Source organism: Taudactylus pleione, unplaced genomic scaffold (genome assembly GCF_031769625.1).
Source record: "Taudactylus pleione unplaced genomic scaffold, aTauple2 ptg000201l, whole genome shotgun sequence".
NCBI lineage: Eukaryota > Metazoa > Chordata > Amphibia > Anura > Myobatrachidae > Taudactylus > Taudactylus pleione.
The window spans coordinates 32181277-32469634 of NW_028284603.1; the positions used below are offsets into that span (position 1 = coordinate 32181277).

The 288358-nt window shown below is 43.0% G+C and overlaps 1 protein-coding gene across 3 annotated transcripts; it reads left to right on the forward strand.

Moving 5' to 3' along the window:
- Positions 1 to 4938: 4938 nt before the first annotated feature.
- BCL11A (BCL11 transcription factor A) lies at positions 4939 to 141472 on the forward strand. Of its 3 annotated transcripts, none has more exons than XM_088477320.1 (4): positions 4939 to 5370; positions 10156 to 10485; positions 134082 to 135964; positions 139894 to 141472. In XM_088477320.1, exons 1-4 carry the CDS (start codon positions 5316 to 5318, stop codon positions 140011 to 140013), a joined length of 2388 nt encoding a protein of 795 aa, XP_088333446.1. In that variant the 5' UTR covers positions 4939 to 5315; the 3' UTR covers positions 140014 to 141472. The 3 variants fall into 3 exon arrangements, with proteins under 3 accessions (XP_088333446.1, XP_088333447.1, XP_088333445.1); XM_088477321.1 differs by having other exon boundaries at positions 134082 to 135812; XM_088477319.1 differs by having other exon boundaries at positions 134082 to 136092; positions 139894 to 139978.
- Positions 141473 to 288358: the final 146886 nt, after the last annotated feature.

Here is a 288358-nt window from a genome sequence, read left to right on the forward strand (position 1 = left end):
AAGCATGTATTCGTATTCATTCGCTTTTACCCATTTTCCTGGCATATATGTGTGAACCAGTCCTTAAGTATACCTGTCATCTGAACAGAGTGGCAGCAGCCATTGTGTGGGCTGGATGAATATTCATGATAACGCACCCTATCAAAGCACTAGGAATTAGTGACGTCACCTATGCACAAGTCAAAAATGTCTGCAGCTGACAGGTACGCTTTAACGCTCCCATTGGTAAAATGACAAATAGGAAAACATAGCCCGGGAACATTTGGTCATTTGTATCGGACTGTAACCAATGTGGGCGTAGGGCTATTATTTAGCATTCCATGCAATTCAATTTTTTTCTGCAGAAACTGTCATTTACAGTATTTCAAGATGGATCCTTAACTTAAATAATGAAAGGTGTTGGCCTGCCAGGAGATTTTGTTGTGATCTTGTCATTTCCATTGAGATAAACCATTAAACCCCTTTGCCTCCTGAATAGGTGAGGCTGCTCTCAGGCAGCTGAGTCAAGGAACTGTTTACTGACCACGTTCACGTCCCGAGCCCTGCAGCTAAAAGCACTTTACACCATAAAATAAAAGCACTGTCGTTTTTTTCTAAAAGGTTACGTCTGGAGGCCACGCTGCTCATACTTCATACAGAAAACTACTGAAAGAGCTATGAAATCCTCTATGATTTACACTCTCTCAGTGCATTAGGATATAGATCTAGTAGACTCCAAACTAGAGACTTTCTAACTGCACCAATATATGAGCATTCTCCTAGAGAACTGTGTCAGAAAACTGCCCACTAGATTGTAAAGCCTACATAAATGCCTGCAGTATGAACCTGCAGCCAGTTCTCAATGCAGAAAGAAAAGAGAAGACACCATAGCTTTCAGGCATCCTCTACCTAGATGCCACCCCTGGACCATTGAATAAAGCTTCATCGTCTGTAATTATAAGAACAATATGAAATCACTGCAGGTATCCCACAGCAAACACACAATAAAACGGACTCCGAGAAATTATTTTAATATTCCCTTTATTTATTGCACCCTGAAAAAAAAAATCATGTTTAGTGTAAATATTGCCATTTATATAGACAGGATTCCAATGTTATATATAATACCTGGCATATTCCCTGGCTCTGATTGTGTATAATACTTGGTTGAACAAATTTAGATGGGAATACATTTAAACTCAAGGAACACATAATAATGGCTGATAAATAACTTTTTTTTCCAGCTGTCAAAAACTAACTTATAAGAATGAGTTATAGCACAGGTTGTACACTACTGAAATGAGCACATTAGTTGTGTCAAGCTGACCATACTGTCCCTTTGTGTTAGCACAGGGCAGCTTATGTGCAGGCTAGTGCTATGTGTGTGCACTCAGACTGTGGTTGGGAAGTCACCTCTTTGGTCTAACAGCTGCATAATAATAAATAAATGTACTGTAACTAAGTGCTCTAGAATTTATTGTGAATTTTGTTTAAGGAAATCAATATAACAATGCAATGTATTGATTGAAAATAACCACTGGAGGGTTTTTCCATAACCTTCCTTTGCATTTTTAAACTTATATAATTAATTGTTTTTCATTTTAAAGCAGCTTCATGTGGCCGGAGTACTATAGCAATGCATACATTTCCTTTCTGTGTCATCTATCAATATGTGTGCACGGAACATTACCAGCTTCTGCATGCATATATTACGTTGGCAAATGCTTTTTAATATTCACTTTTCTGCCGATGTGTTCTTGCCAATCTGGAGAGCTGGCTGTGCAATGTTTACAGGATTCTCTATTGCAATCGGGATCTTGTTTTCTTTTTTCTGAAATGTCTCTTTATTTTTCATACATTGAAAATGTCATGACCGATTTTGCTTATGTATGCAAAGCACAGTTATTATAAAATAAATGCAGAGCTCAATTTAATGCTAAGACAAATAAGCAGACTATTACACTGATAGGGTGAAGTTTAATAGGTCTACATATATATTCATTGGAGAAGTAGAAAACTTTTATAAGTTCTAAGAACCTTTTCGCTGACAAAGGCCTTATGAGTGCTGATTGATTGCCAGGCAGAGGAATGGCACTTTGCCTATTGTAGTGCTATGGGGTATTAGAGCAGTTAGGAAACCAGCCACATTATGGAATGTTTGTCACCTGTATAGTTTAAAGTGACATAATTTAAATACCCTGGGGTAAAAGTTTAAGTGACGTCACAGTGATTCCTAAAACCAATAATTTTCCTTCTTGCCTGATGTATTACAAAATATTCAGATAAGTGAGTTTGGGGTCTATTTACTAAGCCTTGAATGAAGAGAAAAAGTGTACGGAGATAAAGTAACAGCCAACCAGCTCCTGTCATTTTTCAAACACAGCCTCTGACATGGCAGTTAGGAGCTGATTGGCTGGTACTTTATCGCCGTTGATTTTATATCCATCCAAGGCTTAGTAAATAAACCCCTTTGCCTACAAAACTATACAGCTGGATTCTAACAGAAGATAAGTGATCTCGCATTTAGATCTCCCTAAAATTTAACTGTATCTCATCCAGCCCTTAATTTAAGGGCTGGACGAGATACAGTTTAATTAACCCATTCACTGCCATGCGTGTACCATAGAGCCAGATACACTTCAAGATGGACCTAGCAAAACACTTGTGTATCAAGGTAAGACATACAGTATGTAGAATCCATGACATGATGCCATACCCCCTTTACACCTCCTCTTCTATGACTGTTAAGACCCGTCTTCCAATGCATGAAGCAATGCAAATGTCAATAAATAATACAGAGTACGGACCAATGCATTTAGTCTTTTCCTGATTTAAAGCACTTCGGATATAGTTTTTTTCTAACCATGTACATTTTGCATTTCGTCTACAATACCTTAGAATAATGACACCCAGCGTTAAGTGGAAGGGAAAAAGCTTCCGTTAATGGCACAGTTACGAAGTATCGATCATTGCAAAGTGTTTTAACTTATCATCTTACTAAAACAAAATACCCTAACACAGGGAAGGAACAGCATCAATGTGAAAATGACATTTTCTGTAGGGAATTTGGACACGACTAATTGGTTTTCTAAGTGTCGTCTCACACTCACCCCCTTGGATCTGATCATTTGGGATTTAAGGATTTTTGTAACATGGCTGAGAAATTTCGGTAGGTTGTGCTGGGAAGTAGTTCATTGTTTGAGAATAAACTTCAGATCCTAGAGGGTGCTACTGCTGAAACTACCACGACTCTAATAGACAGGGATTTCTGCCAGCAGCAACTTGTGTGTAGGATTCAGGCAGTGTCTTATTTCCAACAGCTTTTCTGCACATTCCTTAATAAGCTTCTTCAAAGCTGTCTGTGCCCCCAAGACAAAGTCCTGTCAGCAGAAACAGAACTCCAGTATATTTTACCATATCTCAGTGTACCTATACAATTCAGAAGTGTCACCTGAGTTTCCTATGGAAGAAGCCATCATTGAGACACTTCAGTATTTATTCTTTCTAAGTTAGTTATTTTTATACAATCACAAGTAGATGTATACTGCTTCTCATTTACATTGTTCTTCCTTGTCATATCCATATCCAGCATATGCCATAGCTCTGACAATCATGGTGGTACCTGAATCAAGAACTGCATGTCACTTTTATTTAATAAAACTTGCAAACACTTCTCTATCTGTGACCCGCCTTTTTAATGTTAGTCAGTGGTTAGTATTGCTTATCCTGTGTCTGACAGTGTTATTCTAGACCTCTGAGCTGGACAATGTGTGTTTATTGATATGTCTGCTTGTGCTGGTATTCACTGATAAAGGCAGCCAGGTTTCCGGACCCCAATCATTTCTTTTTAGCACTTTTCTTTGTCAGGCCAATCATTGGTTTTACCAGTTACCTTAAACCAGTTGAACTCTGCCCTCCTTTCTTGTGGCCTTCCAGCTATAGAATCTTATGTCCTCTCTGGTTCATTGTCTACACATACCTATCTCTCCCTCATTGCAACTCCTCCTCCTGTGACTTAACCCATTGTGTTATACAACTCTAGATGACCATACAGTCACTGCACTGATCCCCCCCTTTAAATTACCTGTCTATCTATTTAAGTGTGTGTGTGTGTGTGTATATATATATATATATATATAATAAAAACACATATGCGCACACACACACGTATGTAAACATGTTTATCCAGTACATACACGCATACATATAAATGAATATGCATATCTATCTATCTATCTATCTATCTATCTATCTATCTATCTATCTATCTATCTATCTATCTATCTACTCACATACATTTACTAACCTATTTTTACATTATATGACATTATTGTACCACTTTGTTATGTTGTGGTACATATGTGACCTACGACTAAAACCTGTATAGTACATTCTCATGTCTTACACCACTGCTTTCACAGTTAAGGCTTTTTTCCCCCCTACAACTTCCTAACCCCTCCCTCTTGTTTAACTTATATTTATCTGTCCTTTTCACATCTGCAAAACTTTTGGATTTTGCTCCTTTAGATAACACCTAGTTGCTGTTTCTTTTTTTCCTGCTCATTATTGACCTCGGCAACCTCTTCTAATTCCACATCATCTAGCATGTCACCTTTCCCACTGCAGATTTCCCCTTGCTCCTTCCATGCAGGCTGTGAGCATTTGTTTGGCTCTCCTCGGGCTCTACGTATATAGTGTGTTTATGTGATAGATGCTGTGATCTCTTTTCTCTGTGCTATCTCCACAGCAGGATCAGATTCCAGCCCAACACACTGTGCCTCTTTATTTTTTTTTCTTTCAATAAGCAGCAGCTTGTGTCTAGCCCCTTCTCCTCACCCTCCCCCTTGTACTGTGAGTGCCCTCATTCCCACCCCCTCTCCTTCTGATCACTGTCCATTGGCTTGCCCGGGTCTGGTTTTCCTGTCCAGCCCCTTATGAGTGTCCATTGGTGTTGCCTTTCCCCCCTCCTCTTCGCTCCCCCTGGCCCTGCCCATGTTTTGTATGTCTCTGTCCATCCAGCTCCTGACGTTCAAGTTTGCAGGGACGTCACGTCCGCACTTGAACTTGCAGCTCAGGGGGGCTTTTGCCATTTTTTTCATTTCTCTCCTTCTCTATCTCTCTCTCTTCTTTTTTTTTTCACCCCCCTCCAAAAAGAAAAAAAAAAAAAGCATGACGGCTGTCCCACAATTCATCTTCTCTGCACCATCTTTGTATTATTTCTAATTTATTTTGGATGTCAAAGGCATTTGATGAAGATATTTTCTCTGGAGTCTCCTTCTTTCTAACCCCGCTCTCCCGATGTGAACCAAGCTCTCACAAGCCACCCACCAACCAACATGTCTCGCCGCAAGCAAGGCAAGCCCCAGCACTTAAGCAAACGGGAATACTCACGTAAGTACCTTGCTTAATCCATGCTTTACCTGCACACAGACGTAGCCTCACAGATGTTTAACGTAAAGGTGAGAAGGGGGGTGGAAAAAAAAAAGAGAAAGCGATTTCTGCTGCAGTTAAAACCTTTCACTTTCTTCTAGTTCGTCTTTTCTTTGGTTGTAGAAATCAAATACTTTTTTTACCCCCTCTATAAGAAAAGCTCAGAGATTATGGTAAAAAAGAGGCTGCTAAAGGCTTCAGACTGGACACTTAATAGAGATCATGCACAATTGAACTCCATGAATAGCTCCGTGTGGATATGTAAAATAGAATTAAATGCACCAAATGAGGTCCTTTTGAATAAAACTCCTCTTTTATCAGTGAAGTTTGAAAGCTGCAAGCCCTAAAGGTGCAAGGTATAGCAAGAGATCACTGCTTTGTGGCTTGCCTACAGCAATGCAAGCTGAGGGTCGGTGTGTGCTCCCTTGGCTGCCCCTGTCCTTCTGTAATAGCTTGCTCCATGAAGCCCAGCCGAGAGCGAGCACACTGTGTGAGCTGCACGGGGAGATCTGATGTTTCGATGCCACTGTCCTTTCAAAGAAATCTCTCCCCCAAAAACTCTTCTTTCAAAACTTCTCCTCGATTGCAGCTGGCAGAGGAAATCCCTTCCTTTTCCTCTCTCTCTCCCTCTCTCTCTCTCTTTTACTATTTTTTGGAAGATTTTCAAAAAAGTGGAAGTGGATTTTGATTGGGAAAAATCTCGTGTCTGAATGTTTACAAGCACCGCGTGTGCAGAATCTCCTGCCAACAACTCAGACAGGAAAAGCAAAATAATCTCCCAAAAAAAAAAAAAAAGTCAGCAGGAAAAAAAAAAAAAAAAGATCTGAAGAGGCAGATCTTCCGTCGAAGGAATCGAATTGACTGTTGTGTTGTAACCTATGAAAGATTAAAAATAAATAAAGGTTGGAGGGCATTTTGTATGGAAATAGTCATGTTTTTTATTTTTTTTTTCCTAGGAAGCTGGAGTCGTTTTCACTGATCCCAGAATCAGTGTGTAAATCGTGTACAGCTTGTTATTAACTTGCAATGTAGTATTACCATGCGTCAGTCCTCTGTCAGTCCTGCTTGTCTTGCATAAACCATCTACATGTATGTTTTCTTAATGGCGTCTGTATTTTTGAAACAATCCTGGAATGCCTTGTGGCAGGAAATAAGGATTTTTACTGAAATATATATATATAATATATATTTTCTTATCCAGCGATTTGATACGTTCACCTGACATGTCTCATATATCCCCCCAAGCTTAATCAATCCATTTCCAATTTTCCAGGTATTGATTACAGCAACAGAGAAACTCATTTTTATTGGAATTAAGTTCTAGCACATTACCTCAATACATTTTCCTGGGGTTTATGACATTCTGATTTACAGATGGAATGTGACTGAGAATAGCAAAGTTACAATGTAACAAATAACCACCTATGACCCCCTAGGATTCAGTTCCCCTAGGTTGACTTGCTTGTTGGTTTATGTGCACATCAGATACTATAAGCTTCAATTTCTAACCTAATGTAGACAATCTTTTTCCTGCATTGTCTGTTATATTGACTCATGTTGTCTTCTTTAATGTTTATTTCTGGTATCCCCCCACCCCCATTGCCAAGGGAGCTCTGGGCGACTTGATCGACAACATGAGGTTTTACTTAAGTCTCGTTTTGTGATACCAGACCTGACCACTAGGGAGCAGAGCAAGATCAGGAAACATGTACAAACTTGAACCTGACCAGTTCAACATATATTCCTACATTTTCATAAATTGTTTTTCTTCATGGTGGGGGTGAATGGGAAGCGCATTTTTCCTGCTTTTCATTTCTTTGTCCATATCTACAATTTGTCTCTTTATTTAAATGAGGCAATGCGAATTGCGGATTAAACTACTTTATAAAACTCAGCGCCCTCTTGCTCTCATTGCTATCACTGTTCATGGTGTATGTGTATATATAATTATATATATATATATGCATGTGTGTGTAATATATATATATATATAAAATCTCTCTACCTTCTCTCAACGAGAAACTGTAAGCCTGGACGTAAAATGTTAGTAGTAGTAGAAATTCAATTGAGGATTTTGTGCTAAATTGTAATTTTGTTTTTACACTGTTTACAAGTAAACATACAAGGAGTTTAGTGTAAAGTTTGAATGTCACATGCTGAGTTTGCCCCTATTCCTTCTTTAAAGTTTACATTGTTCTGTTCTTTATTAACTCCGATGAAGGGAAGCAAGAAGTCTTGTGTAAGGGGGGAGGGGAGGGAAACAGGTTTTTCCTAAAACAGAGAGGTTCCTTGTTGACTGTCTGACATGTTTGCCTTTCATCCACGTGTTTGGACAGAGAGAGGAAGAGGGAGGGATAGAGCCCTCTGTTCAAGCTCCCATTGTGTCTTTATTATTTACAAAGTTCACATCAAAAACGCTGGTTGTCCGGCCCAAGATCTTTATTATTTTTAGTAAATCCCAGACCAGACCAGACGCAGGATAGCATTATTATTGTGCTAATCTGCCTGCTGCTTTATGCTCCCAAGTATCAATTAAAGAGTGCAAACATTTCCTTAACAAACTGAAAAGGAAGTGGAACGCTAACATACTAATAAGGAAATAGTCTTAATCACCAGTTTATTTAAATGAATGTTGTTAAATGGCACAAATGTACCTCTTTCTAGACAAGTCCAAGGTAACATTTCATTTCTGCAGACTGTTCACTATCTCTCAGAAGATAGTCGCAAATTATATATGTGGACTTTACTGAGTATGTTTAAAATCCTAGACAATTAACATATACATGCTGTTTACATGTTCAGGTATGTTGTATGCACATTATAGTGTGCGCAGACGCCGCAGAGTGACTGATTTGCTTCCCACAGTTGTATCTGATTTTAGTAATAATGCTAAATAATTATCCTGTGCTATCGCTATACATCAGAAGCCAAATACATGCGTTGAACACCGTATTGAATATATGTGTGTGTGTGTGTATATATATATATATATATATATATATATATATATGACATCTTACAAATGTCCTCCCCTCCTAATTAGAAGTAATTTACTTTAAATGTATCGGAAATGTAAAGGTTATGGATTTTATATCTGTACAACTGATCATCTTGTTATTTTCAAGAACTTTGCCTCCTATAAAATTAATTAGGTGAAATGCGGAGGGGTAATCGTCTACCTCTGAGCAAGCGCTTCATTTCCTGGTTCTGATTGCAAATCAGACTGGTGACTGCACTCTGTAGACTTTCTCTATTTTGTGAACAGATCTTTTAACTGTGCCTGAACCTGGTCCCCATGTCTGCACGAGTTACATGTACAGAACTCCACTGAATGTACACTTCATTTTTGTTTTGGTGGTTGAACTGTTTGTCTCAAGCCTGACGAACGTACTTCGGTGTGCATGATTTACTAACATGTGCGTTCATTTAAAAGAGAACTATATGACTCATTTATTTGCTGTTTGATAATAAGCGAAATACAGCAAAGTGCTAGTCTTAACCCACTGTTCCTTGTTATGTGAAATTGAAAGAGTTACTGTAGAACTGTTCCCACTTTTTGCCCCCATAGTATTAGGGTTGATCCAACTGATATATAGTCCTGGAGACGGCCACTTCTGGAAAGTCAGATACATTTTGTCCTAGTTGATGCTCAGGTGCAGTAAGACATCATTCTTATTTCCTACTGCTCAACTGGGACCTACTCCAGATCTCCCCCTTCAGCAGTCACTCTGTGTGGGGCTGAAATAAATTTAACCTGAGTTCAGGAGATTTTTGCACTTTACCAAGATGTATTCCAATAGTCTGCAGCCAAATTAAAATCTATTTTTTGATTCTCTGTGGCTTTAAGTTCATTAAAATGTGAAATTGACAGTCTGCTTAAAGAAGGTCAGGCTGATTAACTATTTCATAGTTGTATAGGGCACCGTGATATTTTAGAAATATGTTTTTCTTTGTGCTCTAATTGACATGATAGTGCCTCTGCTCATGTGACAAATAGCAGGACACATTTTTATTGTGTTTAGTTCGATAGATCGCACTGCATGTATGTTTCATTACAGGCTTTATTTTAGCCCAAAAACCTCTCAACTCAGCCATGCAGACAATCTGTCAAATTTGACAGCGGTAGAAAAGGTATTTCAAGTTTAAGGAATTAGACTCCTATCAGCTGTTATGAAATGTGGCATTCACTTGACCACACTGACTGCTACATGATGGCGCAACATGAGTGTAAACACATCCGGAATATATTTCAGGAACCTCTATGGATGTGTATGAAAAGAAATGACTAAATTGTTCTTTTTATTGATCATTCAAAAAAAAATACTAAATTTGTGGATTCATCTTCAGGTGGATTTTTACTTAATTAAATATCCCCCCCCCTCGCATCCTGTCATGAGAGTACAGGATGTGTCGGACCCATTGTCCTGACTCTCACGTACTAGAAATGTAAATAGAGCATTTAACAGTATGAGGGTACATCATGTTTCAATGACCCTTTCCATTCAATATTCACTAGAAAACAGTAACAATATTAGCAAGTTCTACTGAAAAAGCTCCCAGTATTTTTCCAGGTAATGGTCAATTCACTGTTTTTTTTTGTTTTGCTGTAAATGACAGTATATAGGGGTGTCAAAATTGTTGCTACTGTATCTGTAGGGTGTAAACGAAGCATAGCTGATGCTCATTTCTCCATTCTCTTCTTAAGAGAGCTGATTTCTTTTCCCCCCTTTGTTTTCTACGATGCAGCCGAACCTGTCGAAGCCATTTTAACAGATGAGGACCCTGACAACAGCACATTGGGGACTGGAGAGGGGGATCATGACCTTCTAACCTGCGGCCAGTGTCAGATGAACTTCCCATTGGGGGACATTCTTATTTTTATTGAGCACAAACGGAAACAATGCAATGGCAGCCTTTGCTTAGAGAAGGCTGTGGATAAGCCGCCCTCACCTACGCCAAGCGAACTGAAGAAAGCGTCCAATCCTGTGGAGGTTGGCATCCAGGTCACGCCGGAGGATGACGACTGTTTGTCAACATCCTCTAGAGGGATTTGTCCAAAACAGGAAAATGCAGCAGGTAAATCTAAGGGGGGGGAAAGTGACTGCAGGCTTTCCTTCACTCCAGCCCCATCACCTTTTCCTACAAGGTGACCTATGACCTCTCTGTACAATATTATTGCCTTAAGAGTTCAAAAAGTCCTCTTTGAAAATGTGTTTATGTATTGGCAATTGTAGCATAACTCTTACAACACAATTCTACCAGTTTAACAGGCAGGACAAAGGTTTTGTTGCTCCTAAGACAGCGCACTAAGATATTTGTCACAATATCATCATTTCTTCGATTTTTTTTTTTAAATATAAATCTACCATAGGTGCCGTAACTAAAAGACTTGCCCCTTTGTGGAGAGTCATGCTTCCTGTCTGACAGCCAATCTAGAGGTGCCTACTATAGTCAAGTATATGTGGTATTCCCACCCCTGTAACGTAAGCATTTAGTATATCATTTATTTAAATCTGATGCTATTTTCTTTATGTTTCTTTTATTAGAAGTTAATGATTGCTTAACCCTAGTAAAAATTATTATTATTTTTTTCTCCAAATGAGTACTTCAAGGGTTAAAGCACGCTGCAGCTAGTCACAGATCCATATTGGCTGTCAGCATGCAGGCTGTAATTAAACACAGCCCCATGGCACAGTGACACCTCTGACCTTGACTTTAAGATGCCATTTTCCACTGGCCAGGCCAGAGTAGAGAGGGCAGTTGCTGAAGCGCACAGACATGCTTATTCCAAAAGTTTAAGGGCATGTTGGAAATTTCAAAAGGTTGGTTTGACAGGAAAGGCCGCTTTCTGCAGTCTGCCTCTTCAGCCAAATGATAAATGCCTCGCTGTGCTGCTCTCCCATACCTCTGATGTGGTTTTGACAGATGTATCTTTATTTTCTTTGTGGTTTATTCAACCACATTTCAGAAAAGCCTAGCACTGATTTTGTGTGTGTGTGTGTATATATATATATATATATATATATATATACACACACATATATACACACATACACATACAGGCACAATTCCTACTCTACTTGTTACAATGAAATGCAGGCGAGCTGTAAATATGCATTAGTGCCCTGCATTTCTGTTTGCTACAATATATGTGATTATAGACTGATGGAATTGTCAGGCTTCTTGTTGTGGAAATTCTGCTATAAAAGTACAGTGTTATAGCTCAGGAATTGCCTTTCCAAGACTAGACAAACCTCATTCCCAAGAATAGGTCACAAGTGTATTAGTCTTTATGAGATCCCCTCTTTTGTATCTGTTGTTTTAACCTTTTAGACACAGGCAATGAATGGGAATTGACTCCCAGCCTAGCAGTGTGTGAAAAAGTACTATGTGGTGTAGTTAGCATCAGGTCACTATGTGCGAAAATCAAAGTTACATCTTAATGCAGCTTTCCACTATAAGGTGGATCTGGAATACAGTGGCATCTGGCACATGCTACCAGGCCCAGTTCTGCTGGGGGTGACCTGCACTCACTTCATACAGTGGCATCTGGCACATGCTACCAGGCCCAGTTCTGCTGGGGGTGACCTGCAATCACTTCATACAGTGGCATCTGGCACATGCTACCAGGCCCAGTTCTGCTGGGGGTGACCTGCACTCACTTCATACAGTGGCATCTGGCACATGCTACCAGGCCCAGTTCTGCTGGGGGGTGACCTGCACTCACTTCACACAGTGGCATCTGGCACATACTACCAGGCCCAGTTCTGCTGGGGGGGTGACCTGCACTAACTTAATACAGTGGCATCTGGCACATACTACCAGTCCCAGTTCTGCTGGGGGGGTGACCTGCACTAACTTAATACAGTGGCATCTGGCACCAACTACCAGTCCCAGTTCTGCTGGGGGTGACCTGCACTCACTTCACACAGTGGCATCTGGCACATATTACCAGGCCCAGTTCTGCTGGGGGGTGACCTGCACTCACTTCATACAATGGCATCTGGCACATACTACCAGACCCAGTTCTGCTGGGGCGTGACCTGCACTCACTTCATACAGTGGCATCTGGCACATACTACCAGACCCAGTTCTGCTGGGGGGTGACCTGCACTCACTTCACACAGTGGCATCTGGCACATGCTACCAGGCCCAGTTCTGCTGGGGGGTGACCTGCACTCACTTCATACAGTGGCATCTGTCACATGCTACCAGGCCCAGTTCTGCTGGGGGGTGACCTGCACTCACTTCATACAGTGGCATCTGTCACATACTACCAGGCCCAGTTCTGCTGGGGGATGACCTGCACTTCATACAGTGGCATCTGGCACATACTACCAGACCCAGTTCTGCTGGGGGGTGACCTGCACTCACTTCATACAGTGGCATCTGGCACATGCTACCAAGCCCAGTTCTGCTGGGGGGTGACCTGCACTCACTTCATACAGTGGAATCTGGCACATACTACCAGGCCCAGTTCTGCTGGGGGTGACCTGCACTCACTTCATACAGTGGAATCTGGCACATACTACCAGGCCCAGTTCTGCTAGGGGTGACCTGCACTCACTTCATACAGTGGCATCTGGCACATACTACCAGGCCCAGTTCTTCTGGGGGGGTGACCTCACTTCCTCGGTGGCAGAGTTTTGGTTAAATTAATTTTTCAAATATATTGTTAAATTGTAATGAAAATAACTATTTAAAAATTGCATTGCAAAACTATACTACCCTAAGCATTGTTTTGCAAGGATAATAACACAATCCGTATGTGCAATCGTAAATTCATATTTGGGGAAATTAATAGTATCCTCCTTTCTATGAATTGTGTGACTGCTCATCTGGTATATAGCAGATGCATATGTAAGATACATGATGCATAGAAGTATGTGTAAAAGGAATGGTGGCATTTTCTATATCCTCTTTGGTATGTGCAGGGTTAATTTCTCTCCACTCCTGAAGGCCCAGTTTCCAGTGACCATTTCCAATTGCTGTCTTTCAAATGAAGGACTAGCAGCTGAAGAGCATTTTGTGATTAATGAAGCCAGAGCTTGGTGGAAGGGATCTGTAGCCTTTAGAGATCCAAAGTCATTCTAAATGGCCAAATATGGAGTAACACTAGAGTGATGTAACATCGTATTTACATATCGGAGAGCTCTGTTTAAAAGACAAAACACAGTATCTGTCACTAAGGAATTAAAAGCAGACTGCTTGCCATTGTCCCATTGTCACTCTGCTGATAAATTCCACATGTTCATTTTAATATTATGGCATAAAAAATACCTTTTCGGTTCTCATTTAAAAAAAAAAGTGTCATTTTGTGTCTTAATAACATCTATGTACATAGCATTTTATACATACAGTTACTTTTATACATTTCTGTTACATGTAACTTCTGTATAGTTTGTGGATCGACAGCCTTTGATCCATTCATAGGTTTAATCCAGAGATTTAGGTTCATTTAAAAGTATTCACAACAAACTTCCTTCAGGGATTAATACATCTTCAAACATCATTTAACAAGCAGTTTTGTAACATATTGTAATTTGGTAAATGATGTTCTGTGTAAGGTGAAATAGACCCCACAATTGTGCTATCAGGTGCAGAATTCAATCTCTACAGAGCACAGATACTAGGAAATGGTACATTTGAGAAGTCTTGTGTAATGTAACAGAGACTATCAATATGATATTCTAATAATAAATCTTTAGATTTTTTTTTTATTTACCTATTACCAGTGAAAAGAAAATTATACTAAAAATCTGCAAATTTCTGTGGGGCAATGTAATTTTTAGGCATCAGAAGTTTTATAGTTGAACAATATTTGGAAGTTGTCATAATAACAATTTTGGATCATAGTTTGTATCTTGTTTTGAGTCGTATGTAAAGTGACGATTAATGGATTAACATGCAATTTAGAATATCTATACTTTAAATAGTTACCAGGACAGGTCTTTCTAAATGAGGAGTTTTGCTTCAATCCTTACTGGCTTTGGGCTTAATTATATTTCCCTACACATGCATGCATTGGAAGAACATTTAAATATTTAGAAATTAGAATGCAAAATGATTTCTTAGACGCTAATAAAAAACTTTCTTGTTTGAGCACCCAGTGTGTTATATAGTTATTAGTTAAACAGAGCAGTATCAGTTGTGTAGTGAGAGAATATATGTGTGCATATTGTTTGCTCCAATAGATTAGTTATATTTTGCAATACTGAAATCGGTGCGCAGCAACTTGCTTTGTTTAAACAGATGAGCATTAGCTGTGTGGTGGCAGGACAGAATTATCTGTCAAGGTACTATAGACACATTCTCATGGTCTTGTTTTCACCAAAACGCAGGCCACGTCAGAGTCATAGTAACAAAAAGGACGCTTTTTACTTGTATTAAAAATCTAGACTTATAAAACTAAAAAAAAAAAATAAAATTCTGCCCTTCATCTCAACTCAGACAGCATCCACTGAGGTATTTGCATTCTGCCCTATATATTCTAAAATTATACAGCACAGCGCTCCCTCGTTTTTGGCGCCCTGCCAAAAATGCTGCATTTATCTCTAAAAAGAAATCCCCACAATCCATGGTTTGAATTGATTAAATTAACATGTGGTCATTATAGAAGCCCAGCTGTATTGTAAACATGACGTAGAATGTGCGCGCTTCCATGTATGATAAATGCAAGGGCAATTCGAATGCGGTAACTGTACCATATGTAACCTGCAGACAGTGTCTTCAGAGCATGTGTGCTGGAAATCTAAAACTCTTCCACTTGTCTGATGGGCCTGGAATACTGTTCAAACCTGCCTGGCAATTCATGTGTTAAACTCATCCATTGATACAGAACCAGAAGATTATCCATTTATCTACATAAACCAATTTGAAAGAATTTTTTTTACACAAATGGCGGTGAAGGTATTATTGACTATCTCATTTTAAAGTTGGCAGAAGTGTATTTTCAGTATATACAGTAAATGTGCATTTCTGACGTTTGATATTGAAATGTTCTTGTTAGTTTGTTCCTGTGATGTTTCTTCGGTGGATGAAAAAGCGAATTCGGAATCTAAGTGTTTGGAAAGTAGCGGACTTGGGTGAAATAACAGGGCTGGGTGACTCGTGAACAATGGGAGGAGTAGCTATAATGTATCAACAAGCACCCACATTGCATTGGTCATATAATATTAGAGCTGCGAGTTTTAGTCTTAAGCCAGGATGTTGTGTGAGGGAGGAGAGACAGTGGTAACACTTGTGAAAGAGGCAACGCTGGTGCTTGAATGAAGGATTCTGATTCACCAACAGTAAACAAAATTGATGTGTGTGTGGTGATCAATAACCTTTGCATGCAATAATCACGGTTGCATCAAAGCCTTTATTATGTAAACGCCATAATAGCTGATTACACGAAAGAAAGAAGCAATGGCTTCTTTCATACTGAATCAGACACCATTTTGCCAGCAATGTAGTTGGCATTTGTATGCCGTGGTACCAGCTTTGTGCAATGAAAGATGCTTAGCATCAAGCTGGACATTGCCTGGCATTTTGCCATCACTTACTATGAGATCTAATCAGTAAGCATCTTTATTTGAGTTCTGCTGGTAGAGGCTCTGTTTGTGCCTAGGGTATGCTGGCAGTTATGTGATTAGATAGAGTGGTCTGTTCTTATTTCATTCACACCCAGATGCACACCTGATACACGCAACACACATCCATACTGGAGATCTTGCTGTGTTTCTTTTCTGACAAGGCCGTTTGTATATACACTAGTTGTTCGATTTCGTCCCTACTTGTAACAGTTTGGTCCAGCTTCAAAAGTTAGATGTTTACAATTTTATCTAAGAGCTGAATTTGCAGGTATTAGCAGGAAGTTGCTATTTGGGTTGGTATAGCTACCTATGGCTATTTAATTTCGGCATCTAGTAGAAATGACTTTGTCCTATCAGAGCAAAAACTGTTGCAGGATAACACAATATCCTTATTAGTAGTTTGTTGCATACTGAGGTCTTGTAGTTTTAATGTAGCATCACATATAGCATGTACTGTATCATTACACGTCTGCTGACGTACAATATAATAACACTGATATGTCCATTATGATACATTATGTTTGTAGTCATAGAATATCTTGTGTATGTTTATGACTTTGCAGTTGATGACTTGAGTCAACTTCTGGTGCCTTGAGACTTATGTGGCTTTTAAGCAACGATCTTGCTTTGTATGTACATGTAGTCCTGTTACATCAAATAAACATTTTGAGTACGATTTGGAAAGATTTTTACTGTTCATCAAGGGACAGGAAATTAATGAATGTTTCCATTAGGCTTACTTGTGGTTTCCCAAGTGGCACTAAGTTGGACTTGTACAGAGAAAGTTGCAGGTGTGTTAAGGTCAAAGCGCCTTCCTGCAGCGTGGAAATGTGGACTCTTGATTTGTGTACGAAATATTAGCAAAGTTACAGCACCTTCGAGAAGTCTTTTAGGTGCGAGTTTAGATCAGTGCATGCAAATTTCTTGGCAGATGCACCACCGGAATCTTAATGTTCCACTCACCTTCGTCTGTAATAGAGCTGTACACAGCTACAAGCTGAAATTATAATGTGCCGTCAGTCCAGGGAATTCTACAATGCCTAACCCAGTGCGAGTGACAGCGTTGTTAAAATGTTCAATATGTCGGTTTCCTCCTTCATCTGTGCCAGCCGGTGAAGTTATCTTTCCCTTTTTTTTCCTGTTAATGGTCTTTTTTATTTTTTTAATTGCCTCCTTTCTGACAACAGCGATTTCAAATTCACTGGATTAGTAGTAGGCAGTTCATATAATTTTATACAGACAACTAACTATCTACTAAGACAAACCCCAGAAAAGTGGAAAAAAAAAACAAAACCAAAAACAAAGAATTAATATATTGTCTTATTAGTACTGGTATTATTATTACAGTGTTAAGCCACTTATTGATTGTTTTGTAAAAAAGGGCACTTTTTACCTCTTCTATATTTTTCACAAGACTCGTCCTCAGCCCCCCTAACACAGAAAGGTTGGTGTTTTCATTAGTGACATTCATTTCCTTTGTTTAATGGTGGGAAGGAGTTTATAACAGTATGCCCATTTTGTAGGCAGAACATCTTCGTTGGCAGATGGACCAAATTAACAGAGTGTAGAAAGAAGAAAGAGACATGCTTATAATAAAACACACTTGAACACATTCACCCCTTCCCAGTTTGCTTAGTTAAAAGAGCGTTGACAGTGTTTTTACAGTGTCTCATGGTCTTGTGAATCCACGTTGGGCCATTATGGAACATGTTTGTGGCTAGGGTGCTCCAGGGTGTTAACTGGACAAATGCTTGTCAATCACAAAGCTGCATATGGTGTGTTTTAAACCAGGCTATGGACAGCATTTTAAACAATGCATTGGAATATTTTAATAAAGACAAAGCCATAGGAGAGTATGACAGTCGGAGTAGCTCAGTCTAGACTAGGAAAGAACATCCACTACAGACATTTGTATAAAATTTGCTTTTATACAGTATTAAAGTCAAGACAAGGTTTTAAAATGTAAAAAAATGCTAAAGGTGCAAGCAAAATGTAATACAGTAATGAATGGTTGATGTAAAGAGTACTGAGTGTGAACTATAAGGCAAAAAAAAGACAACTACCGAAGAGATTCGGCATCTTTACAAAGTTTATATGTTAAAAATTAAGTTTTGCAACCCTGGAGTGCAAAATAGAACAGCATTTTATTGAGCTTCTGTGGTTGTAAAATGTAAAACAGCAGTTCGTGTTATGATCTGACTTTTGGCTCACCCTTAGCAAATTTCAGAATCTAGTTTTAAAATCCCCCCCCCCCCGTCTTTAAAAAAAAAAAAATCCCTTTACACAGATGTGCAGACAAGGAGAGGTGCACTTCCAACAGACATGTCTCATCCTCTAACACAAGTTACCACAACTGCAGGATGCCAGAAATCGTTTCTAATAATAAAAAAAAAAATAACCCAAAGAAATATGCCTGCTTATATCATACAAGTGTTGACAATCTCCGGGTCATTTATGAGTAAGGCGAGATACATGTTGACTTTTCACAGCTTGTCTTACATGCATGCAAAAAGTTTTAATATCGATGTTAAACAGATATTATATGACTATATTAGGATTGGGTAGGCTGTGTTTATTCAATAGTTTATTTAACAGGCTATGGTAGGCCACAAACGGCACTGTCTATGTAATGTGTGTGTATTGCTTTTTTTGACAATTACATTTATTACCTCTAGATAGAAACAACAGACCCCAGGCAGTGCACTTAATAAAACTGACAGAAATAGGGTTATTTACCTACTATGTTTGTTATATGCCGTTGGTAATTTTCAGCTCTAACCTTGTACCTTTCAGCATATATTTTTCAAAAGAAAGTTAATGGCAAGGTTGGGCTAAAAAAGAAACGGTCTTAATCTGTCAGCCATTATAAAACACTGTTGAAATGCCAATGATTTTGCAGCAATAAAATAACTGATTCAAAGCTTGGTTACTTAATTCTTGAAATCTAGTTGAATGAACCAAACTAAATTGAAAAAAAAATAAATAAAAAAAAATCAACAAATAGAAGAAAATTTTTTAATTCTGATTATTAAAAATAAAATTACTCCTCCAAGACTACTGATTTTTTTTTTTTAACAAAACATTTCAGGAGCTTCAAAGAATGTGTTTTCTTCTGATGTTATGGTTGTGTGACGAATAGCAGCAGGGTAAAAAAAAAAAAAAAAGAAGCATTTCTTATTCTACATACAAGTGGATTGCTTAACAAGTCAGCGCAGGCACATACTTGTTTGTACAATAGAGATAAAAAATTCCTGTATAAAAATAATTCACTTGCTGACAGCAGGCATTGTGCAGGGGCTGCCTCCTTTGTGCCGGCCGCGGGTCTGAGATCGAGGATCACGACTCCTGCTTTTTATGCAGAACAGTCTATCACGATCGCTTGCTGAATTCTGCCTAAAAGTTAATTGCTTAATTTTTAGAAATATTTCAATCTCCCTTTGTAAGGTTTCCCTTTCTTCTTCTTCTCCCCTGGTAAGACTGCTTTAGTTTACTGCAGACGCTGCAAAAGGGGAAACGTTTTTTTGGCAGGTTAAGAATGGCGGCTCTTTATTTATATATATATATATATATATATATATATATATATATATATATATTTTTTTTTTTTGTTATGCATTTGCATTGCAAGCTATTGTTTGTTTGTAGTCTTTTGTGTTGGCTCTGATAGAGCCTGTGTAAACTATGGCTTGTCTGTGGTTCCTTGTATTATAACTTTGCCACTGGGAAGGATTGTATGTAATGCAGACCTGTGGCTGACAAAGATGTCTAGAGCAAATCTATGTTTTTGTTTTTATTTTTTTTTAATTTCAAATCAAATCAAACAGATAATTCAAAGCATCTAATGGTGAAACTCCTTTTCCCCATGCTACGGTGCTGAATTGGTTTAATTTACGTGTACATTTCTAGTGGTCGCACAAGGGGAAAGATTATACACTTGATTGTGAAAATCATGAACTGCAGTGATACATAAAACACTGCTACCTGCCTGTACTGGGTTTATTTTATATTCCGAATCTCTTAATTATGTTTTGTTAGATTGCAGCCATAAAGAATCAAATTCCTGCAAAGAACTCCCCATTGGTCTATTCTGATGTTCTTGATAAAATATTGGCACTATATTTGCAGTTATTGACAAACCAATTATAAAAGCAGAGATGGCGAAAGCTTTATATGTTGTAAAAACCCTACTTTCACAGAGGAAATGTAGCATATTGAAAATTAGGCAGTCATATACATTTGTGTGGTTCAATCATGGTTAGTATGGACCAAGAGAGATGTACATACAATACATGGGGGAATTTAGATATCTTGCAAATCATATTTAGTGGAAATATTATGATTTGAAAGTGTAAAATTCCGATGTAACGGGAGTGCCTGCCACTATGTTTGATTATACAATCCCACTGTGGAGCAATGCCTCTGTTCTTCCTCCTCCAATAATGGACTGGTCAGTGTGCAAGAACATATGGAATGTGCTCAGTCCTAGGCCATTTGCACTACAGGCCTCTTGTCTTCAATACAGTATATATGTGTCTGGCAGAGATAGGGTAAAATATGCACAACGTGTAACAAAGACAGCTAGGCAGTGATTCACTGGCACTTTGGGTATAGAGGCTATTAACTCCTTCTATTCTCACAGGCAGCAAGTGTACTCTGTAGACCATATAAACGTAACTAGACAAAAAATATATTAAAGGTTTCTTACTAAATTACAATTAATATATACAGATTCACTTGTGTCATTTTAAAGCGTTTATTTATTAATCATTATTTAGTGTCATATTGCTGCAATAACAATCTGCGAACCAACCAACTTAGAGTATTAATATATGTACTGAAGGGCTGCATTTTAATTAATGCACTTCAGTAGCGGTATAACTCACAAACATGCCCAAGTCACCTAACACAGGAAAATGGTATTGGAATGTTATGAAAGCTTATGTGTAAACATAACATACAATGACATATTACTAAGTCTTATCTCAGGTACAGGTACTGCTGGCTCTCTAGCGAGGCTGCTATCATTCAGCAACTGAGAATTGGAGTTCACCCAGAGCAACAGGTCCTCTTATCCCTGATCTTAAATATTAAGACAGTGTCGCATGGTATATAAAGTGGAAAGAGAGAAAATACCAACCATTCAGCTCCTAACTGTTATTTTTCAAAGAGAGCCTGTAACATTACAGTTAGGAGCTGATTGGTTGGTACTTTATCTCTCCCCAAGGTTTAGTACATCTCCCTTTAAATACTGAAATAAAAAAAAAAATCAGAAGATTCTCATGTGGCCAGTCACAAAATGCGTCTAGAACCAATACAAAAATGTTGCTAAAATCTCTATGTTGAAACTAAGTTAGAGGTGTTTCATCAGTAAAAGGTTTCTCATTGGATTTCGCCCAACAAGAATTCTTGCAACATTAGTAGAATGTCTGCTGCCACAATGGTATCTGGCACTAAATGTATAGCTCAGACATGTACTTAGAAGAATCAGGTAGTAGCGTTGCCCCACTTGTATTGATGGGGTGTATATCTAATGTATTTTCTGATACCGCACTTGGTGCGTGATGTTGAATTTCACTACAGCGGGCAAAGAGGCACATTTGTATTGCCCACATGCTTTCCACGCCTCATTGAAGTGGGCTTCATCTGGGCTCTGTAACTCATATCGGGAAAGTATGGGACTGACATATATATGTCTCTTCGTGCTGCATGAGGACAAACCACCATATAAACAATAACTATAGAGATCAATGATCCTTATTTCTACGTCCATATGCTGCAGAAAAGGCTCAAAACAAGCAATCACTTATTGTCAAAGATCTGTATAAAACTTATAGAATATCCTACAGCCAAAGCAAGAGGTTTGCTATGTGTCTTTTCTTTGCTCTTAGTAGTTTTACAAATCCAATTTTAAAACCACTGCTCTTGTAATAAGAGCTATTTGACACATGAACATATATTTGGTTAAATTCATAAATGTATGAACATGTTTATTTATATAATGCAACATAAAGTCTGCAACACCATGCAATATAGAAATCAGGTCCTGAGCTCTAATTGCCCATGTAATATAATCTTATATGACCCTTAGTGCTATTCAGTCTTTCTCCTTTAAATACATCAATTATTAGTAAAAGTATTTGGTCATGTCTTGATTTTTTAGTATATTGATTTCTGCTTTCTTCCCTTATAAATGACCTGAGGTAAGACTTTAGGTACAATTGAGTGAATGGGTTATTGTCGTACAAATATACATGAAAGCCATAATACACATTTCTATGCTTCCTGTCCCTCTTTACTTGGAAACCCATCCAAAAGATGATCACCCAAATGTTTTCCTGTTATGTAACAAATGGCTCATAATGACACCAGCAGTTGTTTTTTTGACAGCCCAAATCAAGCAACGGTCAGTATTAATATTAGCTGGAACATGCATCCTTTCCAAAGTGTGAAATTGATTGGCAGTGTTACTTCCTCAAAAAAAGTCAAGATGAAGCAGAACTTAACGGCAGTAATAACTGATTTTGTCTCGCATGGCTTGGCTGGTACATGCAAATCTCAGTTCTAAAAGGCAGACATGGGGATCATTGGGCTGTCCAGAGCCACCACAGCTGACATTTAGAGATGCAAGTATAAAATAACTGGGGTTTCACTTCTTCTTTAAATATGCTCTGTTCCTTCACTATAAAAATAAGCTTGTCTGCCTGTATCATGGGCATATATATCACTTATAGAATTGCATGTGTGTAAAATGTATTTGTAAATGTTCTATACAATGGGATTCTGCATTAGACAAACAGTAGGGATTGTCCAAGGTAAACAATTACTGGAGATCTGACTCTTAATCTCAGGACTCAATCCAATTAGCTGGGAAGGGGTGCGAGTTGCCGTTGCCACGGCGTTAAAACGCCGGCAACGGCGCCGCATCTCGCAGCCCGCTCCGAACCTGAATTCGCACAACTTTACTTGGAGTTCTATGGGGCTGCAAACAGTTTTATGCGGTCGGGCAGCCATATAGAGCGACTGTTGCCGCGAAGACTCGCACCCGCAAGATCATCGGGGCTAATTGGATTGACCCCTCAGTCTGTTCCAACAAAACCTACTTTTTTGTTTTGCAATATTCTATATGCATTGAAGAGATACAGTATAAGTAAGTACCACTGAAGTCCATACCAGTTATCCTATCAGTGATACACCATGAACAGCACAAGCAGTAAATATCTGAGTATATATAATATAAATGTATTTGTAAATAAAACTGAGCACGTGCAATTTTAAAGATGCAGGTGTCAATCGATCCATAGGAATCTACATTTGCATCAATGTATAGATGCATCCTAAATTTAAGACACAAAAGTTGAAACAAACTGCCCAATTCATTTATACCCCTTTTACACCTAAATTCCGGGTCTGACCCAGAGTTGGAACAGGGTTCCAATCCAGATCAGACCCGGAATTTAGCCGGCGCCGATCCAGGACATTCCAAAGTCGGCGCCTTTCACACTGGAGTCGGGTCTGCATAAACCCGGCTTTTCCGGCGTTGAAGTGGACGCTTGGAGATGACGTCATCTCCAATTGCCACTGAAGCCGGACCAATCGGCCGGAATGCAGCGCACTCCAGGTCATCGTGACCCTGAGTGCGCCGTTTACACTGCAGGGTTTCACGGGTTACTCCCGTGTTAAACCCTGCAAGTTACCTGGGTTGGATTGCCGGGTCACTCGACCTAGTGATCCAACCCTCTCCACTTTTACACCAAGGAGCTACCTGGGTTAACCCTGCAATAACCCGGGTTTTAGCTCCGGTGTAAAAGGGGTATTATATTGCTGAAACAAATAAGATCAAAACAAACAAAACAAAGAAAAAAAGGGCTTTGTCCTAGGAATAATTACAATATACCATGTGGATGTGAAAAATAAATTATTGTTTTACCCCCTGAAAACCTGACTACATACAAAGTGCTTAAAAAGTTTTAACCATAAGCTTAACTATACAAACAATGAAGGAGTTAATTATGTTTGCACTAAAAATACATGCAAGGCTGTGAGTGAAATGAGGCAACGTAAGGGCCACAGAAAAACACATGAGACCCAGGGCAGTGCTGCCTCCTGCACCCCTAAGCACCTCTCTATAAAGGCAGCCCTGCAGGTTTGCATTAAAAAGAGGAGGGGTGGTGTGGGGTGGAAATCGTGGGACACGCAGCACTGTGCTTTTTGGATGAATTTTACTGATAATTTGCTAAAGCTCATTTGAATTTTAAGCACTGCTTTAATCTTCAAAGGCTAAATTGCTTTATGAATATGCATGGTGTGGGCAGACTTTAGTTCATTACCTAGTTGTAAATTCTAATGACCATTAGGTCCTTGCAGTAATTGCGAATTGTTTTGCATTTTTGATTGGCTTATTAACATGTGCATTCGGCACACATCAGGCCGGCCTGTCAGGCTGCTGAAGGGGAGAAAAAAAAAGGTGAAAATTGTTTATAGCACCAAGATTCTTAAGATTTTTCATCCTCCAGAAATTGATGATGTAAAAAAAAAAAAGATTATTTTTTTTTTCCCCTTCTCAAGAGTGAAAGTTCACCAGGAGATTTGACATATTTAATTTACATGATGACTTTGCACTCCTTCATTAATGCAATTTGCATATGAAGCTGTTGTTAATCACTTTTGATCATGTTTTGTGTATTAGCTGCCTCAGTGGCTTTTCTCCCTCAGATGCTCAGACAGAAAGGAGGAAAATGATGCATCTCCTTGCCAACTTTCCTTTAGTGAATTGAGGAATTAAGATCCTAACCTCCAGTAATTAAATATGTTTTATCAGTTTTTTTGCATTAATGTTAAGTACAGTTTGTGGAATATACAGTGAAATGGCTCCCATTTGAGGGAGACATCCTTAAAAAAAAAAGAGATTTTTTTTTTTCCTTCCCGAGGTTCAGCTGAATTGATCTTTGCAAAAAAAAAAAAAGCAGCAACGAGGTTAAGCTGCAAGCAATTTGACAATAGTGAGACGGAATGCTTTAGTGCTTGTGTGTTCCATCAGGCCGCAGCATTCCAAGATATAAAAATCGGCCTTATAGAAACATCTATCTTCCATTGATGCCAGGCTCCAGTTGTAAAAAATGTGAAAGGTGCGTTCGCTTTTCTGATCGCATTCTGAAAATCATTTTTATGCAACTCCATCCTGTAGCAGCTGCTTCTCCTCACCTTACTGTCAGGATGTCGATGCTTTAATTGTTTCTGAAAACATAAATAACAGACCTGTTCTGTTCTTGTGTTATATGAATGTGGTGGATATATTTAAAAGACATCCATTAACCGAGTCTTATTAGATGTAATACTAATATGGGTCATATTTCTCTTAAAGGGACCTTCCCCCCCTTCTGGTGTTATGTTCCATCCTTGTATTTGACAGTAATTAAACCCATGAGTAATTTGCAAAGGGGGTGTTCCATTTTTGGGCAAAGGCGGCAGCCGGAAATTATCCAATCATGTGCCGCACTCTTGAGTGATCAGGCGTAATGCCAGATGGGTAGAGAAGCCCTTTAAAGTCTTAGGGGTAGATGTACTAAGCCTTGGAGAGAGATTAAGTACCATTCAATCATGTTTCAAACACAGCCTGTAAAATAACAGTTAGGAGCTGATTGACTGGTACTTTATCTCTCTCCACTTAATCTCGCTCCAAGACTTAGTACACTTCCCCCTTAAAGTTGCGCAGGCAACTGTACTGAAAACTGAGCCCTAACATAAATTTCTATTTTGTTATATTTGTTACACAAGGTATTTGCCTTGAAATCAGCCTGCAGTCTTAATCAGTAAGAGAACACTGTACAGGGCCAACATGTCTTGTGTCTTAAATAGAGACTCTCTTTTACCCACATATTTAAATACAGTCACCTAAATCATGAAGCCAATCCCAAATAACCTCCTGGTAAATATAAAACTATTTTCATAAAATAATAATTTATATAGTATATACAGTAACCTCAGAGGGACCTCATACTGCCCTTCCAGTTTGCTCCATAGTATGGTAAAAGCACGCTTCAGTTCAGAGTTGTTAATATTCAGCTGGGAAACAGTATCCAGAGCACAGATAAATTATTAAGTGCATGAACTTTTTAGGCAGTAAGATGAACTGATGGGGTCCATCTGTGAGATCTAGGGGCTTTTTATTTGTGTGTGTCGAACGATTCTGCCCTCTCCGACTCCATAGCCTTTGGTCTCTGGCCAAGTGCATGCATAATTGATTCCACACGCGCTATCATTTTCTTGATGTAATTGCTTCAGTAAGATATGATGGAATCTAATGGATAGTTTACCATTTCAAAATAATAAAGAGGTAAATGTCCTTCTTTGTATTGGTCAGTGCCAGCGGCATGTCATGGTATTACTATTTCCCACTTCTTCTGGTACTGTTTTGTTACCACTTTAGGAAGGTCTTGTACATTACTCATGATCTCTGTGTTCCTCAGATGTTTCTGCTCTGGCTACGGCTCTGCACTTGGAAATATAGTATAATTGACTGAAAATTGTAGCGATTGGAAGAATTCTTTTATTTTGTGTGTGCAGACTAAAGGGTTTTAGACCATCATTGAGAACTATATCAAATATATTCCTGTAACGCAGCATTCCAAAGCACTTCCCCTATTCTAGTTCTATACTGTCGCCACAAAAGGCTTTGCATAAACATTGTGCGCACAGAGGCATCTGTGTATATTATCTCGCTTTGTTCATGTCAGCTTTAGTCAACTGTTTTGTTTACTATGAATAAAGTTCTACTCGGCAAGGAAGGGGTTATGTGTGTTTAGTTACATTACAGCATTCAAATATAAAAAGAAGACCTTTTAGCTTTCTGTAGGACATTTAAAATAACACCCACCCTATTTGCCAGCAGAACACTGTTTATTTTATGCAGAAACTCTGCACTCAATACTTTTATTCAATTTAGTTGCTAGATGGACGCTCCCATATTGGAATCATTATAGAAAAGCAATAGAAATGTTCCAATGATCATTATACAACATTGTTATCATATTAAAAAGCCACAAAAACTCATAGAAATAGAGAATGCCATGTGCTCCGCTCCTCAGAGTGATTCAGTCATGTCAAAGTGCAACCTGAATGCTCCTCAAAATAGGGATTAGTGCAAACTTGCCAACTCTCCTGGCGTGTCCTTAAGAGTCCTGAATTTCCATGGCTCTCCTGGTCTCCGAGAGCGTGGGCCAGCCTACCGTATGCTGCTCACTTCCCAAGTGAAGTTGGCCATCCGAGGTTTTGATGATGAGATTTGCATTGAATCGTTCCGTCATTGTCGCATTATGCCCCGCTGTGCAGAGCTGATAAATATGGTTTTGAACAATGGGGGAGTGGGTCCAAGATGAGTTGGTGCCACAAGCCACAACCCGCTTGCGTACTTCAGATATGGCTGACCCCTATGGGAGTTTAGTCAAAGTTGACAAGCATGGATTAATGTTCCCTATGAAAGTAGGAAGTCAGTTTACACCAGCTGTCAATGCAAACACATATTGGACATAAGCTTCCATTATATGGTTGTATTGAGGCAAGAATTTTGCGCAGAATCTCTTAGCAAGAAATCAACAAAATATTTACTTCAGAAAAAAATCCACAAATGCTTTATCGTCTTACCTGTTACCAAATGTGTGATATTTAAGTAGCTCTTTTAGAAATGAGTATCTGGTGACACTCATAAAAGCACTACTAGTATTATGTATGTACAGTGTGCAAAGTCGGAACAAAACGTGGTATTTTCATATAAATGGCATACAAAATGGTTGCATATTTAATATAATAAAGAAAAAGATGTATAGTAATTCTGCACTGTTACTGCTCAGCCCTCTTAGGATACCATGAATATCAATGAAATGTTCGAGAACTGGCAAAATTAGCATGAAATCAGACAAATAAGCCTGATGTTTCCACAAGAAGCTCACTTGTTCTGCGGAGCCTATGAAATGCGTTTTGAAATATCATGTGAAATGAAGAGAAACTTTAATGGCTGCTAGCACTTCACATGATTCATAAATACATGTGTTTGCTTATCGTACTGTGGTGTTGTCTTTGGCAAAGCTTTGGGACTGAAGCAAGGGTTTTGTAAGTCATAATAAAGGCAAGCACATGATGTGACATTTGATCAACAAACACACACTTATGCCAAAGAATTCTTGCCATTCGCTGAGTGTAAATCTGTAAAACACTCCAGTGGGATTCCCTCTTTCAGTGAACTAGAGGGCTGGGGTAACGCGCGACATACTTCCAGTGTCAGTGTGACTTAGATATTTTGTAATCTGTTGGGTAGTTAGAGCTTCCACATCAGAGCTGGGCTGGGCTATGCATGAGTTGAACGATCCCAATACTCAACTGTTACCTATTTTATGGTTTCTAATTTAAGTCAAACTTATATTCATAAAAATAAACAGAATTCTTGGGAACATATTTACCAATTATCGGGAACTTATTTTTGATCGCAATAAGAAATTAAGGGGGAGATTTATCAAAGCTTGGAGAGAGATAAAGTGGAGAATTCTAAACTACCAACCAATCAGACCCTGGGGCAGATGTACAAAGCTCTGGAAAGTGATAAATTGTAGAGAGATAAACTACCAACAAATCAGCTCCTAACTGTAATTTTTCAAACACTGCCTGTAACATGACAGTTAGTAGCTGAGTGGCTGGTAGTTTATCACTCTCCAATTAATCACTTTCCAGAGCTTAGTACATCTCCCCCCCCCCCCCCCCTAACTGCCATTTTCCAGACACAGCCTCTAAAAACTGAAACTTAAGGCCCCCATACACGGCACAATGTTTTTGCACGATATGGCCATGTTACATGGATATTAACAATCAATCGTATAAAAAGTGGTGTTTTCATACACGATTACGATGCCGTCATCGTCATAGTAGATCAAATGGTTTTGCAGAAAGATTTTGACCGATCGTGTACGATGTGACACACATTGTTCGCACTTTTGCTGATGTATGATGTCCTTGGCCACTAGGGGATTCATCGTGTGGTTATTTGCTGCATACGATATATCTTAAACGATTTGCTATCGATAAGCTACATCTAACATCTAATCGTATGGTCGTTTGTACAATCGTTCCTTTTCTTTACACAAATCGTACAGAATGTCAAGGGAAGAATTTTCAAGGGAAATCCTATGCAAGATCGGATCTTACACAAATCGCACCGTGTATAGGTTGGTATTAAGTATCACCTGTAAGCACCAAAAATCATTTGCAGGGAATGGAACCAGTGTAAAAATCCAGGTTAGGACCCTGGCCATGCAACTGTGCATGCTTGGTCATCAGATCATACGTGTGTTAGCGGATAGTCCCTCTCCTGAAAATGTTAAAGATGACTCTAGCTACAGTATGCTTCAAATTTCATATCTGGGTAAACTTCACATTTTTGTGGCCCCCAAAGACTCCTAGGGGGGATGATTTTTCAATCGAAAAGGGAGGACCACAATATCTGCTGTGGTCCCCTGTACATACTTTCAGGGGAAGATCTATATTTGCTGCAATATGTCTGTTTTCAGAGGGATATCCAGCAAATTATTTTTTTATATAAATATGCCCCTTGGTGTACTAACCTGTCAGTGGTCATGTGATGTGTCATACTGACATCATTCAAGCTGCTTGGCAATGCACATCAAATATGATGGTGATCGGCAAAGGCTTAGACTATCTGCGACATGTTGGCGATGCAGGGCATGCTTTCACATGCTACAGTCATTATAGCTGCTCTTCTAAATAATAGAGGAGACAAAGAAAAACAACATAGTGATTAAGGCATATTGCTTTTAGCACAGCAATACTATTGATAGATACCCTCGGTAATCCTTTCATTGCCAACACAATGCACTGCTTGCCTCTCGAACTGCTGAAAAGCCTGCTCTGTGCCTTGATTCATTTCCCAATCTTTGCTATAGAGATTCATGGCACTGAAAAGCTTGCAGTGATAAATAGTGAGTATTTTGTGGAGGTGAGAGCACAAAAATGAGAGTGACCGCCTTTTGTCTTGTCTAGGTCTTGGCCATGTACTTCTAATTCCCGAGGTTTCTTTCAACAATTCTGTCTGGACTAGGAGGGGCTTAAGCCAAGTGGTCCATCACATCTGCTCTGGAGAAAGTGGCAAAGAATGGGAGTAAGTTGTAATAGGCCGGCAGCACAATGGAAAAATTGTACACCGAGAGCTTCAGCCTCTATAGTCTTAGTGTGGCCAGACTGGTTTAGCAGACAGAATGATAGATTGCTTTGTCAAGGGTCCCAGGGTGTGCCCTGAACTTAAAGCACTTTGTTTATCTTGAATAGCAAGGAGAAAGCACAGACATAATCAGTGTCTAGTTTGCAGGAGCTGGATGGGGGAATGTGGGGGATGGACTAAAAGAACATATTATTTAACCTGTGTATGTTGCAGAAAGCACCATACAATTAAGAGGGGAATGTGGTTGGATATCTTACCAATTGCACAAATGTATTACGGGAGACGTAGAGGCTCTCTTGGTAATTTTTTGTGAATTAAACTACTAACATTAACAATTCTGGAACACAGAACTTCCCCTCGATTTCTGTAACTCCACAGATCACGTCAATCTGTCCAACGGCCTCCAGTTCCTGGCATCTACCTTGTAAATAAAGCCATTTTAAGTCCCTTGATATTTAATATTATACCACATGGCGTATTAATCTAAAGCCCGAATAACAAAAACAAGCTTTTGTAATTTCACATTACGGAATGAAAGTTAGCATTACATAGGAGATGTGAATTTCTTCTACATTACTGTAACCCAAGCAATGGTAATCTTAACCCTTCTGGGTCCGAAAGAAAAAAAAATGCAGTGCATGCCTGTGTGCAGCCGTCAGCAGAGCCCTTTGGCAGAGAATAGGTTAAAAGTGATCCGGCGAGCGCGCAGGGAATGAAGATGGGTGGGGGTGGGATGATGCTGTCCATTAACAGATGAACTTGGATGAAGTCCAGGCTTTTGATGAGAAAGTGTCATAGCCCAGGAGCATTCAATATTTTTTTTTTATACCTGCTGACTGTTCATCATAGTCTCTCAGGTCTTGTGGCTGAAGGCAGAAAGGAAAACAAAATAGCTCCTTTTTTTTTTTTCTCAGGGAACCAGTTGAGACCAGTCATTTGGCCACGCAGGCAGGTGCCATTAGATTCACTGACTCGGGTGCTACATGTATACAGAGATGTAGAGATAACCTGACTACAGATAAACATACACGGAATGATCGACACAATTTCAACCCCCTCAAAAAAAATAGCAAAAATAAAAATGTTTTTCTGTAGAAAGGTAAAATATGCACATCAACTACAGAAGTAGTTAGTCTTTCCCAAAACAGCTGTGACCCGTCGAGGCATGGACTCCACAAGACCTCTGAAGGTGTCCTGTGGTATCTGGCACCAAGGAGTTAGCGGCAGATCCTTTAAGTCCTGTAAGTTGCGAGTTGGGGCCTCCATGGATCGGACTTGTTTTTCCAGGATATCCCACAGATGCTCAATTGGATTGAGATCTGGGAAATCTGGAGACAAAGTGAACACCTTGAACTCTTTGTCATGTTCCTCAAGCGATTCCTGAACAATGTTTGCAGTGTGGCAGGGAGCAGTATCCTACTGAAAGAAGCCACTACCTTCAGAAAATACAGTTTCCATGAAGGGGTGTACTTGGTCTGCAACAATGTTTAGGTAGGTGGTATGTGTCAAAGTAACATTCACATGAATGCCAGGACCCAAGGTTTCCAGCAGAGCATTGCCCAGAGCATCACACTGAACCTACTGGCTTGCCTTCTTCCTATATTGCATCCTGCTGCCATCTCTACCCCAGGTAAATGACACACACACACCCGGCCATCCACATGATGTAAAAGAAAACTAGGTTCATCAGACGAGGCCACTTTCTTCCATTGCTCCATGATTCTGTTCGGACTCTCACAGCATGGACACCCTGACCGTTCTGCGGCTACGCAGCCCCATATTCAGCAAGCTGTGATGCACTTTGTGTTCTGAAATCTTTCCATCATAGCCAGCGTTAACTTGTTCAGCAATTTATGCTACATTAGCTCTCCAGTGGGATAGGACCAGACGGGTTAGCCTTGGCTCCCCACACGCATCAATGAGCCTTTGGCGCCCATGTCCCTGTTGCTCGTTTCATGGTTGTCCTTCCTTGGACCACTGGTAGGTACTAACCACTGCATACCGGGAACTGGGTCAGAGTGTTTTTGGAAATGCTCTGACCCAATCGTCAAAGTCGCTCAGATCCTTACACGCACATTTTTACTGCTTACATTGCATTGACTTCAAGAACTGAGTGTTCACTTGCTGCCTAATTTATCCCACCCCGTGAAAGCTGCCATAGTAATGGGATAATCGGTGTTAAATTTTCTTCCCAGGTGAAGTTAATACTGTATCTAATACAATAAGTTGGTAAATTAGCCATTGTCTTGTGTTAGTTATTATCCTGAGTGCTGCCTGTAAATTAGATATTATTGGCAGGGCTTAGGTGCAGAAGTGGGTGTGGCCAAACCCAGGAGGTGTGGTCATGCCCCATGCGGTACAATACAATGGAAAATACAATGTGTGGTGCCGAGTGCTACAAAGGGGGACATGGGTCTCCCTCAGCAGCTGGCCTCTACTGGCACAGAGGCAAAGAGATAAACAAGGGCTGATGGGGCCTGAACAACTAAGGATAGTGAATGAAATCGGGAGCATAAAGGTTTCCGTGGTCCTTCTGTACTGTAGACATGCCAACTATACCCTTTTCAGCAATGTGAGAGAAGAAATGTCCCCTTCCACAGTCCCCTTTTTCATTGATTTTCTTTTCAGAGAGGGAAAGTGGTAGAAGTAGAATAATGTCTCCATTTTGAAGCTATTGTTCATTTACATTAATATATTTTTAATACCATTGTCTACAAAATGAGTAAAATGGTTAAAACTTACCATGATAAGGAAATTGTGTATATGGGCAAAATAATATTGAAACATGGGTCAACATTAATTTTAATTTGCAAAACACAATAGGTTTGAGTATAAAATATCCTGAGGACAGGTCTGGAAGGCCCAGCCTAGGGCGGAAAGGTTTACAGGTGGCACTCTGCCCACTTTGCAACATTATTGTGTTTATTGCAAAAAATGGACCCAGGAAGAATGAGTACTTTATAGAAATATCTGAGCTTTGCTTCTGCCTCTTGCTGGATGATAATTTCCATCATCCACTAACATCCTCTGATTAGTTATATGGCGTTGTATATAAGGCTACATCACAAGCGCCAACATTTGCTCACACCTTCTTATGCAGTGAAAATTCTGTGGGGTATATTTACTAAAGTGCAGGTTTTTAGAAGTGGAGTGGTTGCCCATAGCAACCAATCAGATTCTACTTAACATATATCTAGCACCTTCTGGAAGATAATAGCTAGAATCTGATTGGTTGCTATGGACAAAAACTCCACTTCTAAAACCCCGCACTTTAGTAATACCTCTTTTCCATTAGATCACCCTGTCACACCCAGGATTATGTTCACGAGCCCATCCCAGGCGTGACCCAGCTGAGACCCCATACAGACTGGCGGCCCGACCTGGCACTAATTCCGGGTCGATGACTCCATTGGCATCACGTGTGGAGCCGATGCTTGGAGATAATCTCACCTCCAAGCACCAGCTCGTCCTATGCAGACAATGGGGCATGGGTCGCATGGACCCGGGTTACCCGTTCACACTGCTTCACAAGCAGGGTTGAACACGCGTTCAACCCTTCTTGTGACCAGGGTTGAATTGCTGGGTCACTCGACCCGGCTTATTTCAATCCAGCCCTTTCACACAGCACAATAACCCAGGTTGCTGCACGCTCACGTGCAATACCCTGGGTTATTGCTAGCAGTGGAAAAGGGGTATGAATATACCACTCTACTTCATATTTGTGACTGGTGCATTTGCTGCGAGTGTCAGTGTTTGCAGCCATTAATCAGCCTTATACTTGTCTTTGCAGTAGGATTACGGCTCAGATGTTTTTGACACTGCTGTACACACTTTCTGTTATTGTTATCAGATGCAATTTTAATGCTCTATTATAATCCTCCCGTAAAAAAGAAAAACACATGACTGCAAATACAGTAAGTGGCAAGTAATAGGTTGCAGGTTCTTCAAATAATCACACTGTGTCATAGCTGAATACTTTCCCACACTCCCAGATGCCGATGGATTAATAATGCATCTTTCATGAACTGCCTTCAGGTCTGATTGATTTAAAACAATTTAAGGTTAACTATTCAATGTGGACAAATCTAATAAAAGAGACAAAATATGTTCCCCAAGTTACTGTTTTGTTAAAATCACCATATCATTCTTCCCTCATTTAGTTATTAGCCCATAACGAGCCCCTAATGTATATACAGTGGTGTACAGTGGATTCCTCCCTACCATATTTACAAGATAATCAGATTTAACCAGGGCTGTAAATGGCCAATTATTGCAGGAAAGGATAGGACTGATGCAAGGGCATTAACGGCCACCTTGAATGGTTCATATTCAACTGCACAAGGCTGTGTCCCAATTATCAAAGTATATTTTCTTGTCACTTTAAAAGGCATATTATTATCATTAGAGGTTCTTCTAAGTTAGGCTGCTGCGTGTACTTTTATGTATCTGCTTGTACATGGTTAGAGATAGAAAGGTCACATCACAAACTGGCATTGAAATGGAGATACTGTACTGAATAGGCACAAATTACTGTAAAATAAGTAAAGGGGGTTGGAGTACATACAGTATATATGATATATGTTAATGCCTGCTATACTATGACCAAGGCTTTTGTCAAATGGGAATTTTAGTATGCCATGCTTTACCAAACCAGAAATCTGTAGCCCCTGTAGGGACTGACAGCGTTATTTCTGCTTTCCTTCCACAGAACAGCGTTTCTCTGTGAGAAGCCATGTATAAAATGCTCACATCTGTTTCACTCTGAGGTTCTCCATCCACCTGGAGCCTTACCTTCTTCATGTTTTCCAGTTCTCCTAGCTGGTGCACAGGTATATTCATTACTAACTGACACATTTGAAAGGATCCACAGGTGGTCTGGAAAACATGAACTGTTAGGGGTCCTTGAGGAACGAGTTTGGCCACCCTTGCAGTAGGGAGACCGAACTTTTTTTTCACCACCCTGAGCAGTGGTGGTGCCTACCATTTTTTATGATGGGGTCTACCCAATGGATACAGCAGGCGTTGGGACCAGTGCATGTGCACCAGCACCCGCTTCAAGGGACTGCATCGGCTGTAGCCCCTAGAAGCCGGGTAGGGCTGACAGAAAGACAGGGGAGTGGCTTCCCATTGAAAATATTATCTCTATTGATCGCAGGCCGGACTGGCAGTCTCAGGTGGAGCAAATCCCTCCCTGGGATCACCTGTCATGTATGTGATTAGCAGATAGTACCTCCCATGAAAAGCCACTGCCAGTGAAGCCAGTACATGGACTCCAACTGGCTCATTGGAGGTGACAGAATTTGCTGGGGTGGCTGCAGCCATGTAGCCCTAGGTAAAATCTGCCACTGGCCGTGAGTAAAAACGGAGCTCCAGATTGCCATCCTGGAACAACACAGTGTTTTTACAGCACGTGTGTGACACCAGCTTACTGGGCACAAATCACAAACGATAAGCAATTTATAGAAGATGGTGTTCTACTCGGAATTCCAATGATGTTTGAAATTATTCACTTTCTGAATTAAATGACAACAAGTTTTCAGCCATTGGTCAATGGTGTTACACAGAGCCATAGTTAGCGCCCTGTGCCAGCCCTGTCCCTTTTTGCGTGTGACATCATGCACAAAGGGACAGGGCCGCCGGTAACTGAAGTTCAAGAAGTGCCCGGAGCGTCTTCAAGACGCGCCGGGCAGCTGTAATTATGGCAGGGTGCCTGCCTGTAGCGTCCGCAGTGATGCTGCAGGCAGGCACCCTGCAGGCACGCTGTTGCAGTGATGCTAGCTGCAGGGTGCCATTACAGGCACCCTGCAGTCAGAAGCAGGGGCTGTGGGATATCGACGGTGCCGCCCACAGAGCCCTGCGCTCTGTGCGGCCGCACACCAATAGCTACGGCCCTGGTGTTACATACTATTTATATACTTTATTCTATAGCATGCACTCTGTAGGCTAATCTGCGACAGAGCATAGCTGCAACGGTTTTCCCAGGACTTGCAAAAACTGTAGTTTCAATGCTGTATTTATAAAAGATTGTTGTGCTTGGAAAGAACTGACAATGGCTTTCTTACTTACCTGTTGCTTAAGGTGCACCTGTTACATAATGTGGAGGATGACTTTGTGTACTGAATATGAGCATCCAGCTTATCCATTCTTTGGGAAGTAGTCACATCATGTCTCAGTGACATTGCTAGTTCACAGTGAACTGATGATTTGTGGACACAGGGACTGATTCACAGGTGAACAGACAACCCAATGTTTTAACTCTGTGCCTGCATCCCGATAGTTACAGCTGAGAGATGCAGATCAGAGATCCACGCAGTTCCGATGGGCATTCCTTGGCGGTGACTGGAGGGGATGGCAATCATTGGCAGACGCGTCAGTGGGCGTTTCATGAACGTTTCAGTGTCGGGGACTGCGTAGAAAGACGCAGTTCCACTGGCACTGGTGGCCATGTACCATTGGACATTCTGAGCAACCGTAGGGTTGCTCTAATGTCCAATGGTGCGGGCGATGTCCAATTGATGTTGCAACTATTTGCGCACATTGATGGATTAGAGCCACAGTTGGCTGAGGCATGAGCATAAATTCACAGTAGAGGCTTTGACAAAAGTCAAAGCTATTACTACAACTCCGTTCACCTCTGAATCAGGACCACGATTACATCCATTGCAGCGAGCAAAGCAGAACACTGACATATTCAAGGGCAATGGAAAAAAAATCTTGGTCTGCAAAAACTTGTCTGAATGCAGAGAATAAAGCAGCATATTTAGTAAAAGTTACAGGGTGACATGCACAAGCCATTATATTACCATCCTCCTGAGGAGGTATAAGATCGGTCAAATGTTTGTAAAAACAACAAAACTAGATGAGCACTGCAACTAACCATTTTAAATTACAATGCGTATAAACATTGGCGTACTAAGGAACAATGTAGACATTTTTGGGAGTTTTTTTTCTATCAATAATAAGCAAAATATTAGGTAAGAATGTGAGGTTTTAATTTAAGTAACTAGAGCATGGAACAAGCAACACTCCAGCTACTGTGGAACTACAGAACCCAGCATGCTCTGCCAAACTTTTGTAATGAGGGCATGCTAAAACCTAGGCAGGGAATGCTGGGCGCTGTAGTTCTACAGTAGGAATGCTGAATACCCCTGAACTAGAGGTTACGATGTAACTAAACTAATTAAGTCTGTAATAAAGTTTTAATTATTTATTTTTTTAAATCTTCAGCAAATCATATTATATATCTCTAATCTTCCAATTACCAATTAGCAACACAATAGAAACATTTTGGATACCACTCTAATAAAAAGTAGTGTTATTATTACACTAAGTTGGCCTCCCAGGCATTCATTCATATTTCCTGGAATCCACTCAGATGTATTTGTGCTTGGCAACAGTTGCAGATAACCGTAAGCAGCACCATTGTGAGATCCGGCTGTGTTTTAGCTAATTGAGTATGCCATATTGCGACTTCTTGTATATTTACCTTGCACAGTGCGACCTGATGATATAAAGTGCAGATTACACAAGTTGTATGTAACTCTTGATAGAGATGTAGCACATCCTTTGGCTGGCGTCCCTTTTATTCCAGGCAGTTTTTCTACATTAGCTAATTGAAAAAGTGGTATGTTCTATTCTTGTTTACAGTTTTCCAGTTTTATATACACAGTTGGTTTAACCAGGAGCATTTATCCATATCTTTATGTATATGTAATATATAGTTATATACGTGATAGTGACTGCATTCCTGCATTGACTATTTCCTTACCTAGGGTGGGACCCTGTCTTTTAGTGTCCTGCTGATTCAACCTTTTATGCAGGGCTATTTTATTGAGCGTTATTCTGATATGTCTAGTCTTATATTGCTGGTAATATTAGAGGTCATTCTGCATGTATTCCATTCTTCTACACGCTGGTTTTGCCATGAATGTGATTGGCCTATAGCAGTCACATGTTCCGTCGCACTCACCTTCTAGATCGACTGATCTGCAGATGATGGTTGTTCATACACATTGAGCAACCGTCATCTGCAGTCTAGCTGGCCAGGGGTCCCGTCGCGATGACCCCTGCAGCAACAACGTTTTTCACAGACATATCGTCTGTACACACTGGCCGACGGGCACACAATATATCGGCCATTCATTTGACGGGCCGATATGTCGGTCAGTGTGTACTCAGCAGTAATGAATAGACCCCATAGACTCTTTAGAACTGCTAGCAAAGTGACCACATGCATTATTAGTAAGGATGTGCAGGCTTGGATAGATTCGAGTTTGCACGCCGAGTTCGGATTTTTCCCTCCAAAAATCAGGTCTCAGAAAGAGGCAAAACATCATCTTTCATGGACAAACATCATCTTCCATGGACTTGTCCATGGAAGATGATGTTTGTCCATGAAAAATTACGTTTTGCCTCTTTCTGAGACCCGATTTTTGGAGGGAAAAATCCGAACTCGGCGTGCAAACTCAACACTATCCGAGCCTGCATATCCCTAATTATTAGTGTTGTATTTTATATTATACAATATCAGCAGTGGCAGATTTTACCTGGGGGCTGCGGGGCTACAACTTCCCCAGTAAAAACAGCCACTTAAGTGAGCCAGTGCAGTTCATGACAGAGGAAGCCGCTCTCTGCCATTCGGGCAGCCCTACACGGCTTCTCAGGGCTGCAGTCAATGCAGCCCCCAGAAGCCAGTGTTAGGCACATGAGCGGTGCCACTGCCGCTCATGCATATGCACCGGTCCCGGAGCCTGCCAGATCTATTGCGCAAACCAGCCAGCAACAGCGGCAGTCCCCCTTAGGTAAGAGGGCAGGAGCCGCTGCTGAATATCAATGTACCGGAAGGTGCTGCAATAAAGATCTACAACTAGATCACTTCATGGAAGCTATTCTCCTACTGGTACTGGAATGTTGCCAGCGCGTAATCCTCCCCATTCATAAATACAAACATACAGAAAGTTTAGAATCATTTATAAGCCATTTGAAATGGAGACATAAAATGTTGTAAGCATGAAAACTTTCAAAAACAAGATATACGCCTGTATATAAAGAAAAATAAATAGATTTCAATGGACTATACCTGACAATAGCAAGACCCAGCAATCTTCATTAAAGGGTTAAATGTGTAATATTACCTTTGGAACACCTGGTGGTCTAAGCTTGGCCCTACATTATTATGTAAATTCAAGTCACATCATCTGTTATTCATGACAGGCAGAAAGTTTATCTGCATTATTTCAGCTTTTTGTAGAGCTGCGGGCTACACAACCTTAGGCCTTTCAGACATGGCAGTTATATACTCGTGTACGTACAAGTGAATTGGAATAAGTGCTGGTGTTTACATGGCCCTCCTTTTTTGCACTACCTCTTTGTAAAACATTTAGGATACAGCTGTAGAAAAATTTATTCGTTTATTTCCGTAAACTAACTTGTACCTAACAGATTGTATTGTGTGTGTGCACTGCTAATATATTGTGGTATTCAGGGGCCATTCAGTTCTTGGAGATGTGCGGTCTCGATGTTTGGCTGCATACATCCCCGAGATTTTTGTTAGGCCAACATTGCACATTGTCCTGCATGGGAAAATGCCTGTTGTTTGTGGCCACAAGGTGCCAGTCTTTCTGACCACTTCTCCAGAAATTCACGGCCATTGCTTTGCACTAAATCTTCCCCATTGTGTGCTATTTTAAAGAATTCCTACAATCACAGACTTATTTTTATCGTGAATTATTTCCAGTTTTGTTTAGCAAATGGTGAGATTTCGATGTCTAGAATACCTGCAGTTCGGGTGAAACCATGGCTGTAGCTAGTGATGTACGAGCGCAGGGCCCTAAGAGTGGCACTGTCACAGCCCCACAGTCCCTGCATCTGGCTAGTAGGGTACCTGGAATGGCACCCTGCAGCTAGAATCACAGAGCAACCTGAGGATGCTATGGACACTGCTGTTCTTCTCCTCGGCATGTCGTTATGTACTAAGGGGGCCGGCACAGGGCACTGCAACACCCAGTTATGGCGCCTGGAGATAAGAACCTGTGTCTGCACAGCCAATATTCCAGTCCCTACTTTTAAATTTTTTTTTTTTTAATTTGGGCCAAGTTCCACATTTCTATTGGCCACAGCCAGCCAATCACCTGCTGACACAACAATACTAAGATTTCAGCTGACCGGAGAGAGTACATCACCTGGAGCCCCGATCACCGGTCCCTGGACTCAGGTAAGTTTGGGTTTTTTTTTTAGTATTTTTTTTTTTTTTTTTTTACAGAAATCAGCGTGTGGTCTGTTTAGACCACACAGCTGATCACTGGAGCGGCTCCGGGCTCTGCCCTGCCCGTTAGAGCGGAACAGGAGTCCGATAACCGGGGGAGACCCTGGATAACGCCACCTCCTTTCACAATTTATTTTTAGTAACTTTGACCAGATCACATTTCCCATTACAATTATGGGAAATGCGATCTGCTTACTAAAAATAAGTGATAATTAGGGCTTGGAGTAGAATTTTACGACTTCTACTCCAATTGCCCTGTAGTAACTTTAGGTGATACTAAAATAATGTGAAAAGGGTGTGAAAACACCCCTTTTCACTTTATTTTAGTAAAAATAATGTTAATAAATAGAGCCCTAAGTCTTAGTGAGAATTTCTTTAACAGTGAGATGTTCTTCATTTTATAATAAAAATATTTAAACTTTTATTCAAGTTCTAGTTCAGTGCTTCCCAACTCCAGTCGTTTAGAACAGCGCCAGAGCAGAGTGCCGGCCCCACCCCTGGACGTGCCCCATGCATCCCACAAGGGCACGTCCGGAAGCATAAGTGTGGAGAGCTGCCTGGATGCTCTGGGCGGTTCCACACACTGCAGGGTGCACTGAAGCTACAGTACCAGCTTCCAGGCACCCTGCTAGCCAGATGCAGGAGCTGTGGGGCCTTGCGCCAAGGGCATCGACACCGCTCGCACTCCCCCCCTTACGCCCCTGCTCAAGAACGACAAACACATTGTCATGTTGTGTGAATTCCTTTAATCATGCAAAGATGAGTTGATCTATTTTGCTGGGTCAGTAATGATCCCACCTGCTTCCACAGACAGAAATCCTCAAGAGATGATGGGCAAAATTTACTAAGCGGTGGGTTCTAAACCCCGGTGGTTTGGTGGCGGTTTGACGGCGGGTTCTATTCTGTTCTAAACCCAGGGGGTTTGGCGGTTTTGCAGCGGTTTCTAAATGACAGTCCTGTTCTATTCTATTCTAAAATGTGTTTTGACTGCTGTTTGGCGGCGGTTTTGCTATCTGCAGATTTACTAAGGCCAAAACCGCTGTAAAACAGCTGCAAAACTGCCGTCAAAACACATTTTAGAATAGAATAGAACAGGACTGTCATTTAGAAACCCCTGCAAAACCGCCACCAAACCACCGGGGTTTAGAACAGAATTTATTAATATTATTATTATCCTTTATTTATATGGTGCCACAAGTGTTCTGCATCGCCTTACATAGTACATAAAACAAATAAGTAAACAAGTAACTTACAATACATTACAGTGCAGGACAAGGACACGATTTACTGTATATCCATTACTGCAATAGCGATTAAAGCACTCACAATAAGCAGCAGGGAGTAGGCAGTCATGTGTTAGGTGCCCTTATGGGGAGTAAGGAGTAGAAGAAAATGTATAGAGAAGCACATGAGGGAACAGGTCCCTGCTCGAGAGAGCTTACATTCTAAAGGGGAATAGAACCCGCCTTCAAACCGCCACCAAACCGCTGGGGTTTAGAACCCGCCGCTTAGTAAATTTTGCCCGACCTGTTGGGGGTTCTTGAGGACTAGGGTTGGGAACCTCTGTTCTAGTTTAAGCAGTATAGTACCCTAAGAATTGCCAGACAGACACCTGCTTCAGTTCAATAATTCAGTACCAGCCTATACTTGCTTCAGGGTGCAAAGTTAACCCTTTCATTACAAACTGCACACATATGACGTACAAATGCTGCATTGAAAATCATTCATATGCCTGGTACCTGCCAGAAAAGGGACGGCAGTCATTCAACATGCAAATTACAATCCACTGAAGAGCTAATGTGCATTAACACATGAAAAACAGAACATGTTACTACATTTGTTACACAGCAATAAGATTTTAAAACACAATTGTCCCAAGTACACCTTTTACACCAAATATTTGGGACTGAGCCTAAAGCTGGGAACACACTTAACAGATATATCTGCAGATCAAGTGATCTACAGATATATCTGCAGATGATGGTTGTTCATATACACACTGAACGACCATCATCTGTCTGCTGGCCGTGGGTCCTGCTGGCCAGGGGGGTGTGTCGCGCCCCCCTCCCAGCGGCCTATGCAGCAAGTGTGCGGGCGGTCTGCAGGTATATTAGGCATCGGTTGTGCAGCAGAGCCGATGCGATATGTCTGTGAACAACGTAATTCGCAGACATATCGCTGGTACACACTGGCCAATGGGCACCCGATATATTGGCCAATCAATCGATGGGCCAATATATCTGCCAGTGTGTACCCAGCTTTAGATTAGTCAGGTCAGCCTATTACAGCTGGGTATGTCTGCAACACAAATGATGCGTGGCTACATTAGAGATTGTTCAGATGCACACTGAATGACTGCAGTCACTATGCAGACAGGCACCATTTACAAAGATATGGTGTATGTACAGTACACTGTAATTACACGAACAGTCCATGAATATTAATTTAAATTAAACAGGTGTATGTGCTTTTCATATATTACATGTGTAACCTCGTCCCACTCTCACAAGAGAGCATTTAAGCTGAAATACCCTTGTGCCAAAATAGTAAAACAAATGTGTATGTCATTTAAAGATACAACATATGGAAACACAGTGAAGACGCATAAAAATAGTAACTAAAGCAAGCATTCGTTTCAATAATAAATCAATGGCACATACAGTATATGAACCTGACCTAACTCCCTCGCTGTGGAACATATTTTTGTTCTACAATGTCAACATTTTTCTAGAATTTTAAATATTCACAATATAGTAAATCCCATCTACTTAGAAACATTTGTCTCACAGTAGAGAAAAATAGATTTCCTGCAAGTGATACAATCAAAAGATGTCAAAACGTGTAATTATTGTGTTTATATGTGCTTGGCTAATCAAGTGTGTGACAGATATCAACCTTTTTGAGTTAAAAGTACCTTTAAAATGCTACAGACCTACGGCTGACTGGTTAATAAGCTGTTGAATGAGTTGTGTATTATTTTTTCTTCAAACTGATTGAAATGTTGACTAGAAATCAATGTTGTTGACTAGCGATAATTTACAGTGCTCTGTGTGCTAAGTAAGTCGTGCTGTGGAGTTTGCCATCCGCAGACCAGCGCAGGAAAACTGTGTGTACCACGATGAATCAAATGTGTTATGGGTCAGGCCTTTTACTTGTTCCATCATGGTTTTTACACAGTAGCCATGTAATTTATAGCGCCTTTCGCATTGTCAAACATTTTCATTGCAGCTTCCACGGCATAGCCCTGACACAAACACGGCAGCTCCGCAGCCACAATTGTTTCATAATCTAAGAGAGGGACTATAAAACATCAAATTACTCTATCTTCAGGCTAATTTAAATGCACTGCAGATTGAAATCAGAGCTCGTTTGTCCCTGATGCAAATTATTAAGTTCTAATTATAAATATCCATTTAATTACTCCATACATTTTTATTTCACAGACCAATTTTGGCAATTCAGCATGAGATACATGAGAGAAAATCTGCAGTAATTAATTGTGCACTTTTCAAAATGTAAATGGTGGAGAAAGGAGCCTTTTTACCAAATGACTGACTGCGTTTTGCACACGGATTAGTTCCCCAGGTGCCATTATTGTCTCTTGTGCTGTAATATTTTCACAATGACAAATATTCGGTCATGGCATTTGGGTATAGCTTGCTAATATTTTTTTTTCGTGGACTACATACACTTTGAGTTAATTAAGGTGACTGTGACCTTGGGATCCATTTTATCAACAATTTACCCTGGTGGTGTTTTTTTTTATGTAACACATGTATGGTTTATATTGTACTGTTGTATGTAGTGCTGTACCCTCTTGGCTTATCACATTAAACAATGAAGTTATTTCTGCACATATGTTTTCATTCACTCATTCTTGGTCCTTGCTTTCCTATGTCAATCAATTGAATAATTAAGGTATAGGTAGGTTTAGCGGATGGAAGGAAGATGTTATGTAGGAAATGTGAGATTTGGATTTAAAGGGACCATATATTATTTTTCTATTTTAAGTATACATAATTTTGTTTTTCACTGCATATTGAAAAATTTTGCTTGCTTTGTCAGTGTTTTGTGAAATATCAATTGTGGGAATAAGCCTGAATATGAAATTGGTGCGCTCGCTTGGTACTATTGTTCTGACGCCTTTTACTCAATTCATACAACAGGTATTATTTAAAAAAAAAAATGCACTTAACTGTTTTTAGAGACTATAAAATTGATTTTGATATAAAGCATTGGTTTTACAACACAAGAAGCAGCTGACACCCAGGATGTATTTAGCTTAGTTAAGGGTTAGTCTAGAGCAGGGGTAGCCAACCTCAGTCCTCGAGAGCTACCAACAGCACGTTTTCCAGATCACCTTGCTGGTGCACAGGTGTATTCATTACTCACTAACACATTTGAAAAGATCCACAGGTGAAGCTAATTATTTCACTTGTGATTCTGTGAGGAGACCTGGAAAGTATGCACTGTTGGTAGCTCATGAGGACCAGGGTTGGCTACCCCTAGTCTACAGCACAGGTTCTCAAACTTGGTCCTAAGGACCCCAAACAGTGCATGTTTTCCAGGTCTCCTCACAGAATCACAAGATAAGTCATTAGCTCCACCTGTGGATCTTTTAAAATGTGTCAGTGAGTAATGAATACACCTGTGCACCTGCTGGGTGACCAGGAAAATATAATCTGTGTGGGGTCTGAGGACTGAGGGCCTGATTCAAACCCGCTCGCAAGCGCATTGAGCTCGCAAGCGGGTCGATGGAGGCCCAGTGGTCACGCGCGAGCCCCAGAGCGAGCGCAAAAAGCGCTCGCTCTGGGACTCACTACAAAAGGGGTGGCTGTCGATGTTGATCGACTGCTCGCCCCATTTTGTAGGCGTGGTGGGAAGGTGGCTTCACAAATGGAGGTGTTCCCATGCCGTCCCCACTGACATCTAATTGAGCCAGAAGCTCTCTGGGGCTTGCGGCCACGAGACCCTACCACAAGGGTCTCGTCGCAAGCCCGATGGTCGCGATGGTCTTGACAATCACGACCGTCATCATGGCCGCTCGCAATAGCTGTGGGTGGTAACTCACAGCTATGCGAGCGGCCAAGAGGCCACAACTAAAAAAACCTGCGCCTACCCTGATTCAGAGCGAGCGCTCGCTTTTTGTGAGCGCCTCTGAATCAGGGCCTGAGTTTGAGAACCACTGGTCTACAGATATTTCTAGATTCTGTTAATTTGGCCACATACTTCCCAGTAACACATATATAGGTGTGATCAGCCCATATGATACCTGCCCTGTTACTTAGCTTGCAAAGTTGCAAGGCATAAGAGCACCAGTTATGGATTTGGTTTGCCAATAAAGTTGCCAACACAAGATTCACAATTGTTAGTAATTGCTACATGCAAGACGTGCTCAGTTTGTCCAAACACACATACAGTATATGGCCTGTTTGTTCAGATCTAGTCTTCGGATCAGAAAGCGCACACTGCCTGCAATCCCTAGGTCATACTTACCTACCTTGTAATTTCTCTTCCCGGGAAAAGCCTGGGTAAGAGAAACAGGAGGGTGGCGATGGGGGCGGGGCCTGATGAGTTGTGTCATTAAGCCCCGTCCCCTGATGGCAAAATTGCAGCGATTGGCTAGAATTTACATAGAGGCGAGGCCAAATGACGTGAATCATGTAGAATCACGCCATTAAGCCCCGCCCCCTACACAGAGACCCACGTGGGTCTCCTCATTCTGCCCACTTCACTAGGAAGTGGGCAGAATGCGGGATAAATGCCTACCCTTCCGGGGGGGCGGGGGGGGGGGTTACCTGAAAAAACGGGAGCTTCCCGCGAAAACCGGGAGGGTAGGCATGTATGCCCTAGGTAGAAGCAATTAATACTGCCTGGTCTCATAAGATTCCTTATGCCTAATGCCCAATTTGGTGCAAAATGACTAAACTGTCCAATACCAAATGCAGCCATCTAGCTGTCCCCTGATACTTTCAGTAGCCTGACAGCTCTTGCTGCAGATGAGATATTTCAGAACTGAACTGTAAAATATTAATGATCCCTCAACTGGAATAAGCAGTGTGATCACTATTCTCATCATAATGAGAGAAAGAAAAACAGATTTCTTTCCTTGTGTTCTAGCTACAAGAAAGCGTCTGCAGGATATACACAGCCAATCATAGACAAGATGTACAGTCACACTGGTCTGGAAATAAAGTGGCATGCAGCCATTTTCAAAATAATGATCTGTGTACAATCGACTGCATATAAATTAATAATAGATTTTACCTTCAAAATAGAATATATGAAAAAATAATAATTTTTTTTTAGCAAAATATATTTTAAGTCTGAACATAAAAATTTCCATCAGAGTTTAGCAGGGAGATTGTTTCTCTCTACTTATTAAAGGCTATTGGCAAGTATCACTAGGGGGGGAATTCAATTCAGTGTGTTGTTGATAGCGTCGGGAGGACGTTTCCGGAGCTATTCCATTCAGTGCGCTGTTAGGGCGGCCAAATGATTTCTTCTCGCAAGGAGAAATCCAACTAAAATGCCGGCCACGAGGCTCTTCCCCGGCTTAGCACGGCGCTAATAGCCAGGGCCGGCCCAAGCCTAATTTTTTTGGTAAGCGGATATAGATTTTGGCGCCCCTTGTTGGAATAAAGCCTCATATTTTGGTGTGTGAAATATTGAGTGTGCATGTAATAATGTAAAAATGACAAAATGGAAGCTATAGGTTAAAATACCAGCTTTATATACACATGGCTATAATTTAATACTATACTCAGTGGCGTCACTAAGATTGGTGTAACCGAGTATAGTAACTAATGGTGTCACCCCACGCCCACAGGTGGAGCTAGACACGCCCTTTTGGCGGAGTTGGTCACGCCCCCTCTGCGGTGCGCCGAACATCACAAATCTCCCTGAATCTAATTTTCAAAAGTAGGCAAGTATGTGTCACCCCACATGGACCTTCTCCTGCATCAGACAATACAGAATCCTTAGTAATAATATACAATGGACCCACAAGAGGGAAAAAAGCACACACATTAACCTCCACTGTGTGGGGCCTCACTTGATAAATAAAAAACACATACATAGGCTTTGCATGAAAAAAACACATACATAGGCCCCCACATGAAAATAATAAAGCACATAGGCTCCACATTAAAAAAAATCAAAACACATTCTGCCCCCACGTAAAAATAAAACAGATATCGCTTTGCAGAAAAAAAACGCACATAGATCCCCATATGGGAAAACACCACACACATTAGCAACCACATAAAAGTAATAAAACCTAGGATTTGCATGAAAAAACCCCCCACACACATAGGCCCCTATATGAAAATAATTAAACACTCACATAGACACACACACAGACCGCCACATAAAAATGTATGAAGTGTTATATGGCACCTATACAGCAGGACCACCCTGGGTCTTAAGCTACAAATACACCCTAAGAAACATATTCAGGGAGACAGCCAGTGGGTGACAGGGAGAGGGTGACAGCACTAGGTGACAGGAGTAGGTGATAGAGAGAGGGTGACAGGAAGAAGGTGACAGGGAGAGGATTATGACAGGGTGAGGGTGACGGAGAGAATGACGACAGGGTGAGGGCGACAGCACTAGGTGACAGATAGAGGGTGACAGGGAAAGAGTGATGACAGGGAGAGGGTGAAAGCACTAGGTGACAGGGAGAGGGTGAAAGCACTAGGTGACAGGTAGAGGGTGACGACAGGGAAAGAGTGACAGCACTGGGTGACAGAGAGAGGGTGGCAAAGGTTGACAGGGAGAGGGTGACAGCAGTGGGTGATGCCAAGAGACAGTGAAAGCAGTGGGTGACAGGAAGAAAATGAACAATGGGTGAAAGGAACAGGGTGACGACAGGCTGTGGGAGACAACCAGTGGATGACAGGGAGAGGGAGACAGCCAGTAGGTGACAGGGAGAGGGTGACGACAGAGTGAGGACAACCGCACTAGGTGACAGGGAGAGAATGACGACAGGGAGAGGGTGACAGCACTAGGTGACAGAGGGTGATGACAGAGTGACCAATGGCTGAAAGGGACAGGGTGACAACAGGCAGAGGGAGACAACCAGTGGGTGGCAGGGAGACGGATACAGCCAGTGGGCGACAGCTAGTGGGTGACAGGGAGAGGGTGATGACAGAGGTGAGGGCAACCGCACTAGGTGACAGGGGGAGGGAGATGACAGGGAGAGGGTGACAGGGAGAGTGAGGGCAACAGCACTAGGTGACAGGGGAGGGTGACAGTACTAGGTGACAGGGGAGGGTGATGACAGGGAGAGGGTGACAGCACTAGGTGACAGGGAGAGGATGACAGCACTAAGTGACAGGGAGAGTGAGGGCAACAGCACTAGGTGACAGGGGAGGGTGATGACAGGGGGAGGGCGACAGTACTAGGTGACAGGGGAGGGTGACGACAGTGAGAGGGTGACGGCCAGTGCATGATAAATACAAAAGAAATAAAATTTTCTTACCTGGGACTGCAGCGCGTGGATGGCTCCTCCTAACCTTGGACTTTACGCTGGGGATGGTCACGAGTTCGTGACGTCAGATTCCCGGCGTCCAAGCAGCAGCACAGCCAGAGGAAGCTGGGGTTGGAGGGGAGGAGCGGGGAGAGCGTGGCCCCTCCTGCTCTTCCAGCCAGGCACAGACTCTTAAACTGTGTCACTCTGAGGGGGAGGAGCTCAGGAGAGGGGAGGAGAAGAGAGCGGCCACTCCTCCCCCTCCAGCCGTGCCCGGCCTGCTGTCAATCAACAAAGTATGGTCCCGAGCCGTTGTTCCGGCAGCGGCTGTGGCTGGCTGCCGCTGCGCAGCGGCATATGAGTCAGTGTGACTCATTGTAACTCCGGCAGCTCTGGGGGATAGCAACACAGCGGCGGGACAGATGACGCCCTTACAACTTCGCTCCGTACGCGGCTGCGTACTGGGCGTAATTGGCAGGCCGGCCCTGCTAATAGCCTCGCCGCCAGCACTTTAGTCTGAGAATGCCGGTTCTCGCGACTAAACACCCAGGTTTAGTCTGAGAACCGAAATTGTCCGTCTTAACTTCTAACTGTCGGACTAAACAGCGCACTGAATTGAACAGCTTTCGGAGCTCTCTCCCGGCGATATCAACAGCGCATTGAATTGAATTACCCCCACTGACTTTAGCCATCTTAGCATTGCATAGGTACAAGGGCCGCCATTTATCCTATCCCAAAATATCTACGGTATCACTTTGTCTTAATAACAAAGCTGAAGGTGCGTAATATAATTCAATAATCCTATATATATCCCCTCGGCAAAGGCTAATGTCAGTCTTCTCTTTTCATCCATATTGTATTTGGAAAAGTTTGTTCAGAGAGGTAACACATTTCTGCTGTTGTGAGATTCTCTCCGTTTGCTATCACGTGAAATGTTTAATGGCCAGTCCCTCGATTGTACGGCAGGAAAACCTTCAGCTTGAGAAAAAGCCTGCAGACATTGCCTCAGGTCAGTCGGCAAAATGCATAATCAATACAGCAGCTTGAAACAGAATGCCTGAATTTTGGACAATTAAATATTTATTAGGGGAGAGGAAGAAAGATGTAACAAAGAATCACCTAGTGAGTAATCATAAAGGAAGAAGAGGTATGGAGCGGTAGGTGCTGCAGTACACATTTTCAAGGAAGCGATTTGTTATTTAGCTGCTCTCTTGCAATATGCACAGATACAAGATAAGGTGAAAAATTCCCCCATGTGATCATGTCACAGTATGTGAGACCATCTGAAAAATACAAACAGTACGGATTCCTCAAGCCTCGGATTATCTCCTAATCTGTTATTTTAGGTGTAACTCACTGATCAGAAGCACAAATGATGCCTACTTTATCTAACTATGAATAATAACCCTGTTCTTAATCAGGATAACTAGCTACACTACAAAAACAGGAAAAAAAAATAGAAAAGAAAAATCGGACTCCTGTTAAGTTAGTGTAAAATATAAAGTTTTTCTTGGTAGAGTCAAGAATTTGGCCACCGTGGGGATGATTCAGCAGCTGCTAAACGCAGTTGGAAATCTGCACGTGCGCATGTCCCGTTCTGCGCATGTGCAAAACAGGTCCTGCTTTATCGGACTCAGGGCAGCAGCAGACTGCAAGTGATTGACAATCTGCTACCATTTGGGGGCGGGGAGGGGGCAGCGACGGCCTCCGTTTTCCAAAACCATTGGGGGAGAGGGAAGAGGCCAGGGTCTTTTGCGATGGCCGGCCTGCGTGGCCCCATGCTAACTCAGCCGGCCACGGATCACGCAGATGATCTGAATCCGCAAGGACGGAATTGCAAAGCTGCTTGTGTGCAGCTTTGCAATTCCGTCCAGTGCTGAATCACCCCCTGTGTGCACTATTCAACTGTTCTAGAGATGCTATCTTGTTATACCTAGACAAGAGCAATCAATCATTTTCACTCATATTAATTGATTCTCTGTACAGAATTACCTATATCCATATGCCTTACTTAGTGTTTATAGGTAAATAAACCCTGCTTGTAAAAAAAAAATCACCAAAAGAAATGTCAGTTGTGAATTTTTTACGTTTTTCTCGATATTTTGGAATGGATTCTATTCATTCAGAGCAGTTTTTTAGTTGTTTTTTTTAAATTACAAAACGTATTTTACAGAATTGACATACATCTATAGAGACAACATGCTTATTACTCTAATGGATATTTCTTTATTGTTGCTCCTTACTTTTTTAATCCAACTCGTGTACGTAGTCACAGTAAACATTCTAGTGCATTACCTTCTTTTCTTGCCACTGAACATTTGATTTGTGACTTATGCACTTGCTATATATTGAAACACAACTTAATACTTGTGTCATTTTTGAGGGATGAGTCCGATCTCAAGTGAATCCAGGAAAGGTAAATTTCCCTCTTTATCCTAAGTGAAATTGGTCCTTTCATTTCAAGTATATCTCAGAGCATCAGTTTTTGCACAGTGAAATACAGAAAACCTTTTCCGATTTTACATTTTGAGACATCTCCCCTCATTTATACATTACAGTAGTTGTCACCTTAGTGCAGCACTTGGGATTCCCTCCCCTTTAACCAACACCATGACCAATGGAGGCTTCTGATCGCTCTATTTCAGAGCAGGGGAAGAGGTCAGCAGAACAGACTGGAATGATTGGCTAATTTACATCTACCATGATGGGAGGTGTGTGGTGAATATGGCATCTGATTGGCCAGGATTACATGTAGATGCAGCGTTCTGTAATTATCTCACGTCCCTGCAGATTGAATCCCCAGGACAGCTCTGCTCCGCTGCTGCTGAAAACTCTATGCTATAACAGCTCTACAACATTGCAAGAATAGTGGAAATCACAGGGGGATACTTATTAAAGAGAAGCAGAGGTTCAGCTTACTGGCTTGTTTAAAGTTAGGATACCCACATGGTTAAAGTAGCATTACACTCATGTCAGGATCCCGGAGTTAGCATTATCATGTTGACATACTGCCGGGATGTAGTCAGGATCCCAACGTCACAATACTGACAGCTGCATCGCAACAGTCACAATCCTGACTGGATGGGGAGGGGAGGGTTAGAGACTAAGGGGTCAATCCTATTAGCTGTGATGACTCGCCGGTGCGAGTCATTGCGGCAATGGCCACACTTTACGCATACCTCCCAACTGTACCGCATTCAGCAGGACAGTCCCATTTTTCTGGGACTGTCCCGCTGTCCCACCCGCGGGGGAAGCATATGCAAAGGGTATGCAAAGCGACAATAGATGCTGTGCGCATGTGCACAGCATATATTCACAGTACGGGGGGAAGCCTGGAGGTAGCCCAGCATCTCAGAGATGCTGGGCACGCCCCATTAGTGATGCAAACGAAGGGCGTCTCATCACACCACGCCCCTTTTACGATCAGACCACACCCCTTTTTGACGCGCGGAGGTCCCGACTCTGGGACTCAGAATGTTGGGAGATATGCTTTACGGCAGCCCCAAAGGGCTCCGAGTAAAATTCAGTGAATTCAGACTCTGAGCGGGCTGGAAGGGTGTGAGGTGCCGGTCCGTTTCTGGCGTTTTAACGCCGTTGCAACGGTAGCTCTCATCCTTTGCACATAATAGGATTGACCTCTAAGGAAGGGATGGTTAGGGTTAGGTTACGGGAAGGGATGGTTAGGGTTAGACTGCGGGTTGGGACAGTTAGGGTTAGGCTGCAGGAGGGGATGGTTAGGGTTAGACTGCAGGAATGGACGATTAGGAAAAGACAGCTGGAGGGGCGGGTTGGGTTTAGGATTGGAATTAGAATACTTATCAAAATCTATTGGGATTTTGACCACCGGCATGCCGCTGTCTGTATTCTGACGGTCGGCATTGTGTCCGTCGAGATCTCGTACCCAACGTGACATCCCGTACCAAACCCCCACTTTGAAATCACATACTGAATATCAGCAAGAATTTATTTACACTATAGTCAGAACCCGCCCATGAAAGTAGACTATGGGAGCGACAACAGGAACATATTTTGTCATGTGATACAGAAATAACAATAACCAAATAATAGACATGAAACACACTTGTGTGGTTTATTTTCCTGTAACAACCTACTTGTTTTGCATGCAATAAAATTACCCACATTAATAGAGAGTACCAACAGATTTCTACTGCTGCTGTTTGAAAATCATAGGAGCTTGGAATATAAAAGAAAGACCTTGAACCCTTTCACTTTACACATATATAGAAAAGTGTTACTTATGTCAGACAGTAGCATATTAATGTTATTTCAAGTTTTGGTTTCTACATATAAAACACATACTCCACATGCAGTTTCCTACCCCAGTTTATTTTAAGGGAAAGCTGTTCCAGGCTATTTTTTTTTATTTATCTCTCCTGTGACCTTCTCCCCTTTTATCTGGTTAAATGAACTTGTCTAATCCCTGCACTGTTACTCCTTACTAATCATTTTATTTCCTAAAAGATCTTTAGACCTTCATGCTTTTAGCTGGTGCGTCTACTGTGGAAACGGCTGGGCAATTTTTGTTTCAATCTAAAAGTCTCTGGAGTACTGGTTCCAGAGACTGATCAATAAGTTTTGCTGTCGACCTCGCTGTCTCCATAGGCCCGATGACCTTATCCTGTCTAAAAATAGTATGTGCTGTTGCCTACAGAACCTTGACCTGCACAAACCCATTTGGAACATAACTGACACATTCAGTCAGCTGTACATCTCAGACGTCCGTGGACGTATTCTCCTTTCATCTCTTCCAGCACTGAACAAGATTTTAGTGGTGACAATCGGTCCCTTTTAATAATTAGCGTGAGAAATGTGGATTGCAAACAAATGGCCGTAAAGAAAGCAGTAGGCTATTGTTATTAAAGGGTTATTACAATTCCCTAGTTATTTTTTCTTTCACACTCACTGTAGTTACCGTAAATTGATGGTAGTTCCTCCTCTAGTACTTAAGCTAGGTACACACTGAAGCGATGTCGTAATGACATATTGTGCATATCATGCAATGTGTATGCACAATATATGAGCTCCCGCGGGCTCTTGCGACGACGTCAGGTTTGATGTGCTGCACATCAAACCTGACTATGTCGCAAGCGGCCCCATTCATGTTAATAAAGGATGGAACAAGTGGTCGGTGGAGTTTAGTTTAGTACAAATATCACCATATTGTCTGGTTGCCACATTACTATCTATCATCATATACAATCTTCATCAACCTTCCCTTGCACCATTTCTAATTAACAAAGATAATTGTCGTAAAGCACTTGATGTCTATCCTAAGACTCTTACCCAAAATTTCTCTGCCCAGCTACTGTATAACCATTCCTACAGAACAAGCATTCCATAAATCAGTTGCTCTCTTTATAATGGTATTCCCTATGCAACCAGTTTTGGCCACTGATTTATGGGATCCATTCAATTAACTTGCCCTCGTGAGTCCGTGCTCGTAAGTGCGGCTAGGTGCCGCACTTATGGTAGCTCCAGAGTTTGGGGTGAGATTGGGCCTTTGCAATGGCAATTTACCTCCCTTGCTGCTAAGTGATTGGCCACGATGGAGATGGAGAATATATCCATCCTTACCATTTTTTTAGCAGATTTTGGGAGCTGAGGTCCAGTTGAGAATTAAGTCATGCGGACCCAGCCCGCAAAAAAATGCTGTGATTTGACTCTATTCACATTGAATTGTGTCATTGTAATGTATATACCTTATTGCACGCTACATGCAATACAAACAGTGCCAACGCGTCCGTGTACCTTATTGGCTACTACAAGCAGTACAACCAGTGCCAACGCATCCGTGTACCTTATTGCATGCTACAAGCAGTACAACCAGTGCCAACGCATCCGTGTACCTTATTGCATGCTACAAGCAGTACAACCAGTGCCAACGCATCCATGTACCTTATTGCATGCTACAAGCAGTACAACCAGTGCCAATGCATCCATGTACCTTTATTGCATGCTACAAGCAGTACAAACAGTGCCAACGCATCCATGTACCTTATTGCCTGCTACAAGCAGTACAACCAGTGCCAATGCATCCATGTACCTTGTTGCATGCTATAAGCAAAACAAGCAGTGCCAACGCATCCATGTACCTTATTGCCAGCTACAAGCAGTACAACCAGTGCCAATGCATCCATGTACCTTATTGCCTGCTACAAGCAGTACAACCAGTGCCAACACATCCGTGTACTTTGTTGCATGCTACAAGCAGAACAACCAGTGCCAATGCATCCGTGTACCTTATTGCCTGCTACAAGCAGTACAAACAGTGCCAACGCATCCATGTACCTTATTGCCTGCTACAAGCAGTACAACCAGTGCCAATGCATCCATGTACCTTGTTGCATGCTATAAGCAAAACAAGCAGTGCCAACGCATCCATGTACCTTATTGCCAGCTACAAGCAGTACAACCAGTGCCAATGCATCCATGTACCTTATTGCCTGCTACAAGCAGTACAACCAGTGCCAACACATCCGTGTACCTTATTGCCTGCTACAAGCAGAACAACCAGTGCCAATGCATCCGTGTACCTTGTTGCATGCTACAAGCAGAACAACCAGTGCCAATGCATCCGTGTACCTTATTGCCTGCTACAAGCAGTACAACCAGTGCCAATGCATCCATGTACCTTATTGCATGCTACAAGCAGTACAACCAGTGCCTATGCATCCGTGTACCTTATTGCCTGCTACAAGCAGTACAACCAGTGCCAATGCATCCGTGTACCTTATTGCCTGCTACAAGCAGTACAACCAGTGCCTATGCATCCGTGTCCCTTATTGCCTGCTACAAGCAGAACAACCAGTGCCAATGCATCCGTGTACCTTATTGCCTGCTACAAGCAGTACAACCAGTGCCTATGCATCCGTGTACCTTATTGCCTGCTGCAAGCAGTACAACCAGTGCCAATGCATCCGTGTACCTTATTGCCTGCTACAAGCAGTACAACCAGTGCCAATGCATCCGTGTACCTTATTGCCTGCTACAAGCAGTACAACCAGTGCCTATGCATCCGTGCACCTTGTTGCACACTACCAAACTCCCCCACATTGTGTACTCAGCTGTACCTTCGGCATTTGCACCTCAGGGCTTTCCATGGCTACCACCTCTTGGAGTATTGCAGCTATACCTCATATGGTATGTTCCCCTGTAGTAGCAAAATCCCAAGGCTTCCCAGGATTCCATCTTACCTAGTTTGACGCCAACTTACCTGAAAGTCTGCACATACAGTAGCTCACATAATTCTCAAGTTAAATCATCCAAAAATGCTGTTTATACTCATTAGTAAAATACTTTGCTGTTCATCTTGAAATAATTCTTGAAATAATTATATATATATATATATATATATATATATAATAAAATGATATGATACACACGCACGGGAAAATATGCAGTGCTTCTTATTTTATACTGCATAATCTTATAGGGAACCAGTTCAGTCAACATTCTCTGTACCACAACTTCTTTTACCTCTGCTATGCATACGCAATGTGGCGTACGTGGTCCCAATACACAGACTAATACGGTAGCTTCTTTGAGACCTCTGAAAATTCAGTCCAGCAGTTTATGGAAAAATGCTAAATTCATCCTGCAACACAACACTCGTGTAATTCGGGCATTTTCCAGTAAATACAGTAAGGGGTTAAATAATGTACATTAAATAGGTTTGACTTCAGAGCATGTGAGAGATGAAAAGCTCTGACTTCAGGGCTGCAGAAAGGTGGCATTTTGTTTTCCAGTTAACAAAAGCCAGGACTTTTGCTGCCTTCTGGCTTGAAAGAGAGGTCACTGGTGGTATTAGTGCAGCTAAAGCTAATCACATAGAAGCCCGGGTGGGCCTGGCTCTTCTGCTGTATTGGCTGCTTAAGGAGCTGAGACTGGCCACACTGAACCGTTCCCATACACAACTTAAGTTGCACAAAATGTCCGCTCCTGCCCTGTTAATGCACAAGCCTATTATTAGCAAGTGTCAGTCATTTATCTAAGAGTAGCGCTTTTAGCTGCCACCTAAGTGCCTGACACTTTGGTTTACACTTTACAGCAGATTAAATTAAATTTTAGGCTGGTTTGGGTTTACTGAAAGCAGACAAAAGAAGCAGCTGTTGTGGAAATGTAATCTGGCACCAACAAGTACAGGGTACCATGGCGGAAGCCTGTTTTTTTCTCTTTCCCTTGTTGGAGGTTAGAAATGCACAGGTGACTATTTTCAGATTAGGTACCTGACAAGCTGTTCTCCGCAGGGACAGAAAATGTCAACCATTGTCCTGCCATCACCGAGGCTTTGTCTCACCTGATGAAAGAAGAGATGTTTGCTCAGACGGACAGGTTATTGCTGTGTTCCTGCTCTGCAAAGATCATTTGACATGATGATGCATGTTATGTGTAAATCACCTCTGAAATATACTAGTACTTTCAAGAATTTTATGGGAAAACATAAACCAATGTATAAACACGTTCTCCTCTCCAACATACACTTTTTGAAAAGTTTATTTTATTTTAAATTACATACAATAATGTATCACAAAAAAAGCTGTTTTAGCGGAAAAGGGGTCTATTTATAAAATGGAGATAAGTCCCATTTCCTTCAAGAAATAGGCTTATTTCAGTTTCTGTATATTTCAATAGCCATGGCATGGAAAACCCCCAAATATCTCCATTGACGCTTCAGTTATCATATAGTTTTTCATCGCTTGTCTGAGAAACATAACATCATTTCAAAATGGTCTTATGCAGTCTTACATGCTGACGCAGAGGTGAATCAGTGGGCTAGAACATCCTGACCCTCCCTCTTAAGATGGCTGCCGGTCACGCTCCTCCCCTCACCCCTCTGCCTTCTGGGTGACCGCATCTGCAATATGGCAGTACAATCACAAGAAAAGGATGCATTAGCGTAAACTAAAGCTGCTGCGGGACAAATAAAAAAACACATCACCAGAGGGGTGATTTAGCACATCTCAGGCAGAAGAAATATTATAAATATCAACAAAATCATGCTACAAAATTCTGCAAATTTATAAGACACGTAGCACCACAAAACAGCGTATTGATAATTAGACCTCAAAGCTAGTTACTAATTTGTGAATACATGACCTGATTCAGACCTGCTCGCAAGCGCTATGCGCTCGCAAGCGGGTCGATGGTGGGGCACTGCGCACGTGCGGAGTGCGCAATGCGCATGCGCGATCCCCGGAGCGAGTGAGAAATTCACTCTATTCCGGGGCTCGCTACAAACGGGGCGGCTGTCGATATTGATCGCCTGCTCGCCCCGTTTTGTAGGCGGGGAGGGGGGGGAGGCTGGTCAAACGGAGGCATTCCTGAAGGAACGCCTGATGTTTGTGGGCGGCCCTACTGACATCACTCGTGATGTCAGTAGTGAGCTTCCTGCTCTATTAGAGCAGGAAGCTCACTGGGGCTTGCGGGAACGAGACCCTACCAGAAGGGTCTTGTCGCAAGCCCGATGGTCGCGACCATCACCTGGCTGCTCGCAAAAGCTGTGGGTGGTCACCCAAAGCTTAGCGAGTGGCCTTCAAGGCCGTCCACAAAAAAAAACAGGCTGCCCAGATTCAGAGCGAGCGCTCACAAAGAGCCAGTTTCTAGGGAGTTTTGTTCTACTCTATAGAAAGATCTTGTTGTATATTACACCTTTACATTTACAATATGACCTGACACCATCATATTTTTTTATTGCATAACCTCCAAATGTCATAATTTAAGTGAGACAGTCCCGATCAGGAAGATTGGGATGTATCTCACTGGTGCTGTCTATTGCTCCAAAAGCCATACTCATCTCCCTGGGATTTGGGCCAGCTCTACTGCAAAGTGGCACCACTCCAGTGGCAACGTGGTTTAAAGTTTCCCAGTTCTAAAAGTTGTTAGGTATTCTTTGTATATTAAATATGCTCTTCAATAAATGTAACCATATGTAAAATAAAAACAGATAATAAAAATTACACAGAGATTATAAAATAAGTGGTCCTGCTTTATGCTGTAAATAAGATGCTTAATTTTCTATGATACATCTTTAATGTCCCTGGGAATTATCGACAATTGTCTTCCTAGAAAACATTTTGAAGATCTGGTTACATATCCCAGGGGGTAAAGGTGCAAACGATTTCATACATATTTTTGTATTCTTTGTCATTTGCTGTTAAACATTCATTATAAATTGCAAATCACTTATCATTCACCAGCAAATTCTGTATTCTTTGTACATCATTGCTAACGTAACCAGGAATGGTAACATCTCTATATAATATTGCTGGATATTATATCGGGACTCAAACTTTCTATGCATATTTCCCCCACAGGGATTTCCATCAAAGGGTGGGACACCACAGTCAGCTGATACACTGAATATCAGCAACCTTCTTTTACAATTTATTTTATTTGTATGTGTATATCACCACTCCCCGTAGAGGAGGATATTAATGTGTCTAATAAATGTTTTATAAACAAGCCATGTGTACCCATATATAGATTTTGATACAGGGTGAATTTCTCAAACCCCACTATATAGACCATATATGTCCTTGATAGCGCTGTCACCTGTTTTTAATTTTTTGTACATCATTGCCTGATGGTTTGTTAAAAGAGGAAGACCAGTCTTGGGGGATGTGATCGTGTTAGATGAGGAGCACTCAACACTGCCTCTGTTAATGACCGAGAGCTGGCAGCTCTTTCCCGGAGGTCTGACCTCCGACATGCACATTCTTTACTGCGCCTCTTTCTCCATTGGCGTACATCTGTGTGGATGCTCCCTGGAGACTCTCCACTCCACAGAACCATAGAAGTCCCTACAGTGTGTCCCAATTCCCTGTGCCACCACCACTAACCACTGGGAGCATACCTACTACTGCAGTGCCTAGTATACCCTATATGCTCTGGGCTGTATTTGGCATCATATCTGCAACCTGTACCTGTGATAAATCATCTGTCGCATGCGCAGACTACACAAAACATTGGCCAGTTGCAACAGAATCTAAACTACCACCTCTAAATCAGGTCCTAGGTTACCTAGGGTATGAAAATATACAGAGGCTTCTAGATGGCATGGTGACAGGAATATCAGTGAACAACCCTCAAAGACCAGAGTGTGAAAGTTGAGTGAAAGGCTAGCAATCACGTTGCACCTTTCCTAAATTAGCATCAGGAGCAAAAGTGCTCTTGGGATTAGTGTATACAGATGTATGTGGACCAATGGAGGTAGAATCCATGAGTGGGAAACGATACTTAATGACACTCATCGATGATGTTATATTTATTTCCTAAAGAACTAACTTGAATTTACAGGCAAAGTTAAAGTATACAAAAATATAAAAACAGGAATCACGGGTGTGTTGGGAGGAGACGGGCTAAAAGTCAGGCCCCATCCCCAAAGTGGACAGGTGTGTCAGAGAGGAGGAACCCGTCCAGTTGTGATGTCTGGCCAGATTGGTGTAGAGCAGGGGTGGGGAACCTTTTTTCTGCCGAGGGCCATTTTGATATATACAGTATAACCTTGTTTGCGGGCCCAATGCAGTTGTCACACGGCGGCAGGGCCACAATCACCGGTGAATACAGAAATCCACGGAGCATCCTGAGGATGCTCTGGGGAGCTGTAAGGGCAGCGGTGTGACTGTCTGAAGCGTCCGAAGGATGCTCTAGACGGCACTGCTGCATAGATTCTGGCTGCAGGGTGCCATTCTAGTGGCTGGCAAAAAAAAGCTCAGAGGGTCAGACCAAATGATTCTGGGGGCCTTAAATGGCCCCTGGGCCTGAGGTTCCCCATCCCTGATGTAGAGCTTACTAAATCATCCGCTGGGTCGGGTAAGTGCGTACCAAGCTTTGCTCCCTTATTTTATCAATGGAAATATAGAGTATACTGTATTATAACTTAATTACATTAGAAAGTACATTGATATAATTCAATGAAAAGAAGGGAAAAACTGAACATATAAGACCCCGGTCATAAAAGACTGTTGGATAAATATGCAAATACCTTTAACCCATAATAAATTCTGTTTTTTATTATATACAGTTAAAGGTATTTGCATATTTATCCATTGGGCTTTTATTACCGGTTACTAAATCAAAAGTTCCAGCCACTTGCTGTACACGGCAAAGCAATCTACTAAAACCTATGACATTATCCCAAATTTAAAATTTGTTTCTAAAAAAATGCATAAACAATTTTTAAGAAAACAATTTTAAGGCTGAGAATACAATAGCTCCTAACTTTTTGTGTTTTAGGATTAATATAATGCTCTGTCAAAACCTTTTTTTTTCCTTTTTTTGGGGAGGGGGGGGGGATAGGAGCGAATCCACACCCATCTTTACCTAAAGGGATTTTGTGGTCACATTGGCAATATCTAATGAAAAGGTCTGAACATGTTTTTAATCGTACCCTCTTGCTTCTCACAAATATAGCTCTCTCGTTAGAAAGTGATATGTATTTTCTGAAAGTTCTTATAGTCACATGTGAAATACAATTACAATGTCTGTTAATATTTAATGTGATTAACTTACACAAGTCTCAATACAAAGGGCCATATAATGGGCTGGCCGTCCATGTTAGTTTGCAGGTTATCATTATCTGAAATATAATGTACTTAGCTTGGAGACGTTTATAAATATGTGGATATGATTTGTCTTGAAATTTGAAATCTCACAAATATGATTTTAAAATGAAAAAAATCAGTATTTACTTGAGCTGGTAGTGCTGAAATCAGTGTTTATACGGGTTGTTGTTACCTTTGCAAAAACTGACAATAATCAAACATTCCCTTAGGTACAGATGTGCTCACATACATCTATCTTCCGTGGGCTACAAGTCGCGCCACACATAACACGGGAGCTCAGTGTGACTCGGTAGCGACGAAAATCTTTTTTTACCTTCAAATGCGTCTTATTTGCACAATGATGAGAATAGATAGCCCAAGCAGCTTCTGCTAATAAAAATGATATGCGGCATGCCTATGTTATGTTGGCGAGTGCGGGTGTATCTGCATGCGAAATGCTACGTTACAGTGTCAGTGGCTGTGACTCTGTAACGTAGCGTTTCACATGTAGATACACCCGCAGACGCTCAGAACATAGGCATGGCGCATATAATTTTAATCAGCAAAAGCTGTTTGTGCTATCTATTCACATCTTTGTGCGATTAAGACGCATTTAAAGGTAAAAAGATGAATGAAAAGATGCTCTGCGCTACTGAGTCACGCCACGGCATGGTCAACTAGAAGGGCTGTATAACGCGCCAGGAGGCTAGATGTATGTGGTCCCATCTGTACTCTACAGGAAGCGCGGGATGAGTGGTGGTGTTGGCCATAATGAGGGGTGTGGGACTGGTGCCACCTACCATACTACCATACTTTTCTGCCTTGCATGGAAAGCCGCAGGAAACGTCCTTAGGTTGTGTCCGACAGCCGTCTACCTGTCACCGGCCTAAGACGTGGAGGCACTTTGCTACCAATTGAGAAATCATGGCACTGTAAGCCACTCTTCCAACTTTCACAGGTTATGCACAGTCAGCCCAAGCCACACCGTGATCCCCACAGACCACTCTTTTTAGAAGTTATACAAAAGAGAATGTGTGAGCCAACAGCAGAAGGACAGTGGAGAACATGTTGTATAGGAACGGTGTCTGCCTGACCCTGTGATTTTGCCTACAAACCCTCAATCTCATTGTCACTTAGCCTTAAGAGTTTTCAGTATAGCAAAGGAATTATAAACTTGCAGTACAGGTTAAATTCACAAAATTGAATATCTATAAACATATTTTATATTTAAAATACCTGTTGACTTAGTACATGATTATCAAATGTTCCTAATTTTTAAAGACTTTTTCCTGGAAAGTGCTGGTGATTACTAACAGATTGCTTTGCTAGTTGGTGTAGTCGGATGTGCATAACTTTGAGGTAGGGTTAATTTGTGATTCTAGAACAGACATGTATACTGTACATGTATACATATGAAATAAACGTGCACCTTAAGTTTCACTGAAAAGTATTTGAGCTCTGAATCTGTCTATTATTAAATAATAATTACCCCCCAACATGAAAAGTCTGCTAGCCAGCACAAAAAGGTTCTTAACCTGAGGTCCAGCGTTCCGACTAGTCTCCTGACATCTTTCGTGTGCCGACTGTTTCTCTGCTTTCTCCGGCATGCTCCTACTAGCAGCCTGACAGTGGACACCATCCTGCCTGTCTCAGCAGGAGTATGGAGGGTGCCGCAGGAATGAGCAAAGTACATGTGGAACAGATTAAGTGCCGGAAACGCCAGACTTCAGGCAGGGCCATCTCTTCCATTGGGCTTGTTGGGCAGTTACCCAAGGGCCCGAAGCTTGTAGGGGCCGCTAACCCACCCCCATGTAGCCGCGGCCAGTGGGTAAATTTGTGATATTTTTATAAGTCGGCCGCCGGTGCACTGTATTCTGATCTAACCTCCCCCACTACGGTGACGAGTACTCACCTCAGTCCCAATTTCACTTCATTCGCCGGCTTCAGACCAGTCAGACAGAATCTCTCTGCATTTGTGGGAGGTCTGATGGGCATGCAGGAGGGTTTAATTTTATTAACCATTTAAATTTTTTTCCTGTGAAAGGGTGGGTAGGGGCCCCAGTGCATTGCTTTGCCCAAGGCCCACACTGCTGTTAAGACAACCCTGACTCCAGGTAAGTAAGTGGGTAGCATGAAGGATATTACAAAATTCAATTATGTGAAGTACATTGGAGTATTTTTGTCAGAATAATTGTACGTATAGCATAAAGTTACTGACATGGAATAGGACATTCTGGGTTTTAATGATAGGCACCTTTATAGGAAATGCTTTATTTTCACCTATAGAAAAGTTTCTGAAGACTCCTAGGCGATTTGGATTATCTGAAGTCAGGATCAGAGTCCAATAGCTGGCAAGGACAGTAAACTAAGAACATTAGAACAAGGACTTGTCAGGGGCAGCAAAAGGAGAGGAGAAGCCATTAAGGGTGCAAACATAGGGCCTGATTCAGAGCCGCTCGTAAGCGGCCGCTCGTTCGTTCCGAGCGATGTTTGCACAACTGCGCATGCGTATGGATCGTAATACGCATGCGCAAACCACTCAGTGTGGCCGAAAATCGTTTGTTCGCTAAATAGCGAATGCCTGCTATTTGAGTAACAGGAGGAGGCGTATATGTGGGTGGTAACAGGGGAAGGTGCTTGAAACGGGGAGTGGAGATCCGAACGCAGACATGCTTAAAGGTCAAAACGGGTGTTTTAAGGGTGTGCATAATTAATACAGCAGCGTCATTGACCACGTCACTGGGTTATTTTATAGTCAGAACTGCTCGCAAGATTGCGGTAGGAAAAACCAACCACAAGAATTCATACGCTGGTCGATGTACTCGATTAATCTAATAAATAGCGGACATGACATAGGATGCGAACTGCCAGGGGGCGTAGTTTTCCAAAAAACAACCGCATGTTTTGTTCGCTCGTTCAGACCTAGAGGCGTGAACAGACCGCAAAGAGCGAACGGTTCATTTGAATAGCCACCCCTTTTTTCTGAACGAGCGAGCGCAAATAGCGTCCGGCTGTGAATGAGGTCCATAGAGAATAACAGAATGCGGCAGGAAACAGCAGCAAATGGATTACTGGATAAGAAAACAACAATCTAGCAAGGAGGAAGTGTCAGAGCCTGACTTATAGAGGAAGTGAAGGGGTGGATGGAACATCAGGATAGCAGTAATACTGATGATAAACAGCCAGCTGTCTACAGTGGCGTAACAGAGCTCTACTATGCCTCCCCCGCCCCCTAAGCGCATGACGTTATGGCTTTGCCCGCATGACATCATTACGTTACACAGGGGGAGGCAAGGCCAGAAGCACCGGTAAGCGCAGCCCTGACTGGAGCGTACTGTGGATGCTCCGATTGGCTGTTCAGACTGCAGGGTGTCTGTCTGAAATATCCAAAGCATGCGCCAGGCAGGGGATGCAGTTGACATCCCAGCGGTCAGGATGCTGGAGGTCAGATCAGTCCTGGCTCCAGAATCCCGACTGCTGACATCCCTATGGTAAATATTAAGATTGGGGTTAGGGTTAGGGGCTACAGTTAGGCACTAGGGGGAGGGTTAGGGTGCAGCACTGAGCACCAGCACTGAGAAAAAAAGCTGTGCAGACTAACTCATAGGGCACCATTGACATGTGGTCTGGGTATAGTCATTTTTCACCATATCTGAGATAATGGCTTTAAACACAGCCTGTCATATGAAACTTAAGACCACCTTTCAAATCATGTTCAGACATGACTGTAACTAGGGCTGTAACAAGTGGTGCCATCTCCCAGGACACTGGTCTCTGGGGGCATCTCCATCACTGCCCGGGGACCCTGCATCTGGATAGAGTGTCCTTTGGACGCTGTGGACACGCATCTTGCAGCCTGTACAGTCACCTGGAGAGTTCTGAGGATGCTCCGGGCAGTGCCTTATTTCCTGGTGCTGACACCCCAGCCCCTTCGGCTTGACATGCCACCCTGTTACAGCACTGTGCTTAGGAGTAGATTTACTACGTCTAAAAAGGAAAAGTGAAGGTGTTGCATATAGCAGCCAATCAGATTTTAGCAATCATTTACCTCCTACATTCTATGATAGCTAGAATCTAATGTTATGTTGGGCACCGTCTCTACATCTTAGAAGCTTTAGTAAACCTTCCCATTCGCCTTTGTCTAACTGGAATAATATTAAGAATATTCAATGCAATCTTTCCTGTTCAATGTATTATTTAGTGGTATAGAAGCCTACATCTATTGGTGTAAAGCCTTTAGTTATACTTGCTAAATTTAATTAGAAAGAAATCAGTCTTGTCATCTTGTAATATAGTCCTCTCCCCCTTCCACCTCCCCCCTTGACCCTATCCCTTCACGTCTCCTCCGCTACCTCTCTCTTTGTGCCTGTTTTCATCTTGCCCACCTTCTCAATCCCTCCCTCACATCTGGCACTGTCCCTTCTGCATTCAAACATGCCCTTGTCTCCCCCATTCTTATAAAACCTACCCTTGATCCTAACACTCTCGCCAACTACCAGCCCATCTCTCTCCTCCCTTTTGCCTCCAAACTCCTTGAGCGTATTGTTTACAACTGCCTTACCACCTTTTTTTCCTCCAACTCCCTCCTTGACCGTTTTCAGTCTGGCTTCTGTTCTCTCCACTCCACTGAAACTGCCCTCACAAAGGACAGCAATTACCCCCTTGCTGCAAAATCCAAAGGGCCACTACTCTCTGCTCATTCTCCTTGACCTTTCTGCTGCTTTTGACACTGTTGACCACCCTCTCCTGCTGCAAATCCTTAATTCCCTTGGTCTACGTGACACTGCCCTCTCCTGACTGTCCTCCTACCTCTCTGACCGATCCTTCTCTGTCTTCTCTCATGACTCCTCTTCCCCCCCTCATCCTCTTACAGTAGGTATCCTTGGACCACTCCTATTCTCCCTCTATATGTCCTCTCTAGGTGAACTCATCAGCTCTTTTGACCTCCATTATCATCTCTATGCTGATGATACTCAGATCTACCTTTCCTCCCCTGACTTCTCCCCCTCTCTCCTCACTCGTATCTCCAACTGTCTCTCTGCTATATCTTCCTGGATGTCCCAGCGATTTCTTAAATTTAATATGTCTAATGTCTAAGACTGAGATGATCATCTTCCCACCCTCTCACATAAGCTCACTTTCCACTATTTCTCAATCAATTGATGGCACAACTATCTCCTCTAGCCTCAAAGTGCGCTGTCGTGGAGTGATTCTGGACTCCTCCCTCTACTTCAAACCCCATATCCAAAACCTCTCACAGTCCTGTCGTTTCTATCTGAAAAATATTTTCAGGATCAGACCCTTTCTCACCCAGGATGCTACTAAAACCCTAATACACTCACTGGTCATCTCCAGATTGGACTACTGTAACCTCCTCCTTTCTGGCCTACCCAACTCTCATCTCTCTCCTCTCCAGTCTGTCCTCAATGCTGCCGCTCGACTCATCTTTCTCTCCAAATGCTCTACATCTGCCTCCCCTCTCCTACAAACCCTTCACTGGTTCCCCTTCAGAACCCAATTCAAGGTTCTTACACTCGCTTACAAAGTCCTCTCCCACTTATATCTCTGATCTCATCTCGCTTCACTCTCCCGCCCGCTCTCTTCGTTCAACAGATGCACGCCACCTCTCATGCCAACTGATTACTTCATCCCACTCCCGCCTCCAAGATTTTGCCCGTGCTGCTCCCTACCTTTGGAACTCTCTCCCCATCAGACTCTCTACCTCTCTACAATCCTTCAAACAGGCATAAGACCCACTACTTCATCAAAGCCTTCCAGCTCTCATCCGTACCCGCTACTCTATGCTCCCACCTCCCTGTCTACCCAATCTGTGTCACGCCTGTTTGTCTGCACCTCCCCTTTAGAATGTAAGCTCTTGCAAGCAGGGCCCTCTACCCTCTTGTGCTTCTCCTTACTTTATTTTCATCTACTTCTTTCTCCCCACTAGGGCACCTAACACTTGGTTGCTTATGCTCTGTTGCTTATTTGGGTGTTATGGTCACCAATGTAACAATGTGTATTATACCTGTCCTTGTCCTCCATTGTATTTGTATTGTACTGTTTAGTCACTATTTGTTTATGTACTTTGTAAGGCGCTGCGGAACACTTGTGGCGCCATATAAATAAACGATAATAATAATAGTCCTTTGAACTAGCATTGTAAGTAAGGGGAAGATGTATCAAACCTTGGAGAGAGATAAAGTGGATAGAGATAAAGTGGATAGAGATAAAGGGGTCTATGTACTAAGGGCCTGATTCAGGTTGGTTCGCACGCACCCAGCACGCTGCAAAAATATGCAACCGAATGCAATTGCACGGCAACCGCAGCTCTATACTAAGACGCCCACCACTGTATAAAGCCGCCCACTTCCCATGACTTGCATCCGCAAGTCAGCGAAAACATCAGTAACATTGAGTAACCATGGAACCATCTGCACAGTTCTGGTTGACCTGACCCTACCGCACAAACTGCTCAACTTCCTGTCGCCATCTAGACTTCTGCCAGCGTATGCTATTGCAGGGGCTTAATTATGCACACCGCTGTAACAGCGTTTAAACGCCCAGGCACGCCTGCGTTTCTCTGACCACCCCCTTCACCATCCCCAAATGGCCACTTCCTGTCAATCACTGTGTGAGGGCTCTGCCTGCTCACTGCGATCGTTTCCTGAGATAAAGTGGATGGAGATAAAGTACCAACCAAGCAGCTCCTAACTGTCATTTTGCAAACACAGCCTGTAACATGTCAGGAGCTGCTTGGCTGGTACTTTATCTCTCTCCAATTTATCACTCTACAAAGGCTTAGTAGGTGTGTTTCAGAAAAGACAAGAAGCCCATCTTTTGCTGTCCTGATGTACTCAATATACTCTAAGCAGAGTTACTTTTTCTAATTTTTGCTCTCCTTTTATACAACACAAAATAAGCTACTCTGTGGATAGTTATGGCCAATTCACGGAACAGAGCTGAGCTGTGTCCTATGCGGGGGCAAAACACAGCTGGAAACCAGAAAGATATACATTTTTTTTCTGTTCTGTATTTTAAAAGTTGCAGGGAGGCATGCACAAACCAATAAACTTGTCTGAAGGTGGAAAAACACTTAAAGGGGTCATTGGCACAACGCCTGTTTCAGCATACACAAAACCTTAAACTTTGTCCTTGCTATTAATAGAGTGCTCTAAGTGTGTTCTCAAAGCCTGCCTGTGGCGTACTGTACTGTGCGCTTCTATAGGACTCCGTTATATTGTACCAAGCGGTGATGGTCACAAATGCATCAGTCAACGTTGAAATGAAATAAAAATAAATATTAATGTCTTTAAAAAAAATGTTTTTCTTAAAAGCTTTAAGATGCGCATTAAGGGGGTGATTCTGAATTGGACAAATCCGTGAAAGCAGGCGCATCACCTGTTTTGGAACCGAATGCGCATACATCTGAATGGTAGAATGTGCTCATGCACCAGACGGCGTGACCGAAGTCACAAGTAGGTGCGTGTGTGCTGCATCTTGGGCAAACAGAGACTAACATGAAGTAGGCGTTTCTTGGTGGCGACTGTGCGTTTAATATCAAGACGCACGTAGATGCTGCTACTGATGGAAGTGTACTGGGCGTATATCTAAAGCTCTGTGTGATTCTGTGTTGTGCGTAGGGTGAACAGACGCCTGTTTCTGATCTCTTGGACCTAGCATGATGCTGGTGCAATTGGATATACTAAGGTTGACGGGTACGTCTGCAGATGCTAGAACAGAGGCTTGTACTTTGAGACACACGGTTTTGCAAATTACATGGAGGAATTGTTGCATTAGCATTTAAAAATTAGTACAGTGCCAAAGCCGCAGAGAAGAGAGGCCGCAGAAGCCACCAAATCAGAGTCGGCTCACAGATACCTGGTTTTAATGCCTGTGTACATGAGGACTAAGAAGTATAATGTCTATAAAACAAATGCACTTAATAAAACCTCTATCACACCGAGCCTCTGTCCCGGGATATTGCCGGGGCAAGACAGAGCGATCCGGGTTCTGTCTCAGTGTGAAAGGCTCAACGAGGGTTGTGTGCTGCGGGTCTGCTACACGGTCGTGACCAGGTTTATTCCCGGGACCGACCCGAGTAGGCTGCAGTGTGAAAGGCGCGACTCAGGTTATTTGCCCGGGGTCACTCTAAAAGGAGCTTGTTGGATGATCAGGGAAGCTCTGTAGTGAGCAGTCACCACCCGCTTTTTATTAACTCAACTTTGTGTGCAAAGAAAAACGTCCACTTCTAATGACTCCCACATTTTGCAGGGCAGACGGGTTCAATGTGAAAGGAGTTGCCCCGGAAATAACCCAGGACCAAGGTGCAGTGTGAAGAGCTGTAACACGAGCTGAGACCGTGTTCGGTATCCTGGGTCACACCTGAGTCGGTGTTGCCAGTGATTTGGTTGCTTCTGTTTAACATTTTTACGGATCTACCTTCGTGTAGTTCCCTGTTATATAAAAAGGTTTGGTGTTTTTCTACAATCTGGAAGCTTAATTACTCGTTACACCACATTGTTAGAGTAAGCAAAATTATATTTAAAAATGCAAATAATGCCTTGTACTGTACACTTAATTTTTTTTAGCAATGCTTCCAGCATGTAGGCTAGGTTTCCTGAATGATGACTGTTTCTATAAAATGATGCAGCAGATGAAAATAGCTGTCATTAATAGTACACTTATGCAGGCTGAAGCTCTTTAAGTCTTCAGGATCAGATTAGTGTTCCACTACCTTTAATATAGCACAAAAAAAAGAACCATCTGAACAAGAGAAAAATATTAGCATTATAAACATGTTAACAAGTACCCATTAGTACTTTATGTCTGCATGAATTGCATCTTTAAGTGTTTTATTGGTAATGGAACAGAGAGCAGCCAGGCAAAATGACATTAATTTTCAAATTGGCAAGTTATTTTAATTCAGCTTTCTCGCAGTTATCACCTATCACACGAGCAATAACAGTAATATTTTCCTGCCCTGTTTTTTTTTCAACCCGGAATGGAACTGATACAGATGGCATGTTCTATTTGGTGTTGCTATCACTAAACTATTAAGTTATACATCTTTTAAACCAGTGATGGGCATCTGACAGCCCTCAGGCCATATATGGCCTTCACCTGTGGCCATCCTCTCTTACTTGGTTTATTGTAGCGATGGCCATCTGCGGGTTAACTATCGATGGTCACCATCAATGGTACCATCAGTGATTAACATCAATGATGTGTAAACATTGTCATGAAACCATTGATGGTTTCGGCCACTGATGGTCAGACCTGCTTCATGGGTTGCACTGGGGGGCACAGCTATACTCCGTATTTTGGCACCAGGGAGGAATTAAAAAAACTTTGTGGGGCTCTGTGCCATCGATGGCGGAGAACCATTGGATCTCCACCATTGATGGCCAAACATTGGCCATCGGTGGTTAACCATTGATTGTTTGGAATCATCGATTGTCGATGGCCATCCCTAGTTTATTGTCAGAATTGTTTGTTAAACAGTAGCTTGTGACACTTGTTTAAAATGTCTTCTGATATGTTCTACAAATAGGCATCTCTTGAGATTGAGGGGAATGTGTAGTGCCTATTGGACCTTACAACCAGAGTGCATCCATTCACAGTTCACCACTCTAGTACCACGGAAGGAATCCCCAGGTATCGCTGCAGAGTTAAGTCACTTCTATTATGTGTATACTTGTGGCTACAAACCATTCAGATATATTATAGTCCCTGATTATCTCAGATTGCAGAAGTATTGTGGTACATAGCAATGGCAGATAATTGAAATATGGATAAAAATTAATTGTCGATTGATTAAAATTTGTTTAAATATTTTGAGTTGGCAAATGTTACATTTTAGAGTTTATCTCAGATACGATACATAAATCTTTTAACAAAAAAATAAGCTTTTATATTATAGTGGACTGGCTTATCTGATAGCACAAAGGAATTTCATTTGAAACACTGTGCAGCATTTCTCACAACATTTTGTATATACTAGAAATGCGGTCTAGGTGTTAGTTTGTTTCGGATGCAAATTTTTCATAATTTACACTATACTTGAGAAAACCATGATGAGGTTCATGAAGGCAGGATGCTTCCAAAAGTCACACACCTGTGATCAAGTAAAGAATAATGTACTTTGGGTGAAATCCAAATAGCACTTACATCTTCTTTGGAGATGTATCCCACCGCAAACACATATAACATGATTCCACACCTTAATCGCTACTACACCCATGCATTAAATGCCCAGTACTTTAGCCCAAGTGTTTGGATAAGGCAGTTACTCACCAGTCTTCAATTGCATATTTGTCTAATTAGGAAATCAATGTAAAATGGAGAAGGTATTGTGAGTTTTAAAGATAATTTTTCGCAAATAAAATCACTCATTACGGAACAATTGTAAAGTCATGTTCCTTCTGAATGGTTATCACATGACAATAATGCTTACATAGGAAAATAAAGAGAACAAGAAAGACTTTGTAGTTGCTTGTAAAGGTTGCAGTATAAATGTAAGTCTTGAAGCCCGGGGCATTTTATGTGGAAAATGATCACTGCCCTGGCAGGTCTATGACCTTGATCTTCACCAGAAACAATATTGAACTAGGGTGTGAACCCAAAACAAGAAACTTTAAAGGGCAGTGAAAAAAAATCCATCTGAACAACCAACTCCCAACCTGAGAGACTGAAGCAGACAATGTTGCATAAAGAAGAAACCAAGTTAAAATATTCAATTACTGACCATCCCTATTCTGCTGTATGAGCAGCAGAGCATGTGTCCTGAGCCTATGCCATTTAAGCTCATGACAGCACCATGACCTTAAAATTCCAGCCTCATAGTTCCATGTACCATAAGAAATGCTGCCGGGGGTTATCTTATGACATCCTAGTAAATGCATGTGACTGATTCTATTTCCACTTCAGTGTAGGATGCTGTTTAAAAAAATGGCTATTTATTTTACACTTAGTTTATGTGAGGTTTCCTGATGAAACCTCACGTAACAGTGCACTGAGTAAGTAGAACCCCTCCCTTTTTCTTTGTTTCCCCTTCAAGTAACATATCTTGGAGTCATCAGTAGCACTCCTACATTCAAGATAGGAACAAAAAATTAATTGCTATATAGAGATCAATTGAAACAAAGGGAGCCCTCATAATAACCGATTAAGAACACAATATAACTCCTTTGGGTGAGATTTGCTGCGGGAGCTACACCTCTCCCTGCTTACATAGTCTACACATTGGGTAGCCTCAGCCACACCATGTCCATTGAGTCCACGTTTCCTGGATCTTAACAAGTCTGTAGTATATAAAAGTCTTGTATTGTTGCATCTGCGAAGATCACCTTGGGAACATTCTACTGGAAATAATGTGCGTGGTGGAGAATAAATAATGTGGATCAATTGATCAGATAATGGAAGGCAGGGCAATAAATGGTTAATAGTTGGTGAACTTCATGAAGGATGTAATTATGATCTGTAAGCCGGCCAGAAGTAATTGTTGTGCCAATCAGATTTTATCCAGGCAGACAAAAATATTTGATTGGCCAATGATTACAATAATGTGTGTTATAATGACTGACCAGAATACATATAGCCTGTTATGATCTGGGGGTATATTTACTAAACGGCAGATTGTCAAAGCTGCTGATCATCAGCGGATAGATTTAATATGGCAATTGAATAAATGGTAATTGCTTAGATTTAAAATGGAAATATAAATAAAAGCTACCTGCTGATTAGTATACAGGTTGTGTCTCCCATATCCAAATATTCCAAAATACGGAATATTCCGAAATACGGAATTATTTTGGAATATTTGGATATGGGAGACACAACCTGTATACTAATCAGCAGGTAGCTTTTATTTATATTTCCATTTTAAATCTGAGATAATGAAACCTTTAAATTTTGATGGTTCAGTGTACACAAACTTTGTCTAAGGCACAAATTATTAAAACTACTGTATAATATTACCTTCAGGCTGTGTGTATAAGGCGTATATGAAACATAAATTAATTTCATTTCTGTACACAAACTTTGCTTGAGCCACAAAATGATTGAAAATATTGTATAAAATGACCTGCAGGCTGTGTGTATAAGGTGTATATAACACATAAATGCATTCTGTGTGTATATTTGGGTCCCATTCCCAAGATATTTAATTATGATATGCAAATATTCTAAAACACGAAATATTCCATTATCCAAAATATCACTGGTCCCAAGCATTTTGGATATGGGAGACTCAACCTGTATCTACCCCATGGTCTTTTGGCTTGCTTGCTCATTGGATAATCAGTGTCATGTAATAAATCTATCCTTTCTGCCCAAATCAACCACAGATCGATTAGTTTGCAGCTTAGGTTAGTATTGGTCTAAAAAGAAACAACCTTTCTCAAATGCATGGAACGAATACTATACTATAACGTTTATTGTTAACAGTGCCGTAGCTAGGGTAGTGCAGCCTGTGCCATGGCACAGGGCACCACAGGTCAGGGGGCGCTGTAGGGCCTGTCAATTTTCTGTTTATTATTATACTTACTTGTAGCTTCCTCTTCTTTCATCCCCAGGATCTCCTGGCCTCTCCTATCTCTTCCCTGGCCTTTCCCCATGAAACCATTCCCCTTTTTTGGGTGTGTTATGTCCCTATTTGAATATGGGGGGGCGCCAAAGCTTTTCTGGTACAGGTCACCAAAAAGTCTACTTACGGCTCTGATTGTTAACATTGGTGAGCATTGGTATTATTAGCAATAATGAGTAAGAAGATTATGACTTCAGTTGTTAATAGTCACAACTCAGGAATGATTGGAGAGGTCATACCCTCTGTAGAGATTAAGGGGAAAATGTAGCAGCCTGCGAATTGCAGGCATCGGTGACTCGCCGGCGGGTCTGGGCCATGTTTTAAAGGGGCAATCATTTAAAAGGCAAAACCAGGTTGCCTTTTAAATGATAGCTACTTTAAAACATTGACCAGACTCCATTGGCAGATGCCTGCAATTCACAGGCTATATTCACCCCTAAGACTATTATATATATTTGCCGTAACCACAATAAAAGAATCTGACCTGTGACCCTATTATATATTCTGTTATTTTGGAATTGAGAATAACAGAAATGACTTTAAAAATTCTAATTTATATTAGAGATGAGCGGTTCACATTGATTAGGATAACACTAGACTTAAACCTTACTTCCGATATAGAGATTTATGTGTTTGTATTTTTTACTTTGTTTTACCTTCTCTCATTGTTGGCCTAACATTAGAGTACATCTTTTCAACTTTACATGTGGCATTGAGAGTGGTGCAGAGAAGACCCTGTTGGAGCTACACAGGTCATGTTGGAAGTGACAATAAGTCAAAAAAAGACCTCACAGACACTCAAAGGATAAAAAGAGCGTCTAAGCTACTTAACGTACAGAAAGGGAAACCTTGTTTTTTTATCCTATTGAACTCAAAGAAAGACATTTAGAACTTTTAATATTGCCTCTAGAATGTTCCATTGTTGTAAAAAAGTTGAGGTCCTGTTCAAAATATAGCCCTTTACTTTGTGTTACATAACCCTACAGATGTATTGCTTGAAAAAAGTATGTTATGGATGTTTGTCTCACAGCAGCCAGCAGTTCTTCTTGTTTGTGTAAATGTCAGATTTTATGTAGCTATTGACTGTACTGCTGGGCCTACGTGTCTCACCACTGTAGAGAAGTTGGCCTGGGGCGTTGAGCTGTGTAATGAAGCCTTTCTTCGAGCCTTTCTTGTCGCTTAGGCTTTTTCTGCATACTGTGACTGTACACAAGCATGACCCAGTATGTATGTATGCATGCATGTATGTGTGTTATATGTATATATAGATATATATGTAAATATCATAAAGTCGACTGCTGATAAAAAATTTCATTGAAATGTAAAGACAGTATGACCTCTGCTCCCTCACACGGTGTCAGAGATGCACAAGACAGGAGAGAGTCAGGGGCAGGGTGATAGAGAGAGAGAGACAGTGGGGAGATGGAGGGGTTAAGAGAAAGTGTTGTGGTGGGGAAGACAGAGAGAACACGAGGCAGAAGGGGAGAGATAGAGAGGTGTGGAAAAAGTGTCAGTAGAAGAGAGAGAGTGCAGGGAGGTAAGAGATGTAGACAAAAAGAGGGGTTGGTGGAGACAGAGAAAAATAAATAAGTAAAACTAAGGCAATGTCGGGCATTACAGCTACAGTATATAATTCATGTAACTTTTTGGAAGATTGTTAATTGGCCCTTCGATTGAACAACTGCTATGATATTTTTGAACAAGCGGTTGGAAGTGAGTATCCGTGAATTCAGGCACTGCTTGATTTGTCTTTGTGCATCATAGACAGTCAGATACTATATAACAACTTACAGTAGGACACTTTATGACCATATGAATCCTGTGATGTGGTACAATTCTGTGTTTTGTGTACTCACTGGAGCCAGGCCATATACTCTTAACAGCGCTTATTGTACTTGATAATTTTGAAAAGCCTGAAATCACATGTTAACCCCACAAGTGTCCTTGAGGACTGCCAGCCATTACCTCGTGTTCACCTTTTTAAAACTGGCCAGCCACTTTATTCGATGCAGAGCCGGCAATTGTATAACTGTACAGCTTTTTTTTCCTCTCTCTTTTGAAGTGTGGTTCTTTTATAAATAACCCACTTATTACACAACTGTCTGTCTGTCCCATGCAGCAAAGAGGCCATTCAGTGAATGTAACCATTTTAATTAGCTGTTTCATAAACAAAAATCATGCTACATTTAGTTTTATCTATAATAAGATAGCAGTTTAGTGAGAGGTGGCATGCTATGCTTAAATGGGGGTAACCAAGTTAAGACATTACTTGCCTTTAAGTACAGCTACCCCCATCTTTAACAATCAGGAGGGGTTCCGCAAACTGCGATACCTGTGCTTACCTTAATTTCATGGCCAGAGGCCCTGATTCAGAACCGGACGCTCTGACAGAGCGCTCGCTCTGAATCAGGGCCGTCCCTGCTCCTTTTTGGAGCGGCCTCCTGGCCGCTCGCATAGCTGTGAGTGACCACCCACAGCTATAGCGAGTGGCCAAAATGATGGTCACGATGGTCAAGACCATCGCGACCATCGGGCTTGCGACAAGACCCTGCGGTAGGGTCTCGTTGCCGCAAGCCCTGAAGTGCTTTTGGCTTTATCAGAACCAAAAGCACTCCCACTGACATCACTAGTGATGTCAGTGGAGCCGGACCCAGACGGTAGGCGTTCCCATGGGAACGCCTCCGTCTGGGCAGCCACACCCCCGGCACGCCCACCAAAGGGGACGTGCTGTCAATCAACATCGACAGCACGCCCCCTTTGGTGCGAGACTCATAACGACGGCTTGGTCGTCGTTATTCGGGTCTCGCGCATGCGCACGACGGAGCCGCCTCCGTCGTGCGCATGCGCACTTGGGCACCATCGAATCAGAATCAGGCCCAGAACCATAATATTATGAGTTTGTTGCACCTCCCAAGGAGGCTGCATGAGGGCAGATATCCAGATTCTGAGGGAAGGTGTAAGACAAAAGTAATAGAAGGTTAAGGCCCCCATACACGATGCAATATAGCAGCCGATCCAACGGATTGGAACAATATCGCTGCTATATCGTTCTGTGTGTGGATATGATATCGGCCAGTGCGCGCTCTAGTGGGATTGTACATCGCTCCTCCAGATCTTTCTGCATGTTCAGTTGATCTGGATGAACAATGTACGATCCCATGCAGCGCAATGCGGGTGGGGGAGGGGGGGTGCCGGCATATCGGGCGGTCGGATACCCGATCGCTCCATGTGTGAGGACTGCCTGATATGTCACCCATCGGATCGGCGGTGCATCTCATGGTGCATATCGCACAGTGGGCCTGATTCAGAGCCGCTCGCTTGATACGATCGCTCGCATGATGTGTATGCAAATTGCGTCGGCAGTGCTACCGCACAGCAATGCATTAGCACGTCCAGTATTTCTTAGAAAGCGATCACATAGTGTATGCAGACACCTACCAGCCTGTTTTAAGACGCCCACTTGTGCACGTCATGTCCAGTGTATGCAACCATCGGTACATCGGATGCTATCGCAGTGCTTGAGGATGACCATACCCTGCCGTTAGCACTGCGAGCACTTCAGTGTAAAAACAAGCCAGGTGACGTGTACTATGATGCTATCTTATAATTATGCACATCTCTAAAACGCCGTTGAGATGCTCAGGCACGCCTGCGTTTGCACCTCCACTCCCCCGTTTTTAATGACCAGCCCCTGTTACCTCCTACAAACGGCTTCCCCTGTCACTCACTCTGCTGGGCTGTCTATGCGCAGCGAGCGAATGCATTGTGAACTTTCGTTAAGGTATGCGCACGCACACTGCGATGCATACACATGCGCACAATGCATACCAGCGACAGCAGCGAGAGTATGCATCTTAGCGAGCGGGTCTGAATCAGGCCCTAACTCTGTATGTCTTATTAGTGCACACTGAATTTACTAACATATGTCAGTATAATATTTGAGGATCCGTAGCGTATTTTCCGTTCCTCTATTCGAACCGACATAGCTCAGAGCAGCTGATGTATAAATCATACATGGCCAACTGCACAGACTTCTTTGTACATATCACCGTGTCCTATTATTTGATTATTTTATACAAGCTAAAGATTAATGTGCTAGAAAGAAAAATGAATCTGATTTCACACAGCGGGCCGAGAATTGGTGGAGGTTCAGGTCAGGTCTCCAGTGATGATTTTGCCATAAAGACATAATGGTAATGGCAAAATGCCCAAACTTTGATCCTTATGTTGGCTTCACAAGCTGGTGGAAGTGACTGTCACTGTTCACAGATGCTCACAAGCACAGCATGCAATGCTTTCCAGATGAACATTAGTTATTCTAGGACACACACATTTATTCCCATTTATCATCTCTACAGGTTCATTTTGTAAAGCAAAACTGGCAAGTTCATGAATAGACATACCTGGTCCAACTTACGCTGTGGCCCTACACGATTACAATTCTCTGCGGCACCAGCAAACTACATCCGATGCTGGTAAGAGAGTGCCAGGACACATGTCAATGACTTGGCAGTCTCTGCAGCTTCATCGAAGCTTATAGTCTAATGTTTTTAACCGCTAGGATTTTAAGCCTAGAGATAAGACATTTAAATTACACTGTATGGTTCAAAATATTATTAATATTTTAAGTGCATTAACTGATCACATGGGAGTAACTACCAGGGTAGCAGCTGCCATGGGGCCCAGCGGCTGTGGGGGCCAATCAGTTTCCAGGCTCACTGTAGCTGCCACCTGTGCTACCCTAAGCCCTGCTCACTTTACCATCTCCTATGAGCGGTGAAGACATTAACATGCAAGACGCTTGTATCCTAAGTCACATGGTCGCCACAATAAGATGAAACACACAATATTATGTAGGTGATGCATATATAATGAGGTGATACGGGTTGGGTATGATATCCCATCACTGGGGATGCCGGCTGTCAATAGACTGACAGCGGCATCCCGATGACTAGAATCCCGACAGGGGAACTGTAAGTACTGTTCCCCTGCCCTATTTACCCCCTAACCCTCCTTTCCAGCACCCTAACTCTCCCTACCCCACACCCTAACCCTTCCGGTAAGTGCCTAAACCTAACCCTCCCCTCTTGTTGCCTAACCCTAACTCTCCCCCCTTAGTGCCTAACCCTAATCTACCCACGGTGGTGCTTGACCCTAACCTCCCCTGTCTGGAGCCTAAACCAAATCCTCCCCCCCTGCGGCTATCACCTACCCGGCCCCACTATGCTTATGGGATGTGGGGTGTCGGGATTCCGGCATCGGCATCTCCACTTACTATTTGGGATTCCAGCGCCGGGCTTCTGTCCAGCAGTCCGGATTCTGGCGCCATGATATCGAGAGCTGGCATCCCGGGTGTAGGCACAGTAACTACATCCTGATGAGACATTTGTGAAGCCAGTGAAGAGAGTACTACCCATAAAGGTCTTTTTATTTGATGGAAAGGATAGGTAAAGATGGTGATTTTATGTACTTTGGCGGTGCAGCTCCTTTAAAGTGATAGCTCATGCCTCTGTATCCCACTTCTCAAACCACAATGATTGAGCACATTGGATTTGCAAATTAACCATGTGCATAGGCAAACGCAGGGGGGGGGTTTCCCCCTCCCCAGCATACACCATGACCACAATGGAAATAGTAATATAATACAATGTTACTAGTGCTGCATGTTCTTCTCAGTTTCACAAATGAAATGATTAGCACCACCTGTGGATCTTTTAAAATGTGTCAGCCAGTAATAAATACACCTGTGCACCAACTAGGAGATGTGGAAAACATGCACTGTTAGGGGTGCACTGCTATAGACCATCAATAGGGTTAAATATTAATACTGTATAATAATACACTATCCAGTACATAAGGAGACCAATATGTACATATATGTCCAGAGCAGTGCTAGGTTCTTCTGCTGCTACCCCAGACCCCTGGACTTGCTCCCATGCCCTGGAATGGTGCCCACATCTGAAAACAAAACATTCTGCTCAGACAGGATGGCCCTACTGCCGTATATAATGGCTTACTGTGATCGCTAGTCCTGTATATGCTGGAATTATGACACACAATATACTTTGTATGATGCATATTAAAGCTGGATAAGTTCTAATTATACCCTCTTCATGGACTGGCCGCACTCGCTCTAAAATCAAGGATTTGGAAACCCCCCTCTAGAAATCCTGCATTTGCCACTGATGTGCAACGTGAGTACGTGTCATGTAAAAATATGCGTATATATGTACTGTAGTTTGCAAGCTTTGCACATTGTAAAAGTCCCCCCTAACTTCATCTATTTGAGGACCGAAAGTAAAGAGACTTGGTGACCTATTTATCAGTGGAAGCAGTGGGGGATCCAAAATGATCTTTCCTTACAATTGTGTATCACGGCAACAAGGAGTTACTATATGGATCAATTCGTGAAAAGCCTCTTGCCTGGGCAGTGACTCTGATAACGGTCTATCCAGGCAAAAATAGATGCATATACTATCCCTTTACAGCAAGGTTCGAACCTAGGTTGCCTAATACACATACGTGGACATTGCCATGTGTGTCTACTGTTCATGTTTTTATTGGAGACCTTTGGGCATATTCAAAATTTCAAATGAGGCCGAGAAAAGCAAAATTCAGCACCTGTGGGATTTTTGCTATTCAGTTAGGAGCGGGGTTTTTAATTTTTTAGCCACTTGAAGTTTTTTTTTGCGCACCTCCAGAGTACGACAAATTTTTGCTAAAATCCACAATTTTTGGAAAAAAGGTCGGGAAAAGCTCTGGGACCCTGGTGGCACCCCTCCTAATGACTAATTAAGCAATTAGAAATTTCCATTTAGTTAAATTAGTCAGTAATACTCACCTACCGAAGAGCCCTCCAGCGTTGGGACCCGGTCTCCTGCAGCAGCGGTGAGTATGTCAGTGTGTGTGAGTGTTTGTAGGTGTGTATGAGTGAGTGTGCCTGTGTGTGTGTGTATGAGTGTGTGTGACCCCCAGTGTGTGTGCCCCCCGCAAGTGTTATTATGCCCCCCGCAACACGGTAATCGGAAGTGCGCATACCCACGGTAATCCAAAATTGGGGGTGACGGGTCGCCAGGGTTTTTTACGTTGCTAAACCTCACACCCAAATGAATATGCCCCTTAGTGCCTGATTCAGATTGATCTCTGTGCACAGGTGTAAATGATGAATTGTTACATACAGCGCAGACATAGATGTGAACATACACATTTTTGCATATGCCCGTCCTATTCTGAGTTGTGCGGAGCTTGGCTAGATCTGTCTTTCTGTGAAATTGGGCACTTTGGGGTGGCGACAATGCGAGCGCACAGAACCGCCCTATCTTGTAGGCATGTATGTAAAGCTCTGTGTTATTCATGCGTACAGCCTATTTTTGACAGATCTCTTGCAAAAAAGGTACAGGGAAGATCTCTTGCCCCTGGCATGGGACTAATGCAAGTGCCAATACTAATGACGCAATTTGCATACACATCGTGCGAGTGATCGCATCTAGCACCGCCGATCCGATGGGCGACATATCGGGCAGTACTCACACATGGAGCGATCGGGTATCCGACCGCCCTATATGCCGGCACCTCCCTCCCCCAAAGTTACGCAAGAGGTATACCTTTTTATTCACACTATTTTTTGTTTCCCGGCCAGGATGAACTGTGACTATTAAGCACACGTCTTATTAGATTGATTACCAATAATCAGATTCATTTATCATTATTATTTACTATAATTCATGCATGTATATTATTCTATCAACTGTTGATTAATTGGTCCATTACCAGTGTCAATGTACTATATTATGTCCATATATTCTTAGATAATTTTTTAATTTATGTGTTTATTTTAATCTATCAAGATATTAAATCATCTAATTTTCAACCTATTCAGGTTCATTATTGCTATACAAAGTAGCGCTTCCTGTTCCTTTGTTTTCGGGACCCTTACAAACCTTTACTATGGGGCCTTCAAATGCATAGTTACGCCCCTGAATTGCAGACCAACTTAATGGCAATTGGAAATCAATTTAGTAGCAGTAAGAGTGAGAGTACTGAAGCATAAGGGAAACAATACTATTCGGGATGCTATGAGCAGTGTGCGATAGGGGCATAAAGGGCCCACCAGGGAAGGCAGTGGTAGCTCCAGGCATGCCGGAAGCCATGCCGGGCCTGGGTGAAGGGGGCATGGCCTAACTGCGAGTAGCGTGCCCACGCCACCTTAGGGATTTTTTTTTTTCTGCAGCACCGCTTCGGAGGAAGCTGTGTGCCCCTTAGCACGGCGCATAGCCAGTGGTGGGCACGATCAGTGTGATCGCTTCCCCCACAGGAATAGGAAACTGCTGCGGCTGCTGCTTAGCAGCCTTGATCAGTCTCCCAGTGCAGCCCAGCACACAGCAGCATGTGCTGGGCTATTGTGATGTAAGGGGGGAGGACGCCGCCGCACCCGGGCCCCCGCCGGGCCTCTCCAGCAAGCCCGGGCCCGGGTATTTAGTACCTGCTCCCCCCCTCTCTGCGCCCCTGGGTAGCTCAAGCTTAAGGAGTATGGCCAACCTCCAGAGGGGGTGTGGCCAGCCACCAGCGGAGGCCAACCATTAGAGACGATATGCAAAGAACAGGGCCTCTTTATATAAGAGGGAGCAGGGGAGTATCAGGACTACCTACATTGATTGGCAGGAGGGATAATCTTGGTATAGTATCCATAGAAACAAACAAAGCACCCAAGTTCATCCATGATCCTGATCCACCAAGTTACTGGCCCCTAGAGGAGGGGGTGGGGCCCTCAAGCAGAGGGGCCCATTGGGACATTCCCCTGTACAGCTGTGGACCAGACCGATCCTGGCTATGAGTCTGACAGAGTATATACTAGAGACTGAAAACCAATGGTATTGGGCAGTGGCTAGTGATATCAGTACAGTACTATAATTATAACCCACACAAACTGATATAGCAATTATAAGCAATACAGTGGTTAAATGCCTTATGAAACAGTGATGTCACTAGTTCCTAGGGAATATGCTGCAGTCTCATGAATATTAGTAGGTGACGGGAACACTTTAATTACTGGGTATCTCGACTATATTTATATATTTACATAATTTGAGGGTATTGAGTTAGCAGAACAATGTTTTTTTTTTTTAACTGAAAAACAATCTTATAAAAATGAATAAGCATCAATGATAATGATAATGATCATTCCAAATAAATAAACTATATTTAATAGCAGAGATGCATATGGATTATGTGGAATTAGTTATATCTGCATCACTTACAGAACATTAATTAATGCTAAAATTAAATAAAATTATACATGGGCCTGAGAATTTTGGTAATTTTTTTTTTTTGCTTTATTTTTAAAATAAAGTACTGTGCATTGTAATTATTTACTGTACTTGTTGAAAGCTAGTTTGTCAAAAGAGTGATTGTTAGTAGGCTATACGAATTTAAATAAACTGAAATGCATCATAAGCAGGTAACGAGCACAGCAGTCTCTCTGCTGCAATCTTCTGTGATAAATTATTCTTGAAGTAGACAAAGTCAGAATTTCTCATCTGTTTTAATATAGTGGTTTAGAAAAAATTAACATCTATAGTAAAACGGTAAAACAGACAATACTCTTATACTTAATCTATTTTATGCTGAATTAATAGCTCATTGATATTTTTTATTATGCAAAATTAACAGCAACTCTGTGTTACTCCCAAACCGACCATATTTCCTTCTCTGTTACAAACATGTATCACATGTATCTCAGAAAAAGCTCAATAAACTTCGATTTTATTTTTTGGAGCTAATGTAGTTATTTGTAGAAAATTTTCCACAGCTCTGACTTTTAAAATATATTTGTTGTCAATGGTCATCTACTAAAATAAACCGGGTATACACTAGATGATATTTCGCCCGATCTAGCGGATCATCCACATCGGCGAGTGTGTACTGGCTATGCCACTGACTATGCGCGTTCCCTTCATGCAGGTCCGATGGGCGATATCGTCAGCAACATGGCCCCCATCATCGTTCCGTCGTTGCCGGCATTGGCAAGTGTGCTGATGCCGGCACCCCCGCCAGGTCCTGTTGCCCCTGATATTGCGCTGGGTACACACCGTTTAATGTGTACCAAGCTTTAGACTGAACAGTGCAGTAACACATAGCAACCTACAGTTTCGGACTGGGGCATGAAGGGGCCCACTGGGGCAATGCAGTGATAGGAGCTCATACTTAGGGGTGTGGCCAGCCTTCAGAGGGAGTGTGGCCAGCCTCCAACAATATATAAAATATTGCTAGTGCATGCATGATAATGTACCAGGTTAATAACAGCAATGCATTGTACAAAATACACCATAGTCCTGTGCAGTATAATGTAACATATGTATAATGTATAATTCAAGTGCACAGTCTGGAACCTAAACCCTAGAGGAGGAAGTGGACCCTCAGGCAACCTATCAGACACTTGCTATCATTAGGCTTGCCGTATCATTCCTTTAATTGGGGACACATGTAAATTACACAGGTTCTGTGGCTGATTAAAACCAGGTGAAATGGAGACTTGAAGTCAGCCAGCCACAGAATCTGTGTAATTCATGTGTGCCGATTTAAAGGGATGAATTGGCGAATGGACATACAGTATTCTTTCATGGGCATACGTGTCTTTATGGGCATGGGGCAGTAGTCTTTGGAATAGCTGAATGTCCTGATGCACTCTGGCCACAATGGGGCTGGCTCACACTTGCTGACTTTGTTCTGAGACTGTTTGCTTAGTCTGGGTGCAGCAATAAAAAAAACAGCCACCTGTATGGCGTGTTGATAGAAAGATAAGAAGAGGTGGGGAGTGTGTGATCTGACTGCTCGGGAGGACAGAAAGTTGCACATCAGTTGATGAAGATAAAATGTTTGTCCAGCTGAAACCAATCCCACCCAGCTATAGGCATGATGAGTGATTCCCAGAGGTGACAGCTGCTCTCCTGCATTTCACCTGCATGTTCCAACAGGGCCCTGTGCTCCTAGAGGTTATTATCACTGCTGGATAATCCACAAGAGCTGAAAAGGAGGACTTTGAACAGAGACCTTCTTCTTTCTTTTCTTTGCCTCAGTTGTTTCGTAAGTCTTGTAAAGTCTACATACGGTCTGAAACACCACATTACCCTGCACAGAGAAAATTCTTTATTCATTAGGAAAAAAACACGTGGTAGCCTGCAGCGGTCTGTGTGTATATATATATATATATATATATATAATATAAAATGCACTCTAGAGAACATGAAACCATAAATCCACCACGCTGCTCGCTACATACAACACTCTGTCATTTCAGGGCTATAGAGGAGCCCGTTCTGCAGGATGTCACTATAAAAAATAAATACGTGATCACATCGTCATAAGCGCATAGCACAGGGGTTTACACAATTTACTGTGAATTGCGACATTGTGGATTCGTCGCATGATGCAGTATATCGCGGTGGGGGACAGGGTCACGATGACACAATTCACCATCCCCTCGCACTTCCCATCTGCGCCTAACCTAAATGTGTGCAGTACACTGTAGTGTAACGCTGTAACTGTGACATAAAATGCTTTTGCGATTTCATTGCTCTGTAATCAGTACAGTGTGAGCAGAGGCTCTTATGCTGCAGGTTGATACTGTACATTGTGGTTGGGTTTTAAATGTCAATGAAATCAATAAGATTCATCAATCAGTTGCACAAGTTTAAGAATAGCCTATACAAAATAAACTTGGACAAGGGCTTATCCATAAAGATCAGATGGCATCATTGCATTAAGGTGGCAATCAGAAGCAAAGTACAACAAAAGATACATGTGCAGTGATTAGTGCTCAACACCTTTAAAAATAATCTTCAAAATAATGTCACAATTCTAACACTACACTCGCACATCCATCACCTTATAACAAGTAGTAAAGCAATTAACAGTGACATATTGCACAGCATTCTTTATATCAGTCCTTTGTAACAATATCCTTAGTAAAAGCTTACATTGACTTACAGGGACTGGTGTTACATTCTTAAGAACCTCTACTGATGGTAGCTATAAATTAAAGCCGCTTTAGGCAGCCTGTTGTCCTCTAGCTGTTGTGGGGACTACAAACTCTAGCCTTTGGCCGGGAGGATATGCTAAAGCTGGCCACACACTAGACCAACTTACAAAAAACCAGCCAACTAGTTGATTGGTTGGAATGAAAATCTAGTAACGTATGGGAGTAAATGATGATCAGCAATTTGCTCCTAAATGCCAGAAAACAGATGAAAATGGTCGTCCGACAAGTTTGTTAAATGTTTGAACTAAACAATTTGTTCAAACAACAGTTTTTGTCCATTTTCCGGCGTTTGGGAGCAAATTGCTGATTGTCATTTGCTTTCATACCTTACCAGATTTTCATTCCAACCAATCAACTAGTTGGATGGTTGTACAGAAAATCTTTACGTGTGTATGCAGCTTTAAAGTCCTAGGATAGCTGAATATCCACAGACCACTGAACTAGAGGCAGATATTTAACTGTATTATGTGTACAGCTTATACGCTCGGGATTTGTCTGTTTTATAGTAGCATATAATTACATATAATTATGTTATAATAAGACTGTGAGCAGGGTTCTCTTACCTCTTTGCCCAATGTTAAAACCCAGTGGTCGACTTACTATGAACGGCGATAATCATAATTGCAATGATAAATAATCAGTTATCACTACAGTTCATCCTGCAAGGAAGAATTCACTTTGTAGCCTTTACATGGCTTACAGGGTGCCTGGAGCGCTCCTTAGGATGATCCGGGCACTCACCCTGCAGTATACTGTGTATATGTGTGTGTGTGTGTGTGTATATATATATATATATATATATATATGTATGTGTGTGTATATGTGTGTGTGTGTATATATATATATATATATATATATATATATAGATACATATATAGATACATATCTATAACAGGCTTAATCCACGGCACTCAACCATCTGGGGTGCGAAGGGAATATTAGTTCCAAAATATTGCAATTATTTGTCCAGCTGGCCAACCACATCAAGGTCTTCCCAGAGATATATCATATAGGTACTCACTGGCATCACAAGGGGGGTGCGGGCCACACTGGGTGACACCATACGAAGGGGGCTATCTATTTTGGTGTCATCCCCTCAGATGGTGTTATTGAGCAGCCATACTGCATGGAGAGGCTGGGGGCTACTAAGCCGGGTTTACTCAGTGGAGCAGCACAGCAGCTACTAGCAGTCTCCAGCCTCTACCCTGCCTCTAAGCCCATTGAGTGCCGAGAACAGGGGGGCGTGACATGCGGTCATGCCCCCAAGAGTGGGCATGACTTTGCGGCAAGAGGCCATGCCCCCCTCCGCCCGTGCACGAGCCTGGATCCCGGACCGATCACCGCACCGGGTGTCACTAAGGTAAGTGACGCCGCTGTAGGTACTGCAGCTGAAATAACAGTGTCCGGGTACAGATCGGAGCCTGATACTGACCACTTTGACCAGAGTGCATTACAGCCACGCCCCCCCCCCCCCCCCAAAGTTTTATTCAAGACACACATCTAAACTCTGAAAGCTTTTAGTTACTTCTTTTTAGGTTAGAGACTTTTCCTAAATAACCTCCAGTGTCTTTAGAAGACATGTCATAACAGGAAACGTACTTTATTATGAGCAGGTCAGTGAAACATTGTTGAGTTGTAATATAAAAATATTTTTCTATGTTTAAATGATCACATTTGTGAATAATATCTGTAATAATCTGAATATTCTTTTATTCTTTGGGCTCATACAGGTTTTAAAATTTGTTAGCAGCTGACTAGCAGTAGGAAACCACACAAGTCATTTTATCTAGAGCAAAAGATGGGGACTATTTTTAGGGGTTAAAGCATACTAGCCAACCTTTGGGCTGCCCCCTCTGGGAGGAGGCAGCCAAATCAGCATTGCGGGCGGCGTGGAACAGCTGAAGTGGGTGATTTCCAGGGTCGTGGTGACACAATCATCTGGGCCCTTTCCCCGCTAGACAATGCAGAGATTACCGGCATAGTAAAGTGGGGGGCGGGGCCAAGATGATGCGATTCATCGCAGATTGTTTCATCGGCCAACTGTACCGCCCACTTCACTCAGGAAGTGGGCGGGCGTGGCTGGAGCAGCAATCGGCACCAGGAGACTTGGCTTCTTTTCCAGGCGGCCAGGAGCACCACGCTATTTTTGGGAGCCTCCAGGCTGTTTCGGGAGAGTAGGCAAGCATGGGTCAAAGCAAGGCATCCTTTTACAAACAAAATACACAAACATTTTTTTTACCCTATATCACGTCATTTTATTTGTTCTTATCTGTAAGACAGTGTCCATTTTAAGACAGCTCAAGCTAAAAATGAGCGACGTTGCGGTGAGATTTTAAAAATCAAGTTTTGCTGTTAAAACGGGCCATTTCCTGTGACACAATCTTTTTTTGCATTGCTAAATCCATTGGAGCATATCGACCTCACGGTGGAGAGTTCCAATGGTGAAGTGCAGGATTGTGGGGACATTAATTTTTTCCCCTTGCTTCACAATGATGCGAATCATCACACAGCTGAGAGGCAAGGCTTTGGTGACGCATCATCGCATGGCGGATTGGGATTTGATATTTGCCGCAAATTGCGTCACCAAAGCTGTGACAGCTCCTCAAGAAAGAGAAGCAGGAGGGTGGGCTACCGTCCTGGGAATATGGGCAAACTCCTTTACATTCAGGAGTCTCCAGCGCATTCAGGAAAAATAAGCAACATTTATGCCCTTTGCTGCTGGAGCATAGCCGTGCCCCTGTGTACAAAGTGAGGTCCATCTAATAATCTCTCAAGTTTGGAAAAACTTGACTTGCCTGCACAGAGGGCCTGATACAGACCCGCTCGCAAGCACATTGTGCTCGCAAGCGGGTCGATGGTGGCCCAGTGCGCACGCGCGAGCTCCGTAGCAGGAAAAAAAAAATAAGAATACTCCCTGCCCTGATTCAGAGCGTGCACTCGCAAATAGCGAGCGGCTCTGAATCAGGCCCAGAGTCCTGAACTCAACCCATCGAACATCTTTGGGATGAATTAGAAGGCCAACCGTGATCCAGGCCTTCTTGCCCAACAGTGGTGTTCCTCCTCACTAATGCTCTTGTGGCGGAATGGATACGAAACCCTGCAGCCATGTTCCTAAATCTAGTGGAAAGCCTTTTCAGAAGAGTGGAAGCTGTTTTAGCAGCAAATAGGGACCAACTGCATAGCAATGCCTATGTTTACGAAATGAGATTTTCAGCAAGCACGTATAAATGTGATGTTCAGGTGTACATACATATACTTTTGGCCATGTAGTGTATCTTAATTACTTTTCTGTTTATAAGTACTGTATTAATAGATTTATTTATTACCAGTTATTTATATAGCGCACACATATTCCGCAGCGCTTTCCCTGCCCCAGTGGAGCTTACAATCTATGTTCCCTATCACATGCTCACACACACACACACACACACACACACTAGGGTTAATTTTATGTTTTTTTGGAGCCAATTAACCTACCAATATTTTTGGAGTGTGGGAGGAAACCGGAGGAAACCCACGCAAGCACAGGGAGAATGTACAAACTCCTCACGGTTAGGGGCGTGGTGGGAATCGAACCCACAACCTCAGTGCTGTGAGGCAGTAACGCTAACCATTACACCGTCTGTGCTGCCCTAGTTTTATGGCATTTATTTATATGCTGTATATGTGAATGTTACAATATTGTTAGAATAGCTGTAACCAACAGTAAAGCAGATCAAAAAGATCAAAACTATACTAATGCATTGCAGATTAGACATTGAGGGGAAGCCTCTGGTTCCTGTGGGTTTCACTGCTATTCTCCACTGTTACTTGTTCTCCATATTTTATTAGGGTTGTATTTTTACTGTTGTTGTCCATGAATAATGAAAACCATTGTCACCCCAGATGTATCACGCAGCACAAATTTGCTGCTTAAGTTTTTGATCACCCATTTTGTGAGAATGGCTGTTCAGTGCTTGACAGGAAAAGCACAGCTTATTGAATGTTTACAGGTCACTGAAGTAAGCTCTTGGGTGTTGACTGTTTTTGTTAGAAACTGGGAGTCTGTCACCCGTTTCATAATTGAATTTTAGCATCTTAAGCAAGGAAGCGACTTTAAACATCTTTCACAATTACAGTCATACAGTTTGTGTCTGTGGATCTTTTTTTTCCCCCCTGTTATGAATAAGATAAGTCACTTTGAAAGCTGAGCTCCTAAAATAAAAGTACACTGCATGGGATTTCACAATAGACATGCTACTGCCATGTTCATAATGAATAGCTGCTGAATTTCTGGCTGCCCCCTTCTTGGTAGGGTGTACAAGAATTAAGTGGCAATTGCTGGCTGCTTTCATATATGACACCCAAATATTTATCAGCTTCTTTATTGTACTGCAGTATAGCGTTGAGTGAGGACACTTAACATTTAACGAGCACCTTCTAGAAGATAATAGCTAGAATCAAATTGGTTGCTATGGGCAACATCTCTTCTAAAACTCACTTCTAAAAACTCTCACTTTAGTAAATTTACCCCCTACTCTTTTTTTGGTGAGAGAGAGAGGAGAGAGATTGATTTATGGAATATTATTATGTGCTACTGTTGTATTGTGACCACATATATTTAAATGTTGCCAGTGAATAATTTGTAACTGCATTTATAGACATATTGGCTTGTAGCCACCCTATAGGGATAATAATAAGCCTATTGCTGCAGTTTACAATCATTTGGGGGGACACCTCTGTAAAATAGTGAAGGTTCTGAGGTTAGGAATTGATGATTGTATGTCAACCAAAAAGTGAGTGTAGACAATATCCAGTGGGATGTAGTCGGCACCCCGGCGCACACAATGCCAGTGGTCAGCATCCTTTTGCTGGAATCCCGACAGCAGTTATGCTGGGTACACACTGGCTGATATGTTGGCCGATCAATTGATCGGCCAATATATTGTGCCCCTGTCGGCCAGTATGTACAGACGATATGTCTGTGAACAACGTCGTTCACAGACATATCGCATTGGCTGTGCTACACAGCCCATGGACAGATATGTCTGCAGACATATCTATCCATCGGCAAGTGTGTACGGGTGATCAGCTGATCGCCCGTACACAGGGGTGCAGAGAGAGGGGGGGTGGGGGAGCTGCGAGCGGGTACCACTCCCCATTCCTCTTAGGTCACAGCAGCCCAGCACACAGCTGCACTGGGAGACTGTCCGAGGCTGCTAAAGCAGCAGCCCGAGCAGTCTCCTATGCCAAAGGGGGGAGCGAGCACGCTGATCGCGCCCCCCATTGGCTGTGCACCAGGCTGAGGGGCACACAGCGCCCCCTTCCCCAGCGTCGCAAATGTTTTTTTTTTTCTTTGAAGGGGGCGTGGCCACGCCTTCCATGATTAGGCCACACCCCCTACCCGCCGGGACTTGCTGCAGCATGCAGATGATGGTTGTTCAGTGTGTATGAATGACCATCATCTGCAGCTATATCTGTCAGGTATATACCCACCTTTAGAATCCCGGCTCTAGAATCCAGACAGCTGCTCTCCCGACTATGAGTATTAGGGTTAGGTTTAGGGTTAGGCACTAGAGGGAGGGTTAGGCTGTGGGAGGAGAGGGTTATCGTCAGTAAGCGGAGGAGGGCGGTTAGGGTTGGGCTGCAGGAGGTGAGGGTTAGACTGCGATAAAGGTGGGTTAGGGGTAGGGTTTGGGAAGGGTTAAAATACCTGCATGCATTGGGATTTCCACCGTCGTGAAGGATTATGCTGCCGGGATTCTGACCGCCGGTATTATCAACGCCGGGGTCGCGTACCCAACCCTATCCAGTTGTGATTGCAATTAATTATTGAAGATGCTGCATATAACGTTTTCTTACTGTAATTGTAACCAAGTGAAAGGTGATGAGCGGTCAGCATAGCTGCTATGAACACTAGCACTATACCAGGTGATAAAATGCCAATGGTTAAAGTGCACAGTGTCTACTAATAACATACAGTTCTGATACCTAAACTATTTTTGACTAGTTTGTGCAGTTATATGCATAAGTCTGGTCACACTTGGTCAGATTGCAATGAATGTCAAAATGAAAAGTTCATGCAACCTCTGCAAGGTATACACCACAAGCATTATTAATTCATTGAATGTAACAGATTAAAAAAAAAACGTGGCATGTAGAAAAGTTTGGGCTCCCCTTATGGTTGATTCATTAATTCTTTTCTTTTCTTTCTTTTTTTGAAGGCCTCAAAACTTGATTGACCCGTTAGGCCATACATTAAGCAGGTGAAGACAATTGTAGAGTTGAGTAAATACTCTGACCCTTCTAAACTCTCATGATGTTGTGCCTACTCTCAACAACCATGGGTTCCTCTAAGCAACTGACTGAGGACAAGAAAATAAAGATAATGCAGATATATGACTGGTACAAAGCAGGGTAAGGCTATAGAAAGATATTTGAATGCTTCTAGCCTGCAGTTTCTACTGTTAGAAACATCATTTAGAATGGCAGTTATGGGGAACTGTTGAAGGCAGCAATATAAACTGGTCATCTAGGCAAAGCATAACCCACATATCATGGCCAAGGACTACTGAAAGATTTGGCGGATGCTAGAATAATATCCTTATGATGTTGAGTGTGTATAGATATAGTAGAAAAACATGGTCCAATGGTGATATTTGTCTCACTGTGGGGCTGATTCAGAATTACAAGCAGCTCCATTTTGCAGACGGACCTTGGGATTTTTAGCGCTGTGCTTGCTCTGTGGCCGCTTGTAATCAAAAATGAGCAACTACAAATGATTGAGATGTATACACTCAACGGCATCTCCACTTAAATCAGTGTAACTGGGTAGCAACAGGGCGTTCACACGTAGGCTTTGCTGAAGAGGTGTTATTGACATGTTACATGGAATTGCGCTTTGCTGAATTGAGCTGACGCAGGTATCCATTTGTTTTTGGACAGATCTATTGCATTAGGTATGGGACTGGTACAATGCACACTGATTTTGATTATGTTGTCGGCTACTTCCACAAGCACAAAGATGGGGGAGGTGTAGGCGCATAAGTGCATGCAATTCTGCATACGGACCAGTATCCACAGTTCTTTCCAAGCACGCAATGTAGCTGCAATTTTTGCTGACAGTGGTGTACAATTCTGAATCAGCCCACTGTGTATGGGGTCAATATTCCACCACTAAGAGGCAAGCACAGTGACCCAGTTGTTTGATGTGGTAAAGTACCAAACAATCTGATCTGTACAATCTGGTCATCCATTTGGGTGGCCTGTTGTGTCAATTGTACAATCATATTCATTGTAACTTCATAAAGAACGTTAAAAACCTGCAAAAGTTAGAAAGATAGAATAAGACCTTTAGGGGTATATTTAGTGCGGGTTTTTAGAAGTGGAGTTGTTGCCCCTAGCAACCAATCAGATTCTAGCTATTATATTCTAGAAGGTGCTAGAATAATAAGTGGAATCTAATTGGTTGCTATGGGCAACAGCACTACACTTTAGTAAATATACCCCTTAGTCGGAACAAGTCCGTATGCACAATCTCATATACAGTAGATGACAACATAACTCTTTAAAAATCCACCTGCATTATTTTTCATTTTCTGCTTGTCAAGTTGTGGATGGCTTTTACTCCAGCTAAGTGCACAGGCATATTTAATATTTAACAATCAGTTTTCTCATTACCCTTGTTATTCAAGTGCAATAAAAAGTATGTGGCCGTCATAAAAGCACAGGTAATAATCCAAACTTTCTTCTATCTGTGTTAATAACTGACTCTTCAATAACAACACAAAAGAACATTTCAAATCTAATAACCTTATAGCAGTAAAACCATTCGTTAACAGTCTGCTGCAGAGAAAGCTACAGAACATATACAGTACTAGGGGCAAGACAAGGATTTCCATTGGTGGTAGCATTGGGACCATCTTTCCCTTGGAACATTCTCTGCATGCCATAGATGAGCGTTCCTAGTCCTCAAAAGTTAAAAACCATATTAAATGTACATTAACAAAGTGAATACAAGCCGCCTATTGGCCCATGCTGTCTATTCTGTAGGGGGATGGGTAATCTTTAAAGACCTAATATAGGGCCTGATTCTGATTCGGACGCAGCTGCATCAGTGTCTGCATATATTGGCGGTCACTTGTCTGCGACTTTATGCAAATGCCGATATAAAGCCTTTCCCTGGTGTACTTACGTGCGTTCAAATGTGCGAGGACTGAGGGATGTGCGATGACTGAGGGATGTGCGTCCGAATGTGCGAGGACTGAGAAGCCCACTGTCAGGGTTCATAGGTGCTGAAATACTGATGGGGCGCACCTTTAGACACAGCATTGAATCTTGCATCAGCCCTATAGTAGGCTTAGTTTTTCTGTCCAACTACGGCCCCCTATGTGAGTGGTTGAGCGTCTGTGTACGCGATCACTTTCACCAAGACGCCGGTGACACTCCCATAAGACGGGCCATCTCTGTGCCTGTGCTCAGCCACTTAAATCATCATGTACAGTGGTTTTAAACTACATGCGTTTATTTGTGTTTTAATCTGTAGTTCAGCAAATGTTTCCAATGTCAGGATACCCACTGACGTTTGTCCTGTATTTACAGTGGGGTAGCATTGCACTGGGAAAGCATTGATGCCAGTAGTTACTTCCTGAACGAAAGCAAAAATGCTACTTAACAAGCACGTCAGAGCCTTTACATACGGTTCCACTGATGTTTAACTTGTGAAAATGTAAGTGCGTGTTTGAACTCCAGGTGCATGGAATCTTCCTACTTTGGGGAACAGCAGACAAATCAATCTATTTGGGTATCTTTGTATTCAGTTTGACTATGACATTGGTCTATTAAAGTAATTTATGTGTTTTCATCAGCATATAGTGGAAGGGGTTAAACATTCAGTTCATCTTAATGCTGCATTGGAATATCAGGTCAGTCGTGAGTCATGTAAACTATATACATCAACAAATATATGTATTTTGAAAGTCGTCTTTACGAGAGAGTTGTATTACTTACACAAGCCACATCTGTTTGTTTTTGTCACATAGTAATATCATTATCCTTTCCATTCATCTAATAGGGGCCTGATACACAATAGCTGCTTTTTGATAAGTGTCTATACAAATATTTATACAGCACAGATAACTGTATCAGTCACAGTATTACAACATGAACTGCTGTCAACTTTCCAAGATTTTTTTTTATTTTTTAAATCACCTAATTTCTCTCAGTACCAACGGTGATAACACTCACTGATCAAACATAGCAAGGATAGATGTCGACTGAGGTCCAGTCATGTATAGGAGGAAACCTGTTTTCTGTTGAAAAATACTGTTCAGAAATTGTTGTTCAAGCATTGACAACCTAAAAGGCTCTACGGCACCACCTTCAGTCAGTTTAGATTCTTACAGCCTTTCTGATGCAAAATCGCATTATAATAGTGGGTTCTCACAGCAGACAGTGCATTTGCATTAGGCCTACAGATTCGGAGAGACGCACTCTAGACAAGGGGTTCCTAAAACGTGCTATTGTTGTTGTGACTATAAATGAGATTTTATTGCGAATGTTCTTTTATTCATATATTAGTCACAGTTGCCAACATTTGAATATTCTTTACAGAAACACTCTCCTATTGGTCAGTACATCTTTCTATATCCTGTGCCGTGAACTTTAAACAGCACCAGCAGGAAAGGCCTCAAGGAATTATAATATTTTAAAATATTTACCTGACCTTTTTAAGTATTTTTTTTTTTAAATATCTACCTTTAAGTTTATATGCAGAAATACATATCATGGTTGTGGCAATTGTCCATTTTTGGGGTTTTTATTGCATTGTGAAGAAATGATAGATCTGTTATTTCTCTGAAAAGGGATTTTACATGTGATCAAGATGAAAATGTGTGGGAAAGGCAATTTGCACAAAGGCAGTTTTGGTAGCTCAGAGTAGAACCATGCCTTGAAGTGAATGAGACCATTGAAGTAGAAAATGAGTGCGCGTACTCTCCAGTGGATGCAACTCATTTGAAATGAGTGAGACATGACGAGCTTGCTAACGTCTGATATAACCTTGAATTATGTGAGTGTTTTATGTGCACTGTTTGGCACCTTACATATTCAGTGAGAAGCTGTAGGAATAGGAATCTGCATCACTGTTAGCTAAGTAGGGCAGCATAGTCCAAAATATCACATCTTGGTCATTGGTCACATTTTACAGGCTTAAGTCATTCTATGTGTTTGTCACTTGCAAAGACTTAAACATATCATATCATTTTCAGTAATGACGAGACTGTACGGAAATAATAATAGTAATAATAGTAATAACAACACATGGTTATATACAGTATATACCACTTGCAAATTTCAATTTATACAGTATGTCGTTTCAACATTGTCATATTTTTTCTGATAAGCATCTGCTGGTGTATTAGACCTCTGGGAATCAAATTGGGTGCAAACAAGGTTGACAGTTCCAAGACCCTTCTCCCTCATATTTACCTGTGAACAAGTTTTTTTTACAACATAAATTCTCAAAGGATGGTGTATAGCATGGACAGGACAAACAAAGAAAGCAAACCACAAAGAGCAGAAAGATGGTCCTCCATGTTAATATAAAGGATGGAATGGAGCAGAAGGAGGAGGGCATGTAATGGAGCGGGGAAGGGGTAGGAAGCAAGCTAGGATAAAGTGGGGTGGGGGGAGGGGGGATGGACTAAAGTGACCTGGGTCCCTTTACTAGTGTGTATATAAAAAAAGAAGAATATATATATATATATATATATATATATATACAGCATGTGTGTATGCATATATAATATATATCCTATAGATTGTAAGCTTACGAGCAGGGCCTTCCTACCTATATATCGGTGTGTTATTACCCAGTTTTGTTCTATTTATATTTCCAATTGTAAAGCGCAACGGAATATGCTGCGCTATATAAGAAACTGTTAATAACTAATATATATATATATATGTATGAGTGTGTATAAAAGCACTGTTTTTTCTCTGAGTATATGAACTGGGAGTGCCACTTATTCCTTATGTGTGTGTGTATATATATATATATATATATATATATATATATATATATAAAACCTCATCGGCGACTGGATAAATGGTACAAAACTCTGTTTGAATTATCAACATTTCAGGACTTTAATACATGTACTTTCCTCAGGATACTCAGGTAAAGTCCTGAAACATTGATAATTAAGACAGAGTTTTGTATCATTTATCCAGTTGCTGACGAGTGCCGACCCTACATGTATAGTTGATATTCCTCTTCAAGCACGGGCAGGCAGGTAATTGGGGAAGGCATCAGGTGCAAATACTTATTTTTAAGCATTGGAGTTCCGGCATCCCACAAATGATGTGTATATATATATATATATATATATATATATATATACAGTGTGTATAATATAGCAGTAGTCTAATTAAAGTCATAACTTGGTTCCACCAAATACATTGAAGAAACTGGAATAGTGTTTTATGTATGTATGTATGTATGTATTATGCTCTTAAGCACTTATTACTACAGTATGCAAAGATTATGTGGTATATTTATCAAATGGGGAAAAGTCCTCTATCCAGTGAAAACAGGTGCTGCTTTTGCAGAGATAGAGCTTCTCCCTATTTGTCACAGTCTACTGCCGAGCTGTCTCTTCCCCAATTAACTAGGATCACTGTGGTACATTTGCAATGGCGATACCAGGAAATAGTGAATGAAAAAAAGAGCTTTAGTTAAATAAAGATTTTTTTTTATCCAAAACGAATACTATTACAATTTTTATTATATTATATATTTATATTATATGTTGAAGTCCGTGTTGCTTGCACCGCTACCAGTCAGGTTTTATTGATACTTTAAGGTGATACAAGGTTTTCTATTTCTGCAATAATCAGTGATAGAAAACCAATCCTAGGGGTATATTTACAAAAGTGCGGGTTTTTAGACGTGGAGATGTTGCCCATAGCAACCAATCATATTCTACTTAACAGTCATTTAACACATTCTAGAAGATATAAGCTAGAATTTGATTGGTTGCTATGGGAAACATCTCCACTTCTAAAAACCCGCACTTTAGTAAATATACCCCCTATTGTCAATTATTAATAAATAGGCCCCAAATGTCTGAACAACCAGAACAGTTATGCAACAAGGAATAGAAACCTGCTTGTACACTCATATGTGCTTTATCTCTTTTTGGTACTACATTCTGCATATCAGGAGCCTGGTCTGTTAGCAGGGATATCTGCAGTAAAACCTGTCAAAATTGTTATCACTATGCACCATGCTAGAGGTTGGCGTATAAACTGCTCATGCAAACTATCACTAGCAGTTGTCTGTCTTGGCTTCCCTGAATAAAAAGCGCCTCCTGTGCAACTGCTCGTTAAGTATTTCTTTTTTTTATGGTTAGTTTTAGCAGTGCCTAAACCTACAAATAAAGTGTCTAATTTCAACAGCTTCAACTAATGTTTAGATTCTGCTCTTTTTGTTTCAGTGTGCACTAAAGCAAAACTAGTAAGATAGCTTTCTTCCTGAATGTAGACCTCAGGTGGCCTTTCAGTACAGTATTTACTGTAGATTTTAAGTAGAGAAGTTGTTTATATAACTTATGTTCCTATATAGAAATGTGTGTATATATACATACGGGAATATATGTGTGTGTATCTGTAATACAGTAGTACGGTGGTAAGCATTGCAGTCTTACTGTGCTGAGGCCATGGTCAGAGCTGGATTCTTTCCAGCACACTATCCGTGTTGAGTTTGTATGTTCTTCCTGTGTTTGCTTTTCTTTCCTATGGGCTTTCTGTTCCCCCCCCAAAAAAAACAAACAAACCCATACTGTTAGGTTACTTGGCTGCGGGGCAGAAATGTAGCCTTTTGTGTACGCGGTATGAAATTTAGATTGTAAGCTCCAGTGGGGCAGGGTATTCTCTGTACAGCAATCTACTATATAAAAGCAAAAATTTGTCCTTCTGTCTTTCTATACAAATCCAAAGTTTACAAGCCAAGATCGTGAAATTTGACATACGTGCGTATTAAAACATGGCCGAGGCAACTAAAATTTTTTTAAATTGAAATGAATTACTGTTAATTTTTAATGAATTAAAAACCACAATTTTTGCTGTACGCTCATTGTGGGGCCTCACGGCATATGGGTAGGGTCTCGGAGCGAGCGTTTTGCGCTGTCATGTTTCTTTTGTCATGATCTTAATGTTTATTATCGAAGAGAGCTTTAGCAGGCTTTCCCAGCATTCTCAGCTCTCTGAGTATACCAAATTACGTAACAACATTGACTTCTTTCTTCAAACTGTGTCAAAATGATAACTTTACAAGGACCCTGCTGTACTGTGAGCTGCCAAAATATTACACATGGAATGCTTCTCGAAAAGTTTTTATGCGCAGAAAAGTGATAAAACAGGGAATCGCTGTAGATGCTCATCCAAGGATTTGGCCGGGTTTACACAGTACATCCGACAAATTTTGAATGCTTCTATCTCCGAAGTTTGCTTTACACCGTTACAGGTCCTACTTCCTTCGAAGACCTTAGGACTGTTGATGGGGAAGTTTGTCACACTTTTCATGAGGCCTGCCTAAGGAGGGGTTTGTTGGAGGATGATGGTTAAACAAACATTCTTAAAATCCCAGGCAACACCGGGTACTCCAGCTAGTATGTAATAAAATGGAAAAAATGGTTAGTAAATGTGCATATGCATGATCCAGCACGTGTAGTCGATGATTGGTGGTTTCAATGACGCATGCACAGTTTGCTGAAATCAGAGAAACCCGCCTGCATTTCCACTTCCGATTCAGAATCAGGCCCACAGTATTTATCCCATACCAAACCTCTTACCAAACCACTTATTGTACTACACAATATAGGGCAGCTGAGAGCAGCCATAGACCTGACTGTGGCTGATTCCCGTCTCATGTTGAGTGCGCAGCCTTGGCAAAACCCGATGCTACGCGTGAATACTAGAAAGGTGTCATAGGCTGCACTCTCTACTTGAAAGAAAATCCATGCAGTTACTTTTCCCTGCACAATCTGCAAATCTCTGTACCCCGCATGTGTTTTTGTGTAGTTGTTTCATACTTGCCTACTCTCTCGGGAACATCGGGACAGGGGGCTTCCAAACCTTGGGTATTGCTCCCGGACGCCTGGAAGAGTGGGTAAGTCACCCGGAGCAAGCCTCCACGGGAAGTGGGGGGAGGAGTCACTTTGATGCAATTGCATTGCCGTGCCCCCACATCGCCCACTTTGCCGCTCCACTCCCCCCTCACAGAACCGACCTGGCTTCCCCCTTTCGGTGGGGTCAACCAGTAGATTGATAGGTATGAATTGTTTGTGCGGACATGTGTGTATGTATTATATATAATCAACTATTTATATGTTTAATTTTTAAATAATTAGTTTCAAAATAATTAGATGTATTAGTGACTGCATACAATAGATGCAGCCCAGGATGTGGGACTGACTAACCCAATATTTTTCAGTGATGTGATATAATGAATTTCTAGGCTGCTTTTATAATTATTACGCTGGTTAAAAGGGAATTCATAGGCTACTTTCTCATGAATATTGGTTTTCTGCCCCTACTGTGGTTTGCCATGAAAAGCAATGGCCCTTTCCTGTACGAAGCTCATATTGGCTCAAATTTCTGAAAGTATCAAAATAGATCGGTGCTGGTTTTCTTTTGTTTAGGCTTCTAAACTCAGCTCATAAATTAGGTTGTCCATTATTCAGGTGTAATTATTGAACTCACTTTGCTGTTTTTAGTTCCCTTTTTAATACTAAGAGCACGAGTCTGCTAATTCTTGAATCATCTAACCCACAAAGGATTTTGCAATGCATTGCTGACCACTGTGACAGCGCTGGCATTTATATAGAAAATAGTTGGTATTACAGACAGCAGGGCATTTATCTTCTGATTTGCAAGCCAAAATAAATGCCCCCCTTGTTTTTCAATTAAGTTAGCAATATCGCCCTACAGCTGTGTATTTAGTTAAGACCTCTACTGCTTTCTCTCCCACCGGGCTTGATTAGTGTGTGATACAGAACAAGAACAATGCTTGAGAGGTGGCCACACACCGGCACTGGGGGTTATAAATGCATGGGTTAACTGTGGGTTGCATGAACACTTAGTATTCCTGAGGGTGGCAGAACAATGGGTACAACAGCTCCAGAGCTCAAGTAACATCAGTCAAGTTACTGACTCAGTAACTCCGCAGTAAAATAGCAATATATCATGAGAATTATACACTGCAACAGTCCTGTGTTCAGAACTAGCCAGTCATTTCTGAGTCTAGAGGTCTCTTCAACAGCAAACACAGAATAATACACAGCAAGATCTGACATGACATATTGTCACTGTGCTCTGACACACATAGGCAAAGGTAATAGACACCTGCAAACTTTTATTTTTATTTATTTCAGTGGCCACAGTGTCCTATTTAACTCCTTCACAGTCCATAGTGATTTGCTTTAATGCAGTGTCAATGGCCGCTTAGGCACTTTTTATAATCGTGGCCATACCATGGAGATGTAAAAACGTGTGTGTTCCCATCTTGTGGTTAACTATATGTGGGAGAACATATTGGGAGCATCTGGTCAAACACATTAGATGTTCAGCTTTTGTGTTTTTTTTGTTTCTGTTTTATATGAGCCTACCCTCCCCCTTATTAGAAGAACAATGAGAATTCTCCTTCTTGAGAAGTGAATGGGCATATAATGATGTAACACATAGCAAACCTTAGCCCTGGTGTGCTATAGCCCTTTCCCTCTCTGCACTATGAATAGAGATCATGGGTATAACTGCCATAGGTCATACTGGCCTAAATGTTTTGTCCTTCCCGAGAGTAGCCCGGGGAGGAGAAGCAGGTGGGCGCAGATGGGGGCGGGGCCTGTCATGTAGCATCATTAAGCCCCACACCGCAAGTAAATTGCAACAATTAGCCCACATTTCAATCGGAGGCGGGGCTAAATTATGCGATTCTTGTAGAGAAGCGAAATTAAGCCCCACCCCCTACTCGAAGACCCCGTGATCACCGTGTGCCATTCTAGGCACCCTGCTAGCTAAATGAGGCTAGCAGAAAATAGCTCTGAGGGCCAGACCAAATGATACCGAGGGCCTTATAAGGCCCCCGGACAGGAGGTTCCCCATCCCTGCTCTAGACAACCGAACCTGTGTCAGGATGACAGAAGCATCTGACACGATACCTGTGGCAGTTATCTAGTCAGGTGGCTTCGGCTAGGAGTGCTAGTACAGACATATATATTTATAAACTGGTTTGAAAAAAAAAAAAATACAAGCACTCTTTATACAATTCATTCTGGAATAGGAATACTGAGGGCTGTGCAGGCCTGGCTGTGTCATAGCAGCTGTTCAAGAGCGTAGATTAACCACCTGCAAAGTCTGGAGCCACTGTGCTGTATCCCTGAGTTTCCTGACCCGCCAGTCGGTGCCACGTGTGGACAACATACTGATGTATTTACGTTGCCATGCTTTATGTTACTTTGTCTTGGTGAAATAGGCCTAACAGAATGTCAATGTCCAATTAAAATGGACATTCCAGTCTTATAAATAGTCTTTATTACTGTATGTACTGAGCGTCTGATTGTTGTGTAAAGCTGAAATAAAAATGACCATCGTATTTGTGCAAGAAATTTGCTATTTTTTTTAATCATTAGATGGCAGTAAAAGCTCAACTTAATCAGATAATTTCAAGATAATAAATTAAAATTAAAACTATCACCACAGCGTAGACAGTATAATGTTGCTTGCTCTCATTTCCCAGCATGTAGTTACATTATGTTTTTTTAAGAATATAATCTAATTGTTAAGGCACTATTATATACATATACTTGTTTACACGCCAGCCATTGATATTTGTCCATGTTTTATTATCACTGTCACTGTTTCACACCCTTAAAAAAAAAAAGATATATAGTCCAGACACCATTGTTTAGCAAGAGTTCTGCGTGAGGGGATAAAGCTTCCCTGTCTGTCTTTGAAATGATTGGAACATCAATGTGGTTCTCTATTCTCTACTTCCTCCTTTAGCCAGTGTTTTGTTAGGGAACAAGTGTTGGTCAAACAAGCTTTTGTTTGTGGTCAATCACTTGGCACACAAGAAAACGTCTGGCCTGTGACAATGAGGAAGCTGTTTTCGTGACTACAAGGGGGCAGCTGCAATATTATATAAAAAAAAAAAATATATATATATATATATATATATATATATATATATATATAATATATAGAGTTTGCAAGGTGTTGGAGTCATTGTTAACCTCCAGGGTGCTTAAGTAGCCACTGAATCATCTGAGACTAGATAGTAACAAAAAATCGGGTTACTATTTCACTATTCATTCCTCACATGTCCGTGCACTACTGACCCTGTGTATGGGTGTATAAGCTTTCACCTCTCCTATCAGTTTAGCATATGTCAGCATCCTATGTGTATTTGTTGTTTTCTCTTGTGGGAGCTAAGTGCTGGAAACTAGATCCAGCTGCCTAGGTAATGAGGACACTAGACTACACCCAAAGGAACCTTCTATCCGTAGATCTGCTCCAGTGTGTATTTTTTTTCCCTGCTTCTCTATTCAAACCCCACCCTGTCTCTGATTTTACAAGTGCTATGGTGACCTTGGTCCTTGAAGCTAGTTTTGATTACCCTGTGGGACTCTGCAGGTGTGCAGTTGTTTGGTGAGTGATATCTAAAGAATCTGCAGAGATGTTATTTAAGGAAGCAGCTATGACAATCTACTGACTGCTGCTCAATTTATTTTGCCACCTTAAAAGCAGTAACAGTGTCAGCTCTAGTTTGGAGCCACAATGTGTTTGTCGGAGACCTGTATTTTAGTGTATTTTTAAACAAATATTTATGGACACCGTTTCACGGGAAGAGGGGGAAGAAAACCATAGAAATCAATAAGATTAGAACTGTGATTTTCCTAGTAGTGTTTGGAAAAATGAAAACAAATGTCTGACTGGTAGCTATTGGCTTTTGTGTGACGCTACTGTGTAAAACTTGAGTTGTTCTTTGACCGTACTTGCCTGATCTCCCAGAAAGTAGAGATATTCGGGTTTTATTCGGTTCTTATCGCCAAATTAGCGCAAGTTCAGATTAGTTCGGATTTATATTATTGGCTATCCAAAACACGTGACAGCCGGATAGCCAATATGATGCCGTTTATGAGAACCGAACATATCCAAGTATGACCGAACCGCACATCTCTATCAGAAAGTCCGTAAGGCTTTAGAATTTTGAGGTGGGAGTAGGCCACCCTCCCGGATCCCTCCCATTTGCCCAGTAAAGTGGTTGGGACATTGATGATGTGATCATGGCCACAACCCATCTGCACGATGCCATGAATCACTGCATTGCCCCCCGCACTTGCCCTGTGGACCTTATATTTGGGATCTCTCGGAGTGGAGCTTCCATTCAGGATAGGAGTCACAGGGCTCTGCAGGCATTTTCCCAGAGCTCCTTATCTCCTCTTACAGCCATAGCCGTAAACTAATGGAGGGGTGTGTGTGTGAGCAGGAGGACAGACCTAAACCTTGTGATTGGTATTCCTGCTCACTCCCCCCCTTTCCTCCCATTACCATTTTAAGTTCCCTGAATAAAAATTATTTGCTGGTTCCATATTAAAGAGCCCCCAGAAACAGTTGTATTTATCTGACCCAGGGACACCAGCTAGAGGATGAGAAGGGTCTGCACTACCACCTTTACCTAATTGCTCCACAAAAAAGTGTTTGAATCCTAAATCCAATGAATGTCACCACATGAAATATTATTGGCAAATGCAATCGGAATATGACTGTATTGGCCCATTGAATATGCTCCACACTAACAGGCCCTAGTGATCATTTGGATGCCATCTACGGTAATTTGACCATGAGTCTTTTTCAGAGAAGATTGATATTGCTGCATCGCTCGAGGCCGCTCTCCCAATAGCGGTAGTGGGAATATGCAAATAGTATCAGTCTTGTGCACCACTTTGAGATGGAGTGTACGAGCGGTGAGATGGATACTTTCAGGTTGCATTTGGTCTGTGCATTTGCAATGGAGATGGTAAACACTCCAACATCGACACAACATCGGTCGCACCATCGACATTTGCAGTGGCCTAGGGTCTACTCCTAGCTCGTGGCCGCAAGCCCTAGAGTGCTTTCGGCTCTAACAGAGCCAAAAAACTTGTGATGTCAGTGGGGCTGGCCCCAGACGGTAGACGTTACTATGGGAACGCCTCCGTCTGGGCAGCAACGCCCCCAGCCCACCCACCAAAAGGGGCGTGCTGTCACTCAACATCGACAGCATGCCCCCTTTGGTACGAGACCCGGAGCGACGGATTGCCTGTTGCTATCCGGGTCTCGCGCATGCGCACGACGGAGCTGGCTCCGTCATGCGCATGCGCACTGGGCCACCATCATCCCGCTTGCGAGCGCATAGCGCTTCCGAGTGGGTCTGAATCAGACCCTGTGTGTGATCAATTTAATGATAGTGCAGGTATCAGATACAATTATGTTTGTGTGTGGCACACAAACAATCTTCAATGATGCAGTAAAACTAAAGAAGAAATGAATCTTACATTGCATATCTGAGGCACAGCAGTAGTCCAACCCTTGCTGCCCTCACCTGCAGTGACCGCCATTATTTTCTGGAAAAGCTTCATAATCTATGGACCAATCACTGGTCATGCTACGGCAGCTCAAACCATGTGGAAATATAGTGCGTTTTATGTAATTGTGGGTAATCTTAAAGACACTAAGCTTTCACTTTCCTCTTACCTAAAGCTGGATGCACATTAGGTCGACGGCCGCCGACCTATCTGACGATCGTAAGTGCCTGATGTGTCGGGCCTGGCGTCACAATTGGGTGGACATTTAAATTTGTCTGCCCAGCTGAGCTCTCTCTCACCCCTGGGCGACTGCCAGGTCTTCCGTACACACTGGCAGGTGTACCGATATATAGTATCTGCAGATATATCGGCCATCTGCTGTGCTGCACAGCCGATGCGATATGTCTGTGTGAACAACATCGTTCACAGACATATTGGGGGTACAGACCCCCCACCCCACTCGCGATACATCACCTGTTCTATTGCGTTTGCTATTATCCTATACTGGCATGTAATAAGATCTAAATTTCTGTACTTAAGTTAAATACTGTATATAGTTCTTTTTATAATTCTGTATCTTGTCTATTAAATCAGGAGTACTGAATGCATAGTTACAGCTTTGTAAAATAAAATACTATTTGTATAATTGGAAGTATATGAGTACTCTGTTTAATAAAGGTTTTGAGCATGGACAGATCAGTGTATAACTAAAAATGTAGCATGCAGCCTCCTCGGCCTCCTACTCTCCTCTGAGATAGCATAGCAAAGGGCCTCTTTTTTGGTATGGGACTGAATATATGCTGTCCAGTGTGTGCAAGAGTCAAGGAGCACTGCGTGTGTCGGGGAAGAGGTAAAAAGACTAAGGAAAGGGGAGGGACTCGGCATTACTTTGTCTCCCCACCTCCGAGGCCTTTGGTGGTTGCTTCTCTGTCCTCATACACACGGACGGTACATATACACTACTGGTTTTTGAGTATACGTTTCTTATGCAAGGAAAAATATTCTTGTTAAATCACTTCAACAATTGAAAAATAAAGTTGACACAAAATATTAACAAAAATATTTGACTAAAACGGCACTCTCATTTTGTTTTAACATTTGTATGAATATTTTCACACTTACCAGCTGAAAATTATTAACATTTTTATGTTTAAAATTCATCAGTTTAAAAGGACCTTTCCGTGAGCTTGATCATATGTGGACGGTCGGTAGTCTATTTGTAGTAATATTCATAATGATTGTAATGATAGTCTCAATGGACATCTGAATGATAACCAATAGTTTGGTGCAAGAGATAACAAGTCATTAGTCTGTGACAAGGACACTTTTTTAGTGGCCTGTTAATATTCAACTAACTGTAAAGAATTTATGACTTTCAGAAAGCTGGTAATGTATCAGCTTACGTGTATGCTTTTGGTCTTCCAATATACTCATCAACTGTTCCGTGATGGGTTTATCTAAATGACATTTCATACCTGTGTCCTTTCTTTCACATTTCCTGTAATCCTGTTATAGCACTGTCCCATTATCTTAAATAGCGTGATCTTTAAGTGCAGTCGACTCTTAACTGGATTGCCACAGACACTGAGAAGAATCTAAGTGAACCTGATGCAATTTTTAGAACACCCTGTGTACCCTTGTCTTTTGTTTTATTTGCCACATTAAAGAATAATTCATAAAAGTAATTTAGCAAACAGGGAGGAATTGTTCCATTTTCAGTGACAGATGACACAAAAAAGAGGTTTGTTAGACCAGATAAGCAAATTATTACATAAAATTTAACCCAATAACTAAAATACCACCTATGGTATAATAAGTTATGGCAGATTATACTGTTTTATATAGTTATGGCAGGGATGGGGAACCTCAGGCCTGGGGGTCTTATAAGGCCCCCAAAATCATTTTGTCTGGCCCTCAGAGCTTTTTTCTGCTAACCTCATCTGGCTAGCAGTGTGCCAAGAATGGCACCTTGCAGCCAGAATCTATGCTGCAGTGTCGCCTGGAGTGTCCTTAGGACGCTTTAGATGGTCACACCGCTGCCCTTACAGCTCCCCGGAGCATCCTCAGGATGCTCCGGGGCAATGCTGTAATCACCAGCGATTGAGGCCCTGCCTCATGTGGTGTCACATGGAGGGGGCATGGCCCTCATGAGCCCACGAATAATGTTATATATACCAAAATGGCCCCCTGCAGAAAAAAGGTTCCCCACCCCTGTTCTATGCAGACTTATTTTCACTGTGAAAGTCTTTTTTTTACATTTCTTTTCTAGTTCTGTCCAAATGACAACCAAGACTGAGAGCCTGATTCATAGATGAACGGTATGGCACAGCCACGGCATCCTTTTATGCAGCGGCTGTGCCGTAATATGCAAAAGCCGTAGAAGGTGTCTTAAGTAAAAAGATGTCCACTGCTGGCTTCTCTGATCCGATGCTGCTTCCAAAGATGCTGCCATCGGATCAAACGCATGGCAAAATCATACTGCCAGGGCCAGTGAAACTTGCGTTCAAGGACACAGACACTGCCTTCGGCATGTCCAGACAACGGAGCCAACACCTCTTCATTTTCTGGAATGTTCCCTGTCCCGGCCCCAAACGCCAGCAGCATGTCAATCACACTCCAGCTTTGTGGCACTGCGACCAACTGTGCAGAAACAGCACATATGCAGATCTGCAAACATCGGAGATGTATGTAAATATTGAATTTACTGTACTTACATATCTGAGATAGGCCCTGTGTTGTATAACAGCATCCTCAGGGGTGTAGATATATAATTTGCAGGCCCCACAGCTAATATTTTTAGAAGTCTCGATGAACAGGGATAGATATATCAAAACTTCTAAGGTGGACAAATGGAGACGTTGCCCATAGCAACCAATCAGATTTAATTATCATTTTATAGAATGTACTAAATAAATAATAGGTAGAAGCTGGTGGGTTGATATGGGTGATTTCTACACTTGTCCTCTTTAGTTGTTTTGATAAATCTCCCCATAAATTCCACACCTCACTCTGCTGAACATTTATTGACTATAGTAACCAATGAGAAAAATCCTGCGCTGGTGGCAGCCAATCGCAGACTTCATTTGGTTATTTTAACAGCAGCCACTATCTGATCATCAGGGAGCTTCAGTAAGCCAGACAAGGGGCAGGATGTATTAACACTGAAATGTGGTCAAACCTCTGAAAACTGCAGTTTCTGATGTTTAACTGCATTTGCCATATGTATCAAGCTCTGGAAAGCAACACTTTCCAGAGGATTGTACCCGATAGGCAATGCCATCTATATATGCAATGCTTGATATATCCAGCCCAAGGTGAGAAATTGTCTGCACCTCCACTGATGCTACATGAGGCTTTGTCAGCTGGAGACCCCCCAGTGGCCCAGTTAAAGCTACATTGCCTGCTTGTATAGTAGTTCCGCAGTCGCTCGGGAGCATATAGTTTTAACATAAATGTGACCTTATTCTGAATTTCTGATACATATCTGATCATGCTGGGCAGCACAGCTGTAATGCATAAGACCAGGAAAACATTAGTTCTGCAAAGACCATTCTTTCTGGAGAGAAATAAATTATTTTAACTGTCTCTATGCCACTGTTACCTACTCAGCTATACAGTATGAAAATGATTGTGTTAAAATCAGAAATAAGATGCCTACTAATTTTTTATTAATTCATAGCAGCAAATTGATAATACAATGAATTGCTGATATTATTCATGTTGTGTTCCCTTTAGACTTTATGCATGGGTACTCAGACACAAGCCTGTCCTCACTTTTAAAGCACGTTCTCACCTCTTGCTGATGCACAGTGTAGAGTATACCAATAAAACTCATGAACGCTGCAGGGAGCATTGAAATTGAAATAAAGTGAAGAAAATTCTGACAATAAGCTGGGTGCATACAATCCATTTGCTGATGATATTTTGTGTACTGTCTACTAAAGTGTGTGTACTAGGCTTTAAGAACAAACACACAATGCCCGATATTAGCACCTGTGTGCACAAGGCCTTATGATTGAAAAAAAGTAATTAAAAAGTGACAGCTCTGCAGTACTACAGTATCTGCAAAGCAACAAAATAGCAAAACATACAATAGTCCTGACTGCCTGCCAAGTTTTCTTGTAGGGAATATCGAAGACTGAGATATGTGAACTCAGACAGCTCACTACCTTTTCGCATTCACTTGATACATACCACTGCTCTCCTTTTGCTCCTTGACAATTGCAATATATACACAAAATGTTTTTTTGAGCTGGATAGCACCGAGCAGCAGATTGTTAATGTAACAATTCAAGAGGTTCTTTAATGTAACCAGGACTGTATCTTTTCAAACCACATATTGCAAACTGGCTGCATGGTAGCAATCTGAAACCGTATGAAGGAGAATGCCAAGATATGACTACTGTACATGGATGGCACTTTTCAGGGGGAATAACTGGGTTGAGGGTGGCCTATCATATCAGAGATGCTAGGTAGGCCCACAAAGTGCAGAGCTGCAGTGGATGGACATACCTCCCCATTTCCCCGGTAATTGAGGCAATGCAGTCCAGATTGTGCCTGCGAGACAGAGCTCTCAAATTGGGACTGTTTTTAGTTACTGTACGACAATCACATTGGAAGCCGCAAGATCTTCGGAATATTAAAATAGACAATGAAGAAATAGGGGTCTGTATGGAAAAGTTAGAGGAGGTTAGAAAAAACCTTTCACCTTTTAGTTTATGTAATAGTGTATTGGAGCATTATTATGCTGGCCATACACCTACACGACCAGCATAACATCAGATTCCCCGGAGCTCCCTGGCAGTCCCGGCAGCATGTTTGTTGTTTTTCTTAGCACACGATCTGTCGTAAGATCGATCCTGTGTCTCACAGGCTCATAAGGGAAACAGTCATTGAAATGACTTGAATTGCTGCACGATGGATTGCATGAACAAAATAAATGGCATGATCTGCACACGATACGATGGACAAGATGTGCTGCACATCTGATCATAAGATCCGATTTATAGGAGCTCCGGGAGCGCATCGGATCGCATCTTACTAAAATAATACACGATTTTCACAAGATCCATCTTATGACTCATCGAAAATCGTTTATCATTTTATTTCGCTGATTTTATATTATCTGTGTGTTTAATTTAAAATTAATAAAAGTTATGTTTTAATATTACAGTATCCAGTGACACATTAGTGCATTCTGTTAAATGGACTACTTTCTCTTTTTGTTGTTCATCGAAAATCGGGCAATCGGCCTGAAATCGTGCAGGTGTATGGCTAGTTGTACATTACTGTTTGCTTGTCTTTTTTTCCTGTAATCCCTACAGTATAATCAGAATGAGACACATACTTGCTTACTGTTACAGGTACCATCACTGGTTGCATAATATATCTATATAATAAGCGAGAAAGTTTGTGTGTGTGTCTCTCTGTTTGTCCTGTATGCACTGCCAGAGATTTGTACCTAGCTCCGCTAAATATGGCATGGTGGTGTAGTTTGACCAGGATTAGGGGTTTGGCTATGTTTGAAGTTAGTCAGGGCCATGGAGGTTTATATGGTGCCCACCAAGTAACCTGTGGAGTCTCTGATTTGAAATTTTGGTTTACGCAAGTTCACTCAGGATGTCTTCCAGTGGCTAAAACTGCACTGATCTGAAAGCACAGGCAGGCAGAGCTCCAACAGAAGAGCAGTGAGTCAGAGGATCAACTGTCACACTGCACTTGCACTGACAGTTACTAATTTCCACCAAGCACACTTTCATATGTCATGGTCTCCAGTGTTGGTCTGCAATGTAAAATATTAAGGCTGCAGATGTACTTCAAGGTACATTCTTCAGCCCGGGCAACACCGGGTATCCCAGTTAGTGTATTAATAAATACAGCTGGGGGCTGAAGAAATTGCTGTGATGTCTTCTACAAATCATTTCAAATGACAAATATATTCATGACAAATATATTGTTCCTGAAAAAAGTATGTTGGGCAAAACAGTTATAAACTTGCTTTAAGGGTCATTTTATTATATGGGGGCGATTCAAATGTTGTGTGGGTGACGATATGTAATGGGTGCCCATTGTTGCAATTCAATTGTTCTGATGCCCATTAATTATTGCCATCTTCACGCACTATTAGACCGGGTTTAGCCGTGTAAAATGGCTAACCCATCTAAAGTTCTGCTTAGGACACCTCAACCACAGGTATTTTGCATATTTTTGCTCACACCCTCCTGGGGCTATCGTGCTCAGATGGAGCAACAATTGAATTGCTCCGTTGGGCGTCTTAAAAAAAATAGCCGCCGCCTAAACAATTGAATCGCCCCCTGTGTGTCAATTCTGAAGTTAGATGATGTCTAAAATGATGTCTCACAAATGCAGACTACTTAGGTGATCCTAGAAAATGCATTAGAGTATGTCTTCGGTGATTTGGACATTTGAAATGAAATGTTATACTGTACAATCAAAGCTGTTGGAATATGTAGCGCAACTCACATAAGTTGTTAGAGGGATCCTTTGTGATCAGTAGTTTATCATCGTAGCACATCCTCTAAATGTATACTACACAGATGTGGAAAATGTGTGTATGGTATTGGGATTCTCAGGCATTTAAAGCATTCACTTCACTTGAAGAGGCACTGTGGAGACACATTCATAATTTAAACAAGCTGCTGTCACAATGTGTTACCGGCGAACATTTAACTCGGCCCAGTTATCTAAAACGGTGGAATTAAAAGTGTTGCTTGTTCTATCATTAATTAAGATAAATGATATAGTGAGATTTAGAAGCTAATTTATAGAGCAAATTCTCACAAAACAGAGCACATTGATACTGCATAAGAAATATAATAATAAATGGAAGGCATATAACAAGCGGCGCATTGCTTTTTGGTGCAGATTGGTTCCATTTTGAATATCTGGTTATTACATACAGCGCAGTTCTTCTTACAAAAGCAAGAGCAGACTTGACAAGGATTTAGGTACACAGAGGTGGTAAGGAATAATGCATGCACCCCATGGTTATGACTAATCTCATTACCATGCATGTGTGCTTGCCCTAGCTCCACCCTAAATCCTCCTCCAGTTATTCCCCCATTGGATAACCTCCATATTTTCCTTAGTACAAATACCTTGATATCGTCATGTGATTTTCAGGCTCATCGTGTACTGTGATTTAGTAGTGCCACAGGCCAATTACAGGGATGGGCATATAATATGGCGGGAATTATTTAACCCCATATTGTACCTCATAACTGTCCTGACTTAGAAGAGGCAGTACTGATTTAATGGGACTGTCCCACGAGTCAGCAGATGGGAAGTGTGTCCCGCTCGCCATGAGTGCCGTTAGCACTGTAAGCCTGTATTTGTCATTCAGAGCTGGGTACCATGTCAGCAGTCTCAGACAACAGAATAGTTAGATCAACCCAAGGCCAAGGAGTGTTCAAAAAATTGCTTATGTACTTAGATTTGGTCATTTATATTTGGTAATTCCACAAATAGAAATGTTATAATCAAGAATGATTTGTACTGGAAATACGATGGAAAAAGTAAATCAATGTATATTTTAAGTCTGTTTTTTTTGGCTTCACTTTTATTGTTTATAATAAAAAAAACAATCACTATAACAAAAACCTGAATAAAACAACACTACAAACGATTATTACTAATCAGAACCTTCAACTGCTGTAAGACCTAAGGCCTCCTAGGATTATCGTACTCAACCTTTGTACCAGAAAACTTCTCTTCCTGCTACACTATATTTTCCCAACAATCCTGAGACATGATAGCCTCATTGCATGTGATCTTTAACATAAAGCTCTAACATGCAGATGCCAGTCCAATAATAACCTGGAAACTCTGGACACATTGTGACATCAGTTGACCTCCCTCCCTGTTTGACCCTCCCGCAAAAAAAAAAAGGAAAGCTCTGGCTATTTATAGGAAGTTTTGTCAGCGTTTGTTTAATGTGAGGAAACCGGGTATATGAGAGCTGTATCCTTACTGGTAAGCTCTCGAGGACTAAATCTGGCAGGCCAGTCTGATTTCCCTGACATAGTAAAAGTCTAGATGACCCTGGCAATACAGGGAAGGTCAGTCCTCCAACTGTCACAGGGACAGCATTAAAAGCCAGAACTGTCGATAGTGACCTGTATTTGCAGACAAAAAAAAAAATCAGAGGGCTTTCTAATTAACTGCAGATCTCTAAATTAGAGTAAATCTGCTCGACAAGCCCCCTCATATGCCATAAGTGTCAAGGCGCAGATAATCATTACATCTAACAAGCCTCTGATTTTTAACAGTAGCTATGAGACTCAATCAGCTCATAATGACTTTATTTCAGAATGTTATAGAAGATTTGCAGATCCTCCCCTCAATGAAATTAGATTTCTTGCTTTCTCACTAAAATATTCAGCTGAGATATCTAATTTTAGTCCACACCGACATTAGCTATACCACCTCCGTCGGACCACCCACTGAATTAATTTTCAGTTTTTTTTTTTTTTTATTGCCCAAGGTAAATGATCCACTAAACAGAGCAAAAATGTACAAGATGATCAGTTTTCGCATTAAGAAGCATGTTTGAGAAAGCAGGTGCATAATACTGTACTGCAGATTACTTGCAGTGCTGCAAATTGGGCAGTTTTAGTTTTTACATAGATCTGTACAACAATCTATGAAACAAGTATTAGGTCATTATTAAGCACCCAGCAAACGTCAGCACCATATAGCAGGATGCTGGTATGAGGTGATCGTCACTAGAGTCTCTAGAACATAGTTCTATTATAGCGCACTTTCAAAGTGAGTCATGTGACATGAGCATAGTGTAGTGGACTCCAATTGGAAATACAAAAACTAACATTTTAAATAAACATAACAAAACAACATTTTTGTTTTTGTATAAGCTGCTTTTTTTATTGAGAAAATATAATACATAGATACAATGTATGCACATAATTGCCAGTTCCGTAACCATATTCAAGTTCCCTTAATATTTTAGAAGTGGGAGATGGGGAAGTGGGGAGGGGTGCATAGAAGGAAGGAAAATCTAAGGGTGGGAGTTTCGTATATATCCGAGCCAGGGCATTCAATTTAAATGTTTAATTTACTGTCTCCACAACAGTCTTTCCTTTGGGGATGGGTACAGGATGCTGGAGCTCGGGAATTTTGGGGGTCAGAATCCAGATGCTGGCAACCCGACAGGGTTAGGATACTGACATCTATTGGTCGGTATCCTAACCCTCCCCCTTCCCTACCACTAAAGCTAACCCTCCCTACTCGGTGCCTGAACTTAACCTCCTCCTCCCCACACTCTAAACCTAACCCTCCCCCCTTAGTGGCTAAACCTAACCTCCCCCCTAGTGCCTAAACCTAACCTCCCCCTCCCTGCACTCTAAACCTAACCCTCCCTCCTTAGTGGCTAAACCTAACCCTCCCCATAGTGCCTAACCCTAACCCCACCACCTAACCCCACAACTTACCTTCGGGAATCCGGCGGTCGGGATTCTGGCGCCGGGATTCTGACAGGTGTCGGGATTCCGGCACTGGCATTCTGACCGCCGGAATCCCTGTGGTCAGGATATTGACCGCATCCCCTCCTTTGTACCCAGTCATTTGTGCCTCCTTTGTTTGCTTCCAAAACCCTCAGTTTTTGTTTTACGTTTTATGCACATATGAAATCTAAATGAAGATTTTTGGTAAAATGACCATGTTGGGAGAATTTTTCCCCAAATAGCTCTTTCCTATAAGCGTTATCTGTCAAACCTGAGCAATGTGAAACATACAGTATAGGAGCAAAGTCAGACACAAGTTGGCTGTAAATGCTCCATCATTGCATGTAAAGAACTGCATGTTGGTATTGGCTTTATGCATCTCTGTGGCTGTACCCAGGCGTGTAACTACCATGCACGGGGTGTGGTTGCTATGGGCCCCGCAGCACCTCCATGGCCCGCCTCCCCCTGTACCCAGCTCGCTTCAGCAGCATTACAAGAAGAGAAGCCACTGATGAGCCGTGCAGCAAACTACTTTTTAGTCACAGGCACACTGCAGCCTGTGATGCCCGGATCATCAGCGCCGCGGGCTCCCCTCCTCTAATACATCTCTCACTCACAGATGCTGGGAGGAGGAGTGGATCCCCGGACTGCTGACACGCCTCCTCCCAGCTTCAGTAAGGAGAGATGGAGCGGCAGCCCTCTGAACTTTGTCCACGTGTTAACGGCCCATTACACTCAGTTACACCCCTTTAGCTCCAAGTGCAAATGCCACTGAATTGTGTTTGGTACAGCATTTCCTGTACTTGCTTACACTTGGCTCCAAGGAATGCAGGCAGGGGCGCCGAGACGGTGGAGGGCGGGTTCTAATTTTCCAGGTTTGTTAAAGGGGCCCAGCGTGGGTTCAGATCCGATGCCACCCCCTCCCTCTTATCTATCAGCAGCCCAGTACACACTGCGGTCTCCTCTACCTGTGGAGGGGAGTGATCACACTGATCGCACCCCCCGGATTTGCATCGGGCTGTAGGTCTCACAGCGCCTCCCTCCACAGCCTGCTGCAAATAATCATTTTTTTCTAATGGGGCGTGGCCACACCACCCGCTATTAGGCCATGTCCCATCAGTACCCGGGCCCGTGGCGGGCATGTGCACAGCACAAAAATATCCAAGACATCCGCTGAAAATTAACCTGCATTGAATTCTCCATCTGCCTCATAATGTATAACATGTTCTATCAGGGTTTTAAATGAGATATTGTGATATTGTTTATGATTGTATGACTATTTTTAGCAGCAGTCAAGATTGTGAAAATTACAGTGAAGGCATTTGATAACACAGTAGCTAAAGTAGGTGCTCTAAGTTTCATTACATAACATAATGCCACAAGCTAGATTCTGCCAACAAACTTATATGCTATAGTAAAGCCAGGTTTAAGGACAAATTGTACAGTGAACCTATTGCTGGTGAAAATGGGACTAATAGGGATGTTAGAGATCATATCAAACTCATTAGACCTATGTAAAAGCACTTGGCGTTCATCACCTTTCTGACATTGGCAAGTCCTTTCCAGGAGAGGTAGGTAAAGATGGGCGTGTTGGGAACGTGATGCGGCAATTTGAAGCATTGTGGCCCCACCCCTTTGATATTTTGCCGCAATCTTAGAAAATACATTACTTTGCGTGTGACCTCACGTGATGATGTGACTCGCCTACTTGAGCCAGAAAGCATTGGGATGTGGGAGACTTGTCCACTTTTCCAGGAGTCCGGGAAACTGTTCCAAAAATTCGGGAGTCTCCCAGAAATTCCGAAGAGAGTGGGCAAGTATGACCTTTTATATGCTCATGAAATATATAGATGATCATAAGACTCTTTGGTGACTTCTAATATCCATATATTAAAAAGTATGGGCTGCATTATTGCCTCTATTACTAGAAACCTCTATTAATCAGATTCCAATGGAGCAGATCATTGTAATTAAAAATAAACGGAGAGACGTATACATGCAAGCTGTAATGTATGAACACTAAGCATTTTTTCCAGTGGATACTCTGCCAATCAATAATCTCTCGTCCCGACTGGGCTATCAATTATTGCTGCAATTATTTGTCTAGCTGGATGTTTAAAATGTCATCAGAAAGACATGATTACATATTCTAGAAAGCAAGACACTGTATAATCAGATGAACTGAATCCAGTTAAACATGGCTAAGTCAGAATTCTGTAGCGTTGTTTGCATCGAATACCCCTACTTTTGTTTTTAGAGAAAACTATTTAACCTTGAAACCTATTTTATCCTTTGGGGTTACAAGTGGCATTGTCAAGTCTATCTGATATAGCGGCAATGTGGTTTTTTTAAAGGAAGACAGGTTTTTTTTTAATGATTAAAATTAAATCTGGAATTTGTCCTTAGAAAATCTGATCTAATTTTGAAGTATTTATTAAAATATTAGGTATATTTAATGTTCCTGTTCAGCATTTAGGACCTCATTCAGAGTCGGTCGAAGCGGCCGCACGGTCGTACGGGAAAAGGGGCCGGATATGCAAATGATTCCCTTGCAAGTTGCGTCCCTAAGTTCGGATCGGTAGCTGGCCGACCAATGGGATGAAGCGGCCGGAATTCAAAAAAATACGCCCCCTTCTCGTACGCATTGCACGTCATCTCCGGGCATATAAGGATTAATCGAGACCATCGGGAACCATCGGAACTGGTCGTAGAGCTTAAGGTTGACCATACCCTCTTAAGCTCTACTATAATGTCAGTGTAAAAACCTCCCATGTCACATGTGCCATGATGCTACTTTGTTAATTATGCACTCCCATAAACTGTATGCACTCCCATAAAGCGCCGTTCGCATAATTAGGCACGCCTGCGTTCGGATCTCCACTCCCCCGTTTTCAAGCACCTTCCCCTGTTACCACCCACAAACGCCTCAATCTGTCACTCAAACTACTGACCTGGCTGTGTTCAAGGAGAGAGAAATTTCTGATCGTAGCGGCTAGTTTGCGCACGCGCATTGCGAACTTTACGCATGCGCAGTATAGCGAACATCGGTGGCGTACGACCGTGCGGCCGCTTCGACCGACTCTGAATGAGGTCCTTAGTCACGGACCCAGCCTTTTCATGGACATCAATGAACACAGACATTGTCAGTTTGTTAAAAAAAATATGTATTTTAGTTGTACATGATGTTAAAAATTATATATTAGTCAGTTTTACATCAATATGGTAATTATTGTAATTTGTATATTTTTATGGTAAATTATCAAAGGGAAAGTATGTTTATGAAGTGTGCTGTTTTGTTGGTCTTTTTTGTTTTATAATATAATTAAATATTATATATATATTTTTTTCCCCACCACACAAGAAATTTAGTAAAAATCTATAGCATCAACTGAGCTAAGGGCCTGATTCAGAGCCGGACGCTATTTGCGCTCGCTCGTTCAGAAAAAGGGGCCGGCTATTTAAATTGAGCGCTCGCTCTTTGCGGTCTGTTGACGCCTCTATGTCTGAGCGAGCGAACGAAACATGCGCTCGCTATTTTGTAAAGACGCCCCCTGGCCGCTCACATCCTACGTCATCTCCGCTATTTATTTGATTAATTGAGTACATCGAAAGGCGTCTGAACTGCTCGCAGTGCTTGTGGTAGGATTTTCCTACCGCAATCATGCGAACAGTTCAGGCTAAGAAACAACCAAGTGACGTGGTCGATGACGCTGCTTTGTTAATTATGCACACCCTTAAAACGCCCGTTTTGACCGCTTGGCACGCCTGCATTCGGATCACCACTCCCCGTTTTCAAGCACCTTCCCCTGTTACCACCCACAAACGCCTCATCCTGTCACTCAAATTAGCAGGCCCTCGCTATTTTGCGAGCGCTCGATTTCCGACCGCAATGACTGGTTGGCGCATGCACATTATGACCTATACGCATGCGCAGATGTGCGAACATCGCTCGGAGCGAACGAGCGGCCGCTTACGAGCGACTCTGAAATTGAATCAGGCCCTGAGTGTAATAGGTCAGTCTGCATATGCACTACTCAGAATCGGGTGTAATTCTGGCTGCGCGCCCATGACACTCCCGTGACATCCCACAAAAGGTCTCTCTTCTGTTTGCCCGACTAGTTGCCTCCCACTTGACACCCACAAATGTCCATTTCGTGTATGGAAGGAAACGGCTTGCTATGCCGCATGCGAGCTGCTACAATTCAGAGCTGTGTGCAAATCAGGCCCTAAGCGGGAGATTTATCAAACCTTCTGAAAAGGAAAAGAGAAGGTATTGGGCCTGATTCAGACCCACTCACAAGCGGCTGTCCGCTCGCAAGTGGGTCGATGGTGTGCACTGCGCATGCGCCAGACGTGACGAGCGAAGGACTTTCCTTCGCTCGTTGTGTCTGATCAAAGGGGGCGTGCTGTCGATGTTGATTGACAGCACGCCCCCTTTGGTGGGCGTGCTGGGGGCGTGCCTCACAGATAAGGGCGTTCCGAAAGGAACGCCTACCGTCAGAAGCCGGCCCACTGACATCACTAGTGATGTCAGTGGGAGTGATTTTGGCTCTGATAGAGCCAAAATCAGTCCGGGCCTTGCGGTTGAGAAACTCAACCGCAGGCTCCGGCTCGCAGTGGCGATGGTCGCGATGGTCAAGACCATCGCGGCCATCAACCTGCACGCTCGTATAGGCTGTGGGTGGTGACCCACAGCTATACGAGCGTCCAGGAGGACGGCCCTCATTCAGAGCGTGCGCTCTGCTCAGAGCGTCCGGCTCTGAATGAGGGCCTTTGTCCATAGCAACCAATCAGATTGTAGCCATCATTTTCTAGACTATAAATGAGAGTAGAATCTCATTGGTTGCTAGGGGCAACACATTTTCTTTGCAGAAAATGTGATAAATTTCCCCTAAGTGACCATTACATCACTCATTTTAATAGGTGGAAATGTGTTTTCTGTATAGGGTGGCTGTATATGTTATAACTTATAACACAGTTAAAAAACAAAACAATGTAGAGTTCTGTTCTAGGTCAAATATTTAAAGCACTTATGTGTCAAGGCAATGGGAATATATTGTACACCAACACACCAAGGAGTTGCCTTTACCATTATACTCAAATATATACCAAAGGTTTACTTAAATGTCACAGAAGATTAATGTAGTTCTGCAACTGGCAGCGTGCTTTGAGTAAGGCTTCTTTTTCTTATATATATCAAGAATGGGAATTACTGAGCTAAATGTAAAGAAATAATTATTGTGTTTATTCTTTATACATTGTCTATACTATGCTTTATACTAAATCTGTCTAGCATGTTGTTTCCTATTCTTCCCTAAAGGATAGAGCCAATTCACAGGTCAATATTCATGTGATTGGTTTATTTATCTCAGAGGTGACAGGATCAAAACTATTGTTATCGTAAGAGTAATAGATACACAGTGTTTTATCATTTGAACTTTTGTCCTATAGTAGTGATTAAAATATGCAATCTTAAAATGCCCATACATCTGCGACAGATTGGGGCAATCCCTCGTTCTGCCGACAGCGGGGTTGGGGATACAGTAATATTCAATAGGCTGAAAGATCTCAATCTCCCGATCCCGTCCGAAAATGGTTGAAATTGGAAAATAAGGGGTTTTTAACATGCAGAATTTCCCCGATTTCCCAACGCAAATCATAGATGCCGCCATCAGGCGTTTCCAATTGGCATAAGGGATCGGATTGGGGATTCGGGGAAATACTCCTCAGATATATGGGCCCTTGTACAACTATTTTGACATAATTTTTCACTATATGCTCATTGATATGGACTCTTAAACAGTTGCTACTACTATTACCTATACAGAATTTTCCTAGCCAATATAGCAACTCTCTATAGCAGATATGCAAGATTGCATCATACTACGTTAATTTTCCAATTTTGTACTTATCACAGTGTAAAATAAAGCACAAATGAAATAATAAGCTATATTTATTCTAAATATCATGAACTATTGTTCCTCAAAACCTTACGCATCAGAGTATATGGTAGATGTAACATCGTTGTCGGCTGAGATCATTCTGCTAATAGATATAAGACTGATCATAGTCCAAAGCTGCCTTACACTTAACAACAATCGTTCATATCAGCTGATGAAAAGGCTGTTCTTAACGATTATCGTTCAGCGTATGGTCATGAACAGTACCTGTTCACAGCCTAAAAAACTGACTGGATCATTTACTTTGATAACTATCAAACCTGTCCGATCCTCCTGACTGGCCTGATTTCATGCTGACCACCGTCCTGTTGGTCCTCCTGGTCCTCTGCTCTAACTGTGCTGCTTGTGGCCAGCTTGGAGTGTGTGTGTCTCATAACTTGTGGTGTAGTTGGACCTCGATGTTTCTGCTAGCTGTTGATGTCTAAGTGTAATTTTGATTCTGCACGGTGTTCTTCTTTAACAGCAAAAGTATACAATATATTTTTTTTAACCCACATTATCCAGCATATTTACGATTCATACAGTACTATTTAATGACAATAACAAACATGCAATTAATTATTTGCTCATCAGACGCAGCTAATAGTGCTAGAAAGAAAATGTTTTGATGTTGGCCCCAAAAGAAAGGTTTATAATCCAGCACACCAAAAAAAAATCCCATTTTTAACTGAAATGTATCCTGTGTTAATATCCAGCAGAGCAGGCATGATTACTATGAGTGTAGAATGCAATTTCTATTCCTGGGAGCAGAGATGAAAGTGGCCTTAAACATCACATTACATCAGACTTCTCGGGGGAGTTCTTTTGTATTGCATTAGTAACTGAAAAGCCTAATTGGGTGATTTTGTATTAGTATTTGTGCTTTTACTTCAAAACCATATGGCTCTATATTAATATGTTTATTTTGAACATGTAAGAAATAATATGTTCTATTATAGGAAATGATAGAACAAACAGCAAGAGTGGCACAATGAAATCTCTCTGCACCTGCTGCATTATGCTCATTCGCTATGTGCCTCTAATGTTAATTGTTACACTGTGCAAGGTTACACATATTGGCCTCACTAACTTCTTGTTACCACATTGTCCTTTTGCCATGAAATCATATTCAAGAAGAAATCAAATAATATTCACAGTCTGGTTAATTTTGTCTGTCTCTGTCTGTCTGACCTTCAATCTGTCTAAATCTCTCTATTGTTTTCCCTCACTTATCTCTCTCCTCTTCCTCTCCTACTGTATATCTCCCTGAGGTATATTTACTAAGACATGGCAATTTCAGAAATAAAAAAAATATAAAAACATGATTTATCAATAAAATTTGGTCAAGGCAGATTAGCCTTATAGATCGGGGCAGTGCTTAAAGTGGTCCTCTGTGCTTGTTCAATAAAGGGACTGCGTATGCTGCAAAAAGGGGCGTGGTCTCAAAAGAAAGGGGCGAGGTCACACATTAGTATCCCCAATTCAAATTCCGCCACACAGTAGCACAATCTTATTCACATTACACCTCACATTGTGCCCCTGATCCACATTACAGCACATAGTAGTGTTCCTTATTCATGTTATGACACACATTAGTGCCCCATTTCACAATGCCCACATTAGTGCCCCTTATACACAATTCCCACAGTAGTAGTGCCCCTAATACGCATAATGCCCACAGTAGTAGTGCCCCTTATGCAGTGCCCCCAGTAGTGGTGCCCCTTATGCAGTGCCCCCAGTAGTAGTGGCCCTGTTAGTAGTGCCCCCATTATTAGATCCCCCATTAGTAGTGCCCCCCAGTGGTAATGTCCCCATTAGTAGTGCCCCCAGTGGTAGTGCCCACAAAAAAACCCCACACAATACTTATCTTAAGCCCCGCTCCTGTGTTTGCTGCCATCTGGTCTGACTGCTCCTCGGAACTATGGGAGACGTCTTGTGACATCCTTTATTTATATGGCACCACAAGGGTTCCGCAGCACCTACAAAGTACATATACAAATGAGCAAACAACAAGACAGTTACTTACACTATGAAACAATGCAGGACGCAGACATTGTTTATATACATTTCTGCTTAAGCAATCATAACACAACAAGCAGCAGGGCATAAGCAGCCAAGTTAGGTGCCCTTGTGGAGAGTTAGGAGTAGATGACAGCATGAGTAATGAAAAAGAGAAGCACATGAGGGAAGAAGGCCCTGCTCGTGAGAGCTTACATTCTAAAAGGGAGAGGCTGACAGACAGGGGTGACACAGATGGGGTAGGCAGTGCAGAAGGATCAAGGAGCAGTGGATTAGGATGGGTCTTGAGAGCCTGTTTTAAGATCTGTTGGGAGGTGGAGAGTCTGATAGGGAGATGGAGAGAGTTCCAGAGGTATGGAGCAACACGGGCAAAATCTTGGAGGCGGGAGTGGGGGGGGAAGTAATCAAATTGCAAGAAAGGCGGCATGCATTTGTTGAGCCAAGTGGGTGGGCAGGAGTGTGAAGGGAGATGAGGTCTGAGATGTAAATGGGAGAAGATTGGGTGAGGGCTTGTGAGTGTAATAACATTGAATTTAGTTCTGAAGGGAAAGGAGAGCACTTGTGATATTTTCTTATTTTAACTATGCACACTTTCAGGTGGATGTGAAATCTTGCAAAACAAGACATACTCGTAATTGATTGTTCTGGGGGTAGGTGCAAGGATCAGGAAGTTGGCGTGGACCTTGAAATGTCATTTTGAAAAAAAGTAACCTCACATGCGCAAATAAGTTTAGAAGGTGTATGTACATTATTTTCAGAAATACTCTTAAGCGACAGCAGTGTTTTAGTATTGAAATGTCTGACTTATTGAATGTTTAATTGTTTCTAATTACAAATCAGGTGGTTTCTCTAAATATTGATTCAGCACAAAATGGCTGCTTCAATACTTGCATGTGACAGGGGTGCTTCAAATAATGATGTAAAAAATGGCTGAAATATGTTGTACAGTGTACCTCTAAGCTCAAATCAGTGTTGTTTAATTTTTAGCAGCTGTGTTTAATTAATTAAAATCCATTGTTTAAAGTGTCAATAATGTTCTATTAATTTCTTATTTATGTTACCTTCAAGAAGAAATGTAAATTTACAAGCTTAAAAAAATAAAAATATTTCTGCAGAAAGTTTGGATTTTTTTTAAATGAAAAAGAAAAATGCAAATTATTACACGGCACAGTGGTTATTGTTGTTGTGGTGTCACAGCACTGAGACCATGGATTACATTTCAACCAGTTCCCTATCTGTGTGGAGTTTGTATGTTCTGGTAGGTTAATTGGCTTCTGATAAAATGTAACCCTAGTGTTAATATAGATTGTAAGCTCCACCATGGAAGCAACTGATGTGAATGAATGAAGTACGCTCTGTAAATCACAACGTAATGTGTAAGCGCTATATAAAATAAAAAACCCTGTTAATAATTAAATGACGCCATGAATGTGTAGCCGTAAATGTTTCAGTTATTAGATCATGACACTTTCTGAATAAAAATAATTTCTAGTCAAATGACAGCTGATAAATACAAAGACAGACAAGGGGTTAGTCTGCTGGCTTCACTTTTGAATACATTAGTGGCCATGGAAGAGATTTATCAAAGCTTGGAAAGAGATAAACTGAAGAGAGATAAAATACCAACCAATCAGCTACTAACTGTCATTTTTCAAACACAGCCTGTAAAATGACTGCTAGAAGCTGATTGGTTAGTACTTTATGGGGCCTATTCATCATACCTAAAAATTCGATGGAGGTAATTAGGTCTAGAACTTGCATAGAGTTCTACCTAATTACCGGAAGAATTCATCATTCCTCCTCTCCATAACTATCTATTCCGAAAAGCTGTCATTTTTGCGATGACAGCTTTTCGGGAAATAGATAGTTTTCCCTCTCTACGCTAACTTACCACAGCTGTAATCCGTGCTGCACATGAGCTGTTACATCTGTAAAACCAGCAAATGCGCAGCACTACCTACAGCTGCAGTAATTTTGTGTCCCCCTCACTCCACCCGCTCACCTCCCCCCGTCCCCGAACTTACCTGCACGCTGCAGCACCTCCAGTGGCTGTGCTGACACATGGTCTCCCAGCAGCACACTGTACGGTTTAGAAAAAAAAACAAAACGATTTTTTTTGTTTCTAAACTTTATTGTGTTCTGCTGGGAGAACACGTCTCAGAATAGCCACCGGAGCCAGAGGAGGGACCAGAGCAACGGAGGAAGACGCCGGGGGACCTGCACATGCTGACACAGGTAAGTCTCACCTGCTATTCGCCACCTCACAGTGGCGAATAGTAACACCATCAAATTCTGAAAATACATAATTTTCAGAATTTGATGAATACCATCATTTCCACATCCCCATACTAATGTACTAATGTATGGGGAGTGTGGAAATGAACGCAGGGGGACTTAACCAGGAGATATCAGTGATATGTCCTGTGTTACGTCTCTTCATGAATACTAAAATAACGTTAATTAAGGAAAATGTCCTTAAAAATTTTATTTTTGTGTTGATGACTAGGCCCTTATATCTCTCCACTATATCTCTCTCCAAGTTTTGATAAATCTCTCCCTATGTTCCTTTGAAATAACAAAGCCTTTATTTTGTTCTCTTGAGATGATCCCCATTGATAATTTAGCTATTGTTATGTGTTACTTACGCAATATTTGGCACAATTACCTACCCTGTCTGGATAACTTACTCATACAATTGCGATGTGCTAAAATATCTCTTGCGTTTCAGAAATGGGAAACATTTTTTTCTCCTTCTGAGAAGCTAGTTGGTTCGTGAGAAATTTACTTTTGATTCTAAACTCTCTGGGCAAAGAAACATTCTTGTTATAGTTCAGCAGTTGCATGCTGCTTCTCTCCTGTTTTGGCTCACACCCCAGCTTCTTAGTCGATTCCACTGCTGGTGGCTGAGGACATGCCAGAGGCTGACATCGAGTCAGTTACATTTTGTGCTTCCCCTTGTATAAATTCAGAGGCTTTTTTATTGTATGTGTTTATATTTAATTATCCTGGTTTCCCTTTGTTATAAATATTCCATTTAGCCGTTGCTAGTTTAGTTTGACCTTTTTTTTTTTCCTTTAAAAACTAGTGATTAAACTGTACTGTGATTTTCTATCCTAATGTTCTACGGAATTTATTTAAAGACAAACTTATGTCTGTGGTTAAAGGGCTAATTGTCAGTGTCAAAAGCACTGCCAATTCATATTTTTTATAATTATTTCCCTTTATAAAAACTGCCAGAATGGGTTCAGCAGCTGCTGGCTGGACAGGTGACAGCACTTTTCCAATTGTACGATTCAAGATACTTTGAGATTGTCCAGACACTACGAGAAAGTAAACTGTGGGGGCTGTTTATATCTTGAAATAATGGCTGATACACTGGGACAAAGGTTCCCAAACACGGTCCTCAAGGCTCCCCAACAGTTCAGGTTTTAGAAATATCCATGGATGAGCACAGGTGGTTAAATCAAATTGGCCAAGGTACTAATTAAGTCACCTGTGCTCAATCATGGACATCTCCAAAACCTGGACTGTTGGGGAGCCTTGAGGACCATATTTCGGAACCTCTGCACTGGGATGAGTCATGATGTATCAAGCATTGCATTTTGGATGCGATACCTCCTGACACCGCATGTATGCCATCATTATTAATGCTCTCCAAAATGAGCTGTCCATGTGCGATGAGAGAGCTTACGAGGTTTATGACCTGGGAGTCCTTCTGCATATGTGTGAGCCGCAGGGGACACTGGGAGGAATCCTATTAGATCAGGGGTGTTTTAAGAGTGCAGGGGGCCTGTGTGCAGCCTCCGGTTGGACCCCCTCCTCTCTGTCAGCGCAGTAGATTCTGGCTTCATGCCAGAATCTACTGCGCATGTGCGGGTCTCTGGGAAAATGGCGCCTGCACCTTTTTTCCCGGGACATCTCTTCTGCGCATGCCCGAGTCACAGGGAAAATGGCCGGCGCAATTTTCCCTGTGAGTTTTTGCTGCTATGCAGTGCCAGTCCAGCGCTGCTGAGCAGGACACCGGAATCGCCAGAAAGGTGAGTATAATTAACTATGGGTGCAGTGTGGGCACCCCTGGACCCACTGCACAGCTTGTACCCATTATAAAGATGACCCTGTATTGGATCCGGGATGCAGTCGGGATGCCAACGGTCTAAATGCTGTCTGTCGGCAAGTGTCTAATGGCCGTCGACAAAATCTTGGGGGGGGGGAGGGTTAAGTTAGGGGCTCCTGGAGGGGGACTTAGGGTTAGGAACCTCCCCGGGAGGTTAGGGTTAGGCTAGGGGAATGGGGGGTTAGGGTTAGGCACCCCCAGGGGGAGGTTAGGGTTAGACACCCCCCTGGGAGATTTAGGGTTAGGCTGTGGGGAAGGGGGGTTAGGGTTGGGCACTTAGGGGGAGGTTAGGATTAGGTACCCCTAAGGGAGGGTTATGGGGGGGAGGTTAGGTTAGTAAATAGAAAAAATACTTACCTGTTGGGATCTTCACTGCTGGTCCTCCGCATTCGGGATTTGAACCGCCGGCCCTAAATAATACTGATTCCATTGGATCCCTCTTGGGGAATGCTCAGAAAAGAAGGTTTCCTGAGCTTTGTACAGTAAATATGGGAAATGTGGTCAAACCTCTGAAACAGCAGTTTTTGTACTTTTGACCGTATTTTAGCGGTTGTACATCCCGCCCTTAGTGAGTTTTAGAGGGAGGATTCAAATCTAAAGTGAAAATAATAAGTAATAGTTTAGCATAGACGACACTGATTTACGCGTTCAAAGTCATAAATATTATTTAGCATGTGACCTGGAGGACTCAAATTAGCAACTTATCTGGGATGCAATGATTACTGTGTTGCTTTCCTATCACTATGAGACTGATGAGGAGATGTATCATTAGCCTTGTATCTTTTGTTTTTGTTGGCAGGACCTGCTTTTGCCCATTTAGTACAATGAAGCTGGTCCCTGCAATGGCAGAATGCATTAATGTCTAGTTTGCCGAAGAGTGAGTATTAAATTACCTGTTTGCCAAAGTGTACTCTCCCCCTTTCAGTTTCTGACCGCCGCTTGTAGTGAATATGCGCATGTGCCGATCAGAAATCCCCAGTGGCACCAGCGCCATTATTGAAAAAAAAAAAACTTTATTGATTTTTTTTTTTTTAAATCAATAGCTGCAGCTGCCACTGACCATTCATACATTTGCCAGCACGGCCACTATCTCTAAGATAGGAGCACCGATAATGACAGGCATAGCGCCCCGGTCATTTCAAACCTATCTCCACGTTAGTATATGGGGGAGAAATGGTATCCCATAACGCTGTTTAATACATCTACTCCTGAATACCACAGAATACCCAATCACAATAGCCAGGGCTTGCTACAGGGTTCGGAGCATGACCAAATTTGGGGGCGTGGCCTAATTACCATAGGCCACGCCCCCGTGTGATGTTATTTTGAGGCGTGCCCATGTGGCCCGCCTCCAAATAACGTCAGGCTGGGGAAAAAGCCCAGCACTCCATCATTGGCTGGGCTTCCCCCAGCCCTCTCCCGTCAGTGAATGGTTACCAGGCGATCCATTCACACTCCAGTAGCCCGGCACCACTGCACAGCTGCAGTGGTGGGGGTCCCCAACCTCCCGATTTGACCACACGCGGGCCACTTCGGCACCGCAGGTGGAACAGCGAGGCAGTACTGTCCCGCTGAAATCGGGATGCTGGGGAGGGGTGCCGCCCCTCTATGGGTGGCGCCCCTGTGCGACCGCACTGGTCAAACACCCCTAGAGCCGGCCCTGACAATAGCTACTATTGCTCCTTCCCTAAACACATTCCAGTTTGGAGGTATATTGTGGAGTCATGTGCATTAGACATATTGCCAAAAGTGCTTGTAGCAGAGGCTTATAAATGCATGGGGGGGCATGTTGGCATCCGTGAAGCCCCCACATAACAACTGGATAGTAGGAATCATATCTTAAAGGCAAATGAAACTAAAATTAAGACAGAATAAAAAATATATTTAGAAGTTGTTCTATGTGACCTTCTATGCCAGACTTCAAACGGATATAATTTATACCTGTGTGTGTTTGCTGATGTGATTCCTCCAATCTGTTATATTATACTCTTACAAAAAGGCTGGCTGTTCTTGCTATTGCTGCCATGTCAGTATTACTGCTGCTATACATACTAGTTTTTTTTCAGAGGACGTCTGTCTGGCCAGCATGAAAAGTTCAGGAACTACTTGTATTGATCATCCTGAACTTTTCATTTAAACCAGACATCCTCTAAATAGCATGTATGCCAGCAATAATAAAATTATATGCTTGCTTGGCATATCATTAAAACATGCTTGAATGAACAAGTCACATTATTTACTAACTCCCACTTTAATGCGTGCATTGACCTGCTTTTGCCAGACAGCTGCTCATAAGAACTCTTCAATATAACAAATACAGATGTGCCCGCCAAGGTACGCAAGGCTGCAGCAGAGTTCACACCATGCAATCCTATGGATCATGGGTGCGAACGCAACGTGTGTACCCGGTCGCGGACGCGCAACTCGCGCTATATGTGGCGGGGCAAAGATACCAGAGTACACATCTGTACAACTTTGAAACAAGGGTAAATTGGAATAAACCATTAGGTGAACCTAGGTAGTTGCCTAGGGTACCTATAGTTAGAGAAGAGACTAAAATAATGATTGAGTGACTATCACTCATCCTGTGTATTTAATGCCCCACCGGTACACCCACTTCAGTTCTGACTGATAACATGGAGCCGACATGGAGACAAAAGAAAAGCTGGCAGCTTCTTAGCTGTGACACTCTCAGCTATTGCACCACAATGTGCAACCAGTTGGAGATGAAAGGCGTTGTGTGTGTGTGTGTGTGTGTGTGGTAGGGGGGGGGGGGGGCAGGTGCGCTTCTGAGGGAGGAGTGCCACCTATGGTATCAGTGCTGTAACCGGGCTCAAATGCACCCTGTATCAGCCTTGCCCCCAGTTTGTATGACGTCATGAAGTCACACACATTACATCATTATGTTGCTCAGAGGGGGCAGGGCCACCAGCACTGGTAAGTTCAGCGCTGCCCAGAGCTTCTTGAGGGCGCTCCATTCAGCTTTTCAGACTGCAGGCTGTCTGTCCAAGTGGCACTGCATCAGCGATGCTGGCTACAGGCTGCCATTCAGGGGCGTTTCTATAATGGGTGCAGGGTGTGCGGGGACTACACCGCACACCCTGCACCCATATTTTTAATACTTACCACTCCGCTACCGGAGTCCCATGTTGGCGCCGGTATCAGAGCTGTCAAAATCGCCTGAAAAATCCCCACCGCTGCCATTTTCCCAGTGTTGTGCGCCTGGGCAGTAGGGAAAACACTGGGAAAATGGCACCGCGGCCTGCGCATGTGCTTTAGATTCTGGACACACTCTAGTGCCCAGAGTCTACCGGTGTAGCGCTGCACTCAGTGCACAGCCGGGGGCCCCGGACAGAGACTGCACATGGGCCCCCTCCTCTCTTGATACACCCCTGGAGCCATTCAAAGCAGCTTACTAGCCAGAGGCAAGGACCATGAGGCAGTGAAGTTACCGACCTCAGAGCCCTGCGCTCTGTGTGGTGGCTTCGCTAGCACACCCCTAGTTACAGCCATGTATGGTATCACATGAGCTTCCACCAGCCCTGTGTACATGTAAAATATAGAAACAGTACTATGTGATAATGTACTGTACTGGTATTTTTGTTACCCTATTATCTTTACAATAAGTTTAGGATGTTACCTTGGAATTTAGCTAGTGTCATTTTGTGCTTTTGAATTAAAATGACTTCAGATGGCTAACAGAGCTATTATGATCATTAGTTAAATCTATGCCAGTAAAATGCATTTAACTGTTCAAACCTTTATATCTAAAAATGTTATTTTTCAGTTTTAAAAGCTGCTAGAGATATACGTGGGGCTGCGTATACCTCTGTAGCATTTTTTTTCATACGCATTTCGGGACGGTATCCAATTAGCCGTGATAAATTACAGCGGCTAATTACCTCACCCAAGGCTATCCAATTAGCCTCGATGCTGGCACTTATCGGGGATTTTGTCTGCCTGCCTCAGGCAGGTGAAACGAGCACCGCAATAAGAAGCCCTTTTTCCCACGAACAAGGCAGTGAAAATACATAGGTATGCAACCTTTTGCGGATCCTATGTGTTTTCGTGAGAAAACCGGATATTTTTCGGATGTAAAAAAACGGGGTTTAATTGGATACTGCAAAAAAAAAAGTCAAACCCCCCCCCCCCACCTTTTTTTGGCTTCCACATTTTTTTGCTGCTAATAGGATACCGGCCTTCATCTCAATGGACCCTCTATATTTGCAGTTTCGTGTTAGTAAGAAAATAAAGAGCCTTTACTGCAAATGGCAAAATGAAAAAAATTATTTCTGTTTCTTTAAAACAAATGAACATTTTACACTCAAGCAAATCAATGAAAACATCATTTTGCCACGTAGATCAATCCCGATCTTTAGGCGGCTGAAGACAGCCTGAACAAAGTAATTTAGTTGATTATGGCAAGTAGCACACTTATTGATGGTGTGAAGTTGAGGAATGCAGAGTTGCCGCTTGCTATAATAGAATCTAAGCTGCGGCTGAGAAAAATACAGAGGACGCTGTGTAACAGAAGTGCATTATTTGCTCTTGGCTACTGATAATTACCATTTTCAAAGCAGCGATTTTACTGTTTTATGGAAGTTCAAGTTTACAAAACTCCTCTCATTGACATGGTTATTAATAGATTACTGCTCTTTTCTGATATACCTATCAGAAGAAATTAAACTGTACTATTAGGAACTGAGAGGTGAATGTTCATTATATAATAAATGGCCTCTTTCTTCTAGTTTTGTTTTTTAAAGGTGAGCTCCAGTGAACAATAATAGTTCCATAGTTATCATGATTGCTGATATTTTATTGGCAGATACCAAGGGAGTGGTTCTGGTGATAGGTGCTGGTACCGTGAGGTCACAAAATGCGTTATTTGAACTCCATGCCTAGGACCTGTATGATGCAGGAGGTACCAACAACACTGTAATGAAGCATGATAAAATGTGGGGTCACAAAACGCGGCATTGGAACCTCTCTCCTTGCTGTACAATTCTGTGTTTCCTGGCAGTGTGTTGTGTGGCCACTGTGATGCCATCCACTGCAAATCACATCATAAAGCCTCGGATATCCACTTCACTGCAGAAATGGGTAGGATCAGGGAAGCTGAATGCAAAAGTCAGGAATAGGCAAGTATTATAGTAATTCCTGTCAATCGGATAGAAATAAGGGAATCCATGCCTAGGACCTGTATGATGGAGGAGGTACCAATGACACTGTAATGATGCATAATAAAATGTAATTAAAAAATAAATAATGGTTATCTGTTATTCATACTGTACATAATTAATTCACTAATGTTTTAGATAACATTTTACAGTGAATATAGGACCAAGTTAAAATTGTAATTTATGGTGTCAATTCTTATGGCAGTCATGAAGATAGTCCTTAGCTTCTGCATGAAAAACAAATAAATACATGGATAATGCAAATGTCAATTATATCTTTTTAGAAAATCTAGCTACTTTTTACATTTCACAACAGGCAAATGTTTCAAAACATAAGTTATCTCTGTATGATATAATCTTCCAAAGAGATTTATTCAGGAGCAGGGTCCATTTAATAAGATTAAAATGCATTACAAAGTAAATTATAGGTCAGGGCCAGAGTACAATATAGACATAGGCTCATTCTAATGGATGCATACTTTATTTTGTATTACTATTTGTTTATTTCTTTCTCTTTATCATTATCTTTTCATTTTGTAGTATACTAGTATACATTCTTAGCTCCAGTATTTACACTGTACTGTAGATTTTTTCTAACATACTGTACTGCATTTTTTATTTTTGCTAACACCCGTATATTTGGTGTCTACAAACGTTTGACCTTCTATTAGTGATTTTTTCATTTATATTGTTTTTTACGCATACATTTTGTATCAAAACATAGACTGATACTGATATCTATTTTTGACCACCATTTTTTTTTTGGTGGGGGTGGGGGTAAATTGCTACGGTATTTTTGCAGGGACCATTTGTTTTTGTTTTTTGAATTGAAATGATCTTTCCTTAGACATGCCATCATTTTTTACCAGTTGTCTACCTGATAGGTAACCTGCTTCTATCATTTGTGCTACTTCCTAATGTTATATTTTGAAAATGAATGCAAAAATATTACTTTAATGAAGCTCACAACAACAGTACTGGGCTAGTGGCCAGTAATGTGAGTCGCTGTACCATATCGTTCTGTTTATGTCTTCAGTTGAGCTAAAGTGCGGTAATTGTTATGTAAGCTGGCCTTCTTATTATAGAGTGGGTCATTATAAAAAACTGCTGACACATCAAACTATTGTAAATGGTCACCAACATGCGTAGCTTCCCTGCTGAGATAGCTTTATCGTCTCAAAACACAAGATGATTGTCTGTGTGCAATTGCAAGATTTTGGTATAATCAATGATGAAAATGTTACTTTCTTATCTTTTAAGGAGTTTGGAAGTCTAGGTACTAAGCCTCAGAGAGAAATTAAGTGAAAAGAGATAAAGTACCAACCAATCAGCTCCTGTCACTTTACAGGATGTGTTTGAAAAATGCCAGTTAGGAGCTGATTGGTTGGTACTTTATCTACATCCACTTTATCTCTCTCCAAGACTTAGTACATAGACCCCTTGGTTTCAAATGTAGACTATTTTCTCAGATTGGATAGAAGCATACAATGATTGCGAACCTAATATGTTACTTAAAATAAGGGTGTTTTGTTTTCTTTTTTTCGAATGTAAACTAAAATGCATGGATAAATATGGCACTCTGCTTAGTAATTAATAATTTATGTTACTATTGTGCTGTTTTTCAGGTAAAGATGAGCCCAGCAGCTATACATGTACAACATGTAAACAGTCATTCTCCAGCGCATGGTTTCTCTTACAACATGCACAGAACACTCATGGCTTCAGAATCTACCTGGAGAGTGAACATGGCAGTCCTCTTACACCCCGGGTAGGCATTCCATCAGGACTGGGTGCAGAATGTCCCTCACAGCCAACACTCCATGGAATTCATATTGCTGACAATAATCCCTTTAACCTATTGCGAATCCCTGGATCAGTATCAAGAGAGGCTTCTGGTCTTACTGAGGGTCGATTCCCACCAACTCCCCCATTATTTAGCCCCCCACCAAGACATCATTTGGATCCACATCGCATTGAACGTCTTGGTGCAGAAGAACTGGCTCTCGCAACACATCACCCGAGTGCCTTTGATAGGGTGCTGCGACTTAACCCCTTGGCTATGGAGCCACCAGCTATGGATTTTTCAAGGAGACTTAGAGAGTTAGCTGGAAACACTACTGGTTCCAGTCCCCCTTTGTCTCCCAACCGGCCCAGTCCTATGCAAAGGTTACTGCAACCATTCCAGTCAAGCAGCAAACCACCATTTTTGGCAACTCCACCCCTCCCTCCTCTTCAGTCTATACCTCCTCCTTCTCAACCTCCTATTAAATCAAAGTCCTGTGAGTTTTGTGGGAAGACTTTTAAATTTCAAAGCAATTTAGTAGTACACCGTAGAAGCCACACTGGAGAAAAACCTTATAAGTGCAACCTTTGTGACCATGCATGCACGCAGGCCAGCAAGCTAAAGCGCCACATGAAAACACACATGCATAAATCGTCCCCAATGACAGTTAAATCAGATGATGGTCTTTCCACAGCCAGTTCTCCAGAACCAGGAACCAGTGATTTAGTTGGCAGTGCAAGCAATGCCCTCAAGTCTGTAGTAGCCAAGTTTAAAAGTGAAAATGATCCAAATCCAGAGAATGGCGATGAGGAAGAGGAGGAAGAAGAAGAAGAGGAAGAGGAGGAAGAAGAGGAGGAGGAGGAGGATTTGACAGAAACAGACAGTAGGCTGGATTATAGTTTTAGCCTAAACCTTGAGGCTGCTCGTCACCATGAAAACAACTCCAGATCTGGTGAGGAGAGCCGGTCTATGCCTGATATGATGCAAGGTGTGGGTCTTGGTGCAATGCATCACTTTAGTGATGCTTTCCATCAGGCATTGGTTGAAAAACATAAAAGAGGCCATTTATCTGAACCTGAAGCGCAAAGAGACACTTGTGATGAAGACTCAGTGGCGGGAGAATCAGATCGTATAGACGGTGGTACTGTTAATGGGAGGGGGTGTTCACCTGGTGAATCTGCATCAGGAAGCTTGTCAAAGAAATTGCTTCTTGGCAGTCCAAGTTCCTTGAGTCCTTTTTCTAAACGCATCAAACTTGAGAAGGAATTTGATCTCCCAGCTGCAGCTATGCCTAACACAGAAAATGTTTACTCCCAGTGGCTTGCTGGCTATGCCGCATCCAGGCAGCTAAAAGATCCATTCCTCAGTTTTGGAGACTCTAGACAATCGCCTTTTGCCTCCTCTTCAGAACACTCATCTGAAAATGGTAGTTTACGTTTCTCCACACCTCCAGGAGAGATGGATGGAGGGATATCAGGCCGTAGTGGCACAGGAAGTGGAGGAAGCACTCCCCATATTAGTGGCCCCGGGCCTGGGAGGCCCAGTTCAAAAGAGGGCAAGCGCAGCGACACTTGTGAGTACTGTGGAAAAATCTTCAAGAACTGTAGTAACCTCACTGTTCACAGGAGGAGCCACACTGGTGAAAGGCCATATAAGTGTGAGCTTTGCAACTACGCCTGCGCGCAGAGTAGCAAACTTACCCGGCACATGAAAACACATGGTCAGGTGGGAAAGGACGTTTACAAATGTGAAATTTGTCAGATGCCTTTTAGCGTGTACAGTACCCTGGAGAAACACATGAAAAAATGGCACAGTGATCGAGTCTTGAATAATGATATAAAAACTGAATAGAGGTATATCGATAAACCCCATGTAGATTTTTTTTTTCTAGTCCCTTGTGATAATAAAAAACAATTATGAAAGCTAAGGATACAAGAGTGTGCTTATCACTAGCGCACCTGATTTTTTTATAATTTCCTTTATTTTTTGTTCTCACAGTTTGAATGCATGTTCTTTATTGGGGCAATACTATTGCATTTTACGCAAACTTTGAGCCTTTCTCTTGTGCAATAATTTACATGTTGTGTATGTTTTTTATTTTTTACATTTTTTTAAATTTTATTTTTTTTATAACAGACCGCATGTATGGTATGTTATAGCTATTTTCAATTGTCCCTGAATTAGTTGCAAAGCAAACATTGCTGTTTCCAGTTCTGTGCTGACAAATGACCATGCTGCATACATTCTGCAATACATATCATGTACAGCTTTGTTTTCTGATGGCAGAGGGAACAATTCTTCACCAATCCGCCAGGGACAGGAATTATAGTACTGCAAATGCTAGCGGAACCTCATCTCCTCACGCCAGGGGTTACCTTTAGTGTTTAGAGAAAAAAAGGATAAATAGAAAAGGCCTTGAGAATATTAATTTGTTCTGTCATTTGGTTAAAATATAAAATATGAGTGCCTTCAGTCTATTTGAAACCATATAAATGGTTCTTCATATGTTGAAATGAACATGTAGCTTAATTCAACATGGATAAATGTAGGTCTCCATTGATCTAGTGTATAATAATAATGTATTGTATTTCTTATAACTGAGGCTACCTAAAATATGACCCAGTATGTCCTAGTTAATCATCATTCTTCAATAATATTTATTTAATGATATGTAAGCTAGTTGCTCATGCTGTCAGCTTTGAATGAATTTGATTCTCTTTTTCCATTCTAACTAAGGTTTCTGTGATTAAACCTTTAAATTAAAGCTGAACTAGAATATAATGATGATGAATTTAATTTTATTGCAATATAGTGACTTTTTATGTTGCAAAAAGAAAAAAAAGGAGGAAAAAAAGTAAATTATTATTAATATATGTGGTTGTCTGACTGACAATCGTTAATAATGTTTTCAAATTCTGCACTGTATGGAAAGTTAGGTAATAATTATATGCTATCAAGTGGCACAATAGAGACACGTACAGAAAATGGTACCCTTATTTTATTTGAAAAGAAACAGCCATATAAGCTAGATATAATGATGATTAACTATGAACTGTTGAGGCTTACCTCAAAAAATACCCCTTTCAATTAAAAGGAAAAGAAAGTGAAAAGTCATGCAGTAAAGAAAATTTTTACCTTCTCTTATCTATATCTGTATTCCTCAAAACATTTCTTGCTTTGCACTGTCCATTGCTAACATGAATATATAGATTGTTTCAATATTAATCTTCTGTCGACCCCAATTGGAATTCAAAAAGCACTTGACTCTTCCAGAAAGTGTGTACCTTTCTCCTTAATCAGAGGTACTGTGGTTGAGTATAAAGAATGCTCACATACATTTGAATGCACTGTACGATTTTCCCTGTTTACAGACTTACACATAAGGGAAATGTTGCAAATTATATATATATATATATATATATAAATATATATATATATACACACATACATGTATGCATGTATACATAAACTCTGCCAGTTATTTACTTGACTTACAAATGTACTTAAAATCATGTAGACAATGCTGTGAATGGAAACAGACCACATGTACTCTACAAAATCTTTGGCCTTTACAGTACAGGGGTATTTTGGTGTACAAAAGCAATTTTCATTATAAATGTGGATGGTTTTTTTTTATTTTTTTTTAAAGAAAGCATCACTTTTGTTTAGGGAAATTGTATTTTAGGGCTTCATTGTCTTGTACAAGACTTATTATTCATTGCAAATAAAATGGTAGAGGAATTTATATGCCTTGGATATATCCCAATTCTTTCAGGATGTATAAAAAAATGTGCATTGGGGAAAGGTTCCATATTATATAGTACTTAAATATAGGGAAATGCACATATTGATTCCTATGCTATAACATATCTATTGTCTTTTTTTTCCTGTACTTTTAGAATGGTATTGAATTTAAATGTTCATCTAGTGTAGGAATTATAGTATTTATATTGAAACTTGTATTTTTAACAGTTGCTTGTTCTTTTGGGAAGGTATCAACGTACCTTTTATATGGTAGTGGAATAAAAACACAGGCTGCCACAGTATATATATATTTTTTTTTATTTCGGCAGGATAATATAGTGCAAATTATTTGTATGTTTTAAACAAGAAAATAAAAAACATGAGTGTGACATTGTACAGTACAGAAGCCATATGATGGCTACTTGGGAATACCGATTCGAATGTCATGCAGAGAAGCCTTCTTACAATGGGCTGTACATATCTTTTATTTTGTTCCTCTCTTTTGCTGCCATACTGTATACAGTACCACAAGCTGATGGCATTGGTTTGTTCTGTAGTGTGCTTTTCTGTCCCTTTTTTCTTCACCCTACATTCCAGCATCAAACTTCATATACAATAAAAGAAACACACATTTTAAATTTATTTTCATTGCCAAAAAAAAACTAAAAACTAAATGGTGCTTTATATTTGGATTGGAAAAATAATCATATGCAAAGCATATTAAGGTGGAAGATCGCTCAAGTCAATACTTTTTTTTGTAAATGGCAATGTAGAATATTTTGTTATTGGCCTTTTCTATTCCTGTAATGAAAGCTGTTTGTCGTAACTTGAAATTTTATCTTTTACTATGGGAGTCACTATTTATTATTGATTATGTGCTTTTGTTTAAAACTAAGGCACATATTTTGGTATTTTATTTTTTTAACTTTATTCTTTCTTTTTTTTAATTTTATTTTGATGACCAAAGGTCATGCAAACCTGGCTTTTATTGTATTTGTTTCTGGTCTGTTAATTTCTATTGGATAAACCACTGTCTGTGTTTTTTTGGTAGTTGTCTGCATTATCCTGTTCATATACCCATTTTGTCCCTTTTATTGAAAAATAAAAAAGTAATAAAGTACACAGCATAAGCCTCTTGTGACCTTATTTGACACATTATGAAATTTATATTGTTAATAAAAAACAAAAACCCTAAATTTAAGAATCTTTTATTTTAAATAATATTTTATAATATTTTTTTCATAATCGTCTTTGTTAGACATAAATGGAAACTAATCATAGTCTACTTTTAAAATCATGATGCTAGACTTGTATCATTTTTTAGAATGGTTCTTAGAATGAATCCTTTGTAAGTTAACATGCATGTATAAAGAACACAGATCATATGATTTAATCAGGAACAGAAATCTGTCAAGGTCTACAAAGATTTATTAAGGCAATAAAATAAACCTAAGATGATCAGAAGTGGGGCTAAAACAAATAAGCAACAACACCACAACATCAACCCACATTTCACCAATATCACTCCTTTTTTGTTCATTTTGTACAAACTATTAATTAGAATTGTATGTACACATTGCCTTCAAGATACAATTCAAGTCAGTTTTTGTTTTTCTTCCAAGCCCCATCTTTGTTCTCCATTTTATAAACCATGCATGCATTACCATCCATATGGCTTCTAGTTGTACACTGTATGTACTGTGTTTTTTTTGACACTTTGCTATGTAATATCGGCAAATAATTAATGATTCATTTGCCATGTATTTAAAAATCAGACAAAAAAAACAACAACAATAACACACTATATTGTTTTCTATGCATAATATCTTGTAAACTGCTTATTCCCCATGTCTTTATGGCAGTACATTTTTTTATTTACTAAGAGTGTGATTTGTATCCCTTTTTTCCAGGGGGAAAATACAGCAACTTTAAATCTAAGGACAGAACAATCAAATTTATATGGCAAGAAGTCTGAAAAGATATGCAAAAGTGTTAACAAATATGCATACCAATTTGGGCAAAATAAATAACACCTAGATTTGGAGGAAAAGAAGACAAAGGAGAAGATGAACGTGTTGATATGACAAGGCCAACCTATTGTAAATGAAACAAAAACAAAATACTTCAACTTGACCATTATGTATTAAAGTTGTAGTTGGGTTATTGGTCATTGCACCTGGCAGGAATGTTCGCAGAGTACATTACTTTCCTGTAGCAATGTGACTTTGACTCTATGGCTATATAAATACCCACAAAACATGGTTCTGGGAATTGTATTTTATTGTTGACTTTAATGAAAGAGGCCAGTTTTGTAGCACCTGATTTCAAGATGTAATCAAAGTCTTCAAAAGACATAACATTTTAAAGTGAGCCACATGACAGCTTAATACTGGTTTTGCACATTGAGGGTTTGGAAGTCAGATGGCCATTTTGCAGAAAAAAATGTGACCACAATTTTTTTTTTTAAATCACTATTTAAATTTACTGTGTGCTGGACTGATATTACAAAAACCCTCTGAAACTCACTGGGCTATGTAGTATTTTTACAGCATCTTTGTCTATTTAGGACTTCATGATACCCTTATTTAAGAGATAATATACAGTGCAGCCTCAATAACTGGGGCTTTAAAAAAATAGTCAACAAGAACATAACTTACAAATGACATGTTGTACTCTGAGATCTAAAGGAAAAAAATAGTAATACAAAGTGTGACATTTTCTAACTGTGTGATAAATTAATGGTGTTATAAAAACCATGAACCATTGAGGCCTTTTCAAGTTTGTTAGAATTCTGCACCAGATTTATATGGCATCCATAATGTGTTCTTAAGCTGCTGTAAAATTCCATGCAAGCATGACCTAGTGTCCAGAGAAACTTTTATAAATATATTTCTATGTTGAAAAATGTTAAACTGAAAAAAAAAATGATGTGGTTATCATTAACTGTTTGCTGTTAGATTTTCAAGGCCTACTTGTAAAAACAAAAAGGAAAATATTTTAGAAGAAAAACTGTGTCACAATAGAATATTGTTAAAGTTGTTGACAAATTAATTTCACACTCACAAAATATTTTGTGCAAAATTAATGGAGATCATTGGTAAAACTAGGATTTTAAATTTTTTGTTTGACTCCATACAATTTCCATATATATGTTCCTCTGAGTCGCAATAAATCCAGAATAAAAAGGAGATCTAGTTTCAGTGCCTGAAATTCTAAAATATATTGGTTCCATTATGGGATAAACCGGAGGGGGGTTCATTTTAATGCAGTTTGTACAGAATAAGATATTGTAAGTTAAAAAAAATATCTGCCAGTTCTTATGTTATTTGTTACCCACTTTGGGTGAATTTAATGTGATGTAAACCGTTGTTATATACTAAAAGTATATTCCAAGAATCATTGTTAATAGACGTTATACATTTGCCTTTAAAAAGGCTGAAACACTCAAAAAAAAAAAATGAAATTGACACAATAAACTGTAAAGATTTAGGTCTGTTTTTTCTCCTTATTGATTGTATATTTTCTATTTTAAAAGAAAAGAAAAAGAATCAATGATTGTTAACTTAAAAGCAAACTTTCTTGAATGAAACACATTGCATGTGATGAATTCTAAAGGTGGAAATTGTTACCTTAAATTGAAAGCTATATTTAACAGAACATAGCATACAAGATGAATACAGGAGATGATCTGCAAGACCACAACAAGAATAACGGCACCTCCAAGTTCAAGGGAACATTGCCACTTTGGGAATTGAGTATAATCAATACACTAATGTAAGCAGCCACATAACATATCTTTCTGCCCTTGCATATGTTTAGCATTCTAATAGCATCAATGGATTTGTGTCTGGTAAAATGCCTCTGGATGTTGAGTGGGTTAATAACCTAGTAGGCAATATTTCTTATAAAAAAAATCTTGGAGAGGGTCCTGTTTCAAATACAGATGTCTGCTGAACCTCAAAGCGTAACCTGTGACCCCATCTTTCACTCTTCTGTGTGTATGACAGAGCCAATTTAAACATATGTTGGGTTAACCCTGAAGATGCTGTGGCTGTCCTTTTGTGAAAAAAAGGCATGAAGAATCTACCAACAACCATTTATACAGTAAATATAAAGTATTTAAACCGATTCAACCCAACACAATTTGTTTGCAAATCAGTTTGTTAAGTAAGTGAACTCTTACAGAAAGTCCCTACTACAAAAACAAAGAGGCTGTAATGAATCACCATTCAGTTACAGTAAATGAATTGCTTTGCAGATGGTGGCCTGTGACTTAGACAGAAGTGCTGCATACATCCCATGTTACATGCATGCAACCTTAGAACATCTGGAGTCATAGCCTGTGCCTACATTTTCTTTGAACTCATCCACAGGAATTTCATAATTTACCTGTGTTTGAAAGCTCAAGGGGACTTCTTGAAAATTCCCAGCATATTTGTAAAAAGGGAGAATCAATTACAAAAGTCTCATTTCAAAATCTCATAACTTACATAGCACATCAGCTCGCCACACCTGGCAGCCCTGTGTAATGCTCTCTTTATGTACGACTTGGCATACAAGTAATCTATTCTAATGATAAGCAAGTATAGTGGAATTCACATAATCATTTTGGATTCTAAATAACATTGCAATTATATACAGTAATTATTTTGGAACAGGCTGGTAAACTTACAATGCAAAGTGATATATTTAAAAAAAGAAAAACTTCTAGTAACCTCCGCAAACATACAGGTAATTCTTGCAAGAGATTGTAAAAAGTTAAAATTTTTGGAATTAAAGCAATGAGCATGAGGACGTTATGTATTTCTTTATGCACACCAGGTAGCCTGTTTTAAAACCATCAAAAGAGGCAGCAAATAATGTTAAGGTGGGTACATGCCTGACAGATATATCTGCAGATGATGGTCGTTCATACACACTGAACGGTCATCATCTGTGTCTTGCTGCGGGTCCCGGCGACCAGGGGGCATGTCAGGGGCATGTCCTGGTGGGCAGGGGCATGTCCCTCCCCCATAGGCAAACGCAAGGGGGGTTTCCGTCTGCCTGGAAACCCCCCTCCCCAGCCCATACCATGACCACAATAGAAATAGTAATATAATAGAATTTTACTAATGCTGCATGTTCTTCTCAGTATCACAAATGTAATAATTAGCTCCAACTGTGGATCTTTTAATATGTATCAGAGAGTAAAAAATAACCTGTGCATCAACTAGGAGATCTGGAAAACATTCACTGTTAGGGATGTGCTGCTATAGAGCCCAATATGTACATATATGTCCAGGGCAGTGCTAGGTTATTCTGCTACTCCCAGACTCCCGGACTTGCTCCCATGCTCTGGAATGGTGCCCACATCTAAAATAAAAACATTCAGCTCAGGCAGGATAGCCATACTGCCACATCTAATGGGTTACTGTGATTGCTGGTCCTTTATATGCTGGAATTATGACACACAATACACTTGTATGACGCATATTAAAACTGGTAAGTGCTAATTCTACTCTCTTCATGGACTGGCCACACTCACTCTAAAATCAAGCATTTGGAAACCGCCCTCTAGAAATCCTGCGTTTGCCACTGTCCCCCCTCTTCGCGGCTGCCGCTGTGTGTGTGCGGTCGGTCTGCAGACCGCCTGTACACACCTGCCGATGGACAGACATGTCTGCAGACATATCTGTCCATCGGCTGGGTAGCACAGCCAATGCGATATGTCGGTTCACCGACGTTCACTGACATATCGCCGGTACACACTGACCGACAGGCAGCAGATACATTGGCCGATCAATTGATCGGCCAATGTATCTGTCAGTGTGTACCCAGCTTTAGAGTGAAAAGTGATAAGAAAGTGATAAGGTGCCAACCAATCAGCTCCCAACTGTAATTTTTCAAACACAGCCTGTGATATGACAGTTGGGAGCTGATTGGCTGGCACCTTATCACTTTCTTATCACTTTTCACTCTGTCTCCTAACATTGCTTAGTAAATAGACCCCTTAGTCTGAAATATCTGATAACAGAGAGCATTAGATTGCACTGAACTGTACCATACAAGTAAAAACATCCACATTTGTTAATGCTATTAGTAGCTGCAACTTTATTTTATCATCCAGAGGCCAAACAAAGAAAAAGAACTCAGCTCAAAATCTAATTTTGGGTGAAATTCACTTCATTAAAATGAAATCCTGTTTCTCACTCAATTCTGGTGTTATACTATGCTAACGTTCTAGACTTGCTTGCCTGATTCAAATAAGCAATGATGGTGTCTATGTCTCTCCTCTGGCACCTCCCAATCTATGCTGATGTCAGCAACTGCTGCCTTTTTCAGGCTCTCAGGCTCTCCCCATGTTTGAGTAAACCCACTCAAACATGGGGAGAGCTCATGACCTCAGTGCAGTGAGACAGTAATGCTAACCACTATACCACCTTGCTGCCACAATCTGTGCCCAAACTGCTCTGCCAAAAACTTGAGATGAGCCTCTTCTGAGCATGAATTTATGGCATGTGTGTCCACCCAGTGTGTATGTGCTGCTCAGTATAGGTACAAATCCCTGAGGGCCCTCTGGGAATGGGTTGAGGGGGGGGGATTGGAAGGGAGTTATTTTTTTAAATGACTGACAATAATAGAATTTAAAAGAAGTGCAGTGTCCCATATTAACAAGATATTCCTGCACAAGTGCACACACAGTTCAATGCTCACCTAAATTCCCACTATGGTTTTGTTAAAAAAAAAAAATTCTGATGGTTTCTGGCCTCTCATTTGAATGTCACAAAAGCCCTTCTAAAATTATGAAGCTGTGACTACACCACAATTAGGATAGGCAATAAACACCCCTCGAATACCATAAAATGGTACAGCTAGGCACATTAAACTGGTTTTGAATCTATGTTAGAAATCACCAGTCGTTCAGGTTTATAAAGGTTTACAAGTCTGGCATTTCCTTCCATCTCCACGCCATACCTATCGTGCTGATCACACTCAGTAGTGAGACGTTCCACTCCAAAAAACAGGCCTGATAACTCTCCCCTTCAAAGTCAACTGAATAGTTGCTGTAGCATGGCAGTGTTGCCTAGGTTGGCTAAATAATACATTTTGAAGGTACAGTATTAGATAGCTCAATGATGCACATATTCTTGTATAGTTGTGGTTCAGACAGGGACATAACAATTAATCGCCAGACTCCTTTGCAAAATTTAGTGAGAGCCCAAACACAGCTTCACTGCACATGTGTAAACCCTGTATCTGCTGAGAAGAGCGAGAGAGAGAGAGCTCCGCCACGCACACCTTACCACACAGACTCTTAAGAGCCACATGTGCTGTTTAGGCTGTAGTTCCATCACATGATCCTACAGAAGTGGGTTTGGATACTTTTTAATCTTAAAATGATTAAAATGGTAAAATAAGTAATCCTTTGGTTGTCTTTAGAAATAAAAGTCTCTGCACCGCAGATATATTGTAATTTCTCAACATATGAATGAAATGATAGTAAACAAATCTGGCAGACAATGGTATTCCTGTGACATATACAGATGGGAGGTATTCGAAATGCCGGCTGTTGGGATACGAGTGCTCAGAATGCCGGCGATGAAATCCCGACACCTGTCAGAATTACGGTGCCGGCATCTTGACTGCCGGTATCCCGCCGGCAAGTAGTGGGGCTAGGGGCAGGGTTCAGGTTAGGCACTGGGGAGGAGGGTTAGGGTTAGGCACTAGGGTGGAGGGTTAGGCTTTTACGCACTAGGGGTGCAGGTTAGGTTTAGGGTGCAGGAAGGGAGAGTTAGGTTTAGGGGTAGGGTACTTACTGGCTGTTGTTGGTATTTCAACCCTGTAGGGATGCCAGCATTGGGATTTTGAATGCCCAGTTCCCGAGCACCGGCATCCTGTACCCAACTCATACAGAGACTAGTGGGTCCCAGTGCAGGAATAGCATTATGGTCCCTTTGCTGGCCACCACTGATGCATGGAGCCAGCTCATATATAGGAGGCATGTATATTTCTTAACTCAGGTGCACATCTTTCATACATTTCATTTATTATAAAAGACATAAAGTCCTAAACAATTTACGAGAAAAACTAAATTGCAAATCTGTGTATAGTATATATACGGCCCGATTCAGACCGTTCGCTAGGCTGCGATCTCTGGCAGCCGGACGATTGTTGCAATCTGCGCATGCGTATAAGTCGCAGTGCACGTGCGCAAACCACTCACTACGATCGGGAGACGATTGCTCTCTGCATATTGCTAGAACGCTACTTTGAGTGACAGAACGGGGCATCTGTGGGTGGTGACTGGGGCAGATCTGTGTAAACGGGGTGTGCTTGCACTAGCACAGGCGTGGCTGGGCATTTTTACACCAACTTAAGGGTGTGAATAATTAACAGGTAGCATTAGCATACGCGTCATACTACAGAAATACATGCAGCGGTGATCGCAGTGCTTGCGGTAGCCTAGAGTCTACCTTAAGCACTGCGTGGTGGTTCGATGTCGCCCGATGGTACCAATGCTTTCATACACTTCCTGAAGATGACGTCTGAAAGTGGGCGTCTTTACTCCTGGCTAGTGGGCGTTTAACTTCACCCGGCGATCGCACGTTCAGACATTGGAGGCGTCCTCATACCTTAGTGTGCGATCGCATCATTTGTATATTTTCGTTCCTTATGGCAGCGAGCGAGCGCACCCTAGCGAACGGGTCTGAATGAGCTCCATAGTTCACAATCAATGCCAGACATAGAATTGCTGTCTGTGTGGGCAGATTGAATGATGACAATTAGGCAATACTGTTTCTGCACATGCTCAATATATCAAGTTATTTTCTACTCAAAGATCATAAATCAATTAACCTGCAGTCCCCATTTTTATGTAAGGGTAGTTGACAAAATTGCTGTATTATTTAAAGTCTTTGCTAATCCTAGGAGGAGCTTTTAGGGGGAAGTAGAGATGGTAGAGCATCTAGCAATCTAGTAATGGGGGCCCAAGGACTGATTAGTAAGGAGAGGCGCTTCCAAAATGGTCCTGCGTATAAATCATAGTGAATTCTAGACAACCTGCTAGGTGCAATTTCTTATGCCTCACTCACAGCCATACGTATCAGCCACATTGCCAGCTACTTATAACCAGACCCAAATGCTTAACTACCAATTGCATAGACCGCAATATCTTTTACTTGACTTTTTATTAACTACGCTGCCTTGCCAATGCACAAGTCACCAATTATATAAAGCCCAATTTATTTTGCTATGCTGTTTATACCCATTCTCTTCTCGGCTGATGTTGGGGAAGTGGCACATTGGTGTATGCTGGTGAACCATATTGCAGAATACAATGCAGCTTCCAAGTTCTATATCAGTTCAGTAAAACATCAGTAGGGCAGGCTCCAGAGGCACTTTATAGCCTAACTATGTGTCAAAAAATATGTCTGACATATAGGAGACAGTGCCAGAAACAATGATAAGCCAAATCTGGAGCCAGATACTGTATAATAGGCTAAAATGTATCTGGTGCCAAGCATCAAAGATAAAACATAATTATTGTGCATAGCTAAGCTACAAACACAAACTCATTGAGCCATATCTTGTACAAATCTAATATCTACTGCCATTTATTAATATACTGGGCCATATCTGGCTCCAATGCTTACAATCAGGGACATGTTTGGTGTTAAGTCTAATATAGAGGGTAATATCTAGTTCCAAGTCTTTTATACACAGCAATACATGGTGCTGTGTAAAACACAGATCCATATATTTTGTCAATTTAATAAACCATATCTGGTGTGATGGCTAAGATTCACACCCATATGGTACCTTGTCTAAGGGCCTGATTCAGACCCGCTCACAAGCGCTTGAGCGCTCGCGAGCAGGTCAATGGTGTGCTCTGCGCACACGCAGTGGCCGCACTGCGCGTGCGCAAGCCCTGGAGTGAGAGAGAATTTTTTTCCATGGCTCACTACAAAAGGGGCGGCTGTTCGATGGTGATCGACAGCTCACCCCGATTTGTAGGCGTGGCGGGGGGGTGGCTTCACAAATGGAGGCGTTCCCATGCGAACGCCTGCCATTTGTGGGCGGCCCCACTGACATCACCAGTGATGTCAGTGGGAGAGCTTTCCGGCTCTATTAGAGACAGAAGCTCTCTGGGGCGCTTGCGGCCACAAGACCCTACCACAAGGGACTCGTCGCAAGCCCCGATGGTCGCGATGGTCTTGACCATCGCGACCATCATCCTGGCTGCTCGCAATATCTGTGGGTGGTCACCCACAGCTATGCAAGCGGCCAGGAGGCAGCACACAAAAAAAAAACCGCCCTGATTCAGAGCGAGCGCTCGTTCAGAGTGTCCGTCTCTGAATCAGGCCCTAAGACCCATGTCAGGTGCCAAGTCTAAGATGCAAAATGCAAACACTACCCAGGCCCTGTTTATGTCAAAAACAGCTATCAGCCATTGACATAACATGCTGATAGCTGTTTGGGATGGAATGGGGGGCCAGCATGCTTGCATGTGTGTGTGGGGGGAGAAGTATGAGACCTCTGTTCCTCTGGTCCAGTGTGTAGCTATATACAAGTTATCGCAGGTTGCAATGAAATGTTATTCTGCTTTCCATCCTCCTTCTGCTTTATGTACAGGACCATGTTCATTTTTTCCTCCATAGCGTGGTTACTGCTTTTTTCCAATGGTCCTCATATATCACCATTACTTTTGCCATCTGTTCAGCCTTTACTTCCATCTCTCACCTCATCATTTTACCTTAATCTTTCCTCCATTTGACTTAGCTTTTCTCCTGCTTCCTCTTTCTGCAAAATACTTAATCCAATAGGAAGAGGCATTTTGTAATACTCACAAATGCACATACTGTATAACATGGGAGAATGATAATGTTTGATACTGTTTGTAACCCATTATCTTATTAAGTCTTTGTTATCAGACTTTATGAAGGATTCACTGCAATGCCCTTCAGCAGACACTGTGAAAGGAACTCTTATGGAAAATCCTTATTATTTATCATCAAAGACTTTACACAAATATCTATTTAGTTTGCCGCTAGATTTTTTGCCTACATGTTTTGTGACTGCTGTTGGGAGCTATTCTTTATAATGATCATTTTATATGCACTTAAGTTTTCCTTTGAGTTATTTTATGTCATTGGCATTAAAGTTTTTAGGAAAGACATACAAAACTATACAGCTGTGCCATCCACTCCCTTGGTGATATGACTGATGTTGGGGCAAACGGTATGGAGGAGCCACACAGAGGAGTGGAAGTGACTTTAGCAATATACTCTGTATCTATGCTGCTTTTCCTCTAGTTCTAACAAATATTTCCTGTTGTTTTATTAATATTCCCTGCTTTTATTATACTTCCAGAATTCATTCACATTGTTCCCATTGTCCTGTAAACTATTCCCTACTTTCCTATCTGCATTTGGGCAGGCGATGTGAATAATTATTGTTATAATGCGGTGTGTCCTGTATGGCAAAGCATGTTGGTCATGCTCTAGCATTCACTCTTCACTTTGATTAATCCACAGCAGAAGTAGGAGTAGTCTGTTTGCCCCCTATTCTTTGTGGTAACTTGAAGTGATTTTATACTGTATCATCTCTTTATGCTCTTATTGATTTCAATCTGGTACAAACGCTTTCACTCAATTATTGATTTTGGAATAAAAATGTCTGATTGCACTATGGAGCGCCCTCTTGCTTTCATTTCCATATACCCTGTATGTATTATCCAATTTATCCCTTAATACTAAAGACAAACCAACAAAGTCCCCAAAATTTTAACGGATTTGATGCCTAAGGTTGTTAGGATAATTAATGAAGCCCCACCGTGCCGTAACTGAGCTCTATGCCACCCTGTGCAGGCTCCACCCCTTAACCCATAATGTCAAGACATGACTCCTAGGGGGCGGGGGCGCCAGCTCCGGTATGTAGAGTGCTGCCCGGAGCATCCTAAGGACAGACTGCAGTAGCGCTAGTGACTGAAGGGTGCTGCCCACAGGGCCATGCACTCTGTGCAGCGGCACCACTAGTAACGGCCCTGAAGCCCTAAATGATGCATCACATAGGTCTGAGAATGGGTCCTTGAAAATGTTGCTAACAATTTTCTATTTATACCCATGCAAATCGCATATAAATATAATATACGAAAAGTAACCAATTTCTTAAAGTATGTAGTTGCCGATGTACAGTATAACCGAAGGCTCTGTTAAATCAGTAGTCCCAAGCATTTATGGGCCTATATATTAATAATTGCAGCACTACCATTATTATTAATCTGGCACCTGACTTTTTCTTTATTTTTTTTGCAAAAATGCCCCAGCTATGTACTAACTCTAACACGAATGGACAGATGTAGCGCTAATCGCAGTCCGTGCAAGTTACATTCTCGACGTATTGGAGGAGTCTCCCACATTTGTAAAAGACTCCACTGGGGAATCTGACATTGAGCATGTGCATAGTGCCAGTGTCTGTGGGATCCAATATGTTTCCATAGGTATAAAGTGGTTTACGCCATCTGATGGTGGCGTAAACCAACAGGGGTCATTTGAGGATGGTATAAAACAACATAGGGGTCAGACCGTAGTCCCCTATAATAATAATGGGATCTGCGATCTGCAGCGTTAATGAGCTTTTTGCAGAGTTCTGTGAAATCTCCTGCAATAGGCTGTTAGTACATTACAGTTTCTGCATCATTTTATGATAAATGGGCATGATAAATAGGCCCCTTAGAAATGAATGGAGCCATTGTAGCATGCAAGGGCTCCCTGGCCGGCACCAATCCCCCTGCCTTCGGGGGATACATCGTCATGTTGTCACAGAACAGCTTCGGGGAGCAGGAAAATTGATTCCAGGCGCGTTTTATGGATGTGCCGTCCACCTTTCTAAATACTGGGGTGCCTCTCCAAACACCCAGAATGGTAAAAAGGTGTAGCGACCACGTGGTCCCCATGGCTTTGCGCACCATTTGCACACCCCCTACAGCCGTGATTGCCATCTCCACTTCAAGCTGCAGTTTCAGAAATATGCTATATTGCTGTAAGTATCATTCAGTGTTTGCTGTAGTACTGAAGACAGTCAGTTATCATTTATAAGGTATTCACATCTCAGATGACACAACAGGATCTCACATCCTGTTGGAATCTCTTGGAAAAGTTTAGATAAATAAAACAGAACATACTTCAACAGCACAGTGCTAAATCAAATAGCTGGTGGCACAACTGTTCTCCTTCAGCATAGCAGGCTTTTCTCTATTATTATATTTTTATCTATATATATATATATTTGGAAATGTGGCAGTTTATATTTTCTTTTTGCTGCATTGTTTTATAATATTGTTGTCTATAGATTTATAAATTTATAGAGGAATAAAAAAATAGTACAGTGTTAAATAAATAAAAATAAATGACGGGATGGTGTAAAATATAGTGAAACATTTATTATTTGCTGCAGCTGTAAGCCCTCAAATTTTAAATCTCATTTCTAAATAGCATCTTTTATTCTAAAGCAAAAAAGTTCAGTATGCCATAAAAACACATAGATTTTGTTTCTGATGAAAGTAACAATGTAAATAAATATAGATACAAATAAGAGAGATGCTGTGGGGAGTTTACTACAGAAGAAGGGGAGATGTATCAAACCTTGGAGAAAGATAAAGTGGAAAGAGATAAAGTACCAACCAATCAGCTTTTAACTGTCACTTTACAGGCTGTGGTTGAGAAATGACAGTTAGGAGCTGATTTGGTTTGTACTTTATCTCTCTCCAATTTATCTATGTCCAAGGTTTGATACATCTCTCCCCAATTATCATAAATAGTGATGTTAATTGCATGTTGCATGTTCATTTTTAAATTGCTAAAACCTAAATCAACAAAGAGGACCTCATTTAAAAAAGATATTTGTCCGCCAAATTGGTGTAGGATCCTAATCCACAGCAGAAAATGATGATTTTCTGACAGCAGCTGATTGTACACAGCTGCTGTCTGGAACAGGAAAGAGCAAAGAAACCAGTCTCCATTCTAGGGATTACTCTTATGGGGTGTGATGCCCATATACTTTGTTTTTATGTCAGTCAATATATAAAGTTAACGGGAAGAATCAGGTGCAGTAGACGTTTCCTCCTCTTGTGAGAGCACTGATCCATTCCTTACAGAGAAAATATGAATAGATTTGTACATCAATATGACAGTAATGAAAAGTAGCATGGAGTGTTTAGAGTGTTGTTTAAACTTTGTTTAATATAGTTTACATTAGTGTTCAAGCAAACATGTAGATGAAACGCGTAGAACAAATAGCTCCAGTTACGAAAACACAATCTGGTTTTTGAATACTTCTGTAAATGCTCCAAGTATCAAGGGCAATGTACCTAGATGGTAACACAGTCCGGCAGCAATGGGAAATGAAGGAGATGAACTCTTAAAGCGCCATATCACACATTGACAGCCAGTGCACATTATAAAATGGACCCTAAGGGGCATATCTAATTAGCCGCGGGGTTTCACCCGCAGCTAATTGTCAGGCGTCTCCTGCGTGAGAACACAATGATTCCGTGAGAACTGTGAAATCAGTGTGTTTTACCCGCTCGCGCGATGCTGAATAGGGCGGCCTCACGCAGATTTTACCTACATGAGGTGCGAGGTAAAGTCCGTCAGAGTGGATCCACACAAAACCAGAATCCACTATTTCTCTGTAAGATAAAACATCTTGAATACAGTTTCATTAGCTAAAACTCTATTTTCTATTGCTCACTATAAACCACTGGATCTTACACAGATTAAAACGAGCCACCCGGCTTTCTTTTTTCCTAGGAGTGTACACAACAGATTGTGCATTTTGGTTTTGGTTTTGGATCTGTATCTCCTTCAAGGTTTTGGATCTGGATTTGGTTTTGCAAACCACCCTCAAGTGTTTTGGTTTTGGATCTGGATTTTTTAAATAAAAAATAGATAAAAAGTTTTAAAAACAGCTAAAATCATGTAATTTATGCAATCCAAAAACCAAAATTCGGATTTAAAAAATGAATTCTGAACCTCAAAAAGATCAGAACCGCGACCCGGATTTACCCGGATTCACGAAATTTGGGTGGATTCGGATTTCTGGAGAACCGAACCGCACATTTCTAATACTTAACTATCCTCCTTTTGCAGGACACTAGTAACTTTAACTACAAATTTACCTACAGCTCTAGGCAATTAACATTGTGCCTGATTCAGAGCCGGGCGCTATTTGCGCTCGCTCGTTCAGAAAAAGGGGCTGGCTATTTAAATGAACCGTTCGCTCTTTGCGGTCTGTTCACGCCTCTATGTCTGAACGAGCGAACAAAACATGCGAACGTAATTTTGAAAAAAAGCCCCCTGGCCGCTCGCATCATACGTCATGTCCGCTATTTATTAGATTAATCGAGTACATCGAAAGGCGTCTGAAAACTGCTCGCTATTCTTGTGGTTGGTTTTTCCTACCACAATCATGCGAGCAGTTCTGACTATAAAACAACCAAGTGACGTGGTCAATGACGCTGCTTTGTTAATTATGCACACCCTTAAAACACCCGTTTTGACCTTTAAGCACGCCTGCGTTCGGATCTCCACTCCCCGTTTTCAAGCACCTTCCCCTGTTACCACCCACAAACGCCTCATTCTGTCACTCAAAATAGCAGGCATTCACTATTTAGCAAGCACACGATTTTCAGCCGCACTGACTGGTTCACGCATGCGTATTAAAATCCGTACGCATGTGCAGTTGTGCGAACATCGGTAGGAACGAACGAGCGGCCGCTTACGAGCGGCTCTGCATCAGGCCCTTTGTACAGACTTGTCATTCACATTTACAACCTGTGACTCTGAGCTATCTTTTACATTGTTGAACTGTGCATATGATCATGAATACCTGTATAAAATTATCCTGTTTGAATGCATATGCCAATTTTTACCTGAAATCAAAGACATACTCATATTTTATTTTGAAAATGTAGCCCTGTACACTTATCATTCCAAATTACCTCTCACACACTGCTGCACTGAATTTAAACCACATTATTTTATTTGAAAAATCCCAAAAGCTTAAGATAGCCTAACACAGAGTCTCCCAAAGGCGGTCCTCAAGGCTCCCCAACAGTTCAGGTTTTAGCTATATCCATGGTTGAGTACAGGTGTTTAAATCAAATTGACTGAGGTACTGTACTAATTACATCACCTGTGGTCAAGCCTAAATATCCTTAAAACCTGGACTGTTAGAGTGCCTTGAGGGCCAAGTTTTGGAACCTCTAGCCTAAGAAAATGGTTTGGAGTTCACCTCCTACTGATGAAGTGGAGTCCATGTAGTGCATCAATAAATATCGGGTGCCGACACGCGTACAACGCTGTGAGGGATGGCACCTGGAGGGAGGCGGGTCTGGGAAAAGCAGCATAGGTCAGGAGGAAGAGGCAAGCCGCGGGCATGAGGAGCCAAGCAAGAGAAGCCATCTGCAGTATACTGACCGTGGGATGGAGTGAGACTCGATGGTAAGTTAAACTCTGTAGAATTCCAAGAGAACAGGGGGCCTGATTCAGAGCCGGACGATATTTGCAAACAGTCGTTCAGAAAAAGGGGCCGGCTATTTAAATTGTGCGCTCGCTCATTGCGGTCTGTTGACGCCTCTATGTCTGAGCGAGCGAACGAAACATGCTCTCGCTATTTTGTAAAGACGCCCCCTGGCCGTTCGCATCATACGTCATCCCCGCTATTTATTAGATTAATCGAGTACATCGAAAGGCGTCTGAACTGCTCGCAGTGCTTGTGGTAGGTTTTACTTCCCGCAATCACTGCGAGCAGTTCAGGCTAAAAGACAACCAAGTGACATGGTCGATGATGATGCTTTGTTAATTATGCACTCCCATTAAACGCCCGTTTTGACCGTTTGGCACGCCTGCGTTCGGATCTCCACTCCCCGTTTTCAAGCACCTTCCCCTGTTACCACCCACAAATGCCTCATTCTGTCACTCAAATTAGCAGGCCCTCGCTGTTTTGCGATCGCATGATTTCCGACCGCAATGACTGGTTGGCGCATGCGCATTACGACCCATACGCATGCGCAGATGTGCGAACATCGCTCGGAGCTTACGAGCGGCTCTGAATCAGGCCCAGGGTTCGGGGGAGGAGTGAAGGAGTGAGGGGGGTTGGGATCACTACAGAAAATATGGGGTACAATAATTATTATAATAATGGTGGTAATATTAAAATAAATAAATAAAAGTGTCACAGATTATGGGTCTGATTCTGAGTGGGACGCAATCCGCACGTAATGTCAGCATTCACCTAGTTGAGTGATTAATTGAAACTCCACATGCGCGAAAGTTCTGTAAACCCCTATGACGCATGGGTTACAGAGAATGTACACATTAACATGCTGACGGTATCAGAAATGGGTAGACAAAGTAATGGCTGTTACGGCGCGGTGTTTGGGAGGTAGCCTGAAGTAAACACAATAAAAGTCAGTCTCATGGGCATGTTATGGGAGTGTCTCAGGTGTGTCAGTGACACACAGCCAAAGAAGCCGTGTTCAGAGGAAAAAACTGTACTTGCATTAGGTCTGGTGCAAGTGTCAGTGATGTGCCGATGGTGTGCCGATGGTGGCGTGTCAAGAAACTTACCGCATCTGTAGGCAGTGCTGCGCATGCGCTGGTTTTACAGATGTAACAGCGCATGCGCAGCACTGTTTCCAGACGCGATAAGGTAGTGTAGAGAGGGGAAAGTATCTATTTCCCGAAAAGCTGTCATCGCAAAAATGACAGCTTTTCGAAATAGATACTTATGGAGAGGTGGAATGATGAATTCCATCTATAATTAGCTAGAACTCCATGAGAGTTCTAAAGCTAATTATCTCCATTGAATTTTTACGTTTAATGAATAGGCCCCTATGTCATTTATAAGGCCTGAACATTTCTATATACTTTTTTCTTTCTAACTCAGGGCCTGATTCAGACCCGGTTGCAAGCGCTGAGCGCTCGCAACTGGGTCAATGTTTGCCCACTGCATGCGCGAGACCCGGCTAGCGACGGGTGCTCCGTCACTCCGGGTCTCGCACCAAAGGGGGCGAGCTGTCGATGGTGAGTGACAGCTTGCCCCGTTTGGGGGGCGGGCCGGGGGGTGGCTGGCCAAACAGAGGCGTTCCCAACGGAGCGCTTGCCCTTTGGGGGCGGCCCCACTGACATCACCAGTGATGTCAGTGGGAGAGCTTCCGGCTCTTTTAGAGCCAGAAGCTCTCTGGGGCTTGCGGCCAGGAGACCCTACCACAAGGGTCTCGTCACAAGCCCGATGGTCGCGATGGTCAAGACAAGTCAACATCAACCTGGCCGCTCGCCATAGCTGTGGGTGGTTACCCACAGCTATTCCAGCGGCCAGGAGGCCGCTCCAAAAAAATAAAACGCCTTGATTCAGAGCGAGCGCTCTTTCAGAGCGTCCGTCTCTGAATCAGGCCCTCTGTCCCTAACCTCCCTATTTCTCCTTTCTGTATTCTGGCTTCACTTCTTTCTCTCTGTGTGATCTTTAGGATGAATGGTCACAGGTTGAAGAGCTAATTATGTCATTTATAAGGCCTAATATTTCTGTATACTCTTTTCTTTCTAATTCTGGGCCTGATTCAGACATGCTCGCAAGCAGGTCGATTGTTAGGCAGTATGCACTCGCGGCGTACGCACTGCGCGTGCGCAAGCCCCGGAGCGAGAGAGAAATCACTCGCTCCGGCGCTCGCATCCAAAAGGGGTGGCTGTCGATGTTGATCGACAGCTCGCCCCATTTTGGAGGCGGGCAGGGGGGGTGGCTGGCCAAACAGAGGCGTTCCCGAAGGAACGCCTATCGTTTGGGGGCGGCCCCACTGACATCACGAAAGCTCACTGGGGCTTGTGGGAACGCAAGCCCGATGGTCACCCACAGCTATGCGAGCGGTCAGCCACCCCCCCTCCAAAATGCCACCCCCCCTCCAAAATGGGGCGAGCTGTCGATCAACATCGACAGCTGCCCCTTTTGGATGCGAGCGCCGGAGCGAGTGATTTCTCTCTCACTCCGGGGCTTGCGCACGCGCAGTGCGAGCAGCCGGGAGGCCGGATTTAAAAAAAAAAGCGGCTGCCCTGATTCAGAGCGAGCGCACGCTTTTTGCATGCGGCTCTGAATCAGGCCCTCTGTCCCTAACCTCTTTCTTCCTTCTGTATTCTAGCTTCACTTCTTTCTCTCTATGGGGTCTATGTACTAAGCAGTGATAAGAGACAGAGTGAAAAGTGATAAGTCTGTGATAAATGGCAGCCAATCAGCTCCCAACTGCCATCTCACAGGCTGTGTTTGAAAAATGACAGATGGGAGCTGAATGGCTGGCACCTTATCACAGACTTATCACTTTTCACTCTGTCTCCTAACGCTGCTTAGTACATAGACCCCTATGTGTTTCCTTCCTCCCTCACCACTTTCTCCTGTCTCTCATCTTCCTCTCTTCATATATCTCACTGCAATACCCTGGTGGTACAGAAGACATTACGCTGCATTATTATATGGTGTGACTGGGGTTCGGATCCCAGTATGGGATTCTGAGAATATTTCCCAGAGCCAATACTGCCTGTCTGTCTAAATGCAGCCAGATTTGGGGTGGTGCCTGCCCAGGCACCCCTCCTGCCCCCCCTCCTCCCCCCCTTTCTGTCCCTTAGGGGCAGCCGCATCTGTCCTCCCAGCGATCCCGAGAGGCGTAGTTGGCTTCTCCTATGCCCCTTGGTAGTTCGCTGGGCGTGTGCCGCTGCTACCGGCACAGGTTCCAGCCACAAGTTCCATCGGTGCCTTCTCCCTTTCCCCCGCCTGTGTCCTGCTCTGGGACTGTAAACAGCGAGGCTTCAAGGGGCAGGTGGGGGCCGCATGTGCATGTGGGCTGGGTGCCTGTCATGGCACTGGTTTGCGCTGCTGTGGCGACCATCTTCTGCGACAGGTATCAGAGCCAGGCTACTGGTCAGAGCCAGCAATTTTATATACAGGAATTTTTAAATTTGGCAAAGGGGAGCGCTGTCTATACGCCTAGTGGCAATTCATAATTCATTCATAAATGGTGTAATTAGTAGTATGTGCACGTTCAATAATAAAAGGCTGAGAATGATACACGTAGTGGTAAAGGCGCTAATTAATGTGGTCCTTTCTGGTATTATTTAGGTGTATAATGTCTGTTGTAAGTTATGTATCGGTAAGCCAGCAGTATAATATATTATAATAACTGTAGGGAGTCAGTTGTATCAAATCAGGTTGCAGTCTAAAACTACTGTAGTTATCCCGAGGTGGGATGTGGGGAAATGTACTGTGCAGCGCTGAGAGGCTTCCTCGCTGCTCTGTGACGGGAGACGGCGGCCTTATGCTCTCTTGTTGTTTTGCTATTATGCGGGCTCACTTCGTGCGTCATCCAACACAAAGGGGCGTAGCGTAACTGTTTCTCGGTTATGTGCCGTTTCCTCAGAAGCGAACAATCCCGCCTATCGCACATACTTTATTGGACTATTCACAGTCGGCTAGTCATTGTCCACAAACCAGTTTTATTAATAAAACAATACTATTAGTATAGAGCACTTATTTCATAAATAAAGGCATAGACTATGTCTGCGCGTTAAATGCATTTTAGCACACGTTATCATACACCAGCATGTCGAACCACTGTGCCTTTGTGCCTTTGTTCTTCGGTTTTTCTGGCACATTCTCTTATTAGATTATTGCGTATAAAATGTTGGCATATACATTTGTAAATCATAAGCGGTACAATAAAGTTATATTGATTCTAATATTGAAACAATCAATTAATTATTTCAATCTGAATAAAGACCGTATCGTCCATAAAACGCATTTATTACAGCGATACATTCATGTTTATAGTCATGCACATAGATCAAAAAATAAATACGTATAGGGGACTGTGGATAGGGAAATTATGTATCATGGAGTTTTCAGCAGATAGTATGTCACAAATGACACTTTCACTAAAAGTTGTGAAATATGACTAATATCACGCTTCAAAATATAGGGACTTAAAGCGAGTAGAGCTCCCCCTCCCCCCATCCGCTCAAGCTGGTGTAATCTTATGAATGGTTACACGGGCTCATAGTCTAAAATTTCCAATATACCATACCTGAATTTATTTTCAACGTTGTTTAGCTGTATTATCATTGAGTCCATTTGGAGCCGGGGAATTTAATCTAAATATCCAAAATGCTTCTAAGTTTTGGGGACCTATCACCTCCTCTTCTATTAACCTTTTTGTATACTCGTTTCACAGTTCAAATTTGTAGACCACCTTTTGGTCATAAACGTACATGCATAGGAACACTATGTGAATGTGGGTCCATCTTTAACGGTGCAACATTTTCTTTTGTCAGTATGATTTTCCTGATACTTTCTGTAGCTGAATGGTATTGATTCACATAAGTTAAGCTCTTGTTCCCTGTAGCTTGTGCTCGTGGATTGGTTTTCTTACTCATGAGATGGCGTTTTTCTATACCACTGTCTAATTTGAGATCTGTGTCTGAAACAGTATGGGGATAGTAATGTTTGCATAAGGTATGATGCAATTGCGGGGATGATTTCAAATATTTCTTAACTGGACCAGTGCCTCCTTAGATGCAGGAACTGGCCTTTGGGAATATTGGGCCTGATTCAGAGCCAGACGCAATTAGCGCTCGCTCGTCCTGAAAATAGGGGTGGCTATTCAAATGAACCGTTCGCTGTTTGCGGTCTGTTCACGCCTCTAGGTCTGAACGAGCGTACAAAACTTGTGGTTGTTTTTTGGGAAACTACGCCCCCTGGCCGCTCGCATCCTACGTCATGTCCGCTATTTATTAGATTAATCGAGTACATCGAACAGGGTATGAACTGCTCGCTATTCTTGTGGTTGGTTTTTGCTACCACAATTTTGCGAGCAGTTCTGGCTTTAAAAAAACCCAGTGACGTGGTCAATGACGCTGCTGTTTTAAATATGCACACCCATAAAACGTTTTGACCTTTAAGCACGCCTGCGATCGGATCTCCACTCCCCGTTTTCAAGCACTGTCCCCTGTTACCACCCACATACGCCTCATTCTGTCACTCAAATTAGCAGGCATTCGCTATTTTGCGAGCACATGAATTTCGGCCGCACTGACTGGTTCGCGCATGCGTATAACGATCCGTACGCATGCGCAGTTGGGCAAACATCGCTCGGAGCGAACGAGCTGCCGCTTACGAGTGGCTCTGAATCAGGCCCATTGTTTTTCATTTTGACATTTTTGTGTTGACAGTTTTTATATTCCAAATAGGTGCTCATAGAATTTAGATGAGCTACACAATTTACATTGCAGTCTCATCCCCATTCCAAATAAGACATAATCATATATATATATATATATATATATATATATATATATATATATATATTGTGACACAGTCAGATTAGGGGTCCCTCTCCGGGTAGAGGTCTCCTTCCTTACACACACACACACAGCAGCAGGGAAGCAGCACACCAGTCTGGATGCGAGTACAAGCTGGTCGGCGCCAGTCTTTATTGTACAGTGTCAGAAATAACATAAAGAAAACATAAACATAAATCCTAGCCCTGTCGGGGCACTAACTTCACAGGTGGTTCCCTCACTACCAGAACCTGGCAGGGCCTAATGCCCTCACCAGCAACAAAGGCACAGCACAACACTCACAGATAGCTTTTCCAAGTGTCTCTGAGCAAACTCCCTGTCTGCTCTCCTAGGTGAGACAATCAGCCCTCAACACACTAGGCTTATATTGGCCACTCTCAGGTGGAAACCCTAACAAGCCTGTTACCAGGCTGCGAGAACCAAAACCTGGAGTGGCCGTGGGTGGAGCCCTCCCTCTCCTCTCACCCACAACCCCCAGGTCCCAAACCGGCTTTTCAAAAAACCGAGACTCAAGCCTGCTACACTGCAGACTTTCTCCTGGGGATTTAAAACACATAAGACAGGAATCTGGGACAAATGTACCTGCCACAGACCACTTTACCAGTGATCCTATCACATATCCCCCCCTTTGTTTCGACCTGTGGGGCGGAACAACTGAAGCCCCCAAACAATGAACGCGTGACAACGCATCTGCATTGGCCAGCTGGCTTCCTGGCCTGTGTTCCACTGAAAATTTAAAAGTTTGTAACGCCAAGAACTATCTCGTAATTCTCACATTACTATCCTTATTTTCAGACATCCACTTCAGAGGGGCATGGTCAGTGATCAATTTGAACTTTCTTCCGACCAAGTGGTACCTGAAAGCCTCTAACGCCCACTTTATGGCCAACGCCTCCTTCTCCACTGTGGCATAGTTTCTCTCATGTACATTCAACTTTCTGCTAAGATAGAAAATAGGGTGTTCCTCACCCTCCTTGTTCTGGGACAGGACCGCTCCTATACCTACTTCTGATGCATCGGTTTGTACTATGATTTCCCTTTCAAAATTAGGAGTCATCAGGACTGGTTGGGAACACAACGCTACTTTCAACTCCTGAAAAGCTTTCTCTGCCTCAGGACTCCATTCTACCATGACTTTTTGTTTGCCTTTGGTCAGGTCAGTCAGTGGGACTGCCATGGTGGCAAAGTTGGGTATAAACCTCCTGTAGTACCCCGTAATTCCCAAGAAGGCTCTCACCTGCTTCTTATTCAGAGGCCGTGGCCAGTTTTGTATGGCATCAACTTTATTGAGCTGAGGCTTTATCAGGCCTCTGCCAATGGTGTATCCCAGATATTTTACTTCCTCCATGCCTAGACAACACTTTTTTGGGTTGGCTGTCAAACCTGCCTTATAGATGGAGTCCAACACTGCTTGTACCCTGGGTAAGTGAGACTGCCAATCAGGACTATGAATGACCACGTCATCCAGATAAGCAGCCGCATACCTGTCCATCATTCTTTGGAAGGTAGCAGGTGCCCCATGTAGCCCGAAGGGCAAAATCTTGTACTGAAACAAGCCCTCTGGCGCTGAAAAAGCTGTCTTTTGTTTGGCGCTCTCGGTTAACGGTACTTGCCAATACCCTTTGGTTAGGTCAAGAGTGGTTAAATACCTTGCCGTCCCTAGTCTCTCAATCAGTTCATCCACTCTTGGCATCGGGTAGGCATCGAATTTTGAAACACTGTTCAACTTTTGGAAGTCATTGCAGAAACGCACACTCCCGTCGGGCTTTGGAATCAACACAATGGGACTTGACCATTCACTATATGATACTTCAATAACCCCTAACTCTAGCATATTTTTAATTTCTTTCGACACCGATTCTCTTGGTGCTTCTGGTAACCTATAGGGCTTTAGATTAACTTTAACCCCTGGGTCAGTGATGATGTCATGTTTAACGACCGAGGTTTTCCCAGGTACGTCAGAGAACAGCACCCTATTTCTGACCAGAAACTCCTTGACCTCTCGTTGTTGAATTGCCGACAGGGTTTTTGCCACTGTCACTTCAGGAACTAAGGGCCCTGGTTTTACTGGAGGGGCTCGGATGGCCGCGGTATCGTTCTCTTTCCAGGGCTTTAACAGATTTATATGGTATATCTGTTCCGGCTTTCTTTTCCCCGGCTGGTAAACTTTGTAATTGACCTGTCCCACTCTTTCTAAGATTTCAAAGGGCCCTTGCCATTTAGCCAAAAGTTTATTTTCCACAGTGGGAACCAACACTAACACTCTGTCCCCAGGAGCAAAGCTGCGTAACCGAGCATTGCGGTTGTATACCCTCTGCTGTGCCTGTTCCAGGTGCTCTCTCACTATCGGCACCTCTATAATAGGCAATGGAACTAGTGGACCCTTAAAATGTGGTCTGGGAGCATGATACTGACACTCAGGGCAGGATGCGCAAAAGTCAGATACCTCTTTATGAAGCCCGGGCCAGAAAAACCTCTGCATTATTCGCTCAGTGGTTTTCTCTACCCCTAGATGGCCTGCCATTATATGACCATGGGCCAGATCCAACACTGTTCTTCTGTAGGCTTTGGGAAGTATTAGTTGTTCCACAACATCTTCCCCCTTCTTAGTCACCTGATATAACATTTCCTGACACATTGCCATGTGGGGATAGGACAAAGGACTATTAGGGTCTATGGGTTTACCATCAACTACTTTTACATTCTCCCTGGCTTTTACCAAAGTAGGGTCATTCAACTGCTCCACGGCAAAGACCTCTCTTCTGACCTCTAAATCACGCAGACGATCACCTGGCCCAACAACACTTCCCACCTCAATGGGAGGCACATCAGTTGGCGGGCCACCATCACGCTCCGCATACTCTAGTTCGCCAACCATAGTAGAAAAAGGGAATGACTCTGACTCTGAAACTCCCTCCTCCACTACATCGACAACCTTCTCAAATGGATCGGGGTTGTTCACCTCTGGAACAAAACGGCTTTCCCACAACTTCCAGAAGTGAGCAAAGTCTCTCCCCAATATTGCATCGTACACCAGACCATGCACCAAACCCACAGAAACTATAGCAGAGCCACATGGTGTCTCGATGCTCACCTCTGCCGTAACATAATATCGAGTATCCCCATGTATGCAGGTCACACCAACAGGGTTCACCAGCTCAGCTTTTATAAGTGTCACCAAGCTACCAGAGTCTAACAGTGCCTCTACTCGGTTGCCATCTACAGTGAGTACACACATATGCTTATCAGTCTCAGCCTGCCGGTCAGCCGTACAGGCTGTCTGTGCAAAGAAAGACCCCCTGCGGTAGACATGAGCAGTATCACATTGCATAGGTTCAGTTGTAAGTGAACAATTAGTGGCAATATGGCCGAAGCCACCACATCAGAAACACTGAGTCATATTAATGTCTAGTCGTTTATGGGGCAAGAACCTTCCTGGCATGGCAGGCCTGTCTCCAGGTTCTACACCCTCAGTCTTAGGTACATTCCACTGCCCAGCACCCTTCTCCCCTGGAACAGTCTTACCAGTGTCTGTAGGAGTTCGCCGGTGCGCCATCGGGGCTCGGTGGGGCATACTCATCAGCTCCTCAGCCGCCACGTACCTCTCCACCAGCTCGACCAACTGGTCTGTGGACTTAGGGTCTGCATGGCTCACCCACTTGCGCAGAGTCACAGGTAATGATCGCAGGTACCGGTCCATCACGACCCTTTCCACGATCTGTGGTCCCGTCAGCGTCTCGGGCTGTAGCCATTTTGAGGACAGATGGACAAGGTCATGCATCTGTGAACATGGAGGCTTGTCCCTATGGAACTCCCAGCGGTAGACCCGTTGGGCACGAACAAAGGTGGTGACTCCCAAGCGAGTTAGGATCTCCTGTTTTAGTTTTTTATAGTCCTTGGCATCAGCCAGGCATAAGTTGAAATAGGCCTTTTGTGGCTCCCCAGACAAAAAAGGTGCCACCAGACTTGCCCACTGCTCCTTGGGCCAACTCTCCCTTTCGGCCGTTCTTTCAAACGCGGTGAGATAGGCCTCCACATCATCGCCCGAAGTCATCTTTTGGAGGAAGTGACTGGCTCGTACGGAGTGAGTGGGGGGTGGGAGAACCAGTAGTAACCTCTCTGGGCCGGGCGACCAGGTGCTGTACCACCTCTCTTATGGCCTGGCTGTTTTCCGCTAAGGCCTGGCGGGTTTCCTCAATGGCGACCTGTTGAAGTCTGTTAGTCTCCTGCTGAGCTGCTGTAGCTTGGAGCAAGGCCTTAATAATGTCCTCCATTTTGTCCTGGGGTGTAGGTTGGAAGCTGAACCTTGCCTCTTTGAGCATTTTCTGACGCCTCCTCTATGGGACTCCAAGGACACAGCGTTATTTCCACACTCACAAATTGGGTGTCTGTCCCTTTAATTTTTAAATGGAAAGTTTTCCTCTTGCTGCAACTTCAGTGTGTGTGGTTGCCCGCATTCTCCACCATATTGTGACACAGTCAGATTAGGGGTCCCTCTCCGGGGTAGAGGTCTCCTTCCTTACACACACACACAGCAGCAGGGAAGCAGCACACCAGTCTGGATGCGAGTACAAGCTGGTCGGCGCCAGTCTTTATTGTACAGTGTCAGAAATAACATAAAGAAAACATAAACATAAATCCTAGCCCTGTCCGGGCACTAACTTCACAGGTGGTTCCCTCACTACCAGAACCTGGCAGGGCCTAATGCCCTCACCAGCAACAAAGGCACAGCACAACACTCACAGAGAGCTTTTCCAAGTGTCTCTGAGCAAACTCCCTGTCTGCTCTCCCAGGTGAGACAATCAGCCCTCAACACACTAGGCTTATATTGGCCACTCTCAGGTGGAAACCCTAACAAGCCTGTTACCAGGCTGCGAGAACCAAAACCTGGAGTGGCCGTGGGTGGAGCCCTCCCTCTCCTCTCACCCACAACCCCCAGGTCCCAAACCGGCTTTTCAAAAAACCGAGACTCAAGCCTGCTACACTGCAGACTTTCTCCTGGGGATTTAAAACACATAAGACAGGAATTGGGACAAATGTACCTGCCACAGACCACTTTACCAGTGATCCTATCACAATATATATATATATATATATCTTACATAGGGTAACAAGTTGACCCGAGTCCACCACCCCCACATGCAACACTCTTCAAAACACACCATATCTTAGGAGTTAGGTAGGATTTATGGGCTGTCTCTGTCTGCATGGCCTGTTGCTCCCTGTGTCTCTTTTGATCCTTCCACTGCTGCGCCTGCGCATATGGTTCATTGCCTGCTGCAGGGGACCCTGGAGTTTGCAAGATACTGCTACTGCCCGTTTACTTTTTGTTTCAGAAATCGATGTGGTTGGACACCCCACGGTCACTCCTACCACCACCCCAGGGATCTATCGTGACGCTTCTGTTGCCAGGCCTGGAATCGTCAGCACAGACGGTTCCCTTTCCAATTCTCGAGCCGGCATGGAGAGTCTCGCATGTCGGTCCTTGGCCCCTCAAACCATGATCAGGCTTTGGGGCAGCAGTGAGAGACTTTCTTGCAGAGTCACTGCTCAGCAGGAGATACAGGCTCTGTAAAGATGGAAGTCCAACGCCTATTTGAAGATATATTCATGTGGAATCATGATTTGCAATGTTGTTTATGGACTTGAGTGCTTGCCACCTTTCCGGTGGGGGTCTTGAGGGATGTTGCCCTATTTTTTGCCCTGCTTAGGACAACGATTGGCTAACACAAATAGTATAACTGAATGGAGACAAATAAACAGCAAAGAATAAGAGAATGGCATTACTAACAAAATAAACAGATCCAGCAGGTATTTTTGTAGGTTTTTACCTCGGGTCAAGTCCTCCTCCTCCCCCCTTTCCCTCCTCCCGTCCCTCCTTCGATGATGGTTTTCCATAGTTACATGTTCCTCATATATTTATTTGTGTGTACTGCAGGTAATTTCCTGGATTCTAGGCCCATCTGATGGATTGGTCACTCTATTATATTGTGGACTGAACAGTCTCGCTTTTCATCCATTTTACTCTATTTTTCCCATGGTGGGATATGAAAGCTTTGTTGCCCGGTCTACAGACAGCAGCAGATTGCTTTGGACTTCAGAGTCCAGGATGCTTATATTTTTGCAGGGTTGGGGTTCGACTCACGGAGGAGGGGAATTGTTTGTTCCTTGAGGAGCATTTTCAGTGTTGGGGGGGTTAGTGAGCTAGGTAGTATGGTGGCGGGCCTGGTTCCTTACTGGGAACCATGTGTGGTGGGAAAGACTGGCAGTATGTAAAGCATCCATATTGCTGCAGTAGGAGCAATGCACACCCCTTCAATGCACGGGTTAGGCTGATTTCACTCTACTGTGGTCAGAGGCGCCACTCATCCGGGTGGGGCCAAAATGGTGCATCCGTATGGGTGTTGGATACCATCTCACTTGCTGCAGTAGGAGTAGTGCACACCCCTTCAATGCACGGGTTTTGCTGATTTCACCCTACTGGGGTCAGCGGTGCCACTCATCCGGGTGGGGCCAATATGCTGCATTGGTATGGGTGTTGGATACCGTCTCACTTGCTATAGAGGGAGAGTGGCCCTTGCAAGTATTTTATATCTCACTTACCATTAATTGGGGTATCGGCCCTGGTAAGTGGGGGACATCTTTTGCCTAAGTCAAGTCAAGTGGGCACCAGTGATAGGCAGTTCCTCTGCCACCATACTCAGTATTGTAAATAAATAAAGCTGACCTATTATTTTTGAACCGCATTAACTTGGTCTGTGTCTTTATTTTGAGAAATATGGTTTTAAAGAACTTATGGTTACAGCCATCATCTGTCAATAGAGAGTTTATTACTTTTCTAATAAAAGGGGCACATGTGATAGCTATTCTAATATAGGGGGTACATATGATTACTATTGTAATAAAGAGGGCACATTGGGGCTGATTTTGAAAAGCATGTAAAGTGGTAGTTGGAAGCATTAGCCTCCGGGCACAAGCTGTCAGGTGGGTGCCTAGGAGGGAGGAAGGAGGGACAGCTGTATCTTTAAACGGTGCAGACTATTGGAGGCATGCTATGCGCTGACTCTGTTACTTTCTATAGCTGGCAGGCACTAGGACCTGCTGTAGATGTGACCTCCGACCTGTGCATTCCCCGCATGCTCTCCTCTGTCCATCCATATTAACAGACGTGCCTCTGAGTACTTCCCGCAGTGGGAGAGTGTATAAACCCCATTAATACACTGTATCACCAGTGCTTTGTGTAGTAACTATTCCATTCTCTGCCACCTCTACATAAACCCTCACAGTAAGTGTGCAACCTGGTGCACCACAATGCCCAGCATAACCCAAAACCTCCTGGCTGCACCTGCACAATCCTGTCATCCTGTACCTGTTATTAATTCTTTGTTTACCTTGAATGTCACTGCTCTCTCCTGGACTTCCCCTCTAAGCTCCAGGTAGGGGTGACAGGGGGTTACTTTGGAGCATCACAGAGTTGCCAGGGGGTGGCCCTGGAGACCATGCTTCCAGGCATACTGTCGGAAGTTCCGCCAGTGTGCTAATGCGAGTATCCATTCAACTAATGCGGGGAATTGTGCATGTGCAAATGGAAACCCGTGCCACCCATTTTTTTGTTTTCATTGTTTTGTTTTTACGCCGTCCATTGCAACTGTCACCACGAGCTCGAGAGGAGACGGAGGACAACAGGAAGACAAGGAGAAAGAGAATTCTCAGAATGGAACAAGACAGACTAAAGGAAAACAAAGGAACCCACTGCAGGGAACACATGCAATCACACAACCATATAACGAACCAAACCAAACGGCAGCTATGCAGTGCTCGGCGGGCGTCCAATGTCCCCTGTGGAATTGGAGAAATGGATTTACCAGTAAGTACCAAAATCACGTTTTCTCCTTCATCCACTAGGGGACACTGGAGCTGAAGACAGTGGGAACATCCCAAAGCTACCCCCCCCCCCCCCGGGTGGGAAGCAATGAAAACCTGATGACTCCTGAAGCCCAACCTAAACAGGGACCGTCAAGAACTGTAGGACAAATTGAAAAGCAAGAGCTGAGGATCAAGCATAGAAGAACACAGGAGACAATCAGAACTCCTCGCTGAACAGCCACAGAAAAAAATCCACAACATACAGTGTTATTCGAATGGAACAGGACAACGGCTATCTAGTGAACAACATCAGACGAGAGTCATCAGAAAACCGTATTTCAGCTGAAAATAGACCAACCCTGACCATTGGGAGCAGAGAGCCCCAACGAGAATCTATAGGAGAAGGGCAGCAACACGAGAACACAGGTCGAGAAAACCGTAGTTGAGTTTAGCACAGAGGGATGCAACAGTCGCAGACAGTAGAATTCCATCACTGCCGGCATAACAAGATATATGTATAATTATACAGATTCAGAGCTGATCCTGTCCACAGACCTCTGTAACAAAGAGTATACATGAAGGCCAAAGCTAAGTACCGAACAAGCGACCAGGACCATTCTTGATGTCCAACTAATAAGGGGGGTTTTCAAACAGTGGCAGCATCCACTGCGCCTGGAAAAAACACCTACCTCTGACAACAGCGGAAAAGAAAAAAGCACAGCAAAAAACACCTAAATAACGGATTACTTCCAAGTGATGAAAGTGTATAGTCAGTACCAGCTTCTGGCCTGAACATAGTATGAACACAACCGGGATACCCTAGCAGTTAATAATCCCGGATGCAACAACCACTCCGAAAGCAAGCTACCAATATAGAGAATCCTCCTATACAGCGAGACTAGAGCACTGGGACAACCATGAAGGTACCTGTCAGTGTAATGAAAGTATCAACAGAACCGAACAGTAATACCAAACAAGGCCTCCTACGTGGAACATTGCTGTAATAGGAACCGAGCCTGTGACAGTCACTCATGTGCACTAGCCTATAGATCAGGGGTGAGGAGCCTTTTTTGTGCCGAGGGCCATTTTGATATTTATAACATTATTCGCGGGCCCGGTACAGGCCACTCCACCTCCGTGTGATGTCACACAGTGTCGGGGCCACAATTGCCAGTGATTACATCAATGCCTGGAGTATCCTGAGGATGCTCCGGGGAGCTGTAAGGGCAGCGGTGTGGGGAAGTCAGGTTGGCTCTGCGGGGGGCGTGGTGGTGGTAATGGTGAGTGGTGCGGGGGCGTGGTGGTGTCAATGACATGAGGTGCGGGGACATGGCAGATTACCGGTATTGTAAAGCTAGGAGTGGGGCTATGATGATGTGATTCAGCACAAATTACATCACCCCCCCCCCATCCCCCGGATTACCCACTTTCACTGGTGAAGTGGACGGCTGCAGGGACGGTGAGCAATTATGGGAAGAGGTTACCATCAGATCCTATTCAGAATGTTTTGAGTGGCAAGCAACACAGTCCAGACACACATGGCTGATCACAGAAGCCTGCATTGGGCTATGCTTTCCCTTCATTTAGGGAAATGCAATCTGCTTACTAAAACAATGCACATTTAAGGGCTTGGTGGAGTTTTTTTTTTTACAAAAACTGCTGAAAAAAAATCTATTTGATACATTTAACTGATACTAAAATAATGTGAAAACACTAATTTTCACATTATTTTAGAAATAAAAAAAGATATAGCGGTGACCTATATGTGGTGACCAGTTGAGAAGTTTCCTAAAGCACTATCAGCACCCTCTTGGTCAATGTTTGAGATATACAGTATATTTGTGTATATATATATATATATATATATATACATATAATATGGGCATCTGTGATATACTGATATACAGCATGTCTGCGTATCTGCGTATCTGTATCTCCAACATATATCTGTTTTCTAAATGAATTTATTTTTATTTACAGTCTGCAAACCACAATTGCATAGGCACAGTTGCAGCGGTTGCATGATAAATGAGATAGCCTCCTCTTACCCAAATAGAAGCAGCACTCAGCTTTATAATGTAAAGGGCCGTAAATCATTGATAAACGGGCACCTTGGTGTTCTGTCATATTTTATTTACCTGCAATCACAAAGCTTGAAGTAACATCTCACTTTCTCTGGCCGTAAGAGTCTGATATGTGACACTATTTGAACATCGCCTAATATAAAATGCAAAACGAGCTATTGAATGTGACAGGTTAACGCAGCTGCAATAATTCTCTTCTGCGATTGAGTTATCATCAGAGCAATTTCACCTTTCATGTTCCAGGAGACACCCAAAATATTGGTATGTTGTATGTAGAAATGTTTCAGGCGTTCTTACTGGTAATAAGTGGCAAAACCTATACATTGTTCAAAAGAAAATTGCACACACAATACACACATGTGAGATATATTTTTAACAAAGCAATCGTCAGATTATGTTTCCTTTTTTTAAAACATTATATAGTACATTGGCATCAACAGTATGTCAATAAATATCCCATGGCCTGTTTTTATTACTTAAAAGGCAGCAGCTTATGAAAAAAAAATCCCATCTATAGGGCCTGATTTAGAAATGGATGCTGTTGCGGTTGTTGACGGAATTGCTATAGCGATGATATTCAAATGCTAGTATCAGCCCTTCCTCTGGTGCACTAGCCATTGTCTAAATAATCAAACCCTGAAACGCCCACTTTCAGCGTCTCTGCATGCTGTAACACCACCGGTGATTCTTGATACGCCACCATCGGTGCACCATGAACATTTGCACCAGCCATATAGCTGGTGCCAGGGCCTGACTGAAGGGCCAGAAGGGCCGATGGCCGGCTTGAGGAGGGCGGAAGTGTCCCCGCCCTGCACCCCACACCACCGGATACAGGTTATGCGCTCAGGTGGAGGGCTGCCACAGCAGTGATGCGCCAGGCAGAGATGGGAGCGTGCCGCAAGGCCAGGCCCCAGTGACTCGCGGCACGCCGCCTTCGCGTGCGCCTACACCTAAGGCGCACGCACAGGGTGCACAGCCAGGGCTGAAGTACAGCCCCAGTCCGTTCCTGGCCGGTGCAGTTTCTCTGTCTGGCTCTGGCCTTTGTGGCTATGGCTCTGCGTCTGATAAAGCAGCCATTTTCAGTGACGCCCTCCACACTCCCATAATATGCCCATGATATGGAACTTCAGGGCACCTCCTAGGCACCACCCAGGAACGCCCATCATTTTGCGGCCCTATATCTGAGACCGTCTGTCCCGATCGCAACAGCTTGTTCGTGCGTACACTCTAGGTGACGCATGCGTCCTAGGGATCTCAAGACATTTTGCGCGTACACAGTTTCAAATAATCGCTAAGCTACATGAACATCAGTATTGCGTTGCAATTTACGTGCACCTATGCATAAGGCCCATAGTGTTCGCCTGCACTCAATATAGAAAGGTCAACGTAGCAGTTCCCTGTGTAGTGCGCTCACACTTAATAATTTATACATATATACAGTATATTATATGGGCATATATGGGCCCTTATATTAAGGCTGAATCTAAAAAAACGCAATTCTCCCATAGAGAACTCCCGAGGGCGGGACATGGTGTTTAAGGGGCTATACCTCAAAAGCTATTTCAAGTACTGAGCTGAAATTTGGCACGGGTGGGTAGAACTGTTGCTCGGTGCTGCATGCCAAATTTCAGGTCAAAAACTTAAAAAAATTAGGATTTGGGAGTAATCTAAAGTTCCAACTGTCAGTTTTTTCTGACACTCTCAATTAGGACCACTTTTCTTATGATATATAATTGGCCAGGTAAGCGCTCTAAGCACTGTATATGCAAGTGAATAATAGGAGGATTGGTGCAGCCTGATGGTGTGAGTGGTCCAAATCTCACATGTAGATAATATGATAAGGGTATGTGCACACATGTATATATATATATATTAGGGGTGAGCGGATTCGGATTTCTGAAATCCGAACCCCCCCGAGCCCCCCAGATCCGAGGCCGATCCGAGTCAGGCTCGACTTTTCCCGCCTGACTCGGATCTGAAATCGAGGCAAAACGTCATTATCCCGCCTTCCGGGTCTCGCGGGTTTTGGATCCTATATAAGGTACCCGCGTCGGCGCCATTTTCTCACTCGACTGTGGACAGTGAAGAGGGAGGGTGGGAGTTAGGGCTGGCTGGGCTGTGTAGTGTATTGTAGTGTAGTGCAGAGTAGTGTTGTGCTGTGCTGTGCTGCGCTGTGCTGTGCTGCTGTTGTCCATAGGGGCTGTGTCCACTACTTCAAAGTCCAGAGGGGCTGGCTGTGTTGTGCTGTGCTGCTGTTGTCCATAGGGGCTGTGTCCAGTACTTCAAAGTCCATAGGGGCTGGCTGGACTGTGTTGTGCAGTCAGTTGTCCATAGGGGCTGTGTCCACTCCAAAGTCCTGTGCAGTGTCCCAGTCCTAAAGTGGTCCTGTAGTGTTGTCCAGGGGGTGTTCTATCCGTCACGGGTGCTCCCCCCAAGTGCTAAAAAAAAATATATTTTTTCTGTGTTTGTGAATTGTGTGCGCAGTAGCCGCACGTGCATCAACAAAGTAGTGCCAAGCGTGCGCCTGTGTCATAAGTAAAGGGCCGGTTGGCTTGACCGTTAAAGGGTGCTGTAACCCCCAAAGTACACTCCAAACAAAATAAAAAAATATTTTCTGTGTTTGTGAATTGTGTGCGCAGTAGCCGCACGTGCATCAACAAAGTAGTGCCAAGCGTGCGCCTGTGTCCCATAAATAAAGGGCCGGCTGGATTGACCGCTAAAGGGTTCTGTAACCCCCAAAGGGCACTCCAAACAAAATAAAAAAATATATTTTTTTGTGTTTGTGAATTGTGTGCGCAGTAGCCGCACGTGCATCAACAAAGTAGTGCCGCACGTGCGCCTGTGTCCCATAAATAAAGGGCCGGCAGGATTGACCGCTAAAGGGTGCTGTAACCCCCAAAGGGCACTCCAAACAAAATAAAAATATATATTTTTTTGTGTTTGTGAATTGTGTGCGCAGTAGCCGCACGTGCATCAACAAAGTAGTGCCAAGCGTGTGCCTGTGTCCCATACATAAAGGGCCGGCTGGATTGACCGCTAAAGGGTGCTGTAACCCCCAAAGGGCACTCCAAACAAAATAAAAAAATATATTTTTTTGTGTTTGTGAATTGTGTGCGCAGTAGACGCACGTGCATCAACAAAGTAGTGCCAAGCGTGCACCTGTGTCCCATAAATAAAGGGCCAGCTGGAATGACCGCTAAAGGGTGCTGTAACCCCCTAAGGGCACTCCAAACAAAATAAAAAAATATATTTTTTTGTGTTTGTGAATTGTGTGCGCAGTAGCCGCACATGCATCAACAAAGTAGTGCCAAGCGTGTGCCTGTGTCCCATAAGTAAAAGGCCGGATGGCTAGTCCATTGAAGGGTGCTGTAACCCCCAAAGGGCACTCCAAACAAAATAAAAAAATATATTTTTTTGTGTTTGTAAATTGTGTGCACAGTAGCTGCACGTGCATCAACAAAGTAGTGCCAAGCGTGCGCCTGTGTCCCATAAATAAAGGGCCAGCTGGATTGACCACTAAAGGGTGCTGTAACCCCCAAAGGGCACTCCAAACAAAATAAAAAAATATATTTTTTTGTGTTTGTGAATTGTGTGCGCAGTAGCCGCACGTGCATCAACAAAGTAGTGCCAAGCGTGTGCCTGTGTCCCATAAATAAAGGGCCGGCTGGATTGACCGCTAAAGGGTGCTGTAACCCCCAAAGGGCACTCCAAACAAAATAAAAAAATATATTTTTTTGTGTTTGTGAATTGTGTGCGCAGTAGACGCACGTGCATCAACAAAGTAGTGCCAAGCGTGCACCTGTGTCCCATAAATAAAGGGCCAGCTGGAATGACCGCTAAAGGGTGCTGTAACCCCCTAAGGGACTCCAAACAAAATAAAAAAATATATTTATTTGTGTTTGTGATTTGTGTGCGCAGTAGCCGCACATGCATCAACAAAGTAGTGCCAAGCGTGTGCCTGTGTCCCATAAGTAAAAGGCCAGCTGGCTAGTCCGTTAAAGGGTGCTGTAACCCCCAAAGGGCACTCCAAGCAAAAAAAATATGTATATTTTTTTGTGTTTGTGAATTGTGTGCGCAGTAGCCGCACGTGCATCAACAAAGTAGTGCCAAGTGTGCGCCTGTGTCCCATAAATAAAGGGCCGGCTGTATTGACCGCTAAAGGGTGCTGTAACCCCCAAAGGGCACTCCAAACAAAATAAAAAAATATTTTTTTTTGTGAATTGTGTGCGCAGTAGCCGCACATGCATCAACAAAGTAGTGCCGCACGTGCGCCTGTGTCCCATAAATAAAGGGCCGGCTGGATTGACCGCTAAAGGGTGCTGTAACCCCCAAAAGGCACTCCAAACAAAATAAAAAAAAATATTTTTTTGTGTTTGTGAATTGTGTGCGCAGTAGCCGCACGTGCATCATCAAAGTAGTGCCAAGCGTGCGCCTGTGTCCCATAAATAAAGGGCCGGCTGTATTGACCGCTAAAGGGTGCTGTAACCCCCAAAGGGCACTCCAAACAAAATAAAAAAAAATATTTTTTTGTGAATTGTGTGCGCAGTAGCCGCACGTGCATCAACAAAGTAGTGCCAAGTGTGCGACTGTGTCCCATAAATAAAGGGCCGGCTGGATTGACCACTAAAGGGTGCTGTAACCCCCAAAGGGCACTCCAAACAAAATAAAAACATTTTTTTTTTGTGTTTGTGAATTGTGTGCGCAGTAGCCGCACATGCATCAACAAAGTAGTGCCAAGCGTGTGCCTGTGTCCCATAAGTAAAAGTCTGGCTGGCTAGTCCGTTAAAGGGTGCTGTAACCCCCAAAGGGCACTCCAAACAAAATAAAAAAATATATTTTTTTGTGTTTGTGAATTGTGTGCGCAGTAGCCGCACATGCATCAACAAAGTAGTGCCAAGCGTGCCCCTGTGTCCCATAGGTAAAAGGCCAGCTGGCTAGTCCGTTAAAGGGTGCTGTAACCCCCAAAGGGCACTCCAAGCAATAAAAATATATGTATTTTTTTGTGTTTGTGAATTGTGTGCGCAGTAGCCGCACGTGCATCAACAAAGTAGTGCCAAGCGTGCGCCTGTGTCCCATAAATAAAGGGCCGGCTGTATTGACCGCTAAAGGGTGCTGTAACCCCCAAAGGGCACTCCAAACAAAATAAAAAAATATTTTTTTTGTGAATTGTGTGCGCAGTAGCCGCACATGCATCAACAAAGTAGTGCCGCACGTGCGCCTGTGTTCCATAAATAAAGGGCCAGCTGGATTGACCGCTAAAGGGTGCTGTAACCCCCAAAGGGCACTCCAAACAAAATAAAAAAATATATTTTTTTGTGTTTGTGAATTGTGTGCGCAGTAGCCGCACGTGCATCATCAAAGTAGTGCCAAGCGTGCGCCTGTGTCCCATAAATAAAGGGCCGGCTGTATTGACCGCTAAAGGGTGCTGTAACCCCCAAAGGGCACTCCAAACAAAATAAAAAAATATATTTTTTTGTGAATTGTGTGCGCAGTAGCCGCACGTGCATCAACAAAGTAGTGCCAAGTGTGCGACTGTGTCCCAAAAATAAAGGGTCGGCTGGATTGACCGCTAAAGGGTGCTGTAACCCCCAAAGGGCACTCCAAACAAAATAAAAACATTTTTTTTTGTGTTTGTGAATTGTGTGCGCAGTAGCCGCACATGCATCAACAAAGTAGTGCCAAGCGTGCGCCTGTGTCCCATAAGTTAAAGGCCGGCTGGCTAGTCCGTTATAGGGTGCTGTAACCCCCAAAGGGCACTCCAGACAAAATAAAAAAATATTTTTTTTTGTGTTTGTGAATTGTGTGCGCAGTAGCCGCACGTGCATCAACAAAGTAGAGCCAAGCATGCGCCTGTGTCCCATAAATAAAGGTCCAGCTGTATTGACCGCTAAAGGGTGCTGTAACCCCCAAAGGGCACTCCAAACAAAATAAAAAAAAATATTTTTTTGTGAATTGTGTGCGCAGTAGCCGCACATGCATCAACAAAGTAGTGCCGCACGTGCGCCTGTGTCCCATAAATAAAGGGCCGGCTGGATTGACCGCTAAAGGGTGCTGTAACCCCCAAAGGGCACTCCAAACAAAATAAAAATATGTATTTTTTTGTGTTTGTGAATTGTGAGCGCAGTAGCCGCACGTGCATCAACAAAGTAGTGCCAAGCGTGCGCTTGTGTCCCATAAATAAAGGACCGGCTGGATTGACCGCTAAAAGGTGCTGTAACCCCCAAAGGGCACTCCAAACAAAATAATTTTTTTTTTCTGTGTTTGTGAATTGTGTGCACTGTGGCTGCACGTGCATCAACAAAGGAGCAGCGCCAAGCGTGCGCCTGTGTCCCATAAGTAAAGGGCTGGCTGGCTCATTTCTTAAAGGGTGGTGTAACCCACAATGTGCACTAGTCTCCAACAAAAATAAAAAATTATTTTCTGTGTTTGTGTGCGCCTTAGCCGCACGTATATATCAATATAACATAAATGGAGGACCAAACTTTCTCCGATAAAAATAAAATAGGGAAAGATCAAGAACCACTTCCTCCTAGTGCTGAAGCTGCTGCCACTAGTCATGACATAGACGATAACATCCCATCAACGTCGTCTGCCAAGTCCGATGCCCAATGTCATAGTAGAGGCCACATACAATCCCAAATGACAAAGTTCAGGAAAATGACCTTGAAAAAAACATTTAAATCATCTGAAGAGAAACGTAAACTTGCCAATATGCCATTTACGACACGGAGTGGCAAGGAATGGCTAAGGTCTTTCCCTATGTTCATGACTAGTGGTTCAGCTTCACATGACGATGGAAGCCCTCCTCCCACAAAAAAAATCAAACAAGTTAAGATGGCAAAAGCACAGCGAAGAACTGTGTGTTCTAAGAAGATATCACAAATCCCCAAGGAGAGTCCAAGTGTGGTGGTGGTTGCGATGCCTGACCTTCCCAGCACTGGATGGGAAGAGGTGGCTCTTTCCACCATTTGCACGCCCCCTGCAAGTGCTGAAAGGAGCACCCACAGTCCACTTGCTGATATGCAAATTGAAGATGTCACTGTTGAAGTACAACAGGATGAGGATACTGGTGTAGCTGGCACTGAGGAGGAAGTTGGCGAGGAGGATTCTGATGGTGATGTGGTTTGTTTAAATCAGGCTCCGGGGGAGACAGTTGTTGTCTGTGGGATGAAAAAGCCCATCATGGTCATGCCTGGGCAGAAGACCAAACATTCCACCTCTTTGGTCTGGCAATATTTCTATCCAAATCCGGACAACAACTGTCTTGCCATATGTACCATATGTAAAGATGAAATAAGTAGGGGTAGGGACATTAACCACCTAGGAACATCCTCCCTTATACGGCACCTGCAGCGCGTTCATAAAAAGTTACTGTCAAGTTCAGAAACTTTGGTTAAAACTGTAAGCAGTCCAGGGACACCTAAATCCCATTGTCCTGTTGTATCCAAGCGCCTGCAAACCACACCGTCAACTCCCTCCTCGTCAATTTCCTCCTTAGTCAGAATAGGAAGTAGTCCTGCAGGCCATGTCACTGGCATGACTGACTCTCCTATCCGGGATTCCTCCGGAGGATCCTGCATTGCTACGCCTCCTGCTGCTGCTGCTGCTGTTGCTGCTGCTGGGAGTCATTCATCATCCCAGAGAGGAAGTAGGAACACCACTACTTTTACTAAACAATTGACCCTCCAACAGTCCTTTAAGTACGACAGCAGTCATCCTGAAGCAAAACGTATAACTGAGGCCTTGACTGCTATGTTGGTGTTAGACGTGCGTCCGGTATCCGCCATTAGTGCAGTGGGATTTAGACAATTGATGGAGGTATTGTGTCCCCGGTTCCAAGTCCCGTCTAGATTCCACTTTACTAGGCAGGTGATACCGAGACTGTACAGAAACGTCAGAAAAAGTGTCCTCAGTGTTCTGAAAAATGCCGTTGTACCCAATGTCCACTTAACCACGGACATGTGGACAAGTGGAACAGGGCAGACTAAGGACTATATGACTGTGACAGCCTACTGGGTAGATGTATCACCTTACGCAGCAACAGCAGCAGCGTCACCAGTAGCAGCATCTCAGAAACGCCAGCTCGTTCCAAGGCAGGCTACGCTGTGTATCACCGGTTTCAGTAAGAGGCACACCGCCGACAACCTCTTAGAGAAACTGAGGGAAATCATCGCTCAGTGGCTTACCCCACTTAGACTCTCCTGGGGATTTGTGATATCTGACAACGCCACCAATATTGTGCGGGCATTACATCTGGGCAAATTCCAGCATGTCCCATGTTTTGTTCACACAATAAACTTGGTGGTGCAGAATTTTCTGAAAAGCAACAGGGACATGCAGGAGACGCTTTGGGTGGGCCGAAATATTTCTGGCCACTTTCGCCATTCAGCGACTGCGTGCCAAAGACTGGAGCACCAGCAAACACTCTTGAACCTGCCCCACCATCACCTGAAGCAAGAGGTTGTGACGCTGTGGAACTCAACCCTCTATATGCTTCAGAGGATGGAGGAGCAGCAAAAGGTCATTCAAGCCTATACATCCACCTATGACATAGGCAAAGGAGGGGGTATGCACCTGACTCAAGCACAGTGGAGAATGATTTCCGTATTGTGCAAGGTTCTCCAGCCCTTCGAACTTGCCACACGTGAAGTCAGTTCAGACACTGCCAGCTTGAGTCAGGTCATTCCCCTCATCAGGCTTTTGCAGAAGCAGCTGGAGAGAGTGAAGGAGGAGCTAAGACAGAGCGATTCCGCTCGGCATGTGGGACTTGTGGATGAAGCCCTTCTTTCGCTTTGCCAGGATTCCAGGGTGGTCAATCTGTTGAAATCAGACCACTACATTTTGGCCACCATGCTCGATCCTAGGTTTAAAGCCTATGTGGTGTCTCTCTTTCCGGCCGACACAAGCCTGCAGAGGTGCAAAGACCTACTGGTGAAAACACTGCCAGCTGAAGCGGAACGTGACACGTCAACAGCTCCTTCTTAATTTTCTCCCGCAACTGGGGCTGCCAGGAAAAAACTTAGGTATCCTAAGCAAACCACTGGTGGTGATGCAGGCAGGCAGGACCAAGTTTGGACATCTGGTCCGGACTGAAGGACCTGGCAACAATTTCTGACATGTCTACTGTCACTGCATATGATACTGTCACCATTGACAGAATGGTGGGGATTACATCGGTGACAGCATCCAAGTAGGCATGTCAGACAGTCCATACCTGTACTGGCAGGAAAAAGAGGCTATTTGGAGGCCCCTGTACAAACTGGCTCTATTTTACCTGAGTTGCCCCCCCTCCAGTGTGTACTCCGAAAGAGTGTTTAATGCAGCCGGGAACCTTGTCAGCGAAAGGCGTAGGAGGTTGCTTCCACAAAATGTGGAGAAGATGATGTTCATAAAAATGAATTATCAACTCTTCCAGGGAGTCCAGCCTCCAGAACGTACAGAGGGACCTGTGGTGGTGGATTCCAGCGGGGACAAGTTAATACTCTGTGAGGATGAGGATGTACACAACACTGAAGAGGGTGAGGAATCGGTGGATGAGGATGAGGACGACATCTTGCCTCCGTAGAACCAGTTTGTGCAGGGACAGATTAATTGCAAGCTTGTTTTGTGGGGGCCCAAACGAACCAATCATTTCAGCCACAGTCGTGTGGCAGACCCTGGCGCTGAAATGATTGGTTTGTTAAAGTGTGCATGTCCTGTTTATACAACATAAGGGTGGGTGGGAGGGCCCAAGGACAATTCCATCTTGCACCTGTTTTTTTTCTTTGAATTATGTACTGTTTGGGGCCTAGTTTTTCAAACTGCCATCCTGTCTGCCACTGCAGTGTCACTCCTAGATGGGCCACCTGTTTGTGCCGACCACTCGTGTCGCTTAGCATAGTCATCCATCTACCTCGGTGCAACCTTTTGGACATAAAAACACTATTGTGAGGTGTTCAGTGTTCAGAATAGACTGGAAATGAGTGTAAATTAAGGTTTTTTGAGGTTAATAATAGCATAGGAGCAGAAAAATCAACACATTCTGTGATTTTAGCTGTTTTTATGTTTTTTAAAAAAAAAATGCAGATCCAAAACACAAAACCCAGAACCCAAAACACCGAAGGGTGGTTTTGGCAAAACCAATCCAGATCCAAAACACGAAGAAAGATCCAGATCCAAAACCAAAACACAAAACACGAAAAGTGGCCGGTGCACACCCCTAATATATATATATATATATATATATATATATATATATATATATATATAATATATATATATATATATATATATTGTGACACAGTCAGATTAGGAGGTCCCTCTCCTGGGTAGGGTACTCCTTCCTTACACACACAGCTGCCGGGAAACAGTACGCCAAACTGGATTCGAGTACAAGCTGGTCGGCGCCAGTCTTTATTGTGCAAAACAGAAACAACAAAAGAAACCATAAACATAAATCCTAGCCCTGGCCGGGCTCTAACTTTACAGGTGGTTCCCTCACTACCAGAACCTGGCAGGGCCTAATGCCCTCACCAGCAACAAAGGCACAGCACAACACTCACAGATAGGTTTTTCCAGTGTCTCTGAGCAAACTCCCTGTCTGCTCTCCCAGGTGAGACACTCAGCCCTAAACACACTAGGCTTATATTGGCCACTCTCAGGTGGAAACCCTAACAAGCCTGTTACCAGGCTGCGAGAACCAAAACCTGGAGTGGCCATGGGTGGAGCCCTCCCTCTCCTCTCACCCACAACCTCCAGGTCTCAAACCGGCTTTTCAAAAAGCCGAGACTCAAGCGTGCTACACTGCAGACTTTCTCCTGGGGGTTTAAAACACATAAGACAGGAATCTGGGACAAATGTACCTGCCACAGACCACTTTACCAGTGATCCTATCACATATCCCCCCCCTTTGTTTCGATCTGTGGGGCGGAACAACTGAAGCCCCCAAACAATGAACGTGTGACAACGCGCCTGCACTGGCCAGCTGGCTTCCTGGCCTGTGTTCCACTGAAATTTTATAAGTTTGTAACGCCAAGAACCATCTCGTAATTCTCGCATTACTGTCCTTATTTTCGGACATCCATTTCAAAGGGGCATGGTCAGTGATCAATTTGAACTTTCTTCCAACCAAGTAGTACCTGAGAGCCTCTAACACCCACTTTATGGGCAACGCCTCCTTCTCCACTGTGGCATCAGGTAGGCGTTGAATTTTGAAACACTGTTCAACTTTCGGAAGTCATTGCAGAAACGCACACTCCCGTCGGGCTTTGGAATCAACACAATGGGACTTGACCATTCACTATGTGATTCTTCAATAACCCCTGGGTCAGTGATTATGTTATGTTTAATGACCGAGGTTTTCCCAGGTACGTCAGAGAACAGCACCCTATTTCTGATCAGAAACTCCTTGACCTCTTGTTGTTGAATTGCCAACAGGGTTTTTGCCACTGTCACTTTGGGAACTAAGGGCCCTGGATTTACTGGAGGGGCTCGGACGGCCGACAGTACCGTTCTATCTTTCCAGGGCTTTAACAGATTTATATGGTATATCTGTTCCGGCTTTCTTTTCCCCGGCTGGTAAACTTTGTAATTGACCTGTCCCACTCTTTCTAAGATTTCAAAGGGCCCTTGCCATTTAGCCAAAAATGTATTTTCCACAGTGGGAACCAACACTAACACTCTGTCCCCAGGAGCAAAGCTGCGTAATCGAGCATTGCGGTTGTATACCCTCTGCTGTGCCTGTTGAGCCTGTTCCAGGTGCTCTCTCGCTATCGGCACCTCTATAATAGGCAATGGAACTAGTGGACCCTTAAAATGTGGTCTGGGAGCATGATACTGACACTCAGGGCAGGATGTGAAAAAGTCAGATACCTCTTTATGAAGCCCGGGCCAGAAAAACCTCTGCATTATTCGCTCAGTGGTTTTCTCTACCCCTAGATGGCCTGCCGTTATATGACCATGGGCCAGATCCAACACTGTTCTTCTGTAGGCTTTGGGAACTATTAGTTGTTCCACAACATCTTCCCCCTTCTTAGTCACCTGATATAACAAATCCTGACACATTACCATGTGGGGATAGGACAAAGGACTATCAGGGTCTACGGGTTTACCATCAACTACTTTTACATTCTCCCTGGCTTTTACCAAAGTAGGGTCATTCAACTGCTCCACGGCAAAGACCTCTCTTCTGACCTCTAAATCAGACAGATGATCAATTGGCCCAACAACACTTCCCACCTCAATGGGAGGCACATCAGTTGGCGGGCCACCGTCACGCTCCGCATTCTCTAGGTCGCCAATCATAGTAGAAAAAGGGAATAACTCTGACTCAGAAGAAACTCCCTCCTCCACTACATCGACAACCTTCTAAAATGGATCGGGGTTGTTCACTTCTGGAACAAAACGGCTTTCCCACAACTTCCAGAAGTGAGCAAAGTCTCTCCCCAATATTGCATCATACATCAGACCATGCACCAAACCCACAGAAACTATAGCAGAGCCACATGGTGTCTCGGTGTTCACCTCGGCAGTAACATAATACCGAGTATCCCCATGTATGCAGGTCACACCAACAGTTTTCCCCTTATGCCTCAAGGGGTTCACCAGCTCAGCTTTCATAAGTGTCACCAAGCTACCAGAGTCTAACAGTGCCTCTACTCGGTTGCCAGCTACAGTGAGTACACACATGTGATTATCAGTCTCAGCCTGCCGGTCAGCCGTACAGGCTGTCTACACCTGCGGTAGACATGAGCAGTATCACATTGCATAGGTTCAGTTGTAAGTGAACAATTAGCGGAAATATGGCCGAAATCACCACACTGGAAACACTGAATCATATTAATGTCTAGTCGTTTACGGGGCAAGAACCTTCCTGGCCTGGCAGGCCTGTCTCCAGGTTCTACACCCTCAGTCTTAGGTACATTCCACCGCCCAGCACCCTTCTCCCCTGGAACAGTCTTACCAGTGTCTGTAGGAGTTCGCCGGCGCGCCATCGGGGCTCGGTGGGGCATACTCATCAGCTCCTCAGCCGCCACGTACCTCTCCACCAGCTCGACCAACTGGTCCGCGGACTTAGGGTCTGCATGGCTCACCCACTTGCGCAGAGTCACAGGTAATGATCGCAGGTACCGGTCCATCACGACCCTTTCCACGATCTGTGGTCCCATCAGCGTCTCGGGCTGTAGCCATTTTGAGGACAGATGGACGAGGTCATGCATCTGTGAACGTGGAGGCTTGTCCATATGGAACTCCCAGCGGTGGACCCGTTGGGCACGAACAAAGGTGGTGACTCCCAAGCGAGTTAGGATCTCCTGTTTTAGTTTTTTATAGTCCTTGGCATCAGCCAGGCATAAGTCGAAATAGGCCTTTTGTGGCTCCCCAGACAGAAAAGGTGCCACCAGACTTGCCCACTGCTCCTTGGGCCAACTCTCCCTTTCGGCCGTTCTTTCAAATGCGGTGAGGTAGGCCTCCACATCATCGCCCGAAGTCATCTTTTGGAGGAAGTGACTTGCTCGTATGGAGTGAGTGGTGGTGGGAGGACCAGTAGTAACATCTCTGGGCCGGGCGACCAGGTGCTGTACCACCTCTTTTATGGCCTGGCTGTTTTCCGCTAAGGCCTGGCTGTTTTCCGCTAAGGCCTGGCGGGTTTCCCCGATGGTGACCTGTTGTTGCCTCTGGGCTGTCTCCAAGGCCAACAGTTGCACCCTGGTGGATTCCTGCTGAGCCCAGGTAGATTCCTGCTGAAGTTTGTTCGTCTCCTGCTGAGCTCTGGTAAATTCCTGCTGAAGTTTATTTGTCTCCTGCTGAGCTGCTGTAGCTTGGAGCAAGGCCTTAATAATGTCCTCCACTTTGTCCTGGGGTGTAGGTTGGAAGCTGAACCTTGCCTCTCTGAGCATTGGCTGACGCCTCCTCTATGGGACTCCAAGGACACAGTGTTATTTCCACACTCACAAATTGGGTGTCTGTCCCTTTAATTTTTAAACGGAAAGTTTTCCTCTTGCTGCAACTTCAGTGTGTGTGGTTGCCCGCATTCTCCACCATATTGTGACACAGTCAGATTAGGAGGACCCTCTCCTGGGTAGGGGACTCCTTCCTTACACACACAGCTGCCGGGAAACAGTACGCCAGACTGGATTCGAGTACAAGCTGGTCGGCGCCAGTCTTTATTGTGCAAAACAGAAACAACAAAAGAAACCATAAACATAAATCCTAGCCCTGGCCGGGCTCTAACTTTACAGGTGGTTCCCTCACTACCAGAACTTGGCAGGGCCTAATGCCCTCACCAGCAACAAAGGCACAGCACAACACTCACAGATAGGTTTTTCCAGTGTCTCTGAGCAAACTCCCTGTCTGCTCTCCCAGGTGAGACACTCAGCCCTAAACACACTAGGCTTATATTGGCCACTCTCAGGTGGAAACCCTAACAAGCCTGTTACCAGGCTGCTAGAACCAAAACCTGGAGTGGCCGTGGGTGGAGCCCTCCCTCTCCTCTCACCCACAACCCCAAGGTCCCAAACCGGCTTTTCAAAAAGCCGAGACTCAAGCCTGCTACACTGCAGACTTTCTCCTTGGGGTTTAAAACATATAAGACAGGAATCTGGAACAAATGTACCTGCCACAGACCACTTTACCAGTGATCCTATCACAATATATATATATATATATATATATCAATAAATATATATGTATGGGAGACCATGGGTGCACCCACCCTCCTGTGGCTGATGTGCTTTGTCCTGTTTGTGAAATAAGTAGGTGATCTCGCATGATCCCACGGTCCCCAGGCTCAGCGGCATGTGCAGCGGCTCCACTCGGTTACTATGCCGAGGAGGCTATGGAGGTTGCTATGGGAGTGTAGAGAAAATTGATAAGTGGATGTGTCAAGTCTTTCCAACGCGTTTAAGCCTGCTGGGAGACCTTTTTCAAGGATGTGTGAATACCAGAGGGTCAGGTATTTTATGTGACAATAGACCAATCAGTCAGGGGTGGGTGTGTCAAATAGTAGGTACCCTGATTGGATATGGCAAGAATATGCAAAATCAGGTCCACCCATGTGGGTCTTAATCCACTAAGCAGTTTTTTTTTAAATGGATGTGTGCATAAGGAGGTAAAATACCTACCATATTATTACATGGAGTAGTAATGGGCATGCAGAAGTGGGTACTTGATTCACAAGTAGGACCACTTTTCTGCTGTTCTCTATGGGGGATTTTTGGAAAGGCATAACTCAGGATAGGGGGCAAATTTAGACTTGGGGTTTGTTTTATTAGGTAGCTATTGTTCAAGGGTAGGTGCTTTGCTTTTGTGGTTTAGGTAATTGAGAAAGTTACAGTTTTTAAACTATGACCTCACAAATCTGCCATTGTAGAGATAGGAAGTTACAACTTGTTGCGCAGCCTCAGTAGGAGACTCCAGCAGGTGTACTCACTGTGGCTTCACTTGGGTGCACCAAGATGACTGGCCAGTGCGGGCGGTACTGGCGGTGGGCTAGGGGGAAGGTTAGCGGGTGTTAGCTGTGGGCGGGCCCCGAGGACGGTATCGGGCTTAGCGGCGGCGGTGTGGGTGGCAGTGGCAGTGCGGGCGGTGGTAGTGCAGGCATCAAGACCCGGGGGAGGTATCAGCACACAGATGAAGGCTCGGATCTGAAAGATCTGTGATACCTGCATCTGTGTATAAATAAACAAACACAGAAGCAGGGACGGGATCTGTGTTTAAAAAAGAAAGAGAACTTGTGTAAAAAAAAAAATGACATGCCCCCCCCCCCCAAAAAAAAACAACAACAGCCAGCATTGGGCTTTGGAAATCCAGTACTAGTTGTGCTAAAAACAGGGGACAAATTACGTAGGGGGGTCCCCCATATGAAGCACAACCAGCACCAGGGTTTTCAGAACTAGTCCTGGTTGCCAAAATATGGGGGGACAAATGATCTAGGGGTCCCCCGTATTCAGTGCAACCAGCACCAGGCTCTGATCTGGTACTGGTTCTGGAAATACAGAACCAGCATCTCATTTGCATATACTGCATGTGTGTATTCCAATGAGCACACAATTCTGTGAATTAGCAGCTCCACCATTTTGTGAGTGACAGCAATCTCACTCTGTGAGAGTGCTGAATCTGCAGTTAACCACATGGTGTCATGGCAAACCATATCTATATTACGCAAGGAACATGTCCATTAAGGCGTCAGCCTTAATGATCGTAATTTCATTGCTTTTTGAAGTTTGAGTGTGAGAAATTCAAGAGGTTTTGTGAAATTTCAGATAATTTCTAAGAAGCCTTAATGGAACATGTGAAACCGTAAGGTTTTTTGTCTATGGAATATATGTATATATATGATTAAGTAAGAATAGAGTAATAGAGCAACCATAGATGTCCAAACCAAATTAAAATATGATTGAGAATTGTGTTTAAAAAATATATGACATCCAATTTATTAAAAACAATTTGCATATAGTAACAGTTCAAAAAAAATATATAGCACAGGAAAAGATTGAATAAGAAGGTATTACAGCGTGATAACACTGCAATAGCAAGCAGTAGAAATAAAAAATCACACAAAATAATGAATTGCATGAAGGTGAAAAAATTAGCAATTTAGATTCTGATCTATTAGGAGAGGTGCAGTCTGGAAAATTTCCAATGCGTTTCGTCCAATGGACTTCATCAAGAGGGTGTTATTACATGTGGGACAGCGCTCATATTTATATCCAGATCAATTAGTTTGGTGGTGGTGACATAACTTCCTGTTTGAGATCATGTATACTCTATAGTGTTTAAAAACCTTGATATGAGCTAGACATAATTCATAAACATGAAATGTTTCATTAATTGAGTCTAGCTCACATCAAAATATGTCAATAACACAAAGATTGCACGACTATACATTGTCAAAACTGCTCTGCTGTCGTGACAACCTGTGTCCTCTTGAAAGGTTACGTCTCACTCAGCTAATGCCACCTTGGCAACATAACCGCATGTGTTCCAACATGCGCTCCAAATGGCTACAGATGTCACCTCTGGATTTGGTCCATCACATGCCCCACCGGGTGCTGTGTTACTTCCGGCAAACACGTCTTCCAGGAGATAGAACAGGGTCCTTCCAGCATATGTTCCGGTATGCAATCCATTGAATGGCGCACAAATTCCGGAGAATACTGCTTCTGGTTGGGATGGACGTGCTTCGCAATATTTACAAACTTTTACACGATTGTTTAAGGTTGAGTTTGGGGGCATAAAGATTGACCTATTATAGCTCAAATAAAATACTGTGATGATCTCTATATGCTACATTGGTGTTTAGAGTGGATGGGTTGCAATGGCAATGGAAAAGTCTTTTTAATCATTTATACATTTAATCTCCTTGGTTGAGTGCATGACTATGTTATTATCACTCTTGGAGAGTGGATATTTTAAACAAATGCATATCTTGTACATGCTATTTTATTGTATAGTAGCTGGAGAATATTTGTTTACACATTATCCTCCAACAAACCTCTCCTTAGGCAGGCCTCACGAAAAGTGTGACAAACTTCCCCATTAACAGTCCTAAGGTCTTCAAAGGAAGTAGGACCTGTAACGGTGTAAAACAAACTTCGGAGATAGAAGCATTCAAAATTTCTCGGATGTACAGTGTAAACAAAGCCAAGAGCTTCTGTTGCTCTGATACCAGGATGACCATCTACAGTGGTTCCCTGTTTTCTGCGCATAAAAACTTTTTGAGAAGCATTCCATGTGTAATATTTTGGCAGCTCACAGTACAGCAGGGTCCTTGCAGTCATCATTTTGACACAGTTCGAAGAAAGAAGTAAATGTTGTTGCGTAATTTGGTATAGTCAGAGAGCTGAGAATGCTGGGAAAGCCTGCTAAAGCTCTCTTCAATAATAAACATTAAGATCATGACAAAACACGACAACACAAAACGCTCGCTCCAAAGCCCTACCCATATGCCGTGAGGCACCACAATGAGCGTACAGCAAAAATTGTGTTTTTTAATTAATTAAAAATGAACAGTAATTAATTTCAATATCACATTTTTTTTAGTTGCCTTGGCCGTGTTTTAATACACTTGTATGTAAAATTTCACGATCTTGGCTTGTAAACTGTGGATTTGTATAGAAAGACAGAAGGACAAATTTTCGCTTTTATATAGTAGATTTGCTGCCTAATTGATGATGTCACCATGGAAGGTCTTTGACTGTTCAGGCTTTTAAATATCAGGCTTTTCACACTCACATTATGTCTTGATAAAGGTCAGTTGGTGACCGAAATGCGTCGACTAAAGGAGTGTGAACGGCCTTTTACTAAAGAGGTATGCTTTGAGTGAAACTCTTGTTGGATGAACTGTATTATATTTTGTCTGGTTATTTAACATCTTGTCCCAAATATTTTGGAATCATTTTTTTAAAATAAATTTTTGCTATTATATACATGACCATTATACATTATACATGATCAGTATTATATACTGATGACCATTGGATGATATATTCTGGATATAAGAAAGTCTCGTGTGTAGTTACAGACCAAAGATACCTTTATGGAAATCAAACCACATATAATACAATGAGTGGGGTATGCTGATCTATCCTGATGTTGGTCCTTGTCTGCACTTAGGGGTTTATTTACTAGAGTGCAGGTTTTAGAATTGGAGTTGTTGCCCATTAAAACATAATGACATCACTGAAAGTGGCAGCACAGTGTGTTGTTCTTTTCTTATTCATAAAAAATCTTGTGACACTGTAAGTGGTAGAGCAGTGTGTTATTCTTTTCTTATTCATAAAAAGTCTTGTGACACTGTAAGTGGTAGTGCAGTGTGTTATTCTTTTCTTATTAAAAAAAAATCTTGTGACACTGTAAGTGGTAGTGCAGTGTGTTATTCTTTTCTTAGTTATAAAAAATCTTGTGACACTAAGTGGTAGCGCAGTGTGTTATTCTTTTCTTATTCATAAAAAATCTTGTGACTATAAGTGGTAGTGCAGTGTGTGATTCTTTTCTTAGTTATAAAATATCTTGTGACACTGTAGGTTATTGATACCGCAGTGTAATATTTAAATTTGGTAAGAATTAACATGTGTGCTGTACCCCACTTCATTAGTATTTGTTGATATAGAGAATGATCAGTTGAGAGGAGAGCAAGAATCACATACTAGTGCTGGAGCTGCTGCCAGTGACACCAGTCATGACGATACTAGTCCATCTACATTATCTACTAAAGCCGACATACAGGGCTTAAGTCAGGGCATCTAAAATCAAGAACCGATCTTTTACAGTGGTAAAGAAAAAACATCAAAGGGAAAGTTAGCTGCAGAAATACATAAAATTGGCAATATGGCTTTCACCACACGAAGTGGCAAGGAAAGGCTAAGGCCTTGGCCTCTATTTATGACTGGTGGTTCTGCCTCTTATGATGATGTAAGCACAAGTTAACATGCTGATATAGAAATCAAGGATGCTTCTGTAGAAGTGCACCAGGATCAGCAGGATATTTGTGTAGCTGACACTAATAAGGATGTTGTTGATGTGGATGTTGTTTGTGTAAATCAGGCACCAGTGGAAGAAACAGTTGTTGACCATGATAAGGAAAAGCCCATTGTCATGCCTGGGGACAAGTAAAAAAAATTCACTTCTTATGTGTGGAATTATTTCTTCCCAAATCTGGACAACAATTGGCATGCCATCTGTACCCTTTGTAAAGCCAGAGTAAGTATAGGTAGGAACCTTAACCATTTAGGAATCTCCTCCCTGTTACGTCATCTGCAGCGCATCCATCCAAAAAGTTTTTTCAGAAACTTTGGCTAAAAATGTACCAACAAGCAGTCCAGCGTCAGCTAGCTCCCTTCTCTCTGCTAGATCCAAGCCCCTGCCATCTTCACCACCAACACCTTCATCAACTTTATCAATCATGAAGCAATTGGTTTGTTTGGGCCCCCACAAAACAAGCTACCAACTGGCAACTGACATTGCTGGCAATGATTTCTACGTGCACAGAGGCAAGATGTTGTCGCCATCATCATTCAATTCCTTACCCTCATCAGTGTGTACATCATCTTAACAGAATATTAATTCATCCCCACTGGAATCCACCACTACAGGTGCCTCTGTCATATTTGGATGTAATTGGCATAGAATTTGCAGATCATTTGATGGGCATAATCTTTTCCACACTTTCAGGAAGTAGCCTCCTACACCGATCGCTGACAAGGTTCCTGGTTGTGCTGAAAACTCATTCTGAGTACACACTGGAGGGTGGGAAGCTAAAGTAAGACAAAGTCAGTTTGTGCAAGGGCCTCCAAATTGCCTTTCTTTTCCTCCTAGTAGTCAAACGGACTGTCTGACATGCCTATTTGCTATTGGAAGCTATTATTACAATTTTTTAAATAGTCCTCAACCATTCTTTGAATGGTGGCCATATCAGATGGAGTCATGGTAGAGGTCTCATTAATTGTAGGCAATTCCTTTAGACCCGACCAGATGTCAAAACTTGGTTGTGTTGACTTATCTGCATCGCCAGTGGGTATTTTGGGAAAGTTTAGATTTTTCTCGGCAGATGCACTTGCTGGAGAAACTGAAGGAGAAGCCATCGCTGCATCATGTGCCACTTGAGCTGACAATTTGCTTACCAACAGGTCCTTGCATCTCTTCAGATCTGTGTCCATTGGGAAGAGAGACACAATGTATGATTTAAACCTTACATCTTAAATCTTGCGTTTGCTCTGTTTAGCTTGTCCACATATCTGTGGTTAAGTGGACAGTGGGTACAACAGCATTTTGGAGGCCACTAATTACATTTTTTTTAATGTCCCTGTACAGGTTGGGAATTGCTTTTCTAGTGAAGTGGAATCTTGATGGGATTTGGTAGCGGTGACACAGGACCTCAGTTACTGTCTAAAACCCACTGCATTATTGGCAGATATTGGACGCACATCTAATACCAGCAAAAATTTTATGGCGTCAGTAATACGCTGTGCAACTGGATGACTACTGTCATATTTGCTCACTCTTGCAAAGTATTGTTTAACAGTCAATTGTTTTTTCAAGTATAGCAGGATCAGGAAGACTACAGTAGTGGTCTTCCTAGTTCCCTTCTGGGATGAAAATCCACTCCTGGCAGCAGACATAGCGCTCAAGGATTCTTCTGGGACAAGGACTGATGTGAATGATTTAAATAATTTTTGTAAATGCTTCCCCTCCTTCCTCATAAATTTGCTTCGGAATAAAAACATTCAATAAAATTTACTACTGATCAAATCTTAATTTCCCTGCCTTCAATTACATACATACTCCAACTCCCTCAGGCCTCTTGAATAATAAAAACATTTGTTTCCTGATGTGCCATGTTGTAAGTTGAACTGCCACAGCAGCTGCAATCTTTGACATGCGGTTGCTGAATGCCAAAATGTCCAGAAATGTTTATGGCAACAGACAGCATCTTCTGCATGCCCCTTTGATTTTAAAATATATTCTGAACCACCAAGCTGATTTTGTGGGCAAAACATGGGACATATTGTTCACCCATGCTCTCCCCTCCTCCCTCATAAATTTGCTTCAGAATCAAAAAATATAATTACATTTATTACCAATCAACCCTTCCTGTACCTGCCATCAACATACTCCATCTTCTTCAGGCCTCTTGATTAATGAAAACATATGCTTCCTTATGTGCCATGTTGAAAGTTAAACTGCCACATGTATAATATTGTGAGCTGTGAGGTGGTCAAAATTGACTGGAAATGCCCAAATGATGTGATTTTAGCTGTTTTTATGATTTTTATTTAGAAAAAATCCAGATCCAAAACCAAAATACGCAGGGGGCGGTTTTGGCAAAACCAAATCCAGATCGAAAACTCAAGGAGATACAGATCCAAAACCAAAACACGGGGGTCGGCGCACATCCCTAGTCAGTACTCCATTCGGTTGACAGTTCTGTGTATTACGCTGTGTGGTGACTGGCTCTTTGTTTGGAGTCAAATGTAAACACTGCTCTGTACTAAACCTAGCCAGAATCTTTCTGAAACATGTCCACACATGTAGATTTCCAAACAGGACAGATCTGGGTGCTCAAGGCTCTGCTGTCCAACTCAAGGCACTATACAAAGTGTATTTTAAGCCATAGGTGGTTCATTTGATCAGACCCAGTCATGACCCATTTGGTCACTATACTTTACTTGTTTTTATTTTCTATTTATTGGGGCCGATTCAGAGATGAGAACAAAGCAAAAAAAAAAAAAAGAGCAACTTTGCACATGGACAAACTGTGTTGCAATGCATAAATAAATATTAATATAATTGTTTCCATGCAGGGTAAATACTGGCAGCTTTTGCATGTAATACTGGAGAGATTTGACATATTCCTACCAACTCTAATATCTCACTGCGCAGTTTACATCTGCCACACCAATCATTGACGTGGTTTTGCCAAAGTGCAAATCTGCTGCTTTTCTTTGCTCTTTGCTTTTAACCGGCGGCCTGTTACCATGGTAGCGACCGCTGATTGGATCTGGCAGACAGAAGCTGAGTGATGTCATTGACCCCCACCCGCTGGCTTCAATGTCCATGCCGGGCTGCACCTCGGGGGGGTGGGGGGGGAGCAAGCATTGGCCAGGATGTGCATTCGCCTGAGAAAAGCCTGCCAGTGCCTGAGGTGAGAGAGCAGGGGCCGGGCTGATGAGAGATTCTGGTGATCCTGGCATTAGGGAGGGTATGTCTCCCCCATCCTGAGCTCCCCGCCCCCATCCTGTGCGCCCTGTGTATTCCTCCCTTATTCTGTGCCCCCTTGAGTGTCCGGCAAAACTCTGTGCACCCTTGAGCATCCCCCCAACCCAGTGCCCCCTTGAACATCCCCACAACCCTGTGCCCCCTGACTTTCCTCCTCCACCCTGAGCCCCTACAACCATCCCCCCAACCTTGAACCCCCCTGAGCAGCCTCCCCCCCCTATCAGAGCCTCTGATGTCAGAGATATCCTGCTGTGGCCATCTGATTGCTATGTGCTTTGATGACTACTATATAACCCTGTGTGTGTGCTGGTGCAGTGCGGGGAATGGAAGGAGGAATGATGATGATGAGGAAGAGGGGATCTACAATGATATAATGTGTGTAAGGGGCTCATGCGTATAAGGAGCTCTTCTATGGCGTAATGTGTATAAGCAGTTCTACTATAGTGTAACATGTACAGTATAAGGGGTACTGCTGTGTGGCATAATGTGTATAAGCGACTCTACTGCAGGGTTATGTGTATAAGGGGTACTCAGTGGAGGCTCCAGAGGTGGGGCTGCAGCACAGCCCAAGATTCAAAAAGTGGAGCTACACCAACTGCCAGTGAGTCCCGGCCGGTGATGTTTGGCAGCGTTTGAAAAGGCAGTTGGTATGGATCCCCCATTTGAATTTTGGATTGTGCCGGCAATGGGTACTACTGTGTGGCATAATGTGTATAAGCGGCTCTACTGTGGTGTAACATGTATAAGGGGTCCTACTACTATGTGGTGTAATGTGACTAACGGACACTATTGTGCAGTGTAACATGTAATGTGCCATGTATTTGTGCCGCTGCTCTGTCACTTAGTTTAACCAGCCAGCTTGCTCCAGCCTTTGGCCAATATTGGTGAAAAGTTGAAAACAATATTGTGAGTTGTGAGGTGGTCAAAATTGACTGGAAATGACTGGAAATTTATATTATTGAGGTTAATAATACTCTAGGAACAAAAAAGGCCCAAACTATGTGATTTTAGTTTTTTTTGTAAAATTTGGAAAAAAATACAAAACCAAAACCAGTCATGGCATTTTGGCAAACTAAAACCAAAACCAAACAACAAATTAGAACCAAAATCAAAACCAGCAAAAAATGGTCCAGCGCACAGCTCTAATTAGATTGAAGTCACAGACGCAACAACGGCAAAATACATCAAAGCGGTCACAGCAGCGTGCGACTCAGAATCCCAGCCCCGGAGCATTTTATCACCCTGACATTCTTTCTCTGACAGGACAAATAGCGCAGAGTGGTATCACTCCACCCACTGTAACAAGGAGCTTCTACATTTATATTTGTATTTTTTACCATGCCATTAGCATTATTTGTGTTGGTTTGCTTTGATACATACCTGTAGGGGTTTTATAAATCCTGAATAAAAAAAATGAATGACAATTTTATATATGTATTACAATACTGTAAATGAAACAATAACTTGGTATGTTAGCAATTTTCTTTTCCAACCTCTTATTTCTGCTCTTCCTGCTTCAGTTCTGGCATATTCAGCAGGACTGGACCTATGAACTTGGACCTCAGTGGATTGCCTTTATTGCACCCACTCCCCACATAATTATGTGTATATGTTGTCCGGGTCAGGTTTTAAATTAGCATTTTACAACACGTGGACTTCAGTGCTTTACTCCTTCATCTCCCCCGCATCTTATCCCTCTTATTGGAGCTGCAGGACTTTGTACTGTTTGTTACTATTTACATTTGCTCTTTGGTTATTTTCTTTTAACTTGTATTATTTAATTACAAAATTTTAAAAAATATAGATGTAAAAAATAGTTGTAATAAGCAGAGCTAAATTACTATGCATGTCATTTTATCCCTAGCTATTACATGTATTTTATATTCTCATCAAATCTATTGCTGTTATACCTGATTTGGTGCAATCAATGTTTTTACATATACCTGATGCTGCTAAATTAGGTAATGACTCAGGCTTTATATGCATTTATATTTAAAGCACTTTATATAAATTAACATTAGTAAGTATTAGGTTGGAGAGCATATGTTGCATAAAATCACAAAGTGCATACCCAAACAAGAAAAGGCACCTCTGCCCTGCAATAGAATAAGGCACAGTCACAACTATATATATATTTTAAAAACTATTGAAAGATCACTCTGAAAAACAGTAGGGGCGCCTTAACTTACTGAGTCAGGGACAAATCCAGCTAAAGGATGCAAATTTGAACTTTTAACTCTGGAGGACTGGTCCAAAACCATTGTTTCCCCACCTCAAAGCACTAGGTCCCATTCATATAGGTAAATCTCCAATTTATTATCTTTTGACATATGATCCTTTTGAATTTTAGTTTGCCAAAATATTTGGCCTACCAATTACAATTTTCATCTTTTTCATGCAAATTCTAGGTATTTGGATTAATATAAAATCAGACATTCAAATATGTTCTCATTAACTATTCTTTTGACTCATAACTTTGATAGAGTTGCATGGAGTTAAAAAAAATATTGCATTGTTTCAAAAACAAGTATTATATTTCAGATATGCAATACTGATTTCAAACAGTAGGTGGTGCTTGTGGTTTCCCTGTTATAGTGGAAACCAGCTCAGGCTGACTATGTCTGTTTGACAATTTGGGGAGGTGGCAAGTTGCTCTTATAGGGGTATATTAATCATGTTAATTATAGGGCGCCGTGAGTGGTCCCCGATAATTAAGTCTCTAAGTTTCTGCGAGTAGCAGTGGTGGATATAAATTCACCTGAGCAATTTGGTGCGGAGACAGCCTATCTGAAGATCATCTGTCTCTGCGATTCTTATCACCACTACTTTGTGAACCTCAACACTGCTGAGCAGTGGCGTAACCAGGGCGGGTTGGCCGGGGCTCGTGACCTGGGCGCCGCCGCACCGGCGGAGCGAGGAGCTCCGCCAGTCGCGGTCCAGGTCTGGTGAAGTCAGTTTAGAGTGGACTGTAGTTTAGAGTGGCCTGATTCAGACCTGCTCTCTAGCAAGCTGGCGCTCGTTGCAGACGATGTTTGCTAATGTGCACATGTGTGTAGTTTGCAGTGCGCATGCGCAAACTAGTATGATCGATCGGAATGTGCTCGCTCGCCCTGCCATGACAACCCAGTGGAATGAGTGACTGGAGAGGCCATTGTGGGTGGTAACAGGGGCGTGCCAGAGTGTTTCAATACCGTTTCAGAGGCGTTCATAATTAACAGGCAGCGTTATATAGTACACATCACCTGGCTGGTTTTTACACTGAAGTGCTCGCAGTGCTTGCGGTAGGGTACAGTCAACTGCAAGTGCTGCAGTCAGATCCGATGGTTCCCGATGTTCTGATGGTTATATATACTTCCTGGAGATGACGTGCGCTAGTGGGCGGCTAAAGACAGGCTGGTGGGCGTCTATAAACACAAAGTGATCGCTCGCCAAGACATAGTGGGCGTGCTTATGCCTTGCCATGCGAGCGGCTGCCTTGATGTCACTTAGCTGAATTTCCATACGCTGGGAACGAGCGGCCGCATCTAGCGAGCGGGTCTGAATCAGGCCCTGAGTATGGTCCGCATTACACAGTAACACACACACTGCCGCCGGCGCTGGGTAGTACACTCATACTACCTGGCAGCAATGTGTGTGTTTCAGCAGCCAATGAGTCAGACAGACTCTCATTGCCTGCTGCGCCCACTGTCGGAGCCGGACTGGAGCTCACTCATGAGCTCCGCCTTCCGGCTCCTGCAGTCATGACATCTCTCCCATAGTACCGAGCCAGAGGACAGAGGAGCAGACAGCAGCAGGCGTGGCAGGAGCGGGGAATTAGGTAAGTGTTTTGTGTATGTATGTCTGTGTGTGTGTGTTATATATATAAGGGACACTGTATAAGGGGCACTACTGGGGGCACTGCATACTGGGGGTACTGGATAAGGGGCACTGCATAAGGGGGACCACTGCTGGGGGGCACTATATAAGGGGCACTACTAGGTGCCTGCATAAGAGGGACCACTACTGGGGGCACTGCATACTGGGGGTACTTTATAAGGGGCACTACTGGGGGCCTGCATAAGGGGAACCACTACTGGGGGCACTGTATAAGGGGGACCACTACTGGGGCACTGTATAAGGGGCACTACTGGGGGCCTGCATAAGAGTGACCACTACTGGGGGCGCTGCATAGGGGGACTGTATAAGGGGCACCACTGGGCCACTGCATAAGGGGACCACTACTGGTGGCACTGTATAAGGGGCACTTCTGGAGGCACTGTATAAAATGCACTGTATAAGGGTGCACTACTGGGGCACTGTATAGGGGTGCACTACTGGAGGCACTGTATAAAGGGCACTACTGGGGACACTGTATAAGGGGCACTACTTGGGCCACTGTATAAGGGTGCACTACTGGGGGAACTGTATAAATGGCACTACTGGGGCACTACTACATGGGGCACTGCTACTGGCGACACTGCAAAGGGGCACTACTATAGTGGGCATTGCAAGAGGGGCACTACTACTGGGGGCATTAAGGTGCATATGGAATGGAAAGGAATATTCCCAGAGTGACGAGAAACGGGGGGGGGGGGGTGTCATGTTGAGCGGGAGGACGGAGGAGCAGACAACAGCGGGCGTGGCAGGAGCAGGAATTTAGGGAAATGTTTTGTGTATGTATGTCTTTGTGTGTTATATATATATATAAGGGGCACTACTGGCCAGGGGCACTGTATAGGGGGAACTGTATCACTACTGGGGCGCACTGAAGAGGGTGGGACCACTATTGGAGGCACTGCATAGGGGGGTCACTACTGGGGGAACTGTGTAAGCGGCACTACTGGGGGCACTGAATACTGGGGGTACTGTATTAGGGGCACTACTGGGGGCCTGCATAAGGGGACCACTACTGGGGGCACTGCCTACTGGGGGTACTGTATAAGGGGCACTACTGGGGGCCTGCATAATGGGAACCAGTACTGGGGGCCCTGTATAAGGGGGACCACTACTGGGGGCACTGTATAAGGGGCACTACTGGGGGCCTGCATAAGAGTGACCACTACTGGGGGCACTGCATACAGGGGGTACTGTATAAGGGGCACTACTGGAGGCACTGTATAAAATGCACTGTATAAAGGTGCACTACTGGGGGCACTGTCTAAGGGTGCACTACTGAAGGCACTGTATAATGGGCACTACTGGGGTACTGTATAAGGGGCACTACTCGGGCCACTGTATAGGGGTGCAGTACTGTGGCACTAATACATGGGTGTTAGTGTATTAGTGACACTACTGGGGCACTACTACATGGGGCACTGCTACTGGGGACACTGCATAAGGGGAACTACTACAGTGGGCATTGCAAGAGGCACTACTACTGGGGGCATTAAGGTGCATATGGAATGGAAAGGAATGTTCCCAGAGTGACGAGAAACGGGGGTGTGTCATGTTGATATGCCCCCATTTTCAAGTAACCATGCCCCTTTGGCATGTGACTATGGCCCTGATTCAGAGCCGGACGCTCTGACCAGAGCGCTCGCTGTGAATCAGGGCCCACCTCCATTAATATGGAGCATCCTCCTGGACGCTCGTATAGCTGTGGGTCACCACCCACAGCATATACCAGCGTGCAAAATGATGGTCGCGATGATCTTGACCATCGCGACCATTGGAACTGCGAGTAAAAGCCTGCGGTTGGGTTTCTCAACCGCAAGGCCAGGAGTGATTTTGGCTCTATCAGAGCCAAAATCACTCCCACTGACATCACTAGTGATGTCAGTGGGGCCAGCTTCAGACGGTAGGCGTTCCCTTGGGAACGCCTCCGTCTGGCAGGCACGCCCCCAGCACGCCCACCAAAGGGGGCGTGCTGTTAGTCACCATCGACAGCACGCCCCCTTTGATGAGACACTCCGAGCGAAGGAAAGTCCTTCGCTCGTTGGGTCTCACGCATGCGCACGACGGAGCTCCCTCCGTCGTGCGCATGCGCAGTGGGGAACATCGACCCACTTGCGAGCGTACTGCCACTCGCGAGTGGGTCTGAATGACCCCCTATGCCCACTTTTCGATGTGTGCCCACACGCGGCGGTGCGCTCCGTTTTTCATCTTGCCCCGGGCTCCAAATACCCTAGTTATGCCACTGCTGCTGAGTCACGCTCAGCAGTGCTAGTGTGCATGCGGAAACTGGGTTTCATACATGTGCACAATAACCCTGTGTCTGGCAGAAGGAGCCAAACAGGGACAGTAGGGGTACAGGAACAAATACCCAGTGTCGGACTGGGGCATAAACGACCCACCAAGTGACTGCAATGGCAGGGGCCCACACAGGCAAGACCAGCCATTGGCAGTGGTGTCACAAGGAGGGTGCGGGTCGCACCCGGGTTTTACCCGCCAAAGGGCGACACCAAGGTGCAGAGTCCCCCTCTGTGACAGGAGCCGGGTGCTGCACTGTATAATAACACTCGGCTCCTGACAACTGTGAGGGAGCCGACCGGCACTGTGTACACAACATTGGACCCACTTGGGATACTTCTACACCTTCCTGCAGTGTTTGGAAGACTTGAGAGACATGAGAAGGACATTATCTGAACATTTGTGGCGCAGGAATTGAGACTGGGATTGAGATATGGCTGGAAGGAATTATACTCATGCAAGGTTAGCCGCCATACACTATGGGCGTCATTAAGACCCGCTCGCGAGCGCAGGACACTCGCAAGTGGGTCGATGTTCCCCCACTGCACATGCGCACGACGGAGGGAGCTCCGTCGTGCGCATGCGCGAGACCCGGCGAGCGACGGGCTCTCCATCGCTCCGGGTCTCGCACCAAAGGGGCGTGCTGTCGATATTGATTGACAGCACGCCCCCTTTGGTGGGCGTGCCTGCCAGACGGAGGCGTTCCCATGGGAACGCCTACCGTCTGAAGCCGGCCCCACTGACATCACTAGTGATGTCAGTGGGAGTGATTTTGGCTCTGATAGAGCCAAAACCACTCCTGGGCTTGCGGCAGCGAGTCCCTACCGCAGGGTCTCCGTCGCAAGCCCGATGGTCGCGATGGTCAAGACCATCGCGACCATCATCATGGACGCTCGCATATGCTGTGGGTGGTCACCCACAGCTATGCGAGTGGCCAGGAGGCCGCTCCATTTTCATGGAGGAGGGCCCTGATTCAGAGCGAGCGCTCTGGTCAGAGTGTTCGGCTCCGAATCAGGCCCTATATCTCTCCTAAGGAGGTTGTGTCTCTTCCACCCTCCCCCACTCCGTCTCAGCTACATAGCCCCATGGAATCCTTGCGGGGTACTCTGCAAGGAATCGGTAACATTCAAGTGCTGGTATGGAGTTCTATGGAGTTTGTTACAATCTTTATTAAGTAAAAGTGTGACTGTGAGCTGTAACTTGGATACACTTGGATATTGCTTATTATCACAACTACTGCAGATGTGGATGATTTCAAACTATCCCCCTTTTTTTGATTCTTACATATTTTGGACTTTGAAAAATCTTTTTAGATGGTTTATGATCCACCTCCTTGAACCAATCCTATTTAATCATAGTGCTGCTATTTAAGCTATAATGTTTTTATTAATTAATATAAAATTTGCAAAGTTGCTTTCTCTCTATATATTTGTGAATGTATTATAGGTTGTTATTGTGATTTTATTTGACTGGTCAATGAATTATTATTTATTTTATTAGATATTAAAACTGTTTATAGCGAATTTGTGAAGTGTATGCATCATTTCATGCCGCACCTCTCTCTCTATATATTATCAAGCACAGAGGTCTATTTCTAAACTGCATAATAAGTGCAGCACTCGGCTCCTGACAACTGTGAGGGAGCTGGCTGGCACTGTGTACACAGGGCAGTCGGCACCTCCGGCACCCCCTCTTGCTCCCTAGTAATAACAGGACCATGGGGATTCGGCCGCAAGGCCACGCCCCCTTCCTGCATGACCACGTCCCTGTCCACAATGCCACGACCCCTTTTCGGCAGCGCCCGGCCTCGCAGCGCACACAGAAATCCTCTCCAAAGCGGGAGAAACCGCTAGGAGAGACGCCACTGGCTATTGGGTAGATGTAGTAAACAACAAGAGGAACGTGGCCATCCCACAAAGAAAGGACACAGCATAATTGTATAATAATACTAATCTGTGCCCCTATTAGTCTATTAATATTTGCCCCCATTTTAGAATAGCAATCATATGTGCCCCCTTTATTAGAATAATAATCATATGTGCCCCCTTTATCAGTTTAGTAATCATATGTGCTCCCTTTATTAGCATAGTAATCATATGTGCCCCCTTTATTAGCATAGTAATCATATGTGCTCCATTTACCCTTTATTAGCATAGTAATCATATGTGCCCCCTTTATTAGCATAGTAATCATATGTGCCCCTTTATTAGCATAGTAATCATATGTGCCCCCTTTATTAGCATAGTAATCATATGCGCTCCCTTTACCCTTTATTAGCATAGTAATCATATGTGCCCCTTTATTAGCATAGTAATCATATGTGCCCCTTTATTAGCTCCCTTTATTAGAATAGTAATCATATGTGCCCCCTTTATTAGCATAGTAATCATATGTGCTTCATTTATTAGAATAGTAATCATATGTGCCCTCTTTATTAGCCTAGTAATCATATGTGCCCCCTTTATTAGCATAGTAATGATATGTGCCCCTTTATTAACATAGTAATCATATGTGCCCCCTTTATTAGCATAGTAATCATATGTGCTTCATTTATTAGAATAGTATATGTGCCCCCTTTATTAACATAGTAATCATATGTGCCCCTTTTACCCTTTATCAGCATAGTAATCATATGTGCCCCCTTTATTAGCATAGTAATCATATGTGCCCCATATACTAGCATAATAATCATATGTGCCCCCTTTACCCTTTATTAGCATAGTAATCATATGTGCCCTCTTTATTAGCATAGTAATCATATGTGCCCCCTTTATTAGAATAGTAATCATATGTGCCCCCTTTATTAGAAAAGTAATCATATGTGCCCCCTTTATTAGAATAGTAATCATATGTGCTCCCTTTATTAGCATAGTAATCATATGTGCCCCCTTTATTAGCATAGTAATCATATGTGCCCCCTTTATTAGAAAAGTAATCATATGTGCCCCCTTTATTAGAAAAGTAATCATATGTGCCCCGTTTATTAGCATAGTAATCATATGTGCCCCCTTTATTAGCATAGTAATCATATCTGTCCCCTTTATTAGCATAATAATCACATGTGCCCCCTTTATTAGAATAGTAATCATATGTGCCCCCTTTATTAGAATAGTAATCATATGTGCCCCCTTTATTAGAATAGTAATCATATGTGCTCCCTTTATTAGCATAGTAATCATATGTGTCCCCTTTATTAGCATAATAATCACATGTGCCCCCTTTATTAGAATAGTAATCATATGTGCCCCCTTTATTAGAATAGTAATCATATGTGCTCCCTTTATTAGAATAGTAATCATATGTGCTCCCTTTATTAGAATAGTAATCATATGTGCCCCCTTTTAGTTACATACTGCACATGCACAAAATATTCTGAAAACTCATATGGCACATGCGGTACCCTAAGTATACGTGTAAATGCGCTGGGCATATGGAACCGATGGTATCAGAAATAGAGCGGCAAAACCATGGGCATTCCTGGGCCTGAAGTTAACGCAAAAAACAAAACAAAATTGTCTTGTGGGCGTGTTATGGGAGTGTTGCAGACATATCCGTGACAGCGGCTGCATTCTCAGATGCAATGCCACTTCCAGAGATGCCATGTTCAGACAGAGAAACTGCACCTGCTATAGGGATGGTGCAAGTGTTGATAGTGTATGCGATGATGCGCCAGTGATGATGACCACCACAAGTGTTGCAGCGTGTACAGGCAAAACGCAGAGCTGCAGCAACAAAGCCCACTTTTAGCTGAAGTTCAGATTATTCTGGTGCGTGTTGATGATGGATGCGATGGTCTGCCAATCACTAAATATATATAATTAGTGTAAGCCCTTCCCTGGTGTACATCCTTGTGTCTGAATGTGCAAAGACTGAGATGCCCACTTTGTGTGTTTTTAGATGTTACAATCCCACTTGGTGCTTCTTTAGACATGATCATTGGACGCACCATTGAAACTTGCATGCATCGGATTGCTAGATGTTCAGGTAAATGAGGAGGCAGCAGGTCTTCTAGAAGGAAATCCCCTTCCTTCTAAGATATATATGGGTACGGGTGAGATGAGCCTAGACTTAAATCAACAAATGAAGATTGCGCCTGTGTGTAAATGTGTAACTAAGCTTCTATATATAGTTATACATATGTAAATATCAAGCTGAAACAAAAGAGATGTATTTAACTCCTTTAATAGGTCACAGTGCTCTTAGGAGTAAAGTGGTGAGTAATGTTGCAGTACAAATGGTTCTGAATAGGTAAAAACAAATAATGTTGAAACGTAAAAAAGGAATGGGTGGGAGAGGGGGGAACAACCAGGTATGGAGGTGGGTATGGAGAGGATGATGAAGGGGGATTGAGAGTAATAGCCTGGGGGGTAGGCGTCCCTTGACCCCCCAAATGTGGCAGTGTATAGAAAGTCTTTAGTTATAAGTCCCAGTGAGGCCTCACTTACTTTGCTTTTCTTTCTTCTGTCTTCTTGTCGTGAGTTGATCTGGACCCTATTCAGATGAACACCGTCCGTGTGTTCACCAGCTTGGTCCCCGCAGTCACGCTGGGACACGTGTCACTTCTGGCGCCAGGGTATCGCGAGATACCGTGGGCCATCGTGGCGGGAGTCCCGGTCATTATCTGCCCACGCTAACTCACCCGATAGTGAGGAGACTTCGAGGTGGATGGATTAGCGGTGTGGGGAGAATTGAGGGTTCTCCCAGGATGGATGAACGGAAGTCTGAGAGGTGTACTCCGAACGCATCGTGGCTGATAGGCCTTCTTAGGGGAGTGATGCAGACATTACCCACTTGCTGGCTGCGCAGAGGTATAAAGCAGTGTTACATGGTGAGGCACAGTGCACACCTGCACCCTTTGGCTACCCTCTCTGTAGTGTTTCCACCACCCAAACTGCACCCTACCTCTTAAAAGCGGGGACAGATTTCCGTCAATATGCCTATCACAGTTTCGTTATCGCAGCACGACTCAGACTTTGGCTGTCAGACCCCTGGAGCAGTATAGTGCCGGGTGGCATGTAAAAAGAACCCCGTGGTGCATCTGTGAAATTGATCCTAGATAGAACACTGATCGGCTGCATGTAACTCTCAATCAGCCCTCAATTGCTGTATTTATTGATTTTGGTTAAAGTTTATTATATATCTATTTAAATCTGTTGTCCGTTTGTCAGGTCAGCACTATTTCTTATGCCTGCACATTGGAGGGGAAGGGAGGAGAAAAGACATCTGGATGCAACATGAATGCACAGAAAGGTCGCATTTGTGACATTGGAGGGGCCAAAAGGATGCAACACGGACGGACAGGAGGAGTGTGTGACACATTACTTTTTTTGTGTGTGACTGGTGGTTACCGTGGGAATATGTTGCAGTGAGGGGTGAGTGTGAATGTGTTACAGTGAGTGTGAATGTGTTGCAGTAAGTGGGAATGTGTTGCAGTGAGGGGTGAGTGTGAATGTGTTGCAGTAAGTGGGAATGTGTTGCAGTGAGGGGTGAGTGTGAATGTGTTGCAGTAAGTGGGTATGTGTTGCAGTGAGGGGTGAGTGTGAATGTGTTGCAGTAAGTGGGTATGTGTTGCAGTGAGGGGTGAGTGTGAATGTGTTGTAGTAAGTGGGAATGTGTTGCAGTGAGGGGTGAGTGTGAATGTGTTGTAGTAAGTGGGAAGGTGTTGCAGTGAGGGGTGAGTGTGAATGTGTTGTAGTAAGTGGGTATATGTTGCAGTGAGGGGTGTGAATGTGTTGCAATAAGTGGGAATATGTTGCAGTGAGGGGTGAGTGTGAATGTGTTACAGGGAGTGGGAATGTGTTGTAGTGAGGGGTGAGTGTGAATGTGTTACAGGGAGTGGGAATGTGTTGCAGTGAGGGGTGAGTGTGAATGTGTTACAGTGAGTGTGAATGTATTACAGGGAAGGGTGAGTGTGAATGTGTTACAGTGAGTGGGAATGTGTTACCGTGAGGGGTGACTGTGAATGTTTTACAGTGAGTGGGAAAGTGTTTTTTTTTCCTGTGGGATCCAATGTGTGTTTTTTGTTGCTGTGCGGTGTGTAGTTGGATTGGGGGGCATCTTCAAAAATGTCAGCACAGAATGCAAGGAGTCCTGGCACCGGCCCTGGAAGGTATACATTCATAACCTATTTTGATAGTGGTTCCAGATTGTTGGTATACATTTCATACCATTACCATTCCTCATGTCATGAAATATTTGTTTGAGAGGAATTTAATACATTTGGCCTTACAATTATATGAAACCTCTTTTCGAACCAGAGATGTCCTTTACTAAAGCACCAAGAGTGTGTATTCCTTCATGGAAATGTGGAAATCCTTATCTGGTATTGTTCACGTGCTTGAAAATTATTTTTGCATTTTTAAATGGCACATGTTTATGGGGTAGATTTACTAAATATCAAAGCCGCCGATAATTGGTGGCATTGCCGAGTTTTAAAACAACAACAGAAATCAATGCTAAACCAGCCTGGATTATCATTGATTCCTGATGCCATTTTAAAACTATTGGTCAAAAATGCCAATAATCACCACCTGGCATGATGTATTCTGGGGGGCATTACTGCATTGCTTGATGTCTTCTGGAGGTCAATACTGCATTGTGTAATGTGAATAAGGGGCATTACTACTGTGTGGCATAATTTGCATTCGGGGTACTATTGTGTGGTCACACCCTTCCCAGCGAGACCACACTTGTTTTTTTTTGGCGCGCGTTCTCCTTCGGTTATGGATGGGGGCATCAATGCTCTTAATGTACACAGGACACCAAAATGTGTAGTAACGGCTTTGTTTTGTGTAGTCCTCTGCGTTCAGCACCCCTGCAGTGAACATTATCTAATCCTTTACAACTGCTAAGGTAGGACTTAGTCAATTGGGAAAATGCCTTCCCTTTTCTTTGTGTGTGACCTTGACTAATGAATTGCCAGCTTTACCTAGCAGAACCTACCAAATGTCTGACTATGGCACATGTTTGAATCCCCTGCAGGATGAGCTCTGTAGTGTATTTTAATACAGAGAATGATGTACACTTGTATGTTGCTCTAATATTATATTTGTATAGACCGAGAAGTGGGAGGAGTCAGGAATAGTAAGGGGAGGAGTCTGTGCCAGGAGCCAGGTATTGATCCAAGGTGGATATGTGTGCTGTAAATGCCAGGGCCTATTTTTAGTCCCAGTCTGACCCTGCAGATAACTATCTACCTAATGATTGGCAGCACTATCATGGCTCATTTTAAGGAAAAAAAATAAGGGTAAGGTTATTAGAAGGTGTGTACATTTATATTATTTTTTTACCACTGTAAGGTCATTTTCATGAGTACCAGTTACAGTAGCTAGTAGCAGCAGCCACACAGAGTAAGTGTAACAGCAGGGGTGGAGATAGACCTGGTGGGACTTGGTGTAAGATGGGTCCAAATTACCAGTTATAAATAATGTTAATTCACATTAATATAGTATTTACATTTTTTTATTGGAACTAATTGGACAAGAGTCCAGGTATCATATTGGAAATTTTATAGGAATCCTATTTTGAGATGAAACAGAGAAAACAGTAAAAAACAGCGCTAATAAGAATACATTTAAAAATATGCTCTATGCACAAATTAATGAATAAAAATGAATTACATTTAATAGATTATACATCCCTCAAACATATATATTAAAAGACATCCCCTGAATGGCAATCATAAATAAAATAAAAAGTCTCTTTGTGTAATGATGAGGTAGAGGTTATTTCGGGGTGATGGCATTCCTTCCACCAATCTTTGTTGTATTTTGGAGTACCTAATGTTATAAAAAGAATAAAAGTACTGTCCAGAATTGTGCAATATTTACCAGACCGTGTAAGGAATATTCCGGGGTAGACGTTGCAGTGGCGCACCACAGATGAAGCAGTCCCATTCATTTCACGGATAGATGCATTATTCCCAACCTTGCAAGGTCAATCCAGGGGTACAAGAAGCAGTGGTGCACTGTATGTGATATAGTCCCCTTCGTTGCACAGATTAATGCTGGTTTTTAAAAAACTGGAGACTCGCTGATGTTGGTGCTGTAACGGTGCTCCAATGATATCTACAAACCTCTCACAGGGGTTAACTGGTCAGCAGATAGTCCACATAATCTTATATTTTTGTTATAGACAAGGTTATAGACAAGGTTCTTTATAGCCCACTAACGCATTTCGCTGTATATCTTCATCAAAGGTGGGTTAGTGCTTTACAGAGGCATCCTTTATATACCCCTGTTAATATGGCTGCTAATTAGTTGCTAATTTCAATTAACAAAATCCATTTCAATCACCGCATATAAAATATACAGTAATCATATACATTCAGAACATCTATAGTACAACAATATCTTGGAGGCAAACCTATTTTGATATTCATTCATCAATCTATATCATTTACTTGCACACACTGTCAGAGTAACACTATCACTGTCAGAGTAACACTATCACTAACCATTCCTGAGATCGGCTTGTGATCAACATACATTTATTCACAGATATACTGCATCGTCACTTCCCTGACCATTACAGGGGGACAGTGAAAATAATCTACTTACAGAAGTTATCCTTATGGAGTTGCCCTTCTAATACCTATTCCTCTGGTAATGTGATATAAATAAAGTCACGTGTCTCGATTATCCAGAGGCGTTACAGGCTTGAAACATTGTAATCAATGTCTATTACCCTTCTGAAGAGCTGCACTTTTGTTGCCATTTTTACTGGTCACATAATGTAAACAAAGTCACACTCACCAAAGATGAGGCAGTGTAGACTGAATGAAAAGTGACTCATTCCTGTTGATCGTAAATGCGAGATGCCCCAATACACCCGATCGGGACACTTGCAGGGTGCCTAAGGTTAGTGGAACAGCACTAAATCAAATTCTTTATGTTCAATGTAATGTAAATATGTAGTCAAAGAGAAGTGCAAATCTGTCCACCACCACATAACTGAACCTAAGGATGACAGGTAAGCACAATTTACTTCATTTTAGCACTTTAGTAAATTTTTTCTGAATTTCTGAATAACAAACTTTTGGCTTAGGGGTGCCGTGAAAACAATGCTGATACTCTAGGGTGCCGTGATTCAAAAAAGTTTGGGAACCACTGCACTAGAGTAAACTGATTGGTAATTAATAGTTCGCTGACTCATTCCATTATTATCAACCCTAAAATGATAATATATGACATAGTAACAAATCCATGAACAATAAAAAATAAATAAATAAAAAAATAGAAAATATTAAATAAATAATAAATCAGGTACTATTCAGTAATATATAAAACATAATATTACTTCAACATTCAGATTAATAATAATAATAATAATAATAATAATAAATCCCTTACAGATCTTTTTGTATATGCTGGTCTATAATATAAATATAGACAAAACAGGACATTGATAAGACATATTTCTAGAAAAGAAATAAAAAAACAATTTAAAAAAAAGGTCACATGGAGTGGACACTACAGGACCATATTTAACTCTGATACCTCATTCAAACCATGTGGGTGCAACAATTAATTCTAAAAATCCAAATACCAGAAATTATGGGATGCCCAGGTGGTGAAGCAAAGGATTTGTGTACTTTGGGGATGTGATAATAAATAGGAACAGTGGGAAAAGGGGACTACAAGAATCAGAGGCCCTGATTCAGAGCCGGCCGCTCTGACAGAGCGCTCGCTCTGAATCAGGACCCGGCTATTTTTTTTAGAACGGCCTCCTGGCCACTCACATAGCTGTGGGTGACCACCCCCAGCTATAGTGAGCGGGCAGGAAGATGGTCACGATGGTCAAGACCATCGTGACCATTGGGCTTGCGATGAGACCCTTGTGGTAGGGTCTCGTTGCCGCAAGCCCCAGAGAGATTTCGGCTCTAACAGAGCCGAAATCTCTCCCACTAGTAGGGCCACCCCCAAATGGAGGCGTTCTCATGGGAATGCCTCCGTTTGGGCAGCCACTCCCCCGGCCCACCCACCAAAGGGGACGTGCTGTCACTCAACATTGACAGCACGCCCCCTTTGGTACGAGACTCAGAGCGACGGATTGCCCGTCACTATCCGGGTCTCGCGCATGCGCACAACGGAGCCGGCTCCATCGCGCGCATGCGCTCTGGGCCACCATCGACCCGGTTGCGAGCGCTCAGCGCTTGCGACCGGGTCTGAATCAGGCCCAGAATTCCTCCCTGGAGATGACCCCCTCTGCTAGTGCATTATTTAATAAAGATTTTAACTCTAAAAAGAAGTCAGTGTTGGGGTCATGTAGTAATTTTATGTCAAATTTCTTAACCTCTAATTGTCTAAAGGCTTCTGTACTACAATTCTCCTGCCCTTATCTGCTCCTTTTATTACAATTGAGGAGACTTTCATCAATCTATTAAGGGCTTTTCTCTCCTATTTATTGAGATTATTTGAACAGATCTTTTGGAAATCAGTGAGGGTAGTTTTATAGAAGCTTTCAATACTTGGGCTTTTAAACTTAGTTGGGAATCTGATTTTAACTTGAACCTATCCTCCCTTGTTTTTATATCAAATAATTTAACCATTTGGGAAAAGGACTGATCTTTCTGTCCCTCATTACACAATTCAGCAAGTATTTCTAAACCCACTGCATTCTGTGTATCTAGGGAAATTTGGCTAGCTTATTCCTTGTTTCTTTTAAGGTCTTATCTGCAAAGAACTTTTTTCTACACGGAGTTCTGACAAATCTTTTAAGATCAACAAACAATTCAAATATATTTGGTTCTCTAGATGGATCGAACTTAAGACTAGGGATGTGCGACGAACCATTTTTGCCGGATTTGAATTTGGTTCTAATTCGTCTGGCTTTGGATTTGGATTTGCCAAACTGCGGTGACTGACTTTGGATTTGGATTTAGATTTTTTACAAAAATGTAGAAAAAAAGCTAAAATCACATAAATTGGGCTTTTTTTCTTCCTTGAGTATTATTAACCTCAATAACCTTAATTTCCTGTCATTTACAGTCAATTTAGACCACCTCACAGCTTATAATATTGTTTTCACCATTATTGGCCAAAGGTTGCAGTGAGCTGACTGGTTACTAAGCGACAGAGCAGCGGCACAGACACCACAGTCACGGTGCTTGTATACACAGAGGGCTAAGGACCACGGATTCACGGTGCTTGTATTTTATTTATACACAGAGGGCTAAGGCCCACAAAGTCACAGTGCTTGTATTTTTTATACACAGATGGCTATGGCCCATAAAGTCACAGTGCTTGTATTTTTTATACACAGATGGCTATGGCCCATAAAGTCACAGTGCTTGTATACACACTTACACAGTGGGGTACAGCACCAAAAAAATAAGTTTTATTTTTGTTCTATTTTTTTACTTTTTTTTTTTTTACACAAAGCCACTTCTTGCAGTCAGTGTGCCCCCTTTCACAGTCACAGCCACTTGTGAGTCTCTGGACACAGCACTTAATCAGCAGAGTACTGTATAGTGCAGCATACATCATCGTGCAGTGTGCCCCCTTACACTGTCACTTTTGCCAGCACAGCCACTTAGCAGACTATAGCGCAGCATCAGCGTGCAGTGTGTCCCTCTATACAGCCACTCAGCCAGTGATCAGCGCGCCCCCTCTCAGCCAGCCCGCCCAGTTGCAGAGTAGCGCACAGTCCGGAGCGTGCAGGACAAATGGCGCTGAGTAGAAGGACTCGGCACCTTATGTAGAGGCAAACTCTCGCCTCTCGAGAGAGTTTGGCACTCTCGCGAGATCCAACGTCAGGACGCTGATGTCGTGCTCTCAGTGGGGATCCGAGTCGGCCGGAACACCAGAGCCTCAGCTCGGGTTGGACTCTGATCCCCATGTTTGGAGCAGTTCGGATTCCACAGAATCCGAACCGCTCATCTCTACTTAAGACCCTTCCTTAAATAGGGCTAGTTTGCTCTCATTGCGCTTTCTAGATGATAAATTACTATAACTAGGAGAGTGACTTTCTCCATTAACAGCTGCTTGTAGTAAAAACCTCAAATAAGTAGCACCGGGTTAGATATCAAATATACCTTCTTATTGAGGTGAAACAGACTGTTTTTACAGAGGTGCAAAATTCCGCCAATACAGTTGACAAGTTTTGTTAGTGCATCACAGTTTCAGCTATGCAGTGTGTTGTATTTATACTAGGGTGGAATTTATAGTCTATGAATAAAGCTGAGATATCAATGGCCAATTCTTTGTGCTGTTGCGTGTAGCTGTTGTAGACTTAAGGCCAACTTGTGACAGTGAAAAATTCAAAATTTTGTGAAAAAAAAATGCATAGTGAAACAAATATTTTGAAAACCTCTAGTACTCGTTAATTGGGCTTCAATAATACTGCATATCCTCAACTTTAATGTAACATTTAATACAATTAGTAAACAGTGTGCAATATAATTTCTGAAAACGTCCTGCTTAGCGTCTAAAAAAACAAAAACAAAATAATAATAAATTCCTTTAGAATCCCAAGTAAGGTCACAAGAGAAGCACATGGTATACACAATTAATGGGTGTGAAGATTTAGCTATCCACTGTTGTTTTCCATGAGAACAGGATGGTTATCTACTATTTAAGCATAGCAATTACAGGATAAAACATTTGGTAGGCGTAACTTAATTCATTCAAGAAATTCAATGAATCGGTCAGGGTCAGTCAGAATATTTTAGATCTTTTTTTTTGTTGCGGATGGCATCAAGCTTCTTTGACACACACGCTATGTATTGTTGTGCAGGGATAAAGTGCCTTTAGTTTCAGCCTAATTGCAGCATGTTACGTTACACAAGCTAAGACTTTTTCAGCCACACCTAGGAGGCGAAACAGTTTTTAAAATTATTCTTGGAATGTTCTAGCTTCAACGGCCTCTTTGTTATTTGTTTCTGTGTGAATTATGTTGGCCTGTTACGTAAACACTGTTTAACTCAAGGAACAGAAAGGTCAGACTAATATCTGTAAAATGAACAGAAGTTCAATTTTCTAAAACAGAATTTTTTTTTTGAACTGTAGCATGCTCTGTTTTACCTCAGAAAGGGCCTTCTCCAAATATTTTATTAGTTCTAAAAAGGGCTGTTGCGATGTGTTTTGCTTCTCGCTCTGAAACCAGATTATACACTAGAAAGAGTGTGGCTGATAGTTGATGAGAAGCCTGAGCTGTGTAACTGTGACATTAGAAGAGATTGATAAAGCTTTGATTGCATCTTACTGGTATGTCTAAGCAAGGTCAGGGTCCAGTATGAGGTAAAGGAAATCAGTACAAGTGGGGACATCTATGATAAGCTAACATTTCCCTTTTTAGAATGCATATGCATTACAGTTCAAGTCTATTTGCACAAAAAGTCACATTTAAATTTTTGTCTTTTATCTAATTCCACTCAAAATTAAAAATGCCCTTACAAGTTTTTAGTGCATTTGGCAATGTGGTGGGCACTGTGTATCTAAGGGTGGGCACACACTTGCACAATATCGGTCCAGTTTGCCTGATTTTGGCAAATCGGAATGACAGATTGGGCATGTCGTACAATGTGTATGCCCGATTGCGCACTTCCACGGGTTGCATGTGATATCGTGTGATTGGCTGTGCTGCATGGCCAATCACACAATATGGTATGCGGCGCTGTGCAGTGTAATGAAGGATGGAATGAGGTATCGTTCGGTCGTTCATTACATCGGGTAATGTGTATGGTCCAGGGTGAAGGTAAATCGCCTTGACCATTGGCAAGGTCGTACAAGGGTGTACCCAGCCTAACTCTTTTGTTCCAGCAGGCCTTAGATATAATTGTCAATGCTAATAATCCAAAATTGTAATACACTTACATAAGAAGTACATTGAGAGAGGGGTCGGGGTGGGTTTGCGAGTTTCAGGGAATGAATGAGGATGATCAATTTCTTTTGAGGTAAATGGTGGCACAGCAGATAACCAGTAACAGTCCCAAATAGAAATGCTCGAACTGGCCCTCAACTGATGTTTAACTGGTTTGAAAATTCAATGCAAAAATGAAGGTTAAACATGTTTGTGCCAAGACGGTTCACACGTAATGCAGCTGATGTTAGAACGTGCAATGTATTTGATCTTAAATTGTCACATTTTTTTTTATATTTTTGGGATGAATGGCAAACCTTGATCTGTTAAAATACATTTTTATTATTTATATCTCTTTTTTAAAAGATTGTTTTAAAATAATATTTAAAAACACTAATTTCAAACAAAACACAATTCTTGAACAGTAAACGTTGATCATGAACTGCAAACATTGAAGCTGAACAGCAACATTCAATATGAGCATTAACCGCAAACGTCAGATGAAAATTGCAAATTTTAAACTTTGAATGAGATTCAATAGGTGATTACGCCATGAACATTTTCAGGGCCTTCAAACTGGTAACAGTCAATTAAAATTCGAACAAGTCCACTAAATAAAATAACCTAAATACTAAAGCAAATATGGGTAAAAAATGGCACATTTACACTATTTCATCCATATATGCCACCTCTTGGTCGCTTTATGCTACCATCTGTCAGGGTTATGTGTCTGGAGCAGGAATCAATGAGGTGCTATACCATCAATGCATGGTAATGAGATTAGATATTATTATAATACAGTGTGTGCACTACTTCCTTGACTCCCCTGTGCTCCATATTAAGAGTTGGAGGTCAATCCTGTTTAATTTTTCCAACAGAGCAATGTTGTACAGTACGTAGTTACCAAACATGGTGATTGCCACAAAAACCAAGCACTAAAGTATATAAGTATTTTCATACTAAGGATCTAAAGGCCCCCACACACGGGGCGATTTGTAACCGATCTCGCATACGATTCCCTTGAAAATTCTTCCCTTGAGATTCTGTACATTCTGTACGATTTGTATTTAGAAATGGTGCGATTCTACAAACGACCATACGATCCGTTGTTTCTTAAACGATTGTAAATCGTTTACGATCAATCGTATGCAGCAAATACACACACGATGCATCTGTTGGAATGTCAAATGGGGAGGGCTTATCTAAGGGATATAAAAGGCAAAATCCATTTTAGAACTGTGCACACTCAGCTCAGTGACTAGTGAGGCTTGGTTTTATACCCTGCTGAATGCTGTACTTTGCTAGTGTGTTTTGCTTTGTTTTAAGACTTGCCTTTTACAAAGTGTGTTTTTGCTCTACTTTCTGATGGATTCCTATTGACATAAGCTTCTGCTAGCCTATGGCTATCTGAGGCTGAAAGGTGTAGTGCCCCAGGAGAGGAGGAGGATGCGGTCTTGCTGGCCCAAGGAGTGGCTCACGAGGAGGAAGAGCAGCTCCCATATGCCCCTGGAGATTAGGGAGAAAAACCCAGATGATTATCGCAACTACCTGCGGATGGATGACGCCACATTCCAGGAGTTGCTGCATCTGGTGGCCCCCTATATCCAGAGGCATGACACCAACATGAGGATGGTCATTCCGGCTCAGGAGAGGCTGATTGTGACGCTGAGGTACCTGGCTACTGGGAGGTCGTTTGAAGAACTGAAGTTTGGTACCCTCATTTCCCTCCCAGGCGTTGGTGCGCATCATACCGGAGACCTGTGATGCCATTGTCAATGTCCTGAAGTTCCACTACTTTAAAGCAAGTAAATCATTACACATTTGTTTCTTATGAAATACATTTTTTTTTTATTTTTTAAAACACAATGGGCTTTAGTAAAACAACCAACATGGCTGTATATATATTTATAATGTTTGTGGGTACATACATTCCAAACCAACATGGCTGATTTATTTTGTGTACCAAACCAACAAGGTATATTTACCATATAAAAAGTTGTATGTCCACAAGTAAAAAACTGGCTGATAGTTAAAATGGTAAAACCCTCAGCAACATTATGCATCAAAGTGCACTGAAAACAAACTGCTATCTCCTCCAGTTTTATGTCTCCCCAGAAGTTAATCAGTTGCATAGTATACGGCGTATCAGATGCTGGATTGAACAGGTGACAAGGCACATGGCACAAGTCCAGATTGAGGCCCCGGCATGCAACAATCTGGCCTTGTGCCATGCGCTTCGGGACCCTGTCCAACCCACATTGTCAACGCCGTATACCATGCAGCACCGATTGGGAAACATAAATCTGGCTGATAGTTGAACATAATGTGAAATAAAAAATTAGAAAATGGAGGTGGGTCCTCATCTTCTGCCAACATGGCACTATACACCACTTCAGAGGATGTGGAGGGATTGGTTAATTGTGGAGTAGGATAACTGGGATAGGGCTGTGTGACCTGGTAGAATGTGGATGGGCCATAGTTAAATGGCTGTAGCATTGTCTGGAGGACAGGGTCATCCGTGAGCCTAGTACTGGTTGCCAGCTTTTTCATTCGGCCCAGATAACAGTATCATACATCAGGTGTTGGGCATGTATCTGCTGGCTTATCTCCATTTCCCGGAGCGTGCTGGCTATGTGCACGCCCAAGTGGTCAAACATGTCGGGTGGTTTGTTCAAAGCCTGCCTGACCTCATTCAAAAGTTCATTCGGTTGTTCCTGTGTTCGGTATGCGAAACCGTAACGCAGGTGTCCTAAGGCAAGCTCAGGGAGGACAGAAACCTCCCGTGGAGCAGAAGGGCAAAATCCCAGTGTTTAGGTGGAGGTTGTGGTGTTTCAGGCAGGCTTTGTGAGGCAATTTGTGGGCTGACCGCTAAATCCAGGTTTGGTGTTGAAGGCTGTTGGAGGAGAGAGATAATTATATATAATGTTTTTCAAAGGTTTGATTTCCAATTTTTTTAATTCTAGTTCCCAACAACGGTGGAAGAGTGGCAGACCATTGCTGAGGAGTTTGAACGGAGATGGAACTTCCCAAACTGCGGTGGAGCAATAGACGACAAACATGTCCAGATTACCCCACCTGCCCACAGCGGGTCCTTTTATTATAATTATATAGGATTTAACAGCGTAGTGCTCATGGCGGTGGTTAATTTATTTTTGTGGATGTGGGCAAAAATGGCTGTGCTTTGGATGGGGGTTCTTTTAAGCAATCACTCTTCTATGAGAGACTTAGCTGCAACCACCTGAATTTGCCATCTGTAACGGAAATGAAGCACGGCTTGAACTGTTTTTTTGTGGCTGGTGAGGCGTTTGCTCTAGATGAGCATTTGCTGAAGCCGTATGCGCAACGAGGCCTTACAAAAGAGAAGCGCATTTTTAATTACAGACAATCCAGGGCTTGCCGAATAGTGGAGAACACATCGGCATTCTATGTAACCAGTTCTGGGTTTTCCATACCGCTATTAATTTGCGTATGGACAAAATAGATTCAGTTGTTTTGGCCTGCTGTGTCCTCCACAATTTCCTAAGTAAAAGAGTTCTACTCATAGGACATCAGACACAGCAGTGCTGGACGACCCGGACCAACCGGAGGAAACACTCCCAATGCTCTCTGTGGCCCCACCTTCACTCACTTCAACAACAGGAACTGTGAGGGCTAAAGAGGTGAGGGAACAATATCTGGCCTACTTCAACGGAGTGGGGGCAGTACCGTGACAGTATCCGCTAATGGACTACAGAGGACATGTGAAAGATGTAATTATACTTACAACTTCAAATGAGGACTCTTGTTTCGCGTCTGGGTTCTCCACTCCAGAATCCTCTGTAGTCACCACCATTAGGGCCTGTGAAGGTTGCTGCAGCTCTTGCTCATACAGGAATTTCAGCAGGTCAAAGTACCACAACATACTAGAATAGGTGTCAGCTGCCCCTGCTCCGGATGCCCGCGACTCTTCCTGCTTCCTTTTCTCCTTCACGTATATATCACGAGATTTTGTATTTTGTTTTTGACCCACACCACTGTGACATCATCATCAGGATGAAAGGACTTGCTAAATGCAATTAGCTCTTGGATTGCTTGATTTTGTTGCGGTAGTGTTGACTTTTGACTAGCCACAAACACTCGTGGCCATGGAACATTTCGATGAACCCTGTCACAAACAGTCTCTCTCTTGCACTTGTCATTCCTGTTGGGGAAAAATATTGGAAAAGTTAAATTGTTGTAAGTTTTACAGTTGAACATTTGTAAATAATTAATTTTTTACAGTTATTACTGTTTGACACAATAAATGTTGTTTGCTTATTTGGTGTTTAATGCATTGGTTATGCATTGGTGGGTCAGAGGTTAATGCACTTTGGGGGGCCAGGGGTATGCATTGGTGGGGCAGAGTTTAATACACTTTGGGAGGCCAGGGGTATGTATTGGTGGGTCAGGGGTTAATACACTTTGGGGGGTCAGGGGTATGCATTGGTGGGGCAGGGTTTAATACACTTTGGGAGGCCAGGGGTATGCATTGGTGGGTCGGGGGTTAATATACTTTGGGTTCCTGGGGTATGCATAGGTGGCGCAGGGGTTAATACACTTTGGGGGGTCAGGGGTATGCATTGGTGGGGCAGGGTTTAATACACTTTGGGAGGCCAGGAGTATGCATTGGTGGGTCAGGGGTTAATATACTTTGGGTTCCAGGGGTATGCATAGGTGGCGCAGGGGTTAGTACAATGTTGGGGGCCAAGGGTATGCATTGGTGGGTCAGGGGTTTAATACACATTGGGGGGGCCAGGGGTATGCATTGGTGGGTCAGGGGTTAATACACTTTGGGGGGGTCAGGGGTATGCATTGGTGGGTCAGGGGTTAATACACTTTGGGGGTCAGGGGTATGCATTGGTGATGCAGGGGTTAATACACTTTGGGAGGGCCAGGGGTATACATTGGTGGCGCAGGGGTTAATACACTTTGGTGGGGCCAGGGGTATACATTGGTGGCGCAGGGGTTAATACACTTTGGGGGCCAGGGGTATGCATTGGTGATGCAGGGGTTAATATACTTTGGTGGGCCAGGGGTATGCATTGGTGGCGCAGGGGTTAAAACTCATTGGTGGGCCAGGGGTAGGCATTGGTGGCGCAGGGGTTAAATACATATTGGTGAGGCAGGGCTATGCATTGGTGGTTCAGGGTGTTCAGGCGATACTCACTCCGCTATAGACGATGCTGCTGCTTTTCTCTTCTCCCGTCGTCTGCCACAAAATGGAGGAAGGGAGTGTCAAGGGACATCGTACATCATAGATCACATTATACTGCAGCAAATGTGCGTACGATGTATGTCAAATAAAACACGATGGGTCGCAATCTTTCTGCAAAACCATCTGATCTACGATGCTGATCCACAACACTGGGGAAGTGCATCGCATCGTAATCGTGTATGAAAACACTAATTTCCACTTGATTGGTCGTTACGATCAGTCGAAAATGGCAAAATCGTGTCAAAAATCGCCCCGTGTATGGGGGCCTTAACTATATACAGTAGGAGACTTTAACTATTAGACAGCCTCATTCTATAACCAGGTCCCCTCCAAACTACTCATACAAGCGCACATTTACTAGGTTTTGTATTAATACTTCCAACATAAAGCCATATATATATATATCTAAACAGCTTACACATTGTAGGTAAAATAAATTAATAGACTAATTTGGAAGTAATACATCTATACACATATACATCTGTACATTGTGTCTCTTTCACAGTAATATAGATCGATAATATAGATAGATTCAGGCTTGCGGTGAAATTGCTTTGATATTATGTGCTGTATAATTAAATTTCTTACAGTATACTATCCAAAGGGAATGGGATCGAAATACCGGCGGCTGTTCAAATGCCAACTGCAGTAGCCCGACAGGAGGAGATCTTGACTTGGGCTGGTAAGTATCCTAACCCTCCCCTCTCCCCCCTCAAACCCCAACCTTCCATTGGTGGTACCTAACCCTAAAAGTCCCGGGGTGGTGTCTAACCCTAAGTCCCCCTGGGGATGCCTAAACCTAACCCCCCCTAATGGCACCTAACCCTAACCCCCCCTTCCCCTAGCCTAACCCTAACCCTCCCTGGGGGGTGCCTAACCCTGCACCCCCAGGGATGCCTAAATTTGACCCCCCCCATGGCTAACTGCTAAGACGCCCCATACTTACCTCATTCGGGGCAGCGTCATTCTGCATTCCGGCATCAGGATTAAGGGCCTGATTCAGACCCGGTCGCTAGCAAGCGTCCACTCGCTGCTGCCGATGGTCGCTAATCTGCGCATGCATATGCATCGCAGTGCGCGTGCGCGAACTACTCATAGCAATCGGGACCCGCTCACTCGCCCTGCAAAGACAGCCCAGTGTAATGAGTGACAGGAGAGGCCATTTGTAGGTGGTAACAGGGGCAGTCCAGTGAAAACGGGGGAGTTAAGGTGTGAACACAGGCGTGCCTGAGTGTCTCAATGCTGTTTCAGAGGCGTGCATAATTAACAGGCAGCGTCATAGTACACGTCACCAGCCTTTTTTTTACACTGAAATCCTTGCAGTGCTTGCGGTAGGGTAGAGGCAACCACAAGCGCTACTATCGCTTCCGATGGTCCTCGATGTACCAATGTTTTAATACACTTCCTAGAGATGACGTGCGCTAGTGGGCGTCTCACCATACACTAATGGGCGTCTGCATACACAAAGTGATCGCTCGCCAAGACATAGTGGGTGTGCTTATGCCTTGCCGTGCTATCGCCTGTCTTGACGTCACTTAGCTGAATGTGCATACACAGGGAGTGAGCGGCCGCATCTAGCGAATGGGTCTGAATCAGGCCCCAAGTCCCATGTCGGGCTTTAGCCATTGGGATGTTTGGATACATCCCTCTCCAATGCTAGTCATTTGAAGAGGTTTGCTTCATTTAAGCACATTTACTGTAGAAATTATGGGCTGTTTAGTCTGCAAATCTCTGTCCCCCACTCCCCACACAAAAGAAAGTACATGGATTTCGTAAAAGGGGCAGATTCAAATACCACTGTGTGCCCAGAGTCTATAACTCCGGCGCTGGCCACGCACAGCTCAGTGCACTGCCGGCCGCCAGGTGGAGAGGAGGGGGCCCATGTCGGAGACTGCACACGGGTCCCCTCCTCTCTAGAAACGCCCCTGAATACATGTCCAAATGACTTGGGTTGCAGAAACAAGCAGCAATGTACAGCTACGTTTTCTTCCAAACTATCTTGACAGGTGGACACGAAGTGTAATAATGTTAGATGCAATCAGAAAATCTATTCATGAAAAAATAAAATAATAAGGAAAATTAGCCAGCTATACATATTATAGCATGTATATAGAAATGCAGAACAAAAAATATAGGAGCTATGTCAAAGGTCAGACTGGACGCAGCACAAGTCACAAGTCTTATAAAAGAAAACAGAGGGTCTCTGTTAGACTGGGCATTAATCACATTGTAACAAATGTAAGTAGCAAGTCACAAGTCTTATCACAAGTGTGCTGTCAGAAGTCAGACTGGACGTTGGTTTTAATTATGTATTACAATGTACAGTGGATTGCAAAATTATTCAACCTCCTACAAAGTCACCAGATTTTTATGTGTTACACTTGTACAGATTGTAACACATAAACAGTATTTTTGTGAGCCAGTAGGCTCTACAAGATCATAATTTGGTTTTATTTCTTGTTTTATTTTTAAAACAAGAAATAAAAACTGAAAAATGCTTTATCTCGTCAATACTGCTGTAATCTCAATGAGAATCCATACTTTAAAATACAATTCACTATTGAAACACCATCAATGTTTTTTTGCAGTATAAATACCCCAGATTTACTAAGCAATGGGTTATAGATACGCAGCAACCTGCTGCCAAAACTGGCCAAATAAATGACCTGCGTCTGGCAGGTGTGTTTGCAGAAAGGAAATCTATAAAGTAATAACTCCCGTATGTTTTTTTAAATGCTCTAAAGGTACACACTAGACAACTCGCAAATTATGCTATGTTTGAACTCCCTGGCACTCCAGGACATACGATATCGTGCATAAAACTGTAAAATCTGACCAACGATCTAATGATATATCGTGCATCGTTAATGATTTGCAAATCGTTAGATCATGCACGATATATCATTTGTTTACCAAACACCTGATGATTATCTTAAAGATTTCAGCAAAATTTAAATAATGGGCTTGCCTAACTTGAGGGTATAGAAAGCAGGCGCCACTTTAGGTCTGTGCACTTCAGCTCTGTGACTAGTGAGGCTTGGTGTATACCTGCTGAACGCTGTACATTGCTATTGTGCTCTGCTTTGTTTTGCCTGGCTCAACAAAGTGCTTCTACCCTGCATTATATCCTGCATTCTATGGTGATGGATCCTTATCGGTATAGAGTTCTGCTGGCCTATGCTGGGGCTAAGGTAAAGAGGGCCCAGCAAAGGAGGAGAGCATGCTGGACGAAGGAGTGGCTGTTGCAGAGGGATACTCGCTCTCACATGTCCCTGCTGATGGAGATTCAGGAGAACAATCCAGATGACTACCACAACTTTCTGCGCATGGATGACAGCACCTTCCAGGAGTTGCTGCATCTGGTGACTCCCTACATCCAGAGGCAGAATACCAAGATGCGGAGGGCCATCTCTGCTGAGGAGAGGCTGGTGTCTACCCTGAGGTTCCTGGCTACAGGAAGATCCCTGGCTGACCTGAAGTTTGGTTCCCTCAACTCCCCTCAAGCATTTGGCTACATCATCCCTGAGACCTGGAAATCTATTGTGAAAGTGCTGCAGAGTTTTAATTCTTGAGAAATACATGTTTTCTATTATTAAACTTTTTTTTTTAAATGTATAAAACATTTTTAACTGTAAAAACACTGTAAACTGTAGAAAATGTGCTGCCAATATGGCTGCATTGTAAAAAAATGTCTTTATGACAATAAATAGTTGAAAATGTTCTGCTAACATGGCTGCATGTAAAACAACAATAAATATAAAAAGGCAAAATCTTTTCAATTTAAATGTGTATATAATGGTAAAAGTCAATTTTCAACAAGTTTTATCAGTCCCAGTAGCTATGGTGCTCTATGATATATTGCGGCTGGGTCCTTCCCTGGTGATGCCTTCTTTTGGGTTGTGGTGGTGGTGGTGGTAGACAAGGTGGCAGTGAGGCTTCCCCCTCACTTTTACCTATGAGGCTGAGGTCCAGAGTCTCCACCAAGTCAAGTTCTGGGGTTGGAGTCTATTGATAAAAAATTAAACAAAAAATTAAAGAAAATGCTTCAACCAATATTTACATTTTTTCTAGTTCCCTAAACCGTGGAGGAGTGGACAAGTATAGCTTAGGAATTTGAACGGAGTTGAAATTACCATAACTGCGGGGGAGCCATCGATGGGAAACATATCCGCATAACCCCGCCTGCCAACACTGGATCTTGCTATTATAATTATAAGGGGTACTTCAGTATTGTTCTCATGACGGTGGTGAATGCCAATTATGAATTCATCTTTGTTGATGTGGGCAAGAATGGTCGTGCTTCAGATAGTGTGTACTTCAAACAGATGGCATTCTACGAGAGGCTCACCTCCAAGACCCTTAACTTGCCGACTGTGGAGGAAACCAAGCTTGGCCTAAATTTTGTCTTTGTGGCTGACGAGGCTTTAGCACTACAAGAGAATATCATGAAGCCATACGCGCAAAGGGGCCTGACCAAGGAAAAGTGGATCTACAACTACAGACTGTCACGTGCATGTCGTATTGTAGAGAACGGCTTTGGAATCCTCAACAACTGCTTCCGCATCTTCCACACAGCCATAAATCTCCGTGATAGATTGGGTCGTCTTGGCGTGCTGTGTCCTGCACAACTTTCTGAGGTGCAAAACCACCCAAGCACAATTATGCCAGAAGACCCAGACCAGTCAGAGGAGATAGTTCAATTGTCATATGTGGCAGCACCTGGACTTCGAAGCACGAGGACTGCATTGGTAAAACAGGTCAGGGAAGAATACCTGGCCTATTTTAATGGCGCAGGGGCAGTGCCATGGCAGGAGGACTGTCTCAGATAAAGTGGAGTGGACAGTTGGGGACTTTAAAGCATTCCTAAAAGTGATTCCTAAAAAAAACCCATTTAGCATGGTGTGTATGCACTGTGTGTCTACATACCAAACCTGATTCAGACATCTCACCGACATCTTCGGCAACCTTCTCCTCTCCCTCTCTCTTGGCCATAAGGACGATTGAGCCTTGTGTTTCTTGCTCCTGAATGAAGGCGATAAGGTTGTAGAACCACAACGTGGGCAGGTATACACCCTCGGCCCCCACTCCAGACCTCTTGGAGGCTTCACATTTTTTGTGCTCCTTCACAAAGACAGTGCACAGGTTATGCATCTTCTTCCTCACCCAATTAACAGAAGTCGCATTGTGGTACTGGCTGCTGAACTGGGCCAACTCCTCCAGCACCAGCAGATTCTTTGTTTTATTGGAGTAGTCCCAACTATGAACTCTCCAAAGACATTCTTTGGAGCAATACAACTCCAGGAACCCAGTTATGAAGTTGCGCTCCTTAACCAAAGACATTGCTATGAGAAACAAAAAAATACCTCAGTAATTAAAAGCACAATTTAAAAAAATATTCACAGCAATTTAATTAAGAGTTATTATTTATAGTGTTTTTAATGTTGAGTTAAGTTATGTTGTTTTTAATGTTGACTTAATTGTAAAGTTTTTAATGTTGAGTTAAGTTATGGTGTTTTTTTTAATGTTGACTTTATTTTTTTTTAATGTTTTCAATAAAGTATAAATTGGTTTACTTCTGTCTTTTTAATATGTATTCAATTGCATTGTAATATTTACTTAAGATAAAATATTAAAGAGTGGCAAAACAAGATTCATCCACACAAAGTTCATTGTTTTTAAAAAAGAGATCACAGCAGTGACCTATGTGTGAATGAAATACACATTTGGGGGTCAGTAGTCTACAATACGCTTTCCGTTGTCAGGGGTACTGTACAATACATTATATACATATGGGTATGCACACAATGGTGGTCAGGGGTATATATATATATATATATATATATATAAAATGTAGAATAGTCCGGCACTAGATCCGTCAATAAAAATAAATGGCTCCGGTGCCTTTCCAAAACAGCACTAAATATGGAAAGAAACGGACGGCACTTGGAGACTAAATAACAAAAAACACAACTACAATCCTGTAGTCAACGTTTCGAAGGGTAAACCTTCTTTATCAAGACTGGAACACGAGTCTTGATAACGAAGGTTTACCCTTCGAAACGTTGACTACAGGATTGTAGTTGTGTTTTTTGTTATTTAGTCTCCAAGTGCCGTCCGTTTCTTTCCATATATATATATGGGCACACATTGGTGGTCAGGGGTTTATATTATACATATGGGTGGACACACATTGCTGGTCAGGGGTTTATACATATGGGTATGCACACATTGCTGGTCATGGGTTTCTACATATGGGTGGGTACACAGTGGTGGTCAGTGGATCATACACATATTTTGGTACACAGTGGTGGTCAGGAGTATATACATAGGAGTGGCACACATTGGAGGGCAGGGGTTTATACATATGGGTGGGTACACAGTGGTGATCAGTGGATCATACACGTTTTGGTACATAGTGGTGGTCAGGGGTATATAGATAGGGGTGGTCACGCACAGGTGGGCAGTGGATACAAACGTTGGTGGCCAGATGGGTGTCAGCAGCACTTTTGCATATACTTACCAACTTCACTGAAGAGGCGATCGGGTGTGTCAGCTGCTCTGGGTCCTGCTCCTTCACTCGCACAATGCTGCACAAAATGGATATGGGGCAGTCCAGTGATATGTTAGTCAAGTGATGCCAATCGGACGATGTATTGTTCGATAGATCATTAATGCCAAAACACGAACGATCTGCTCAAAATCGCTAATGAGATTGCCAGATCTGACTGCATGTAGGAAAGATATGACGACACGATAAACAACTCGCGGGGCCGCGAATCGGCATCGTTCCAGGACCCTACACGATTTGTAATTCCGATGCATCGGAATCAGCAAGGAATGCAGTTGCTAACACTTACGCGATCGGCCAATTATTGCATACTGGGCATGCGTATGCATTGCAGTGTGCAAACTGGCCACTATGATTGGGACTGCGATCGCGGCAGCTACGCAGACCCATTGCAGAGTGATTGACAGTAAGTGCTGTTTGGGGGTGGTGACGAGGGGGTGGTTGGGCAAACACAGGCGTGCCAGTGTGTTTCAACACCGTTGCATGGGTGTGCATATATTATCCACTGCGATGCCCCATGCAGCCTGAGGCCTGATAGCGTATGTGGAAGTTAGCAATTTCTGAACAAGGTCAGAGCTTGTGCAAGTGTGCGTGAGGCTGTGATGGTACTCGATTGTACCAGGGGCGTATCTATAATGGGTGTGCGGGGAACATGGGCCCCTGGGTCCAGGGGGGCCCCACACCGCACTCCCTGTACCCATAGTATTACTTACTTCTCCAGAGTCCCACGTTGGCGCAGGCATCTGGCACTGTAAAACGACTGGAAAATGGCCACGGCGGCCATTTTCCCGGTGACCTGTGCAAACACTATAGACTATAACTCTATAACTCCAGCGCTGGCCGTGCACAGCTCAGTGCGCTGCCGGCCGCCGGGCGGAGAGGAGGGGGCCCGTGTTGGAGACTGCACACGGGCCCCCTCCTCTCTAGAAACGCCCCTGGATTGTACCGATGGTATAGTAGTCCTGCTAAACATTACGGAGGTGTGTAAGGTAAAGTGGGTGTCCTTATGTTGTGCTCCAACGGCATTGCGATTACAATGGATTAGCATACTATCTTAGGCCCTCATTCAGAGCCGTACGCTCTGAGCAGAGCGCACGCTCTGAATGAGGGCCGCCCTCCATAAAAATGGAGCGTCCTCCTGGACGCTCGTATAGCTGTGGGTCACCACCCACAGCCTATACGAGCGTGCAGTTTGATGGCCGCGATGGTCGTGACCATCGCGACCATCGAAACTGCGAGCCGGAGCCTGCGGTTGAGGTTTTCAACCGCAAGCCCCGGAGTGATTTTGGCTCTATCAGAGCCAAAATCACTCCCACTGACATCACTAGTGATGTCAGTGGGCCGGCTTCTGACGGGAGGCGTTCCCGTGGGAACGCCCCCGTCAGGGAGGCACGCCCCCGGCACGCCCACCAAAGGGGGCGTGCTGTCAATCAACATCGACAGCACGCCCCCTTTGATCAGACACAACGAGCGAAGGACTTTCCTTCGCTCGTCGCGTCTGGCGCATGCGCACGACGGAGCTCCCTCCGTCGTGCGCATGCTCAGTGCAGACCATCGACCCACTTGCGAGCGGACAGCCGCTTGCGAGTGGGTCTGAATCAGGGCCTTAGTGCAACTGCGTGCATAATCGCTATTGCTTTCGCAATTGCGTTCCTTGCTGAATCAGGCCCATAGTTATTGCATGTCCTTTTTCTACTTAGTCCTATCAAACAGTATTCATGGGAGAATGCAGGTATAATGCCATGTAAAGTTTGCATTGTGTTTTCGGCTAGCTTTGGCCAAATGTGCATTTAAGACATTTAAGATCGTAGGTCTGCAATAGCACGCACCCACTCGTTGCAAAAATATGCAAATGAATGCGATCGCACCACAACCGCAGCTCTATACCAAAATGCCCCCAGCATATAAAGCCGCCCACTTCCCACTACATACATCTGCAAGTCAGCGAAACATAGGTAACATCGAGTAACATCGGACCCATACGTATAGTTGTGGTTGAGCTCGATATGCCGTTCAATCTGCAAAGCTTCCTGTCACCATGTAGAGCTCTGGTTACGAAATGCCGTCGCTTGGGCTTAATTATGAACGCTCTTGTAATGGCGTTCAAATGCACAGGCACGCCTGCGTTCCTTTGACCATGCCTCCTCTCCACCAGCAAACTGCACTTGTTGTCAGTCATTTCCTTGTATCTCTGCGTTTCCGCTGCATTCTTGATCGCAGCGGCTAGTTCGCGTATGCGCACTGTAGTGCATATGTATGTGCAGAACACAAACATCGACCGGGTGCATGCGAACCAAGCTGAATCAGGCCCAAAGGCTGCATATACAGGTATCTGCGTTATGGAACGTATTTTATGTGTTGTATAGTTTATTAATCCGAGGCTCCCTTGAAACCGAAGTAAAAACTCTGGGCTTGATTCAGAGATATACTGATATTTACGGAGATTGAGCGATTTTTAACCATTGAAAATGCCTGAAACCCATACTGCACACGCGCAGTGACTGGTCTGTGATTACGCACACACAGAAAATTCACTTGCAAAGTGAGTGACAGGGAGACAGCTTTTGGGGGAGCTAACGGGGGGTGGCTAAGCAAATGCAGATGCGTTTAACTGTAGAGTGGCCGCTGATTGGCAGCCGGCTTCGGCTCCTGACAGTTTCCACGTGGGATGTGCAGTCACTAGCTGTGTAGCAATGTACTGTATGTGGTCAGACATACATCACTACAGTCCGTTCTGGTCCAGGTGTCAGTTTGTTATGTTGCCAAGACCCTGGATGCTACGAGATCAGCGCAAGGACTTAGGTGAGTATAAGATTTTTTTTTTTTAAATGCACACCCATGGATTTCTACTGGTCAAGGGGACAGAACAGCTGGCAGCAGGTAAGTATGTGTGAGTGTGGTAGGTATGTAATAAAATTTTACTTACTACGGTGTGTGTGTCTTGTGGTTTTTTGACAATTTCTTTTTCAGCAGCGGTACGTGTGCCGACTGCCTGCTGGCACTTGTAGTTCCACAAGTGCCAAAGAACAGGCACGCTGGCACCTGTAGTTCCACTGTAAAAAACAATAGTTTAATGATATTTTCAACACTATTACCCTGGGTCCAGGGGGGCCCCACACCGCAGGGGTGCGGGAAAGATCCCAGGGCTTCAGCTTAAGGGGTGCTCGGAAGATGGGGGACCCCTTTATTGGGGGGCCTCTCCCCCCTCTCCACTGAGATCCCCGGCTTGGGATGACTGGCTTGGTGGCTTGCTTAAAAGGGTCCCCTGGCTGTGGCAAAACACCTTGGCCGGATTCGAGCCCAGTGTTGGTTTTAAAAAATAATGAGGGACCCCTATGCAATTTTCCCCTATTTTTAAAACCAGGACAGGCTCAGCAGCCCAAGGCTGGTTCCTAAAATATGGGGGAACCCTACACGTTTTCTTCCCCTTATTTTTAGGAATTAGGGCTGGCTGAGGCAACCGGGGCTGGTTATACTTTTTTGGGGGGATCTGTCATTATTTTTTAGTATTAACCCTTTAGGTAGTGTTTGAGGCAGAAACATACACAAATCACACTAATCTTTGTATGTTTCTGCCAAACTCGCAGCCCAGGAGGTGGTCTATTTGAAACTTCTATTTAGCTCTGAGTTTTTTACAATTACACCCGTGATTGTAATCACGATGCTTAGTAACTTCCCGAGTTGTATCTTTTTCTTTGAAAGTACTTTCGAGTTTGGCCAATGGTGAGTTTAATCGTGTTTGCAACCTCACCCGAGTTTTTCAGTGGAAATAGAGAAATCTCTCCCAAACTCACATGAGTTTGTCTTTAGTAAATTTGTGAGTTGAAGAAAAATGCCTAAACTCACCCGAGATTGCAATCTCGCCCAAACACGATTCTTAGTAAATTTGTCCCTTCGTGTCCCTTAATGTTCAGAAATCACATTCCTTACTGCTCCGCCTTCACCCAGCATCCTCCCTGCTGCCGTATGACTGCTATGATGATCACTCCTCAGTACACCTTTTCCTTCAGAGCCACATTGCATCACTAACTGGTAAACAAGGCGGAACCCCGATACGAGTACTGACTGCTTACCTGTCAGTGAGGCAGCACCCTTCCTATTACGTTATCTATGGGAAATTCTGGTTAAAAGAGTAAAGGAAGTTAGAAAAGGACTGTACTGATTTATGGCCTGATTCAGCAAGGAACGCAGTTGCTTATATGGACGCAATCGGTCGATTAATTTGCACCGTGCATGCGTATGCATCATAGTGCGTGTGCTAGACGCTGCGTTAGGAATTGAGAACGCAGTGACTACGCAGACATATCGCAGAGTGATTGATCGGACGTGCCGTTTGGGGGTGGTGATGGGGGGTGGTCGTGCGAATGCAGGCGTGTCAGTGCGTTTCAACGCCATTGCAGGGGCGTGCATAAATTATCCACTGCGATACCAGATGCAGCCTTAGGCATCATAACGTGCGCATAAGTAAGGACTGGGCTTCTCTAACTGTCCAATGTTACTCGATGTTGCCAATTGTTTCACTATGTTGACCAGGTATACGGATGTAAGTAAGCGGAAGTGGGCGTCCTTATATAAGGCTGTGATCTCAATGTGAATGCAAACATTAAAATATCACCGCTGATTTTAGCAATGCAGTTGCGTGCATATAAGCAGAATACAGAACCGTAGTGAATCAGGCCCTTAATTATCAAGAACCTTCTCTCTATATCAGGGCCACCATCAGGGGGGACCACCGGGACTCCAGTCCCGGGCCCGGACACTGTCAGAACGGGGGGGCCTGCCTGCTCCTACCGCTGCTGCACAGCCTGCAGCCCCACACTACCCCTTAAGCAAAAGAGGAAGGCCTGCTGGCTGCTACTACCTGCCGCCGACCTGTCCCCATTAGGTAAAAGGATCGGAGGAACCGCTCCACCAACCTACAGCAAGACGCACTGACGCTGAGGCCCGCTGGTCCCTGTGTTCAATAAAGTTTATTTTGGATTCGGCGTGCGTTATGTCATGACGATGGAGCCGCGGCACTGTGAGTATTAGCGTCTGCCAGGGGAGAAGAAGAGGAGAAGTGAAGAAGCCAGAACTCAGTCAAGGAGATAAGGTAAACAAGTGCTATTAGGTGTGTAACTGTGTATGGGGCCCAGGATTAGCAAAGGGACCCTACATCCAATGATCCTAGTACCAGACCTCCCTGATGGACACAGGGCCTGATTCAGAGCCGCTCGCAAGCGCTATTCGCTCGCAAGCGGGTTGATGGTGGCCCTGTGCGCATGTGCGAGACCTGGATGCGCACGACGGAGCCGGCTCCGTCGTGCGCATGCGCGAGACCTGGATAGCGACGGGCAAACCGTCGCTCCGGGTCTCGTACCAAAGGGGGCCTGCTGTCGATGTTGGGTGACAGCATGCCCCCTTTGGTAGGCGGGCCGGGGGAGTGGCTGCCCAAACAGAGGCGTTCCCATGGGAACGCCTACCGTCTGAGGCCGGCCCCACTGACATCACAAGTGATGTCAGTGGGAGTGCTTTCGGCTCTGTTTGAGCCGAAAGCACTCTAGGGCTTGCGGCAACGAGACCCTACCACAAGGGTCTCGTTGCAAGCCCGATGGTCGCAATGGTCTTGACCATCGTGACCATCTTCCTGGCCACTCGCTATAGCTGTGGGTGGTCACCCACAGCTATGCGAGCAGCCAGGAGGCCGCTCTAAAAAAACAGAAGGCCGGCCCTGATTCAGAGCGAGCGCTCTGTCAGAGCGTCCGGCTCTGAATCAGGCCCACAGTTACATGCACATCCTAAACATGGCATGGCCACACCCCCAGCTGCATTTAAAGGCAACAATCGGATGCAACCATGCCCCCCAATATTGGAAGCCAGATCTCCCAGCAGCACTGGAAGTACTGATTGAGGGGCATGCAAAAAATAAACAAGTTATAGCTTCTACTTTGTTTTCCATCTGTATAATCTATAGCAGCAATTGAATACAGTATGTTGAGCATTAGATTCTCTCTGTGGGCTGGATGCTAATGGAAACAACAGGAAATCATTGGTTCTCTACAGGGCATATGTAATAATTTTTTGGCCAAAATATTTGCCATTTTTTTTTAGTATGTATGAACAAGGTGCTGTAGCATGGGAAGGAGGGTATGTATTAGGGAAAGTGGGGTTGAGGGGGGGGGGGGACAAGCCTATTTTGTCAGTCCCGGGCCCCACAATTTCTGATGGCAACCCTGCTCTATATATATATATACTGAAACCTGACAGTCTGTGAAGGACATTTTATTTTAGTCTACTGTCTGCATATTTAATCCACACACTCAGAGTCTATTTCATACTAGGATGGGCTCTGACATTAGAGGCATATATAGGGCATGAGGGGTCTCTGGCATTAGTGGCATATATATGGCATGAGGGCGCTCTGGCATTAGAGGCATATATAGGGCATGAGGGGGCTCTGGCATTAGAGGCATATATAGGGCATGAGGGGGCTCTGGCATTAGTGGTATATATAGGGCATGATGGGCTCTGGCATTAGTGGCATATATAGGGCATGAGGGCGCTCTGGCATTAGAGGCATATATAGGGCATGAGGGGGCTATGGCATTAGAGGCATATATAGGGCATGAGGGGGCTCTGGCATTAGTGGTATATATAGGGCATGATGGGCTCTGGCATTAGTAGCATATATAGGGCTTGAGGGGGCTCTGGCATTAGAGGCATATATAGGGCATGAGGGGGCTCTGGCATTAGTGGTAAGTATAGGGCATGATGGGGCTCTGGCATTAGTGGCATATATAGGGCATGAGGGGACTCTGGCATTAGTGGCATATATAGGGCATGAGGGGGCTCTGGCATTAGTGGCATATATGGGGCATGAGTGAGCTCTAATGTTATAAAAAGAGGCATGAGGGACTCTGTCATACCTTTAGGCATGTAGTGGCATATAAGCAGTGGCAGAACTCCCAGAGACAATGGAGTCAGTTGCCGCCGGGCGCAAGCCCTGAAGGGGGCACCTGGCTCCATTGTCACCCGAGTCACGGCCGTTCCACCTACCAGCTTCAGTGAGTTAGTTCAGTTAAATAGTAGTAGAGGAGCGGAGCCGCTGAGCGCCGATCAGCATAAGCGGCACCCCTCCTCCGGCTCCACCACGTCTAAACTCTCTGTGGTCTCTCTGGTCGTGCCGTCACGGACGTCATGTATCATGTGACCGCCCACGACCTTGTACCTGCCCCTTCTCAGGAGCCAAGAATCCGTCTCTGACACACTGCTGCTGCACTGCAACTTACTTGGCACCGTGACCGACGGGTGGCTGCGGGGAGAGAGTGGCCGGGACCCAGGAGAGAGGCTCTTTGAGCTGGCTGTGGCACTGGTGCCCGCAGCAGCGGGGTCAGACTGGCCTGCCGGGCACAGTGCATCTGTTTGCTGGCAGTGGGTCTTCATCTGTGTGTGTGGCTGTGTAAATTGTGCAGCAGCGCAGCCAACATTGATTCACGGGGAGGCTAGAAGCAGGCGCAGGGCACTCAGTGCTCCTTGCAGCCACAGGCACTGGCAGGCTCCATGACAAACGTTCCCCCCCCAGATCGTATGCGGGGGCGGAGTCAATATGGCTAGCTCCGCCCCTTTTCCATTTCCAACACGTGAATCGCAAGATAATTTCCACCCCGGATAGCAACTACATTGTGGTATGTAATATATATCTAAATGTGTGTGTTTGGTATATAAAATGTGTATGTTACAGTATGTAAAGTGTGTGTATGATATATAAAATATGTGTGTGTGTGTAATATAAAAGGTAAACAAAAAGTATGGTGGTCGCTCATATCAGCTTAATGACATAGCACAGGTGCTTGTAAAGGGCGGGGTTTACACTGAACCACAGAAAAAAAAAGATTCCCTCCAGCTCACTGCAGCAATATCAACAAAAATACTTATATCCTACATGATACTAGAGATTCAGATGTATTAGTTACATACATTTGCAAATATATGAATAAGCGCCAGGTCATCGTCAAGGCTCCTCTATACGAGCGTCCCTAACATTAAGGGGTTCATGTCCGAGAAGCAAGGTACCCCAGAAAATTCCAGCCAAGGACCATTCCCAGGGCATCACACGAAAAGGGGAAAAAGGTTTTAGTGCAGTGTAATACCTTGAAAAAGTACCTCCAAGTTGAGTCAGCTCTCAGCTTATACATGTGCTGTTATTATGCAGTACACTAATTTGTAATTATATGACCCAGAGTGGGTGCTACTATTATGTAGCAATAATTACTTTGGGGTGAGCGTTTGGGAGTGGGGCCCCCGGAGTTGTTCTGGGTGGACCTTTTTCAGGGCATCACCACTTAATTCACATAGATATTTTGTGATAGTTAAATGTGGATCACGGCTGATGATCTCTGTGTTATATGGCTGTCACTGCAATGCTGTCTACATTACATAATGGGCACTGCGACACTGTGCATTATATGGGGGGCACTGAGACACTCTGCATTACATGGCGGGCACTGCAACACTCTGCATTACATGGTGGACAGTACAACACTGCAATATATGGTAGGCACTGTGACACTGCATTATGTGGCAGGAACTGTAACGCTCTCTACGTTATATGGCGGACACTGCATTATATGGGGTCACTGTGACAGTCTCTGAATTACATGGAGGGCACTGCAGCACTGCATTATATAGGGGTCACTGCGACATACTCTGCATTATCTGGCGGACACTGCGACACTGTATTATATGGTGGGCACTACAATTCTTTCTAAAATATATGGTGGGCACTGCAATGCTCTCTGCATATGGTGAGCACGGACGCTCTCTGCATTATATGGCGGTCACTGATGCTCTCTTCATTATATGGCAGTCACTGCTACAGTACGTCCTCTGAATTGTATGGTGGTTGCTATGATGTTCTCTGCATTATATAGGGTCACTGTGATACTCTCTGCATTACATGCCGGGCACTGCTAAACTCCCTGCAATATATGGGGGCACTGCAACAGACTGCATTATATGGGGATTGTTGTGACAATCCCTTTATTACATGGAAGGCCCTGCAGCACACTGCATTATCCGGCGGGCACTGCAACACTCTGCATTATATGGTGGGCACTGCAACACTTTCTAAATTATATGGTGGGCACTGCAACGCTCTCTGCATATGGTGGGCAATGATGTTATCTAGATTATATTGTAGGAACTGCAATGTTCACTGCATTATATGGTGGTCACTGATGCTCTGCATGATATGGCAGTCACTGCGACGTCCTTTGCATTATATGGTGGTTGCTGTGATATTCTCTGCATTTCTGATGGTCAGTAAAATGCTCTCCATATTGTCTAGCGGTCACAAAAATGCATTCAGTGGCAGCCACTAAATTGCTATCAGTATTGATAGTATTGTCTGGCGGTCACTAAAATGCTCTCCGTATTGTCTGGCAGTCACAAAGATTGCAGAAGGAATGAGCGATTTTTACTCTACTGCACATGCATCATTTTCTGAGATATCGCTCTGTGCATGTGTCAGATTAGCAGTCCAAATTCACATGGATCTGCATCAATGGGTGAAAGCGAGCAGTAACAGTTTAGCGGGAAATGGGCTTTAACTGGATGGGAAGTACTGAGTCACATAATGCATAATTATAGGGGTGTCAAGGGCAATTGATTTATTTTATGACGTTGAAAAGTCATCATGGGGGGCGCCAACATCTATCTTGCCTCTGGGTGACTGGGATGAAGTTACACCACTGTATATAAGGTTCATGAGATGGTACTGACAAATAAAATATTTGTAACCCTACTGCGGTTTTGGTCATACCACCACACCTGTCTGGGAATCTATGATTAGAAAGGTGGTAACCCTATATGCAGGGTACTTGCTTCCAGGGACTCCGCTTCTGCTGCACTGACCCTGGGCTGTAAGAGTCCTTCATTTAGACTGAGAGTCAGCAGGACAAGGCTACATCAGCAGGAGATTCCTCTACAATAGAAATGATCTTTGCGTACACGCAACTGAGCATAGGGCCTGTTCTAGCAAGGAACGTAGTTGCTTAGACACACGCAATCTGCTGATTATTTTGCACTGCGCAGGTGTACGCATCGCACTGCGTGAAGCAGTGGCTGCATTCGTGACTGAGATCACAGAGGCTACGCAGACCCATGGCAGAGTGATTGACAGGAAATGCCGTTTGTGGGTGGTGACGGGTGGGGGATGGTCGGTGAACATAGGCATGACACTGCAAAACCATGCGCAGGTCTCATAGATTGTGCTGAAGTTAGCAATTCCTGAGTGAAGTCTATCCTGCCTTAACTGTGCGTATGGGTCTAATGTTACTGATTGTTTCACTATGTTGCCAAAGTATGCGGATGTGAGTAAAGGGAAGTGGGCATCTTCATGTTAGGCTGAGATTGCAATGAGAATGCAAACATTTATATTAGGGGTGTGCACCGGCCACTTTTCGTGTTTTGGTTTTGGATCTGGATCTTTCTTCGTGTTTTGGATCTGGATTGGTTTTGCCAAAACCACCCTTCCATGTTTTGGGTTCTGGGTTTTGTGTTTTGGATCTGTATTTTTTTTTAAAAAAGCATAAAAACAGCTAAAATCACAGAATGTGTTGGTCTTTCTGCTCCTATGCTATTATTAACCTCAATAACCTTAATTTCCACTCATTTCCAGTCTATTCTGAACACCTCACACCTCACAATAGTGTTTTTATGTCCAAAAGGTTGCACCGAGATAGCTGGATGACTATGCTAAGCGACACGAGTGGGCGGCACAAATATGTGGCCCATCTAGGAGTGACACTGCAGTGGCAGACAGGATGGCAGTTTGAAAAACTAGGCCCCAAACAGTACATAATGCAAAGAAAATAAAGAGATGCAAGATGGAATTGTCCTTGGGCCCTCCCACCCATCCTTATGTTGTATAAACAGGACATGCACACTTTAACAAACCAATCATTTCAGCGCCAGGGTCTGCCACACGACTATGGCTGAAATGATTGGTTCGTTTGGGCCCCCACAAAACAAGCTGGCAATTAATCTGTCCCTGCACAAACTGGCACTACGGAGGCAAGATGTCGTCCTCATCCTCCTCATTCACCGATTACTCACCCTCTTCAGTGTTGTGTACATCCTCATCCTCACAGAGTATCAATTCGTCCCCGCTGGAATCCACCACCACAGGTCCCTCTGTACGTTCTGGAGGCTGGTCTCCCTGGAAGAGTTGATAAATCATTTTTATGAACATCATCTTCTCCACATTTTGTGGAAGCAACCTCCTACGCTTTTCGCTGACAAGGTTCCCGGCTGCACTAAACACTCTATCGGAGTACACATTGGAGGGGGGGCAACTCAGGTAAAATAGAGCCAGTTTGTACAGGGGCCTCCAAATTGCCTCTTTTTCCTGCCAGTACAGGTACGGACTGTCTGACATGCCTACTTGGATACTGTCACCGATGTAATCCTTTAACAGACAGATGCACGCTTGTCGCTGCTGCTTTGAGGATGCAGGTGCGGCTACAGTCCACACAATTCACAAAGACAGAAAAAAAAAGAATTTTTTATTTTTTGTGGAGCGCACTTTGAGGGTTACACCACCCTTTAAAAGACAGATGCACGCTTGGTGCTGCTGCTTTGAGGATGCAGGTGCGGCTACAGCTCACACAATTCACAAAGACAGAAAAAAAAGAATTTTTTATTTTTTGTGGAGCGCACTTTGGGGGTTACACCACCCTTTAACAGACAGATGCACGCTTGTCGCTGCTGCTTTGAGGATGCAGGTGCGGCTACAGCCCACACAATTCACAAAAACAGAAAAAAAAATATTTTTTTCTTTTTTGTGGAGCGCACTTAGGGGGTTACACCACCCTTTAACAGACAGATGCACGCTTGTCGTTGCTGCTTTGGGGATGCAGGTGCGGCTACTGCGTATACATTTCACACACAAACACAGAAAAAAAGAAGATTATTTTATTTTGGTTGGAGCGCACTTTGGGGGTTACACCACCCTTTAACAGACAGACACACGCTTGTTGCTGCTGCTTTGAGGATGCAGGTGCGGCTACTGCACATACATTTCACACACAAACACAGAAAAAAAGATTATTTTATTTTGGTTGGAGCGCACTTTGGGGGTTACATCACCCTTTAACAGACAGACGCATGCTTGTCGCTGCTGCTTTGAGGATGCAGGTGCGGCTACTGCATTTACATTTCACACACAAACACAGAAAAAAAGAAGAATATTTTATTTTTTGTGGAGCGCACTTTGGGGGTTACACCACCCTTTAACAGACAGACACACGCTTGTCGCTGCTGCTTTGAGGATGCAGGTGCGGCTACAGCTCACGCAATTCACAAAGACAGAAAAAAAATAATTTAAAATTTTTTTGGAGTGCACTTTGGGGGTTACAGCACCCTTTAACGGACAAGCCAGCTGGCCCTTTACTTATGACACAGGCGCACGCTTGGCGCTGCTCCTTTGTTGATGCACGTGCAGCCACAGTGCACCCAATTCACAAACACAGAAAATCATTTTTTATTTTGTTTGGAGTGCACTTTGGGGTTACACCACCCTTTAACAGATGAGCCAGCTGGCCCTTTACTTATGACACAAGCGCATGCTTGGCGCTACTTTGTTGATGCACGTGCGGCCACAGTGCACACAATTCACAAACACAGAAAATATTTTTTTATTTTGTTTGGAGTGCACTTTGGGGGTTACAGCACCTTTTAATGGTCAAGCCAGCCGGCCCTTTACTTATGACACAGGCACACGCTTGGCGCTACTTTGTTGATGCACGTGCGGCTACTGCGCACACAATTCACAAACACAGAAAAAAAAAATATTTTTTTGCACTTGGGGGGAGCACCCCTGATGGACAGAGCACACCCTGGACAACACTACAGCACCCCTTTAGGACTGGGACACTGCACAGGACTTTGGAGTGGACACAGCTCCTATGGACAACTGACTGCACAACACAGTCCAGCCAGCCCCTATGGACTTTGGAAGAGTGGACACAGCCCCTATGGACAACAGCAGCACAGCACAACACAGCCAGCCCCTATGGACTTTGGAGGAGTGGACACAGCCCCTTGGCGCTACTTTGTTGATGCACGTGCGGCTACTGCACACACAATTCACAAACACAGAAAATCATTTTTTATTTTGTTTGGAGTGCACTTTGGGGGTTACAGCACCTTTTAGCGGTCAATCCAGCCGGCCCTTTATTTATGGGACACAGGCGCACGCTTGGCACTACTTTGTTGATGCACGTGTGGCTACTGCGCACACAATTCACAAACACAGCCAGCCCCTATGGACTTTGGAGGAGTGGACACAGCCCCTATGGACAACAGCAGCACAGCGCAGCACCGCACAGCACAACACTACACTACACTACACAGCCCAGCCTGCCCTAACTCCCACCCTCCCTCTTCACTCTCCACAGCCGAGTGAGAAAATGGCGCCGACGTGGGTACCTTATATAGAATCCAAAACCTGCGAGACCCGGAAGGAGGGATGATGACTTTTTGCCTCGATTTCAGATCCGAGTCAGGCGGGAAAAGTCGAGCCTGACTCGGATCGGCCTCGGATCGGGGGGGCTTGGGGAGATTCGGATTTCAGAAATCCGAACCTGCTCACCCCTAATTTATATATCACCGCTGATATTAGCAACTGCATTGCGTGCGTATAAGCAGAATAGCGATCCATGCTGAATCAGGCCCATAGTCCACAATTGTGCCTACATGCCAACAGCACACCCTCAGAACACTTATTACACCTGTGAATGTACCATTATCACCCACATATGCCCATTCAGAAGAAATGTAACTGAGATGGATGAATTTGATTTGAGCATTGTTGCTCATAGTTGTGTATTCTTGGCTACAGAGCATGCACAGTGCTAAAAATCAGAAATCCATCCTCAAAATGGACTTGCATTCAACCCTGAATCAGTCCCTGTAGGTCTTACTCCTTACTACCACAGAGTAGACACTGTGCCAAACCAAGTACAATTATCAAATAATGTAAGTTTTTGCTGCAGTATTATTTTAGTGGGTTAGGTTCAGGTCACCAGTCAGAAGTCTGAATTCAAGTTCAAAAGGAATTTTATTGTGGAAAAACACACCATTCATAGCATAACAGCCAACACAGGAACAGGACTGACAGACGTAGGGATGTACATTAATCTGATGATACATCTCCAATGTTGAGGGGTCTGCAGTGTTTGGCGGAGTGGGGGGGTGTGCCTGGTCACCATTCCCGGAAATAGGGGCATGTTGTCCCCGTTTTCTAGGAGGGATGAGCCTAGGGTCTGCATCATTGGATGCAGATTCCTGGCCTCTTAAGTGACCAGACCTGGTGAGGCTCCGGGAAGCCTGACCAAAGGAGCAATGGTTGTGATGGAGATCCCAGCCTGCTATGTCGGTCGCAGTGCTGGGATGGGAAATGCAGCAAGGAGATGTCTGACACCTCCTTCTGCATTTGCTTCTGAGGTGGACGGATTTGCATAGCCGCTTGTGTGCGGCATCTCCACACCCTAAGACTGTGGGAGGAGACCACATGGCACTGGGTCAGGAGGCAGGGTGAGTGACTGACATAATACAGGGGCCGCTGCTGCTTTCGGTGGATGATCCGGGAGTACACGTTATTAATATATATATATAGTAGAGGGCGCCGAGCAGGTAACGATTGCGGTGTGTGGGTGGCCGGTTCCACCTTCAGTGCTATGGTGCTCTATGCGGCGGCACTGCCCGCACCACCCTAGTTGCGGCCCTGTCTATTAGGGCCATGGACTTTTATTTAATTGTTTTTCACATTCACTGGTACGGTGGTGATACCGCTGGAAAAGTAAAGAACGAGTGGCACAGGCAATTTGTCTAACATTGTTTGTAAGCCTGAAGGCTGACAATTTAGCATGAGGGACATTAAACCACAAGTGTTTTGAGTGTTTGCTAGCTTACATGCAAAAACCTTCTTGAAGGGCAACAAAAGACAAAAACTATCTTTTTGGGGCACTCTTGAAAAAATTATTGAAAAATGAATTATAGATAATAGATTATGGATGAATAAAATTTAACCTTTATTAAATTCCCTCTAAAAAGAGTGATAATTAATACACTCAAATAATTAACAAATATCACTAAACATTTATAATATCACACAGATCATGCTGAAATAACATACTATTGAATGTTATTTATGATCTGATCTCAGTTTAAATAGAAGAGATGTGCCACTTGCATCATGGCTCCGTAAGAAGCTAATCATCTTCTGTTTTTTAGTTGCGGATAACTACATGGACCAAAGAGAACCCCGTCTGACCGGTTTGGGTACGGGATCCTGATGATCAGAATGCCAGCAGTCGGATGCAGAAGGATTTTGATATTTTTACCCAAATCTTAACCCTTATCCTAACCCACCCCTCCCGCAGTCTAACTATAACCCACCCCTCCCGCAGCTTAACCCTATTACTACTGTCTCGTACCCTAACCCTCCCACAGCCTAACCCTAAACCCTCCCCTCCCACAGCCTAACCCTAACCCTCCCCTCCCAGTGCCTAACCCTGGCCCCAACCCTAAACCTAACCTAATACTTATTGTCGGAATTTGTCAGAATTGTGACCGCCGCAATGCCGCTGTCGGTATTGTGACCGTCGACATTCTGATGGCCGGGATCCTGACTATATCCCAGCTGACCCCAGGGCTAAGGGTTTGTGTGGATTGGTTTTATTTACGGTAAAAAATAATAATAATTATCAATTAATTTTTTTTACACATTAATTAATCCACATTCACCTCTCAGTGGTGTGGGAGACACTATCAGCAAGAGGCTGGCTTTCCTGCAAGGGGGAAACACATGCTGTGATAGTTCCACTAGCAATAGAGCCACTAACCCTGGCTGGTATTGGCATGTTGATTTTTACAATAGCATCCTAGGCTGGCAGCAATAGTTGGAGGGAATGCTAATTTTTTCCCCAAGGTATGTAAACATTCCTTTATAGGCAATGCAAGATCTGTGCTGTTGATCATCATAATCATCATCATCAACATGGAACTTGCGCAGCATTGTCACGTTTGCCTCATAATCAGCGTATATGCTGCTGCCTCATCCATACATACCACATTAGGTGCATTGACATTCCCTTTCTATAGTCAGGCTGGGCCAGCTGACCCCTTTCCTCTACTACCTATCCAAGTGTAGAGAGGAGCAACAGGGATATATGGCTCATTCTACATACAGACTGAGGTGCTACATGCACACCAGGAAAAAGTACATTTTGCACTTCCCTGTCCTAAACTATATGAGCCCCATTCACTCTGTACTTTAGTTCTCATGTACCGCTCAGCCAAATGTACTAGTAAAATGCAGACCTCAAAACTGGCGTATGGTGATTTTGATCTACACATATTTAAGATGTCCATGGACCGTTTTTTTGTTATACTTCACCTCTCCGGCTTGGCAAAAACTGAAAAAGCAAATTCAAAGTCAGACTGTTACAAATACCATCACATTGAATGTATAGTATTATTCAGGGGAGTAACTAGGCATTTGAAGGCCCATAGCAAATGTGTGTAAGGCCACCCAATGGTGAAAAATTTATATTACTCATGTAAGTTTGACAAGGAAGATGGGCCTCCCTCAGCTCTGGGCCCCTTGCACATGTGGTAGTTGCGTCCATGGTATTATTCCTGTCCCTGGACTTACCTGGGCACCCATAAATAGTTACCAGGGAGTGCACTCCTCATCCTTGTCAAAAGGGGTCTGCTCCTATCTTGAGTCTCATTTAAATAAGTCATCTCAAGAAAAGAAAACTCATATTTGCATGTGATTTTAATACAAGGTACAAATGCATTTGTGCATGTCTGCAAATTATTTTTATTTTCCTTCCCTTATACTAGTCTAATTCACTATTTCATGTAGCACTACCACTGTAAACAAACTGATTCCCAGGACCACTGTCTACAAATCCATACTAGCCATTCATCAACTTGTCCTTAATTCCTGTCAAAATTGTATTTATTTTACAGTGCTGGATAAAAAACAGGATTATGCTTACAGGCAAAAAAAGTAATTTACTGGAAAATATGTGTTTGCAGCTGAAATGTTATTTTAAATATGATTTAAGCTGTGACAATTGAAGAATATGAAAAGGTAACCTTAAATAAAAGTGCACACTGATTCGGGGATAAGGCAGTTTAACAATTCATCCAAATTTCTATTTTATCTGACATTTGCAATAGCTTTATTTTGCTTGAACAGTGGGTGAATGTTATCTGCTTTAATTTAAATTAAAATAAATTAAATTAATGGACATAAAAGTGAAAATGTGCAGTGATTATTTTCGTATTTACCAAGAACAATCATCAAAATTTCTCAATCATGAAATTCCAAACTTAAAATAGTCTCAATCTTACATATGGCAAAACGTTGCTTCGCATTGATTCATATATTATTACTGGAAACAGATGTTCCTGAAACTATCTAACCTCCACGAAACTAACATGGCATTCTGTGACTTATAGTTTCATAGCTGGAGATTGCCTAAACTTGTTCTAAATTCATAAAGCAACTAGATTAAAGATAAAGATTAACAAGCCCACCCAAATTTTCTTTTATTGGCCTAGTGCAGTGGTGGTGAACCTATGGAATGCATGCCAGAGGGGGCACTCAGAGCCCTCTCTGTGGGCACGCGCCATCGCCCCAGCACAGCACAGCATGGGGCCAGGCTGCTCCCCTCCGCGCACCTAAAGACATCCAGCCAGCATCTACACAGCACAGGCTGAGGGAAGCAGCACAGGAGGTGGCATCTGTCTCCAGATCAGGTTGCTGGTCTCGTCTTATGGGTGCCGCGGGGCCGGAGGCTTGAGGCCACGCGATTTTTTTTTTCTTCAATTCAATTTGGTGAGCGCAAGGCGGAGGGACGGTGCGGGGGCTCTGGCACAATGAGCTGGTGTGTGTGTGTTAACTAGGGATGGGGCTGTATAGATGTCTATGGGGCATAATATATTATAACTATATTGCAGAACATGAACTGGGGGCATAATATGATTTGAGGCATAACTATATTGTAGAACATGAACTGGGGGCATAACTATGGGGAAAACCTCAGTATTCAGGTTAAATTGCCGTGTTGGCACTTTGCAATAAATAAGTGGGTTTTGGATTGCAGTTTGGGAACTCGGTCTCAAAAAGGTTCGCCATCGCTGGCCTAGTGTCTATTGCAAGGTAATGTATAGACTAAGGAGGCTTCAAAATTCATAATTGGGTAGGGCTGGTGATCGAAACTATAAATCATGACTAGAAACTCTGGGGGAGATGTATCAAATCTTCTAAAGAGAACAAATGAGAAATTGCCCAAAGCGTGCAATCAACTTCTATCTATCATTTTATAGTATGTACTAATAAATGATAAAAAAGAAGCTGATTGGTTGTCTGTGGGCAACATCTCCATTTTTCCTCTTTATAAGGTTTGGTTATTCTCCTCCCGATTTTTAAAATATTTACAGATACGCGGTGTAGGTGGTTAAACTCTAATTATGCTGTTGTTGATGGTGATGACAAATGGTGAAAAACTGGGCACCCAGACCTCGAAATATTTGTTGCATTTCCATGAACTGTAAATTAATATAAGCATCTGTTACAATTTAATGTCTTTTTTTTTAATACTTTTATCATATTTATTGCTTGCATAATCTTATGGTATCCATAGCTAAATATCCTATATCTGTATATTCTTGATATTTTGTGAAGTTTTACAATGTTACTGTTATCTAGATGTTGTGAGATGTTTTTGCTTTTATTTGGATGCCTTCGAAAACCATGACAACCTCAATGGACTGTTATTTAACAGTACTTGACACGCCAAACACATATTTGTAATCATTACAGTATATTGTATGTGTACCTCATCATATATATTTTTGTTGCTAACTGGCAGTGCTGCTCTTTGATGTACCAGCAGTTACCAATGATATGATAAAGGTATAAGCAAATATTCACTAAAGTTATATATAATTACAAATAGCTGCTTAAACAAATCGTGAAATTGGAGTCTGAAAGTCACTTAATTTGCAAAGGGTTATTTATTCTGCCCAAGTTCCTGATGAAATTGCTAATTTACATGCAAAAATCATGTAAGGAAATGAGTCATGTTTGAAATTTGAATGTAATGTATTGTCTCAGAAATGATTGTAATATTAATTATGTTCATTGAAAGCTCTCACAGCCCTCTGAGTTTTATTATGTCAGTCACAATATTAAAGAGAGTTGCTCTTTTAGTGCTGTGTCTAGTAGTGTCAGAGGGACAAAATGTCAGCTTTATAAGCTGGAATTACATTATTCATTGACATTTCTGTAAATAAAGTTTGTACAAATAATGATTTCAGAACTTAATTATTATTTCTTAAAGAGATTTTCTTCACGACAAGTCTCAGCCACTTATAAATTATAGGGGTCTATGTACAAAGCTGTGGAGAGAAATAAAGTGGATAGAGATAAAGTACCAACCAATCAGCAACTAACTGTCACTTTATAATCTGTATTTGAAAAATTAAAGTTAGGAGCTGATTGGTTGGTATTTTGGGGTCTATGTACTAAGCCTTGGAGAGTGATAAAGTGGATGGAGATAAGGTACCAACCAATCAGCTCCCAACTGTAATTTTTTTAAACATAGGGGTCTATTTACTAAGCCTTGGATGGAGATAAAGTGTCATGTCACAGGCTGTGTTTGAAAAATGACAGGAGCTGGTTGGTTAGTACTTAATCTCTGTCCACTTTATCTCTCTCAAAGGCTTAGTATGTATATCCCTTTATCTCTACAAGGCTTAGTACATAGACCTCTTAGCCCTTAAACCGTGAGATATTAAATTGGCTTGGCTCTGCCTATTCTGTTTTAAGTTATAAAAGATCACATTATTGGTCTCTTTGTAAAGCACGAGGGACAACTTTACTCCAAAAAGAAAGTCTATTTAGTATTCATCAATATCAAACAGATGAAGCACCTTTGTTCCATTAGTAAAACCTATGCTGTGTAAGAGCTTCTTACAAGTTTAGAATTTGGAGGGAAAAATCATAGCTCATAAATTTGAGCAGTGATATTTTAGGATGATCTAGACCAGTGTTTTTCAAACTCAGTCCTCAGAACCTCACACAGTTCACGTTTTCCAGGTCACCCAGCAGGTGCAAAGCAGGAGGAGGTGATCCAACCCCCCTCCTCCCCTCATCTCCTCTTACCTTCTTCTCCTCTCTGACACTGACTGCAGTTGCCAGGGGCCTGACGTCACACTCTAGTGACTGGCTCTGGTGCAAAAACTCTTGGGTTCTGGCTTTGCTCTGCTGTGGCCAGGGGAAGTTACCCGATGAAGAAAGCGTCTCCTGCACAAGGACTGGGTAAAGGTGAGTTCCTTACTAACAGTATTTTAGTTTTCTCTCTCTCTCTCTTCCTCCCCTCCTTCATGTCCCAGTAAGCCCTTCCAACCCAAATAATGATCTTTACATCCTCCATCAGAGGCCTTGGGGGGGGGGGAGGGGGGGGGCTAAAAAAGTATGCGTACCGTGCCCCGTGATTTCTGTTGCCAGCCCTGGTCACATGTCATCAAAGGATTCACTTGTCATTCTAATGGTTAAGATACAAAAACTCTAGCAAAGCCTCATCTATTTAGGATTGTAATTGTAAGACCAGGTCCTCTGCTCTTTTTTTGTTTCTTTATAAAATGTCCTGGGTTCTTGAAATTGACCCTCCCCTTATGTGTACCAAATGCAATTAAATAGTTTGGGTAGAGATGTGTGGTTCAGTCCTCCTGAAATCCACCCAAATTTTGTGAATCGTGATAGATCTGAGTCGAGGTTCTGAGCTCCTGAAAAGATCCGGACAGATCCAAGTCACGTTTCTGATCATCCTGCAATTCGGAATTGAGATTTTAAATACGAATTGTGGGTTTTGTATTGCAAAAATTACATGTTTTTAAAAAATTTTTATCATTAAAAAATAAAAAACCCAGATCGTAAACTAAAAACAAAACCAAAAGCAAAACCAAAACACTTGAGGGTGGTTTTGCAAAACCAGAACCAAAACACGAAGATGAATCCAGATTCAAGACCAAAACACGGGGGGTCAGCACACATCTCTAGTTAGGAGTATCTGCTCCAAGTAATCAAGAAGACTACTTTTTTTCTAAAAAGCATTTCAGGGAGATTCAGAAAGCAAAACCTATGCGCACACTGCTGCAGATGACGTCTACTTCTCCGTTTGAAAGGCGTGTTATTATATACAGCAGAAAGTAGAGACAACTCATGTATTGAACCCTAAGTAGTACCTAAATAATATACATTAAATGCATCGTTTGATCATCATGTAAGTATTTCACAGCTATTTAATATATCTCAAGCAATTAAAATAAAAATAAATGAGCATATAAAAATTATATAGATTAATAAAATCGTGAGAGCATAGATCACAATGCAATTAGTCATGAGTCGCGTACCTGCAAGTTCACAAATATCTAAAAAATAAAGAACGAATGATTATTCAATAAAAAGAATAGGTAAAAACTCTTATGGACACGTGAGCAGGGTTGGACTGGCCCACAGGTGTACAGGGGAAATCCCCAGTGGGCCCCACTGCCTAAGGGCCCCACCACTTGATTTAATGTCAGGTGCCAGACTGTGCACTGGATTTATACATTGCTACTCTATTAGACGGTCAGTTACATGGTCGCTTACGTCTGTCCAAGTCTCTTTGGGTCTGGCTTCATCCCCTGTGGTAACTGACCACACCCCAAAGCATGGGGCCCTTCCACTGCATTCCACTGATGGGCCCTTCATGCACCAGTCTGACACTGCATGTGAGGATGTAGAAACTTCAAATATAAGTGAGTCTCTCCAAATCTGATGTGAGGTATGGGATCCTTCCTGGACAACCATTTAAACATACATGAGACAATATATATTACTGTATGCTTTTTATTTGCTCTTGTATGTTTTTTCATCATAAGCCAAATGCATTCTTTTATGGTTATCACTCAGAATCTGACTGGACCCTGTTCAGACCTACAGTGTATGTTTCATATGCAGGTCTATAAAAGTCACATGTTTCAGCGACTTAATTGAGAAGCAATGCTTATTTTTTTTGACTATTGAAACTTTGTATTCCTTTTTGTATACTTTATATGTGCATTGGATTCAATAAAAAAGATTTAGTAAAAATGCATGGAGCCAAATATATGGCTCTTATAAGAATAAAATCCAGTGGTGCAAGTAACGTGGTGTGGGCTGTACCCACTACCACCTTACTGCCAGCACCATTAGCTGCACCTATGAGCGAGTCACTCGCTGGTAAGATGGACTTTGGTCCGTGAGCGACCAGAGACAACCCAGCAGATCTCGGTGTGCCTGGCATGCCCCCAGAGTGGTGAAAAATGGAGGGGGGTGTCATGTGGACATGCCCCAGTGATGTGTGGTTACTCCCCCATGACACAAGGTCACACCCATTTTTGTGAGCAACAACGGCACGTGACACAGCGTACCACAAAGAAATGTCATCTATTTGGAGAGACTCACTCATATTTGGAGTTTCTATATCCTAACATGTCCTGAAGAGTTTCTACCTATTGTTTTTTATTGAACTATTTTTTTCAACCATTTCATTATCTGAAATAGTTAACAAAATGCCAAAAAAAAAACCACACAAAAAGACAATCTAGATCACAGGTTTTCAAACTCGGTCCTCAGGACCCCAAACAGTGCATGTTTTCCAGGTCTCCTCACAGGATCGCAAGTGAAATAATTAGCTCCACCTGTGGATCTTTTAAAATGTGTCAGTGAGTAATGAATACACCTGTGCAGCTGATAAGTGACCTGGAAAAGTCTGGAGTCCTGCAGACCATGTTTGAGAACCACTGATCTAGATGGACCTGTACATTCTTTACACCTGTCAAAGTTTTTGGGGTATATATACAATGGAAAATGTGGTGGAAAGAGATCAGTATTTTCCATATACTGGTCACTTTCTGTGGCCTTTCACTCAGAGAGTGCCCCGAGGAGGAGTTAGGATGGCGCTTTGGTGGATACAGAGGGTAAGAAGAGTAATCATTATCATCTGAGTTGTCTCTTAATGTGCTAAAATCTTCCTAAAATATTTCACTCACCTCTTTACAAAGCACATGGTATAATGTATAAAATACATTATATTTGATGTGATAATGCTTTAGCGTCTTAGAAATTGGTTTAAAAAATGGTGCAACTTGTTTTTGCAAGCAAAAGTCTACTTCATCCTTATTGTTTATGCAGACCTTCTGATTCTGACAATAGTTCCCATGTTTACAATTAACATTTTTCTATTTTACAAGCACTCTATCGCTCAATGGTCCCTTAACAGCACATTGCTGCTGTCACTTACATTGAATATCACACATATTCCCGTGGATATAAAAAAGTTGATGGTGGCATTCAACACAAACTATGCAAAGCAAGGCCTTGATCTATAAACACTATTACTTCAACAAACCCCCCCTCAAAAAAAATAACTAACAAATACAATTAAATAGCCTGTAGAAAATTATCAATACATTTTATGATAAAAACATGGTATGCGCTCATTTATCCACATTAAAATATAAGATTATTTCTGTAGATTTATGCTAAAACCATGGCTCTGATTCAGTGTCATAGTATGCCAGATTGTGTGGAGTATCTTACGTGTTTTCATGTTGCGCATACCCGGAATGCAGACACATGCAAATGCAGAGTTGAATGCAATCTGCACATATTGGGCTTCATTCAGAGGTGGCCGTACGGTCTACGACCACATGGCCGCCTCGATGTTTGTCCAGTGCACACGCGCACGAGGGAGCCAGCTCCTTCGTGCGCATGCGTGAGACCCGCTGCGACCGACAGCGCCGGTCGTAGTGGGTCTCTTTCCAAAGGGGGCAAGCTGTCAATGTTGATTGACAGCTCGCCCCGTTTGGAAGGTGGGCCGGGGGTGTGGCAGCCCAAATGGAGGCATTCCCATGGGAACGCCTGCCATTTGGGGGAGGCCCCACTGACATCACTAGTGATATCAGTGGAGAGCTTCCGGCTCTGACAAGCCAGAAGCTCTCCGGGGCTTACGATAAGTGAGACCCTACCCTAGGGTCTCGTCATAAGCCCCGATGGTCACGATGGTCTATGACCATCGCGACCATCACCCTAGCGGTCGTTAGAGCTGTGGGTGTAAACCCACAGCCTAATGACCGAAACAGAGGCGGCCGGTCAGGATGCAAGCGGCCGCCCAGTTTCTGAGAGACCGCTTGCATCCTCCGACAGCCTCTGAATGAGGGCCATTGATCTTATGACCAGGAATGTGAAACGAGGGATCCACATCCCTGGATGTGGAACCATCATGTAGGCAAAGGTCAGAAAGGACTCATGCAGTCTAGCAATTGTACGCATATATGCCAGTCAGGTGGTGTACCATTCCACCTGCTACAGGGCAGATGCCAGTACACATTGTAGATGATAATGGACAAGATATTTGTACTCTGACCACAGGCGTATTAAGAGAGGAGGGGGCCCATGTGCATTCCCCATCCGGGGCCCCCTCCTTTCTCTCTGGTGGCCTCCAGTGAACAGACAGAACCAGTAGACTCCGGGCACTATTCTGCGTTTTAGCCATTTTCCCAGCCATTTCCCTACTGCACATGTGCAAATCACTGGGAAAATGGCTGCAGTGGCCATTTTCCAGGTGTTTTGTGTAGCGCTGCTCTGACTGACGTGGGACTTCAGAGAGGTAAATATGTAAAAAGTGCATGGTGTGCGGTGGGGGCTCCCCCTGGACCCAGGGGCCTGTGTGCACAGCACACCCTGCATGCATTATAGATACACCCTTGACTCCGATGATGGAAAAATACCCTTGTCCTAAGTGATCATTAAGTTATACCCCTAGTTTGCAACCCGTAGTTCATTGAGGGCTCTAATTAGGGGTTATGAATGATATTATGCTCTGTTTTGCAAAGATGTGTAAGTACATTGAGATTAATCAAGATAATAGATAAATAACATATCAAAGTTTATTCGAATTGTATAGCAATATCTGATTGTTCGATCATTCACTTCAGAACAATTGTTAAATGCTTTGTCTGCTAATTGTTTACATCATCAGTCAAAGAGCAGGCACATATTTATAGAATTGGTGCACATAATGAAGTATATAGTTATAGAGGTTTAACAAAGGATACATATATAAATTTTAAAAAATAAACGCTTCTGGACCAATAAAATATCTAACAGCACCTAGAAAATACAAATATAAAACAGTATACACAATAGAAAAACAATATACATTTTTTTTAAAAAGATTATCAAAATAAAAAATAAATGATGAAATTAAAATAAAGTAGAAAAGGGTAGTTTTCACTCAGGTACTTGCAACACGTTTCTCAGTGCTCAGACTACTTCCTCAGGCACTTATATACTGAATGAGGGCTAGGTACATAGCCTTGATAGAAATTATAATAAACAGACCCAACTCGTGAGTTAGGGAAAATGGATGTAGACCAAAATGGTGATGTAAGATAACTTTTACAATCACAATTTTTTTGCAAAACCTGAATTAAGTATATTCAAGTAGGGGGTGGAAAGACTGAAGTTGTGAGGATGAATGTTATGTAACAGTGTAAATAGTAGGAATGTGGAGTGAAGGACATCCAAAGACTTCACAAAACATCTCTCCTCTGGACCAAAACCCTTCCAATCCACCAAATACTGAATGGATCCTAGAATCCTGGATTTGTTCTACCTCATATTCCTCTTGGTTGTTGACTGAGATGGCAGAATGGGAGCACTTAGAAGTCGAAAAATGATTTAGAATTTCAGGATTCAGAAGAGAGACGTGAAAGACACTAAGGATTCTGAGAGTAACCTGAAGATTCAATCTGAATGCCACTGGATTGATAACTTGTAGAATTTGGAATAGTTTCATAGTAGGCACCTTCAAATGTAGATTTTTGGTTGAAAGCCAAACCCTGTCTCCTGGCTTTAGCCAAGGAACATTGCTTCTTTTAACATTGTAGAACGTATGATGAGTAGAAGCTTTTTGTAAATTCTGCTTAACTTTACTCTGGACTTCAACAAAGTGTCTAACTATGTCATATATCGGTGGAAGAGGAACTGACTGACTGACAGGAGGGTAGAAGGGAGAAAAGCCTAATGCCACATGGAAGAGATTATTATGGGCAAATACAGCCCACGGCAGCAAAGAAACCCAATCATCCTGATGGCTGAGACATATATTCTAATAAATTTATCTAGATCTTGATTCACTTTTTCCATTTTACCATTACTCTGAGGATAGTAGGTTGATGAGAAGTTTTATTTAATGTTGAAACATTTGCAAAGAGCCCTCCAAAATTTGGAAGTGAACTGCACTCCCCGATCTGAAAGATTTGTTGGCTACTTTTGCAGCTGAAGGGTACAAAATGGACGGCCTTAGAAAACCTATACACCACTTAAATGGTATTGAACCCTTGCCAGGAGAGTAGTTCTGAAATAAATTCCACGGAAATATGAGTCCATGAATGATGCATTTTTCCAAATTGCAATATAGCTGGTTTGCCCAAAGATGGGTCAAAACTTCACTCACATGTTTGCGGTGGTATGTCAAATCTTTAGAGAAAATCAAAATGTCATCTAGGTAGACCACAATGTTTTATACAGGATATCCCAGAATATAGTGCATTTCCCAAGTAATAAATCAATGGAACAATCCCATTCTTTGTGGGCAGCTTTCTTGCTGAACACATTGCTAAAGTATTGGTAAAGAAGAGGCAAAGAGTCGACTTGACTGATGGTGGCACTTTAAATAATCAGTTGTGGAAGAATTATTGATTGCAATCACTTCTGCTGGCAGTAAGGTCCCCAAGATAGGACTTGGGGTTTACTTCAGTCAAGGGTTAAAGTGTGTAAGCATAGCCAGGGAAGGCCCAAAATTATTTGGTTTACTAAAAGTGCAGTTCCTCATCAGGTTCTATCGGGGCCAAAACACCCAGTAAAAGTAGAGTAATATATATGCTACCTCACAAACACACACAATCTTTGCAAAGGCCATAATAAAAAGTTGTGCATAATGGAATTGTTCTTGGGCCGTCACTTATGTTGTATATTAAAAAGGACATGCACAGTTTAACAAACCAAGACTGACACCTTTGTGAGTGAAGTGATTGGTTTGTTTGGGCACCCACAAAAGAAAACATTTTAGTTGTTTGGTTTAAACCAAGCTACCAATGAGCTTAAGGCTAACAGTCTTAATCATCCTCAGTTCAAATTCAAGAGGTCATCATTCTCATCATTGCTCTCTTCTCTGTTATAAATATCATCACACAATATTAGCTCATCCTCATTGGAATCCACTGTTACAGTATCTGTAATTGGTGGTAAAGCTATTCCTCATGGAATTTGTAGTTCATTTTGGTGAACCTAAGTTTTTCCACATTTTGAAAATAGTTTCCTACACCGATCGCTCATAGGTTCCAGGGTGTGCTAAACACTCTTTATGAGGGTGAGGGTGGGAAGCTCAAATACACCATAGCTAGTTTGTAGGTTGCCAAATTGTCTTTTATTTCTTCCCAGTATTCAAAGAGACTGTGTGTGTGAATTGAGTCATGGTAGAGGTGTCAATATATGTGGGCAATGCTTTTAATCCTGACCAGATGTCATAATATGTATCTCTGGGTGCACTGAGTTGACTAATTATTATTCGTGGGTCTCTTGGAAAAGGTCAGTTTTTTCCTGGCACTAGAAACTGCAGCAAGTGACATCATGTCATGTGTTACTTGAGGTGACAACTTACTCACAAGGAGTTTTTTGCATTACATAGGATCTAAACCTAGTATCAAGTACATTTGCAAAAATGTTGTGATCCAACTGCAAGATGTAGCAAACTTTTTGGTCCTAGCGAAGTGAATAATAATGAACTTGATCTACAAGTCCAATATACGTAGCAGAATTGCTTAGTTTAATCTCTTTCAGATTCTATAGCTGCTTTTTCAGTAGTTTATTTAAGGGTATTACCTTACTCTGGCTGGCAGTGTCTGAACTTACTTCACAGATCACAAATTTCAAATGGTTTTAGTAGCTTGCATAAACTGAGAGTATTCTCCAGTGTCCTGCAGTAAGGTGTTAACATGTTCCCCCTTCTCGCTATCTCATATCTTAATGTGTACATCATGATGGCTTCTTGCTGTTCCTCCAGTTGCTGCAGCATATAAGGAGTGAAATTTCACCTGGTTACTACCTGTAGCTTCAGATGGTGGCATGGCAAATGTGACTGTTCTTGCAGCTACTTTTATGTTCTACATGCAGCTGTTGAATGCTGAAAATGGCCAGAACTTTTACAGGCCTCAGCCAGTATCTACTGGACGCACCTGTAATTTTTTAAGAAATTCTGAAACACCAAGTTTGTGTGCACAAAGCATGGTACATGGTGAAAATCACCCAGTTGTAATGCTTGTACAATGTGCCTTATGTTATTATAAATGACAAATCCTGAGGAGAGTCATAAGGGGCCTATCCATTAGCAGATAAATTGAATGATAGAACGATATATCATTGAATAGTACAATTTATCTGCTATGTATAGGCCCTGAACGATGACATGTGCACACTCCCGCGGCCGATAAACTGAATCTTTCATCTCTCCAACATGTTGGTCAATTATCGCATATCACTGCCAAATATTAGAAATATCTGGCAGTTTATATGCGGTGAACGACGAACAATATTAACAGCAGCTACAAAGCACTGGAGAGAAAAAAATCCACTCCTTGAATGATGTCATGCGATATCGTTCATGGTTCGTCTTTTGCCAAAATCTGTCATGTACATGACAGATATCGTTCAGCACAGCCATCTTTTGTCTTTCATCTCTCAGAAATACATCTGCTAATGGATAGGCCCCTTTAGCAGGATAATGCTCATACACACGGAATGACTTGAACAACCATAGATATTGTGGATAGATTTCCCTTAAACTTTCTGTAGTGCAGGTCAAACAATTTTGGTTGTACAGATGATTTTGTAATCTTTACAATATCATCCAAGTTGGCCTGCATGCATGAAAGACCATAGATATCGTTATCGTTCATACGGGAATGCTCATCGTTGGTCGTTGTCAGGTTGGTGACTGCAAAAAAGTGAATGATATGAACGATAACGATATAAACGAAATTGATGAAATCGCTCATAAAAATCGTACCATGTGTATGCAGCATTAGTCATTTTGTTATCACATCACCAGTATGCTTCTTATGCCTCTTAGTAAAGACAGTGATACAGAGAGTAGTCTGCCTATAAATGAGCTGCTGTTGTGTGTTAAACACTGCTGCTGAAGTCGATAGACTCACCCAGTGGGCTGTCACAGTTATGTAATCTTTAGTTTGACCAGTACTGTATGTCCACATATCTGTAGTTTAGTGAATTGTTGGTACAATGGCATTTTCTAGGCAAAGCATACATTTTTGTTTAATGTCCTAATACAGGTGAGGAATTGCTGTTCTGGCAAAATAGAATGCATTGTTGATGGTTATTGTATGCAGATCTAATGCTAACATAGCCATCATGTCTTCAGTGATTCACTATGCAACAGGATGTCTGCTGTCATACTCAGTTCCTCTTGTATATAATTGTTTCACAGTCAATTGTTATTTGAAATTACTAGTCTTCTTGGTCCCCTTCTGTGATGTAGATTCACCCCCAGCAGCAATAGACCTAGCACGCAAGCATTCTTCTTACAAATCCTGAGTTGCATGAGGGAGGTCAGTTTGCCTTTGCAAATTAGATGCAGGACAACCTCCGTTAATGAGGAGGTTGATGATGAAGGTGTTGGCAGTGAAGATTGCATGTGCTTATTGATGCTGGACTGCTTGTTATTATATATCATTTTCAGATTTGGATGAACTAGAATGAACTCGCTGCAAATTACGTAACATGGAGGAGATGCCTAGATGGTTAATGTCCCAACCTCTACTTACTTTGGCACTACAAATAGTACAGATGCCTTGACAAATGTTGTCAGGATTTGGGTACAAATGTTTCCTCACAGAAGAGGTGGCTATTTTATGGTCTTTTGACAAGGAATGACAATGCACTTCTTTATCACTGGTATGAAGTGTTGCCACTGGTGGTTAACTTACTTTGACACCAACAACATCATCCTCTTGAATTGTATCAACTTGTTTTGTCCAACACATTTATCATCATCCTCATTAGTGTCAGATACACAATTATTCCTCTCATCCTGTTTGTCACACGCCGGCCTGGAGAGCCCAGAATCAGACCCAGTCGCTTACCTGTGCGGGCGCTGACCCGCGCTTTCTTCCGGCTCCCGCGCTGTTCGCTCCTTCCTCTTCTCCCAAGGCAGTCTCCGCTGTTGTCCTCTGGAGGGTCCCGCTGCTGTGCTGCTCCCACGCCGGCTCCTGCTGACCGCTGGTCCCCGCTGACTACCTCCAGGAAGCGCTGTCCTCCGGTCCATGGGCGCGGCCATCTTGGATTGCCCATGTGACCCCACTACCACCAATGAGGAGCCTTCTCCTTCTCTCCCTGCTGTGTCAGCTCCCAGTGTCCACTATAAAAGGATCCCCAATGCTCACACAAGTTGCCAGTGCAACTAGTTTCTTAGTTTAGCTAAGCAAGCCTTCCCACTGCGCTCCAGCCGCTCCACGTAGCCACTCAGCTACCAACGTCTACCCACGGCTATCCAGCCGCTCCACGTAGCCACTCAGCTACCAACGTCTACCCACGGCTAACCAGCCACTCCACATAGCCACTCAGCTACCAACGTCTACCCATGGCTATCCAGCTGCTCCACGTAGCCACTCAGCTACCAACGTCTACCCACGGCTAACCAGCCGCTCCACGTAGCCACTCAGCTACCAACGTCTACCCACGGCTATCCAGCCGCTCCACGTAGCCACTCAGCTACCAACGTCTACCCACGGCTATCCAGCCGCTCCACATAGCCACTCAGCTACCAACGTCTACCCACGGCTATCCAGCCGCTTCACGTAGCCACTCAGCTACCAACGTCTACCCTCGGCTATCCAGCCGCTCCACGTAGCTTCCTAGCTACCTCGTTACTGCCGCATTCCTCAAACTCTTGTCAGTTCGCTGCACCCTCTCATGCGGAGAAACTTCATTAAGCCAAGTCTCCTCCAGCGAGCGTCTGCGCCAAGTAATACAGATCCAAGGCCCAGTCCGGGAACACAGCTCCTAAATTCCACGCTTGTGACACTGTTGCACTTACAAAGTAGCATCCACAATTTCTATGTATAAACCATGATCATCATCATCTTCATCTTCATTATCATCATCATCACTTTTAGTACTACAAATCCTCGCATTTACAGGGGGTTCAGAAATGTTGGAAGGTGGCTTCTCTGGGATTACAGTGTCAGAATCAGAAATATCAGACTCACACATAGCACTCAGCAGTAAATTTCCCTTCATAGTTAGAGATTTTTTTTCTTAAAGATTGTCAATTGTTTAGATTTAGAGTGCCCTTTTTTACACATTCTTAGCCCTTGAACTTCTATAAAAGTAAATGTTGAAGAAGTACTAAGACTGCCAGAACTAGTACTGGGTTACTCCTGTCCTTCTATAGACTGATTCATGATTGATTTACACCAGGAAACAATTTCTTTTTTCAGCTTCTATTAATTTAGGGTGCAATTGAAGAGGACACCACACCCAGTAAGTACAGTAATATATGCTGCATCTCAAAAACACACAATGTTCCCTTGAAATATTTATATTGAATTGAAACACTTGATAATTATTTTGAAAATAGAATTAGGGGAACAATTCTGTGAATTTGAAACTAGTTTGAGAACTTTTAGCTTTCTTTTTTTCACTAATAGCCTTTTAACTTTAAAACAGTTATTTTACAGAGCATCAAAGTTAAACTGATTCTTAGGTGGAAAATCTCAAGGTAATGTGTGCTTGCGTGATGCCCATTTTGTTCTGTGACTTAGCGTATATCAATTTTAAATCTGCAAAACCTAAACTTGGAATGCAAAAGATGGACCATTACAAAAGGAAGATTTGGAAAGTTATCTCATGGGGCTATAATAAAGAACAATATTTTCAACAGATTTTTGCCCCAGGCAAAGAATGACAGGGACCTTTTGAATAATTCCAACAACAGAGCCTATTGTGATTAAAAAGAGGAAGAATTTAATTGAAAGCAAGGTTAACTCTCACTAAGAATCTTAATAATACATGTCTTTGTATCATACAAATACATATATATTTTGCAAAGATATCTGACCTTATCCAAGTCAGAAATCTAGGCAAACCTGAGATATAGAAGGTAATTTACTTAAAGTTAGTTAAAGTTCTTTAGCTTTCAAGCTTTCATGTCTATAACACTATACACATGTCAGCTTCTGCAATGCCCACAATGTATATACATTTCAATGCAGTTTGGAGTCCATTATGGGGCTAATGCAGAGTTTGTACAGTGTCTATACAGTGTGAACACATATAGACACATACCTGGAGACAGGGGCGTGGAATGGGAGAGAAGGGAAGAGGAGTGACTTGTTTTGTATGACTGAATTTGCCTTACATAAAAAAATAATAATAAAAAAATATTTTATAAATATATATATATATATATATATATATATATATATATATTGTAAGAGTCTTCTTACAAAATCACACTTTACAACAGTTGTCCTTGTCAGGTGCTTTTTATTGATGCAAAATGTTATGTCAGAACAATTACATCCAGCATGTGGCCCCCGACCCTAAGCTAAACATTAGGAGCTCACAATCACCTGGCCTACTAGTTCAGCATCAGGAGCGTCTTCCTCTTGAATCCCAGAATGCTTTATGCTTCACACAGACGCACACCAATCAGACCCATGTGGAGCAGCTGTTTCAAAGCTATCCAGCAGGGAACAACATTTTTACCCAGGTAATGAGTCATGTTCTTTATAGCAGAACAGGGCAAAGAACCCTCTTTGCCACATTATCTATCTATCTATCTATCTATCTATCTATCTATCTATCTATCTATCTATCCATCTTATACCAGAATGTAATCAATCTTATTGAAAAAGTGTCCCAAACAGTGCTATGCAAGGCAATGTAAATAAATAAAACTATAATTTAGTGAGTTTATTTTTTTTTAGTTTGTTGAAATATTGTGGCTAGAGCAGATCCACTATACAGTATGTGTTTATTAACACATGTAACTCTTTACACATACTGTATGCACCGTTGCAGTTTATAGTCACAGGTTTACACAAGGCTGCATTTTATACACTTTTATATTTACTTGTTTATTCACCAAATTATACTTTTATTCATTTATTTACATTGCCTCTCATAGCACTTTTTGGTGCTCTTTTTCAATTTCATTGATTACATTTATTACACACAGCAGGTCACCACTGCTTAAGCACTATTGATTGAGCTGACACCCTTAACAATTGGGGAGTGTAGCTGAAGGTTTTTTACTATACACCCTGAAGTGCCAAAAGTCATGGGATAGATGCCTAGTATCGCGTAGGACTCTCTCTTGAGCTGTGCGAAGTGCAGCAACTTGATGTGGCATAGATTCCACAAGTCCAGGAAGACCTCTGGAGAGATGTTGACCCATGTTGTCTGGATAGCTTCCAACAGTTCTCTGATATTATTAGGTGCAGAACCTCTCCACCACATCCCATAAATGCTGGATTGGGTTCATTTCAGGCAAATGTGGTGGCCACACCATTCGTTGGAACACTCCGGAATGCTCCTTGAACCAATTCTAGACAACTTAGGACTGATGACACGGTGCATTATGCTGCTGGAATATTCCATTGTTGTGGGGGTACATGAAGTCCATGATGGGCTGCAAATGGTCATCAAGCAATGCAACGTAGCAGTTACTGGTCAATGACGTGTTCAAAAGGACCAGCAGACCCAACCCATGCTACATGAACACAACCCACACCATTATGGAACCACCAGCAGCATGAACTGCCTTGTTGACAACTGGGGTCCATGTTATCATGGAGTCTGCACCACACCCGAACCCTGCCATCAGCCCGAGACAACTGGAACCATGACTCATCGGACCTCTCCATATGTTGCCAGTCCTCCAGGGTCCAATTAGCAATGTCATGATCCCAGGTGAGGTGCTATGTCCGGTGTTGTAGTGTCCACAGGGGCATTCTGGGGTGGAACTTCTGCTCCCATATCCCATGGAAGCTAAAGAATTCTGCACTGACCTGCTGGATATGCATCTGGTACTTCCAGCATTGAATGTTGATGTGATTTACATCAGTGTCGATTGTCTACTACCACAGACATTCTGGACAGACGCCACTGATCACGATCATTAAGCATTCGTGGTCAGCCACCGTCGGTGGTAATGCCTTCAAAGAGGTATTACAGGTAGACACGTGACACTGTATATCAAGGAATGTTGAATGTCTGCACAACTTCAGAAATAAAATGTACCATCCATCGGGACACCTACTATCATGCCCCATTCATACTCCAATAATTCACGTCGCCTTGCCATGAGCAGCCTAGCCAGTGTCCAAATTGACTCACGAGATATCAGCTTACAACTGATGCAGGTCTGGGCAATTTCAAGATGTCACAGTACAGTGACGCCACCTACCGTTTCATTTACATACTGCTATTCCATTACTTTAGGCACCTCAGTGTATATATATATATATATATATATGTCTGCACTGCTGCATTACAACATGGGGCCTCATTCAGAGATGTACGCAATGATGATATTTACGCACACGCAGAGATTGTTTTGTGACTATGCTCGCACAGAGGATCCAATCACAAAGTGAATGACAGGTAGTCAGTGTTTGGGATCGGGGGGTGGCTAGGCAAATGCAGGTATGTCTGACCGTTTAAATGCTGTTTCATGGGCATGCATAAATTAGCTATTGTGCTCCTTCGCAGCATGAGAGTCCTCTGTGTGTAGGAAGAGACACTGGGATAAATTTCATAGGGTCTAAGTTTTTCCTGTGGGACAAAGGACCCAGTTTGTGCCACAACTTGCCAAACTTGTGAGTTCGAGGCTATTAAATTATGCGCGTGTGCGAATTTTCTCCTATGAAAACTTAGACCTTTTAATGTGACTAGCATTAAAAGGTCCTAGTTATACAGAATCTTTCACAGATCAGTGAGATCCATGAAGGCTTCTGTGTTAAAAAAAATAGTAAACAGTAAAAAAAATAAAAATCATGTTGGGTTCCTCTCTAAAAGCAGGACCAGCCCTGGGCTCTGTTGACCCTGTCCTGGTTCTTAAATTACAGGGGGGAAATGTGTAGGGTTTCTCTGTGTTTTAAGAACCAGTACTAGGCTCTCTTGAGCCGGTCCTGGTTGAGAAAATACTGGGAAAAAATTATGTAGGGTTCCCTCGTATTTTCATCAACCAGCACTAGGATCTGTTGAGCTGGTCCTGGTTTTAGAAATACGGGGGACAAAATGAGTAGGGGTCCATCATATTTTCTGCAACCAGCATCGGACTCTTTCTAGTGGGGGTGTAATGCCACAACCGGGGTACCCTTTCACCGGGTCCCCCGGCCAAGGCACTATACCTGATCGCTAGTCAGCCCAGGCTGGGGATCCCTGTGGAGGTGGGGACCCCTTCGATGAAGGGGTTCCTCCTCTCTAATGCACTCCAGGCCTGGACTGTTAGCCTGCTTGTGGGGGATGCACATAATTTTTTTTTAAAACAGTTTATTTTTTTGTTACAGACAGAAACATGCACGGATCTCATGGATCTGTGCATGTTTCTGTGTAACTCTGACCTGCTCAGGCTAGACTCGCTAGCCTGAAGCAGGTTTGTTTTTTCTCAAGTTTTCAGACAGTAATAGTGTGCGAGTTAAACATTTGCACTCTATACATTGCCAGACTTGAATCCTCACGATGGCAAAACATCTGGATGCATGTTTTGCCATTGCGAGTTGTGGGGTGTGAAAAACGGGATCGGTATGAAATACCGCTGGAAGCCGGAAGACCGGCAACCGAAGATCCCGACAGGAAACAGGTAAGTATTTTAACTATTACTAACCCTATTCCCCCCCTAACCCTAACTTTCCCTTAGGGGTGCCTAACCCTAACCTCCCCCCAAGTGCCTTAACTCTAACCCCCCCTGTAAGTGCCTAAACACCCAGAAGTGTCTAACCCATCCCCCCTTACCCTAGCCTAACCCTAATGCTCCCAGGGGGGGTGCCTAACCCAAAGTCCCCCCCGGGAGCCCCTAACCTAAAGTATCTGTCCGTGCCCGCCGCCTGACTTACCTTCGATCGGTATGCCGGGTGTCGGGCTCCCGGTGTCAGGATTTCGACACCTGTCATTAGACCCCTCCCGGGATTAGACATTCGGCATTTCGACCGTCGGCTTTCTGACTTCATCCCGTGAGAGACATGTGAGTTTGATTGTACTTGCACCCTTACATAGGGTGAGTTGTAAAAATGTGCTATAGCTCTATACTCGCACATTTTACAAACTTGGACCTTATTAGATTTTGGCCGCTGTGTTTGAACTTTGAAGAAGGATTTTTTATCTAGCTATTAACATTTGCTTATATAGTGCCAACATATTCTGTTGCACTTGACAATTGGGAACAAAACATAAATCAAATAGTAATAAAACAAGACTGGGTAATAGCGACAGACAAGGAGGTAAGAGGGCCCTGCTCACAAGCTTACAATCTACAGGCTAGTGATGAGGAAACTTTGTGGTATTTTAAAAATAAAGTATCATAATAATACTACAAATAGTAGTGATATCTATGGCCCTCATTCAGAGCCGCACGTTAACAACAGTACGCTCGTTGCGTTCCGATGTTGACTAACCGCGCATGCGTCGGTGTTACACTGCGCATGTGCGTACGGCAGATTGCGTTTTTTTTTTCTCTCGTTCCTAAAATAGCGTACAGGAAGTGACATGTCAAATGTGATTGACAGAACAGGGCGTTTTTGGGTGTTGACGGGGGTGGAGATGAAAAAACGCAGGCGTGGCGAGGCGTTTTTGGGGCGTACATACATTAGCAGATGCGAACGTCAAATGTGTTCGGACCGTCTCATACGTCACTGAAACATCCGCTTTCCCTTCAAAATGCTCGCACAGCTTAGGGTCAGGATTACTCGACCACATTGGCGATGGCCTTCTCCTCCGTCCCGGGACTCCACGATGGTGCTGCGATTAATCGCGGCTGGTCAGTAAAGTAATTAGTGTTGGATTGAAATCCGGCTTGGTATGTGTTTGGAAAGCAGTTTATTGGGATAGCACAAAAGCGTACGCAGGTGGAAATCAGAGCTGCTAATGTCATGATTACACAATCAATTAGCGTACATTTTTGGGGTTTTATTTTGGCCACAATTTGTTGGTTATGGCCTATTGTAACAATAATGTCATCATCTTTTAATTAGCTCCCCTTTTTTTGGTTTACTGTGGAATTTGCATCGCTATGTGATTTTTGAAACGTTCCTTAAAGAGGCCTTTTTTTTTGTTTTAAGAGGGTCAGTTTTTGCCTTTAGGGCCAGGATTAAATGTAACCCATTTGTACAATAATGTCACAATACAATGTCAGTTTTTTGTTTTTAATTTATTGTTTAAACACAAACAAATTGGCCTAATATTTTGTTGCCTTTTTTTGTGGCAAAGATATTTGATTAAAAAAAAAAACCATAACTGCTAACATAAGCGTAAATACAAAATTTAAAAACATTTCACAAGAAAGGAGAGGGAAGTTTTGACCAGAAAGGAATATGAGCCAAGCACAGAAGGAGTGTGGGAAAAGTCGCCATTGCTGTCACCGTTTTCTCGCCCGTTTGGCTGGGTGAGGGTGGGCGCCAGACCGGGTCCGGGATGCCATCGGGCTGGCCTGTCCAGAGGCAGATGTTGTGGCCTCTGGACTAGGCACAGGGCTAGGCACATTTGGAGGATTGGCTGATGTTGTGCCAGAGGTGGAGGATCCGGATGTTCCGGCAGGAAGGGAGGTCGGCTCCACCATGTGCTGGCGAACGAGCTGCTCCAGGGCATCGGCGATGCGGATGTTGGCCCTGGTATTTTCCGCCAGGGCCTGAGCAATGGTCACGTTGGCCGCAGCATTTTGCTCCAGGGCCTCAGCCACCCGTATCAGACTGGCGTCCATCCTCTGCAGAATCTCCGTATGGAAATCCGATTTAAAATTGAGTTCTGTGAGGAGGCCCACTGCCTGCGAGGGGGCACGCCCTGGACTGGCTTCTGCAGGGTCCTCAGCCAGATGTACTGGTTCCTCCCCTGCAGAGCCAGCAGAAATTCTGCGGCCAAGGCTCCCCTCTGGAGCAGACTCATCCGCCTCTGTCTCTGTTAGGAAATTTGTGAAAAGACTCACATTAGAATCTACATATTGGCACAATAGCATTTCAGAGTTGGTGACATCACAAGACTTACCTTGGCCAACATGAGGAGCCGCAAAGTCTGGCATGTCCGTATCCATGTTGGACACGCCAAACACCTCCACAGCCTGCACACACCCCTGTGCCATCTCTTCTAAGTCTGTCAACTCCAATGACACAGGGGTGGGACCCCCACCTGTCCCCCTTGCATGCCTAGCCCTGTCAGCAAGTTTTTGTTTGAGACGATATTTGAAGTCTGCCCATCTGTGGAATGAAATTGTAACCATTATCCTTTTTTTTACAATGGGGTTTGTTTATAGGATGGGAAAGTGTTTACTTACCGCCGTTTGACATCCCGGGCTAGACGGACATAATCACCCACCCTATTGACAGCAACGGCGACCTCCTCCTACATTCTCCACTTCTGGCTTTGGCTCATATTCCTGGCTGCCTGGGGCAGGATGTCAACGCACTTCTGGATCAAAACCTCCATCTCCTTGCTTGTGAAATGTGGCTGCCTTTTTTTTTTGGCAGCTTTGGCGGGTTGACTGGGGCCAGCAGTCTCTTCCATGTCATCCTCCTCACCTATTTGGGTAAATATGCAGATTTAGCCACTTCACAACTTGACCAATATATTTGTGTTAAAATAATCATGGAGACAAAATGCATGAAGGCCTTACCGCCGGATTTTTGGCCATTGTTTCCCTGGTCTGAAGCCATGTTTCTGCTTCCAGAATGTAATCAACCAGAAATTCAATGTGATTTCGTGACGTATTTATACATGCGTCCTTTGTTTGCGGCCGCATCATTGATTGTGCGTCCCTATGATTCATCCTTAATTTGTGCGGGAAAATAAACACTATTTATGGCTTGGTGTGTGTGGAGTCGAGGTGGGGTTGTTGGATTGTTGGCGGTTAAGTTGTTTGGATTTGGTTGTTTGCGGTTGGAGGATTTGGCAGAGTTGGTTTTTTGTTTGTTTTTGCTACAGTTCTTTTGTTTTTCCGTTCGCATTTTTTTCCTTTTTTCCACATCCTTTCCTGATTTGGTAAGTTTTGTGCAGTCAAATTTGTGGCCAATTGGTGTATTCTTCTGTTTTTTGGTTTGTTAATTTTTTTAACACTAATTTCATCTTTTTTAGTTTTTTTTGGCTTTCGGACCCAAAGACCTTTTTTTTGGAAATCTTATATATTCGAGTTGGGTAAGTCCATTTTTTGTCTTGCATTTGCGAACTAATTACCGCATTTTTGACTGTTGGTGTAGTGACTTGCATTTGCGAATTAATTAACGCATTTTTGACTGTGTAGTGACTTGCATTTGCGAATTAATTACCGCATTTTTGACTGTTGGTGTAGTGACTTGCATTTGCGAATTAATTACCGCATTTTTGACTGTTGGTGTAGTGACTTGCATTTGCGAATTAATTAACGCATTTTTGACTGTTGGTGTAGTGACTTGCATTTGCGAATTAATTACCGCATTTTTGACTGTTGGTGTAGTGACTTGCATTTGCGAATTAATTACCGCATTTTTGACTGTTGGTGTAGTGACTTGCATTTGCGAATTAATTACCGCATTTTTGACTGTTGGTGTAGTGACTTGCATTTGCGAACTAATTAACGCATTTTTGGCGGCTTATTCATCATGTAATCCAGTTTTGCTTTTCCCTTTTCCATTTTTGGGGTCCATTTGAACCCTATTTGACGTACGGTGTGCAATGTCGTTTTCATCGATGGCCAAATGTGTGTTTCGGCTATTTTCTGTGTTGGCTTGCAACAATTGGAAAAAAAAAAATTCACCCTCTAAATTTTTGAAGTCTCATTTTTGGCTTTTTTACAGTTTATACGTATCATGACAATACCCCGGCATGTAAGCAGCTATGGATGGTATCAGAAAGCTAAGTTGATTTTTCTTACTTTTGGGGTGGCTCAAAAGCCTTACATTGTAAACTTTGAATTTCAGGTAGATCTGGGGCGAATTGTTCTGGCCCTGCTCCCGGAAGACGACCAACCTCAAACTCGTCCCAGGCGTAGGCATCGTAGGCATGCAAGGCCCCAGATATTTCGAACACGTGTCACCCTTTTTGGAATGCCCGATGATGAGGTTTTAAGACGCTACCGTCTACCTCCCAAAATCATCATAGACACTCTCTCATTAATAGAAAGTGATCTTGAGCGGCAAATTGACAGTCCAACAGCAATACCACCACTGATGCAATTTATGGCGGTGTTACATTTCTGTGCCTCAGGATCGTTTCAAACAACGGTGGGAATAGTGGCGGGCATCTCCCAATCCTCCTTTTCCAGGATCCTGAGGGCAGTGATGGAGGCACTTTTCAAGCACCTCCATCATTTTATTAAAATGCCATTGGATATGGGTGCCCTTAGTGTGGCCAAGGCCAATTTTTACCAAATAGCTGGCTTCCCACACATCATAGGGGTTGTGGATGGTACTCACATACCACTTCAGCCTCCAGCACGGCTGGAGGCAATATTTAGAAACAGGAAACACTATCACTCCCTGAATGCAATGGTGGTATGTGATGCCTCCCTCCAGATCCTGTCCCTGAATGCTAAATTACCCGGAAGTGCTCATGACTCCTTCGTCATCCGGCAATCAGGGATATGGCAGAAATTAACCAACCTACAAGCTGGTGATGCGTGGCTTCTGGGTAAGTGGAGACCTTTAGTACATAACAATGTTAAGCTTGATACACAGTGTTCCTGATGTGGTCTATTTTTGTTCACAGGAGACAGTGGATACCCTTGCATGTCCTGGCTGCTCACTCCTTATTTGGCTCCCACACCAGGGCCACAAAGTGCGTATAATTCCGCACTTACAGCCACCAGGCAAGTGGTGGAGCGCTGTATCAGCCTTTTAAAAGGCCGATTCAGATGCCTCCACCGCTCTGGTGGCGAGCTCATGTATGTGCCGGATATGGTGTCTAAAATTGTGGTCCTGTGTGGGATATTTCACAACATTGCCATAAGGAGTGGTGTCCCAATGCAGCCAGAGGATGCCTTACCTGAGGATGGCCCCCCCGAGGTTGGTCGAAGGTCAGTATGTGGGGGGGCCATACGCGATGATGTGGTGGCCAGATTTTTTAGGTAAGTTTGAACCAAACTCCAGTGTTTATACCTAATATGTTTGTGTTTGTTTGCGAACATCTAATTTATTTTTATTTTTCTCACCATCTTCTGTTTGTTCACATAATCTTTGGCACTCCAACGCTCACTACTTCCTGCTACCCTTACCAAACCTGGATCTGGTCCTTTTGGGCATATATTCTGGAACCCATATCGCAACGCCATGTTTGTGGAATCATGTTGGCATGGTCCTTCGTCAACCAGTTCTTGATTTTGTGTTTTTATTTAATTATTTCTTGGCATGTGTTGTATTTGAATTTATCACTGTGTTTTTTTTTTGGGAGTGACCACTTTGTTTTCTCTGTTATGTTGTGAATAAATGTTTGGAGAGTGAAATGGTCTTCCTTTTTTGGGACGTTAACAGCAAGTGTAACCCGGTTAACACAAGTTACATTTGACTAAGGGGTAAACCAGTACTGACGCCAGTTGAGCTAAACTGAAATATGTTTTCAGCTTCCCAATCCACACCAAAAGGAAGCCTGGCCCAACCTTGGGATTTGTAAGATTGGCCTAAGCAGCTTGCGCACCAAGTAGGAACCTGGAAAATGTAGAAATATGTAATTGACACTACACCCAAAAAGGGAAATGACATTGTTACTGTTATGTGTTTCTTGTGTCTGTTTGACATACAAAGACAAAACACAATCTAACTTTTAAAAAAGGGAAATCCTTGCAGGAACAGTCTACTTATGTCATGCTAAACTATCTTGGTTTGGGTTTTTAAAAATGAGCCACAACGTATATTTGTCTTAATAAATTTAATTGGAAAATATAACAAAAATAAAAAAACTAATGCCGAAGGAGGCCAGACAGCCGGTCGAGGGCCACCAGAATGCCGATGACATGTTGGCGCATCTGCCCCACAACATCCGCCACCTCTTGCCGACGCCTCTGTTCCTCTGTGGGTGAGAAAAGTGTGTGGGTTAATACAACAATAGGGAATCCACATAAAAAAAAAAAAACACAACCAAATCACTCCTAAACCCAAAACCAAAAAAAAAAAAGGGGGGGCTGGCAAAAATACAAGGCCTAGGTACAAATTCCCACAGGTATGATATGTGTATGTTTAAATCACCAGGAAGAGGTAAAGGCAAACCTTCACAATCACCAAAAGTCAAGCCACAAAAACACGAAGAAAGGCACGACACATGATTACATACAAACAGTTTGTGCTTTAAAAAAAAATAAAAAATAAACATACCGGGAGACAAAACGGGAGCTCCGGGCAAACCTCCATGATCCTCCTCGGAGGATCCGTCATTACCCAAAGAATGGGGCGGAGTTATGATGGACTCCGGGGAGGGGGTAATTGGAAGAGGGGTGGGTGGAGGAGAGGGGGAAGTGGGACGGAGGGGAAGGAGGCCCGACATTTCCGGGAGAGGGTCTGGGAAGGATGGGGAGGAGTGGGGAATAGGGGAAAGATTTGGGGTGGAGTGTTGGCTGGGGGTTGGGGATAGTGGCCGGGAACGCCGTCTGGACGGACGGTGACGGCGGAGTCTTGGCTGTCCCCCTAAAATATGTCAAAGAAATTGCGTTTAGTTTATGGACAAATCCGGGCAACCAAACTAAAAAAAAAAAAAAAAAAAAAAAAAAGCCAAATAGCAGTAGAATTAATAAATCAGAAATAGAGGGGAAACATGCACACGCAGATATGAGTACAAATAATAAATAGAACAGACAGGAAAACATGCACACGCAGATATGAGTACAAATAATAAATAGAACAGACAGGAAAACATGCACACGCAGATATGAGTACAAATAATAAATAGAACAGACAGGAAAACATGCACACGCAGATATGAGTACAAATAATAAATAGAACAGACAGGAAAACATGCACACGCAGTTTGCCACACAAACACAAACATTAAAACCACAATACATAACACTTACTTGCCAGGATCTGCATGCGAAAGCATGCCAGCAAGCGGGGCGTTCGCCGTTGCAGGTCGGACCACCTGCGCTCCAGCTGCCCGATGTTGCGGCGTGAGCCGAAGGACCGCAGGCGGGACCGTGCCTCCGCATACGCGGAGCGCTTCTGCCGGTTGGTCATGGGTTGAGGCTGGCTGGTGATCCGGCGATCCATGACCTCCGTAAGCACCAGCAGCTCGCGCCTGGTGAATGCGGAGGCTCTCATGATGGCAATGGTGTTTTTCTTAAAAATCATTTTTGATAAAGTGTGTAAAAATTTTCTGATTGGCTAATGTATTTTGGAAATTAACAGGAGCAATTTTATTGGTTAGTGTATGAGTCATGTGTTCGACAGGGCCAGAAATCTCTGGAGAGTTAGGATAGGCTTGATGCAGTGACATGCGTAAGCAAATTTAAATAAAGAAATGAACCCAGGGAAATATGCGGGGATCCACAGCAATAGTACAATTGTTTAATTGTGGTTCACATGTTTTTTGAACAATAAAAGCGAATGTTTCATCCGTACGTATTCTGCGGGTAAACACAAACACGGACAAGAGTAAAGTTTCTTGCATTGTGTTGAAAAAAACAAACAATTAAGCTAATTGATACATTGATTGGCATGATACGATTGATGGAGGTAGGCAGAATAAAGGAGCAGGTAATCGACATCTGACAAGGCCACTTCCTGTTTATACTTGTGCGTGCGTTCCTTTCAAGGCATTTCGGGGATGTACGCTCGCTATTTCGTACGCTCGTTAGTTAGAGGAGGGGTCGTCAGAGTTTTGGGAGGAATTTTAGATGCGAACGAAAATACGAGCGAGCCATTGAATTTAAATATTTTTGTACGTACGCCTAACGTACGTGCGCCCGGTTGCGAGTGGGTCTGAATGAGGGCCTATTATAATTGCTATTATGGGGATTTCTTTTCCCATTGTAAATGTATTATTAGACTTAATCAATCATCATTGGCAGCTGAATGTACTCACATCAGCTACTCAATAAATTGTTTTTCTCAACATCTACATTTCTAAAAGTGTGTGAAGGTAATGGGTCAGCTTACTACTTACAAAGATAGCTGAAACATATTCTACATTATTGTATATATGGTTTCTGAACCAAGAATTGTGCATGTAAGCATATAGTTCAAGAGAGGTCATCCCATGTTTTTTATATAGTTGTGACGTAAATAAATACTACAGAGATTATTAATTTTTCTGTTTCTCTGGCTACAGATCCTTTTAAAAATAATCTTTCTACTGTAAACCTTTTTAATAAGTACATGTAGGAATACCACCTGTCATCAGTTCATAATGAAACACTTTAATTTAGTTTGCACAGTGGCTATCCAAACATCAGGTGTTTGGCAATTACATTGTTCTGACATTCATATCGATTGCGCTCAGACAGGAGTAGAAGAGGGATGGATGACATTCTTACAATATGCAGAAGTTTGTGACATGTTTACACACACACACACACACACACACACACACACACACACACACACACACACACACACACACACACACACACACATATATATACATATACACACACACATACAGTATATATATATAATATATACAGTCAGGTCCATAAATATTGGGACATTGACAGAATTTTCAGATTTTGGCCTCTATTCACCACCACAATGGTTTTGAAATGAAACAAACAAGATGTGCTTTAACTGCAGACTTTCAGATTTCATTTGAGGGTAATTACATCCAAATCGGGTGAACGGTGTAGGAATTACGGTTTCAATATGTGCCTCCCACTTTTTAAGGGGCCAAAAGTAATGGGACTATCAACTCAAAAGCTATTTCATGGACAGGTGTGGGCTATTCCCTCGTTATTTAATTATCAATTAAGCAGGTAAAAGGTCTGGAGTTGATTCTAGGTGTGACATTTGCATTTGGAATCAGTTGCTGTCAACTCTCAATATGAGATCCAAAGAGCTGTCACTATCAGTGAAGCAAGCCATCATTAGGCTGAAAAATCAAAACAAACCCATCAGAGAGATAGCAAAAACATTAGGTGTGGCCAAATCAACTGTTTGGAACATTCTTAAAAAGAAAGAATGCACCGGAGAGCTCAGCAACACCAAAAGACCCAGAAGACCATGGAAAACAACTGTGGTGGATGACAAAAGAATTATTTCCCTGGTGAAGAAAAACCCCTTCACAACAGTTGGCCAAATCAAGAACACCCTCCAGGAGGTAGATGTATATGTGTCAAAGTCAACAATCAAGAGAAGACTTCACAAGAGTGAATATAGAGGGTTCAGCACAAGATGCAAACCATTGGTGAGCCACAAAAACAGGAAGACCAGTTTAGAGTTTGCCAAACAACATCTAAAAAAGCCATTACAGCTCTGGAACAACATCCTATTGACAGATGAGACAAAGATCAACTTGTACCAGAGTGATGGGAAGAGAAGAGAAGGAAAGGAACTGCTCATGATCCAAAACATACCACCTCATCAGTGAAGCATGGTGGTGGTAGTGTCATGGCGTGGGCATGTATGGCTGCCAATGGAACTGGTTCCCTTGTATTTATTGATGATGTGACTGCTGACAAAAGCAGCAGAATGAATTCTGAAGTGTTTCAGGCAATATTATATGCTCATATTCAGTCAAATGCTTCAGAACTCATTGGACAGCGCTTCACAGTGCAGATGGACAATGACCCAAAGCATACTGCAAAAGCAACCAAAGAGTTTTTTAAGGCTAAAAGTGGAATGTTATGCAATGGCCAAGTCAATCCCCTGACCTGAATCCGATTGAGCATGCATTTCACTTGATGAAGACAAAACTGAAGGGAAAATGCCCCAAGAACAAGCAGGAACTGAAGACATTTGCAGTAGAGGCCTGGCAGAGCATCACCAGGGATGAAACCCAGCATCTGGTGATGTCTATGCGTTCCAGACTTCAGGCTGTAATTGCCTGCAAAGCATTTGCAACAAAGTATTAAAAAGTGAAAGTTAGATTTAGGATTGTTTAGTTTGTCCCATTACTTTTGGCCCCTTAAAAAGTGGGAGGCATATATAGAAACCGTTGTAATTCCTACACCGTTCACCTGAGTTGGATGTAATTACCCTCAAATTAAATCTGAAAGTCTGCAGTTAAATCACATCTTGTTTGTTTCATTTCAAAGCCATTGTGTTGGTGAATAGAGGACAAAATATGAAAATTCTGTCAATGTCCCAATATTTATGCACCTGACTGTATATATACATATATATATATATATATATATATATATATATGCGTGTGTATAATATATATGTATGTATATATATATATATATATATATATATATACACATATACATACAGTATATATATATATATATATATACTTCCAGAGAGGTCCACTCTCACGTTATAAGCCACAGTTTGCTGGGGTAGTTACCCATATAGGATTCTCAGGAGGGTCCTTGCAGAGATAAAATAAAAATAACAGGGGTACACTCACCAGTCTTCATAGAAACATAATTTTTATTCCATATATTTATTTATATAGACACATATATAGTGGCTTGCAAAAGTATTCAGCTCCCTAAAACAGTAGAGATGAGTGCTTCGGTTCTACTGAGTTCTTTTTGCCAAATTAGAGCAAGTTGGTTTTCTCTTATTGGCTATCCAAAACATGTGATAGACTGATAGCCAGTAAGTTGTGGTTGTCAGGTCTGAAATTAACCGGGAGAAAACCAAATCTTGACTAAAATGTAGACAATTGAATGTATGTGGTGCTCGTAACAGAGTAAAGGTGTATATAATGGATAGTGCTGTTACAGGGTATATATGGTCCCCAATTTTATGGATAGTGTTATCAGTTAATGTGGGTATATAATAGTGTGTGTCCACCTTCTTTGTGCCCTGCGGGTTGAGGTCGCACACGGGTGTCCTCCTGCTGGCGAGCGGTGAGGCACACCTAGTTGCGTTAGCGGGCATAAGGCGCGGAGCCTGGCAGAGACCTCCAGAGGTCTCTGGTGTGTTTCCAGGCACCTCTGCTGATGTTTCTGTGACTGGGAACGAACGCGTCCCAGGTCCATGCAGTTGCCTGGACCACTGGGGCATGGCTTATAGTTTTCTGCACCATATCCCAGCTGGGATTTCAGAGCTGTGTGCGGACCTCCATGTGGGCATCCCTTGTCTCCAGTGCACTCAGGTGGCTCTGGAATGCAGGATTGGGGGTGACAGAGATGTTCCGGTTGTGAAGGGTGGAGTGAGATTTCTATATGCCCTAATCAGTCTACTGGCAGATTACTGCATCACAGATTTCAGCTCTATTGCCGACATGCTGTGTTGATGGTGGGCACCCTGACTCTCTTCCATACATCACAGATGTCAGCCAGCATTGATGGCATTGTGGTTTTCTCTTTGACAGCTGTGGGAGAATGCAGGCCCATCTTGTGCCACTCATTGTGCAGCTCGGTCAGGTGTGTGACTTGTCCATTTTTGTGCCCTCTGCTGCATCTTCTCTTCTTTCGCACTCTGCTCCCTCTGCTGGTCATACTGTCAACAGAGTGTGTGTGGCTCCTGTTCTGACATAGATGCAGTTCTAGTAGGGATTATTCATTTAGCCTGGGTGATGTTCTGCATTACGCCAATATGGTGGTGCTACGAGTCTTGCCCTTTAGGATGCTTGAGATCATTCGGCAGGCAAGTTCATCAATGTATTTGCCTTTACTTCCAAGTCTCGGAAGGCAAGCTGGGTTAGGTTTGGCACTGATATGATGAAGTATTCCACTGTAAGCAGGATGGAATGCCCATGATGGCACTTGCTTGCAAAGATGTCAAAGTATGCAGCAGTCATCTGTTGGAGCAGAGGTCTTGTGCAGTTGCTCTCCGGTGCTTTGGTGCCCAGCACTAAAAAGGGCCATTGTTATGTTTTGGTACCCTCTGCACAGCAAGGCAGTTGTATGATTTTACCAAGGGGTTTAAGCTCCCAGTTTCTGGCTTTGTGGGTGGAGGCTCCTCCAGGAACTTACAGTCTGCATTTGAGTTGCTTCTTGTTGTCAAGGACAACTTGATGAAGAAGGTTCAGCTGGGGTACATGGTTGGGTCTTTGCCTGAGCCTCCTCTCCCTGATCTAGTCCTATTCCCTGTGGGTGTAGTTCCCAAAAATAAGCCAGGCAAGTTTCATCTGATAATCTCTCTTACCCAGAGGGTTCTTTGTTGAATGATACTGTCCAAGAGTCTGTGTCCAGGGTGTGTTATTAATCTTTCGATGTGACCTTGCAGATTGTACTGTCGCTTGTTCCAGTGGCCCTCCTGTAAAAGCTAGATGTGGAATCCACCTTTTGTCTGTTGCCCATGCATTTTGGTTATTTTTCTTCAGGTTGGAGGATGGTTTCTATATTGATAAGCGCCTGCCCATGGGTTGTTCAGTAACATGTATGTTTTTCGAATGCTTCAGTTTCTTTCTCCACTGGTGTGTTTGCGCAGGTATGGAGGAGTTGGGGTAGCTCATTACCTTGATGACTTCCACTGTGTTGGGCCGGATGGCTCTTTCCATTGTGCATCGTTGCTGTTTTCTTTGCATGCCCTTTTCTCAGAGTTTATGGTCTCAATAATGGGGGAGAAGTTGGAGATTCCCTGTACTTCCCTTTCTGTATCTGGGCAATGAGATTAATACAGATGTTTGCTGTTGTCAATTACTGCGGAAGAAGGTGGAAAAGCTTATGAATGCTAATGTTCTAACACTGGTGGCGGTTAAGGTAACGCTCCAGCAGGGACAGTCTTTGCTGGGGTTATTCAGTTTTGTATGCTGTATCATACCCATGGATAGGGAGTTTTGCCACAAGCTTCAGTACTCGTCTGCTGGTATCTGGAAGGCTCACTACTTTATATGGTTGTCTGCTGAGATCTGGAGCTACAGCTGTTCACCAATGCGGCGGGCATTTTGTAATGGTGGATCTAGCGAGGCATACTAATGCCTCCAGGACTCTTTGAATGTACTGTGCCACTTGGAGTCAGTGGGAAGCCTTCTCGGCTTACAGGCGAATGAGAGGTAATACCCTGCACCAGATTTTCTTGTATGGGGCCTTTATTCTGTGGGGAAATCTGAGGAAGTTTAGTTCCGATGTGTCTTACAGCACTGTATCCTATTGCTCAGGCTATCTCCTAGAGATTATGATACCCATTAATTTTGCATTGGGGCCATCACCACTGCTGCTTCCCTTGGGCTTTCAGCGTTAGAGATTTAGGCACTGGGATGCTGGAAGTCTGCTGTTTATAAAAGTAACATTCATTTAGTTTGGGCTTTATTTGTTGTTTTAATTTTCTTTGGCATTTGTACTAAGTTTAGGTTTACTTGTGAGTGTTTTGCCACTTGTCACCATTAACGATGGGGGCCTCGAGGAATTTTGCCCTGTTTGTTGTTTGATCCTCAGAGTCTGAATGGCTTTTGCACTCCAAGCAGGTTTTTACCTCAGGCCAAGTTATCCCCCCTCCCCCATTTGCCTTTGCTGATTGTTAGCTGAATGTCTATTAATTTACTTGTTCTTTTCACCAGGAGCCATTGCACTTAATAATAGGTGCACTCCCCTTCAATAACCGGGCCATTAGTGTAAAAATGGGGAGTTGGAGACCTTACTACTTGCTTTTTAGCAGGGAAATTGGCCCTGAAGCACTTGCTGTTACCTGCCAGTGGGTATGGCCATGTCATCTGTCCATTTCTTGCTGGCACCACCATATATACTTTAAAATAAAATAAATAAATAAAAAGGCCAACCAATTTTTTTACGCCTCATCTGTTGTCCTTCTACATGTGTATCCTTACTCATCTGGCCTCAATACGCCATGTAGCGTGATATGCTTGGCATAAGTGAGCAGCCAGGTCCTTTGCAACTCTGCTAGAGGGAGGGTTATCTATGTCCTGAGTATGTATATGTCTACAAGTGAAATCTATGGCTCAGTAAATAGGATTGGACAATTTCAGAGGTAATCCAAATTGGTGCTTACCTGTAGGGCAACAACTTCACTCAGACTGGAAGTAAAAAAGTTCTTAAAGTATTAAAAGAAACAGTTCACAATTCACTCAATCAGTTACAATATAAACATTTTTTAATATGTAGCAAAATTAATGTTACAAAATAAAACATAAATTTAAAAAGCATCCATTGGCGACTGAGTTAATTCACAATAGGCTGACAGATCAAGTGAAACTTTCAAGAAGAAGTGGGATGAGTTTCTAATTCTTTGAAGTGGATTAAAACTTTTACAATTATTGCTGGATTTAGTGAGTCAGAATATATTACCATATCCAGCACATACTATATTTGTGAACTAACCCTTAAAATTGTATATTTAAGTGTTAAGACCAGTGACACAATAATACAACTGTACACTCAAACTAAAAGATTAACAAAGTATTCAACAAATAAGTAGTAAACTACGTAATCATTTGCTTATCTGAATTCCTAACAGTATGTGGAGTCCACCATCAACAATCCTTGCTACACTACAGTATGTGTTCAATGCTCTATTATTGGAAACTGCTACTTTTCCAACAGTCCCATAATAAAAAGAATATGAAGCATTGCATATGAACACTCTTTCCAGCCACCACAATGATATTCTATGACAAAAGTGCCCTGTAACTGTAGATACTTCTTCAACGTATTACACAAATTATGTATATTTTAAATGTCTAAAGTGTACTTTTCATCAAAGCATCTACAGAAGCTATAAATATATGTTGTCCTCATTTTATTTTCACATATTTGAGTACATAATGATTCAAAAAGCTATTAGAATCCAATACCGTAACTATGGGTGGGCAACAGTGCAGTGCTGTGTGGGTGACACCGTCGCTTCTGGCTAGCAGGGTGCCTGGAACAAATAGAGTAGTACATTTAGGAAAAGGGGCACTCCCATATGTCAACAAATTTGATACCAAAATGAAATAAGTAAATACACACTGACACTGTCATGTCACTTACCCCACAAACACCCGCTGGGACAGTGGAGGTATGGTGCTGCAGGCACAGATTGTACTTATGTGCTGTGCCTGGCCACGGTGTGTTCCACTTCCTTCCTCGGCCTCCTCCCTGCTCCTCAGTGGACAGATGCTGCAGCAGGGACACAGGAAGGGGCTAGCTCAGCCATGTAGTCGGTGACAGGGCCAGGGGCAAGGTCAATTTATTATTTACTAGCCGTGGGCATGTGGCAGATGCCTTTTGTGCCCCATCAGAACCCCGGGCCCGATACGGGTGTACCCTTTGTACCCCCCTGTCGCCTTGCCTGTCTGCAGCTAGGATAGCTACTGTAGTGCCGCCAGAGCGTCCTTTAGACATGTCAGATGGGCACCCTGCAGTGGGGACACCCACAATAAAGGCGTTACCCCTCTTCAGGGCACCCCAGGCCTAGGGGAGTGTCTATGACACTCCCATGGGATGTAGTCTGCATCCTGATGGTCAGGATGCTGGTGGTCAGAAACCTGACACCGGAATCCCAACAACAGCCTGAATTCCAGCTTCAGAATCTGACCGCTGACATTCTGATGGTAAGTATTAGGGTTGGGGTTAGGCACTAGGGTGAGGTTTAGGCTGTGGGATGGGATGTTTAGGGTTAGGCTGTGGTAGGCTAGGGTTAGGCTGCAGGAGGGGAGGGTTAGGGTTAGGCTGTGGTAGGGGAGCATTAGGCTGCAGGAGGGGAGGGTTAGGCTGTGGTAGGCTAGGGTTAGGCTGCAGGAGGGGAGGGTTTAGGCTGTTGGTGGGGAGGATTAGGGTTAGGATGTGGTAGGGGAGGATTAGGCTGCAGAAGGGGAAGGTTAGGGTTTAGGCTGCGGGTGGGGAGAGTTAGTGTTAGGCTGCAGGTGGAAGGGTTAGGGTTAGGCTGCAGGAGGGGGGTTCAGATTAGGCTGCAGGAGGGGAGGGTTAGGGAAGAGGGTGCTGAAGGGGAGGGTTAAGGTTAGGCTTCGGGAGGAGAGAGTTAGGGTTAGGCTGCGGGAGGGGAGGGTTAGGGTTAGGCTGCGGGAGAGGAGGGTTAGGGTTAGGCTGCAGAAGGAGAGGGTTAGGAATAGACTGTGAGAGGTAAGGGTTAGGAATTGGCTGCAGGAGGGGAGAGTTAGGGTTAGGCTGTGGGAGGGGAGGGTTAGAGTTAGGCTTCGGGAGGGGAAGGTTAGAGTTAGGCTGCAGGAGGAGAGGGTTAGGCTGTGGGAGGGGAGGGTTAGGGATAGGATGCGGGACAGGAAGGTTAGGGATAGGATGCGGGACAGGAGGGTTAGGGATAGGCTGTGGGAAAGGTGGGTTAGAGTTAAGGGGAGGGTTAGGGTAAGGGTTATAATACTTCTGTCGTGATTCTGACTGTCGGGATCCCATACCCAACCCACTCCCATGGCACTCCCACAAGTCAGGGCGTTTCCATGCACTCACACTGTTGCCGCCCAAAATGCCCAATTCCACAGAAAGACAGATCCATCACAGTTCCATATGGCTCAGAATAGGGTGGAGAAATGTGTTTTTTCGCACCTGCGCATGCGCTGTTTGCAAAAACTCGCCATTTCGTCCGTTCAGAGATTCATCAGATTCAGAATCAGCCCCTTCATATGGTTTTCTCTGTCTGTATCTAAAGAAACTCACGTAGAATACATTATTAATAAGACATTGCTCAAAAAAATGTTCATTAAGTATATACTTAAAAATTTCCATTATGCCAGCGTTCAACTTAATCTAACCACAATGCACCATTCCAGTACATTATTTTCTGTGTTATCATTCAAACATGTCTTTTCTTATCATTTGATAATTTAATGTAAGGAAAATCTCTGTTTACCCTAATGAAGAAATAATTTTTCTCTTGAGATATTTGTGTTTGAAGCCCACATTGTTTTCTTTCTGTTGCGATGATGAGTGACAGTTGCAGTATTCCTGTGTCTGTTTATAGAAATATATAATTCTAATTCTACACAATGGCATATCCCAGAGTCCGTTTCATAACAAAACCCACAGTGCACAATTCAAGATCTGGGATCAAGGATTTGATGTAAATAATGGTGATAATGTCTCAGTAATCCATTTTCAGTGTGCACAAAGGATGCACTGTTCTATTGTAATTATTGTGTATGAAGTCTAATCGAATTAACAATATAATTAGTTTTGCTAAATAAAAAGCAGCCCACTCAGTGCATTTGAACTGCAAACTGTACTACAACATAAACATGTATTATAACTAAGATAATAATGCAGTTTATGTAATATTTTATATTACTTACTGCAATAAGAATATGAAATGTACTGTTTCCACATTATATTCTCTCTCACTTACTGTGTCAACACAGGCTCAGAATACTAATTTAATTTATTAATATTCTCCCCATGATACCAACCTTAAGTTCCATGGTTATTGTTTCTTTAATCTTTGGTGGCACACAATATACAGTATTATAGACACGGGGACTTTAGCCACCTGTGCTAACAATTTCATTATTTATTTATTTTATCTATTATTATTGCCAAGTTGCAAACCTACATCTATGTGTTTGGCAGAAACAGACATAAATCAAAACCATAATTGTACATTTATCCATTGAACTTATTAGAAATGCCTGGTCAGCAAAGCAAAATTTGAGGGGGGCCATCAAGTCACACCCACCTCATCAAACCAAATATTAAAAACATATACACTCTTGCAGTAAAACATTCCTAAATTACAGGAATAAATGTGTCATACAGTATACTACTATGCCTATAGTTGGTTTGTCATACCTAGAGTTATGCCCTTGTGAGTCTATGCTTTGCTCTTCTCAAATAATATCACTTTGTATGAAATACTCCTATTATCCAAACTTGACACCTGTTTTACAAGTTATTTACATACATCAAACCTGAGAGCCCAAAAGCTTGTTTCATACAAATGAGGGCCACCTGTTCACATGAAGGAAATGCAATGTGTGGGTTGTGGGGAGGGGAAGCAATCGGGAAGCCCACTGCCTAAATACCGGCAGCCGGCTTCCCGACTGTCATATCCCGGCAAGGGTGAAATGCCGGGCGTCTACATGTAGACACCCGCATTTCCCCGAAGCCGGGAGACCGGCGCCCGGCATCCCGATCGTAGTGATGCCGGGCGCCGCGAGCGGATAGCCGCGGGGGGGGAGGGTTAATTTTAGGGCTCCCGGGGGGGACTTAGGGTTAGGCACCCCCCCGGGACAGTTAGGCTAGGGGAAGGGAGGGTTAGGGTTAGGCACCCCCGGGGGGGACTTTGGGTTTGGCACCCAAAGTCCCCCCCGGGGGTGCCTAACCCTAACTTAGGTTTAGGCAGCGGGGAAGGGGGTGGTTAGGGTTAGGCACTTAGAGGGGGGATTAGGGTTAGGCACTTGGGGGGGAAGTTAGGGTTAGGCACCCCTAAGGAGGGTTAGGGTTAGGTTAGGTTAGTAGATACTTACCTATCCACGATTGGGATTTCCAGCGCTGTCTGGCTTCCGCTGCTTCTAACTCTGCTCTTGTCGGGCTGCCGCTGATGGGAATCGAACCGCCGGCCATACCCATTCCGTGGGGAGACCTGAATCAGGGGTAACCTGATATTAGTTCAAGATAACACTAAAGCTGGCCACACACTAGACCAACTTTCATCCAACCATCCAACTTGTTGATTGGTTGGAATGAAAATCTGGTAAGGTATGAAAGCAAATGACAATCAGCAATTTGCTCCCAAATGCAGGAAAATGGCCAAAAACTGTTGTTTGAACAAATTGTTTACATCAAACATTTAACAAACTTGCCTGAATGACCATTTTCGTCTGTTTTCTGGCATTTAGGGGCAAATTGCTGATCATCATTTACTCTCATACGTTACCAGATTTGTTGGTCTAGTGTGTGGCCAGCTTAGGGCAATAAGGCTGATATATATATATATATATATATATATATTTATTTTTTTTAGAGATATGTGCAGGTCTTGGTTCTAAATCATCGTTGTGTTTTGGTTTTGGCAAAACGACCCTCAGCTGTTTTGGTTTTGGATGTAATTTGGGCCTGTTTTTATTCCTACACTTAACATCAATTGCATTAATTTTCAATAACTTCCAGTTCATTTTGACCACCTCACAGCTCACAATATTGTTTTTACCAATATTGGCCAAAGGCAGCAGTGAGCAGACTACTAAACTAAGCGACAGAGCAGTGGCACAAACACACGGCAGTAAAAAAAATATATAGCACATTTATGAAATATAGTGGCACAGCAGTGGCAGACAGGATGGCAGTTTACTAAACTATACAACCCTATACTGTAGAATGTTTTCATTAATCAATAACTAATATCGTAAAAAGTAAAAGCCTAGAAGTAAATATAATATATTACCAACACACTTCTCCAAAGCTGCTAGTTTAGATGCTGCTAGCAGAAGCAAAATAGATAAATAAAAAAAAAAAGGCGTGCCCCCCTCCCTCCAAATCAGTAACCAGCCCGGGACCTCTGAGCATGGGCTGGGCTAGCATTGGAAGATATGGGGAAAAATTTAATGGGGTTCCCCCTTTTTTTCCAATAACCAGCACCAGGCTGAACTAGATGAGGGACTGACGCTTTGGCAGGGGTACACACAGCATGGGGTGCCCCTGCCATAATGGAAAACAACCCCAATCTGGTTAGCCCTGGAATCCCTCGGAAAGTCGGGACCCCCCACCCTAACATGGGTTCCTCCTCCCAAGAGACAACTAGCCTTGAGCTTCCACGAACCCCCTGGGCAAGTGTGTAATAAATAGTTTAATACATTAAAATACATTGTTCTTTACAGTTGGCCTACAATTCCCAGCAAGCCTGTCCAGGCATGATGGCACTTGTGGAACAACAAGTGCCAGCATGCCCAGACATTAAAAGCCCACTGGAGAATGCTGGGAGGGAGTACATGCAGGTGATAATCCAAGATGAAGCCCCCAAAGATAAACGTCAGTACAGCAAAAAGCGGGTTCTCCTTTACACGTATCTCTCGGCATTTGTGTCCATCAACCTTGCACCGCCACTATGTAACTACTAAGATGGAGACACGCAATCTCCCAGGAGAACTATCTCTCCTCTTTTGGCACTGAGATTGGTGCCGGGAGCCAATCAGCAGTAAGGACTATGCATCAAGGGGCTGTGAGACACGGGGGGAGGTCGTGGTAAAATCTTTTCTACTGACTTTGAATTGAGAGTATATCAGCAACTCGTTGTTTGACTTTAAATTGCATTATTATGAAAGAACTTTGTCAGTTTTACAGCACTTCGTTGTCCATCAATAATTTTCTCTGGCAATTTTGGATTTTTTATGTGCTTAGATGAATCACTTGCTATGATGTATGGAATCCAACTGCTAAAGCATAATAGAGACTGCTACTTTGTGTAATAATCTTTATGGCTCTAAGGGCAAAATTTACTAAGCAGCAGGTTCGAAACCCCGGCGGTTTGACTGCGGGTTCTAATCCCCGGCGGTTTAGTGGCGGTGTGATGGCAGTTTCTAAATTACACCAATTTTAACTTTAGCCCTAGCCCTGTTCTATTCTATTCTTAAATGTGTTTTGGCAGCGGTTTTGGGCTTTCGGAAAACTGCAGATAGTAAAACCGCCAAACTGCCACCAAACCGCCGGGGTTTAGAACACTTTTTCCACCTCCTTCTTTATCTCCCCTCTGCTGTCTACCGTCCTCCCTCTCCTTTCCAATTACTCCACTTTCGCTCTCTTCTACCCCATGTTGGTCCTACTACCCCACCACGAATCCCTCCTCCAAACCTCTTCTTCATGTCACTCCATCCCACCTCCATCCAGATCTCGTTAAACTCCCTCCCTGCCCACCGCCTACAGATTGCTTTCCCAGAACTGGTTCACGCACAATCTCTCCACTCCATTCATCTTGGTCACCCAAATTAATCTTGCTCACTACAGCAACCCCGATACTCTCAGTCACATCTCTCCCACAAACACTGTCCCTCTATCCTATGCCCTCTGGAATGCCAGATCAATCGTGATAAACTGGTTCCCACCCACATTTTCATCACCAACAACTTGCATCCCCAAGCCATTACTGAAACCTGGATTTCAACCTCTGACACCACTTCCTCTGCAGCTCTCTCCTCTGGGGGCCTCATGGCAGTGGTGTTGAGATCCTTCTGTCCCCGAGTTACTCATACCAACTCCTACCCTCTGAACAATTCCTTATTTTCACTACATTTGAGGTTCATACTATACCCCTCTTCTAACCAGTGCACATGCGAGTATCTGTCATTTACAGTAGAGATGTGCACTGACCCTCGTGTTTTGATTTTGGATCTGGATCTCCCCTGGTTTTGGATCTGGATTGGTTTTGCCAAAACCTCACCTCCGAGTTTTGTTTTTGGATCTGGATTTTTTCTTAAAAAATCATAAAAACAGCTAAAACCACATAAAATGGGCCTTTTTATGTTCCTACAGTATCATTAACCTCAATAACATTTATTTCCAGTAGTTGCCAGTCAATTTTGACCACTTCACAGCTCACAATAATTATTTTTTCATCTAGTTTAGGCCCAAAATTTGCACCAAGATAGCTAGCTGACTGCAGCAGTGGGCAGCACAAACACATGGCAGTTCAACTTCTAAAATGGCACATCAGGAAACACTTTTATTATTGAAAAGATGCTTGAGGGAGTTGGAGTATGTATGTAGTTGAAGGCAGGGCAGGGATAGGGAGGGTTGATTGGTAGTAAATTTTATTTTGTTTTTTGATTCCAAAGAAAATTTATGAAGGAGAAGGGGAGGGGAGGAGGCATATACAAAAAAAATGTGATACATTCACATCAGTCCTTGCCACAGAAGAATCCTTGAGCATGGCTGCTGCTGCTGGGAGTTGATTTTCTCATCCCAGAAGGGAATCAGGAAGAGTGCTTTCCAAAAACAAATAAACAATTGACTTAAATAATCCTTTGCAAACCTTCTATAAAGGCATTTCCCAACCTGTACAGGGACATAAAAAAACATAGTTAGTTAGTGGCATCAAAGTGCCACTTAACCAGCACAGATATGTGGACAAGAATAAGATCTATGATTTAAGGCAGGGGTAGCCAACCCCGGTCCTCGAGAGCTACCAACAGTGCATGTTTTCCAGGTCTCCTCAAAGAATCACAACTATAATAATTAACTCCACATGTGGATCTTTCTAAATGTTTTGGTGAGTAATGAATACACCTTTGCACCAGTTAGGTCATCGGGAAAACATGAGCTCTTGAGGACCGAGGTTGGCTACCCCTGATTTTTAAGCCTTACGTTGTGTCTTTCTTGAGAATCCTGCGCCTGCTTCTGCGGCTAGGAGTGGATTTTCATCCCAGAAGGGGACCATGAAGAGTGCTTCCAAAAAACAATTCATGTAAATAATCCTTTGCAAACCTTCTGTAAAGGCATTTTCCAACCTGTACAGGGACATTAAAAAAAACAGAGGGCCTGATTCAGAGCCAGACACTCTGACCAGAGCGCTCGCTCTGAATCAGGGCCCTCCTACCTTAAATTGGAGCGGCCTCCTGGCCGCTCGCATAGCTGTGGGTGACCACCCACAGCTTATGCGAGCGGCCAAAAAGATGGTTGCGATGGTCAAGACCATCACGACCATTGGGCTTGCGATGAGACCCTGCGGTAGGGTCTCGTTGCCGCAAGCCCTGGTGTGCTTTTGGTTCTATCAGAGCCAAAAGCACTCCCACTGACATCACTAGTGATGTCAGTGGGGCCGGCCCCAGACGGTAGGCGTTCCCATGGGAACGCCTCGGTCTGGGCAGCAACGCCCCCAGCACGCCCACCAAAGGGGGCGTGCTGTCACTCACCATTGACAGCATGCCCCCTTTGGTGCGAGATCCATAGCAACGGCTGGCCGTCACTATGTGGGTCTCGTGCATGCGCACGATGGAGCTCCTTCCGCCGTGCGCTTGCACATTAGGGCACCATCGACCCGCTTGCGAGCGCTCAGCGCTCGCGAGTGGGTCTGAATCTGGCCCAGAGTTAGTTAGTGGCCTTCAAATTGCCATTGTTCCCACTGTCCACTTTACCATATTATTTAGATATGCGAACAAGCAGAACAGAGCATTAAATGCAACATTTCAGTTTAAAACTGTCACTGCTCGGATAATTGGAATTGGTGAAGCCGAACTGGGTTGATGAACAGAGACACCTGGACCAGTGGGTAGTTGGAATTTAGATGGTTTAATGTAATTCTTGGTCATACAGCTGAATGAGGACTTTAATATGAGATGTAGAATAATGTCCTCTATGCAGAGATGCGCAATAAAAGATACTGAATAAAACTATAACACAAAAGTCTCTGGAGTACATGAAGTAACGTGTCAACAAGGACTGTAGACTTGGAACTGTAGAATTAGATGAGGAATATTAAAGCTTGAAATAGAGTCCGGGCTGTGGTTTGCCGAATAAGAATTGGATACTTGAATGTGACTCCAGGGTGGAGTACGCTGGATTGGAATGAATACTTGAGTCTGACTCCGGGATGGAGTATGCTGGATTGGAGAGAGAACTTGAGTCTGACTCTGGGATGGAGTATGCTGGATTGGAGAGAGAACTTGAGTCTGACTGCGGGATGGAGTATGCTGGATTGGGTGTGCACTTGAATAGGACTCTGGGATGGAGTGTGCTGGATTGGGTGAGCACTTTGAATAGGACTCCTGGATGGAGTGTGCTGGATTGGGTGAGCACTGAATAGGACTCCAGGATGGAGTGTGCTAGATTGGGTGAGCACTTTGAATAGGACTCCGGGATGGAGTGTGCTGGACTGGAAGCAGTACTCCCAATTGGAGTATACAGGAACATGAGGCTGGCAAACTGGAAAGGAAACCAGCGGAGCTCAGGAACAAAGGTCTTGCTGTAGCAAAGGGCACTATTGTACTGGCAATGAGACAGAGTCAGGGAAGGGCTTTTATACCTCTGGTCGGATTCTGATTGGCTGTAGCAACTGGAGAGTGCTGCTGACTGGATGGATCTGGACCACCTGACTTGATCCAAGATGGCCACGTCCATGATCCGGAGGTCTGACACACTGAAGTGCAGGAAGTGCATGGAAGTGTGGCTGGGACACCTAGGAAACAGTGGGGATGCAGGAAACCACCTTCAGGCATAGGCCCCACTCTGGATTCCACTGACAGGAGCGGCCGGCGACTCAGCAAGGCGCGATGACATAAGCGCATGGGGAGATGCAGGGGTGTCAGCCGGAGGTCTCTAGCATGGATGGTGACAAAATAGAAACAAAACCAAATCAGATGTTTACCCTGGAGGATCTGTCTGATTCATCATGGTTCCCCCAAGACCAAGATTGTGCAAATTCTAAAAAGAGAGAGACTGACACCATGGCTAGTAAACAGAAGAGTCACCTTCTGGATGTGAATTGTCTCATTTGCATGAAGAAAACCCAACCCTCAGATGAGATGGATCTCAGCCAGTGGACAAAATTGAACATCAAGGGATTTCTCCATCATGTTCTGCAGTGTGGAAAGCTTTCATTCACATGTTTTCTATAAAGCAGTTAAAAGTTACAGCCTTCAAAGTGTTTGGCTATAACACCCACCTTTGCCAGGAATTACCAAACATTATCACAAGCAAAAGATTCATCTGTCCGGAATCTGTCTGGGAATTCATGGACAGAATTCCCAGACAGATTCCCAGTTCTGTAGCCAACTTTATTCCTACCTGAATCGCAAACTGAAATACGGAATAGTGAGCAAGAAAACATGGAGGCATTTATTATTCCAATGCCTGCATTCCAACCAATACCTCTCAGACTACACCCACTGGGGGGACCAGGTCTTGAATGACCATCCCCATCTGTTGCTAGACCTTCTTCCTGGACTTCCTGTCCAAAAAGGGTGAGCAGGATACAGAAAGAGGAGCTAGATGTCCCCGATGAAATTTTTTGTTCATCTATAATAGATAATGAGGAGAGAGAAGAGCTGCAGATGTTGGAACAGGGGCTCCCACCTATTTGGCTTCCCTCCAGAGAGCAGAGCTCTGTTCCTCTGGAAGTGGCTATGCCTAAGCTGATGATAGGTAGTCTCTGTCTGTTGGTAAACACCCTTCAGGAGATGGCAACCCAGAATAACAACAACTATAATAATGTGTCCACTGATAACCAGCCTGATCCCTTAACAGCAACATAGCCCATATGGCCAACTCATAACATGACACCCAGTTTGCAGCCTCCTCTTCCTTATGACACTAATCCAGTCACCATGGTTGATCAATCAACCATGTGTGGTCCACCCAATTTTTGGCTTTCTACACTCTAACATCATAAAAATACATTATAACACACTAGACTTATAATCTTTGCTTTTGTTTATGTTTTTGAATAGAACAGTTTTAGAATTTAGGATGTCCACTCTATATACGTTTGTAAATATAGGCTTTAGTTTTTTAGAGCATATAACTTTATAAACTGTTAGGATAACATTTCTGCTATGTTTAAGGTTAAAAAAAACAACTTTTTGCAAACCAATAACTTGAAAAAAAAGTTTTCATTGCAATATTCATGTTTGTTTGTTTTTTTAAAAAATAGATTTTTTATTACTGGTTTTGTTTACAAAATGCAATACAAATATTTAGCAAAATTAAAAAAAAATTGTTTTTATTTTTTGACTGATGGTGTTGCTAACACGCACACAGAAAAAAATTGATTGTTTTTTTCACACTGGGGGTGAACCCCTGAAAGAGGCAGCAGTCCCTTGACAGACAGCAGCACAGCATCCCTGCACAGCTACACCGTTGACAGTGACAGCCAGGTGTGGCTAACATGCACACCAAAAAAAGTTTTTTTAATTTTTGGCCCAGCACCCCCTTGACAGACAGCAACTCAGCACCCCTACACAGCTACGCCGATGACAGTGACAGCCAGGTGTGGCTGACATGCACACGAAAAAAAATTGTTTATTTATTTTTTGGGCAGCAGCCCCTCAACAGACAGCAGCACAGCACCCCTGCACAACTACGCCGATGACAGTGACAGCCAGGTGCGGCCGACACGCACACAAAATTTTTTTTTATTTATTTTTGGGCAGCCCCTCGACAGACTAGAACAAAGAGTTAACTTAAAGAAAAACTCACAGAATGGGGTCCCCCTGCCATAATGGAAACCTGCCCCAACTGGTCAGCACACGGCTGGAATCCCTCAGAAAGATGGGACCCCCCCAAAAATGTGTGCAGCACCCCTGCGCACCTACACCAATGACAGGTGTGGCTTTTCTTTTAACACTGGGGTGAACCCCTGAAAATAGGCAGCAGACCCTTAGCACAGCACTCCTGCACTGATGACAAGTGTTGCTAACACTAATTTTTTTCATTTTTTTCACACTGAGGGTAGGTGAAGAGCACCCCTGAAGGACAGAGCGCCCCCTGGACACCCCCTGTAGCAGCACTACAGCCAGCCAGCCCCTATGGACAGGACAAGTACAACAGCCAGCCCCAATGGACAGGACAATGACAGCCAGCCAGCCAGTCTCTATGGACATGACAATGACAGCCAGCCAGCCCCTATGATAATGACAACAGCCAGCCCCTCTATAGACAACAGCCAGCCAGCGCTTACGTACAACAGTCCCTATGCACAGCATCAGTGTGCAATTAACAATAACACAACAGCACAGCATAGCTCCCAGCACCCTCCCTCTTCACTCTCCACAGCCGGAATGAAAAATGGCACCTTTATAGAACCCAAAACCCGTAAGATTCCGACAGCGGGATGATGACGTTTTGCCTCTTTTTCAGATCCGAGTCAGGCAGGAAAAACCTGAGCTGACTCGTATCTGCCTCGGATCCCCGTGATTCAGGTGGGTTCGGGTCCGAACCTGCTCATCTCTAATTTACAGTCCCCCTGGCCCTCCCTCCAAGTTCCTTGACAACTTTGCTTACTAGCTCCCTCAATTTCTCTTCCCTCCATTATCCTAGGTGACTTCAATATCACAATTGATATCCCCACAGAATCCTCCACCTCCAAACTCCTTACCCCAACATCTTCATTTGGTCTCTCCCAATGGACCTCCTCACTCTCCCATGTGAGTAGGCATAATCTTGATCTGGTTTTCACTCACTGTTGTGATATTTCCCCATTCCCCTTCTCTGACCATCACCTTCTCTTTTTTAACCTATCCTTCTCTCCTTCCTTGCCTCTAACTCCTAAAGCCACTAAGTGTAACATTGAGGCTATCTACACTGT

Excerpts from the sequence above, each read along its gene's own strand:
- BCL11A (XM_088477319.1), top strand. The coding sequence starts at position 5,316 with ATGTCTCGCCGCAAGCAAGGCAAGCCCCAGCACTTAAGCAAACGGGAA. Across the intron at positions 5,371-10,155 it reads AAGCAAACGGGAATACTCAC|CCGAACCTGTCGAAGCCATT; the intron begins GTAAGTACCTTG and ends TCTACGATGCAG. Across the intron at positions 10,486-134,081 it reads AAAACAGGAAAATGCAGCAG|GTAAAGATGAGCCCAGCAGC; the intron begins GTAAATCTAAGG and ends GCTGTTTTTCAG.